We start from the raw sequence: 288,358 nt of genomic DNA, 5'->3' as shown, positions 1-288,358 counted from the left end.
TCTGGCTTTGGAGCCTTTATCTCATTTGCACATCACATCTGATTACATCATGGTGCTCAGGATTTTTCAGGGTGATCACCAGAGTTTCCTTTCTGTTGTTGTTTTTGTTGCTGTTCCTGATTGGTTGTTTAAGTAGGGGAATCCTATTTGCGTTTTTGTTGGTATATATTTGGAATACATAATAATTAAACTCTTCTTGGAGAATTGGTATATATATATGTTTAATATATTATATATACGTTTAATATATAATATATATTATATATATATGTTTAATATATACTGTATATAATATATATATATGGCCTTAAGAGTTACCATAAGCTCTCCAATATGGAACAGAGAAAAGCAGAAGGTACTGAAGCTATCTTCTCCCCTTCTTCCCTTAAAAGGCCTCACTCATTCATTCACCAGTGGGTAGTTACTGAGTTCCAGACATGTGGGAGTGCAGTCCTAGGCACTGGGACAAGCCCATGAGCAGAGAGGGACCCAAGCCTATCTTCACAGAGCTCACATTCCAGATGTGGTGGACACACCAGGAGACAGGTGAGAAAACAAGTCAGTGAATGTGTACTGTGACACATAGTGATTAGAAAAATTCAGCACCCTAATGGATTAGGAGAAGCTGGGGTAGGAGTGGTTTGTCAATCAAAATAAGGTAGCCAAAGAAGACCTCTCTACTGGTCTGGTGTTTGGTTAGAGACCTGAAGGAGGGGAGATGGGGTTCATGGGCATGTTAGCTAAAAGCTCTCCAGGCCTAGAAGATGGGGGCTCAGAGCTGGGAGACCAGTGTGGCTGGAGATGAGTGAGTGAGATTATGGAGGTCGGTGGGAGGAGCAGTCAGGTCAGACTGGGTAGGATGGGCCATTGTACAGACTTGGATAATCCTGCTCTAAGCAAAATAGGGATTTTTGAGCAGAAGATCAATACAGCATCATTTAGGTTTTAAACATGTAACAAGTGCATTGGTGGTAGGGTACGAGCCCAAAAGTGGAAACTGAGAGACCCCCTCAGGATAGGTTATTCATGAACACCTGGTGAGAGATGGTGATAGCCTGACTAGAAGGCTATGGAGCAGATGAGAGGATGTGGTCAGATGAGGGACAGACCCTCCAGGTGGAGTGGACAGAGGTTTCTAATGGTGTTGATAAGCCCAAGCACTGTTTGGAGACTGCAGGTCTGTGAGACAAACTCTTGTATACCTTTCAAAGTATGGAGCATCCCTGTGACCAGGTTCTTTCTGCACATCCAGCCTCTCAACTTTTGGCTTTCTGCATCCGTGCAGATTATACACTGCTGTGATGCCTGCAATGTACCGGGCCCACTACCCTCTCCTAGCGTCCAGGCTCTGTACCTTCACATATGATATTCCTTCTTCCTAGAGCTTATTACCAGATCTGTCTAGATGGTTCTTGTCTGTGCTTTAATTTAATTTTTTCGTAACTCCATCAGAGGAATATTTTCTAAGCTGTAATTAATTGCTGCTTCCTCCCTTAAATCATTAAGCTTTTTAATTCTTAGCCTATTGTGTTACCCTGATGCTGGCCTGGAGTGGGCACACAACAAATAGTAAATAAATGAGTTTTAACTTTAAGGCTCATTTCAGAGTGTGAGTGGTGTTTAGAGTGTGAGATTTTAGTAATTAGATTCTCATGAATAATGTTTTTCCTAGGTTTGTCCATGCTACAAGTGCAACTTTGGAATATGATTTCAATTGAATAATTGTGGATTTGCTTTTATGAGAGATTTGTGCATGAAGTGTCCACTAGCAAGTTTGGATGCAGATGGGGCATCTGCAGTTTGGGACTTCTAAGCCATTTTGAGTGTTTTTTGAAGTTCAGTGAAATGCAATACATTGACTTTTTGCTATCAAACCCTTACATTTTGCAACAAATGAGAGGTGTACATGGGTTATGACCCAATCCCAACATGTCAGAAATGAGCTCATATTAGTCGTTGCATAGTAGGATTAACAGTTCATGACTTGCAGACTGAATACTTTTCCTCAACTGGGAGATTTATTTAGGAATGGACAATTCTGCTTTCAGTCTAAATCTTGGCTTGATACTATGGCCTAGGTAGTACTTATATAATCTTATATATTTTTTTAAAGTGCAAACAAAACAACATTTAGATCAAAGACTTTCATTTCACAATAAGAGTCCAAAAATATATGGATAGCCATGCTGCCAATCAGCCAGCTGTCAGTTTTTAGCAAAAGCTCTGTCAGAATTTAATTTTGGAGTGTATTTTTCATAGTTGTTGATTTAAAACCAAGGAATACTGGGATAAAACAGATTTGAAGTGGGATCTGCACATTTCTAAGAATAAGAAATAAAAATTATTATGTGCCTATTCTATTCAGGTGATTGTTAGACATTTCACATTTTTATCTTATTTAATTCTGACAATAGCTTTTCAAAGTGTTTTATTCTTACCTTCCAAATGAGAAATTGGAGGCTTAAGGTCACATAGCTAGTTAGGAAAGAGAGCCAGTTTTAAAACAAAGTGCTGTCAAATTACAAAGTTCTTTCTACTACACACTGATGCCTTCTTGCTTTGGTGATTTCTTATAATGATCACCTTTATTCCACAAATACATGTACTGTTTAAATAAGCTTTTCATGGTGTCTATGAATCACCTCTGAATAAGTTGACCTTACCACTTGGTATGGCCTAGATACTCTCAGTTTACGCCTGGGTGAAATTATTAATAGCACTACCATTGACTCTCAGAATTCCCTGGTCTGGAAGCTAATTATTTGGTCAACCCCTCTTGGGATTTGTAGATTATACTGCTTATCGAGTTGCTTCCTGATGAATCCTTCTCCCAACCTCTGTAATCAATATTTTTCAGCTTAACATTTAGCTACTGAAACCATCTCTATCACAGGAAATGCAAGAGAAAAATCCAGAGTCACTCCACCACAAAGTTAACAAGACAAAGTAAGCTGATTTTAGTTTACTGAACAGACTGACTGAAGATTTTTCCAGCTGTTCATCTGGAGAACCAGATTTAAATTGTGTTGTGTTAGAAACTTTGGTACCTTTAAAGCAGATATGTGTATATATATGTATCTGTATATATATAAAAATTGTGTATATACACCACACACACACACACACAGATCATGGTGGAAATCAGTTCTCTGTAGTGCTGGCAGTTGGCAGGCAGAATTTCTGTGAATTTCAAATAGGGAGGAAGTTGATTCTCTAAGTCCTATACAAAAATAACTTGTCCTATGTTTCTCAAGACCTGGGATCTTCCTGTTGATGAGAAAGCATGCTCTTGCTTGGGGTTATCCAAGTGTGAAGTGAGAGAAGCCAACCTTTCTTCTGTCTCAGTAAGCCTGGTCATAAGAACACAGATCTAGAGATAACCCTGTAAAATATGGGCCAAGCAATACCCCATAGCCATTCCATTCTTCCCAGACAATGGCTTGCCTTTTAAGGGTAGCTATTCTTCATCTCTGTGAGTTATTCTTGTGGGACTCCTCTTCCTGTATTGCTCTTGTTAATTGAATTCCTCAGTGGGATGAAAGCATTAGCGTGCTGGCTGGAGAATGGAACAGCCCAAATGCATAAACGGTAAATACTGATGACAACACAATCACATCCCTCCTGTTGTTATTTATTTTGAGATTTTTGCTAGGGCAATAGTTTTATGTTTGACATTTATATAGGTCACAGTGAGCTAATAGCCATCTGCCATCTGGGGACTCTTCTGTAATGAACATTATAGAAGACTATGGAAAAATTCTCTGGCATTTCTGATTTTCACATGAGCTGAGATGCAGCTGATCTTTACAAGATGCTATTTTGGGTCATATTAGTCATGTGCCCAACCTAGGTGCTCACTCAAATTCTTTCACACCGACATCATGACCTGGGAGGCTGGGCTGAGCTGAGCCAAAGCTAATTCCTTCATCATTGTCAGATACATCATTGGGTACTAAAGCTGAGCTCTGATATTCAACCTCAGGACTTCAGGGAGTCTCAGAATGAATCTAATGGACTCTGGGCAGCACAATGTGGTCTCAATAAGCCCTGGTCAGTTTATGCTATGGTTTGGCTCTTCAATGTATCCCCAGGGCCCATATGCTAAAGGCTTGGTCACCAGCATGTGGTGCTATTTGGAGGTGGTGGAGCCTTTAGGATGGGGTCTAGTGGAAAGAAGTTAGGTCATGGGGTAGGTAACCTTGAAGGGCATATTGGGACCTCCAGCCCCTTTCTGGCCACCATGATATGGGCAATTTTTCTCAACCACACACTCCTCACTGTGATGTGCTATCTCAACACAGGCCTAGAAGCAATGAACTAGTTGACCATAGACTGAAATCTCCAAATCTGTAGGCCAAAATAAACCTTTCTTCCTCATAAGTTGATTACTTTGGATACTTTGTCACAGTGACAGAAAGCTAATACAGTTTGCGTTATGTTTCCAGAGAAATAATGACTATAAAAGACAAGATTGAGTGTGTTGCCTATAGACAGCCTATTTCCATTAAAGCAGATATATGGTCTAATTGGAAGACCAGAGCCCATTCACATCCAAGTTCTCACTTGAATACTTCCAACTTCCATTTCTTCATATGTAAATTGGAAATAAAATATCTACCTCATTTGCTGAGAAATTACATGAATTTGTAAATAAGAAAAACCTAACACGCTTCACTCAGTGGTTCACTTCTCTCTCATTCTTCTTCATCTATACTACTTTTCTGATAAGATGGGAAGCCCAAGGAGGGTAGAGGCAGGTATAAGAACAGAAAGAGAAGAACTGTATTTTTTCTTTTTTGGTACTGGGTATCGAACTCGGAACCTTGTGCCTGCAAGTCAGGTGGCGGAACCACTGAGCTAAATCCCTGGCCCCAAGAACTGTATTTTAATCCATGATACACCCTCAGATTTACCATCCATACCAAGGACAATAGTCTGGAAACTCAAAGGCCCAAGAAATTCTGCCTGATATTTCAATGGCTGGTTTGTGGGCACTAGCAGGTTCAATTCAGTCCTTCTCAGAGGTGTAGGCTTAACAGCTCATGAACCAGAAGAGGAGAGAGTGTGTTCACACTTCCCATGCCCACAAGCAAATCTGGACTGTGAAAAATGGTGGTAGAAAAAGGTGTCAGGTAGCATCCAAAAGATATGTGATCTACAAGGAAGAGGTGAGGCCGTGGAGGCTGCATCCTTGTCTCTCTGAGGGTAATTTTGTGTTACAGAGTAAGAGATATCCATTCTAACTATTTTCAGGTAACCTCAGTTCTTTTCAATATATGGTATAATTTTTTAAAATACCATTCAAATCCAAAGATGGAGAAGGGAAGAAAGACTGTAGACTAGCACAGAGCAGATTTTATTTGTCCTTGAATTAAAAATGACTTTTTGGACTAGGAAAGACTTCTTTACCTTGCCTTTGTTCCATCAATTTTTCTTTGTTGTTTAATTTAACTGTTCACTTATTGTTCACTAAGGCAAAACTACACCTCTTTGGTTCATTATTCTCTACTCATAACTAAGCAATGTCACTGGGACATAGTAGATACTCAGTAAAGAATAATCAGTAAATGAGAAAAAATGCTGACCCAAAGGCATTTGCTGGTGATCACAAGAGGTAGTGTAGCCTTGCTTTCTACTCTTGGTGAAAAACAAGAAAGGAGACACTCAAGCAGAGCAGGGCTGCTATGCAGCAGGAGTGGCAGAGCAGTAGGCAGCTTGGGGTGCAGTCCTTCTTGTGCCTTAATCAACTGTCTGACCTTGGGGAAGTCACCTTTAGATAAGATTTTCTCTGGGTCTGCAGGGGGCTTGGAGCAGAAAGATTCCTTATATCTAAGGAATCTTTCTTCTGCATGGTCCTTTTGAAGCAATAAGCCTATGGCTGCTTCTCTGCTCAAGGCCAAGCATTCCTCTGCAATTCAATGTATATCAATAAACAAAAACAAACACCAACTGCCTACTTCAGGCCTCTAAATGCCCTTGACTTAGCTCATTGGGAAGGATGGCTGTTGGGAGCACTGGCTATAGTGTTCTTTCTTCTTCTGAGAGGTCTTGTACACAACACTGATTTCTTCTTGCCTTGATGGTCACAGTTACCCTCTTGGTGCTACATGTGGTTGGGAGTAGAGACAAGGATAAAGATGAGTGGAAAGGAGCCAAGGTAACTTCTGATCCTTACAGAGGATGTAAAAGCTGCCAGTAAAAACTCAGATTTTCCTTCTTAAGGAATGTATTAGATGTATTAGTTCATTTTTGATTACTATACCAAAAAGTCTGAGTCACACTACTTTATAAAGAAAAGAGGTCCAGTCAGGGTCAGTGTTCTGGAGGCACAAGTCTGGAGGTCTAATTTGCTGATGGCTTCTTGCCGCCAAAGTCCCAGGTGGCACCCAATATCACATGGCAAGAGACAGGGAGCATGCACGCCTATATGTCTTTCTCCCTCTACTTACAAAACCACCAGGATTCAACCATGTGGCTCCACCCTCATGCCCTAATCCAATCTAATCATTTCCTGAAGGCCCTATCCCTAAATGGCACAGTCAGATTCAGTTTCCACCTGCCTAATTCCTCATAATGGTGATTAAATTTCACACAGGAAGCCTTAGTGGACAGGGAAACTATACCCATACTGTAGCACTACAGAACAAATTTCAGACACTCCAAATGATTGCAGTGATGCTGAGCAAAGAGTGTGGCATTGAACATCAATAACTGTTATGTAAAAAAGTGAACACTTCACAGCCTCTGCTCCCTGATGAAATAATGTAACATCAACTGTAATCTTGCCAAAAGGATCAAACCTCAGTCTGATTAATCCTTTGGGTCTGACTTTTAATTTGTAGGAAATACAAATCACCAGTAGGAATATCATGAGCTTCATTCTGAGTTTATAACTGGCAAAATCCAGACCATGAAAACGCTACAGATCTAACAGCCCAGGTTCTTCAGCATGAAAGGATGATCATACAGCGTTTCAACATAAAGAAAAAGAAGGGATTAGTATAAGTTGCATTTAGTACAGATTTCAACATAGTGGCTACTTCTGCAGGGAGGGAGGGAACTTTGATTGGAATGGAATACATGAATGGGCTTTTGCTGAGGGTGGCAAGATTCTATTTTTTGATGTGGATACAAGGGTGTTAGGCTTATAATTCCCTAAGCATTACAGTTGTTTCGGATCATTTTGTTTAATAAGGGTCAAAAGAGGGTATAAAGAGAAAAACATCAACATAAACAACAAAAATCTAGAGAAATGGAAAGATAGTCTTTGCTTTTGCATGAAATAGCTCAATATCATCAAGATAATAGTTCTCCTAGGAAAAACATCAATACATTGTTTACTTTAGGAGCTAGAAAAGCTAATAGTAAAGTTCTTATGGAAAATATGCATGCAAAAATCTTTAGGAAAACTATCCAAAGAATATCTATGAGGATGACTAGCCATTCAGAAATTATAAGATAATGCAAAATCTTTGTAATTAATATATTGTGGTACTAGCACATGAAGAGACATAAAGAAAAATGTCATGCAAAAGAAAGTTAAGAAACCTCAAGCACATTTGGAAAGCTAGTATAAATATACATGGTTTAGCAATAAGGATACATTCTGAGAAATATATTATTTGATGATTTTGTAGTGCAAAAATGATAGAGTACTTACATAAACTAAGATGGCTATTATATCACTAGATGTTATAATCTTATGGGATGAAATTATGTGTACAGTATGTCATTGACCACGACATTGTTAACCGGTGCATGACTAATGTATAACAAAGTTGGCACATTTATCATTGTGGCTAATGTAGACTTTTCAATAACTGGTGCTGAGATAATTTGGATAGCCATTTAGACAAGGATGACAATAATTGATTGCTCACACCATACATTAAAATAATTTAAGATGGATCAGAGTCTTAAATATATGTTAAATTGCATAGATGCTTTTAAATAAAAGAAATCCTCTTTCATCTGTTAGTAGGGAAAAACCTTATAATTCAAAATCATGATACAAAAGAAATAAATTTTTCTACATTAAAAAATGGTAGGCTGGGAATATATAATATAGCTCAGTGATAGAGCACTTGCCAATCATGTGTAAGGCCCTGGGTTTAATTTCTGGACCCTCTAAAAATGTGCATAACAGAAACGACATGAATGAAATCAAAAGATGAATGACAAGTTGGCAGAACGTTTTTGGAGCATATATATAACAAGTGATGGAAGTATATACAAGAAATTCTTAAAAGTGAACTAAAACAACCAAAATCCTATAGAAAAACACTGCATAAAAAGATAGCACGCACAATTTAAATATATGAAAGAAGTATTCAAGTTCAATCATAAAACTTCGGTGAAATGTGCTGATGTACCTACCCTCTTGGTGGGGCTGTGGGGAAGGAAACACAAAAGGGACCACCCCTATCAAATACCTAGCTCCACTGTAAGTATGCTTGTCCTGTGATTGACATCTTGCCCTGATGGTACACCTCCAGTTATATAAGAGCACAACCCAAAGTTAGTCATGGCAGCACAATATGTAATCACAAAATATTAGAAATTACATAAATATTCAAGTATAGCAATCAACACCTTGTGATCCCAGCACTTTGGGATTGCAAGTTTGAGCCTAGCTTCAGCAACTTAGCAACTTAGTGAGACCTTGTCTCAAAATTAAAAAGCTTTTTAAAAGACTGGGGATATAGTTCAGTGTGAAAGCCCTGCATTTAATCATCAGTACAATCAAAAGCAAACCAAACAATAAATACTCAAATGTAGGCGAAGAAACTGGCTTATCCACATGTTTGAGGACTAAAAAAGAAAAGAATTAGGAAGATTTTTACAATCTGGTGTGAAATGAATTTTATACCTTGTTCTGTGAAAATAGAAAAGGCAAAAGATTGCATAAATCTCTTTCTACTTTGGTGCAAGGGAAAATAAAAAAGCGTACAAGTATCCTTTTTAAACTTTTAATTTTGAAATAATTTATATTTTGCTGGTTTGTTTTGGAGAAAATGATATTCAGAAAATATAAACCAGAGACTAATGACATTGTTTGTATTAAGAATGGATAGAATTGAGAAGGGGCAGGATGAATGGGATAGGATGGGGCATCACTTTTTTGGGTATACCTTTTCTTATATTTTTAATTTGTGCAATCATATTATTTTTTCTACAAATTCAAAAGTTAGAAGTTAATAAAATTGGGGGAACTCTCTAAAGCTCTTTGGAAACAGAAATAGATGTAATTTAATTTCAATGCAATTTTATAATCACACCAAAGGGAAGAATAAAGACCATTTCAAGCAACTTGTTAACATTGTGCTGTGACTACACGTAACATTGTCTGAAAAAAAAAATGAAAACACATCTTGAACTTTTCTTAGTCATTTTTTGGCCACTTTAAAACTATTTTGTTTTTGTGTGAAAAAACAAAAGGAATGAATATTACATTGTTCTTTTTTGTTTTGTGCAGTAAGATTCTCACTAAGAAGTTAGAAAACACAAATATGAAATAGAAAAACAAAGCCAGAAATATCACTGAAGAGTTGTTTCCAACAGAAAGTATTTAGCAATATAAGCAGATAATTTAAATAATGCATACTTACAATTCTGTCTACCAATAGGCCCTTAAAATAATGGCTTCCAAATAGCAACAGAATACCCCTAGATCTTGGTTTCTGTATGCTGTTCCTCACTTAAACCAGGAATTCTTATGGAAGAGCTGATTTAGGGATAGGGGATGGCAGGAGAGGAATTAGGAACATCCTGTATTGCCCCCTCTCCAAAAAAAAGAAAAAAATTTTTTTTAAATACACATTCCAAAAGACTACAGCTTGAAGAAGTTCTTCTGGCCAAATCTGGGAAAACTAGAGCACCAAAATAAGGAAGGACAGTAATAAATTACAATCCAATGAATAGGAGGGAAATTTACTGGTTGCTAAATCCATTTGGGGATTGATGGAAGGAGGCTATTTGCATGGTCTCAAAGTACTACTTGTAATTACTAATTACAAAATGAAAAATAGTAACATATAGCAAAGAAGCCACTGGTCAAAATTAACTTATCAACAAAGGGTAAGCAGACTTCCAGTGCATCCAGATGTAGTACCCTGAGAAAAACAGAGCATCCCTCAAGTAGTGATTCAGCCAAGAGGGCATAGCCTCAATCTAGTTATATGGAAACCCCAGGCAAGTCCAAAATGAGGATCTTTCTATAAAAGAACTGACTGGCATTATTCATCAATGTTAATTTCAGCAAAGACAAAGAAAGGATGAGGAGCAGTGCAGATTAAAACAGACTACAGTGACATAACAATTAAGTGCAGGACGTGATCCTGGATTAGAACCTGCATGGGAAAATGCCACCTCAAACATTATTAAAGACAACAGACCAATGGCAAAATGAACTTTGCAATAGATGGAAGTATATAGCATGAATGTTAAGCTTCCCAGATTTGATGACTAAGAGAATTTCCCTATAATTAGGAAATAAACATTGAATAGTTAAGGGTAAACAAATCCAAAGAAAAGCTACCCACAAATGATTCAGAAAAATATTGTATATAGATAGATAGAGAATACAAATGTGACAAATGTTAATATTTGATGAATCTGGGGCTGGGGCTGGGAATGGACCTCAGTGGTATAGTATTGCTTAGGTACACCTCTCCCACCCTGCCCAATGATAGATGAATCTGAATAAAAGATATGTGAAGATCCCTTGTTCTACACTAACAACTTCTGTAAGTTTATAATTGTTTCAAAATAAAGTTAGAAATAAATTCAGACTTTCTTTGTGGGATTGCTAGAGGTACATGCTGGGTTATTTTATTCTTGGGAGAACTATTATTTAACAGTATTTCATCTAGTATTTATTGTCTGCCTTATGCCATGAAATGTGTTGGGTTTTGGACTCTGACTTGCCCTATTCCTTCAAGTCAAGTTGTTTTGGAACAATTTCTATCTCTATGGGGGTCAGGGTCTGTCTGAGACTCACTCCCTTCCTTCCTTCAATGTACACAGTGGACTGGATACTCTCTAGTCCCCTGTGCTGCAGGTCCTCTAATTCTTATTGCTTCCCTCACTTCCCTCTCTTTTGTGGATCTTTCTCTCTCTTTTCTGGACTTTTCTCTAGACTCTACCTAAACAGTTATATCCCAGGCGTTTCATGACAGGATCAAGGAGGCAGACTGCTACCACGGCCTGACAGGAGAAGGAAGGATGTGTGAATCCTCCTCTTCCTCCCCCTGTGCAGGGGGGGTCCACAGCAGTCTCCCAACCACAGGCGGCATGTGGGTATTTTAAATGTCAGCACCTTACATTTCTATTGGTCCATGTTTGAACATGGTTTGGAGAAACTGTAACTCAAATGTCATGTTGGGTATTGGACCTCTGTCCCCCCACAGCAGAATGGAGAGTAGGGCACTGGGGATCCTCCATGACTTAAGGCTTGTGAAGAAAGTAATAAAATGAAACCAGCAAAAAGCAATTGGGATATTTAATTTTATTTCTTTTATTTTGAGTTTAATAGTGAGTCACTGTTTCTGATTAAGAAACTTCTGAGTGGGAACAAGGGCCTTTAAAGAGAAACATGTTGTGCTTTGGCAGAAAACCTTAATGGCTTAGAACATAAACCTTTGTGAAAGGAGCAGAAGGCCCTGATGTTCGAGAGAGGCCAGGCTGAGGAAGGCAGTGACTCATGTTGGAACTCTTCATCCTGTTCTTTCTGCTTTGTCCAAGGAGCAAGGGGCTTGGAATCTCCTTCCCATATGAAAGAGCTGGCTGTGTTGTGTCTAAGGGGAGGCCTATTTATTTTCCTAGACTCAAGCCAACTCTGAACTTGATGAGAGCCCTGTGCAGGGGCACAGAGTGGGAAAGGCTGTGCTATCCAAGAATCAGGTGGAGTTCTCTTATGGGTTTTGGAAATGACAGCAGATGGAGGACATCTGGCCAGCTTGTAGGGGTAAATATAGTAGTTGGAGTGTGTTAGTCTCAATAATACTTCATTAAAAAAAAATTTTTACTGCGAACTTCCCATATTCCAGACATTAGGGGCTGGAGATACAGTAGTTGAATGAGGCCATTATGGGGTCTAGGTACTGTCAGTTGGGGCAAGCTGTCCCATAGCCAGATAACAACACAGTGTGGTAGGTGATGCTTCTGAGATCCTATTGGAATACAGGAGAGCAAAAATAATTCACTGGAGTGGGACTGAAGCAAGGGATGTCTTCACAAAGGAGATGATGTTGGCGTTGGGTCTAAGACAATGAGGACAAATTCATATTGAAGTGGAGGAGGGACATGTCAAGCTGGTGCAAAAGTAGATACTGTGAAAAACCCATGTGTACACATCGGCTGGGTTGAATCATACAGATTCTATGTATTGAGGGTCCAGCACAGTATACAAGGGGTAGATGCAAGTATGATCTGGAGGTTCCAGTGCACTGTCTTGGGAGCTCAGCCTCTATCCTGCCCATGGAGGGGACAGGAGCCTGGGGGAGCTGTGAGCAGAGTTTTCTCGTGGGCTGTGCAGGAACTGTGCAGAAGTGGGCTGACGAGGCTGTGAAAAGGTTATAACAGCAGTCAAGTCAGAAAGGGAGGGCTGGGGATTTAGCTCAGTGGTTCCACCGCCTGCCTCGAAAGCACAAGGTCCGGAGTTTGATCCCCAGTACCAAAAAAAAAAAAAAAAAGGGGTAGAAAGGGAGGAGATTCTGGATAAGTTCAGTGGTTGTGAAAAAGACGAAAGTTCATGAGTTCAAAACTGCATATCTGAGGATGAATTGATGTTGAAGACAGCAAGAAAGAGTCCCTCCCATGGTTCATATTACACTCTGCTCCCAGGAAGGAGTTCAGGCATCTTACAATAACAAATGCAGGAAAGGTTGGACTGGAGCTGGCTGCATAGGGAAGGGAAATTTTGAGGCCTTCAGGGAAATGGGAAAATTGGAATGTTATCATGGAGATAAGAAATCCATAGAGGGGTCCTGCCTTATTCCTGGGAGGGAGATACTGTACATTCCAAGACCCCCAGAGTACACCTGAAATGTGAATAGGGCCTATCCTTATGTACACTATATTTTTCCTGTACATTCATACTTATGACAAAGTTTAAATTAGTAATGCATTAATGAAAATAACCCAAAATAAAGTAGAGCAATTATAACAAATACTATAATAATAGTTATTTGAATGTGATATCTCCATCTCTCTCTCAAATATCTTGTTGCACTTTCATCTTTTCAGTTAAAGGGAGTACTTCACAGATTCTGTTTGGGAAATCCAATTTGCCAGCATCCCAGCTCTTGTAGTTTGTGGTCATTATTGAGCAACATGAGGGTTATTGAACACAGGCACTGAGATACTGTGATAGTCGAATTGATAACCCTAAGGACAGCATGGGTACTAGACACTCTGGACAAAGGGATGATTCACGTCCCAGGAGGGGTGTAGCAAGACATTGTGAGATTGTATCAATTGAAAAATTAGTAATTGTGTATTTTTTGAATTTTTCATCTAATATTTTTGGACTACAGGTGACCCTGGGTAACTGAAATTATGAAAGAAAAACTTTGAATAAGGGGAGGGATGCAATTGTGTGTGGCCAGAGATGAACCAGCTATTAACTCATGTTCTTCCCCTTTCTAGTACTTTGTAGGGACATTTAAGGCACTGCCTGGAGAAAAATGACTTAAAAAAGAAATGCCCTTCATCTCTGCAACTTTTAACCCTTCACAGTGAATGGATTCACTATTTCTGATAGTTACATGGTGCCAGCACACATTAGCTAGGCTAGAGCATTTATCCTACTCTAGACAAGGGCGTGAGACTAGCCAGGGCTAGATTCCACACCACCCCTTCCTGTACCCTAGAACAGGCAGGCCTTTGGAAACAGTTCATTTGCTGAGACTTAAAATTAATTTTCCATTCTTCTGTTCTTCTCAGTTTTTGTTCCAATGTGCTCACCCTGGCATCTTTCTGGTGACCTTGCTTAGTGCCTCAGCTCTGGTTTTTTGTAGTCTGTGATGAATGACCTCCACTTAGACAAACCAAAATAGGCATGTTCCAAAGTCAAGCTGGTGCAAATGTAGTTCATTTTACACCATAAGTTATTTCCCACAGTTGCTATAAATTGCTTCTTGTGGCTTATTTTTGGAGGAAGTGGGCACTGGCTGCCAGCCTACCTAGTTGATGGTTTACCATGTGGTAATATGACCCTTGAACCTTGCAAATGTTCATTTCCCTGCCCTGGCTTATCCTTTTAGTGAAACATACAAATGCATAAGCATATTGCAAGAGCTTGAAGCTGAAAGAACCATTTGTAGCATGAAAATCTTGTTATAATTGTAAAGCACCACACGTCCTTGTTTGGTGACCTCTCTTTGGCAGGCACTGCTACAGCACACGATGGTCTTTGTCCTCTGTCAGCTCAGCTTCCTGCCTTCTGACCTTCCTTTACTGTTATGACAGAGCCAGCCTCTTGTTGGAGCACCTCCTAAAGTTTTGGTTTTTAAATCCTGAATTTTTAAAGGTGGATTCATTCATATTTTGATATTTGCTCTGATCAGATGATTCACTAGTAAATTCTAGATGATTAGAGAGAGTTCAGTGTTTTACTTATTTCTCTATTTATTTATTTTCAGTGCTGAGGATTGAACCCCAGGCCTCACTCCTCAAGGAAAGTGCTCTGCCACAGATCTATATGAAGGAATGGTCAATATCTTAAACATTGGTATTTCAAGAAGTTTGCCTGGTTGATTTGACCTCGCCATTGCTTTTACTTTGTTTTATTTTAATGTTATTTTAAAATATACAAGTAACAGAATCATGACAACATTTCAGCCCTTCGCTTCTAAGTACTGTTAAATTTCTTATATATCCTACTAGAAATTAAATTAATTTAAATAAACATATATTTAATATAAATTGAAATTTACTGTAAATACTTTTCTGCATCTTGCTTTTTTCATATTGAACAGTACAGTGTGGAGATAAATGACTTCAGGAGGTTGTTCTGACTTCTTTTCTCATTGTCCCCTCTTGTAAAAATCTTAAACGGCCATTTAGTGGTAAAATGGGTGTAGATGGAATCAGAAGAGACCCAACCAGGAATGAACAGGGTTAAATTTATAGACCAAGAGGCAAAGTCAGAGGATGTGTTTAGAACTGGGGTGGGTTTGGAAAATCTGAGTAAAGATGATTGGCTATGGATTTACTCAAGACTGGTGCATCTTAAATTGACTAAAACATCTTTTCAGCTCTTTGTGACTCTGAGTTCCAAGCTGAGGCTCTTGAGTATCTGCTTTAACTGCTGTTGGCATCAGCCCCCTAAGTATGTGAATACATTCCAAAGTTTAAATGCATTTTCTTTAATGTTTGGTCAAAACTTAGAAGATGCTATGAATCTCACTTTGAGCTTATATAAATATTTGAAAGAGAAATAAAAAGGTTGGTGTATCTGAACTCAACTGAAATGGACAATGACTACAGGGGTCTGTTTTAATTTCTTTTTTAATGTAATCCTAGCTGTGTAGTAGCAGCCTTTGCATGATACAATGGTTGGCACTGGGACAAACTATATGACAACAATTGCTATCTTTTATTTGCCACCTTGCTTGCAGAAAATGCATATACAAAGCCTACCACACACTCTGTGTTGTGTACAGATGGTCTCAATTGCCACTAGGTAGCCTATGTTAGGCACATTGTTCAGCTTAGAGGGGGGACAAAGCTCAGAGCTGTTCAGTGATTTCCTGGAGCCTTGAGTCCCATTCCAGGTAGGGCCTTACTCAAACACCAGCCTTATTCTAGTAGAAATCCCACACTTTCTGCCATATCACACTGGCTCCCATAATGGTAATATTCTTTTAAAATTAAAAGTAAATAAATACTTGGCAAAGGAGCAAAGCATGCTAATAAAATAGGAAAAGCACCATTTGTAAGAAAGAAAAATCAGATGAGCTTATGACATTTTGATTAGGCTTTAAAGCCCAATCACGTTGCCTGCTGAGTTTTAATGAGCAGGACCCGCCACTTAAGAACTGAAGCCAGAGAGCTCATTTGTGAGTTCCTTGTACTCACAGAATGGAGTCTGGAGGCCAAGCAAAAGGGCTTGATACATGGGGTTAGAATATCTCTTTGAAAGTGTTTATTTATTTCTCTCTTATTCAAGAGGAGATCTTATGACAAGGTTAAGATTAAAATGGAGGTTGGTAAACTTATTATAATAAGAGTTTTGTCTTCCCATTCAGGGTGATTTGACAGTCCCCCATGCCTAATTTTTGATTGATCTGATTCCAATGTGTCCTTAGCGTTTAACTGCTTGAGTTGTTTGTCATTTGTCAAGGAAATGTGGTCATATTTTAATTTCTAAGGGAAACACATACTGCCTTAATGTCATAACTCATGAAACAGTACAAGAGATTTTTCTCAAAAAGCAATACATGCATATGCACACAACCCATGTGGACAGGTTGACTGTATGCACACATGTCCACCTTGGTGCTGAGACCAAGCACTGCAGCGTGTGTCTGGGGACTGGCTCTGTTCCCTGGAGCACTGCTGGAATGATGGGGAGTCCTGATAGTCTCTGTCAGTGCACGAACTTCTGAGATCACACCAGTCCAGTTGAAGCAAAGGGGCGGAGGGGGGGGGAGTGCGTCTGGCTGGAGCAACTGACACTTCTCAGCAGCCTTTCACAGCTCCAGTATGATAATAGCCAAACTCCACAGTGAATAACCTAATCAAGCCATTAAAGGAAACAGAAGCCCTCTGCCCTGTTTGATTTCTTCCCATAATGTTATAAAGTGCAGTTTAATGAAGTCAAAGGGGTCCTGGGCCTCTCTGTGTGTCTGGGTCCTTTAGAGGCTGCACTATTGAGTCCCTGCTCATGTTCATTACCATCCTGCTGCAGGTCACCCCAGCCCACAGGCCTGGCTTGCCAGTTGCGTTGTAGCTGGGGCTTTCTGGGGGCAGTTCTCCAGTTGCTGCAGCCCTGCCTGCATTTTGTCTACATAAATTAGACCTTGTGCAGCATATTGGCCTGTCAGGGGAATAGGAAGAAACTGTATATTGTTTCTGGCATCCCTGAGCCCTTCTGCCCCTGACATCTGCTGTGCCTGTGACAGGGAATACATTCCTGACTCATTATCCAAGCAAGTGGAATCCCACCCTGACAGGACCATTAATCAGAATCAAGCAGTCCAGCAAATAAAAAAGAGAGAGAGTGAGCAAGCATGTGAGTGAGAGAGAGCGACCAAAGAAAAGAAAAGACACTTTCTAACTTGGGCTTTGGTGTCATTTGGGGGTCTGGACAACTAGCAATCTATCTTTCTGAGTGACAGTCCTGATGGATGGCATTATTTATGCTTTTGTGTATTAAAAGACAGCTCTGGCAGTGGCTTGTCATTTTCACAGAGGTTTACAAAAAGTTGAAATTTAATTTGGAGGAAAAGGAGGGCAGAGATCAGAAGAGGCTGGTGAGTTGACAGTCTGCAAAGACAAGAGGAAGAGCTGAGGGCACTGGAGTACAACGGTCTGCTGGACAGGGTGGATGGATGGTGGACATGGCAATGTGGGGAGGTACTTGAAGGTGTAGTTGGTTGTGGTTCTCATGTAAGTGAATAGGCTAGGGATCTCTGGGGCTTTGAAATTAAATTCAGCATGTGTTCATCATTTTATGGAGGTATATATTTGGGCTTTTGGTGAGAAAAGACCCAACTGGAAAGAACATTTGAGTGTTTGGGAATGTATTTTCACACATATATGTGGAAATTTCAAATGGTTGTTTTCACAACTAGAGTCTTGACTAAAATTGGAACTTCATAAATATCCAGTGGACTCTCAAGTTACTACTGGCCTGTCATACAAACAACTTGGGTTAATTAGGTTAATGGAAGATTCATCTGCCTTTTGTTATCTATAGCGTGTACCCAGGTAAACATCCAGATCTCAACTGGGTTGACTTACAACCAACCCGAGTTACAATATCCCTTGGAAACTGATTGGGTTCCTAAGTCAAGTGTTCACTGTGCTTGATAATACTGTTGCATAGTACGTATCAAATACTGGATATAAAGTAATTTATCTAATCACATTGATTAACCATTATGGCCAGTGTAAGAATGTGCATGGGATAGGAGTGAGCGAGTTGAGAAAAGCAGAGAAAGACAGAGAGATGGAGAGAGGATAAGCCATTCTATAGCACTAGCTTCTCACATTCCCCTCTGACCTATAGTAGGACAGACCAGGGAGAGGAAGAAAGGTTCTACTAAGAGATTATAGCAGTACATATTTATAACTTTCATTTATAACTCTATGCTCTTGAATGACCTTACACTTCCACTAGGCAGAGTCCATCCTTTGCTTTAAATCAATAACATAAAAACTTCTAGTCCTTGGTTCATTCTCTTTTTCTATCCTTGCCGCACTGGTGCCTTCATACCTTGTTCCTGAGGGTCCTATATGCAGGGCAGCTGTAGCGCTGATGGCATTTTCTGGCAGAACCCAGCCCTTTGTTTATGAGTCACAGGGAGGACCAAGCCTGCAGCTCACATGGGCCTAGCATCACTTTTGAGCCCAGCCACCGGCTCCCCTTCCTCTGTGTGACTCTCCCTCCCTTCCTGGAAGGAGGTAAAGGGGGGATGTTCTGCTCATCAGACATGTTTTAGCCAGAATCCACCCACGTGTTTTGAGCTCTTAGCCTTGACTCTGGAGGATCACAGGAGGTTAAAGGCTAGCTTATAACACCTAGAAATATGCAGCTGGCATAGGATGAGAAGGAAAAACATTCTGTAATATAGACTAGCTCAAGTTGGGGTTAGATTTAGTTTTAAAGACAGTTTAGATCTGGATAATGGTCTAACAGCGAGTATCTCTACCATACTAGCAGCCCTGCTCATTTAGGATGGTGTCCCATGCTCCTTACTGGAATGAATAGGCTACATAGAGGCACCACATTCCGGCCTTCTGGATTAACAGACAATAGACCAACAGTTGGCCAGTCAAGAAGTTGATGTCATCTACCAAGCTGAGTGGAACAAGAGTGACAAATAACTCTCCAGGGAGGGGAAGTTGTTCTGTTTTTGTGACAAGAATTTAGACTTCCCAAGCTAGCTTGTGTATTGGCTTTGCTGCCACACAGTACTGGTTCTGATATCAGCTCTGTCTCATTTAGCCTTTCAAGTTTCAGCATTCTTAAAGATGTGTCCAATAAAATAAGAATATGGCATAATTATGCCTTTGAGTTATGAAAATTAAATGTGATGACATATGTAAATTACATCACAAAAATACTGCCATGTATAGATACAAAAACAAACCCCTTTAAACTTAAAGAACCCATGTCTTTAACACTGTTTCCTTCTCAGGTTTTCAGCAGTGTCATTAGCTCCTTGTGCCTATCTGAGAAAACATTCCTTTGAAAGAAAACCTTGATTTTTTGTTTATCTTTATAAAGTGTTGCATAGCACTTTGGACTATGTCTCAGTTAGAAGCTAGAAGGTTGGAGGATTGAAAGAGCTGAGAAAAGAGCACGACCTGGTAGTAAGTGAAGAAAACAAAGCTACCACAGAAGCTCTAGAAATAGTCATTTTCTTTATCAGAAAACATTGCTCATGTTATTGTTTAGATCATACAGAGGCAGAGACAGAGTGACCAACTGTGGGCATGGTCCTTGATGACACTGTGGTGGCTTCAAAGTCTCCCTTCTCCAGGACAGAGGCTGTGCTCAGGGATCCCCTGCAGAAGTTGAGGCTAGTGGCTCTGGGAACACCCTCATGAATGGTGGGTTTATAAACAAAATGAAGAGAAGAGAGCTTATCTGTGATCATATTATTTCATTAACAACATGGAGTTGATCGTACTCTCTTTAGAGAACCATTAAATTATAGATCTTGCATCAAAAGCATCCAGCTCAGCATGGTGCCTGGATCGCAGGCTTGTACGTTCAGTAAAGAAGTCTATAGCTGTCATAGTCTAGCACTTGGAAAATACCTTTGCACAAATGGACAAGACATTGACCCAGGGGAAGAATCTTTATGTAGTTAATCTCTTCAACTGCAAAGTTCTTTACGAAAAGCCCAGTATAAATGAGTTATTTCTCTATATTTTGTCTTCAACAGAGTATTTCAGTTTGATTGTACTGAAAATTTTAGTCACTCTTAACTAGAATAATTATAAGAAATGGAAACTATTGGATAGGAAGAGAGAAAAGGCGTAAAGTGGAACAAATAATAGAAAGAACATGGTTTTTGTAGTGCTGCTTGAAAAGGAGAAAGGAAATGAAGACAAACCGAGCTTGGCGTTGGGGTACATTCTTGTGCTCATTGCAAGGTGGGAGTAAAGACTCGAATAAGAGAAAGGGCAGGGCTGAGTCACGGTGTTCTGCTGTGCAGTGTGGAGTTATCAAGGAAGAGGGAAAGTTCCATTTCTCCACAGCAGGAGTCCAAGTTCACTTCACCTCTAGGATCATGGTGGGACTCTAGAGAAGGGAGGAATCCAGCAGGAGGTGGCCAGTAATGCTGAGTCATCCCAGAAAAGATCTGAACATCTGAAAGAACAGCCACAGGGGGAAATCCTTTTGGTATCTATATTAACAGACATTAATTAAAAGACATATGCATCTCACTTCAACAGATAGGGAGGGGAGAGCCTGAAGACATTCTAGCATGGTGGGGGGTATAGAGTAAATGGAATTCAGCTGTAGAGCAGCTAATAGTAATAATTAAACATCTGCAAATTGTCTTTTGATAGTCTCTTTAGTGAATCATCTTCATTATTTTAGCAAACCTGAAAATACTCTTAAAGGCTTCCATATATCATCTTTGTCCCTTTTACTCTATTTTCCTTATAATATTTTAAATTTCTCCTTTATAAATTCTACTATGAAAAACTTTTGGCTAGTGAGGAAATATCGACATTTGTCCGATAGTTTCCAGGTAATGTAGATGGGCAACTTCCTGGTGAACCAGTGACATGATAGCTGGTGGAATGAGCAGGTGTGTCACTGGCTGGCCTGGATTCCATTCTGGATCTTTAGTCTGGCCCTACAATGAGGATGAGCTCAAGCGAGTCACTCAAACACCTCTAACCCTGCCCCCAACTCTTGGTCATTCATTTAAATCTCCCTATACTGTTTTTACAGCTGTTGAAAAAAGCATGCAAATTTCTTAGCACAATGTCTGGCCCTTGCTATAAATGATTTCTATTCTTATTATCATATTCCTATGAGAGCAGTGATCAGGTGCAAATGGAAATTCTAGAGCTGATACATTTTTCTTGATAGAAAGTAAAAGAAAAGCCAGGTGAGGCTGGAAGATGAAAGAAACCATCTCAAGAAGACATTCTATCATAATTTATGCCCAGACAACAGTTAGATGTTTTCTCAACCAAGTGCCAGACATGAGATGGAAAGACACAGTCTTTGCCCCCATAGTCCACTGGAAGAAATAAATATACAACATATAACTCTGGCTATTGAGACAGGCACAAAAGAAGAGAGGGTTCTGTAAAGAAACAGCCCCTAGGAAGCCCCTTGGGCCTGTTACTGCCCCACTGTGTCCAGTTCTTTGGATAGCCAAGAGTGGCAGAGTCCTTTGCTATTTATTCAGAGAAAGGAACTCTTTCCCGCTTTCAGCTCCCAAGTCCTAAATCTTGAGTAGCCTTCTAGTGTTAGGCGGATAGTTAGACATTAGCAGGTCTGAGGGGGAAAGGGGTGGGTGTCCAATATAGCATGCATTGACAGTTACGGGTAAGTAAACAAATAAAGAGTTCAGTGCATATAATATTTTATAATCATTTGTTAGGTCACAGACCCAAAGCAATGCCATGTAACACGATAACATTTTAAGGTTACACATTGTGCACATTCCTTCTGATATCTGCCCACCTGGCCATCTATTTCCAAAACAAGACATACAGCTTATGACCAATGATAGCAGAAAGGGGAACATTCTTTAAAAACCTGCCCTCTTTGGGGTTAGAACTAATTTAGATTTTTATATGATTAAGTCTCCTGAGGGATCACTGACCACCTGAAAATAACAAGGAAGACAATTTTAAGATATGGATATTCCAAAGTAACTCCCAAGAGAAATGTCAATAGCATATACATTGTATAAATAAAACATTGAAAAATCATCATAGCTCCTTTAACCCCAGGAGTAACCTTTGTGTGCATAAACAAAGGTATCTCTGTGACTCTGCTTCCTTTCTCTCTTGAAGGTGTGACTCTCTCTATATCTACTTTACAATAAATTCTACCTGTATACTGCATGGCTGCATATGTGTCCTGACTGAATCCTTTCATCAAGGATGCAAAGAGTCAAGGAGCAAGGAAGTAAGTGGCCAGTTCCTCAGCGTGTCAGGATCTGGCTTCCTGGTGTTACTAGGACAAATCTCAATTAGGCAGGCAATTTGCTTCTGGGTCTCTGAAGTTCATTTGGTGGACTCAGCTGTTTGTAGAACCCAAGGGAATTGTTCATTAACATTCCTGACTAACATCTGGCTTGTTGGGGGCAGGGCTTGGTTAATTCCATTTGGAACAACACCAATATTAGTTCTGCTTGGATTAACACCAGTGCTAATGATGACATAAGACTCTTACTTCATTAGCCTGATGAAGGGAAAATCTTGCATGTTCAGCCCAAGCCAAAGAATAGAGCCTAGGTCCAAGGCCCATGAGCTGGGCCTAATGAGCAAGTCAAGCTGACCGGACAGAGGAAACAGCCCAACCACAGAAGGAGGGCTGAAGTGGTGTGTCACAAGGAATGCTCTGAATGGAGACAGATGAGAAGGTTACACTTCAGCATTTAAGAAGTTAAAGGAGTTGGAGGCATGTTAACCCCAGTCTTATATGTTAAGGACAGTTAAAAAATAAGAGTGGATTTTTTGACTTTTATATTTCAAATGTTCAAGTTCCTGTGATAAGGGAGAGAGAGCCTGTGATCAGGAAATAAAGCCATCTATAGTTTGATTTAAAGCTCTCTTCCTTCTTCTCTGACTCTGACTGTTGATCTCAAACATGTACACATTTGTAGACCTCTAGCTTCCCTGTTATCTACTGAAAGTGTTACTATTTAGTAAGTATATGCCATAAATCATGCAATGTACTAAGGAAATAGCAAAAGACAAGATAGGCATGGTTTCTGAGGTTCCAGGGAAGAACGCTCGGGGAGGAATGCTTCAGCAGGGAGAAAAGCCACTCAACACCCCTCAGAAGAGGCAGCCTGCATGTGGAGAGGCTGAGGTTTGCAACAGAAATGGGAATGGTGAATGGAAGGAAGGAGAAAGAGGTAGGAGCCTAACCCTTACCTGTGAGCTGGATTAAGGAGTTTGCCAACATCTCTGTTTCAAGTGACAATGTTTGAACGCTAACCTAAAATCATGGGTCAGAAGTTCATTTCAGAAACTGTGAAGATCTATTAGCCAGCATGTTCCCACTCTTCTTTCTCAGGTCAAAGGTATTTCTCTAAGCCTGTGGCTCTGTGGTTTGAGTTCAGATTCCTCTCTGCCTCCTTGTTTTCTTCACCTGCAAATGGCATTGAGAGTACTGATTGGGTTTTTGCTATCCTTCTGATCCAGGCATGCCCAAATCTCCAATCAATGGCTTTCAGTTCAAGAAGGCCAACAACCCAAGAGGACACTTGGCTCTGAAGCTCCTGGGAAGAGACCAGTACATCCCTGGAAACAAACAAACCCCTTCTTTGGGGTATGGCTGCCTCCATCTGTTATTCAGCTGCTTAGAGTCATTCAATACTCAGCCCCAATTTGGTAAAGTTTTATTCATCTCCACTGTTTAAGAAACACTTAAATCTGAACTGTGAGCTTGTGCAAATATAATTGGATTCTACTTAAGGTTGGAAAGTATCAATGAAGGTGACATGGTTACCCTTTCAGATGTCGTCAGGTACTTCCAGTGCTTTAGAAGTTGTGCTTGCCCTTTGGTTTATATATTGGATTAAGTGAGTTGCTAGTGTTAGATGAATCAAATAGTCCCACAGTCTCAGCATGGGCCCCAGATCTTTAAAAGCCAACAGAATTCATTAGTGCAGTGAGAGGCTGTAGTCTTATTCCAAAACCAAATATCCAGTTAAGGCAGTGTATGAAGAGTACAGTATAATTTCCCTAAACAAATACTAAGTAGTCTGAGTCTGCCAGAGCATCATAGTTGAGTTTATTACAATTGACAATATTAAAATTAAAAGAAAGAATTATTTCTTGCTGGTTTTACTTTACACTGACCAAATGAAATTCAAAGGAGCAATCAGCAAAGAGTAGTGATCTTATATTTTCTCTTCCTGGCAGAGAGCTAGGTCTGAAGCCTATGGTGACCTGTTGGGTCTGGCTGCTCCCTTGGCAGCAAGAAAGCTAAGACAGAGCAGCAGAGAGAGCAGCCACATGCTCAGTTCTGGGCTTGAGTTACCCCACTTTCCTGCTGTTGCTTTGCTAACAGTCAAAACCTAGCAGGGGATTTTGACTGTGTCAACTCCTGGTAAAAAGAGCAAATGGCTATGAATGATCAGCAGGGTTTCTGCAAAAGTAAAATTTTAATGAAGACGTAAAATGGAAAGATGGAAGTCCAGTTTTGAATCGAAGATTTCTTTGTGGTAAGAAAAATCTGTTCCATGAGGTCTACTTCAGGAGGTGATCATTTAAATTGAGATCTTCATCAGGAATAAGAGGTGTGGAGGAAGTAATTGCTTCTGATTAGAAAGAACAGAATCAGTTCTGAGTTCCTCATTCCATCTCAAAGATCAGCTGGACACTGCAAGATATTGAAACCAATGTAGCTTTCAAAGGGATTTAGGGTTGACTGAGTGTCTGTATATTGAATGAATTACATCATTCATTCATTTAGTTCTGAAACTGTGTAGTACTCATTGAATCTTCTCATGGAAGATGGAAGTGGAACACAGAGATTAAGTAATTTCACTACAGATAGACAACTAAATTCTGGAGCTGGAATCCTACTTTCTTATAATGTTGGTTCCTTTTCTACCGTAACTGCCAAAGGGCATAAGAGGATGGAATAGGGTTTAGTGACTACTTAGATTTTTATATAATTAGTGTGACTATCCTTTTATGTCATTTTTCTGAGGAGAAAAATTGGAATCATCAATCAACATTGCAGTCTCTCCCACTGGATTCTTCACTGTGGGCAGACTCACCTTCTACCCCATCTCACTCCCCACTCCATAGGCTATGGAGGGGTTAACACCTCCCATTTCAGTTTTAAACACTGCACTGGGTACCCCTTCTGCAAACAGTACACCCCTCTACCTGCAAAGGCTTAAGCAATCATCATTCAGAGGAAATAGGCTCTGGTGGCACAGAGGTGGCCTGGAAAAGGACCAGGAGTTGAGGCCTTAATCTGTTGTGTTCCCTTTTGTGTAAGAAACACCCAGCCTCATGGTGTGGCTTTGTAGTTATCTTCCATGGTCATAACCTGAGCTCCAGTGGGTGCTCCAAGTAGATGCTCCCTCCTTCTCCAAGGATCCTGTGTCCTGTTTGTCTCTTAAACTCTGCTCACCCCACAATCCTCTCTGCCCACCATTTTTTTTTCTGAAATACTATCTACCCCTTCTTCAGAAATCATTAAATCCAAACATGTGAGTTATATATTGTTTTGTTTCTACTATGCATCCAGTGTCTTTTCTCTTCTGTCTAGTTTTCTTGCTCAAAGATGGAAAATATGCACTCTGTATCCTTTACAGGGAGATGTTGGGGTATTGAGGGGAACACAGAGGGGGTCTTAATAGTTTGCAGTTCACTTTCCTCTAAGATATCTAAAAAATGGTCACATCTTATCCTACCATTATGAATTTATTGGAAAAAATTTCATTGTGCATGTATAAGTTACAGTTTTCTTCCTATTGATATATTTTTGACTTTGTTATGCAAAAGAACAATTACCTGTAAGCCCTGTACACCCTTTGGATTACATTTCAAATTTCTTTTCCACTAATCTGATTTTTCTAAATTCCTGGACTTCTCCCAGGACTACAGAATGCTGTATTAAGAGTTGTATATATGTATTTTGGGAGGAGGGGTGTTTTCTGTATGTATGTGTATGTGTGCGTGTGTGTGTGTATGTGTGTGGGTATGCGTGTTTGGCTGGAGGGTGGTACAGAGATCACTATATTCATAACTTTCAAAGACCAAGTTGTTATTCACCAGTCTACTAGCTGTTTCAACTTTCAAAGTAACTATATGAGTCAGTTTTCCTGATGCTTGGATCTGATACCTGACAACCACAACTGAAAGGAAGAGCGGTTTAATTAAACTTATGTTTCTGGGAATTCAGTACATGGTCAGCATGCTCTAAGGCAGGAACAGCATGGTGGGAGGACATGGCAGAGTGAAGCTACTTAGTCATGGTGACGAGGAAACAGATGAGGGAACAGTGACAAAGAAGAAAGGGCGAGGGGCCAAATATACCAAGACCATGCATTCATGATCCAATCACTTCCCCAAAACCCTACCTCTGAGCACAAGATTTTGAGGGACATTTTAGATCTAAACCATATGAATAACCAAAAATTACTTTGCCTTTCATTTTGGTTTCACAAGCAAAGTTATCTTGGAATTATCCTTGGTGCCTGCTAGCCAAAGTCTGATGTCTTTGTGGTCTTACATATTGGATGCTCTTGCTACCTCTATCATATAGACAAAGACAAAAGTTAGATCCTCTTGAGTTTACCTCTCTACAGACACTTAATTCTTAACTCAAAATGCCAATGTAATCCCTCTATATTAGTTTCCTAGAGCTGCTATACAAATTACTACAACACTAGTGGCTTAAACAGAAATTTATTTTCACACATTTCTGAGGTCAGAAGTTACATACCAAGGTGGCCCCCTTTAGAGTCTCTGAGGGGGAATCTATTCCTTGTCTGTTCCAGCTTCTGGTGGCTGCCAGCATTTCCTGTTCAGTTTCCCACCTCTCTCTGCTCCATCTTCACCTTACCTTTCCTTCTGAGTCTGTCTCGAAAGGGCCCACTTCTCACACATATATGTGATTATGTTTGAGGCACCAGATAACTCAGAACAGTTATTTCTCAAAACATTCTTAACTTAATCACCTCTTTTGTGATACAAAGTAATATGCATGGGTTTGGGAGATTAGAACTTGGTGGGGGCCACCATTAGGCCATCAACTCTGCCCTTCTTCATCCACATCTTCTGCCATCACTCCTTCTAGCCCAGCACATCCATTGCTTCTTGACCTGAAACATCAAAATGATTTGTAGTTTTCTGTTCCCCAAATTACCTTCGGTCCTATTTGATCCCAGCAGAAGTAAAACATCCTTGTGCCCAGCAGAGGTGGCCACCTTCACTTTCTTAGTTGTTGGTTTTCTTTCCCTCCCCACCTCACCCTCCTCTCCCCTACCCTTCCTTTCCTTTTCCTCATCCTCTTCCTCATTTTCTCTCTTCTTTTCTTGTCAAATAGCTGTTAGATTCCAATACGAAAATTAGAGCCTGAGGGTTTTTAATCCAAGCACCTGTAGTGTGCTATATGCCCGCTCCCACCTTTCACCTTACCAGAGTAATAGCAACTCCCTACTTCACAAGCATCTGGTCACCATCAGATGCCACAGAATTCAACAGAATGTTCTTTTTCCCTGATGACAAACATCAATAGGAATTGAGAAAAGAAGCAACTAGTAGTATAGGGAATGTTTCCATCTTCTTTAAATTTACGGATTTCCCCTGGGCTAAAATGCATTAGAAGTAAAGTGAGAAAAATGTCCAGCTTATATAAAGCTATTGAGTCCCAGAAAACAAAACTTGGCTGGCGAGGAATGATCATTCCAGGCAAAATGTTCTCTGAGATCATGGATAGCCCAGAAACAAACCAGCAATGGTAATTCTAATCTTAGAGTCAAGAGACAAGAGTTCTAATCTTAATTTTTCTTCCTAACAAGTTGTGTACCCAGGGAAAATTAATCTTTCTGGGCCTCTGATTCCTTGTATTTAAAATCGGGAATATAGTGTCAGTGTTGCCTGTCCCATGGGGTTATAATGAGGATAGAGTGAAATGACAATTGTGAAAATACTTTGGAAAGTTTAGAACACTACATTTAATTAATCATTTTCTTCCTGTGAGTAGACAGGAGCTTGAGCTTTCTTCCAAACTTCAAACCTGGCTTCAGGATGTGTGGTCCCTCTTACCTTCTCCTTAGTAAGTCACTAGGTTTAGAATCTGCAGACGTAAATGTGAATCATATCCTTGCTCTTAATGCATATGTGAGAACTCAGGTACAGCTTACTGAACTAAAATTTCAGCTTTTTCATCAATAGAATGAGATACTTGTTCCTATTGAATTAGTCAAATGAAACAATGTATTAGAAAAAGGACTTTTGAAATTACAAATTGCTATACAAATTGAAAGTCATGTTATTAAGATGACTGAATACTCATTGTCCTTCTCTGATGGCCCCTGCAATGGGGACTAAGTATCAGATACAGACTTATTAGCATGCCTGACCCCAGCAACTAATGGCTGGCCCTGCAGCCCACATTTATTCTAAGTGGAGACAGATGGGAGTCAAAAGCCACATCCCTGGTTTGTTTTCTTTTGTGAATCTCACCAATTAAAGGGATCTATTAGTCAGGATATGATAACTACTGGAGCAACTAACAAATCATGGTATAATAGGACAAAAACCTATTTTTCATTTTTACCACAGTCAGAGGAGTAGTGGGTTGTGCTTCACAGGGTCTTTCAGGGCCTAAGTCCCTTCTGTCTTGGGACCCTGCCATCCCCTTCATCTTCAGAGCTCGTTTTATCCATCCTGTGTTGACAGGCAAAAGGGCAGTGCCTTCAAGAATCAGGCTGGGGATGTTGGAGGCTGCTCTTAGAAACCATGTACAACTCTTCTGCTTGCATCCCAGTGGCCAGAATGCAATGCACAGCCCCACCTAACTTTAAGGCAAATGCGAGATGTAGCTTAATGGTACCTAGTACATAAAGGAAAGATGCACATTGGTGAGCCCTAGAAATCCCTGCCAAGGTTGATTTAAGAGACATTTCAAATAGGATCGATTTTCTTTGGGCCATTGCCAGAGACAATAGAGTAAATCTAAAAGATATTATGCATTACTCAAAGTAAGCATGTGTTTGGTCATATCACATGCTTTATGGATGGGTGAGGTTCTTGGGATTTGTGTGCAATTCAGTTTTTTTTTTTTTAATTTAGATGGATTTCTTACAAAGCCATAGGCTACTGTAGAGCATACCAGTTAAGGTATAAGGCTTGAAATCAGAAAGTCTGATTACAGATCCCAACTTACCATTAACTAGCTAAATACCCTTAACTTACTTAATCTAGTAGCTATCAAACAATTTTGGATATGCAAACACACACATACATAACATGCAAATGTGTCTTTAAAGATATATACATTTGCATGTATATGTGTCTGCATGGATGTTTGTTGTATATATCTAGGTTGGTTGAGACCAATTTAATTGATTTTTCTACCCGACAATGGCCATGACCTTTAGTTTAAAATTAATGATTATCCCTCAGTCTCTGTTTCCTCAATTGAAAAATAGGCTTATTGTAATGATCAAACTAGTTATCATAAAAATTTTTCACATACTGAACATTTCATACATGTTAGCAATCATTATTCTAATATCATTTTAAACTGGAGTCTGGGAAAAATTGTACAAATAGTAAGAATTAGAGAATTCAAGCAAGGAATTATTCCTTTTTTCATTTTAGTATACTAAGATCATTTCAATTCAGTATTTCCAGCTTCCCTTCATTCAGTCAAGCAAGAAACATTTATTGAGTACAAAATATGTAGCAGGCTCTGCAACAGTACTGGGAATGCAGAGCTGGGTAATCCAGGGCTGCTGTCTTTATGCAGCTTGCATACTAAAACTGTGCGGAGCAACACAGTGGCCACAGGCTGTATATGGCTATTTGCATTTACATTTAAATGAATTAAAATGAAACAAAGTTAAAAATTCATATCTTCAGTCACACCAGTTACACTTCAAGTGTCCCACAGCCACATGCAGCTGCCATGCTTGACAGTGCAGATATGGAACATTTCTATCATCACAGAGAAAGCTCTGGAGTATAGACTAAGAGCTTGATAGGATGGACACCATGCCTCAGACTTGAAGGATGACAACAAGGAGAACTCACATGAAATGGCCTTCACATTTTAGAGACTTGAGAATTGCTCAGATATTTCAGCAATGCCACCCACCCATCTAGCTCAATGTTTCTTTGACTTGGCCCTGTTCTCATGTACCTGGACAGGTGTCCTTCAGCACCTGCATGTCTTCTTCCTCTTGCTAAAAGAAATATCTCTGACAATTCTAATTAGCTATACTTGAACTAGAAGAATAGAAACCTATTCATAAGGAAACAAAAGGGATGTGCCAGATTCCAAACACAGACTTTGATCCCAGATGAAGTCATTGCCTTTCTGGCCCTGCCCAGCTGCTAAGTAGAATGAATACCTTTCTCAGGAGGCAGTGGGACACAGGTGTGGTGGTGGCCTGGCGCTCCTCCTCCATTGGAGTGGAGCCTGGGAAGCATCTGCAGGTAAAGTACTGGTGTCACCCCTGGCCCTAAAGTTTTGCTGAGCATGAGCAACAGCTTCCCTGCCCACTGAATCCTGATTCCTAACAGAAACAGGCTACCTGCTCAACCAGAAACCTTGACCTTCTGCTCTATAACTGCCATATCTTGCCTTCAAGAGGTTAGATTCCACTCTGGCTGTTTACTGGCTAGACCTCATCTTAGCTGGGACAATTCTCCCTGACACCTGAACTTACCAAAGCCCGTGAGTATCTATCATAATATACTGTCCTGTCCTGAAGAGAATCCTTATATAGAAGGGCTTCCAGGGAGCAGAAATGAGGCTGATTTGGGCTTGTTGACGTAGCATGGCTGTGATACACAATATATAATATAAGAAAAAGATCGAGAACTTTGGAAACAAGGGTGAGTTCAAAACCACCATCATTTACTATGGGCTTGAACAGTTACCTGTTCACATCTACCATTAGTCTCTTTAATTTGTAAAACAAAAGTCAAAATATCCATTTATGTTGTTTAGGATCTAGTGACCTCAGATTGATATAAAATAACTTACATGTAGTTTCTATGGTTTCCTTTATCCTTCACTTCTCTAGGGGCTTATGCGTCATGAACTTGGGTATCTCTGCCCCTGAAGCAGTTCTCCCCATGTGTTTGGGCCTTGCACATTTTATTCCCAAGTCTTAGCCTTCGGAGAACCAAGGGGAATGTCCAGGGGCAAAGTAGTGCAGGCCCCCATGTAAGTGGAGGCGGGGACTGTATTATTTAGGTATGTGGGGTGGATGCTTTGAGCTGGGTTAAGATGGATAGTGGCTTTCTGTCTTTCATTTGAAAGGGGAAGATCATTTGACCTCTGATGGCAAGATACCCAAAATTTTGAAGCTTATGTCCTGGGGAAGCAGATTATGGAAAACGAGCAGTTACACCCTTGTCTAATCAGTATTTTAAATTACAGATCTTCCACAGGGGCATGAGGAGTGTGAATCAACCCCCAGTATGAGAGGGGTACGAATGCATTACTGGGGTCACCCTGGCCCTTGCTCAAGCCTTCAAATGCCCTAGTTCTTTCTGGGCCCATGATCTTCACACAAGCTGTCTCCGGAATGCTCCACCCCCCACTCCTTGTGAGTTTTTGGCTAAATCCCATTCACTGTTCACTTCTCACCCCTGACACCCCAATATGAATCCCGCCTCCCACTTATTCTTCTTCCTCATACCCATGCTTTCTTCATGATACTCAGCAAACTATAGGGGTGATTATATGTGTACATCTGCATGACTACTTGCTAAATATTTGTTTCTTGAACTGGACTATAAACTCGGTGCCGGAGGAGAACAGGATTGATTTCTTTTCTCATTTGTCTACAGTATGTAGTCCAGCAGTATGGTCCATGGTCTCAGGTGTGCCAGTCCTAGTCAGCAGGCTGGGGTCTAGGTGTGTCTTGCCCTTTGTCCCCTCACATTTCTCCTGACTATGTCCTTGTAGACTTTTGTGCCTGGATCAATAAATTTTTTTGAAAGAATAGCAGAGTTCAGATGGTTTTGAGTTAAAGTAAAAAATAACAATTAATGAAAAAAAAGGGTAGCAAGAAGAGAACAGCTTTTCAAACTCCTTTCCAACCAAGAATCTATGAACCTTCCAACCATACTTTACATTCATTACAAGCACTGCTTCAGCAAGAAGGAAATTCTGAGTTCCAACTTGGGAAATCAGGACACATCCTCCCCTAGTTGAACAGAAGAATTGATGGGGACTTCTTCCAAGAGGAGGAAAGATTCTAGGTGGGCATAACTGTGACCTAATTATCTCGAGTGCACCCTAAAAGACAAAGAGAGATATCTCTGGGCACCAAGGAAGGGTTAGATGGGAATTTAGGGACATGTCCAAAGCTAGACTCTCTGTCTGTTTTCTCCCTACAGAAACGTTTACTTGGTGTTTGCATGTCTGGAGATGCCTCTGCAAGAAGTGTAGTGAAAGTGCTGAGATTGCTTATCCTTAAGTGACACTGGCCCTCCAAGCCTCCCTTTGGTACCCAGAGAAGCAAACTTCTCCCTCATTTGTTGGGGTCCAGTTTAACTCCTTAACTCCTCCTACCACAATGGCTCATTAGGTCTTTTCCAAACAAGCTCAACCTTGATACCTGATGATCCCTTACCTTATATAACAAAAGAAATTTTGCGGGTGTGATTAAGTTAAAGATCTAGAGAAGGGGAGATTATTCTATATTACTTAGATGGGATAAATTCAGTCACAGGGTCCTTCTAGGAGGTAAGCATCTTGGATGCTAGGAGGGTCAATATCTGGGGAAAGGGGTGACAGTGGAAGCAGAGGTTAGAGTGCTGTACTTCAGTGATAGAGTGAGAGGCTAGAAGCGAGTGCACACAGGTGGCTCCTAGAAGCTGGAAAATGCAAGAAATGGATTCTCCTCTAGAATCTCCAGAAGAAACACAGTTCTGCCAACACCTTAATTTTAGCACTATGCGTCATTTTGGACCTCTGACCTCCTAAAGTGTAAGATTAAAAGTGTGTGTTGTTTTAAGCCACTTAATTTGCTACAGCCACAATAGGAGACCAAAACACACATGCTCAGCAACCACTTGTCTGCTTGGATTAAGGCCTTGTGGGAGATTCTGCAGGCAGATGTAATGTTGAACCTATTTGGAAAACAACAAAATGGCCACAAAATTTTTATGTAATCTATAGGAAAAGGGTGACTGCATATGGAGAGCCCTAGAGGCTAACTAGAAATGCAGCACCTGGCTGCTCTGAAGCTAGGTAGGAGGTTAGGCCTTAGTCATGCATCTATTGCTAGAAGTGGTAGCGCTTAGAATGGAGTTGTTTACAAAGACAGTCTCTAGCTGTCAGGCACACAGGCATCTGTGAGCAGGCTAGAATTTATAACTTAGCTCAATGCAGACAAAGCCTTTTCCACCAGTGTCTTGTGGCCAGGCTCAGACCAGCGCAGAGTCCCTCCTTTTCTGCTGGACTCTCTTTCTCCAAGATAGCTGGAGGTAATGTTGTTATGCTTATGTATATCAAAAGCACAACTACCCAAGTGGTGAAGGAAACCAGTTCCATCTGGTTCACCATCAAATGGTGTTAGTTAAGCAGATGTCCTCCAAGCCAAGAACAAGTCTGCCAGAGAAACCAAATTAAACCAGGAAGATGGAGAAATGATCTTTATTGAAAGTAAACTGGCCACAGGATTTCTTAAAGCTAACTGGGCACAGAACCTGCCTCCATTGATTTTACTAGGTGTGAACTGATGTTTTATTTAACTGTCTGCCTTCTCCTGGCTCCTCATCCTGCCTAGAAAAATAAAGGTTTTACAATTTAATATTTCTGATTTATCAGGCCATGAGTCCAGCTTATTCCCAAGGCTACTGCCTCAGTAAGACATAGGGAAGAATATTCATTTTTCTCGAATTAGGTACTTAATTCAAAAACTACTGAGGCTCTGTGAATCATGTTTGGAACCATTGAGTTCTGTCTTTTTTAGGGGAGAAGATTATGTTTGTTTTTGCTGTATTCTTGATTTTTCTTCCCAGTGGTTATTAAACAATTTAAATATAATTACTTTTATTGAGGAAATTTTTATACAGTAATAACATTCTATAAAATATTTTTACCCATTTTTCAATTTTACTAGTATAGTATCAAGTTAAGTTTTGTTTTTTGTTATATAATTTTTAAAAATATAAACGAAATATATTTTTAACGGATACATGAAAACAAAAAAGTACATATTTATGTGATGTTTTAATACATGTACACTCTGTGAAAGTTATCTAAATTGTATTAAATTTGTGAGCACCCTTGTTGTCACTTTCTGTATTATATATTTGTACATTTAAAAATTTATTGCTACCTAGTACTTTTGTCTGTTTTACTCTTTGGATTTCATAAATCCAAATGCATTGAATTTGTTTTAATATATGTGAATTTATTTTATTTTCCTTGGATGTGCCTACTTATTTGTTTATTTCTTTTAAACTTTTGCAGCTTTATTTGGAAACAGATAAAAGCTGAAAAAACCCATCTCTTGCAACAAGTGAACAATTTAACAAACCATGGTAATCTATACCATGTATTACTATTCAGCACCTTTTATTTTTTAGTACTGTGGATTGTAGGACCTTTTCATCACCAATGCTACCTCCCCGTGTCCTTTTAAATTTTTTTTACTTCATTAATTTTTTTGGTATATTTTAGGTATATAATATGCTGACATTCATTATTGGGAATTTGTACCTTTACATATTTTACCTTGGTTCTTATTTTTTTCCCCTTCCCCTGCCCTCCCTTCCTATTTACAAAGACTTTGTTTCCATTTTTTCATTTTCTCATCCTTATTCTTTTTCCATCTTTTCTTTCCCCTACCCCTCCTACTTCCCCTTTGCCCCTTTTCTTCCTATTTCACATGATCTATTATACCTTTTAGTCCTTATTTACACTTTCAGTTTCTCACACCAGAGAAACTATTTGGTATTTATACATATGTGTCCTATTTATTTCTCTTAAGAGTATGGCCTCAGTGTGCATCCATTTAGCTATAAATGTCTCTAGTTTATCATTCTTTATGGCTGAGTAGTACTTCATTTTATTTTTAAAAACCACATTTTCTTTATCCAGTCTCCAGTTGATGGGCAGTTGGGCTATTTCCAAGTTTTAGCTATTACAAACTGTGCTGGTATGAATATGGGTTCACATATATCCCTGTAGTATGATTCTTTTAATTCTTTTGGGGAGATACCCAGTAGGGGAATAGTTGGTTCAAATAGGGCCTCTAATTCTAGTTTTTAAAGGTATCTCCATACTGATTTCCATAGTGGTTGCATAAGTCTACACTCCCACCGACAATGGAGAGGGGTTCCTTTTTCCCCATAGCCCACCAGCATTTGTTATTGGTTAATTTCTTGATAGTATCCATTCTTTTTGAAAACTACAGCACTGTGAAAAAAAGAGACTGAAGAGGATATAAGAAAATGGAAAGAAACCCCTTGCTCCTGGGTAGGAAGAACCAGTATAGTGAAAATAGCCATACTTCCAAAAGTGGTATATAGATTCAATGTAATTCCAATTGAAATTCCAGCAGCATATTTCACAGAACTTGAGAAAACAAACCAAAAATTCATTTGGAACAAGAAGAGACCTATAATAGCAATGGCAATTGTGGGCAACACAGACAAGGTGTGTGTGGGGGGTAACACAATCCCAACTTGAAACTATACTACAAAGCTACTGTGATAAAACCAGCATGGTCCTGGCAAAGAAACAGACCTGAGGACAACTGGAACAGATTAGAAGATGCAGAAACAACTTGAGACATACTCAGCCATCTCATCTTTGACAAAGGAGCCAAACACCCTCACTGGAGGAAAGATAGCCTCTTTAATAAATGGTGCTGGAAAAATTGGGTTTCAACTTGCCAAAGATTAAAACTAGACCTATATCTCTCATCATGCACTAAGCTAAAATTGAAATGGATTAAAGATCTAAATATCAAAGCAGAAACACTAAACTGGCTGGAAGAGAGGTTAGGTAGAACTCTTGAAAACACTGGCATAGGAAAAGATTTTATGAACAAAACCTCAGTCTCACTTGAACTAGCACAAACAATAAGTTGGATCTCACCTTATTAAAAATCTTCTGCACAGCAAGAGAAACCACCAACAGAGTGAAGAGACAACTCACAATGTGGGAAAAATTTTTTTACCAGCTGTTCCTCAGACAAAGGTTTACTATCTAGAATATATAAAGAACTTAAATCAGACTTCCTAAATTTAAAGACCCTATCCAACAATGGACATCTGCCTCACCTACTTGTTTTTGAAATAAATAATATTTATACTAGTTTTTGTTTGGTAATGATGTTTAATGCTATGAATCTGGCTCTGGTGTAAGTTTGTTTTCAGTGAGTTTGATCATGACAGTTCGCTTTATTGTTATTTCATGTTTTAATTATGATTTTGACATTTTCTTTGACTCAAGTTTTAGAGTTTAAAATATTTCAGTGTGTCAATTATGTGTACTTTTGTTATTTACTTATTTCTCCTTTTGTTGTACTGCGGTATAAACAGGTGTTGAGCTACTTTTGAAATTTATTAATTTTTTTCACATCTTATATAATTAATTTTTTAAAAATGTAACTTTGCACATGAAAAGTAGGTAATTTTTTTGTGTGTAATAGACATCATAACTTTATTGATTATATAATTCAAAGCAGCCATAGTCTGTTTAGAATAGTAATGGCTAGTGATATTTATTTGTGAAGATTATGGAGGTTTTCTACTCTAGTACTTCAGTAAAATCTTCACTGGATTTTACACAAATTTTTATTTTATGAATTTTTATTCTGTTTGACACAAACAGTAAAGGGTAGTTATTAGTTCATAATGTTAAATCTTCATCCATAAAATAGGATTCCTTTGTCTCATTTTGTCCTTTACTTGAGAATTCAATTTTGGAAGACAGTTATTGAAACTGTGGTTCCTTCTGTTTTGGTTGTATGAGGATTTAGTGAATTTTTCATTTATTTCCTACGTACTTGCATGCTATTTTAATTTCAGTCTTCATGAATACCTTCTTTAAAGATAAGTTTTGTGTACAATGAAGTTTTCTTTTTGTCAATTACCTAAACTAGTAGTTTTTCTACAAATAGATAAATATCAAGTTACATTTATGTTTATAAAGTATATTTAGTATTACATTCAGTTATCTTACATTTTTGTTTTTTGTGGGTTCTCTCTTCTGTATTTTACTTTTTACTCATTTACTCTTATTTATCGCATTTTCTCTGTTGGCATCTCACCTGAACTTGCATGTGTGTCTTTTTTTTTTTTTTTTTTTTGGTACCAGGGATCAAACTCAGGATCCTGAGCCTGCAAGGTGGGTGGCAGAACCACTGAGCCAACCCCCCGGCTTGTGTGTCTTTTATTATATTTATATTCATTGTCAGGCCAGCTTCTTGAGGACGATATATTGTTTATTCTGGTTGTCAATATTTGATATATTTAACATGTGCACCTAAACTTATTACATAGCAAAATTGAGAAAGTACATAATGTTCTTTTTCCTACTAATGAGGAAGGAACTAGGTCACTTAGAGTTCACTGTTTGGATATTGCTGTTATATTCTTGTATGGCTTTCCTTATAAAATTATTACTACATTAAATTATGTTTCAATTATTATTTTCTATATTATATAACTTGCCATTGAAAAATTAGACATTTACAATCTTTCTCTTCAACATAATTAGCACCATTACTTGGTTTCAAGTCTGTGTATACAAAGATTAAATGTTCAACATTATGTTTTCTCAAATATTTTTTATTCATGACCTCTTGATTTTAATTAATTTCTTAGTTTGTTAGGCTCTATTCTCAACTGAGTTATTCTGGAGATGTAGGTTTCATCCTTTGAATTTATATTTCTATTGTCAATACATATAAATAAATATTTGGTTAGCTATAAAAACTTTGTTTCACATTTCCTCATCCCTTCAAAATTATATAGATATTTAGCCATTTTCTTTTGGAATACATGTTTCATTTTGAGGTGAATCTCATTATTTCCCTTTGTAAGTTACTTTCATTTGGCTGACTATAACATTTTTACTTTACTTTTGAAATTCACAAGATTGATTAGGATATAACTTGAAGTTTTTCTGGACTTTTGATAAATTATGGTAAACTCTTTTAATCTATAGGTTTAAATCTTTATTAAATTTAGGAACTTTTTCTTCTATTATATCTCTTAATACAATTTCTGTCCCATTTGTCCATTTATTTTCTGCTTTCTTCTTAAAGCCCACTTATTACCCATACACTTGTTTTCCAGCTATTCTCCATATATATACCGTTTAGGGTATTTTGTAATTTTTTCTCTAGAATCTAGATGTTTTTATCTTGGCAAGGCTATTCCTATCTACCATGTTTCTGATTTTATTATTGTATTGTCAATTCTGACCTTGCTGTATCTTATGTTACTTAAATGCACTAACATTATCATATTAAATTGTTCTATTATTTCTAGTGGCTCTCTCTTTAAAAAATCCTGGGAAAAAATAAGAACCAAGATATATCATGTACAGGTACAACCACCCAATGATAAATGTAAATGTATTGTATACCTAAAATGTACCAATAAAAGAATTTAGGCAAAAAAAAAATCCAGTCTACTACTATCTCCTTTTGATTTGTTTCATAGTCTATTTTCTTTCAATTTCTTTGAGATTATGATGTCATAAATTTTTTTTGTATTTCCCTATTAATTTTTACTTCAGAGGATAAACTTCATGTAAAATCTACAGTTTATATTACTTTTATTTTTTTGTGTGTGTATGCATTGTTCACTGGGTCCTGGGTTTGCTTACTTCCTTTATTTTCTCACTCACTGCTTCTTAATGACAGAATCTTTCTGAGCTTGCTATTTGCCCAACTGAAGTGGAAATTTTTTTTCCATTTACAGTGTACATATATGCTATTTGAATATTTCCTTTAAATTTTATCTTGAGGCTGGAATGATGAACTAGAAGGATTAAATTACTAATTTGGCAGTCAGTAGGTAAGAAGCTTAAGTCATAGGTATCTGAAGAAATTGGTGTGCATTTGAGATTTCTATGGTAGTAAATACACTAGCGATGTTTCTATCTTAGCCCATGTTCTCCATCTTAGGAAGGGTTTGTCTTTATTGTCGAGTCAGCCTATGCCATCATTAAGAAGTCATGGTAGAGGAGAAAAGGTAGGGGAAAAAATATAGTATAACTATATAATTTCTGTCCCAATTATTGGATCAAAACATTTGACCTCAGAAAGGAAAGAAAATCAGAATAGGTTATTTGCTTTTTTGGGCCTGCATATTATTTATGCAAATTAATGGGTTTCATTTTGGCATTTATTGCCTGCATATAATATATAGCCCATTCATATCCATTCTTTATGTTAATAAAACCATTTCAAGAGTCTTTTAAAAATTATTACATAATATTTCTTTTTCCCAAATTACTATATAGAAATGTTGGGAAGTATGGCAGAATTGTCAAGCCTTGAACTGTTATTCCAATTTTGATCAATTTTAGTTGACACATAGTTCTCAGAGTTTGTGTTATAAAATAATTACCATTCTCTGTGTTGAGCAGTAATAAAGTATTTTTCTCTATTTTGCTTCTCCTTGTTTCTTTTGATAAGTTTATAGCCAGGGGATTCTATAAATCTTCACTTAACAGTACCACCCTAACCAAAAATTTCCCCTGGGATTCTCCCCATTACTTTGCTAAGTAGCTATTAACAGAGTAATGTCCAGTGCTCTATCTTTCCCCTTATCTATCTCATGCCTTTTCTTTTCCTAGAATAATAACTACTTCCTCTCTATCTGAATTTTACATATTGTACAACACCCTACTAGAATCTCACCTATGTGAAATCTATCTTGAACATCACACCCCATAGTAATCTCTCTCTCTTTTACATTATTATTGTATGTACCAGTTGGAACATTAAAAAAATAACATTTTTCTATATGCTCTAGACTTTATCTGTCTCTAAATATATTTTTATTGCCAGTATATTATTTTGCATATAATAGTTTGCCATACATTTTTGATGGTTTATGCAGGAAACAAAAAATCTTTTCATCTTCTTTCCAATTATGACCCCTGCTCAACCTCTTCCTCATGTGACCACCTGGATTAGTTTAAAGTCTACAAAGTAGTATTTTTTGGTCTAATGTTTATTTGGTTTTAAAAATTTATCTAAAATCTCAATTTTAAAAGTCCTCAGCAGGCCAACTGTTTAAATATCTTCACCAGCAGTGTAAACAGTGAATCACATTACATACCTATTCATTCAGGAGGCCTCTAATTCCTTGTGTCCCTTCACCACACCTTTCGTTTTTTGTTGTTTGTACGCATTTTTCCCTGTGGCAAGAAAAGTCAAATGAGACTGGAAAAAATGCAGCTGATTAGAGGAGATGAAAGGAGAACTATCTCCATAACATCAATCAAGTTTTGAAACAGATCAATTTTATTTTCTATAGACAACTTGGCATCTGAGCTATGGGTGACTGTAAATCCTCATTTGCTTGTGTTTTCTGCCAAAGGTCTAGGTTTCTAATTCCAACAACAAAAAGAACAACAAAGAAGAAGAAAGAAGAAGCTTATTAAGAGCATTAATATTTCCTTGAATTTTTTGAACGTCTCTCAAGACCTCTCAGTACATCATTTCTATGGAGTCTTTGATGGGTCACTATTGTGAGGGAGGTGACAACTCATTGAATAACTGGTCAGAGTTATAATTACTCTGGCAAGCCTAACTCTATACCTGCAAAATACACTCACAGAACAAAGGCCTGAGCCACTGTCCATTAAATATTCACTGACCTGATAGTTCAGGATCAATCCTTGTGATTGCTCTTACCTTTGGGGACCCTCTGGTAGAGTTTAGGCACCTGCTATGCCTCTTGGACAGAAAATCTTTAGTGATTTATATCCTGCCCCTTTTATCTCTCTCTGTCCCTGCCAAAGGGCTGCATTAGGGACTGACACTCTTTCAAAAATAGTATGCATACTGTTGTGAGCACTGTTTTCAGATGAGGGAAGGGGCAAAGTAAATGTGAACACAATCTGTGGCTGGTGGTGTTCCCATGTGGAGACGAGGCCTGGGGCTTCTGGAGGGGTGGCCAGTGGAGAATCTCAGGCCTGAGGAAGGGTGCATGTGGGCAGACCCAGACTTGGTTTCAACCACCTAAACTCACAGATTGCCTAGTTGTGAGGTATTGTTCTCATGTTTTGGGCATTCATTTCCTGGAGGAGAGCATGTGGTCCAATAAGTAGAGTATGCAAACAGCGAGCATTAAGCAAGTTATGATCAAAGTAACATGTACATAGCCATGAGTATATTTATGTTTTGAGAGAATAAGTATGAGCAGCAAATAGAAAAGCAAGTTCCCGGTGCTAAAGGAAGAAGCTCCATCCAGCCAGAAAATGTTGCTCGTGGTACATGTGGATCACTGGTTAGAAGTTTCTGGCTTACCAGCACTGGCCCCACAAGTGGAACTTGTCATGATTAGGGGGCTCCAGAGAGATGACAAGGAAAGCAGGAAGTCCTAGATTACCAATTTCACCAGGCTGTGGAGAGAAAAGGTTGAGTGTGGCTCTTTAGGCCTCAGCATTTTACCACCCAGGGGAAACCCTAGTCAAATATCCAGGCAGGGCAGAGGCCAGCAACTTTAGTGGGGCTGGAGATGATGTGCCAGAAGTGAGGAAGAAACCAACTTCAGCAATTTAGAGCAATAAAATATGACCTTTATTGATTTCCAAAATGCATGTCAAGCAGGTCAGGTCACAGTCAATAGCCAGGGTCCCTTGAGCAATAGTATCTGGGTTATGTCATGTTCCAGAATGTTCTGCAACACTAGAAGTCTTCTTCTGAGGCTTAAAAAGTAGTTTCACAACCTGCCTAGAGTTTGCATCCTTACTCGTGGCTTAATGTTATTATTATTTCTGTCCATCCTACTCTCTATTTATCTCCTTTGTTACTGATATTCACAGTCTCTTGCTTTCTTCCTTTTCCCTTTTGTTATATTCTCTTGGAGCAATAATTCTGAAGTGTGGTTCCCAGGCCAGTAACTATCCAAGTGTAAATCAACTTGCTCCATCTCAGATCTACTAAACAAGAAACTACCATAGGGGCTGGCTCAGCAATCTCTATTATCACAAGCTGGCCAAGTGATTATGCTGCATGCTAAATTTTGAGAACTGCTGGCTAGGAACTAGGGTCCTCCTAGTCAGGCACAGTGTCAGCTCTTAGCAAAGGAAGAATGTCTGAAGGAGCTGTAGATGAATATTTATCAGGGTCTTTCTGATGCTCCCTGTGGTAAAAACTGCTAATTGCATTTAATATTATTTATTCTAATTTTCTTTCTCAAAGGGAATTTGACCTTTAGCTAGGCACATTAGTCCCTGATTAGAGACTGAATTTCTTGGCCTCTCTTGCAGCTAAGCATGGCTGTATGTTTCAGTTTTGACCAATGGGATGTATGTAGATTGGGCAAGTTTTCCTAACTTTCCTTGTCCATCTTGATAATTGGAAATGAATGTAATGAGTGAAATTATGTCAGTTGCCTTGGACAAAGGGAACAAAGACAATCCCTCAGTTTGATGTCATTGGATTCCATCCTGACTTCAAAACCACCATGTATGTCTTGAACTTACCTATTTCCAACTTCTCTTACATGAGAGACAACTAAACTGCTTCATTTAATATACTTTCTTTAGAGTTTTTCTGTTACTTGCAGACAGTTCTAAAGAATGTAATCCTTACTGAATCTGCAAACAATAGGTCTTCTTGCAAGTCTATTTTCCCAATCTTAAAGATTTAACCTCTTCTTAAGAAGAGGAGGTGATTTCATCGTACTCTGTTAGTGGTCTCATAGGAATTCAGAGCACTTGGTAGAAAATTGCCTAATTTATCCACATAGTTTGGATTTAGCTTATTGACTGTTAAATGAAGCAGTGTATAAAAGGTAAAAATAATTTTCTCACAGGTTACTTTTCATACTCCAATACAGCTCAGGCTGCATGGACACCTATGGGAGCATTTAGCCTCTGAAAAGGAGATGACGGTAGTTCTATCTGTTTTATAGATGAGCAAATTGAGCCGAAGGAATGTGAAGTTACTTTTTTAGATCATGTAATTGTACTACAAACTCTTTGAGGCTAACAACTGTGTGTTCCTAATATCTATGCCCTGTTTGACTATTAAAAATGCTCGGGCTATAATAAGCTTTCAATAAATTTTGCTGAGTAGTAAACTGAATGAGAGAGAACTAGAATCAAACTCAACAGTCTCCTCTCTCAAAGGATCTATCTATTTTAATGAGATAAATCAAGTAGAGATGAGTTTTGTGTCTTGGGTGATTTTTTGAACTGAATTTTAAGCGTAATTTTATTTTGAGGCACTGGAGGAGGGAAATGAAAAGGCTTTTTTAATGATAGGAAATGTAGAATTTCTAAGAGAAAAGATTCAGTAATTTCCTTATTCTGACAGTTGTTTATCTCTTTACAGTTTTAGTTTTACCCATGGTAAACTCTGATAATTGAGATGATTCAAGACAAGTTGGTCCAAATTTCATTGTTCAGCCAGATTCTACTCTCTGACTGTTTATTCTAGGCTATGTTAAGGGGAGGAAAAATTTGATGCTATTAGTCTCATCTTTGACCCCAAGTATGCCCCATTGTAGAACTGCATCATTGGTCTATTCTTTTGAACTTCATTCTAGGGTGAATTTCCCTTCATATAAAGACTTCATCATTAACATGACAAATCAAACAGAATCTAAGTTTTATTAATGACTGATGGCCTGGTTAAGAAATATTTAGTTTTCAATCCTGGCTTCTTAACCTTTGAGCAGTGTGTCTTTGAGCAAAGTATTTAACTTCCCTGGACCAAATCTTAAATTTTTATGTATTGATACTAGTCTTTAGGAAATAAAAGACATTACAAATTCTTATTCTACTGTTCCTTGTAGTCTTCATTCTCAAGGCCTTTCCTGCCCCAACACATTATGCTTCTAGCAACCCTTTTCCCTCCCAGATGACTCCAGTGTTCTTGCTGGCTGTTATTGAGTGTGCTGAGGAGGCTGGGGGGCTGGAGACTGGAGATGGAAGGCAGGGTGAGTGGTTCATCACAGGCAGGAAGGAGAGGCCAACCTGCTCTCAAGAGGCTGGTGTGCAACCTAGTAGTTGGTTGGGAGGAACGCCTGACTTGATTTAAGCTCTTTCTTTTTAAATCATCATCAGGTACTAGGTCCAAAGCTCTACTTCTTTGAACATGTCTATTATAAACTCTACCCCCACTCCTATCTATAACGACAGATTTTCCAGCTTCTGTGGATGTTGGCAGCCAGGGCATGTGAAGGAGAGGAAACCTTTCATCAAGGGGGCACTCCTCTGTGGGGCTCCTCCCCACCCCAAAAGGCTCTTCCCAGCAGCCCTGCTGACATACTCTCTGCTTCTCCCCACCTTGACTGCCATGTCGCTCTCCCACCCAATGGCTCTTCTCCTCTCCAGATCTGGATGAATGCATCTTTCAGCAAAGGGATTTTTCCACCTGGTTTACTTGATGAAAGGTTTATGAGTTGACATTCTGTGAAAAAAATAGAAAAAAGTGAAATTAGTGTGTGTGTGTGCGCGCGTGCGCGCGCGAGAGAAGCTGAGTTTACAGAGGCAGAGGTTACAGCAGCTAAAAAGAGTTGCTGAAAACTTTATTACAAACTAAAAGACGCTGGGAGCAATAAGTCACTCATGTGTCTGCTGTGAGGCACAGAGAACAGAGCCAGCTTTCAGGAAGCATTGGAATTTCCACTTGAATCAGGCCTGGGCATCATGGACTTCATCCTTTTTCTACTTTGCCCTCTTTCCATAAAGCATAAATAAAATCACTAGAAAAGTGTTGAATAAGAGAAAAAGTCATTAGTCACTTGGGAGGTGGGGCTCTTAGCTCTCACTGACCCGCAGTGAAAAGGTTGAAATTAGGCACAGGAAGTAAGCTGCCTCGGGCAGATGTATGTTTTAAGACTTGTTTGTATATGTATGTTGTGCAAACATATTTACTCTTGGGTGATCTTATGTTTTTAATGGGGAAGATAAAAATACTTTGCTCTTCCTTCATTGCAGGCCCCTTCCAAAGAAAAATACATGTTCATAGAAGAGAATATAGAAAGTGAAGAAAAATATGGAAAAGATGCCAAAATAAATCATGATTTCATCACTCACAGATACCCACTGTGCCTCTAAACATGGGTTTGCATATATCCATAGCAATTATAAATAAGATATATACACCTCTGATTTTATGGCAATTATCTTTGCTCAGCCCCAAAAGTCTATTAGTTCATTTCACCAATGTTTTGATACTTTCTGGGGTCATAAAACTCTCTGGCAGCTCAGGGTGAATGATTTTGCCTATGAATATTTAAAAGTAGCAGTAGGGTTTGCTATTGGAAATTTGAAAGAGTCATTTTCTTATTTTATTTATTAAATTCTTTTATTGGTACATTGTAGGTATACAATATAATTACATTTCTCATTGGGAATTGTACCTTTACATAATGCATCTTGGTTGTTGTTTTAACCCCATTCCTAGCCCTCCCTTCACCCCCTCCACCCTTCCCTATTTACAAAGACTTTATTGCCATTTTTTCCATTTCTCAGCATTTTTCCTTTCCCTTCTTTCCTTTCCCCTGCCCCTTCCATTACCCCTACCCCTTTGGACTTTTTCTTCCTATTTTGCATTATCGATTATTCATTCTAATCATTGGTACATTTTAGGTATACAATATAATGACATTCATCATTGGAAATTTGCACCTTTACATAGTCTCTCATGGTTTTCACCCTTGTTCAGCCCTCCCTTCAATCCCTCCAGTCCTCTCTATTTACAAAGATTTTGTTCCTATTTTTCCATTTTCTCATATTAATCCCATTCCCTTCTATCCTTTCCCCTAGCCCTCCCACTTCCTTCTCCTTTGCCCCTTTTCTTCCTATTTCACATTACCTATTATACATTTAGTCCTTATTTACACTTTCAGTTTCTCACACCAGAGAAACTATTCGGAATTTATTCATATGTCTCCTATTTATTTCACTTAAGAGTATTGCCTCAATGTGCATCCACTTAGCTATAAATGTCTCTAATTTCTCATTTTTTTATGGCTGAGTAGTACTACATTTTATTAAAAAAATACATTTTCTTTATCCAGTCTCCAGGTGATGGGCATTTGGGCTATTTCCAAGTTTTAGCTATTACAAACTGTGCTGCTATGAACATGGGTGCACATATATCACTGTGGTATGATTCTTTTAATTCTTTGGGGAAGATCCCCAGCAGTGGAATAGCGGGGTCAAATGGGACTTCCAGTCCTAGTTCTTTGAGGTATCTCCATACTGATTTCCACAGTGCTTGCACCAGTCTACACTCCCACCAGCAGTGGAGCAGGGTTCCTCTTTCCCCACAGCCCCACCAGCATTTGCTATTGGTTGATTTCATGATAGCAGCCATTCTTTCTGGAGTGAAGTAGAATCTCAGCATGGTTTTCATTTGCATCTCTTGCATGACCAGTGATGTTGAACATTTTTTCATGTATTTATTTGCTATTTCTACTTCTTTGTGTGAGAAATGTCTGTTCATTTCAGATGCCCATTTTGGATTGGGTCTTTAAATTTGGGAGGTCTGATCTTTTTAAGTTCTTTATAGATTCAAGATAGTAGACCTTTGCCTGAGGAAGAGCAGGTGAAGACTCTTTCCCACATTGTGGGTTGTCTCTTCACAATGCTGGTGGTTTCTCTTGCTGTGCAGAAGCCTTCTAATAAGAAGAGATCCCACTTGTTGATTGTTTGTGCTAGTTCATGGGCAACTGAAGTTTTGTTCATAAAATCTTTTCCTACACTGATGTCTTCAAGGGTTCTACCTAACCTCTGTTCCAACTGGTTCAGAGTTTCTATTTTAATATTCAGATCTTTAATCCATTTTGATTTTAGTTTAGTGTATGGTGAGAGATACAGGTCTAGTTTTAATCTTTGGCAAGTTGAAGCCCAATTTTTCCAGCACCATTTATTAAAGAGGCTATCTTTCCTCCAGTGAGGGTGTTTGGCTCCTTTATCAAAGATGAGATGGCTGAGTGTGTCTGGCTTTCTTTCTGCATCTTCTAATCTGTTCCACTGCTCCTCAAGTCTGTTTCTTTGCCAGTACCATGCTGTTTTTAATCACAGTTGCTTTGTAGTATACTTGCAGGTTGGGGATTGTGATACCCCCTACCATGTCTCTGTTACCTAGAATTGCTTTTGCTATTCTGGGTCTCTTCTTGTTCCAAATGAATTTTTGGATTGTTTTCTCAAGGTCTATGAAGTATGCTGCTGGGATCTCAATTGGAATTGCATTAAATCTATATAGCAGTTTTGGAAGTAGGCCATTTTCACTATATTAATCCTTCCTACCCAGGAGCAGGGGATGTCTGTCCATTTGCTGATATCATCTTCAATCTCTCTTTTCAGAGTGCCATAGTTTTCAGAGAAGAGGTCTTTGATTTCTTTCGTTAGGATGATTCCTAGGTATTTCGGTCTTTTGGATGGTATTGTGAAAGGAATTATTTGCCCTATTTCTCTCTCGGTGAGTCTGTCATTGGTGTAGAGGAAAGCTATTGATTTTTGTGTGTTGACCTTGTAACCAGCTATTTGACTGAATTTGGTTATTAAGTCTAGAAGACTTTTGGTGGAGTTCTTGAGGTCTTCTATATAGAGTATCATGTCATCTGCAAATAATGACAATTTGACTTCTTCATTTCCTATCTTTATTCCTTTTATTTCTTTCTCTTGTCTAATTGCCATGGCTAATGTTTCCAGAACTATACTGAAAAACAGGGGTGATAGTGGGCATCCTTGTCTTGTTCCTGATTTGAGTGTGAAGGATTCCAGTTTTTGACCATTTAGTGTGATATTGGCTGTTGGTTTTTCCTAGATGGCTTCTATCAGTTTGAAGTAGCAACCATCTATTCCAATTTTTTGTAGGGTTTTTATCATAAATGCATGTTGGATTTTGTCAAATCCTTTATCTGCATCTATGGAGATAATCATATGGTTTTTGTCTTTGGCTCTACTGATATAGTGTATTACATTGATTGATTTTCATATATTGAACCATCCCTGCATCCCTGGGATGAATCCAACTTGATCAGGATGTATGATCTTCTTGATGATCTTCTGCATTCTGTTTGCCATTATCTTATTAAGGATCTTATTTTGCATCTATGTTCATTAGTGAGATTGGCCTATAGTCCTCTTTTTTAGTTTTGTCTTTCTCTGCTTTGGGGATCAAGGTGATGCTTGCTTCCAGGAATGAATTTGGGAGTACTGCTTCCCTTTCAATTTCATTGAAGAGTTTAAACAGTAGTGGCAGCAGTTCCTCTCTAAATGTCTTGTACAATTCAGCAGTGAAGCCACCAGGGCCCTGGCTTTTCTTAGTTGATAAGTTTTTAATTACATGTTCAATTTCATTGGTTGATATTGGGTTGCTCAGAATGTTTAGGTCTTCTTCATTCAACTTTGGTAATTCATATGTATCTAGGAATCTGTCCATTTCTTCGGTGTTGTCCGTCTTATTGGCGTATAGGCTCTGGAAGTAGGTATTGATGATCCTCTGGATTTCTGCTGGGTCTGTTGTAATTTCACCCTTTTCATTCCTAATTGGATGGATTTGGGCCTTTTCTTTCCTTTTTCTGACAAGGTTGGCTAAAGGTTTGTCAATTTTGTTGATTCTTTCGAAGAACCAACTCTTGGCTTCACTGATTTTTTTGTATTGTTCTCTTAGTCTCCATTGCATTGATTTCTCCTCTGATTTTTAAAATTTCCTCCCTTGTATGAGCTTTGGGGTTGTCCTGCTCTTCTTTTTCTAGAAGCTTGAGGTGCAGCATCAGGTTGTTTAATTGGGCTCGTTGTGTTTTCCTCATATGCTTATTCACTGCTATGAATTTCCCTCGTAAGACTGCTTTCATTGTGTCCCATAGATTCCAATATGTTGTATTGTCATTGTCATTTAATTGAAAGAACTGTCTGATTTCTTCTTTAATTTCCTCTGTTTCCCATTGGTTATTCAGAAGTGTGTTGTTCAATTTCCATGTGTTTATGAAATTTTTTGAGTTCCTTTTGCTATGGATCTCCAATTTCATCACACTATGGTCTGATAATATACAGAGGATAACTTCAATTCCTTTGCACTTACTTAAACATGTTCTATGTGTGAGTATGTGGTCTATTTTGGAGAATGACCCATGTGCAGCTGAGAAGAATGTGTTTTCTGATTTTGTGGGGTGGAAGACTCTGTAAACATCTGTTAAGTTCATTTGTTCAAGAGTTCGATTGAGTTCTAGTGTTTCATTACTTATTTTTAGTCTAGTTGATCTATGTATTTGTGACAGTGGGGTGTTGAGGTCCCCCACTACAATTGTATTAGTGCGTATATGACTTGTCATGTCCGTTAGTATTTGTTTTATATAGTCGGGTGCACTAGTGTTTGGTGCATAGATATTTATGATTGTCATCGTTTCCTCTTGGATTCTTCTCTTTACAAGGATGTAGTGTCCTTCTTTGTCTCTCTTAATCAGTGTTGGTTTGAAATCTACTTGATCTGCCAAGAGGATAGCTACTCCTGCTTTTTTTCGGATTCCTGTCACATGGAGTATTGTTTTCCACCCTTTAACTTTCAGTCTATGAGTTTCCTTTTGAATTAAGTGTGTTTCTTGTATGCAGCATATTGTTGGATTTTGCTTCTTGACCCATTCTGCCAGTCTATTTCTTTTGATTGGTGAATGGAGACCATTAACATTGATGGTTATAACTGAAACATATTGACTTGTCATTGCCATGACTTTTTCTTTTTGTTGGGTTCTCCCCCTTTACATTTAGTTTCTTTTCATGCCAGATGGGTTCATTCTGCTTTGCTTCCTGGGGTTGTGATCCTCAATGTCTGTTCCTAGGATACTGTGTAAAATTCTTTGGAGTGCTGGTTTGGTATTCACAAAGTTCCTAAGGTGCTCTTTGTCATGAAAGTATTTTATTTCTCCGTCCATTTTGAAAGATAGTTTTGCAGGGTATATCAATCTGGGTTGGAGGCTGTTTTCTTTTAGGGCTTGGAATATGTCGCTGCAAGCTCTTCTTGCCTTGATGGTTTGTGTTGAGAAGTGTGCTGTGATTCTGATGGGCTTTCCTTTGTATGTGATTTGTTTCTTTTCTCTGACTGCTTGAAGAACTTTGTTCTTCTGTTGTGTTTCTGGAATCTTAACAATTATATGTCTATGTGTAGATTTTTTTTGATCAAGGCTATTTGGAGTCCTATATGCCTCACTTATGTGTATGTCAAGCTCTTTTCCCCTGCTTGGGAAGTTTTCTGCCATTACTTCTGTGAAGAGATTTTTATGTCATCTCCACTCTCTCCTGTTTCTTCATTGAGTCCAGTCAGTCTTATGTTATTCTTCTTTGCATCATCTAGCAGCTGCTGGATTGATTTCTCATGTTCCCTTATCATTTTGAAGCAATTTTTCTTTTCCTGGTCACTAATTGCAATCTTATCTTCTATATCTGAAATTCTGTCCTCACATTGGCTCATTCTGCTGTGTAGACTTTCAGTGGAGTTTTTCATGTCCTGGAAATCTATTTGCATCTGTTTTATGGATTCCATTTGTTTCTTATGTTGGGATTCCATCATGTTCCTGAGCTCCTCTCTCGATTTATTAATCATGTCTTGCACTAGGGGCACAATTTCTCCTGCTATCTCAGAAATTATTTCTGATTTCATTTTTTCCAGATCCCCTTTTGTTACCAGTTCAGTGGGTCCAGGTGGTTGAGTAACAGAGTGTTCCATCTCATTTCCCTTTGGAGTTGCTGTAGGTGATCTGGAAGTCTGGTTTTGAGACTTATTTATGTGTTTTCTCATTTTGACTTGGGTAGGGGGCTGTTAGCACCTGCACAGATTACCTTCTCTGAGCTGGGAGAGTTGGGACAGGGGCCTGGAGCAGTGGTAGGGATGGTGGCCCAAAAGCCCTTTCCTGTGGGCTGGGAGCAGTGGGAGGGATGGTGGCCAGGAAGCCCCTTCCTCTGGACCAGGAGCAGTGGGAGGGATGGTGGCCTGGAAGCCCCTTCCTCTGGACTAGGAGCAGTGGGATGGTGGCTCAGAAGCCCCTACCTCTGGGCTCTGAGCAGTCTGAGGGATGGTGGCCTGGAAGCCCCTTCCTCTGGCCAGGAGCAGCAGCACAGAAGGTGGCCCAAAAGCCCTTTCCTCTGGGCTGGGAGAGGCAGGAGGTATGGTGACCAGGAAGTCCCTTCCTCTGGACCAGGAGCAGTGGGACGACGGCTCAGAAGCCTGTACCTCTGGGCAGGGAACAGCAGTTCTCAGTACCTTGGTCTGGTGGTCTGGTGTCCTCTGCATCTTTGTAGTGTGGAACCAGGTGGCTGCTTGTTTGCAGTGGGGTGATTCGGTGTCTTCCACATGACTCATTACCATGATATCTTAATCCAGCAACCCTGCAATGATAATCTACATCAGACTAGGTATTCATAAACAATATAAATGAATTTCTCACAGTACTAGAAGCTGGAAAGTGCAATATGAAGATGGCTGCAGATTTGGTGTCTGATTGAGACCTGTTCTTCACTGATAATGCTTCATCACACAGCAGAAGAGACAGAGAGGATAAATGGGCAAGCTCACCTCCACAAGACGTTTTTCAGGACACTAACCACATCCATAAGTGGGGAGCACTCATGAGTTAATCACCTGGGAACAGCCCCACCTCATAATGCTATCATACTGACCACTGAATTTCAACATACTTTTTTGGGAGCACACATTGAGACTATAGTAAGTGGGCTGGTGGTCAAGCCATTCTTTGGACTTCCCAATTAAATGAGAGAGAGGGAGGGGGAGAGAGAGGCAGAGAGGCAGAGAGAGAGAGAGAGAGAGAGAACAAAGAATCTTTGTTCAGTGTCTCAATTTCTTCACTTGATCTTAGCTAAAAGGCCAAGGAGCAATGTCTCAGTTTCTTAAGGTAGAGAGTTTTGTAGTTGATGATTTTTAAAAACATAAAATGCTCTCTGGGTACTCCTGTTGTTATAGTTTATAGCTAGATTTCCCCAGAGAGCCTCAAGGCCACACAGGTTTTTGGAAGGTGATTGGATTATGGCAGGTTACTGAGGACTTGCTGTTAGGAGGTCGGATCTGGTGGGAAGAAGAGAGTCACTTAGGGTACAGCCTGGAAGGGTTTCTCTCCTTCCATGGCTCTTCCTTCCCTCTCTCTCTGCTTCTTGGCTGCTGTGATATTCCTCTCTATGCCCCTCTGCCATGCTGTCCTGCTCTGTAGCCGATGGACTATGGCCTGAAACTTTTACTAACTGTGAGCCAAAATAAACCTCACCTCCTTTTGCTAGTGTCAGCCACTATGTCTCTGCAACAAGGAAAGTTACTAAGACACCAATTTTGGTGAAGTAGACAGAGGTAATGAGAGGGATTTTGAATCCTTCTCTTTCATCAGAGAAGATAAAATGTTGACAACCTCACTCTTTGACCATTGAGACCACAGAACTTTAGTTTTTAGTGCTCTTTTACAGAACAAACTATCTTTAGATTGAACTATGGGTTGTAGGTCAAGGGTCACCCAAAAGAATTCTGAGCTAAATGCAAGTGTTGGATCATGGCTCATATCAGTGACTTTTCTGCATCTTTAGTCTTGAAGAGTTCTCTCCCATAGGTCTTTGGTGTATGTTTTTACTCTGTTCTATAAGTCAGCATCTCTTTTTCATGGATTTGAAGTCAATCCTAGAAGAAAAGCACTTAGGTAGGTCATAGGTAGTGTGTGCTTAACTTAAATGACTTCAAGTGATCTTTTCTCTTTTCTCTGAACTTCAATCTTTTTGAAATGCAATCCTGAGTTATAAACAGATGACATCACATCTAACTTGATAGGAACTATGAGACACTCAAGTTCATGGTCTTGTGGGAAATGTAGGTTGCAGAAAAATATGATGAAAATTTCATCATCCCACTGCATGAGAAGGAAGCTGCCTATAGAATTAAGGAGAGGATTTGGCCCAGGGCTCTGAGGAAAGGGCCCATTTGTAAGAACAGGGAGCCAGAAGACCTCAGAGTTCACTGCTGTTGGCTAGGGAGGGAGCCAAGGACTGACCTCAGCTGACTGAGGACGGGTGTAAGTGCTCTGAGTTCAGAGGTGGACGAAGCACATTTTTGTCCTTGAAGAACACCATCAGGAGGGACAGTCAGACAGACATGTAGCCAGGTCCCCATTGCACATGAAAACTCAGGTGCAGAAATGACTGCCAGGTCCTGTCCTGTGAAAAATGCAGAGGACTGGCAACACCAACACTTATGCCCATGGTTTCAGGGTACATTTCCTGATAATGGAGACCCCTGCCAGCTGTTCCACCAGGTCACCCAGCTAATAGAAGAGCAGCTTCACCCGAATTTGGTAGTGAACACATTGTTATGCTCTTGCCTTCCAAATAGCTGGAATGAATCTTCCAAGAGGCACAAGACCACCTCTAGCCCAGAAAATACTAACAATTCAGATGAGAGCAATTGCTCTACTTAGAAGGTAAATGTATATTTCTAAATATAGAAGGCAGATACTTCTCTTTCATCACATAGTTAGGAATCTATGTGTGTTGTATAGGGTAACTGTCCTTCAGGAAAAGGGGGGAAAGCCCTACTAATTGTCAGTGTGCTGTTGTTATAATTAAAAGCCTCTTTAGCTAGAACAAAGTTTATTCCTGTACAAATTCAGAAGAGGAAAGGGTGGCTTCAAGTTGTATCCAGAAGTGTCAGCAGGTTTGAACTTGCCTTTCTCTTGCTCTATTCTGACAGTCACAGGAAGTCTGAAACCTCTTTGACACTCACCACAAGGATGATAGATTCTCCCTGAAGACTGGACAGCAGCAAACAAATGCATTGTTCTCCTTGTCAACCCACTATTGAAAGGTGATCCACAGGCAAGCTGCAGTTGGCCTCATTTGTTAGTGTTAGCAAGTGTGAGGCTGAAAGCTCATTACCCCAGAAAAGGGAAAGCTGAGAACAAGTTCCTGAAATCAGGCTGCAGAATCAGGGCCTGTCAGCCAGCTCAAAGCAATGAAATGCACCACCTCTGGCTGCCAACTGAGGCCCTCTGGACACCCCTGGACCCTCCCTACATGCCTGCCTCACCTCACCTTGAACAGCCCATCTCCAGGAAGTAGAATCACAGTGGTGTTTTTGGTCAGGAACATAGATTTCACTTAGCTAGCCCAGTTTTATTTCCATCACTACTTACTGGGGTTAAGGAACCCAGTTACAAAGACTTTTAGGAGTTCTTTGTTACCTGTGGTCTTTCCAGGTGAAAGGGGTCACATTCTGTCACCCAAGTGCCCATAAATCAAGCCATTACCCACCAGGATTATCTATAAAATTATATTTTGTGGTAGTTGACTGAACTTCTTTGTGTTGGTCTATCTTTGTTAAACTGTGAGCTCCTTAAAGATGGGCTAAGTAAGTATGGAGGGTAAGTATGGAGCAGGGCAGCAGAAAGCATAGGCTTTGGCCTGGATTTAAAACCTGGCCAAGGTCAACGTGAATCTTTTCATGGCCCAATTTCCCACCTATACAATGAAGAAAAGTAGGGGATGTTGTGGACTGAATTGTGTCCATCTAAAATTCAGATGTTTAAACCCTAACTCCTAATACCTCAAATGTGACTGCATTTGAAAAGACAGTTTTTAAAGAGATAATTAAAGTTCAATAAAGCCACTAGAGTGAGCCCTAATCTTATATGATGCATGTCCTTGTATGCAGAGATTAGGATCCAGAAAAGCCCAGAGGAAACATCATATGAACATGGGGAGGAGAAGAAGGTGGCTTCAGAAGAATCCAGGCCTGCCCACATCTTTATCTTGGGCTTCCAGCCTCCAGAACTGTAAGAAAATGCATTTCTGCTGTTTAACCTTCCCAAACTGTGGTACTTTGCTATGGTGGTGCTAGCTAACAAAGACAGGAAGGTCTGAACTAGTGCTCTTTCAGCTCAAACAAACTCAGCTTGTGATTTATAACTTTGAAGATCACAGGCCTTTTGTAAAGGTGCTAAAAGCTAGGAAACATCTAGAAACAATACTTATACTCACAGAAGTTTGCAAACCATTAAGGCCCTGAAGGACCCACCTATGTTTCTTAATGTCTTATGGCCTCTGGAAACTTGTACATGATTTAGGAAAAGAGAAGGAATACAAGGCTAGGTTGTAAGGAAGCTTTTCAGATAAAGGAGACCCTTGACAGACTAGCCAGGAGAAAGAGTTAAAACCTGGGAAAAGGGTGCTATTCTCATTTCACTTCACATTCCCTGAAAGTGACTTCAGCTCTTTGTTTTAGGGAAAAGAAAAATCGATGCTCAGATTTTTTTGTTTTTACTCTCCTTGCAGACATCAAGAAAAGGACCCCCTTGGGGCATTTTCTCTACTTCAGCTATTCAGCTTAAGAACACAAATAAATGAACCAGACTTGATATGCTATGATATTTGGGGACATTTTCCTTTTCTACCCACATCTGAAGAATGAAAGCATCTGCTTTTACTGAGAAAAAAATGATGCTTGCTGGGCAAGGACTGGGGTGCCTTGGGTTCTAGTTCTCAAAATGTGTTGCCCTTTCAATGGCACAGCACTGGCATAGAAAATAACAGGCCAGATTTTAGCTGGAAAATTCTAAATGAATCTAGACATGCTTACCCTGATTTTTTCCACCCTGGTGACTCACCTGGATCTAAACCTTTGTATCGCTGCAAGTACTGGATTTTTCAGGTACTAAGCTCCTCCTGTACACTATCCTCATTCTGTCTGCTGTCCAGTCTGATCATTACATAAGTTCAGGAGGTTGCAAAGACATCCATGATCCCTTCCCACTACAAGAAGAAATTTTATGGTATTATGATTCTGAGAATCCCAGTGCTGCAGTAGCTCTAATTCCAGGCTTGTCTTTAATTCTTTGCTTTGCTTCACAGAGCAGAATAGCTTAGGTTGCAAACTCCATCTCAGAGAGTGCTGCCCCAGAGACCAGGAGCAGGGCAACTGCAGGCAGGGCAGATGCAGAGCACAGCAGCCCACCCCACAGCAGGACCAGGGAGGAGCCTGGTTTATTGATCATGGAAAGCTGTGCAGAGCAATTTGGCCAAGCCAGTAACTATAAGTGGTGGGGGCATGTGTAAAATGATGGTGGAGGTCTAGGATAAGAGAGCTCTTCCAGGGGTTTCTTCCTAATTTAGCTCTGTTGGTAAATTGGGTGAGCTGACAGAGAGCCAAGGACAAACTTGGATGGGAACAAGTCAGCTTCATGGCCTGCCTAATTTGGGGAGATAATCCACAATATCAGTGTCTTGAGCACATTGCCTTTTCTCTTCCCAGTACTGGAGGGGAGCTTTCACTGACATGTGGAAGGTCACTGACTCACCGTTTCATTTCCTAGATCATGTCTTCTGGGACAATGCTATCAAATAGAACTTAGGATAAGGAAATCACAATGTAAAGAACTTCTATTAGAATTAAATGAGATAAAGGTGCAAATGCAAGTTAGAAACTGTCATATGCTAACCCAATGAGACAGAGTGTAGCAGTGGATACACTGCCTACATAGAAGAAAATTGAGATCTAGCTTTGCATGTAGTATTTGGTGAGACCTCACAACCAAACCTTTTTAAGTTACCCATTCCCTAAGTTTAAGGTAGTGTAGGAGTTGTAATTGTAACAACACTTTTAGAGTAAGTGAGGGGTGGTAATAATAATAAGAGCAGTAGTAATAATAATAAGAGAAGAATTTTCTTTTGAAAAGAAAATGGGCCATACCTGCAGAAACTGCAGCTTTATCCTTGACTGTGATGGTCATTCTCTTTGAAAGTCTCCACACAGCCTTCTGCATGGAGTTGACTGAGTCAAGGATGTTCTGGCTACAGTAGAAAATAACACTTTCAGGAGGTAATCCAAGCAGGTGCTAACAGCCCCCTGCCCCAGTCGAAATGAGAAAACACATAAATAAGTCTCAAAACCAGACTTCCAGATCACCTACAGCAACTCCAAAGGGAAATGAGATGGAACACTCTGTTACTCAACCACCTGGACTCACTGAACTGGCAACAAAAGGGGATCTGGAAAAAATGAAATCAGAAATAATTTCTGAGATAGCAGGAGAAATTGTGCCCCTAGTGCAAGACATGATTAATAAATCGAGAGAGGAGCTCAGGAACATGATGGAATCCCAACATAAGAAACAAATGGAATCCATAAAACAGATGCAAATAGATTTCCAGGACATGAAAAACTCCACTGAAAGTCTACACAGCAGAATGAGCCAATGTGAGGACAGAATTTCAGATATAGAAGATAAGATTGCAATTAGTGACCAGGAAAAGAAAAATTGCTTCAAAATGATAAGGGAACATGAGAAATCAATCCAGCAGCTGCTAGATGATGCAAAGAAGAATAACATAAGACTGACTGGACTCAATGAAGAAACAGGAGAGAGTGGAGATGACATAAAAATCTCTTCACAGAAGTAATGGCAGAAAACTTCCCAAGCAGGGGAAAAGAGCTTGACATACACATAAGTGAGGCATATAGGACTCCAAATAGCCTTGATCAAAAAAAATCTACACATAGACATATAATTGTTAAGATTCCAGAAACACAACAGAAGAACAAAGTTCTTCAAGCAGTCAGAGAAAAGAAACAAATCACATACAAAGGAAAGCCCATCAGAATCACAGCACACTTCTCAACACAAACCATCAAGGCAAGAAGAGCTTGCAGCGACATATTCCAAGCCCTAAAAGAAAACAGCCTCCAACCCAGATTGATATACCCTGCAAAACTATCTTTCAAAATGGACGGAGAAATAAAATACTTTCATGACAAAGAGCACCTTAGGAACTTTGTGAATACCAAACCAGCACTCCAAAGAATTTTACACAGTATCCTAGGAACAGACATTGAGGATCACAACCCCAGGAAGCAAAGCAGAATGAACCCATCTGGCATGAAAAGAAACTAAATGTAAAGGGGGAGAACCCAACAAAAAGAAAAAGTCATGGCAATGACAAGTCAATATGTTTCAGTTATAACCATCAATGTTAATGGTCTCCATTCACCAATCAAAAGAAATAGACTGGCAGAATGGGTCAAGAAGCAAAATCCAACAATATGCTGCATACAAGAAACACACTTAATTCAAAAGGAAACTCATAGACTGAAAGTTAAAGGGTGGAAAACAATACTCCATGTGACAGGAATCCGAAAAAAAGCAGGAGTAGCTATCCTCTTGGCAGATCAAGTAGATTTCAAACCAACACTGATTAAGAGAGACAAAGAAGGACACTACATCCTTGTAAAGAGAAGAATCCAAGAGGAAACGATGACAATCATAAATATCTATGCACCAAACACTAGTGCACCCGACTATATAAAACAAATACTAACGGACATGACAAGTCATATACGCACTAATACAATTGTAGTGGGGGACCTCAACATCCCACTGTCACAAATACATAGATCAACTAGACTAAAAATAAGTAATGAAACACTAGAACTCAATCGAACTCTTGAACAAATGAACTTAACAGATGTTTACAGAGTCTTCCACCCCACAAAATCAGAAAACACATTCTTCTCAGCTGCACATGGGTCATTCTCCAAAATAGACCACATACTCACACATAGAACATGTTTAAGTAAGTGCAAAGGAATTGAAGTTATCCTCTGTATATTATCAGACCATAGTGTGATGAAATTGGAGATCCATAGCAAAAGGAACTCAAAAAATTTCATAAACACATGGAAATTGAACAACACACTTCTGAATAACCAATGGGAAACAGAGGAAATTAAAGAAGAAATCAGACAGTTCTTTCAATTAAATGACAATGACAATACAACATATTGGAATCTATGGGACACAATGAAAGCAGTCTTACGAGGGAAATTCATAGCAGTGAATAAGCATATGAGGAAAACACAACGAGCCCAATTAAACAACCTGATGCTGCACCTCAAGCTTCTAGAAAAAGAAGAGCAGGACAACCCCAAAGCTCATACAAGGGAGGAAATTTTAAAAATCAGAGGAGAAATCAATGCAATGGAGACTAAGAGAACAATACAAAAAAATCAGTGAAGCCAAGAGTTGGTTCTTCGAAAGAATCAACAAAATTGACAAACCTTTAGCCAACCTTGTCAGAAAAAGGAAAGAAAAGGCCCAAATCCATGCAATTAGGAATGAAAAGTGTGAAATTACAACAGACCCAGCAGAAATCCAGAGGATCATCAATACCTACTTCCAGAGCCTATACGCCAATAAGACGGACAACACCGAAGAAATGGACAGATTCCTAGATACATATGAATTACCAAAGTTGAATGAAGAAGACCTAAACATTCTGAGCAACCCAATATCAACCAATGAAATTGAACATGTAATTAAAAACTTATCAACTAAGAAAAGCCAGGGCCCTGGTGGCTTCACTGCTGAATTGTACAAGACATTTAGAGAGGAACTGCTGCCACTACTGTTTAAACTCTTCAATGAAATTGAAAGGGAAGCAGTACTCCCAAATTCATTCCTGGAAGCAAGCATCACCTTGATCCCCAAAGCAGAGAAAGACAAAACTAAAAAAGAGGACTATAGGCCAATCTCACTAATGAACATAGATGCAAAATAAGATCCTTAATAAGATAATGGCAAACAGAATGCAGAAGATCATCAAGAAGATCATACATCCTGATCAAGTTGGATTCATCCCAGGGATGCAGGGATGGTTCAATATATGAAAATCAATCAATGTAATACACTATATCAGTAGAGCCAAAGACAAAAACCATATGATTATCTCCATAGATGCAGATAAAGGATTTGACAAAATCCAACATGCATTTATGATAAAAACCCTACAAAAAATTGGAATAGATGGTTGCTACTTCAAACTGATAGAAGCCATCTAGGAAAAACCAACAGCCAATATCACACTAAATGGTCAAAAACTGGAATCCTTCACACTCAAATCAGGAACAAGAGAAGGATGCCCACTATCACCCCTGTTTTTCAGTATAGTTCTGGAAACATTAGCCATGGCAATTAGACAAGAGAAAGAAATAAAAGGAATAAAGATAGGAAATGAAGAAGTCAAATTGTCATTATTTGCAGATGACATGATACTCTATATAGAAGACCTCAAGAACTCCACCAAAAGTCTTCTAGACTTAATAACCAAATTCAGTCAAATAGCTGGTTACAAGGTCAACACACAAAAATCAATAGCTTTCCTCTACACCAATGACAGACTCACCGAGAGAGAAATAGGGCAAATAATTCCTTTCACAATACCATCCAAAAGACCGAAATACCTAGGAATCATCCTAACGAAAGAAATCAAAGACCTCTTCTCTGAAAACTATGGCACTCTGAAAAGAGAGATTGAAGATGATATCAGCAAATGGACAGACATCCCCTGCTCCTGGGTAGGAAGGATTAATATAGTGAAAATGGCCTACTTCCAAAACTGCTATATAGATTTAATGCAATTCCAATTGAGATCCCAGCAGCATACTTCATAGACCTTGAGAAAACAATCCAAAAATTCATTTGGAACAAGAAGAGACCCAGAATAGCAAAAGCAATTCTAGGTAACAGAGACATGGTAGGGGGTATCACAATCCCCAACCTGCAAGTATACTACAAAGCAACTGTGATTAAAAACAGCATGGTACTGGCAAAGAAACAGACTTGAGGAGCAGTGGAACAGATTAGAAGATGCAGAAAGAAAGCCAGACACACTCAGCCATCTCATCTTTGATAAAGGAGCCAAACACCCTCACTGGAGGAAAGATAGCCTCTTTAATAAATGGTGCTGGAAAAATTGGGCTTCAACTTGCCAAAGATTAAAACTAGACCTGTATCTCTCACCATACACTAAACTAAAATCAAAATGGATTAAAGATCTGAATATTAAAATAGAAACTCTGAACCAGTTGGAACAGAGGTTAGGTAGAACCCTTGAAGACATCAGTGTAGGAAAAGATTTTATGAACAAAACTTCAGTTGCCCATGAACTAGCACAAACAATCAACAAGTGGGATCTCTTCTTATTAGAAGGCTTCTGCACAGCAAGAGAAACCACCAGCATTGTGAAGAGACAACCCACAATGTGGGAAAGAGTCTTCACCTGCTCTTCCTCAGGCAAAGGTCTACTATCTTGAATCTATAAAGAACTTAAAAAGATCAGACCTCCCAAATTTAAAGACCCAATCCAAAATGGGCATCTGAAATGAACAGACATTTCTCACACAAAGAAGTAGAAATAGCAAATAAATACATGAAAAAATGTTCAACATCACTGGTCATGCAAGAGATGCAAATGAAAACCATGCTGAGATTCTACTTCACTCCAGAAAGAATGGCTGCTATCATGAAATCAACCAATAACAAATGCTGGCGGGGCTGTAGGGAAAGAGGAACCCTGCTCCACTGCTGGTGGGAGTGTAGACTGGTGCAAGCACTGTGGAAATCAGTATGGAGATACCTCAAAGAACTAGGACTGGAAGTCCCATTTGACCCCGCTATTCCACTGCTGGGGATCTTCCCCAAAGAATTAAAAGAATCATACCACAGTGATATATGTGCACCCATGTTCATAACAGCAGAGTTTGTAATAGCTAAAACTTGGAAATAGCCCAAATGCCCATCACCTGGAGACTGGATAAAGAAAATGTGTTTTTTTAATAAAATGTACTACTCAGCCATAAAAAATGAGAAATTAGAGACATTTATAGCTAAGTGGATGCACATTGAGGGGATACTCTTAAGTGACATAAATAGGACACAGATGTGTAAATACCGAATAGTTTCTCTGGTGTGAGAAACTGAAAGTGTAAATAAGGACTAAATGTATAATAGGTTATGTGAAATAGGAAGAAAAGGGGCAAAGGGGAAGGAAGTGGGAGGGCTAGGGGAAAGGATAGAAGGGAATGGGATTAATATGAGAAAATGGAAAAATAGGAACAAAATCTTTGTAAATAGGGTGGACTGGAGGGGTTGAAGGGAGGGCTGGGCAAGGGTGAAAAATAAGAACCAAGAGAGACTATGTAAAGGTGCAAATTTCCAATGATGAATATCATTATATTGTATACCTAAAATGTACCAATGATTAGAATGAATAATCGAAAATGTAAAATAGGAAAAAAAGATTCAAAGTGGTAGGGGTATTGGAGGGGCAGGGGAAAGGAAAGAAGGGCAAGGAAAAATGCTGAGAAATGTAAAAAATGGAAATAAAGTCTTTGTAAATAGGGAAGGGTGGAGGGCGTGAAGGGAGGGCTAGGCATGGGGAAGAAATAAGAACCAAGATGCATTATATAAAGGTACAATTCTCAATGAGAAATGTAATTGTGTTGTATACCTAAAATGTACCAATAGAAGAATTTAATACAAAAAATATATATCATTGTAATGAAGATACTGAGTGACTCAATATTTAAGATTTTTTTCTCACTGTGGTAGTCCATCAATACCCCATCTGATTAGTATATCAGAACCCTAGTTTCCGCTCCACACCCACTCCCGTTTTCCATGCAGCTTTCTGGGGAGTGTGTTACTGCCCCTTTCAGTCTCCTCTGCTTGTTGCTGGTCCTTTCTCTGTCTTCTCCTCTGTATCACCAGTGAACCTGTGTACATCTGTGCCAGTGGATGATAAGTCCACTGCTCACTGGCTCCTAAGAGCTGGTCTGAGCATGACCTTGAGTGCAGGGTGTTCAAGGCTCTCAGACTATTGTTGCCACAGCCCTCATCCACTCTGTTATCCAGAAATTAGCAATGTCTTTCTTCATTTTAAGATGATATTTTCTTTGGCTTATAGAAACTGACTGGAAAAAAAGAACTTTGTTGGAAAATAACTTTGTAAGCAATCTGAGAAGCTAGAATGATGAGTATCTTAGAGTATCTTAGAGTTGAGGGCCACAGCTACTCTTTAGAGGAAGGAAATGATATAGAACAGAGTGAAATCCTATTTATTAAACCATGCAAAATAAAGTCTAGGCATAGGAATGAATAAAGAATACATAGTGACTCCAAGGTGTATATAAAAATAATTAGGATTAAAAGGAAGAAGGGAAAGGAAAAATTATGAGAAAAGAAAAAAAATGGAAATGAAATCTATGTAAATAGGGAAGGGTGGAGCAGAGGAAGGGCGCACAGGTAATGGGGAAAAAAAAGAACTAAGATATATCATGTACAGATACAAATACCCAATGATAAATGTAAACATACTGTATACCTAAGATGTATCAATAAAAGAATTTTAAAAAAATAATTAGGATTATGTTATCCTGGGCTCTCACTTAACTTTTACTGATGAAAGTCAAATGTAAGCTATCTGACCACAGGGAATGGCTGAGAACAGCCTGTGATGACTTCAAAAAGAAGAGGAGGTTCACATAGCCCCTTGGAACTGCAGGCTTCTCCCGGGTCTAAGTGGCCACTTGAGAGGCTGTAGACCTCAACTGCAGTGACCTCTTACAAAACTTGGAACTCACTGTTCTTGACCTTAGATGGTTTATACCTAGTGGTGGCAGATACATTGATTTTCATTCTGTGAATCTAAGCTGAGCCTACAGTTTTCTACCAAAAACCCTTTTAGTAGTTTCCTGAGTTGAAATATTGTCCTTTTCGCAAAAGAAATGTGCGTAGTTTGGCTGAGATATGCTATAGAACTGAGATCATCACACTTTTTCTGTAAAGGTCTGGAGAATAAATTGGGCTTTTTGGGCCCATGGTCTCTACTGCTCTGCTCTGCCATTGTAGGGCAAAAGCAAACCTTGACAATATATCAATAAACTAGCGTGAGTATATATCAATAAAATTTTATTTGTGGACCCTTGTAATTGAGTTTTATCACATTTCCATGTGTCAGAAAATTGTTTTCTTTCTTTTTCTCTTCTTTTCTTTTCTTTTTTTTTTTTTTTTTTGGTACCGAGGATCAAACTTGGGAACGACTGAGCTAAGTCTCCGGGCCTCATTTCAATTCAAAACGTTTTAAAATGTAAGGACTTTCTTTGCTGGTGGTACAAAAATCAGGTGACAGGCTGGGTTTTGGCCTGAGATCATAGTTTGGTGACCTCTGCTGCAGAAGAAAACTTTTTACTGTGGAAATTTGTTCCTCCAAGTGCTGGGTGCTTACACTGCCCTCACCCTGATGGCCAAATTAGGGTGTCTCTTCAAATATGTGAAATGAAATAAATGAGAGCAGGCCTCTCTTCCCATGTAGAGTGCAGCATGTGCTCACCAGTGATGCTTCACCTATCTGATGCCTGCACTGAGAACGCTGTCAAGCCATTAATAATCTTCCACGGAACACCTTGAAACCTGACTGGCTGAGGGCGTGTTGCAAATGGGCTCTAATGGGTTTTATTTCTCATTCTTGTCACTTTAGATGTAATCAGCTGTGTTGTCATTTTTAATTCTTATTTGGCACGGTTCTACAACTTCCCTAGCCTTTTAGATAAAGATTCAGAGGGGAGCCAGGCCCTGGGGCTCTTCGGTCTTGGAAGCAGGACAGAGAGATGGGGCTGGTGGCCTTCAACATGGCACACTCAGGGAGACTGGGAAGGTGCCTCCATCCCTGAATGAATCTTCTTCCTACTGTCTGCCTCTTTGCTAGGGCTCACTCATGGCCTGAAATTGCTTTCTCTGAGTACAGGATCTTTTAGTCCTTAATTTTAAGTTTAGAAACTTACAGAAGATAAAGGACTAACCGACAGACCTCTAAGACGCTTGGCTTTGTCTTCTGCAGATAGGTGAGGAGTGTCCCCGCTCCTCCAAACCTGAACATTAATGCCTGTTGCCCATGTGGGGCTGGGCTACTAAAGGACCACTTTGATTCTGATGTTGGAAAGCATAAGGAGTTGTGAGTAATGGAAAAGTCCATTAAATAAAAAGAAAATTATGATTAAATCCAAGAAAATTTAAAATAAATAACAAATAAAATTAATAAGAGCTAAGTATGTTTAATGTTTATCATGTCCCAGGAATGGTGCTAAGCCTCTCACTTATTTTGGCTCATTTAATCTTTACCTCAAGAATATTATTGTTTTCTTTTGTAGGTCAGGAAATAATAACAACAAAAAGAATTCAGAGGGCAAGTGGTTTCTTAGGGTGCCCAGGCAGTAAGGACCATGAATGGTCCACAGGGATGGAGACGGCTGGCTTCAGAGCCTCTCATCTTAAGGGCCCATTAGGTGGCTGTATCTTTGCCCTAAACATTCTGCCTCTTTGCGCCTCAGTGTCCCTTACCTCAGAAACAAGGCTTAAGACTATAAAATCATTTACTTCATTACCAGGTCAAAATTCTGAATCTATTATTTTCACCATCCCCTTTTCAAGAGAGGGGAAAAACCATACAAGTTCATATAGTTGCTTAGTTTAAAAATTCAACACAAAATTTGTAGGGTTTTTTTTTTTTCAGTCAGTACTTATTAAGTATAATCTCTTATTCCTTTTTTTTTTCTTCAGATCTGGGGACCAAACTCAGGGCCTTGTGCTTCCCAGGCAAGCTCCCTTCCACTGAGCTACAGGGCCTCCTCCTATCCTCCTTTACATTAACCAAAATACAATCAATCAATAATAAGACACTCTCATTCTGTTAGACTCAGGAAAGAGACAAAATAAGGACGCAGTCTGATCTTTGCTTGCATAAAGCTTGTAAACTCTTGAGGGGTTGATACAAATCAGAGCAAAGAGGTTTCACTCAAAAATTCAAGATTCTGAATTATTTAAAAAGCATTATGCTTATTATACTATATTAATTAAGTCAGAAAATAGTTGCTAGCAAGATTTTTCTGCAAGGATTGAGGCTCTAGGCACTTAGGAGTTTAGCAGAAACTTGTTTGATTCATTATTCAAGCGTGGAACATTTCTGCTTAATTCTTCTACCTAAAGTAACAAATTAAAGTCCCCTCTTCCTGGAGTGTTCCAATATTAAGTGTTACAGACAAAGAGAAGGATTGGGGCTTAAATCATAAAACCCAAAGTCTTCACCTGCACACTTCCAATTTTAAGGACAAAAGACTGGAGTAATTTCTTTCTTCCCAATTAAAACCAGAATTCTACAATCTATCCCAGCAGGAACATGGGGAATAGGAGGGAGATGAGGTCTCTAAATGACACACAGTGATGCTAGCCAATCAGCTTACAGGGGGTAACCACCACCCACCTTCCCAGAGCACACAGGCTGTGGCATTTAGAAAAATTAAGTGTAACTGTCTGGCGGAAGGCATATTTCCTTCCTGTCTTATAGGCCCTTGCAGAATGATCTGCTCCCAACTTCATTTACATGCCTCACTTTGGTCTTTCAAATATTGGTTTTTAAAATATTCTTCAGGAGAAAGCCACCTGGGGACTTTTAAGTTGGGGTTCACAAATGATGCCTACCCAGATGCGTTTATTGCAGGATGGAAATATAGACTTTTTCCCTCTCCTCATTTCCCTCTACCTAAGTATCTCTTTATTCATTACTTTAATTACCTAATCGTAAATTTCTTTAGGGGGTTACTTAGAAAGAAAATTAGCATCAAAGCTTGGCAGTAAATTCAGGGGCTTTTGGAGACAGTCCAAGCTGTTTCACCTGTGATTAATTAGATTTTTTTCCCTTTAAGTGCCAGAAGGCTGTTGAGGTCTTTAAGCAGTTACATGACTGCTGGCAGAGCTGGCTGCAATTATGATTGATGCATGTGTCTGGAGTCTGAGGCTCTGGCCCTGTTTGTGTTGGTGGTGAAAGAGAGAGAGAGAGAGAGAGGGAGAGAGAGAGAGGGAGGAGAGAGAGAGGAGAGAAGAGAGAGGGGAGAGGGGAGAGAGAAGAGACAGACTTGGGTTTCAAGAGCTTGGAGAGACTCCAGGGGTTTCAAAGATACATGAGGAGTTGCTTTCCTATTTGTAAGTACAAATCTAAAAGCTCCAAGCTAGGATCTCCTATCAAACTATTTTATCAGGTTCAGATATGTTGGTTTAACAAGCATCTTCCTGCACATTAGTTACAGTGGATTAAAACCCTTTTTTTGAGATGCAATAAGGGATGCATATTTTAAAGAATTATTTTGCCATAAATAGAGCATCTCAACCTGTTTTAGGAGAGCCTGTGTCTAAAATTTCATGCTGATATAGAAGAAGAGGGGAGAAAGTGGTCTCTTTGAATAACTTGTTAGGTATAAAATTACCCCCAAACTCTGGCAATAAAGTCAAAGCAACTTCTTGGTATATTTGGAAAATAGTTAAAACTCCTTGGGAGAATGAATATGCTCTTAAGGATTGTTATGGTTTGAACCTAAAATGGCCCCCAATGGCTCATATGTTTGGAAGGAGATTGGATCCTGGTGCTATGGCTGAAGTGCTGTTAGGAGGAGAGACCGGGTTGGACCTGGAAGGGTGTATCTCCTTTCCCTGCTCCTCCCTTTTGTCTTTGCTTCCTGGCCACCTTGATGTGAGCAGCTTTTCATCTGCTATGCCCCTCTGCCATATTATTTCTTCCATGAATCCAGCCAACCATGGACTGAAACTTCTGAAATGATGAGCCAAAATAAACCTCACAGGTTTATTTAAGTTGGTGTTGTCAGGGTATTGTGTCTCAGCAATGAAGACAGTGAATAACACAAGGATACACAGGAAAAAATTGATGATTGTTTTATTATGATTGCCCATTTATCATTTTTTCTTTATTTTGTGCAAGATAGAGGGAGGACAAATGGTCCTTGACACTGTTTGACTCACTCATGGAAGCAGGAAGTTTAAAGTCTCTTGCTAAAGTCACTTTTGCTAAATATTGCATCAACTTCTAAGCCCCTAGAATTGACATCACTTGTCATCCAACATACATTGTTCCACAAGTTCAAAATGAACTGTGACAATATTGAAACAACAAATTAAATAGCTGGTGCTGGCTGCCCTCTGAGGTCTAACAGAAATGTGCCACATGGGTTAGTCATGGAGATTCCTGCCATCCTTGTCAGCATGGCCCAGAGCAGAGGTCAGGAAACTTTCTATAAAAAGCAGACAGTAAATATTTCAGGCTTGTGGGCTACTAGGTCACTCTTGAACCTACTCAATTCTGCTGTTATGAAGAGAAAACAGCCACTATCAGTAGTCAAATGAATAGATGAGCCTGCTTTCCTGTGAAACATCTAGAGATCTTTCTAGAGTCTAGATTCTGACTCAGCAGGTCATCATGGGCCTGAGATCTGCTTCTCTAACACAGTACCCCATGATAGGATCTTGATGCTCCTCCAACCTCACATTGGGCAGCCAAAATCTCCCATTATGTCCTTCCTCTTTATAACCAGTGTTGTGGCAAAATGAAACAGCTCCATATTACAGGGAAGTGTTATAGCTCAAGTGTTACAGCTCCCCAGTTTGAAGACTCGATAATCTGAAAGTTACTTGAAGAGATGGAGAAAACCTTCATTAGCTGGCTGAGTCAGAGGAGTTTGTCCACTCCAAATTCTGAGCCCTGAGTTGAAATGGAAGTAGCCTTATATAGAGATCTACAGGGTAGATACAGGGTAGGGGGTTGGGCCCATGTGCCAGATGAGCATGCTCATAGAAACCTACGGATGGAGTTAAAGAACATTTCTGAAACCTGAACCAGGTGAGCCTGTCACAGAAGTGGAGGGGCGGAGTTAACAGAGCATTCTTGAAACACACCCTGGGCTAGCATGCTCACAGAAGCAGAGAGGCAGAGTAAACAGAACATTCCTGAAACATCTGGTAGGAGCAAAATGCAGCTCAAACAGTTACAGAATACTTTGATATATTAAGCAGGAACACTGTGTAGCACAAACAGGTACATTTCTGGAACAGAACATTTTATGGGGAAAAAAAAAACATGGGGAGGGCAAAGGCTTGCCCTGTTACATATTACTGCTTCATCACCAGGGCATTTCCAATAACACTGAGGCTTGGAGAACAGAGACTGGCTCTTAGTTCATGAGAAATATTGCTGCAGAACTAGCACCCAATTTAAACCATTCAAATCTATCATCTTCAATAATTCCTGTAGCACTCCACCCCATGGGGAGAGCCCAGACTTCCGGCTCCTAATCATCACCTTCCTTTTTGCACCTTTAAAAGTGATCCTTGAAGGGCTTGCTCTGCTCACTGCACAGATGGCTGGGCTGCAGCATGGCAGCACATGGGGCTCATTAAAACCATTTATGCTAGCCCCACTGCCTGATGGCACTCCTGCCCGCCACCATGTGGAAGAGTTTGATGGCAGAGCAAAGGGCCCTCTGGCCCCAGTCTAATTGGCCGCAACACAAGAGCTAATGTAGGTTGAGAGACCAATTAACTGGGCTTGTTTCTACTGATGCTGCATCTGAACATCAATTATGCTAAACAACACATTGGATTAAGACATTTCCCTGCCACTATCATTTGCTGTGGGACACTTGAGCCAGCAAAGAGGAGCTGTTTCTCACTGCCTGCCAGAAGAGTTTCCTTCACTCTCATTGCTGCAGGAAGCTGGCAGAGGGGAAAGCAGCAGCAGAGCTGGGAAAATCACACAGCAGGGAGGTACCTGATACTAACTGGATGCTTTATTGAGGCCTCTGTCACCTCTAGACCATGGGAATAAAGGTCCAGGAAGCTAGAGAATTGGTTTCTGTGAGAAATAACTGGTAACTGCTGGCATGATCTGCCCATTCCAACAACAAATGGGAAACAGGCACCAGGATATTCAAAGGATGCTTTGCCTATAACTTCAAACAATTAATCAATCAATCAAAAAAAAATCAACCAATCACTAGAAACTATTGGAAGATAATTGAATTTTCTTCTACACATTTAGATAGTATGGTGACTCATGAGGGTCCTGTATCTGACTTGGGGTTAGGAAGTGGGGCCTGGTTGGAAAAAGTGGGTCATCAGGAAGAGTACTTCTCCATGCCTGGCAGCATGAAGTGAGCAGATTTCCTCTGGCAGACCCTTCCACCATACTGTTTCTGCCTTGGGGTCTGCCAACCATGGACTGAATCCTCTAAAATCCATGAGCCAAAATTAACCTCTCCTCCTTCAAGTTATGGGTGTTGTGAATTTTGTCTTAACAACTAGGAAAGTGACTAAGATCTTGTTGGAGCTCTGTTGTATGGACTGAGATGGTACAGCTATTAAGGGAGACACAAAATAGACAATAAATAACTGCCATACAATCATGTATGTGTATTAAAACATTTGGATCTAAGATAGGCTTAAAGGAGAGAACCATGATGTCTCCTACTCCCCATACTGCTTATTTAAAACTTTTACCACTCTGGTCAAACTCCTTCAAATTTTAGGAGAAAACAGAGTATCAAGCTTTCAGCTTTCCCAATTTCCAACAATTGAAAGTGTTCATATTCATATTTATTCTCATCCTCCTTGCTGCTCTTACAGGATGAGCTGTTACTTGTTTTGGGGCCATTTGTACCCACTTGTGCCCTTGAGCGAGGAACTTATCTCCCCTTTAGAACCTTATTGAGCCTGTTCTTCCTTGTCTTCTTCCTAGGTCAGCAACTTAATTAGGATTAATTTCTTCTTTATACCACAAAATTATGATCAAGTTTGCTGTACATCATAAAAATAAATTCCTCCCTTGATCCTCTTTTTCTTCACCTCTCAAACCAATTCTTGCTGCTTGACTTGTTTTCTTTTTTGTCCATCTCCCATGTCTTGCTGTTCTTCTACCTACAGCTTGGCCCCGTCTCTCCCTGCACTCCACAGCAACCACCCTGTCAAAAGGCCCTAACCATCTCACAGTTAACCCGAACTCAGCTCTTCGTTTTACTTCTTTCATTACCTTCACTCACTATTTTACATAGATGGCCACCTAATTCTCCCTCTCTCTCTTCACTTTATCTTCAAATTGTCCCACTTCATCAACCAATCCTTCCCCTGTCCTTTGCTGGCTCTAATTTCTTTGCTGTACCTTTGAATATTGTGTTTTCCACATATGTTTCTTCTGTGAACCTCATCTCCCTGAATTTGGTTCCCAGATGATCCCTTCTAATCTTGAGGTATCAATTTTCCACTTTCAAGATGCATCGTAGTCAACCCCGCTTCTCTGGGCCTTAGCCCCATCTACCTGCCACTCTGGCATCTCAACTTGCTCTAAATTTAAATCAGCAATTTTCCATTATAGCCTGCTACTCCTTCTGTATATCCTATCATCTAAATCTTGGATTTCATCATCTACCTTTTTCTTTTCTCATCCTGACACCCAGTCAATCAATAAGTACTGTCACCTCTATTCTTCCAACATTTGATTACATCTATCCTGTCCTCTCAATTTCTATGGTTTCTGCCTTGGTTCAAGCCTCACCATCTTTTACTTGGACAAGAGCAATTGGATTATCTAATTTCCTTGCCTTTGATATTATCCCTGATCTTGCACCTTTTATGTCTAATATCTTACAGTCAGGGTTGGTTTTCTAAAATACAAATCTGACTTGAAAGAAGAATACACACAAAATTTTCTGTGGTTGACTGCCAGAAGTGACTATCACACTGTAGAGGAAAATTTGGCAAAGCCATTTGAGAGGCTATAATGAGGGGTGAGCAGAGAGGCTATTATAGTTTGGATTTTAAATCCCCCCACCCAAAGCACAGTTTGTTAGAGAATTGGTTTCTGCCTTGGCAACACTGAGAGGTACAGAAGCTTTTGGAGTGGGTCCCACTGGGAGTTCTTCAGGTTATGGGAAGGGTGACCTTAAAGGGGATGGTAGGTGGCTAATTTCCTCTGGTCTCTTTCACTGCCTGGCCAAGGGGTGAGTAGTTTGACTCTGCTACACTTTCCTACCATGGTGCTTGGCCTCACCACAGGTCCAAAGCAATGGGGCCACCCAATTCTGGTTTGAAACCTCTAAAATGGTGAGCCAACATAAAGCTTTTCTCTCTTTTTTTTTTTTGAATTTTATTTTATTGATACATTTTAGGTGTACAATATAATGACATTCATCATTGGAAATTTGCACCTTCACATAATCTCTCTTGGTTCTTATTTTTCCCCCTTCCCCTGGCCTCCCTTCAACCCCTCCAACCCTCCCTATTTACAAAGACTTTGTTTCCATTTTTTCATTTTCTCATATTAATTCCATTCCCTTCTTTCCTTTCCCCTACCCATCCCACTTCCCCTTCCAATTTGCTCCTTTTCTTCCTATTTGACATTATTTATTACACCTTTTAGTCCTTATTTACACTTTCAGTTTCTCACACTAGAGAAACTATTCAGTATTTACACATGTGTCCTATTTATTTCACTTAAGAGTATGGTCTCAATGTGCATCCATTTAGCTATAAATGTCTCTAATTTTTCATTTTTTATGGCTGAGTAGTACTCCATTTTATTAAAAAACCATATTCTCTTTTTTTTATTCTTATTAACTCAGATTTTTTTAAGTGATTGAAAGCTGACAAACACAGTGTGGATATTAAGAACTTTGAAATGTAGTCTTCCTCTTTCTCTCCTCTCCTCATCACCCGATTTCAAACTGGCAAATCATTAACATCCATCTCTCAAAAGTAACAAACAAAAAACCCATACAGCTCTTATTTGTAGAGTTTGCTGGGTTCTATGGTACAGATATCCCTTCTATGGCCAATTTCAAGCTACCTTAGAATCGGGCAAGTGACTGCCTGATTTGGAAGGCGAATTTTCAATTACAAAATTTGAAAGTGGATTTAAGAAGAAATGTTCCTAAGGGGCAAGCAGATGTGAGCCAGTTCCAGCCCACTACTGCCCTCACCTATTCCACTATCCCATAGTCTCAGCCAGAGGAACTCTACCTTTAGTCTTTATTTAATAGGCTTTCTCATGAGCCAGGAATGGCAAATAGGTTATAATTCAGATATCTATGATCAATTGTTAGCTGCCCAGTAGGCTCAAGGCCCATACAATCTAGTGCTGTGATCAATTAGTAATGTCTGCCATGAGTGTAAAGAGCTCTAATGGTTGCATGTGCTACGCAATATTTTTACTATAGCTGTTATAAATGTCAATCTGAATACAAGATTCCTTGAGCAATTAGAAAATGGTTTAAAACTTGTACAACAAAGCCAGAACTCTATCAAGAATACAAAGCCGTCCTTTCTTTGCTTGGGCCTGATTCTTTGAGATGGTCTTTGACTATGCTGGACAATATTGTAAGCCTTAATCGTGAGAATACCTACTATCGTGATCTCCAGGAAAATTTCTTGTATTATTTGGATCCTCTAAGCTAAGGTCACCTTTTTAAGAAGGCTTTTTCCATTTGCTCACCAAATCTTGCCTCTTGCCTATACTAATTGATGCCTGCAGATCCTCTGCTTTAAGGAGTCCACAATGCTGTGACAGTTCAGTAGCTTGCTTGCAAATGTCACGTGATTCGAGAGAGGCACAAATGTGCCTGTGCTGCGGTAACCTGGCTGCTTTGGGGAAGGAACATGATGAGTCTTCTCTTAGTCTTATAAAATGAGTCTTCAGCTTGTCTCGGAGTGCTGTCCTATGCCCTATGTTGTTCCTCCATGTTCTGATCAGAGGAGGTGAGCTCCAAGTTCCTTTTTGGCCAAAGCTCTGAACCTCTTCAATGGGTAGGTGCAGGTCTCTGCCTGCAGTTGTAAGAATCTGGGCCCTGGAGAGCTCCCTCTCCTTCCCACACAGTCCAGGGGAGGTGAGGGCTTTCAATAATGGTGGCTTTTGCTTCCTGCATTTGGGCAAGTCTGTGATCTCTGTGTGAGGGCACATATGGAAGCTCCCATTTCTATCTTCTGATCTAATTACTAGGGTTTTTTTAAATGTTCAATTGGCAATGATTGTACATTCAAGGTTACAATATGATGATTTGACATATGTACTCATTGTATGATTATTACTCCATTGAAATTAATATATTCATCACCAGCCACTCCATACTTTAGTTCTCCAGAAATTGTTCATGTTATAACTGAAAGTTTATACCTTTTGACCAACATTTCCACTCTTAGCCCCATGCCCCAGAGATCCAGGTGTTCTACTCTCTGCTTCTATGAGTTTGATTTTTAGGCTCTACATATAAATGCAAGCATATAGTATTTGTATTTCTTTGCCTGTTGAATTTAACTTAGTATAGTTTCCTGCAGATTCACCCATGTTGTTAAAATGACAGGATTTCTTTTTTGATGGCTGAATAAGATTCATGTACAAGCTCTCTCTCTCTCACTCTCTCTCTCTCTCGTATCCTCCTTCCCTCCCTTCTCCCTTCCATATTTTCTTTATTCATTCACAGATGATTAGTTTTAAACATCTTATATTCACTTGTAAGATGGAGATAAGGATAATTACTCATCTTAGGGTTGTCATGTAGATAAAGGAGACAATGTCACCAACATATTACCACAGAGACTGGTGCAAAACAAGTGCTTTAACATGCAACTGTAATAATGAAAATCATAACTACTATTACCTTTCAAGATTCATTCATAGGAAGCCTTTGTTTTCAATCGTCTTAATTAGGACTGACTTCTCCCTTTGTCCATCTGTAGAATCCAGTACAGATTTCTCCGCAGCTATTATTATTTAAAGTGTTAACCTTTGCTGAGAACTTACTTTGTGCACAAATCCTGCTAAGTATCACATGAATAACTCATTTCATCCTCATTACAATTGTGTGAAATAACAAACACTGAGGGATTGGAGGGGTAGGTAGCCCAGGGCACCCACTGAAAGTAGAAACTGTAGAATTTGGAGGAAAGTAAACCTGATTAGTTCCATAGCCCCGCTTGTAAGGGCTATGCATTGCTGCTTCTCCTTTTTATTGTGCTTTATCTTGCATACCACTTCTCCATTTGAACTTGAGATATCTGAAGTGAGGTATATATTTTTTATATAATTCACCATCATATACAATGGCTGGTAACATGCACAGAGGCTGAGGTAGGAGTTAGAAAGGAAAACATTCTAAGTCAAAATATAATTCAATGATCAGGAGCATTTATTTCTTTGGAAAAGTAGGACATGTTCCTTTCTTGCTGTTCTCTTCCCTTTAGGCTATCCCTGATCCTTTTTCACATGGACACTACCGTAAAGATTCCATTTGAGGGAAGAGGGCAGTGTTGTGGTCTAGTGAGATAGCATTCCTTAGGCCACCTCTGGTCCATTTTAGGGGAATCTTCTGACAAATCCAACTGGAATCAGAAGCATCCTGGATGAACACAGACCTTGCTGTGGACCGGCTGGACTCCAGGTGAAGGCAACTCGGGGCACAAACTCAATGAAAACTGCTGAGATGCCCAGGCTCTGTATACAGAACATGAGCCAGAGCCAGTGCACTTAGTAACTGTATGCAGTAGTTCATGTGGGAACTAGGTCACAGTGACAGCTGCTCTTGCTCACCCACCTTCCTGCTGATGTTCTGTGGCCAGCTTGTCTGGCAGCACTGCCTCTGTTCCATAAAGCAACATACATATAACTTTTTCATAACTGTGACCAAGTGGATTACTCCTTTATGCACGAGAATGTATGTCATTGTCAACATCAAAAACTTCCCTGCTTTGCTCTAGTAGCACCTGCCTTATTGATTGGCACTTTCTGAACAACTCACTCACATGAAGCATTAAACCTGTATGACTTCAAAAAGTAAGGTAAGACAGGCCTGATGAGCAGGATAGCACACACCTAATAAGATTATTTCCTCTCTTCCCAGTGATAATAGAATTATGCAAAAGTGGCCTTGACCCAGTAAGGATTTTCTCTTTGGAATCAAATCTTTGCTCTCCCCTAACTCACAATACTCCCCCTTCCTTTCCCCTCTTTTTTGCTTTCTAGTCATTTATTTGTGCACTGCAGCCTTCAATTTGTGCCATCTTGTGAGGCCGAGTGCTTCTTGACTGTATAGAAAAACAATGAAAAATGTGGCCAGATCTTTTGAGTAGGTAACTGATGAAAAAATCTATCTTTATTCATTAATTCATTCTGAAAGGTTTATTGATTATTTCTAGTGTGACTGCAGTCAGCTCTGGTAGCCACATGTAATTTAATGAATGAGTTAGCTATCTCAGAACTTCCCCATTTCTCTTTTCTCTCAAGTTACCTGGATCCCAGAAAGAGCTATGTTCTACCACTGTACATTACTCATAGTGACCAGTAATGGTTGATTGTCAGTAACCAAAATAGAGCCATAGGAAGGAAGACTGCCAGCAGTTTTCAAGAACCAGCTTGCTTCAGGCACAGAGCAGTGCCTTTCCCTCTGTGCCATCCCAGATAGAATATTCCTCTACCTCATGAGCTCCTTGTAAGGGATGTATTGCTAGCAACCCTTCTGGGATGGGGAAAGTAAGATATAGAAAGTTTCAGTCACTTTTCCAGATTGATACCCAGACATTAACAGAAAAGAAATGGGAGCTTGTCCTCTCTGCCATTAAACCACCCGCTTTCTTTATCCTGCATTTTACACGTGACTGGTACTTAGACTTTTCTTCAGCCCTTTAGGAAGACATTTTTATAATGAGGTTGACTTTGCTTATTCAGTTTGGGGATTCTTAAAAAGCAAGAATAAAATGACAATGCCTGGGTTTCAGAAATGTTGAAATGACTTAAGTACTAAAATGTATTAACTGGGAAACTTCTAGTAGTCTCCTCTGAACACACAGATTAAGTAGGGACATAATTTCTGAAAAAGTATTTTCAAAAAGGAATTTTTTTTAGACTTCTTGGAGTACGATTTCCTGGCAGCAGGCTAGAAAGATTTCCTTTGAGTCTCAAATTAAAATATCATGAGTGAAAATGCCCAAACATAACAAATCCTTAATAAAATAATGAGTTGCTATAATTCTGAACTGTTTCTGCTCATGTTTTTAGTGGTACAAAACTCTAGGATACATGTTCTGACAAAGAATTTATAAATTTATTTGGGAACTAGTTTTGTTAAATTTTTGTAAAATTATAAAAATGTAGCTTTAGTATAGAAGCTCACATTGTTTCTTCATTCAACTAATGTTTGCAAAGTACTATTCTAAATATCAAGAATATAGTCACAAATAGCACAAATATTCCTTTAAATGATTCACTTAAAGCAAAGCATGTGAGCGCATCAGGAAAATAATACAGCTGTAAAGTGATGCACTAGAGTGACCAGTGTGGTAGCAATTAACAGAGGGACAATTAGTAACAATATCAGGATATGTTTTAGTGGCAAAAGTGACAGAAATTGCTAATGGATCAGATATGGACCTCACTAAAAGGGATGATAAGCTCCTCTTCCTTTGGCTGGGATCAATTGGGCATATGAAGTCAGAGCTAACTGAGATGCAGAGTGATGGAGAAAGATAGGTTTGGGAGCAGGGGCTCAATGTAATTAGTAGTTCTTTCTTGGCCATATTGAATTTCAGAAGCTACTAGATGCACAGAACTCAGGTGAAATGTAAAGGCTGGAGATATGAATTTTGGAGTTTTTTGCATCTAAAAGATATTTAAAGGTGTGGACTTGGATGAGATAACCAAGGAGGATAAACATGGAGAAGAGACAGCTTAGCTCCCAGCTCTGGGATGTTAGAAAACTGAAAGGGAGGTAACAGGGTCTGTTCAATGTGCCTGGGAGGTTATGACTGATGGGAAAAGAAGAAAGCCCACAGAATGAGAAACTGTATTGTGAAAGTGAAAAGGGGATTTCAGAAGACAACAATTGTGTATGTGAAATGCTGCTGAGAGGCTAAGTGAACTGAGAACAGATAATTAACCCCTTTACTGAATAACACGGAGGTCCCTATGACCTTGACGAGCTGTTCCTAGGGAGCTCTGGAAAGAAAGACCAACTGGAGTGAGTTGAAAAAACAAATAACGGAAGGAAATAAATCATCAGCAATTACTTTGACTAGAAAATGCATTACAAGGACTATAAAAATAATCTCAGCCACATGATATATCAAATGTTTCATGTAGAAAGTAGCAGGAACTTCTATAAAAACATCTCAAGCAGACTTATCTTGTCTGTAACAGAATAGTAAACTTTGCTGTAGATGAAGAGAAAGGCCTTAGATTTCTTAAGACTAGAGCTGATATGGGTCCACAATGCACTTGCATAGCAATATTGGTTAGTCTATTATTAAGACACAGTTGGCCCTCCATATTAAGAGTTCTATGTCCACAAATTTCATCAACGACAGAGTTAGAATATTTTTAAAAATTGCATCTGCTCTGAACATGCACAGCCTCTTTTCTTGTCATTATTTCTTAACAGTACAGCATTAATAGTTGTTTTTATAGCATTTGTAATATACTAGGTATTATGAATGATCTAGATGATTTAATGTATGCAGGAAGATGTGTGTTGGTTATATCTAAATAATATGACATTCTATATAAGAAACTTGACCATCATGGATTTTGGCATCTGTGGTGGGTCCTGAAACCAGACCTCATTTAGTAATAAACTTCATGAAGGAGGTGAAAGACTAGACATTGAAAATTATAGAACACTGCCAAAAAATATTAAAGAAGATGCAAACAAATGGGAATTCATTCCATTCTCATGGATTAGAAGAATTAATACTGTTAAAATGTCCCTACTACTCAAAGTAATCTGAAGATTCAGTATAGTTACTATCAATGTCCCAATGGAATTTAAAAAAAAAATGCTAAAATTCATGTGGAACCACAAAGGATTCCAGTTAGTCAAAATAATGTTGAGAGAAAAGAAAAGAGCTGAAAGTTTTTCATTTCCTATCTTCAAATTAAATTACAAAGCTATGGTATTAAAACAGTATGGTACTGGCAGATAGATAAGCCAGTGGAACAGAATAGAAAACCTGATAAATAAATCTATACATATACGAGCAACTGATCTTTGACACTTAGGGAATGGATAATCACTTTAACAAATGGCTTTTGGAAAACTAGATATTCACATGCTAATGAATTAAGTTTGACTTTTACCATGTACCAAGAACAAAAATCAATTAAATTAAGGACTCAAACATATGACCAAAAAACTATAAGAAACCATGAAGAAACCATGAAGGAAAGCTTCGTTCATAACATTACATTCAGCAACGATTTCTTGAATACGACACCAAAAGCACAGGCAACAGAATACAAATAGACAAATGGGGTTAAATCAAATATAAGAGCTTCTGCAAACAAAGGAAACAATAAAGAGAAAAGACAACCTACTGAGTGGCCGAAAATATTTTCAAAGTATACATCTGATAAGGGATTAGTTCCAAAGTATACAAAGAACCATTTCAATTCAATAGCCAAGTGAATACATAAATAATCCAATTTTAAAATGAGCAAAGGACTTGTATAGACCCTTCTCCAAAGAAGACATCAAATGGTCAAAAGGTATATAAAATGATGGGCAACATAAGTAATCATCAGGGATATGCAAATCAAAATCACAGTGACATGTCATCTCAAACCTATTAGGGTAGTTTTTACCAAAATCAAAAACTAAAGATAAGAAGCATTAGTAAGAATCCAGACAAATTAGAACATTTTCCTACTGTTTGTAAGAGTATAAAATAGTGCAGCTTCTATGCAAAACAATGTAGGATTTCCTAAAAAGTTTACAAATGGAACAACTACCATATGATTTTGCAATCCCACTTCTGAGTATTTATCTAAAAGAATTGAAAACATAATCTCAAAGAGATTTTTGCACTCTCATGTTCAACATAGCATTTTTCACAGTAGTCTAAATGTACAAGCAATCTAAATGTCCACTGACAGATGAATGTGTGGTATATGCATAAAATGGAATATTTTCCAGACTTAATAAAGAAGGAAAGCTTGGCAAATGTGACAGTTCTGATGAATTACAAAGATGTTATGCCACGTGAAATAATCTAGTCACAGAAAAGCAAACACTGCTGATTTCATCCACACAAATTATATAACTGTTCAAATATATAGAAGCAAAGAGTAGAATGAGGGTTGTCAAGCGTGGGGGGGGTGAAATGAGAAATTATGATTCAATAAGTAAAAAGTTTCAGTTATGCAAGATGATTAAGTTCTAGAAACCTGAGGCACAACATTGTGCTTATAGTTAACAAAATTGTATTGTACACTTAAAAATTTGATTAGAGGGTAGATCTCATGTTAAGGGTTCTTACCACAATAAAAAGTATTGTGTGGCACAAGTATAAAATGGTAAATTTCTAGTAAATCAAAATAAACATTGTATCTATAAAATAATTTTAAAGATAATGTTTGACAGGTTTATATAAGTGTTACAGGAGTCTTAATTTATCTTAGAATTTAGAAAGCCTTAAGACAATATCAATCTCAGAACAACAAGCCAACATCCTCAATCATATTTAGACCCTATTGGAGAGCTGAGTTTGCAAAGCAACCTAGTGAACTTAATTGCAACATCAGAAAAGACTCCCCCAGGAAAGAAGGAGCACATGATGATGCTGAGATATGGACAGAAGTCAAACCTACTTGCTCATAATAAGAGTTCATAGCCAGTGTTGAGTGGCTTAAGAAGAGAGTCAGAGGTGTGGAGATAAAGTAGTGAATGTAGAATAGTAGCTAAAAATTTCCGCTGTGAGACGAAGGCAAGAGAAAGGATGGCAGCAAGGGAAAATATGTGGGGGTGACTACTAAATAAAAGAGTGACTCTTCTTTACTTCTTTCTTAATGCATTAGCTAGTCCTTTCCCACTGTCTTGCAAGATGAAATGCTGCCAAGATGTTTTCTTAAAGGCAAGGTAGAGTGAAAGAGCTACCACAGCACTTCCACAGCTTGGACAGAGGGAAACAAGTCCTGCTGGGTCATTGTGAGGCCAATTTAGGTTGCTAGAAAAAACAGTAAATTAAGGCAGAGAATAGACTGACTTCAACCACTCCCCTGATCTGATATGCGTCACTATCTCATAGGAAGTCATCTCCTCTCCTGCCTGTTGAAGAGGCAGTGGTCAGAAGACAGCGGTCCAAAAGCTGCTTTCTTTTTTTTTTTTTTCTTTTCTTTTCAAAAACAAAGGGCTGGGACATTCCCACTCCAACCCCAGCTTCAGGGATCTGTTAATTGGCTTCCCTGTAAAATTACAGAAGCATCCTGCCTGATAATGACTGCAGATGGAAGACACCATCAGTTTTACCTTGTGCCATTCTCAGGGTGCTTGTGATGGGTTTAGTAACTTAGCATCAGCTGCTCAGGTTCCTTTCTTCTCAGCACGCAGAGGCTGGGATCATCCTGTAGTCTTTCAAACCTAATTAGTGTTCAAGCCTTTTCTTCTCAGCTGCCCTGGGTTCCCCATATGCCTCTCTCCCTTCTCCCTTTCTCACACTCCTATGCATGCAAATCAAGAGACAGAAGGAAGATAACATTTGAGGCTGAGCACTTAATTTCTTTGGCCTGGAAGAAACAACTGTAAAGTTCTGAGCTATAGGTCATTGTTTCTGCAGGAAAATAGGCACTCACCTCACTGAGCTGCAACGTCTCTTAATTCCTTCACAGTTTGACAAACTCAGCGTAAGGATTTTATAATTAATCAGAGGTGTTTTGAATGTATGGTAGTCTTCAATACAGGTTAGCATGCCAAATAGCAAAATGTTGGAGGAGTAGTTTTCATTAAAACCAAACCTTCAGATGTATTTATTTTTTTCAGAAACCACTATACATACTTGTGTGTGTGCATGTGTATTTTTATATACATATATATCCATATCTGTGTATATGTATATAATGTAGGCACATGTAATATATGCCAAACATATAACAACACACATATGTGTAATATACAACACACACATGCCACATGTATTACATACAGTTGCCAAGCTTTGGTATGTGAATTACTAATGGAACTTCTGAAAATGAAAATTTTGATTCAACAGGTCTGGGTAATATGAGTATTGCTGGTTAGAGGATCACATTTATAACAGTAGATCTTAAAGATTTTCACATATTGTCTCTAGCTTCTTCATCTTAATTTAGTTGTTCTACTTCTCAATTCTGTTCCAGTAGTGCTCCATCATTTCTTTAGGCTACTTGAACAAAACAGTTCATTTGATAAAAGACATTTTTACTATGTCTCAAAATAACAAATGGTTAGATATTGAGTAAAGTAGACTTTTGATTTATGCTCTGGTTTCCAATTCCAACCAAGTAATTGGGAAATACAGATGCTGATGCAAAAATTTCTTTAGATTTACACCACTTTACTATGCTTTCTCTAATTTACCAAATTGAACAATCAGTTCATTAATTTTTAATCTTTCATCTATTTCCATACATGGAAATAAGGTTATAAATTCATTTCTTTCTCCTGATTGTATATACAATACACGTTTTAAAAACTTCTGGTCAAAAATGCATTGGAAAACTGAAACTGTAAATCTACTGAACATGTTCCCTTTCTCCCTTCTTCCAGTACCCGTCAGCCACCATTTTGCTGTTTCTAGGACCCTGTCTGCTTTAGGAACCTTATACAAGTGAAATCATGGAGTGTGGCTTATACTTATTACTCAGCATAAGGTCCTCAAGGTTTTACCAGGTTGTAGCATATGACAAGATTTCTTTCCTTAAAGGCTGAATGCAATCTTATTATATGTATATGCCACATATTTCTTATCCATTCATTTGTTGATGAACATATAAGTTGCCTCCACTCTTGGGTATTGTGAACAATGTTGCAGTGAGCATGACTATGCTAATGCCCTTTGAGATCTTCCTTTCATTTTTTGTTTTTGAAAACTAGAAGTGGGATTATTGGGTTATATGCTAATTCTACTTTTAATATTTTGAAGAACCTCTAATGACTAATAGAGGCTGGCTTTGGCAATGACTACAGGGAAATGAAAATATATATGTGCTGGAAAATATGCATTTGCTACTTGTTTGATTAGTGATCATATCTCTATACATAGTATTTCTATATTTATCCATTAGATCAAGTTAGTTAACTGTGTAGTTCATATTACTCTATATATGCACTTTTTTTCTGTTGAAAATTGTTTTTGAGAAAAATATGTTAAAATTCTTCTGTAGGATTGTGGTTTGCACAATTTCTTTTGTAATTTGTCAGTTTTTATTTTACATATTTTAAAGCCATGTAATGTGCATAAAAGTTCAGAATTTTTATATTGTTTGTGAACTACTGCAACTAAGATTACAAGAGGCAATTATATTCTTTACTAATGGTTTTTTGTTTTAAAATAGATTTTACCTTCCTATTTTGCATTATCGATTATTCATTCTAATCATTGGTACATTTTAGGTATACAATATAATGATATTCATCATTGGAAATTTGCACCTTTACATAGTCTCTCTTGGTTCTTATTTTTCACCCTTGCCCACCCTCCCTTCAACCCCTCCAGTCCTCCCTATTTACAAAGATTTTGTTCCTATTTTTCCATTTTCTCATATTAATCCCATTCCCTTCTATCCTTTCCCCTAGCCCTCCCACTTCCTTCCCCTTTGCCCCTTTTCTTCCTATTTCACATTACCTATTATACATTTAGTCCTTATTTACACTTTCAGTTTCTCACACTAGAGAAACTATTCGGTATTTATTCATGTGTGTCCTACTTATTTCACTTAAGAGTATCGCCTCAATGTGTATCCACTTAGCTATAAATGTCTCTAATTTCTCATTTTTTATGGCTGAGTAGGACTCCATTTTATTTAAAAAACCACATTTTCTTTATGCAGTCTCCAGGTGATGGGCATTTGGGCTGTTTCCAAGTTTTAGCTATCACAAATTGTGCTGCTATGAACATGGGTGCACATATATCACTGTGGTATGATTCTTTTAATTCTTTGGGGAAGATCCCCAGCAGTGGAATAGCAGGGCCAAATAGGACTTCCAGTCCTAGTTCGTTGAGGTATCTCCATACTGATTTCCACAGTGGTTGCACCAGTCTACACTCCCACCAGCAGTGGAGCAGGGTTCCTCTTTCCCCACAGCCCCACCAGCATTTGCTATTGGTTGATTTCATGATAGCAGCCAAAGGGGTAGGGGTAATGGGAGGGGCAGGGGAAAGAAAAGAAGGGAAAGGAAAAATGTTGAAAAATGGAAATAAAGTCTTTGTAAATAGGGAAGGGTGGAGGGGGTGAAGGGAGGGCTAGGAATGGGGAAAAAATAAGAACCAAGATGCATTATGTAAGGGCACAATTCCCAATGAGAAATGTAATTGTGTTGTATGCCTACAATGTACCAATAAAAGAATTTAATAAAGTGCAAAAAAATAGATTTTATCTGATGCCAAGTGTTAATCTGAAAATTTCTGCACTTAATAAGATTGACCCATTTATATCTATTTAACACCATATATTTGCATTCATTACTAGTGTTAAATTTTGGTTTTTACATGTCATTTTTTGAAGTGTTTTACTAAAATATAATTCTGGATTATTTTTGAATTCCATTTTTTTTGAGTCAACATTTTTGAATTCTGTTTTTATGACACTTTACTGATTAGTTTCTCTTGACTGACTTATAATTCATAGTTCTTCCTCGTGTTATTTTATAGTTTATTATTCAAATTTTACTTGCATCATAGCTTCAACCAGTGCTACAGTTAATCATTATCTCTATCCTCTTCCTGAACAATCCCACAGTTTTAGAATAATTTTACCTGATCATCTCTCTCATATTCCCTATTATTTCTGTATGTTAGTTCTAACTTGGTTTTAACCTTTCCCAAATTATTACTATTGTACTATTGTTATAATTGATCTATTTACAATAATTTTCTATTCTTTTTAAATTTTTTGTTATATATCTTTGATCTTTTGGTATTCATCTCTTCCTACTGAAACATCTTGTGGTAATTCTTTTAGTAATAATTTCTGTTCTGTGTTGACTTTAAAACTGTGTTCTTTTGTACCCTTCCCTCTTGAAGTGTAACTTTGATAGTACAGTATACTACTTTTACATCTTCTATTGTTTTTTTCAACATTCTGGTATTACCGGTTTATTATCTTTTTCTCTCTCTCAAATTCTCAAAAGTAATTTCCTTTTTAGAAACTTGCCTTTTTGACTATGGATATATGTGCATATAAGTTTATTTTAACTTTCCTGTATAGAACTTCTTAAATCTTAGGATTCTTGTATTTTATTAATCCTGAAAATTTTAAAGTATTTTCACTTTCCTTAATCTGTCTTTATGGAAATTAAATTATTTGTGTATTGTACTTTTTCATTCTTTCCTCCATGTTTTTTAACCTCTCTTTCATATTTTTTCATTTGTTTAGTCTCTCCCCTCTGTATTTGAGATACATTCTTCAGATTTAGCTTTAATTTATTGCTCAATTCATACATTGCATTTTAATTTAATTAATTTCTGGAAGTTTGATTCTTTCAACTGTGCCTGTTCATTTTTTCACAATTCCCTTTATTTTCTTATGACTTCTAATCATGTTTTTAACCGTTTTCATCATAGTAAATATATCAATTTTGTGGTCTTTTCCAGATTGTTCTATTATCTAAATTCTGGGGTCATGCTACCCTTCTTGTTTGATTTGTCTCCTGAATCTCACTTATAAGGATAATTTCCTCATGTCATTTCTATTTTCTTATTTTTATTTTTAAGACTTTTTGTCCATGTTTTAAAAGTATTGAATTTATTTTTCTTTTTTCCTGATGGAGTCCTATGTGCCCTGAGTTGTAGAAATCTTCCCTGCAAAGATTATTCATTTCTTCCAACCAGCACCTCAAGTGTTGCTCGACTGTAACCAAAGTTTTCACCATTATTTATTGCTTTACATTTCAGTCTCACATGGTGTAAATGTGGATACTACATCTGCATGTGATACAAGTTTGGGGCTTCAATTTCTCATCGTAGGTGTTTTCATACCCGGATTCTTAAGCAAAAATACTTTTTTTTGCTCCCTTCTTGGGCCATTGAAAGGAGTCACCTGTCTCTTTCACAGATGGGTTGATCCTTCCCAGCTGACAGTTAATTATTCCTGGTGCTCATCTCTATCCTATGGCTTCCTGTAACATCACCCTAGCCGCTGACTGAACAGTTCTACACACTAGTCACATCTCTCATGGACACCGTCACTACCTATGACTGCCCTCTTGCTTCTGGTTGGAAGTTCCTTTTTTTTTTTTTTTTTTTTAAGAAATGCTATATATTTCCAAATTCTTTTGCTATAGTTTACCAAGCATGTTTGAATTTTTTTTTCAGGGATAAAAATCTACCTGAATTCAATGAGTTGTTTCCCGAAACCTTAAGTGTCAGTGTAATCTTTGGGAGTATAAATCACACCACTCACTCCATTATTTAAAATTATTACACTTCTCCTCATTTCAGAGAATACATTGTAATCTGTTTCCACAACCAATGGAGTCTTTCTTGATTAGGTCCTGTCTGGTGCCTAAAGCCATCTCTGAATGGTTCTCTCCTCTCTTACCACCCTGAGTTTCTTACTTCCTGCCTCTTCCTGCTATGTGTACGTATGTCCCATGAAGAAGGCAGCTTTGTCTCAGTCACCAGTCTGTCCTCAGTGTCTAGCCCAGTGTCTGACGGTAAGTAGGTAAGGAATATGTGAGTTGAATAAATAAAGACAGAAGTAATCCTCAAAATCTTCTATTTCAACATTCTCCTTTCAAAAACAATAAAGTGATCTGAAAAAGGCTTAAGAACTGGCCCAAGATAAGAAAAAAATTTTAATGGGACATCCAAAACAAGTGATGAAGTCACCTAACTCCCTTGCCCTGTGTTCTTTCTGTGACTACTCTTCTGGTTACAGAAAGTGTATATTATGGATTGGAAAGATTATGATAGAACATTGGCTAACTTGTGATGAATTTTGTTGAATATATGCATATATACATTTTTTTTGAAAATGCTATAGCCTCAAAAAATTGTAAATTATCAACCCATGTATTGTTTGTGAACAGCTAAGTTCCTTTCGTATTGGTTCTACTATTAATAAATAATAAACTACTATTAAATAAATTTCCATCATATTACCAAAAGATCTGATGTGACTTTTGATAAAATGTTGGCATTTATAAGTGAAGGGCTTGAATCTAGAATTATGGAATCACTTGGAAATGAATTTAGGGAGATTTTATTTATTGAGACTGGCAATATGAATGATCACATATTGAGTATCACTTAACATTTCATTAGCCATATTTCTGGAACCCATTCCCATAAAACCCTGGAAAATAAAGTATTTCTCACTCAAACTGCTCTACTCTATTGCAAATTCGATTATTTGTTAAGTTTTTTGAAGAAGACCTGAAGTTAAAAGGTTAAACATATTTGTCAAAATATGGAGAGCAGTGGTTTGTAGATTTTGAAATCCATAGTGCTAATGTATAATTTCTTTCTCAAGAGTATTTTGTCTTTACTAAGCCTTGTATGTGTATAAAACCACCAAGGTATAAATGGGAAAAGGGGATGCTACTATCTTTTTACTAGACAAATGCCATGTCTCCCTAGGACTATCCTACCTTCCCCAAGACAGTCCTCCATTCAGAAGGACCCAGCTCCTCAGCTGTCAGTGTTTGGAATGGAATGGCTAAAGCTGAATCCATCACAGAGTTTTAGAAATTAGGACTTCAGATTCCTAATTAGCTGTATTTCTGGCACCTGTTCCTATAAAACACTGGAAAATAAAGCATTTCTCAGTCAAACTGTTCTACTGTAATGGAGATTAGATTATTTGTGCATTATTTGTATTGTTATTTGTGTATTAAAAGACATTCCCTTAAGTTTTTGATATGTGTATAAGTCTATCTGTAAATCTGAAATTTCAGAAAGCTATACATTGCTTTGAATATGGAAAAAGAAAGTCTATGTAAGGGGAGCAGGATGAAAGTGACAAGTAAAAGTCAAAAAAATTTTTTTAAAGATTTCCTTGGTTCCAGGAAACTCTTCTTCTTATAATTATTCTCTTTTCCACATAGACTGAGTTCACTTCATTATAATTAAAGTCTAACTAATTAAAATATTTATTTCCTATGAACTAATGTTTTATTTTTATGATTGAAGGCATAATGTATGTAATTGCTAGAATCAAACCAAGTTTGAATATTGATTTGATCACTTACTAGATAAGTTCAATGACTTGGACATGCTTATTCTAAAAATATCTTTGCTTATTTGAAATTCAAATTTAAGTGGATGTTTTATTTAGTGACATGTGTGACATGGTTTCTTCCTTTGTGAAACAGATAATAATACAAAATTATTAAAGATGATAATAACATAAGGTATATTTTAAACATTATATAAAACAATTTTTGAGAAATGTTATATGATTTTCTTTCTCCTTCTTTCCTACCTCTATTGTATGTATAATGTAAGAAGGCTTTGCTTACTAATCTCATCATTATAAGATTCACATCAATTTGGAGTGAATATTTCCTAGTTGTGCTGAACTTTTGCTTATTATGTTAACAGTGTAATATCTAGGTAAAATGACCTAACTGAAAATGAAATTTATAGAGCAGTAGATTGGAACATGTAATATGGGCGAGTATTTTAAACCATTCATGCAATGATGTCTCTATTCCCAAGTTAGGGAATTTAAAATATTATCTGTTTCAATCTGCTTGACTTCACCCAAGCATCCTATCCCAAGCTACTCTAATGTTCTTTCTTATTAAGCACTCACTATGTGCCAGACATATACCTAGGTCTTAATTATAAACAAATTGGTTTCCAACTCCAACAGCATCTCTCCATCTGGAGGACTTCTTTAATGCAGCTCATACTACCCCATTTTCTGCTCAAGGAAAACAAAGCAATGAACTTTTCTTTAATGGCATTTATCATATATTTATCACACCAGATCCAGTAGGACAAAGGTCTCTTCCAAAACAGTGTGAGCTTGCTGATCAACCACTGAGAAATGGGCACAAAAATGCATGCTTCCATATTAATTGTCTGGTTCAAAGTCTTTATCTCTAGAGATGCTTTGTAAGTTGCATGTTGAGTGCTCGTGGAAAATATTGACAGGTCTAGTTTAGCATGGAGTATGAAGAGCATCCTCCCTTAGAAGTTCCTTCATGTTTTCCTTTCTATTTTCTTTTACTTTTTTCATCTAGAAGCTTCTGGAGTAGTAGCTTACCACTCTGATTCAGCACTGCTTCCTGAAATATAGAAACTCAGAAAGTTCTTGGCTTCAGAGATGGACCGGGAAACACCGTGTATAATGTGCTGTCTTGCACAGGGTCCCTTGTGGGAGGACAGTTTGTATCCGGATGCATCTCTGGTGTCAGTGATACTAAATTCATACTTTCACACTGAGTTTGGGATGCAGAAACATCATGCTTTTTGTAACAGGCAGTGTTGTAAGGGATAGCGCAAAATACAAGATCTGAGGGCAGCAGCTTAAACTCATTGGCTGGCCGGGTAATCACAAACCTGTAAGAAAAGCCAAAGATGCAGATGGGACCCTATGACTCCAGTCAATGGCCAAAAACCAAACATCATTGTTCTGGGCTGAAAAAGGAAATGCTTCTGTTTTGGTTTGCTTCCTTGGTTTATGATTAATTATAAAGATCTCTGGAGCTCTGCAATAGGAGGAGACTTAGACTAGGAATTAGGGGGTTGGCTTTCATCTCTGCCTCTGATATCAGTCATTTCTATCTTGGGCATGATGTCTCACTTTTCTGGGCCTCACTATTCTCATGGTTTTAATGGGAGCAGGATAAGACTGTGGTTTGGATGGGTTGATTTTTGCTGGCCTTTCTGACTACTGGTTTATCTGCTTGTAATATGCATTACACTAATGATTACAATTGGCACAATACTGAACACTTAACCCCTAGTATTATTAAACCAGAAAATGACATACATTCTAAACATTTGCAGTTTGTTTTAGGCCTACCGTAACCTAATGCTCACACTACCAACTTTCACAAAGAGTGTAACCTGGCTGATGAAGAAAAGCATTTATAAAAAAATCAAAATTCTATTTGAAACTCTGGTAAGCAAATACTCAATGTCAATGAATCTTAAAGAACAGTCAGAGCTTGGACCTGCATGGAAAGACTTTGTAGGGAAGTAAGGAGCTTGAAAATGATGTCAGGAACACAGCAAATCCTCAACAAATGAGAGTTTAGCTAATCAATAATCAGTGTTCCTGTCAGGGCACAGAGGCAGATAATCTTTCATTACTCATCCTGTGTTTTAATAGTCACTTGACCTCTCCTAAACAAGGATCCCAATGCATGATTGACCTTCCTTTTCCAAATAATCTGCCTGTTAGTATCTTTCCACTGAGTCCTCTGGAACCCCAATTCTATCTGAACAAGATCTACCATAATCATGTATTCTTTTTAAAACAGAAGTAACATTTCTTTCTTTGTGACCTTCATAACTATAAGCTGCACATTTTCCAATTCCTGTGTTATAAAAGTTTTCTAGAGGTGTTGGTGACAGAGGTGAAATTCAGTGAAGGAGAAGGAGAGAGGGAGAAAGAGAGAGAGGGAGAGGGAGAGAGAGAGAGAGAATATGCAAAGCATCACTCCACCTCTTCAGTCTCTGTGGTGAATTCCACAAAGCTATATAACCCTCCTTATTGATTCAGTAGTGCAGTCTGTAGACCTCCATGTTTGTTCAGGTCCTTGGCACCTGGGATACACTTTCTTTCAAATTCTAGTACCCCCATCACCATTCCCACAGTGTCTGTGTGGTTTACAACTCCAACATCCAGACACATTTCTATCACTTCCACTAGCCAGTGGTCTTCATTTCCAAACCACTTTGCTCGCACATCCCCATTATTATAATTTCCTGATACTTTCCTGCCTCAAAAATCTTAACCTTCAACAAACCATTCTCTACCCCCAGCTTCCCATCATTCCTTCTCTCTCACTCCCTTACTCAGTATATCTCATCTCCCTCCTCCTTAACTGGATCCAGATCTCCAATCCTTTGTTCTTTCACTTTACAGCCTAGTGTTGCTTTACAAATCCACAGTAAGCCTCCTTTCCACTCCTCTCAGCAGGTCATCTTAGTTTTTACCTGTTCTCATCTTCTTATACTACTTTTCCCATCTTTCTCAGCAAAAGCTGTGCACTGAGAAATCTTGGTGCTAAATAAAAACCCCCACGAGGGCACCTCTCACCCAGAGCTGTATCTGCCTCAGCATCTGTCCTTTCCGCCTTTTCTACTTGAGCAGATAAGTTGCTTTTCTTTTCTTCCCTTCTATTTAAGACCACTCCGCATTAAGCAATTTTGCTTCTTTCTCCTGGAATGGATTTCATCAATCTTTTTATTATTTAAATTTTCTCCTCCTGTACTGATTGCTGTCCATTCTCACAGTAAGGATCTTGGCTTGGAACTACATAATTGTGTTGACTCCACACATATTTCCTCTATCTTCCACACTTCCAGAGGGATGATCTTCCTTTAATAAAACAGAAATCTGCACTTGATCTTAGCCAAAGGGCTGAGAAGTGATAAAACAGAAATCTGAACAAAGCGGTTTCATGATTTCTGAGTAAAAACTACAGTGGCTAGAAAGAGGCAGTAAATATCTACTCAACAACAACACACGTAAAACTTTCTAATGTGGGCAGTGACTCTTACTCTTATTTAAACCTGGTCCAGTTTTCATTGTGGGCAAAAATCTTCACTCTCCTTTTAAGACCAATATTAACTGAACCCTAACTGATCAGCTTCCTGTTGTTTATAACTATTCTTTCCTATTCTTACACATCGTTAACTATTTCCTCTGTATCCTTCCATGCTGCTGAAGACCCTGAGCACTGGACTTCACTTTCACATTGAGTAAAGCAGCTCTGGCTCTTATTCTGGGGTAGGTTGCTAACACCTTGCAGACTAAAATACTCCCCTTTTGTGTTCTGGGTTGTGCTCCTCATCATCAATCATGCGGTACAGGCCAACGCACAGGATTCCAAAAATATCTAATGAGCCACAGAATAGTTGTCCAAAGGTGTTTCTTGGCTGGGGAGAGAAAAGAAAAAAGTATGTCTGCTGGGCATTTTAATTAAGCAATAATGAACACTCACTTGAGTCTCATTTTCCATTCTTTGCGGAAGTGTGGAAGACCTAAAAGCCATTTCCTAGTATAAGTCTGCTGGCAAGGTCAAGTGGCGAGGTAATTATGGTAGTTTATGATTGGTCTGGAAACTCTATTCTCAGTGCTTGCTTTAATCATTCTGGTTCTTTCAGGAGCCTATGGTAGTTGTGGTGTGGTGGCATATGCTTTTTCTTATTACTACTGGTGTTTTGGTAACCATTAAGAAGAAACAATGAGCAATTGGTTGGAAAATTCAGTTTTTGAAGTACATAATGAAATGGGATGTTAAATGACTTCTTCCTTCTTATCATTTTATTTCACTACAATGCACATCACAATCACAAGAAATCTCCTTGACCTTGCTCATAGGCTATGGCCAACAACATCACAGTGGGTTGGAAGGCAGAAGCAGAGAGGTCACATAGGTTAAGAAAGGTCAAACAAGAAAAGTCTTTTCAGCTCTGTGACTTCTGAGGGACAGAGAAAAGTGAGGGCAAGACACTCATGGAGGGAGGAAAGGACAGTGAAGTTCCATCCGTTGTTCCCTCTGATACCAACAGGTGGCCCCCAGAAACAGTTTTCTGGGCTTCTAATCACTCACACACCAACTGTGGGTGAAGAACCCAAGAGCACAGAAACCCAAAGGACCAGACCGTACTGCAGAGCCTTTGGCATGTTGTTTGCACTTCTAATCAAATGCCCAGAACCCAAGACCTGCCCTCTTTGGGAGCAAATGTCAAGACTCACAGGCACAGCTGCCTAGAAGAGCATGCTCTTTGCGAAGGGGGTTTTATTGATGTCCTTTGACCAGTTTCCTTGTCAAGTCTGCCCCTGAACTAAAAGGTATCCCGCTGATGGGCAGATTACTCATGTCCCGGCTAGCCTCTACTCTGATTCACAAATGCCCAGAGGCCCCACTAGGTTATGCCAGAGTTTTTATTTTCCCTTTTGTTATAATTTACTGTTCATCAACTCTTGGGGCTAAGAAAACTCAGAAACATCCTACTGTTCAGCACAGTGAGATTCTCTGATCAAATTACAGAGCTCTTCTGCCTGACTCAGCTAATCTGATCAAGTGTCTTCAGCACTTCAGGCATAGGAAGAGCAGGCAGGCCCTGAGTCAGAGTGACTCCAACAGATACCTGCCCTGACACTGGTAGCCAGTGTGGTGCCTAAGCTCAGCCCTTGCTCCTATGGTCTCAGATTCTTGATCTGTTAAATGGGATAAATAATAATGACTGCTAGAAAAACTTTTAGAGAGATTAAGTGAAAACTAAAGCAGGCAGGCACAGAGGAAATATTCAGTAAGGATTGGCTACTATAATTAATACTAGTACCCTTGTCAAAATACAAAGTTATCAGGTGTCTTGGTTCATTTTATGCTGCTACAGCAGGATACCTGAAATTCTGTAATCTGTGAAGAACCAAGATATATTTCTTACAATTTGAGAGAATGGAAAGTCCAAGGTCAAGGGACTTGCATCTAGCAATGGCTTTCTTGCTGTGTCATTTTGAGGCATAAGGTGGAAAGGCAAGACAGTCCACTTTTGAAACAAAAGGAAGGGAGATGAATTCATTCTTTTATCAGAAACCCACTCTCACTGTAACCAATCCATTCCTCTGATAATGCCTGTTATCCATTAATGCTTCCTAATTGCCTTGCCCCTTAATACTGTTGCATTAGAGGTTAAATTTCTAAGACATGGATTTTGGGGAGAAACATCCAACTCAAAACAACAGGTCACTCATCTTACAGATCTGGGTTATTCAGATGAAAGGTAGATATAAGAAAAATTGTTTTGTCACTCGAGAGTGTTGCAAAAATAAACATACACTGTGAAAATTTACTATGAATTCTAAAATAATGTATGAATACAAGATTGCAGTAATTTCACTGTCATTACCATTGTTATTATTTCCGTACAGTAGGTCATCTATGAACCCAAACAGTCTGGACTGTTTTCAGAAAAAAGCTATTATGATAAGGATAGACTCACTTTAATGTCTGATAAAATGGTTTGGTTTAAGGAGAGCAGCCCCAGCTTACACCGCGTTCTTCCAGACAGGAATGTAGAGCAGCTGTCAGAACTCACACAGAACTTCTCTTTATCCAAATGCTGTTCCAGCTGAGCACTTATCCCTCCTGTCACCAGCATCTGCAGTAACTCTAGGACCCGGTAATTGTAGAAGGCCTGGAAAGCAAAGACAAGCCATGTACAAAGTCAGAAGAACCAACACGTGCACGGTGAAAGTGTTCAGACCTGGATACTTGGAGGGCACCACTGTGAAAGATGGACCTGATGATGGTGCAGAGTCCTGGCTCGCATCATCAGTGTGAAAATCAACTGCAAGAAGGGTGCTGAGTTAGGGTAAGGAGAAAACAACCAGATCTAGTTCTTATTCCCTTGGAACACACCTCACTAAAGGAGAAGAAAGTGGGTAATGATGCTGACACCAAGAATTCTCCTCTTTCGCAAGTGGCCAGATGAATATCTTAGGCCACAGATAAGAATTTCCTACAGACTTTGTCCTGGGGAACCACTGATATTCTTGTTCACTTCAATTTTTTGGATGTGAATTTACTTGTATCACTTTTGATTATGACCTACATAAGGGCAGATATTGGCTTAGGTCTTATTAACATTTGGACATCCCATAGCAAATATTGTGTATTTCAGAAATTACAGGTGTAGAACAAATAAATAAGTGAGATTTTGGAATCCTTGACCTTGAAATTAAATTAGAGGGTTGGGTGTGGGCCAACTTATTCTGAACAGACTTAAGTGTAAATAATCCTAAACATTTTCATGGATTCTCTTTCTTCAGAATTCCTACCACAATAAGTGTAAACCAGGCATTAACTTACATGTAAATGTTACTGGAATATATTACCTGGTGTTTTTTTCCAAATCTATTGTAAATATAATTTTAAAATTTCCATTCCTTTCTGAATTGTACTTTTAGTTTAATATAAAAGAGAATATATAAGCTTAGGTAATACCCATCAGAGAATCAATAATTTTGTTTTTATAATAAATAATGTTAGTTTTCTAGAATTTTTACCATTCATTTTCTCTACTCCTAAATTTAGAGACATGTCTTCTGAAGACTGGATTATTATTATTATTTGAGATGGAATCTTGTTATGTTGCTCAGGCTGGCCTTGAACTGCTGGGCTCATGAGATTCTCCCACCTCAGCCTTTCAAATGCTGGCATTATAGACATGTGCGCCATCCCACCTGGCTGAAGTCTGGATTATTAGAAGGACCTTTTACTAGTTTTTCTGAATCAGTTTTCTTCTCATTTGAAATTCATTGTTCACAATGCTTCCAGAATAACAAATCAGATCACCCTTTCTACATTCCCAAAACTTAGTGTACAATTCAGCTATGAAACTTAGCCCCCAGCACTTTACTATAGTCTTCAAAACTGACATGATCTAACACACCCTCTGTTTCCAGGCGCATGTCTGAACTGCCCCCTACAATGTGCATGGTCAGGCTGCAGCTGCCTGAGCTTTAATTTTACTCCTCTGTGTCCTTGAACACCTGGATCATCTCTCACCAGCAGGCACCTCTCAGCAGAATGAAGTTCTATTTGTGATCCTGTGACCAGTGGTTTTTACTCTAGCTTATTCCTCTGTATTTTGTAGTTAGGGGTTTGTATAAAACATGCCTGCATTTGAATCTTGGACTATTACAACCTAGCTAAATGCCTTTGGGCAATACATGGTGTTTTTGTTTTTCTCAGAAACAGTTTTATAATCTTTAAAGGTGATATAGAATAGCCATGATTTTCAAGATTTAATGAGATTCACTGCAGCCATTACTAACTCTGATTCCCTTTATCATCAGTACTCATGTAGCTGGATCATCTGGACTTAAATGAAGGATTACAGACTTCCAGGATGACCAATCTCATGGATCAGAACTCCTGGATGGGTGAAAGCCAGACTTTAAAAAGCACTCCTGGTGGGTGTGACAGGGGTAGGCCTCAGAACAAGAAGCATAAAGGCTCCTTAAAATCCTGTGCTCTTTCCCAGGATGAACTCCCTGTACTTAATACGTATGTCCTCGGTGGTGCTTCACACAAGGCAGGTGTTTGCAAGTTGCAAGAACACTGACTTGTAAAATGTGGAGGCAACTGGGACAAATTGACCTAAAAAATAACATAACTTATATGGCTTAAGAAAAAATTAATATAACTTTTATAATATATTTTTCAGATTAAAAGATGACTTCTTTCTACTCTCCAGACTGAAGATGTCTACTTGCATTTCTGTTTTGTTTTAATCCCATTCTCACCCAGAAGAGTATTCATGGAATCAGTTCTCTGACATTAGGAGGGAAGGGAGGATATAAATCCAGGTGGAGAAACCATCCGTTTAAGAACATGTGGCCAAAATGTACAGTGATCAAACATAATACTGTTAGGATAATTCTCCACTGATTAAAGAAAAGGTGTAAATTCTAAGGTTACCCTGGTGTTGATAGCTCTAGGGAAATGTGCTTTATGTATTTAACAGGGAAGCTTAGCTTCATTTCTTCAGTTTTGACATCAAAAGGATTGTGATTCTATATTGGGGAAAATAATGGGATTTATAAATCACCCTTATTCTGTGAGTTCATCTCTTTGTTCTTATTTAGTGTTTGGTATTTACCTTTCTCAACCTCTATTTTGTTCTTTCATTTTACATTTGTTTTCTTCCCTTCCCTCTCCTCTGTTACCTTCCCTCTCCTTCCGTTTTCTTTCTTTCTCCTTCTCATCTTCTCTTTCTCCCTTCCTTTTCTTCCTACTCAAGAAAATCTGCACATTGAAATGTGCTTGAAATATTTTTTTGGCTTCTAAACTTGGATAATGTTTCTAATATAAAACTATTTACTAGAATTTGGGCTTTCATGTTTCAAAATGTTACATCCATAATGTTTTCTCATTTAGCTATGATGGAGCATAAGGTATGTCTCATAATCTGGAATATTGGCTAGTAATATGGGCAGTGACATCTTTGTCACTTGCTGCTTTTTATTCTGAGAATCTCAAAAGGTTGTGAGATCAAACATCCTCTGAGAGATACTTCCAGTTCAGAGTGAGGCTATATGGCTGGAAAACTGTAACTTGGCAGCTGAAAGACCTTAAGAATATCATGTAACTTTTGTGGGCCTCAGTTTCCTTACAAGTACCAGAAATGCCCCTTAAGTCCATGTGTATTTCTGATACTCTTCTGTTGTAAAGCCGTACAGAAGTCCTGCATATGGATCTGACTATCTTGCCATATTTTAATTTTTGTAGCATTAAACTGATGGAGGATTAAAAGTAAATCTGAATTATATTCCATAGGCATATTTCTCTAGCTGGGGCAGGAGATTAGCTAGTATCCTAAGGGCTATTTGAAGCTATTCTAATTTCAAATGTATCAGTTGGAGATGTGGAGGAAAAAACCCATTAAATTATTTTGGAAAAATATCATACATCTATCAGAGGATAGAATTTTTTAAATTGCTTGAACATACAGAAAAAGAACTCAGTACTTCTAAATGGTTACGAGTGCACAGCATGCTATTATAGGCTTTCCGGTCTCCTCGGGGCTTGCACATTTGTTCTCCTTGGAGTTTATCAGGGAAAATTGGGAGGGAAAGGATGGAAAGCACTGTGAGGTCTTCTCAGTACACATGGGAGGAAAGCGAGCCCTTGAATATTATGTGAGAAAAAATATTTCACCATGACTGAAGTCAAGACTAGTGTTCACATCTTGCTGCAGAAACTGTAGAAGTGTGAGTCCCCTTGTCTTGAGAGAGTCTAAAATATCTGTTTTTAGCCTTGCTCTTTTGATAGTGTGGGCATCAGGGGAAACAAAAATTTGGGGCCTAATTCTAACCACTGACTGGGCAACAATGGGAATAGATCTCTTGTTGTGTAAGCTGAGCAGCAGGCTGATAGAGTGGAATCCAGAAGATCCTCTCTGGGGAGGGAAGTTACAGGATAAAAGAACCACACAGAATGAGCAGCATGTTGACTCCTGCTTCCCTCACAGGACTTACGAAAGGAATTTGGAAACCAGTCTTGGAACTGAGGAGAAGTTTTCATACATCTCTGATGGGAGTATGTTCCAACTCCTAGAGAGTGGTTTCCAAAATCTTAACAACAGAAATCTTTCTTCCAATGAAATCTTTGTCTCAGATGTCACACAGATCAAAGTGGTGTTGCTCTAATGGAAGGAGCAGCACATGGGGGAAATTCCTTGTCTCCTTTCTGCCTGTCTCCTGAGCAACACCTGAACACTCAGAGAGATGAATCCCTGTAAGCAAAACCTGCAAGTCACTGCACAAAGATCCTAACAACCCCAGAACTTGATTTCTGGAGTGGCAGTGGATTATGGTAGTGAGATCTGTCTCTATAGTCACACAAATTTGGGTCTGAGAACTAACTTGTTATCGGTCAGTGGTGTGGTCTTTGGCAGATTACTTACCCCTTTAAGCCTCAGGGTCAATTGGGTAGACAGGAGAATTACTAAGGTACTGTAGGCAATGTGCCCAGGAAAGTCTTTGGCACAAGATAAGTGTTTGAGAGATGGTCTTACTCTTCTTATGATAGGTACTGTTATTGTCATTGATATCATCTCAGCCACAGAACTCAGAGGTCTGTTTAGGGAAGACTCAAGGGCATAATGTGGTGGAAAGCCATGGTCATTGGTGATGTTTGTTATCACAAAAAGTCCCTAGGGGACCCCTGGTTGCCATTCTAACTTAGAGGGATGTCTTAGTTAATTTCTCATTGCTGGGACATAATACTTGACACCCACAATTTAAAGGTGGAGAGGTTTACTTTGGCTTTTGCTTACAGTCCATGGTCAACTGGCTCCAAAGTAAGACATCATGGCAGAGAAGAAGCTGTTCATGGCATGCCACCAGAAAGCAGAGAATGTGAAGGGAGGAGCTGGATAGGGAGATAAACCCTTTGAGGCCACTCCCCCAGTGACCCGCCTCTTCCTACCAGACCCCACCTCCTAACAGCAAGTCAGCTATAAACCCTATAATCCAGTCACCTTCCAAACTCCCCTCCTATGAGCACATGAATCTTATAGGGGACATCTATACATAAACCATAAAAGGGAAGAATGAGGTCTTTGCCTTCCGCCCAACCTCGGTTAAGAGATGCTCCAATAAGTATGGCAAGAAATGGGAGTGTTTGACAGCATATTCTGGTACCACCGACCCCAGTGACTCCAAATGTGTCAAGTAGAAGATGGTTAAATGTTCTCTTTCTCTCTGCAGTTGTTTCCGTGTGACCAGGCAGTACAATCAGGGGGCAGCCAGAATCAAATGGAGCCCAGAGAAGAGGAGACAGTGCAATCTGAGGCTCAGGATCAACTCCAGCTTGATCCTTGCATTGTCTCTTTCTATCTGCACAGTAGGACACCCCACCCTGGAAGTCCCACCAGGCCCTGGGAAAGGAAAGAATAGGTAGCACCCATGGTGACTGTCAATGTCCTGGTTCAGCTCATCCTTTCAGCATTGTTACAGTGTACTCATTTTACTGTGCCACACACCACTAGAGATTATAGCTAGTATGGAAGGCTGTAATGTAGATATGTAGAAGCTTAAGATCCAATCCAGCCTTTTTAAGTTAAGGGCTGCTTCTGTCCTTGAGGCTTCAGTGATCTTCTATATCCAGCTGAACAAGGCCAGTCCTAACTTAAGCATTTACCAGGGTTTTTTTTTTTTTTTTTTTTTTTTTTTGGTACTGGGGATCAAACTTGGGTCCTTGTGCTTGTGCAGCAGGCAGCGAAACCACTGAGCTAAATCCCTGGCCCTACTGGGGGTTTTTAAGGACTATCTGTTGGCCTAATGTGGCTTGTGCCCTCATGTGACAGGGGGACAATAGGGCATACTGGACACACTTTTTTGACTTTGTCTCCCCCTTCTATTTCACCGTGGGGCCTTAGAATAAACTTCTTGAGATGTTATGTCACTTGTTTTGTTTCTCAGGAAAACATCGCCCTCTTGCCCTGAGTAAAACCTAGTCACACAATATGAGAAGGTGTCTTTGGAGGAAGTGGCACTCCTCAGATTGCCCACAGCCAAGGAGACACTCATATGATGAGTGATGGGCAGCATCACTGGGCCTGGGTGCCAACACTTGATCCAAGGCTCCTAATCACCAAGTTTGTGTTTCCGATACTGTCTCATATGGTGTGTTCATTTGTCTTTAGCTCTATTTCTTCAACTCTTCTCCATCTATCCTTCCTGCTGTGGCTTCAATGTGTTCTCCAAACAGCTTTTCTTGGAAACATAATCCCCACTGCAGCAGTGTTGAGATATGGGAATTAAAGAGGAGATAGGTTCTAAGGGCGCAGCCTGCATGAGAGATGAGTGCTGTTACCTTGGGCCTAGGTTAGTTATCACAGCAGTGGCCACTTGATAAAAAGGATGAGTCTGGTCTCCTGCCCCCTGTGTGTCATGCACATGCTTTTTTGCCTTCACACCTTCCACTCTGGGATGACACAGGAAGGCACCCACCAGATGCCAGGCAGAGAAGTTGGCACTGCCCTCTGACTTGCAGCTTCCAGAACTACGAGCCAAATTAACTTCTATGCTCTATAAATGATCTAGTCTTGGGTATTTTGTTATAGCAATACAAAATGGGCTATGACATCGAATTTCTGATGGACTCTAGAATCTTTGACTTTGTTCCTGCCTGTGTGGACCTGTGGAGCAGTGGAGTTTAATTAAATCTCAAGTTTAATTTAAGGCATGAAGCTGCCTGCCACTGAAGACTCTCTGAAGAGAACTGGGAGCTTAAACCCATCTAAAATGTCTCCTGCAGACAGGTCAAGTTCATCAAAAGTCACCTTCTGCCTGGCACTCCAGTCATTAATTCAAGGCAATTTAACTGATGTGTCAGTGACGGACAGTGATAGGATACTGTGTCTGACAGAGCCACCTTCTCAGAAGAGCAACCACTCTTGACTCCCTTCAATCCAGCCCCCTCTGGCTCAGGCAAGGTTGAATGCTGCTTAACTCTTTAGGAACCTGTAGCCTCTTAACTTGTTCAATATGTATTCTATCACTATGGCAGTGTCATCTGTTACAGAGCTCATGGGGGTTTATGAACCCCCCACTGTGGCTCAGAGAGGCAGAGCCACGTAATCCCCTCCATATAAATGGCATCATTGCCATGAGAGGGGTGCATACGCAGCCATACTCCCCTAAATGTGGAAATTGAGCCTTTAAGCCCCCTACACAATTCAGGAATGATGCCTCTTCTATGTAGAACTCCATGACACTGCACATTTATCAAGCTGGGACCAGAATCCTGTGCATGTGATCATCCACATATTGACATTCAGCCTTTTTGTAACCCTTTCCTTGCAAAACCCTAGTAGGAGGGATCTATGAGGTGGTAGACTTCATAGATTCCCTTTTTGGAGTCCTTGTAGTCACAAATGGCTATGCACAGATTCTGTGGGTTTCAAGTTCCAATTCCTCCAACACCTGTGGTGTGCTCCCACCTCACAGATCTGCCTGGAGCATTAATTCTTTCCCCAAGGACCTAAAAGGCTGCACCCTCTCCTCCTCCAGAGCTTGGCGAAGGTGCTGCCTTCCCAAAGTGCTACCTTCCCTGGCCACATACTGACACCTGCCACTCCTTCCCCAAAGCCTACATTTCCCGGTACCCTTTGCCTCTTCTTAGCCCTTGTAGCTGACATTCTTTCTATGTTACTTATTGATCTGGTGTATGTCAGGCTCCTCCAAGAGCTCAAAGCTCTATGGGAGTGGAGGCTTCTGTCGGCCTCACCACTGCTGTGTCCCTCACAGGGCTCTGTAGTGCCGCCAATGGGCACTGGATGGGGTGTGGATTCCACTGGGAGGAATCCTGTAATGGACGCAAGAGATCCACTTGGCAGCCAAAGAAGTGCAGAGGCCTGAACAACCACCGTGCACTTAAAACACATCCCAAGAGCAGGGCAATATGGACGAGGGCTTGACTTATCTCTGAGCAAAGCCACCAAAGGTCAAAGCTCTTTTCTTGAAACCTGAGTCACTTTAGGGCTGCTTTGTGCATGAGCTGTTGGGAGATTCTAGAGAGAAGAGAAAGCAGGATCTGAAGCTGTAAAGCCAGCACCATCCAATCCTCCTGCCCTCTGGTGTTCCAGCTCCAAGAGATTCATGTATATAGTACTGATAATGTGAGTGTTTTGCTTCTCTTCTCAAGTGATTGTAAGAAAAAATGAAATCATGTATGTGAACAAGGTTTTTTTGAAAATCAAGAAAGTTGGAATTGTGAGCTTTTATCTACTCAGCCTAACTTTCCCATTCATCTCTCCTTAGGGGGTTGGTTTTGGGGGCTCCTTGATTTAGCTACACTTACTGTGGCCAGGAGGGAATCCAGGAAGTTACCAGAAAAGACAGCACCTGTCGAAAAGGAAGTGCTGAGATGCAGGTTCAGTCCAGTCAGACTCCTTTCCAGTCCACCAAGCTGCTCAATAAAGTGTACATTGGAAGGATTCTCTGCAAGACAAAAGAGGAAAAAAGAAAGGCAGGCAGACAAGAAGACAGGAGTTGCCATGAGAGGCAGGACCAGGGTGACCACTGATCAAGGGATTGGGGCCTACCTTGGAGACTGTGGGATCTACCCTTACTTGAGTATGTTCTTTTTCTTTTTTTCCCTTCCCAAGTATATTGCTCCCCTAAAGATGACATGTAACTCTAGCCATAAAGAAGGAACATATAGTCACCTTGGTTAGAGTCCTTTTTCATTACTATGCCACAGACGACTTGGTATTTACATAGGTTCCTAGAGTCAGGTGGGCCCAGAGTGAGGTAAAGTAGTGTCTCTCCAAATTTACTGTATGCATTAATTCTGACTCAGTAGGTGTGGGGTGGGGCCTGCGAGTTTACAGTGAGGGAAGCAGCCAGTGCAGTGCAGGATGCTGCTGAAACTGCTGACTCAGGGACCATGCTTTGAGTAGCAAGGGATTAGAGATTCATGCTAATTGAAGCCAGTACAGCAGAAGCCAAAGGAACCATTAGCACATCTATACTGGTCCCAGGATTCAATTTAGAGCCCTGCAGGCAGACTCTGCAGTGAACACAACTGACCATTATTGGGGAGGAGATCAGAGGCACTGCTTGCCTTTGTTCCTGGACTATTGCTTGAAAAATGTCTGTATAGAAAGCAACACTGGAAGACAGAGATGCTGTCTCCCTCCAAAGCAAAGGGAGGGCATGCTTACTGTGATTACTGCCTAGTATAAAAGATTCTGGTTTCCTAAATTCAGGTTCCTCTTCTGGTCAGCAACCCACTGTGGCTGTGGTGTAATTTGAACCTTTTCATGTCACTCTGTGGGAAGCAGAGATTGGCCCTTCAGCACAGAAATGATGATATTTTGTGTGCTATTATCGCTGTCACAAACTTTCATATTTTGTGCTTTTCTGTCTCTGACTCAGAGGTCTTGTGTTTTTGTGCTAATACCCATGACACTGTGGCAGGTTACTTGTTATCTGCAGGTGGAATGAGCTTAGATCCTTCATGGTTCTTAATAGCATGGCTCTGGTTATTACAGATCCAACCAAACCCACAGGTCATACAACTCAGAATACAATCTTGGTAAAGATTGGATTATTCTTTAATCCCTTAAATTATTTCTCAGCAAATTAGGGGAAGTGACATACTGGGGGTATTAGTGAATCACTGTCTTCTAAGAATAGTAATATTTTTATAGAAATGAGCAGGGTCTGACTAATACCAACCCACGTCTTCTATGCACTCCTCCTTTGCTCTCCTGGCGTGGTCATCCCTCAACCCCCCCCCCCCCACACACACCATGGGCTTTATTCAGATCTCGCTGTGTCATCCTGAATCAGCAGCCTCAGCTGTCCTAGTCATTTCTTGCAGGCCCTGTACATTCTGTATCAAAGTGCTAGCAGTCAGATCTGCAGCTCGGTGTCAGTATGACCCTTTGCAGTCGGAAACAGAGTGAGCTGTAGGTGACTTGTTAGGTTAATTGGACAGGGCTGCCTAGTGCCAAAAGGCCTTTAGCTGAACAAAGCCTGTGAGTACCTGGAGAGTGACCAGATGCACATCTGGGCCAAGGGAAGCTGGGCCATCTTCTCCTAAGCACTCTAATTTATAGTCCTCCTCTAATCACAAATTTAATGTACTACTACCTTGGGAGTTAGAGATGGACCGAAATGAGGGAAAAGAAATATAAATAAAATTTGCTGTTGATAGCTTCAAGGAGGTAACAAAAAGGCTAGGAGGTACTGGTCAATATCCAAGGATCTGAGATGCTCAGAGCCTATTTTTTTTCTAGTACTGGGGTTTGAACCCAGGGCACTGAACTTTACCTCCAGACCTTTATTATGTTTTTGAGACAGAGTCTAAATCTTTAAGTTGCCAAACTTGTGATCCTTCTGTCTCAGTATCATAGTGTGTTGGGACTGCAGATGTGAGCCACTACACCTGGCTTCAGAGTTGATTTAGAAAATTCCTGGCCCAGGATCTGGGTGACTAGAAGTTTCTCACTGTTGCACTGTCATCCCCAGCTCCCCTAGAGAGTGGCGGGCTGATTCCTTTCCAGCTCCCCCTGCTTATTTCTAGGACTAAAAGATCTGTTCATGTAGTTTGGTGTATGTCCCACTGGGCTTAGAGATTCTAAATCAGGAAATGCCTATTAAATATCTTATATTAGAGAGTTAGATCAAATCACAGGCCCAGTTTTAAAGAGATCAACTTTGAGTTGGTTCAATCTATATCAAAGGCAAGAGTTTCTTTTGTATTTTCCACTTTTTCCTCAGTTCTTCTCAGGAGTGAATCCCAGCATCTCCCCTAGTGTCCCACCAACACTCCCAAAATGTGCACGGGCTCCCTTCCCTCTCTTTACCGCCCAATACCTGCTTTCTGCTCCCAGTATGCCGTATATCTGGGAAACTGCACTCATGCTCATTTTCAAAAAGTGTTGAAGAGAGGTAACAGTTTATTTTGTTATTTCTCTGAGGGGAATTTCCGCTTTATAAGTGTCTCTTTCAGGGCTGGGGGTAAGATGATGCAAGGGTGACACTTTGGACATGACATTTAAGCACCCCAAGAGTGGGTCCCTTCTCTAAGTCTATACACTGCATGTTTCCCCAGTCTTTCCCTAGTCCTGCCCTGATGTGGCTAGTGGAAAGGAAAATATGTGACCCGAGTCCCATGATAGTAGATAAATCAGTACAGGGAGAGCCTTTCTAGGAGGCTTCAAACCCATGCCCTCCCTGGGAGTCAGACTGAGCAGGCTGCTGTCTCCCTCCCTCTTCTGGTACTCAGGAGAGTGGGGAAGCCAGATAGTATTCCTGCCCCTGACACCAGATAGAGCGACTCCACTGGATGATGTCACCAGTCAGGTAAAAGCCCAGTTTGACATCCAGCCAAGCACTTAAAGCTCTTTGGGCCGCATTCTGGTTCCTTAATCCTTTACTATGGATTCTAAAAAGAATCTTGGGACATCAATTATGCATCATAAAGATTCTCCCTTGAAACACAACTTACTCAGTTCAGTGAGGATGGGGACTTGCCGGTATTTTGATTTCCCATTATATTTGTTAGCGTCAGGTAGCGTTCCTGTTACAGACACAGACAATGATAAAGAAGAAAAGAGATGATAACTGCAAACAAACTGCCTTGCAAAACTTATCACAATATAAGAACAAACACCGCATGACTTGGTGCTTTATCTTAGCAAAGTTACTCTCAGGTCCAAATCTCAAACATTTTTCTGTAATCAGAAAAACACGTATTACAGTGGTCCCTTGGTAACAGCAGAGAATTGGTTCTGGGAACCCCCATGTACACCAAAATCTTTGGATGCCCATATCCTTTTTTTTAAAATTTCTTTCTTTTTTTGTTTGCTTGTTTATTTATTTATTTTTGAGACAGGGTCTCACTATGTATTTCAGGCTGGCTTTGGACTCACCATACAGCCCAGACTGGCCTCAAACTCTCAGTAATCTTCCTTTCTCAGCCTCCAGAGGGCTGGGATTACAGGCGTGCATCCCCATGCCTGGGTCAAATCCTTTCTTATAAAATAGTGCAGTATTTGCATATAACCTATGTACATTCTCCCATACACTTTAACTTATCTTTAGATTACCTGTAATACCTAATATGATGTAAATGCTATGTTACACTGTAATTGTTATACTATATCATTTAGAGGATAATGACAAAATAGGTCTGTACATGTTCAGTGCAGATATGATTTCTTTCTTAATATCTTCTATCTGTGATTGAATTGAATCCCCAGGTACAGAACTTGGACTTAGAAAACCAACTGTGTTTGAGTCTCCTTAGCATCTCCTTTTGAAAGAGTATGTGTGTATGTATGTGTGTGTATGCATGTGTGTTTCTGGAGTGAATTTTCTAAACAACTGTTCAGGTGAATCACAAAACAGGCAAAGTTCCTCCAGCAGTTGCTTTTGACATTATAACTAAGATATACAATTATTCTCCATGGAGTGGTGGTACTGGTAATGGCTTAGCCAGGCAGCACCTCCAACCATATTAAGTTGCTCACAGAAATTTTAGGAAATGGTCAATATCTTGGTGTTTCTGCTCCAAGAGCAACTCTGAGGAGTGCAGCAGGCTCCTGGTGGTGCCCATCCCTTCCAGACACCCTGAGGACAGTCATCTGCAATGTCTTTGCTCTGTCCCTTGATCTGGCTGCCCTCTCCTGCTCCAGCAAGCCGGCCCACTTAGAAAGCCCTGGTGCTCTGTTCTGCCCTAACTGAGTAGACACATAGGGCCCTGGACCTCTGCATTTTGTGTAAAGATCATTTCCCTCCTTCCTCCAGAGATGAGGCCCCTGAGTCCCTGGGAGTAGCTATGAGGTCCTGGCCTCAAACACAGTGTTGTCATGAGGGTTTTAAAAAACTTGACATCAGATCTGGAGCCTGCAAAACTAAAAACGTGAAGAAAGAGAAAGAGAGAAGTAGGAAACTAAGGTGCCTTAAAAACACAAATGCTATTATCTCTTAAGTGGTACTTTAAAACTCTAGGTCACTTTTCTTGAACTTTTCTGAGGATGCTATATAACAGAAAAATACTGTGAAAGTAACATGTCTAATCTGATTGAGGTTCCTGACCCTTTGGAAAAGGGTGAAAAACTGAAAGATCCTTTGTTTGCTGAGCAGGGGAAAGGAGAGCAGCTTGGGAGGGGAAATGTAGGAGATGAGCAATGTCCTGAGGCCACCAGAGGAGTGGGCAGAGGGAGGACAAGGGAAGTGCTGACAGAGGAAACAGGAAATCAAAAGGAAGATTTTTGTTCCAGAAGGAATGCCAGGTATTATACCATTTAACACTGCCTCCATCTCCCCAAGCAGTATTCAGTGAAAGAGCCACTTCTTGTTAATTTAGTAGAGCTGAATATATTTCTGACATTGAGTAAAATTCGGAGCCATGGTTGGAAGATAAAAACACATGAAGCTCCACATGAAGAGCCCAACATGTGTGGCTGACAACTAGAACCAGCAGTGGCCTCAGGAACCCCCAAAGCCCTTTAGTTTTAGGTGACAAAATGGAGGTGCAGAATGCCACCTGTATGCACTGCTATTTCAGAGAAAGAAAAGTTTGTAGCAGTGGCTAGAGATAAACCTGACTCTTGATGGGATCTCAATACCTTAAACTATATATTTTTTTAAAAATCCAAGATTCCCATAATTCAGGAAGACTTGGAGAAACTGAGATTGCCCAAGCTATATATCATGTGTTGCAAATACAAAATATTTTCAGATACTGATGAGAAAAAAACCTTTAAGGGCTAGTAACTGTGGTGGGGATGTGGCTCTACATGGAGCTCAAAGGGAGGAATCTTTGATCGGAAAATTGAGTCATGAGGGATGAGAGAGTCCTTCTGGCAGAGGGGACAGGCAAAGGACTTTAAGCAGGAAAGAGGCAACCATGTACAGGATCATTTAGGAGACAATTCTAGCTTCTTACCAGCCTGCAAGAGCCTATGTGAGTTTCCTGTAATTGCCATTGTTCCACATTACAGTTTCCAGTAGGGAACAGAGATTATGTGATAAATAGTTGTAAACGAGCCCTCTGGGGGCTGTAAGCAGTAGACATTGTCAGCAGATAGGAACTACATGACTGTCACATCAACTTGGAATGGAACTTAGTCAGATGACCCTGGAAAATGAAGGAAGGGCAGCTCAGAGTCAAGATTACATGCTTGGCAGTGATGGGTAGGGTTCACTGCAAAGCTGGTGTCCTTTCTGGGTACATATTTTGCCCATGTGTTAAAAATATGCGCCAATTGAGGCTGGAATTTACAGTAAAATACTGAGATCAATTTCCCTCAAAGGAGAAACCTCTCAATGGAGAAATCCTTTTAGTCCTCCTTTCTGATTCCATTTCCCAGGCAAGAAAGAACTTGAAATACCCCAACTTTCAGACCCAGTGATCTAATTTTGGATACAAGCACCCACCAGGGCTGAGTGGCTACATGAACATCTGTTCCCTAAGCTGACTAAAGGGCAGCGACTGAATTTTCGGCTCAGCCCTTTTTCCTTATAGAGCAGTGAGTAATTTGAATAAGTGTCAGATCGTTGCCTGTGTACATTATACTAAAGTCAATATTTTTGCTACCTAAGAGTACACAGCATTATACCTGAAATCTTCCAGGCTGGCAGGGTGTTATTACAAAAGATTGCTTAATTGTAGATTACTACTGTACATTTAAATTTCAGTAGCATATTAAGTTGTCAGACTTAATTACTGTTATATGTTTAGATTATGCCACAGATTATTTAGTTCAGTACCTAGGTTTGCCAACCTGTTATCCTTGTGACGTGACAGGGCAGTAATTAGAACATTACTGAGAAACCTTAAGGTTGGCCCAGAGATGTCCAGCAGAGGCCTGGTGTCCTTATAGCTCCTTTGAAGTATCCTCATTCTGCTATCCCCCAACCCGAATCTCCCTTGATGAATCTGTATGAACAGTCTTGGTCGTCCTAGCTTGGCTTTGTGTGCGAGTTTAGTATGATGTGAAGATGTAGAAAAGCCCACTGATGCCACAAAAAGCTCACCAGGAATGTGGGCACCAGATTTCTCAATCTTGGTACTATTGGCCTTTCTTTATCTGTAGGGCTGTCTCGAGCAGGGGAAGATGTTTAGCAGCCTTTCTGACTTCCCTAGGCAGAAGCTCATAGCATGTCCCCGAGCTGGAAAAGACCAAAGTGTATCCAGATGCTCTGACCTCAGAGTGCAAAACTACCTCATGCTGAGAATTACTGATCCAGATACACCTTGGTGCTCAGTGTAGAAGGTGCTTTCTCTCTCCCTGGAGAATTCTGCAATCCTTTATACTTTCAGTTTTCAGAGGTAAAACTTTCTACTTCTTCAGTAATGGTGCAAGAAGTGTATTGATGTGAAATGCAAAGATTGATTGAGAGGATCCAACAGGCTTCTCCAAAGATTGGGATTTCTAAAAACAAACTCCAGACTGACTCCTATGATGCCAGAGTAATCATTGAAACTTAGGAGTGAATATTCACAAGGCTCTTCCTGATGTTCTCAAAATGCGACTTCGCTGGTGGCTTATGGCCAGGGAGCAGACTTGATGACCTCTGTTAGGTGGGTCCTTCAAGACTGTCTGGACCAATATTTCTCCAGTGTACAGATGAGTATAATCACATCCATACAGGAATGGCACAAAGGCCCACCAAACATATTCTTCTTCCCTATGCTTCTCTTTTTATATTTGGGGAAACGATCTACTCATGCTCCATGGTGATTCAACCAATTTGGTATTTCTTCCTGTTCTCTTTCTCCTTTCCAACCCTTTCCCCTCTTTCCTCTATCTCTTTCTACCATATCAGTCAGCTGCCATCTTACACGCAGCCTTTGAGTCTATCACCAAATGCCTGATACATCCTACCAAATAAACATATTTTTGCTGAATAAACAAAAGGATAAAAATCCCTAAATATAAGGGAACTAGACTTAGAATCATAAGTTTGTATGTTTCTAGCCTATATAGAAGGTGAGAGATTACAAAATAATAATCAGAAGGATTATATTCTGTGCCATTAATTAGAAGGCTTTTGGTGTTGTCAGTTTCCCCAGGACTATATTGTATGCACGTATTTCTGCATTCTCTCTATCCAATCTCAGTGTTACAAGAATGTGTGCGCACACACACACACACACACATACACACAAATCATTTGTGAATTTCAGTGACCTTAATTACTCAGCTAAGGATTCAGGCAGCAGAACACACCAGCACTTCTATAGATGTTCAGATTTGCTCAGGTAGGGCTCCTACCTCCTTAGCTCAGCTTTTCATGGCACTTTGGTATTCCTGAGGTGCTTTGCTATTAGTTCCACTCTTCAAAATATGCTGAAGTCCTGGATGCTGGGTTGGATTTGGTTGTATAGTGAGGGTATGCCAAGGAGTTGGTTTAGTTCACCTACCAAAGATTAGATGACTCTTTTATACCCAAGAACCTTGTGTTTATCTGCATGGGAACAGTGCCTGGGAGCCAGAGAGAGAATTGACTTGTGATCATTTTTGTCTACAGCCATAATCACATAGAGCCTTGTAATGCCTTTAACATCCAACCTCTCTGAGTGCTTTGCAAGGTGGGCCAACTCTGGTCACCAGCTCCATGGCTTGAGGACCCAGCCCCTTGACCTAGATACAGTGGGCTAATCATTACCAGTGGAAATGACTGGACCAGCTGGGTTCCAATCATGGCTTACTTCTATGTCTTGAATTGAAAATCTGTTTTAGATACAAAACATATGACTTTCCTATTCAGTTGAGTGGCTGGTAGTTTTACAATCCTCTGCCTATTTGATGAAGAGAAAGATAAACACTTCTGTCATGGGGATTACCCGCAGGCACTTCATGGATGCAGAGAAATAGGCAGTAGCTCCTCTGGAGTCCAGCTCACTGGCTCATGTCCTTCTACAGGTGCTTGTTAAGCATCTATTAAGTGACCATAATACTGCCAGGTACTGAGAGGAATCCAAAGGAGAAAAGAGACAGGATCTTCATCTGAAGAGATCCACCCAACTCATTTCTCACTTGCTCTTTGCAATTTGAAGCTGAAATAAACCATTTTTAGACTACAGAAGTTTGAAAGAATCTTAGTGATAAGCTCCTAAAATTTGTATATTGAAAACATCCCAAAGGGTCAAACAATACAGTTTATTCTGTCAACCATGAAAGTAGAACTTGTAACTTGAATATCTTTAAAAACCAATGAAAACCAATTAATGATAATAATTTAATTATAGTAATATACCAAGTGCTATGTTCTTTAATATTAATAACTAAAAAAATAGCATTTACAGTTTTGTGATTTTTTTCCCCCTTAAAATAGGAAAACAGTATTATATATATTTCATTTAGAAGATGGATATCAGTTTTCCCTTCGGGTTAGAATACAGAGGAAATAACTGCAGGCTGCTCCTATCACAGGATAGCCAGAGCTGGAAGGCATTGTAGGGTCATCTGGCCAACCTCCCTTCCTTCTTATGGTGAAAGTACTTCAGAAGGGAGGTTATTCTCTGTCCTCATCCCATCTACCCCAGCCTCTTCCCAAGAGGGGTGCTGTTCAGACCTGGCACTGAAGGTCTGTAGGGGGTGGAGCTGATCCTCAGGGACCGGATGTTAAGGGTGGCCATGATGCTCTCTGTGTCGACCAGGATCTGGCTGCTTACTGCCTTGGGTGAAGGGGCTAGGATAGCACACATGGAGCAGTCCTCTATGTTGACCGCACGCAGATCCCCAGAATAGAGTGCTGATCCCTAATGAGACAAAACAGGGTGGAGAAAGGACTTGTCAGGTGGTGGGATGGGATGTTAGGGCTCATGGTGAGTGATGTGATTTTCAAGCTAAAGTCTCTCCAGGTTCCAGCTTGATTTTAAAACTTAGTTACCAGATATCTGACACATTTGTCTTATCATTTATTAGTAGCTTATTGTGAATACAAAGAGTGATCAAAATACATGGTGAATGTTTACAATTTAAAAATTTATTACAGAAAAACACACACTGTCATTAATACCCCTCAAAATACTCTCCCCTGCTTGGGAAACACTTGTCCTATAGTCCTTGCCACTTTCTGAAGAGTTCTGGAAGTCTTCTTCTGTGGTTGTCCTTAGTTGTGCTGTCCTGGCTGCCTCAATATTCTGAAATGATTCAAGTTGTTTACTTTTCATGGTCATTTTGATTTTGAGTAAGAGCCAGAAGTTGTACAGTGCCAGATCTGGTGAGTAAGGTGGATGAGGACACAATGTAATGTTTTTACAAGACTGCCTCTCTGTTAGATGGCACTAAGCAGCAGAATTTACTATATTTTTTGATCGTATCTTGGAAGATGCTCACAAAAAAGGATCTGCAAAACTGCTTCAGAAAGTGGCAAGAACAATGGGATAAGTGTGTTTAAAGTGAGCGGGTGTATTTTGAAGGGGATTAATGACAATGTGTCCTTTAATAAATTTTAAAAATTTCAATATTCACTTTTTACTATACATCATACATTTCACAGACTCTTTCCAGAGAGTGTGTTTGAATGAGACAAAGGAGAGTGGAGTGGTATAGGACTACATAAATCTATTTCATTGACTCCAGTGGAGAAGAGAAATACAGTAAGAGTGACAATGGCAAGGTAAAAATCAGAGAAAGGAGCAGTAATGGCTCTAAAGGAGAATTTCACTCCCCCGCCATCTTGCTGGTAGAACACCCTGTTTGTACTCTCCAGATAAATTTGCAATGTGTAAGTTACTTCTTTCCTTTGGTGGAGAAACAGGGGTAAATCTGTCCCCACCTTCTGGAATCTTGGATCTAATATTGGTAATTTTTAACATTAGCTGGCTTTGGAGACTTTGGGTCATTTTCTTTCTTCCTCTGTATGGACTGAAGCAAGGAAGATGGAAATTGGAGCTTTATAGCGGTTTTTTTTTTTTTTAAAAGTAAATGGAATTTGCTTTTTGAGAATCATTTTTGAGAATCAAGTTGGAAAAATATTCCTTCCATATTGCCAGCATTATTTCATAAAACTTCAAATGTTCTGGTGCATTTCACAGTGCACATAATGGGCTTTTCATCCTGGGAAATGGCAACACAGATTGAGAAAAAAATTATGATCATTAGATGCAAATATAATTGTAACTACAATGCCACATACTCATAATGGATCCTGTCTTTGTCCATTTTTCTGCAGCCACACCAAGCTACCACGGACTGGGTAAATTATAAAGAAAAATTTATTTCTCATAGTTCTGGAGGCTGGGAATGACTGCGTCTGCTGAGGGCCTTCTGGCTGCCTCATAACACAGCAGAGGGAATCACATGGCCAGGGGGTGCACAAGTGAGAGGACGGGGATAGACTTCATCTCTTACCAGGAACCCACTCCTACCATAACTCCCTCAACTTCATGATAATGGCATAGATCCCAAGGAGGTGAGGCTCTCATGACCAAATGACCATGCTACTGATTTATGATGGCAATCAGGCTCCAACATAACTTTTGGAAGACACATGCGGTTTGAAAACCACAGAAGACACTTTTCTCAAAGTTGTGAACCCAATTCCCTCTACTTATACACTTAAAAAGGACCCTGTGGCACTATGCATTCTCTATAAGAAGTCTCCAGAAAAGAGGAAAAAGACCACAAAGAGTAGTTGGTATTACCTTAGGTTGAGCCATTAAGTTAGAATCAGTCTCAGGAAAAGAGAAACTAAAAAGTAGATTTGGATAAAGATAAAATAATAAAGCAGTTTGAGCATAAACTCAAAAGCCACAATATTTAGGCTTAAATCTTACTTTTGCCTCTTACTTGCTATGCAATCTTGGGCAAGTTATTTAGTCTTTCTTTGCTTAAAGTTCTTAACCTTCAATGTCTATCCTCTAGCATTATTTTGAGGGAGAAATGAACTGATATAGGCAAAATGTTTATCACAGTTCCTGACACCTAGTATGCAGTGTACAATTGCAAGTTATTGCCATAATTATCAACATTAGTACTACTCATAATATTATCATTATAAATATTCACTATTCCTTATGTGGTACTTACAGGCATTATATATATGCGGGGAAAATTCCAGAGAAATTGCCACTCTCTCTGCAGGTAATCCAGAGACCCAATGAACACAATGTCCTTCAGCTCCTTCCGAGTGTAGTTACTGGATCTCAGTGGCATGACAAAGTTTCGAAGCCCTATCAGGGCTGAGTGGGCGTCTCCAAATACGCATGCTACAACGTGGTTTTGAAACTCATGCTTTGACTTGTCAGTTCGTTTCTGAGGATAAGCAAGGGGCAGAGTGGGGGGACTTTTATAGAGGAAATGAAAGACAGCCCCCCAAAGGTAATTCCTTCCTCTCACCTTCATATTTCCAGTAGTAGTACTTTCATGAGGTTAACAGAATTTTTCAAATTGCTTATTATTATGGAACTTATGAACCAGTAGTACAATTATAACATTTTCTTTATTTTGTGGAATGCCTTCTTCTTTTACTTCTTTGAAAAAATTTCTATTTGCCTGGGATGAATCAACTAAGATTCAGATCAGCTTCATTACTCAGGGTATAAAATCATTGCAGCATATGGGGACATTTTTTTCTCATTTTCATTATATGTTTTTAGCCTTATATGTGCTATAGCATGATTAAATAAAAACTGTGACATTCTAAATTCTATTTCTAAACTATGTCTTCTAGAGAACTCTGAAAATTATATTAAGTTCTGCAACATGTTGCAATATTGAGTGGTTTTTCATACAATTGTTTGAATCAGGAAAAACTTTTTGCGTTTCAAGAATAGTTAAATATTGGTAATTTCACATAGTTCAACCTAACACACTGAACTGATTGGATAACCTGAATCAAGGAAATTTGCCATGAAAATACATAAAAGATATGGGAAGGCTATAAAAATTCTGTTTGATCCCAAGCATTTGAATATGTCTCATACTACTAGTAGCATTGCTGATTTTTAACAGCATGAGTAGAATTCTAAATTGAATACAAAATAATACATGAGATATATACTTAGATTTGGACTCTCCCACATTCAGAGAGATTGATAAACATAATAAATGTAACTGAAAAACTGGTATTTGTGGCTTCTTTCAGGGCCTGGGAAACATTTCCTCTTAGGGAGCTTGGATGTAATAGAGTGGTGAACATGGAGCCAAAAGACTTAACTTTGTATTTTTTTCTATACTTGGGATCAAACTCTGGACCTTGCACTTGCAAGGTAGGCAATGGCACCACTGAGCTAAATCCCTGGCCCTTAACCTTGTATTCTAGTTCTGTCCTTACCAATGAGAAGGAACAAATCATTTTAATCTCTCTGATCCTCAATTTCTTTATGTTTAAAGTGGTTAAAAATTACAATAGATTTTGGTGTGGAAATTAACATATTGAAACCATGGTGCTCGACATTAACAATTGTTCAGTAAACAAATTTGAATCTTGTTGGGACACTTGAAAAATGGTAGAGAACAAGTTAAATATATTTAAATTTCACTATGTATACGTTCTATACTCTCAGGCATGTAAAGACTCAGAACCTTTCAAATGGATATATCATTTTCATTTAGGCCAATCCTTGGCTAAGATAAATAGCAAGCTCTATAAAGCAGGTGTTGACAAAATCTAACAGGATAAATGAGTAAAATCCCCTATATCAGCAATTAGAGTTGATCACATTAGAAGATACTGGGAAGTGCTATGTTTCCAAGGGTCTCTCCTTGAGAGAGGAAATAAAGCTCTCTACTTGTCTGGAGAGCTTTCTTGGAGAGTGATATGAATCTTAACCAAATCTATTAAATAATTGTCTCTAGTTAACCCGATTAGTTTTAAGTTGAATAATGAAGACTAACGGTATTTAATGTAACATGCCTGAAGTCCAACAATTGCTCTTCTGAGCAGAACTAAATGATTAGAAGCAAGATACATGCCAGAATACATTTATAGGGAAGCTAGAGAGGCAATTTCTCCAACAAACTGTGGCACAAAACTGTCTCCCAATTAAGAAAGATGGTGGCTTTGGGGAGAAAGAAGAGAATGTGCTATTTGTTCCTGGGAACTTCAACTGAATACTTCCACTGGAGCCTTCTGCAAGTGGAACCAGGTTCTAAGCCTCTTGAATTTTGCAGTTTGGATAGTTATCTCTTAGAGCACAAATTTCAAAACTCAGCATTTCTAAAGTAGGCCTTGGAAGTGTAACAAAAGATTCAGTTGCTGTTCTGAACTATATTCCACACTGAGTATCGTAAGGGAAGTAGCTATAATGGCAACTTGTCTGTGTGATTAATAAATACGGTCTAATAAAATGTCTGTTAATTATTTATTTATTTATGGTCTCTTGGATGCCTCAATCTGCACCCAACTTCTGAGCCTTTCTAAAGATTTTCCTCCAATTGAAAACATTTTTGGCTTCCTGTTCAACCGATGTTAATTTTGTGTAGTTTAGAATAAGACATAATTGCTAAAATGGTAAGTTTCAGCAACCCTAATAGTCTTCCAGCAGATATGACAGCTCTGACAATTTTATGCTTCTGATCAAATGATTGATAATACTTTTACAAAAATTGGAACATATTCTGTCAGGACACTGGTGCTGTGCCATGAGGATTGTGTGTGTGGGGTGTGTGTGTGTATGTGTGTGTGTGTGTGTTTGTGTGTGTGCGCGTGCGCAGGCCAAGTAGAAGAAATGAACTAAACTACTTTTGAAAAGCAAGAAAGTAATTATAATTATCAATTAGCCATAAATGAGAAAATTCTATAGGGCCTATACAGCATGCAAGCAATATCTTTATTAGCTAATTTTGGCAGCTATGCCTTGTAAGGAAAACCACTGAAATTATACTTGAGTTTTAACTCTGCAGAATGGCAATAGATGAGGATTCAGAAAACACATATTAGAGCCTATATTAGGATATGTCTTTTTTATATTCCAATTGCTCACATTTCCATGAGCTGAGTTAGTTTGGCTCCTAGAGAGGAGGGATAGGGACAGAACCTCCGCTATCTACAAGGCTTCACCCAAAGTTGTTTGGGGTTGAGGTGGGAGATGTTTAAGAGATATATTTTGAGCTTGTGTATTAAATATAAACATAGTCAGCTTTTAAAAAATTATAAGAAATAAAAAAATTTAAACTAATAAGTTAGAGAAATGCTTGTGTACTTGTTTGTTATGGCACTAGGATTGAACACAGGGCTTTTGCACTGAACCACATCCCCAGTCCCTTTTAAATTTTTGTTTTGTTTTGTTTTGTTTAAGACAGGTTCTTGCAAAGTTGCTAAAATACCCAGGCTGGGCTCTAGGCTTGAGATAGCCTCTAAGAATGTTCAAATTACAAGCATATGCCACCCCACCCAGCTGAAATGCTTTTTTATTTTAAAATAAAAGAACAACTGCAAAGGGCTTAGAAATACTAACTTTCCCAAGTGCACTTATATTAGTTAGATTTAATAGCAAAGCTTATTTCATGAGAACATTATTGTAAATAATTAAATGTCTAAAGGCAGGGTTAGTAGCTGAAAATATCTAAGTGTTTTAAATCTCAGCATATCATCCACAAAGTCTTTGTCAAATGTCACATAGATTAAACTGCACATCATTTATATGGCTGGTGAGGTATCTTTTTCCTTCCAAATTTGGTTTACAGAGGGAAATCACAGGTGCTTATCGTTATCAGCAGGACATCCTGCACCCCCAAGAGATGCTTTATTTTATTTAAATATGATACAAGGTCACCTACCAAAATCACCTTGTCCAAAGGAGTTGTTTTGGACCAGTGAAACATGCCACTGCTGTCAAGCTGGTCAGGATCTTGCTCCATATCATCTAGAAAAGTCCTAAATAGGGAGAATGGAGTCAGTCTGAGGATATTTGGGGTTCCTGGGTAGCAAAGCCAAGGCGTAAAATATGATAGAGCCTTGAGCCCAAAGTGGAGAGCAATGTAAGGAGAGAATGACTGCAAGCCTAAGACTCCAGAATAAGGGCTCAAGTCTGAAGGGTGCAAGGAGCTGAATTCCCAGACTATATCATAGCTGGAGACATCCTGAGCACTCGGGGAAGATTCTTTTTACCTTACTTTTATGTGCTTCAAAGGTTCTTATTTCTACTCTTCATTTCGCTACTATCATAATGTTACTATTGCTTGGCAGAAACATGAGTAGTATTTTGGGCACCACAATCTAGAATTTAAAAGGCAGTGAGAAGTCAAATCATGGGCAGCACCTTCTTCCTTAATCTGGTTTTCTCCTCTCTTCTTTCCATATTTTTTATGGGTCCCCACTGAAACCTCCAGATTTATTAAATGCACTTTTCAGTCTTTGCAGCTTTCATCAAGGGTCTGCATTTTCCTAATCTTTGCTCTGATCCTCACCCAATTTTGGCCAAGGCTCCCTGACCCCATACATTATAACTCCACTCAAATCCAAAGGGAAGCTTGTTAGAGACCAGACAAAATGTTTCTAGATACACAGAAAGTTCAGGACTAGAAAGAATCTAGAAAGTCCGTAGAATCTAGGCCTTGGCTGCAAAAACAACCACTAAACACAACACAGGTGGTTTCTCACCCCATGTGCTCTTCACTCAGGTGAATAGTACCTCTACTCCACACAGCCACTCAGAGCCTTGGGCAACAGAAGCTAGACTACCTGCAGCTTGCTGGGTCACCAGGCAAGGGAAGAGGAAGGAACTAAACAATCAAGCCAAGGTTGTATTGGCCTGGTCCAAAATAATACCATTATTTCTTGTCAAAAACCAGCTACACGGCTCCTGCTGACTTTCAGGGAACTGGGGAATATGGGAAGCAATTGGGATATCTGGTGAGCATTTCCATCTCTGCCAGAGTTTAAAGACTTTCTCCCTTATTTGATAGATACAAGAAAAGAGATGACAAGTTGTACAGACAGATCTTCTTGACCATAATGCTGAGATAGAAGTTACTAGTGTTCACAATATCTAGTTTTCCTTTCCTTCCTGAGGACCTAGACTCCTAGGTGGAGCCACAGGATTAGGTGGAGCCACAGGAGCCACAGGAGCCATGGGATTAGTCCTGTCCACTGAGATGTGAGCCACAATGACTGAGGCAGTAAAAAGCACCTGTGGGACTTCTCGACTCTCTCCTGACCTGCTGTAGCTCTAGATGATCAGCCTAGATACATCGTGCTTATGTGGAGTAGTGCACCCTTGCTTTGTAGACCCATGTTATACACAGAAATAAGTCTCAGTCATGCTAAGCCACGGAGCCTTCGTGCTTGTAGCACCATATAAGTCCATCCTATCATACAAACATACCTGTTCCCTCTACTGGACCCCTCCAATACCATCCCATACTTATTTGATTGAGTGATTAATTTAAAAATTCTTGTTACTGTCCCCTGAAGTAACTTAGGGGACATACCATACTGTGTCACAGTACAGATTTAACCCTAGAAATCTATGCACTCTCCTGTGAGATTTTGCTATCCCTCCTAGGAGACACGCAATCTATTGCTGTCTGTTCTGGAGGGGTAGGAATTTTCCCTGAGAATTAAAATTGCTTGTTATTCAATATCTGCCTCAGTGACCCAGGCTCCAACCTAATGACAAGCAATTTTTACTCTTCTCAACTAGGTTAGTTTCTATCCTAAGTCATAATTTTTTAGATAAAAGAACTTACTGGAATTTGAAGTTTTAGACCTAAAGTACTGGGAAAGGTAGGTAACGGGAGCAGAGAAGCCTGAATAGGGAGGGTGGGGCAGTGGAGAAAGGTTTGGAAAAGCAGAGAGTAATTACTAAGGAGATTGGCCAGGATCTTAAGCAAAATCCTTTGACTCCACCTGCACTAAGACCTAGCTACAAATTTAGTGGATTTCCCGAGTTTTAGGCATTTAACTAGCCAGAAGATGTTGTAACATAAGCCTCTAGTTCAGCTTAAACGAAATGGATTACCTTGTTCATTTTAGTTCATGTCCTTTTTGTGGTTTCCATGTCCAAAATTCATGAGCCCCAACACTGAGTTCTAAGAGCCACACGGGCTCCCTCAGCTGTACTAGACAGGACTGTGGTGATGGTTTTATGCCAAGGTTGGTAAAGTTTCTCAACAGGAAACATACCTAAATTCTGAGTCTAGCTTTGACTTTTATCAGGATTTGAAGAACTAGCTGTGTTATCCTTTACAGACCCTCTTATCTCTCTGTGAGTTGTTTTTGGACACTCCTTCAGATTTTTAAAAACATTTATCTATGTAATGCATCCAAATTGATGTATCCAAGTTGATGGTGACTATCTTTCTTGGATCCTTTGAGGACAATTTGGAAATTGCTGTCTTCTAAAGTGTGCAATGATGGCTACTACTTCCTTCTGGTGGCTTTTTCTGTTTTTTTCCCCACTTTTCTTTTTTCTCCACCTATCTCACTCCCATGATGAATGAAGAGTCCTTGGTCCAGTAAGTAAATACAAATGGAAGATATCTCCCAAGCACACTTTAACTTGACTCAGAATAGCAAATCAATCACTGTGTATTTTTCTATCATAATAAAAGCATGATCTATGTATACAAGCCATCACAGACAACATTTTTCTTCATTCTGATGTTACAGAAAACAGACATGCCTTAGAGGAAACACCTGTTAGAGACCTGTACAGAAGAAAAGGCTAGAAGAGACCCACTTCATCATAAAGGCAACCATCTGGTGTCTTTGCCAAAGCAAACCTCATGCAATTTAGATCACCTTCTTCAAAAAACTTTCCTCTTTCACATGCTTTGAAAATGATATAATCCTTGCAGAAATATACCTTCCCAAAGAGACCAGTAAATCATTTCTGAGAATACTTAGTTCTAAGTGGTCCTGAAACTTGGGAACAAAGAATAGAATATAAAGGCTGATGAGACTGAAGGAAAAGGTGGCCATGAGGCACCATCCAAAGGACTGAAGGAAAAGGCAGATCCTAATCACAGATGGAAGTCTGTAGGTGGATGGGGTCTTTGTATGTGGGAGAGGCTGGCAAACAAAGCAGTGGGAGATGTCTGGAATGACCCTCTCCAGAACACGCTGGGATGAGGATAGGGTTGGCTCCCTGGTAACAAAACATGCTTCTTACTATTCAAACACAGCATGTACCTTTTGCTTGGGAACACCCAGGTGGCACTGGATCTTGAAATATGCTCAGAGTCAGGGCTCTAGCTTCCACCTTTGGAACCTGGTAGATCAAATTTACCAGGGGAGAAATGCTTTGCAGCTGGTGTGCTTGTGAATGTGTGGTGTGGAACAGGAGTGAGAAAGCTTCCAGCTTTCTTTGCTGATGCCTGCCTTTGGCTATGTGGCTGTGCATGGAGCTGATGTCTTGAGGGCACATGCTTGAACATGTCCTGTGTAAGGAAGGCAGCTCTTTCCTCTATGCTTTCTGGAGTCATTCTGAATAGAGTTATTCTCACACAGTCATCACAACTTATCCTGTGTGAATCCTATTACATAAAGGAAAATATAAGGACCACATACTTTTGTTTTTCAATGGTAGCATCTGATAAGAGAGACTCAATTTGTGAGGTGAACCTCTATTAAGGAGGTACATTCGGTTTTATGGTGCCAGATCAGGCGGTACATTTCCAAGGATATCAACCTGCTGTCATTATTTCCTCCAATTACAGACCTGACTCAGATTAATTGAAAATGATCTGATGATGGATGGAAATCTTCTCTCACAATGCCTATCGGAAAGTTTAAGAAGCATCTACAGTTTCTTTTCCTCTTTTGCAAGCCTCTTTTTTAAATGTGTTAAGAAATCCTGGCTTATGACCAACCGTTCCATTTGAAATCTCCATAAAACTCCATAGGCAGCTTGTAAATTATTAACAGAAGGATTTCTCTGCTGAATGTGAGTAGTATTTTGTTGTTGTTGCTGCTGCTGCTGTTCAGGACTTGAGTTATACAAAAATAACAAGTTTCATAAAGTCAGAGAATTGGGAATAAAAGTCCTCTGGCTGAATTGGGAAGGAGGGGCAGAATGTGTATACTGAAAGTTTTGGTTTTATCTTTGGAAAATCCATTGCATGCCTCTTGAAAGTACTGGTCAAGTTCCTACCACAAGAAGAGGGAAAATCTTCAGTCCCAGGTTGCCTTTGATGGTATTGAGAATTTTTATCTTTAAGGCTACAGTTGCCCTCTCTCTAATGACTTAGCCTATAACAACAAGGCTATACTTGAAATTACTTGGAAATACTTATTATTACCAATTATAACTATCAGTTTTTGTATATGGAGAAAATCATCTCCTGCTCCTAGTCTCTCCCTCTCTCTTCTTCCCTCTGTCACATTCGCACATGCACACATGCACATGCTTGCACACACACACACACACACCTATACAAATATACTATGGTCAAATATCAGAATATGAACCTAATTTTTATGATCACATTACGATTTCATTTTCCTGGGTTTCACCTGGTTGTCATTTATTCATTATAAGATAAAGAAACTTGGGATTTAAAAGAATGGATACTTTTCAAAGTGCCCCCGAGAACTATGTATGAGCAAGCTGAAAAGGGATCTTGGGCTCTGAGCAACTTCTGGGACCAAGCGACCAGGGAACACTCTCAGGAAGGACAGTACACAATCAGCCTTTCTGGCTGAAGCTGTGGGTGATTGCTTCCTTTTCCAAGAGAAGTGGAAAGTGAAGCCTGGGCTCTGTGTCTGTGCCCAGCTTGGCTGGTGATCCTTCCTGATACTCCTTTCCTGAGTGAAGTAGGAGAAAGCCCACTGTGAAATCTCACAGGACTGGACATTCATTGAGAGCAGAAACTGAGGTACAAAATTCTCTTGGGTGATGTCTGCAGAAACCTTAAGAGAAACCATTTTGGAAGAAGGAAACATGAAATCCTCTGTCTGCCAGCTAGGGGTGACCACCTGTTCTAATTCTGGTTTAGTTGGATGATATTGGAGTTTCCCATGACATGAGACCTTTGGGGCTATTTTACTGCCAAAATAGATGTCTCCCTAATAATTTGAAAAGCTTCCAGGGAGGGAGTAATAGAGGGGAAAAATATACTTAAATCATTATGCCTGGAAAAGCTGCCACACACTGCTCAGAGACATATTCACTTCTATGTTTACAAATGAGTTTTTCTGATGCTGAATGGAACAGAGGAAGCTTGGTGTTCAAAGCCTGGGATGTTTTAAGACGACTGCGTTCTAGTGAATTCTCTGTCTCTCCTGGTTCTTTGCTTATGCAAAGTTTTCATAGAGTCACTAAGGAATTATAAATTTTAATAATAAAGAATGTTGATGTAAAAGTCCATGTGTAACTGGTATTTTTTTTAAAAGAAGTGTGAGAAAATATAGGGAATCAGGATAATCTTTCATTGTAAATAGGAGAATGCAAACTGTGTTCTAAGGCAAAGCAGATCAGCTGTGAGGAGAGTGCTCTGTTTGCTTTTAAATGCTGCTATATAGATGAAGTCTAGCAAATACATGGCCTCTGTTCTCAATGTCCACTATTTACGATTTCCACCATGACATTTTTTCTGTTTTTTTGCCTGGAAGTTAGATACCAAGTCAGGGTGTCTCCAGCCAAGGTGAAGGCGCGAATAGGTTGATGTTTCTACTAGATAAACCTGTGTCTGTGCTTGCAGTGAAGCAGCTCTGTTAAGTTTGCTTTATTTTTGATGAGAGAAAATTGACAGCTTTTTTTGGAGGGCATGTTCTGTGAAAACCTGCATGTGGGCATTTCAGAATCTAAATTGTTACCAGACCAAAGATCAGGGAGAAAGATAAAAAGACAATTTCCTTCTTCCTTGTCCATTCCCCAGATGGACCCTCATTTAAATCCCTTTATATTTCATGGATACTGCAGTTGGGAGTTGTTACAAAGTGAGAACAAATGAGACACGACCCTGAGCAGCAGGTACCTTTAATAAAGGCCAGACTCTGTGCCCTGGGCAGGAGACTGAAACCCAGGGCATATCTCATATCTCCTGAGAATCATTTCCTCAGCTGATCTTAGCATAAGGTTGCACTTTTTAGGTGATCTTTCCCATACTCCCCAACGCTTTCTAAATATCAAATGACAGAAAACATACAGGTTGATCTGAAAGAAAAATACCCCCAAATCTGTTTAATGATACATAGTTTTTTGTTGTTATTCAATGGACTAGGAATTCAACAATTAAAACTTTTAAATATATAATATATTACTGAGACAAATGCAAATCTTAAGCAAAAGACTTTTTCTTTTTGATGGGATATGGATGTAGAAGTTGGAGCATAGAATATATGAAAATTACCTCACTTTTCATTAAATTGATATACTTCCCAAGGTTTTATGGAATTGAGCCCAGGTCAGAGATTAACATGACATAAATGGTTTCCTTGTGCAGGATAGTGAGAGGCTTGCCTTGGAAAATTACTGAAAATAATATTTCCCAAAAGAAATTGAGACTGGAAACAATGGCATTCACCGAATGTTACCGGTGTGTGTGTGGTGTGTGTATATGTGTGTGTGTGTGTGTGTGTGTGTGTATGTGTGAAGGAGAGAGAGAAAGAGGGTTGGGTATCAAAGTGGAAGGAAAATTCTGCAGAGGAAATCACAGTAATTCCAGAGTACCAATGAATACTATGGATAATTTTCCCTAGAAATAGGAAGTGATTTGTGAAGTCTTCTTTATCCATATTGCTTAGTTTCTCTGAAATCCCCGTTGGTTGAATGTTGAAATGAAAACAAAATAGTGTACTGGTGATTATGGATTTTTGGAAATATTGGAAGGATCTGATGATGTGTTGAGGACCACAGACGTTTAAGATTTCCTTGCATCTGGAAGCTATCAGTGGTGGGGAGCCTGTGAATGCAGGCATCCTGAGTGTTAGTGTTCTTTACTTAGCACCATGACATGTCAAGCCGCAGTGGGGATAATGGAGATGGAGGCCATTTGGGATCACTCTTGACATGGAGCCCTCCTCCTGCTTGGTGTGTTACTGCCATGCTTTGATTAAAGATGAAAAGTTAGAATTACAGGTCTCTGATGGGGCAGAAGAAGGTTGTAGTTAGTATTCTTTAACAAAAGACGTGATCAAAGTTGAGTTGTTATTAGGGATGAAAGGTGAGAGCCAGGGATTTTTAGTGGGAGGTAGAAGAGGAGTCACAGGGTGAGATGATAGTGAGACAGCATGAGGTTGCTTGCTTCGATTTCCCTATGTTTTAGTTCTTTAAATTAAAGGTGAATGAAAACAAAAAGGGATAAACAGAATATTCATCCTGCTCTGTTTACTTCTCATTTGAAGTTCAGGTTTCGAGGCTCATTAAGCCCTTCACTTTCCTTAAGTGCTACTCTACAAATGACATTCACGTCTGAATTTCTTGAAGCTGTGGATATTATATCAAGATACCATTTGGATGCTCCATCTATTACTTTAATGCCCCAGCATGGGCTTTTGAAGTAATTTATTTCCATTACACTGTTGTTTACTTAGTTGCTGCTATGGGAGGTGGGGGAGAGAAAATGAATATGATTTTATAAGCTTTGTGAGGACTTTAATACAATGTAATAATTACCACCAAACACAATCAAATACACATACAACTTTTCTCAATGAGATTCATTCATATGCCAAACCTAAGTGGCCATGCCATGGAACCAATCTACATGTTGCTACATGGGTTTTTGACTTGGATCTTTTATTTTTATTCTTTTATTTCAATTTATTAGTTCATGTTGTGATACATAATAAACAGATTCATTGTGAGAAGTTGGTACATATGCGTATCACATCTCAATCCTTTTTATTTCCCCTTGCCCCGTACCTTTGCCTCACCCATACACCATCACTCCATCCCTAGATTCCCTTCCCATCTTCAAAAGGTCTTTTGTGTTATTTCTCACAACAGGGACAAAACCAATCTTTTGTCCACCATTAGTTATCCAACAGGAAAAAGAATTCCTCCCATTGCCATTGCAGGCCAAATGGAAGATCCAAAATTATGCATTGTAAAGGTTTTCAGTAAGCAACTCTTTTATAGACTAAAATAAATTTGCATCCGTGCAGATCAATATTAATGCAAACAGAAGTAATATTTGCCTTCCTAGATACCAGATTTTTTACTACTTTGTAAGTAATATGTTTTTCTATCATCTCTTTTCCATATCAAAATATCCACAAAAATAGACTTTCAGTATATCTGAGGTCTTATTATTCCATGAAAGAATAAAAAATTGTGTTCTATGAATTCTTTTTTCACCCTTTTCCATTTGACCTCTCATAGAAATTGTCTTTCATTCAGCATTGAGAGAAAATGTCTAACAGCAACTACACAAAATTTTAGGTGCCTTAGTGGCCTGAAATTCTACATTTTCTTTATTTTGATTCCTTTATCTTCTATATTTTGCTTTTGATTCAGTGGAGAATTACAATTCACAATTAAGGGTCAATTGCTATGTATATGGGCATTCCTTATTTATCCCTTCATTTCCCAGTTCTTCCAAGCCTTTTAATATAAACTCTATATAGTTTTTTTAGTAATTGTTCAGGATAATAGTCATTACATTCACCAAATTACCTTAAAGTTCATCTTTACAGATTATTTTGAGACATCTGATATGCTGGTCAACTTAACTATCTGGAACAAGATTGGCAAAGTTTTTTATTTGCACGGCCCGATCATACATATTTTAAACCTTGAGGCTAAGAGTCCACACTGATATTATGTAGGTGATTATATAACAAGACAGAAAATTAATTTTCACACATATATTTCCATATACATACTTACAGTATAAAAATGTAATACCAATAATAGTTTAGTATTTGAAGCTCCCCTAAAATCTGTATTCACAAAAAGTATGACCTAATTTGGTTTGACCCTGAACTTGCTCAGTTGTAACAACCATTTCTTTTGGGACAATTTTCAAGAATAACCAATAGCAGTTGTATAAAATTGCAGATACCCGAGGCAAAAATAATAGTGTGGCAAACAGAAGAATGGCCAAAATCCTTAAAAAGAAAGGCTAGAGAGTGGGAAGTCCATAAGAAACTTTTAAAAGTTTTGAAATATTAATTCTAGTAATCTTAAAACACACACACACATACATACACACACACATACACACACACACACACACACATACACACACACAAATCTGCAGAGCTGATCCAAATGCCTATGAAAGACCAGAGATATCCCCAATCTCTACCTGACCTTGAAACTTGGCACACAAAGTAAATCAAGGCAAAGACAGAGATGTAAACTTCTGGAGTGTTGAATTAATTCCCTAGTAGGCACACTGAACCCATGGGCAGAGGCAAAGAAACTTACTGGTTCAAAGCTTAAAAAGAAACTCAGTGCAATCACAAAATTGAGTGAGTCAACTTGTGTTAACACACAACAAAAAATACAGACTTGAAAGAATTAGTTGGGGAAGGTTGCTAAATAACAGAACAGTAGGAACAATGTAACAACAGCAAACACAGAGGTGAGAAGGGAATAGAGGTGAGAAGGGAATAATTCCAGAATGACCCTATTACTAAAAATATCTGTCTTAATTATGAGATACAACAACAACAAAAATATTACCTACACATAGGATAAAAGAAGAGTCAATGTGAACTGTTCCCGAGAGAGGCCAGATTTTGGATTTCCTAGACAAAGACTTTAATTACAAGTACTTTGAAATCCTTGGGGCATTATTGTGGGTTACCATAGCCCATTCCATACTTTTCTAATGAAATTATGTACTTTAGCACCATGGTAGCTGGCTGTGCCTCTCAGCAGCTGTGCCTGAGGGATACGACAAAGCAATCTTTGTGTTTACCCACTTGGTATGGTGAATGGCAAGGTGTGTACACTTGTGCAAAAGTGTCAAATCGAGATTTTTGTCTACATAATGCCCCATGTAACATTTTTTGCATATGTATCCCTGAGCATCACGGGGGTAAAACACACCCATATCATTACTCTGTTCTGCAAATATCTAATTTGTCATAATGGAATTCAGTTGTAACTCACAGTAGCTGTGCATGAGGAAAGCAGGAACCCAGCTGTCCATTAATCCACTTGGCAGACAAATGGCAAGGTGGGTACAGAAGCACTACAGTAGCAACAGGTGAGTTTTACCTATGAAATGCTCATTTTGAATTTCTTGCATTTAGGATTTGTTTTAAAAATATTTACTTTAGATATTTTCTTTTAGAAGTAGCGCAATTCAGTACCATGGCACATGAAAAACCTGGGTTCTGTAGCTTTAGACAGTATATGCAAAAAAAAAAACAACCCTTCAAAATATATGCCCTGATAGATGCGAAGACATATACTTTCAGTTTAGAAATTTGTTCTGGAATTCAGCTACCAGGTATTTATTTGTATAGTAATTACCAAATGATATTGTTAATAGACTTGTTGCTTCCATTTCTCAAACTAATTCAAATGTGACATTTGACAATTGGTTTACCAGTTTCTAATTGATATTACATTTGCTAACAGAACACAAATTGAGCAGTGTAGGAACTGGAACAACAAAGCAGAAATTCAAAATGAAATGTTGCAATTTCAAAATAGAAAATTGTATTGTACAATCTTTGGATTTCAGAGTTACATTGGCCTCATATATGGTAAAGAGAAATGAACCACTACTGCTGATGTTAACATTGCACCACGATGGAAATATTGATAGGGAAACCTTGAGAAAACAGAAGCCTGAGATGGAAACTTTCTACAGCAAAACCAAAGGTAAAGTAGATGTTGTTGATGAGTTATGTGGCAATTATGATGTCACTCAAAACACAAAGCATTGGCCAGTGGTTGTGGTTTACTCAATCCTAAGCATGTATGGAATGAACAGTTTGATAGTTTACAAAGAAAATAACAAGTTCAAAATACCACAGAGAAATTTTCTTAGAGGATTGGGACTGGAACTCATAAGAGATCATTTAGAACAGAGGAAGAACAAAATGTTTCTGCCCAAGGAACTAAGCAGAAAATTGTGGACCACACTGTTGTAAGCTCACAGGTAACTACGTAGGTACATCACAAAGACATACAACAACAAAAGGAAAGCCAAAATGATGTCAGCTATGTCCTACAAAAAAACAGGAAAACAAAACACACATGCTATCAGTGTAAGCTAAACTTGTGCATGGAACATGCAGTTTTCATATATGAAGACTTACTTGGGTGTGACAGTTGAAGCACAGATTATTTTTGTTGTAGAGTTCTACTGGTATTTTCATTGTAGTTTATATAGGAATTTATTTCTGATGTTATTTTAGATTTTGTAAGCAAGTACACAGCTGATGAGAAAATATTAATGTTTATTCTAAATATGCAATACATATTAAGAATTTAATACTTTATTTTATTGATATTTTATGTTCCTGTTAAGTACACATTGTATAATATAATAAGAACCTCCTGACAAAACGGCAAGACCAATGAGATGTCAAGTATGTCCTACAAAAAAGACAGGAAAGCAAAACACATGTGCTATCAGTGTAAGCAACATGTGTCTATTCCACATATTGTTGTCATGTCTGAAGACTGCCTTAGGTGTAGTAACTGAAGGAAAGATTATTTTTATTGTAGAGTTCTATTGGTATTTTCATTGCAGTCATATAGGAATTTATTTCTGTTGTTATTTTTTAGACTTTGTAAACCAAAAATGGTTGATGTTGAAAATATTGATGCTTTTTTATAAACAATAAATATTAAAAATTTGTTACTTTATTTTTTGATATATTTTCCTGTTCAATACTCATAGTTTCATCTAATAAAACTCATAAAATTAATAATTAATGGAAATACCTCTAAAGAATTGATGTGGGTTTCATATACCCTTCAGTACGGTTCTTTTACACAAAATTACCGTGATGTGTTTAAAATACTAAAGAGAACTATGAAAACAATATACCACGAAATATAGACTATCAGTAACTACAATAACTAAGGAGAAAATTTTAATAGAGGTGCTCTACAATAGAACAGAATTGACAGAAGAAAGAATCAATGAACTTGACTATAGGTCAAGAAACATTATGCAGTCTGAGGAAAAGAAAGAAAAAATATTGGATAAATGGAGCTTCAGAAAACTGTAGGATAGAGTTGAGTGTGGTGGTATATGCTTAGAATGTCAGTACTCTTGGAAGTTGAGGCAGGAGAATTGCAAGTTCAAGCCCACCTTAAACTTGGGAGAGACCTTGTTTCAGTATAAAAAATAAAAATAAAAAAAGAGCTTATGATGTATCTTAGTGTGAAGGCCCTGGCTTCAATCCCCAGTATTACAAAAAACCAAAAAATATAAAACTCAACTGTACAATATCATCAAATGTACTGACACACATACAATGAAACTTCCAAAAAAAGAGGAGAGAGACAAGGCAGAAGAAAATATTTGAGTATATTATTTTTAGGCAAAAAAAGTTACAAAATTGATGACAACAGTAATCTATACATTTAAGAAGTTCAACAAACTTCAAGTTGAGTAATCTCTAATATAGTCATACCTGGATACATCATGATCAAACTTTTGTCAAGGGTCAAAGATAAAAAGAATTTTTTTTTAGTTGTTTTATTGGTACATTTTAGTTATACAATTTGTTTACATTGATCATTGGGTGTTTGTACCTGTACATGATACATCTTGGTTCTTATTTTTTTTCCCCATTACCTGTGCACCCTTCACCCCCTCCACCCTTTCCTATTTACATAAATTTCATTTCCATTTGTTTTTCTTTTCTCATAGTTTTTCCTTTCCCTGTTTTCCTTTCCCCTTCCCCTCCCTTCACTCCTTCGTCTTTGGACCTTTTTTCCTATTTCAAATTATCAATTATTCATTTTAATCATTTTAACCCTTGTTTACACTATCAGTTTCTCACACTAGAGAAACTCTTCAGTATTTACACGTGTGTCCTATTTATTTCACTTAAGAGTATGGCCTCGATATGCCTCCATTTAGCTATAAAAGACTCTAGTTTTTCATTCTTTATGGCTGAGTAGTACTCCACTTTATTAAAAAAACACATTTTCTTTATCCAGTTTCCAGTTGATGGGCACTTGGGCTGCTTCCAAGCTTTAGCTATTACAAACTGTGCCGCTATGAACATGGGTGCACATATATCACTGTGGTATGATTCTTTTAATTCTTTGGGGAAGATACCTAGCAGGGGAATAGCTGGGTTGAATGGGACTTTTAGTCCTAGTTCTTTGAGGTTATCTCCATACTGACTTCCACAGTGGTTGCACCAGTCTGCACTCCCACCAGCAATGGAGAAGGGTTCCTTTCTCCACACAACCCCGCCAGCATTTGTTATTTGTTGATTTCTTGATAGCAGCCATTCTTTCTGGGCTGAGGTGGAATCTCAGTGTTGTTTTCATTTGCATCTCTCGAATGATGAGTGATGTTGAACGTTTTTTCATATATTTGTTTGCTGCTTTTACTTCCTTGTCTGAGAAATGTCTGTTCATTTCAGATGCCCAGTTTTGAATTGAGTCTTTGAATTTGGGAGATCTGATTGTTTTCAATTCTTTATATATTCTAGATAGTAGTCCTTTGTCTGAGGTACAGCTGCTAAAATTTTTTCCCATATTGTAGGTTGTCTGTTAGCTCTGTTGGTAGTTTCTTTTGCAGTGCAGAAGCTTTTTAAAAAGATGAGATCCCAGTTGTTGATTCTTTCTGCTAGTTTCCATGCTGCTGAGGTTTTGTTCATGAAGTCTTTTCCTATGCCAATGTCTTCAAGAGTTCTACCTAACTTATCTTCCAGCAAGTTTAGTGTTTCTGTCTTAATATTTATATCTTTAATCCACTTCAATCTTAGTTTAGTGCATGGTTATAGGTATGGGTCTAGTTTCAATCTTTGGCAGGTTGAAATCCAGTTTTTCCAACATCATTTATTAAATAGGCTATCTTTCCTCCAATGATGGTGGTTGGCTCCTTTGTCAAAGATGATGTGGCTGAGCATGTCTGGAGTTGTTTCTGCATCTTCTAATCTATTCCACTGATCCTCAGGTCTGTTCCTTTCCCAGTACCATGCTGATTTTACAAAGCTACTATGATAAAAGACAAAAAGAATCTTGAAGGCAGCAAGTACAAAACAACTCATCTACAGGAGACCCTTATTAAAAAGATTAATGGATGATTTCCTCTTGTGAACCATAAGAGCCAGAAGGCCATAGGAGGATATATAAAAAGTTCTGGCAAAAGAAATGCAGTCAAGAACTCGGCAAAATATCCTTTAAAATGATTGAAGGATTAAGACATTTCCAGATAAACAAAAATTGCCGGTATTGTTGCTCGCTCTACTATAAGAAATTCCAAATCAACCCTTCAGATTGAAATTAAAGGACAATAAATATCAGGTGAAAATACTGGGAAAAAAAATGAAGAATATCAGTAGGGGATTTAGCTCAGTGGTTCCGCCGCCTGCCTTGCAAGCAGAAGGACTCGAGTTCGATCCCCGGTACCAAAAAAAATAAATAAATAAATAAATAAAAATACATATGGAGCACACACTTTTGTATTCTACACTCTTTTATTTTTCCCCATTAAGTATATTGGTACATTTTAGGTATAAAATACAGTTACATTCATCATTGGGATCTTGTACCATTACATGAGTTTCTTGGTTCTTTTTTTTCCCCCCTTTCCTTGCCCTCCCTTCACGCCCTCCATCCTTCCCTATTTGCAAAGACTTTTTTCCATTTTTTTCCTTTTCTCATATTTTTTCGTTTCCCTTTTTTCCTTTCCCTACCCCTCTCACTTCCCTTGCTCCTTTAGACCTTTACTTCCTGTTACAGAATATCAATTATACATTTTTTAAATTATAATATCAAGATCTAGGAGACATTACCACAGATTTTACAGAATTTGAAAGGATATACAAAGCATATTACAAAAATCTGTTTTGAAATAAATTTGACAACTTCTAAGAAGTACCTTGGAAGACAAATTAATAAAACTAACTCTGGAGGAAATATAAAATTTGAATAGCACCTATTAAAGAAAGTATAGTCCTAGCTTGAAAACCTACCTATATGACAACAGCAGGCTCATATACATTTTAACTGATAAATTATATCAAACAATTAAAGCAGAAAAAAGAAGGAACACTTCTCCCCTCATTTTAGGAACTCAACATTGTGCTAATCTAAAACTGGATAAAGATAATAGAAGAAAAAAGTATGAACATAGATAGAAATTTGTTTAACAAAACAAACTATTAGAAGTCAGATCTGGCAGTATGTAGAAAGTGGTTTTGTTTTAGGGATGGCAGTGTTGGTTCAGCATTGGAAGATCCACCCCCAAAAGTCATCATTTTAACAGAGGAAAGGAAAAAGCCATATAATCCTGTCCCTAGTTGGAGAAAAAGTATTGGACTAAATTCTACAGCTGTTCATGGTGAAAGCTATCAGGAGACCAGAAGTAGAACAGAACCTTCTCAACAGATTAAAGACATGTACTCCATACTTCCAGGGAGAATGCCTTACATGAATGGAGAAGATACAATGCTTTCTCCTTAAGGTGGGGGAACAAGGGCAGATATGCTTACTCTTTATCTGTCCATTAAACTTTGAAACCTAGGCCCCACCAAAATAGTCTGGCAATAAAATGACACAACTAGGATAGGATTGGCAAGGTAGAAGCAATATCATATATGTAGATGAAATGATCATCTACAGAGAAAATACTAAGAAATCTCTAGGAGCCCCTAGAACTTGTATTTGAATTTAGCAGGATTAGAAAACACAAGGTATATATAAACATTCAGGTCTGTGTATACTTGCTATAAATGAAGAATTGGATATTGAAATTTTAAAGTTATGCAGAAGTACAAAAGGCCTAGAAAAGTTAAAAAAAAAACAGTGTTGGAAGACATTTAGTACCTAATTTTAAGATTTCTTCTAAAGCTACAGTAATCAAGGCAGTGTTGGTGAAAGGAAAGACATACAGGTCATTTGAATAAAACAGAGAATCTAGAAATAGAACCACACATATATGGTCCATTGAGTTTTGAAAGATTATTCAACATTAGCATTTTATAGAATATAAACTCAATTCAAGAGACAAGGAAGAGATAGTGTTTTCAGTAAATGCACTAGAACACCTGGTATCCATATATAAAAAATTCACCTCAACCCTTTATTTCCATACATGAAAATAACTTGAAGGGATCTATGAACCTAAATATGAAAGCCTAAAAGTATAAAACTTTAAGAAGAAATTATAAGGGAAAATGTTTATGAATTCAGGGTAGGCAAGAACTACCTAGGATACAAAAGACATGATGTATAAAAGAAAAAAATTGATAAATGAAATTCCGTCAAAATTTAGAACTTTAAATGACATCATTAAAATGAAAAGTAGTCCTTAAACAGACCATATTTATAATGCATATAACCTATGACCAGAATATATAAAGAATTCTTAGAGCTCAGTAATAGACAACTCAATTAAAAAGTAGACGTAAGAAGATGATAAATAGCCAGTACAGCACAAGGAAAGGTGTGCAACTCTAAAATCAGAAAAATACTAATCAGTACAATAACAAGACTGAATTATGCACTCATTAGGGAGATGAAGTTAAAAGTTTTAAAAGCCTTGTCATGACTTTTTCTTTTTGTTGGATTCTCCCCCTTTGCATTTAATTTGTCATGCCCAATGGATTCATTCTACTGAGTTTCCTGGGGATGTGATCCTTATTGTCTTTTCCTAGGGTATTGTCTAAAATTTTTTGGAGTGCCGGTTTGGTATTCATGAAGTTCCTGAGGTGCTCTTTATCATGAAAGTATCTTATTTCTCCATCCATTTTGAAAGATAGTTTTGCAGGGTACATCAATCTGGGTTGGAGGCTGTTTTCCTTTAGGGCTTGAAACACATCACTCCAAGCTCTTCTTGCCTTGAGGGTTTGCATTGAGAAGTCTGCTGTGATTCTGATGGGCTTTCCTTTGTATGTGATTTGTTTCTTTTCTCTCACTGCTTGTAGAACTTTGTTCTTCTGTTGGATTTCTAGAATCCTAACTGTTATATGTCTATGTGTAGATTTTTTTTGATTAAGGTTAGCTGGAGTCCTATATGCCTCACTTATCTGTATGTCAAGTTCTTTTCCCCTCGTTGGGAAGTTTTCTGCCATCACTTCTGAGAACAGTTTTTTATGTCATTTGCTCTCTCTCCTCTTTCTTCATTGACTCCAATCAGTCTTATGTTATTCTTCTTTGCATTGTCTAGTAGCAGCTGGATTGATTTCTTGTGTTCCTTTACAATTTTAAAGCAATTTTTCTTTTCCTGGTCACTAATTGCAATCTTTTCTTCCATATCTGAAATTCTATCCTCACATTGGTTCATTCTGCTGAGCAGACTTTCGATGGAGTTTTTAATCTCTCGGAAATCTGTTTGCATCTGTTTTATGGATTCCATTTGTTTGCTATGTTGGGATTCCATCATGTTCCTCAGACGCTCTATTTTTTTTATCTGTGTCCTCTCTAGATTTATTAATCATGTCTTGCACCATGAGCAAAATCTTTGCTATTATCTGAGTAATTATTTCTGATTTCATTTTTCTCAGATCCTCTTTTGTTGCCAGTTCAGAGAGTCCAGGTAGTTGAGTATCAGATTGTTCCATCTCATTTCCCTTTGGGGTTGCTGTAGGTGATCTGGAAGTCTGTTTTTGAGACTTGTTTATGTGTCTTCTCATTTCCATGGGGGAGGGGGTGCTTCTGGCACCCAGGCGGCTCATCTTCTCTACTCTAGGAGCTTGGGATGGTGACAGGGGAGCTTCCTTCCAGGTGCTGGGACCAGCTCACCTTCTCTGCCCTAGGAGCTTGGGATGGTGGCAGGGGAGCTTCCTTCCGGGTTCTGGGACCGGCTCAGCTTCTCTGCCCTAGGAGCTTGGGATGGCCTCTACACAATTTTAAATACAAGTATGAAATGTAACTATAAGCTGATGTTGATTAGCGTATAATGTAAAAAGATATGATTTCTATGAAAATAACACAAAGATAAGATAAAGGAGTAGAGTCATATAGAAGAAAAATATTTTGTACTATTGAAAACTAGTTGGTATTAATTCAAATTATTGTTTTAAGTTAGGTTGTGAATTTTAATCCTTGGGACCCTGAGTAATAATAAAAATTTCTACAAAAAAATAACAAGATAATTAAAATGGTAGAATAGAAATTTTTAACAATAAAATAGGCCATAATGTGGGAATAAATTAAAAAAGAGAGACAAGATATATGGAAAAAGAGAAGACATAAATCCTTCATTACCCATAATTACTTTAGATATGTTAATGGCATTAATAAAAAGGTATAGGAGGTAATAACAATTGTAAGACATATATCCTGTTTTTTAAAAGATAGAAGCGCAGGGCCGGGGATTTAGCTCAGTGGTTCCATTGTCTGCTTTGCAAGCACAAGCCCCCATGTTCAATCCCCAGTACAAAAAAAAAAAAAAGGAAGCATAAATAGATTGAAAGTAAAAAGATAGAATATAATATACCATGCCAATAGAAGCAAAGGGGGAGCTAAGGTGGAAATACTAACCATAATCAAAATAGACTAAAAGAAAAAATTTGTTACTAAAGATAAAAATGATAATTTACTACAATAAAAGGGACAATCCACTGGGAAGACATGAAAATTGGAAAGACATATATATCTAAGAAGAAAGCCCCAAAATACATGAAGCAAAATCTAAGAAAATTAAAAGAATAATAGACAATTTGACAGTAATAGTTGGAGACTTCAAAATGTACAACAAATAAATGGGATAACTGGGAAGAATATCAACAAGGAAAGAAAACACTCCAGCTACAATATAAACCAACAAGACTTGACAGAACTTTAGAACATTTCCTCCCAAAGCAGCAAAATACACATTCTTCTCAAACATACATGTAACATTCCCCAGATGAAATTATGTTAGACCACAAAATATACCCTCATGAACTTTCAATTATTGAAATTATTTAAAGTATATTTTCTGCCCACAATGGATTACAATAAGAATAATCACAGAAAAAAATTGAGAAGTTCACAAATACGTAGAAAATAAATAACATATTCTAAATAACACATGGGTGAAAAAAGAGTTCACAAGAGAAAATAGGAAGTACATTGGTATGAATGAAAGTGGAAAAACAAACAATATACCAACACTTACAGCATCCAGCAAAAGAATTCTCAAAGGGAAGTTCATAGCTATAACTGCCTATATTAAAAAGAGCCAACTAAGCCCAAAGCAACAGAAGGAAGCAAAAATAAATGAAATAGAAAAACATAGGAAAAATCAATAAAGCCAAATGTTGGTTATTTGAAAAGATTAAAAAAAATTTACAAATCTTTAGAAAGATGTCTTAAAAAAAAGAGAGAAGGCTCACATTACTAAAATCTGGAATTAAAAGGGGAGATATTTCAACTCTAAAGAAATAAATATGGTTATAAAGATTCACTATAAATAGATGTCAACATATTAGAGAATGTAGATGAGTCAAATTACAAGTAAGACATAAGCTGTTGAAAACTGATTAAAAAAGAAACAGAATCTAAACAAACTTATACAAGTAAGGAAACTGAATTAATAATTATAAAAGCTTCTTACACAAAAAATTCAGATTCAGATGTCTTCATGTATGAATTACAATAAATATAAAAAATTTAACATCAGTCCTCCACAAATTAACATAAATATAAGAGGAAACTCTTCCAAATTCATTCTGTGAGGTTACCTTGCTTGATTTCAAAACAAGACAAAGATAGCACAAGAGAAGATAATAAAGATCCATATATTTATGACTGTCAAAGCAAAAATTCTTAAGAATATAGTAGGAAAAGGAATCCTGAAACATGTGAAAAAGATTACAACAACCAAGTGGAATTTATTATCTCAATAAAACTTAATGCAAAGTTGATTTAACATCCAAAAAAATCTATACTATACTATATTATACTATATTAATAAAATGAGAGGGAAAAGAACTACATGATCATTTCAATCTAGGCAAATAAAAGAACTTGTAAAAATACAAGATATTTTCATGACGAAAATGCTCAGCATAAGTATACTCAGCAGAAGTATATGAGATGAAAATACTCAGCGGAAGTATAAAGTAACTTCCTCATACTGATAAAGAACATATATGAAAATCTCACAGCTAACACCGTATTACTTGGTGAAAGACCAAAAACTCTTCTTATACTTAGATACATGACAGACATGTCAATTCTCACTGCTTCTAGTCACTACTGTACTTGAAATTCTAGTCAGGATAGTGAGGTACACACACACACACACACACACACACACACAGAAGCATGTAGATAAGAAAGCATAATTCTATTTGCATATTATATAATCATATATATGGAAAATACTAATTTACACATACATATTGCATATATACACAAAGAAAGATCTACTAGAACTAATAAAAAGTTTCACCAATATTGCAGGATGCAAAACTACTATACAAAAGGGAATTGTATTTCTACACACTCATAATGAAAGTAAAATTAAGCAAACACTTCTACTTATAAATGCAACAAAAAGATTAAAATGCTTAGGAATAAACTTAAAATATATGCAAGCTTTCTACAATGAATGCTACAAAACTTTTTTGAAAGAAATAAAAAATATCTAAGTAAACAAAGATATTGCATAATCACAGATGTAAGAATAAATATTATTAAGATGGTAAAGCTCTCCATTTTGAAGAATCAACACAATCTCTAGCAAAACATAGATATTTTATTGTACTCTTTCTTTATATTGAGGATTGAACTCGGGTCCTTGTGCTTGTGCAACAGGCAGCGAAACCACTGAGCTAAATCCCCAGGCTAGATGTATTATTTTAGCAGAACCTGACAAACTGATTCTAAAATTCATATGTCCGTTAAAGAGACTGAGAATAACCAAAGTAATCATGACAATGTTGGGGAATTACACTTTCTGATTTTAAAATTTAGTATAAATTACATTAATCATGAAAGCAAGTTACTAACATAAAGATAAATCAATACAGCAGAACTGAGTCACGATATGCACCCTTACATTTATGCTCAATTCATTTTCGTTAAGGATGCTAGAACAATATAACAGAAGGAAAAGTATTTTCAGCAAATACTGCTGGGACAACCAGATATCCACATGCAAAAGAAAGAACTTGGATCACTATCTTAAACCTATACAAAAATAAACTAAAAATGGATGAAAGACTTAAATGTAAGAGCTAAATAATAAAACTCTCAGGAGAAAACATGCATAAATCCAAGGTTTTCATGATTTAAACCTTTAACTAAGCAATAGCATTTTCGTTATAATACCAAAAAGCAAAGGCAATAAACAATTATTTAGATGTTATCAAAATTAAAACTTTGGAAGTTTAAAGGACTCCATAAAGAAAATGAAAAATGATTCATAAAATAAGACAAAATATTTGCCAATAATATATATGATAAGTGAATTAGTCAAGAATATATTAATAACTTACAGCCTAACAAAAAGACAATCAAGTAAAAAATAGGTAAAGGACTTCAACAGACATTCCTTCAAAGGTGATACACAAATAACCAATAATTATACCCTCACACTATCATTAACTGTAAGGCGAATTAAAATACACAAAGCTACTGAGTCAAAAAGATCCTAAGTATGAGGACAACTTAATGAGACCCTATCTTTAAAAAAATGTTTACAGAGTGCTTGAGATGTATCTCAGTGGTAGATTTCCACTGATTTTAATTGCCTGTACTACAACAAACAAATAATTTTTCTCCTTTTTAAAACTTTATTTTATTGGTACATTTTAGGTATACAATATAATGGCATTCATCATTGAAAATTTGCACCTTTACATAATCTCTCTTGGTTCCTATTTTTTTCCCCTTCCCCTGCCCTCCCTTCAACCCCTCCATCCCGCCCCATTTACAAAGACTTTGTTTCCATTTTTTATTTTCTCATATTAATTCCATTCCCTTCTTTCCTTTCCCCTACCCATCTCACTTCCTCTTCCATTTTGCCCCTTTTCTTCCTATTTGACATTATTTATTACACCTTTTAGTCCTTATTTACACTTTCAGTTTCTCACACTAGAGAAACTATTTGGTATTTACACATGTGTGTCCTATTTATTTTACTTAAGAGTATCGCCTCAATGTGCATCCATTTAGAAATAAATGTCTCTAATTTCTCATTTTTTATGGCTGAGTAGGACTCCATTTTATTAAAAAATCACATTTTCTTTATGCAGTCTGCAGTTGATCGGCATTTGGGCTGTTTCCAAGTTTTAGCTATTACAAACTGTGCTGCTATGAACATGAGTGCATATATATCACTGTGGTATGATTCTTTTAATTCTTTTGGGAAGATACCCAGAAGGGGAATGGCTGGGTCTAATGGGACTTCCAGTCCTAGTTCTTTGAGGTATCTCCATGCTGATTTCCACAGTGGTTGCACCAGTCTACACTCTCACCAGCAGAAGAGCAGTGTTCCTCTTTCCCCACAGCCCTGCCAGCATTTGTTTTTGCTTGATTTCTTGATAGCAGCCGTTCTTTCTGGGGTGAGGTGGAATCTCAGTGTTGTTTCCATTTACATCTCTAGAATGACCAGTGATGTTAAACATTTTTTCATATGTTTATTTGCTATTTCTACTTCTTTGTCTGAGAAATGTCTGTTCATTTCAGATGCCCATTTTCAGATTGGGTCCTTAAATTTGGGAGGTCTGATTTTTTTAAAGTTCTTTATAGATTCTAGATAGTAGACTTTTGTCTGAGGGACAGCTGGTGAAGATTTTTTCCCACATTGTGGGTTGTTTCTTCACACTGTTGGTGGTTTCTCTTGCGGTCCAGAAGCTTTTTAATAAGAAGAGATCCCACTTGTTGATTGTTTGTGCTACTTCCCAGGAAACTGAGGTTTTGTTCATAAAATCTTTTCCTACACCAATGTCTTTAAGAGTTCTTCCTAAACTCTCTTCCAGCCAGTTTAGTGTTTCTGTTTTAATATTTAGATCTTTAGTCCATTTAGATTTTAATTTAGTGCATGGTGAGAGATACAGGTCTAGTTTTAGTCTTCAGCAATTTGAAACCCAATTTTTCCAGCACCATTTATTAAAGAGGCTATCTTTCCACCAGTGAGGGTGTTTGGCTCCTTTGTCAAAGATGAGGTGGCTGTGTCTGGAGTTGTTTTTCCATCTTCTAATGTGTTCCCTTGGTCCTTAGGTCTCTTTCTTTGCCAGTACCATGCTGTTTTACCACAGTAGCTTTGTAGTATAGTTTCAAGTTGAGGGTTGTAACACCCCCTGCCATGTTTCTGTTACATAGAATTGCTTTTGCTATTCTGGGTCTCTTCTTATTCCCAATGAATTTTTGGATTGTTTTCTCAAGGTCCATGAAGTATGCTGCTGGAATTTCAATTGGGATTGCATTGAATCTATATAGCAGTTTTGGAAGTATAGCCATTTTCACTATATTGATCCTTCCTATCTAGAAGCAAGACATGTCTTTCCATTTTCTGATGTCATCTTCAGGGTCTCTTTTCAGAGTGCTATAGTTTTCAGGGAAGAGGTCTTTGATTTCTTTTGTTAGGTTGATTCCTAGGTATTTCAGTTTTTTGGATGCTATTGTGAAAGGAATTGTTTGCCCTATTTCTCCCTCAGTGAGTCTGTTGTTTGTGTAGAGGAAAGCAATTGATTTTTGTGTGTTGCCTCTGTATCCAGCTACTTTACTGAATTTGGTTATTAAGTCTAGAAGACTTTTGGCAGAGTTCTTGAGGTTTTCTACATAGAGTATCCAAACAAATAATTTTTTAAAACTCACAATGAGATATCACTTCACATACACTTAGATGGCTGGATGAAAATGACAGGCAATAACATGTATTAGAGAGGATTTCAGTAAACAGATGTCTTTATACATTGTAGGTATTTTTAAAATAGTACACCTACTTTAGAAAATATTTTGGTAGTTCCTTAAAATGCTGTGCATAGAGTTAGCATTTGACCTAACAGTCGAACTTGTAGGTAACATATTTCCTACAGTAACCTGTGCACAAATACTCATTGCAGAGTTATTCATAAAATGAAACAACCCAAATATCTATGAACTGATAAGTGAATAAGAAAATGTAGTGCATCAATACAATGGAATACCTTTAGTAACAATAAGAAATAAGGAAATGGTATATTACAACATCATTCCTAAGTAAAAGAAGCTAGACAAAAAACCCACATATTGTATAATTCTGCTTCCTTCAAATCCCAATAGGCAAACCAAGAGAGGCAGAAAGTGGAGTGGTGATTGCCAGGATATGTGGGGTGGGGCAACTGGAAAGTGATTGCTTTGGTGATAAAACTTTCTTTGTGTGTAATGAACCCATTCTAAACTTTGGTAGTCATAATGGTTGTAAAACTCTATAAATAGACTTAAAATACAGATGTGTATGTTTTGGAGAGTGAATACCGTGCTGTTATGTCTCAATAAAGATTTGATTTTTTAAAAAAGTAGTCACAAGTAAGGAAAAATTATTGTATCTACTATTCATTTTCCTGTAAAGTCAAATTCTTCTGTATAATTCAATTAACTATATGTACTATAATATCATATAATTATTGACATTCATAATAATATTTGACAAATCTAGAAGAGGTTAAACTATGATCAGTACATTCTTTCATTAAAAAATCACAAATGTACTTTCTATGTTTCTACAATATTTCCATCTAAGTTTATGAAAACAATAATGATGTCCATTTAAGTAAGTTTAAGGCAAAGCTAAAGATAATGATTCACTCCAAGAGCTCTGACTTGATGAGATTGAAAATATTTTATAATTACTATGAATATAGATATTCCTTGACTCACAATGGGGCTGTGCCCTGATAAACCTGTCATAAATTCAAAATACCATTATGATGCAAATGCATTTAATAAGCTTAGGCTGCTGTACCTTCTAGCTCAGCAACACATGCCTCTGTGGATGATCTGCTATTATCCACGTGGCTCTGTGGCCACTGGAGGCTGCCCTCAGAGAGTACCACACTGCATATCAATAGTTGTTATTGGAAATGGTATTTTTTAAATTTAAAATTTAATTTTTGATTTTTGGCATAAACAAAAGAAATTGACTTTTGTATCCTAATTGTGTATCCCAGGACATTGCTGTAATCATTTATTAGTTGCGGGTGTTTTTAAATTTTATCTTTAAAAATTAAATATTTAGCAGTTACCCTAACAAGGAAGGAGAAAACCTGTACAACAAAAACTACAGTAGTCTGAAGAACATCAGACAAGATATCCAAAATGGAAATATATCCTCTGTTCTTGGATAGGCAGAACTAATACAGTCAAAATGGCCACGTTTCAAAAAAATGATATATATATATATGATACATATTATATCATATATCATATATTAGTATAATTATTTAGTAATTATATGATACATATACAATATCATATAATATATATTATATATTAATGCAATCCCTGTCAAAATATCAACAGCATTTCTCATAGATATAGTGAAAGCAATGTAAAATACATATGGAACCAGAAGAGACCAGAGATTCATATGGAATCATAGAAAAAGCAAACATAGATAACAAGCAAAGCAGAGGCATCACAATCTCAGACTTGAAGTTAAATTAAAGCTACAGTGTAAAAAACATCATAGTACTGGTTGAAAAACATATATGATCAATGAAACAAAATAGAGGAAGCAGAAACAACCCCAGACACAACTAGCTACTTGATCTTTGAAAAAGACCCAATTCAAAACTGGGCATCTGAAATGAACAGATATTTCTCAGACAAAGAAGTAGAAATAGCAGATAAACATATGAAAAAATGTTCAACATCACTGGTCACTCGAGAGATGCAAATGAAAACAATGCTGAGATTCCACTTCCCTCCATAAAGAATGGCTACTACCATGAAATCAACCAATAACAAATGTTGGCAGGGCTCTGGGGAAAGAGGAACATCAAAATTGATGGAGAAATAAGATACTTTCATGACAAACAGCAACTTAGGAACTTCATGAATAACAAACCAGCACTACAAAAAACTTTACACAATATCCTAGGAAAAGAAAATGAGGATCACAACCCCAGGAAGCCCAGCAGAAGGAATACATCAGGCATGACAAGAAATTAAACACAAAGGGGGAGAATCCAACAAAAAGAAAAAGTCATGACAATGATAACTCAATACATATCAGTTATAGCCATCAATGTTAATGGTATCTATTCACCAATCAAAAGAAATAGATTGGCAGAATGGGTCAAGAAGCAAGATATAACAATATGCTGCATAGAAGAAACACACTTAATTCAAAAAGAAACTCTAACTGAAAGTTAAGGGTGGAAAACAACACTCCATGTGACAGGCACCCCCCAAAAACAGGAGTAGGTATACTCTTTGCAGATCAAGTAGATTTTAAACCATTTATTGCTAAATGGATCCACATTGAGGCGATACTCTTAAGTGAAATGAATAGGACACACATGTGTAAATACTAAATAGTTTCTCTAGTGTGAGAAACTGAAAGTGTAAATAAGAACTAAAGGTATAATAGATAATGTGAAATAGGAAGAAAAGGGGCAAAGGGGAAGGGGAAGTGGGAGGGTTAGGGGAAAGGAAAAGAAGGGAGTGGAATTAATATGAGAAAATGAAAAACTAGAAACAAAGTCTTTGTAAATAGGGAGGGATGGAGGGGTTGAAGGGAGGGCAGGGTAAGGGGAAAAAATAAGAACCAAGAGAGACTATGCAAATTTCCAGTGATGAATGTTATTATATTGTATACCTACAATGTATAAATAAAATTAAATTTAAAAACAAGAAATCAACCAATAACAAGTTCTTGGGAGACTGCATGGGATAAAGGACCTTCTACATTGTTGGTGGGAATGTAAACTAGTAAAACCACTAAGGAAATCACTATTGAGATTTCTCAAACATTAAAAGTAGAAATTCCATTTAATGGAACTATTCTCCTTCTAGGTTTCTTCTTGAAAGAGTTAAAGGTATCATATTATGTGCATACCCATATTTGTAGCAGCACAATTCATAATAGCTAAATATTGAAAGCAGCCTATATGCCCATCAACAGATGAATGGATAAAGAGAATGGGATATTTATACACAATGGAGCACTACTCTGCTATAAAAATGGCTAAACTTGAGTCATTTGTAGGAAAATGGATGCACCTTGAGACCATAATGTTAAATGAAATAAATCAGACACAAACTTAAATATCTCATGGATTTTCTCATACAAGAAACCCAAAATATAAATAAAGAGAAAAATAAAAGCTAATAAAAAGTTGGGAGATCTTTTTCAAATGGAAAGGGGGTCAAGAGATGGGGAGGAAAGGGAGAGAAAAGGAATGGAAAAAAGTACTGAGATGTGCTCTATATATACCAACTCTCCACAATGAATGTAATGATTGTGTAATGCAAACACATGCCAATAAAAAAGTAAAAACTGCAAAGAAAATAAACATAGATTGCTAGTTGATGCTCAAATAAATAAATAAATAAATTTTCCCTTTAGACTTTTGGCCCATGTGTTATTTAGAACTGCATTGTTTAATTGATTTCCCAGATTTTTGTTACTGTTTTTTAGTTTAATTTCATTGTCATCTGATAGCATGCTTCATCTGATCTGTATTCTTTTACATTTGTTAAATATATGGCCTAGAATGTAGTCATTTTATGCACTTGAGAAGAACCTACATTCTGCTTTGTATTCTACAAAGGACAATTAGATCAAGTTGACTGAGCATGCTGTTAAAATCAACTATATCCTTATTTATTTTCTTCTAACTTGATCAACTACTGACAAAGAGGTCAGGAAGTCTCCAATACTAATAGCGAATTCATTTGTTTCTCCTTATCCTTGATAGTTTTGTTCCATATATTTTGGTGCCCTGTGTTTTAGACCATACAAGTTTAGGATTATTATATCTTCTTGGAGAACTGTCCTCTTTGTCATTATGTAATGTCCTTCTTTATCTATGACAAGTTTTCTTGTTCTAAATTTATTTGGCTAAAATTAATATAAGTACTCAAGCTTTCTTTTTAAACAGCGTTAGTATGATTTATCTTTCCTTCACAATTACATTTTAAGCCCTCCAAATCTTCATGTTAAAAGTGGGGTTTTTTGTAGATAGCATATAATTGAGTTGTTTCTCTGTCCTGATAATTCTCTTGTTTGCTGTATTTAAACCATTCACATTGACAGTGATAATTGATATAGTTAACATTTACCATGTTTGCAGTTGATTTTGTTTGTTGTGATTGTTCTTTGTTCCTTTCTTCCACCCTATTTTCTTGCCTTCTCTGGTTTTAATTGAACCCTTCATATAATTTCATCTTCTCTCTTGCTTTGCATATTACTTATAGATCTTTTTTTAAAAATTCAGAAATGGTCAATATATATTTTTAACTAAGTCCACTTGTTTCATGTGAAAGTAGGTGGCTTATTTTTCTCTGTGCCTCCTTCCCATCATTTAAGACACTGTGAGGTTACATGACTTTAGGGTGACACTTAATCTAGCTAGGAGTTGCACCACTTTTACAGTTGTTGCTATGGTAAAGTCTCCAAGACCTTGTAGTGTCCTTGTTTTTCACTCCTCTGTCCCCATTGGGTTTTCCTAAAAACTCTTGTTGAGTAGACTGCACCTTGCTGCTCTTTCAATTAGAACTCACCTTTTATGCTAGAGCCCTATTGGTGTGGCAGTAATAGGAGGGGAGATTATGCAATTTTATGATGAAGTCTCAGTTTTTCTTGTTGCACTGTGTATTGAATCTTTACAGTGTATCTTAACCTCACCTCTCAGGTTCACCCCTCCCAGACCTCAGGTGAGGCAGGAAGGGGAGAGGCAGCTATTGCAGGACTTGCCATCACCCCAGGCAGACAAGGCTTTGGGACGTCAGCTGGCCTGGCTAAGGCTGTTGTACTGGAACAAGTGTGGGGTGTGCTCACAGTGGTAACTCTTCTCACACTCCAAGTCTATGAGTGGATTTTTCTTGGCTTTTCACTGTGAGACCTGGCAGGGTTGCTAGAGTTAAACCCTCTAATGTGTGGAGTACCTCTAATTCTGCAATCCTACAAGTTTCTCATTTATCTCTTAGTCCACACACAGCCTCCAGGAAATCACCAAAACCACCCTGTAAGAGTTCCCAACAGTTTACAATTGCAGTGGCTCTGTCCTTTGAAAGCAGATCTCAACTGTGACTCCAGACTGACTTTAGGGTGACCTTATTTTTGCCTGTAACTTCCATTTGCTGATGGGCCAGAAAAAGTGTTTAATTTCAGTGTGTTCCATTTTCTCTGGCTGTAAGGATGGGAGTGATACTTCAAAGCTCTTTACATGTTGGAGCTAGAGCCATCAATTTGACAATGATTCTCCCTATTCCCTGTGACATGGGTTTCAGATCCTGGTTGTTCTGTGCCATAGACTCTGGCAGCTCTGTCTTCAAATGTGATTCACACCCCTGTACTTCCAGGTACCTGTTTAACCAGAGAACTCCCCTCTCAGTAATTAAATACACTTTCGTCATGGGTCATTATGATGTGATTTATGACATGCGTGTAATTGTCAGAATTACTGTGGTAATTAAAATATGAAGTGAATGCTGCCAGAGGCTTTGGTTCCTCTCAGTGTCCTCATTAAAAATCAGGAGCTGACCACATTATAAATAGACTGGTTTGCACAAGTTCCTGGCAAAACCTAATTATAGAACTTATCCTTATTCTATAAGAATGCACTGCATTAGTCATGCAAATTCCCCAAAATGATTAAGTTATTTTATGTGTTGGAATTGCAGAACTAGTAACAAAGAGGTGGATAATAGTAATTAGATGTTACTAGCAGACTTCACTGGGTCACGTCATTCTGGGTCAAACTTGCACCTCTTCTTGACCCACACCCAACATGTCACACACACACATACACACCACATGCAACACATGCCTACCTTTGTGATAAAAGAATACTTTGTTCTTTTTTTCATTAAGTTTATTGATACATTTTAAGTATATAATAATTACATTCATCATTATTACATGATGTATCTTGGTTCTTATTTTTTCCCCATCCCCCTGCCCTCCCTTCACCCCCTCTACCCTTCCCTATTTACAAAGACTTTGTTTCCACTTTTTTCCTTTTCTCAAATTTTCTCTTTTCTCTTCTTTTCCTTCTACCCACCACACACACCTTTAGACCTTTTCTTCCTATTTCACAATATCAATTGTACATTTTGATCCTTATTTACATTTTTAGTTTTTCACACCAGAGAAACTATTCGGTAAGAATACTTTGTTTTTAGGGAGAGGGAGGAAGATTTATAAAAAACTATGTTTGTGGTATTATTTGAGAACTAGGCAGAGAGGGATATTTGGTGACATCATCTGCAGAATTTTCTCCTACCAAAAGCAGAGTATTGTGAGGGTAAGTCAGTTGCTTTGAGGTTGTCTTAGGATATGGCAGCTGGAACAGATGCAAGTGGTAACTTCAAGCTCAGAGGCACTTCAGGTGATCATGTCTCATCACCTCTCTAATTTTACAAACACAGACTTAACTAGTGGAAGCATGTGGCTGCCAGTTAGTAAGAGAGCCAGGCTTCGGGCTTTGGGCCATGCTTCCCTTCTGTAAGATGGGTCAGGCCATGGAGTGATGAGGACATGGATGAGCATCAGAACTTTCACAGTGCAGCCTGGCAGGGAGAGCACCAAAGGCAGGTCCACACTAAAAGCCTAGAAAACAGAAAAGCCCATGCTCTGATTGTTTAGCTTGTTGAAATGTCATTAGAGAAATGCTATGTGGAAACACAGAAATCATGATGCTTATTCAAAAGAAGCCAAGAACCTGAATGACTCCTTCAATATTTGTCTGGGGAAGCAAAAGTAAATAAAATTAAGAGATGAGGAAGAAATAAAAGAAAGGAGGACAGGAAGAGGGGAGGATAAAAGAAAGAAGAAAAATGCATATTTTGTAGATACATGTGATATTTAAGAGGTATAGATTTTGGTATGAGTTAGTTTATGGAGCTCAGCAATCCTAATCTGGTTGAGCTGGATCTTATGCAAATGTTTCTTTAGAGGAACAATGTAAAAAGAGCAAGAGAGCCAGGGAGAAGCATTTCCCACTGGCAGAAATTCCAGCTCCGCATCCATAACTAATAAACTTCCTTTATCAACTCATTCACTATATGAAATTCACCCTTTAGTAACTCTCCCTGGGTTAAGGACAGACAACTTGGTTCACTAGACAATGAACTGTCTCTCTTCAGGTAAGGTATAAAGCCACGAACTCTGTGAAGAATGCAGTGATCCTCTGGAGCCTTGCCTGTTTCCAATGAGACTGGTGATTATGCACATTCCCACAGGGTCAGTCAGGTGGAATCTGCACACAATATGACAGATAAACTGGAATGGAAGGTCCTCTTGGAGATGACATAAAAGAAGAAGCAACTGGGACAAGGGTGTCAGAGATGCAGTAGGAGAGAATGGGTGTGGTTTTGGGGAAGGGAGCTGCTGATGCTGAGAAGACTGTCTACAAAACACTTCTTCAGTAAAGGCTCAGCATTTGGGAGTCCAGGGGTGTGGGGATGAGGAGTAGACACTGATAAAACTCACACACATACACAGCTATGCAAGAAGAGAGGAAAGAATCCACTTGTGAAAAAACAGTTCAAATACTCATCTTTGACAATGTTGGGGCCATTTTCAGGCTGTGTGTATGTATTTCTACGTGTGTCTCTGTGCCTGTGTGTGTGTGGTGTGATTTGACTTTTCACAGCAACACCATGAGGTAAATGAGAAAAGCTAATTCTTGGCCATGTTTTATGATGAGTGACCAAAAGTTCTGAGAAGTCAAGAAACGGATTTGGACTTGAACACCCAGACCTTGAATCTTGTATTCATTCCCCTATAATACACTGGCACACTGTGGTGCTCCTCAGAGTGAATGGGGCAGGAGGGTGAGGTGAGAAGTGAAGGGAATTCACATACACACGTCCCCTCTCCTCCCAAGAAAGTGGCTGGCATTCACTTAGAGGGTTAGTTTTCTCTCTTTCTTTGATAAGGGGGCTCCTGAGACAACAAAGCAGCTGTGTTACCCTGTCCCAAGGGCATCTCACCACTCCCAAGGGCACTCTGCACTTCAGTGTGTAGGAGGCCTAGAAGAACTCTGAACCCTCTCTAAGGCTGCCTGTCTTCTTTTTGCATTGCCCCCCAAAACCTAGAGAAACAGTTTCTCCTCTACACAATCCTGTGTGCCCCACCCCACAAGGGTGCCTGCACATTTGTCACTTAAAGAAGGTTAAATCCTTTCCGTGCATCTTCTTGTTCTACTGCTTTTTTTAATTTCTGTTTTTTTTTTTTTTTGAAAAAGAGTAATATGACAGGGGCGGGGATTTAGCTCAGTGGTTCTGTCACCTGCCTTGCAAGCACAAGGACATGGGTTTGATCCCCATTACCCAAAAGAAAAAGAAAAAAAAAAAGAGTAATATGACACATTTACCTCCAAAGGTGGAGGTGTTTCTGCAAGAGGCACTCAGAGAAAATGCATTCACAAACTGCGTTTGTTGGCTCTGTGGAGCCAAACACAGCCACCTCAGCTCTTGCTTGAAACCCACACAGGGCGATTGCCAGTCAGGGATTCCAACCAGCTGGTGAAATTGGCCTTAACCATCTAACAAAAGGGATCCCTTTTCTCAACAGCAGCTTCCCCACCTCTTTCTCTCTCCTTTTTGCTCAAGAACACACAGTTTTGCACTTGTCCTTGATACCAATAACTGGAGGGTGGGAATTATTCAGAAAGCTCATGTTTGACACCCCATCTGTTCATTTCTGACAGCAATATATAATGTAAAGTTATAAAAACTTGAAAAATAATGCAACATAAAAAGGGATTGACTCAGCTCCAAGAGGCCATAAATGGTAACAAATACCGCTGGATGATTTATTTCATGCTTCAGTCTTTACAGTAAGTCATCTTTCAGACATTTCCTTGTGACAGGTTTTAATAATATTAATGCCCAGAGCAATCCAAATCATCGCCAATAGACGTATTTATCAAGCTGCCAATCCGAGTAAATGAAATTCTATAAGCAATAATGTAACATATTTAAAGGAAGCTAATAAAACAAGTCAGCAGAGAAATATTACTTCAAAGTATTCTCTCCCCTAATCCAGTCCTTCGTGTTATACAGCTAAAATGCAAATCTTTCCATACTTGATTTATTGCTCCAAAAATACCAGTGACCTTTTCCCAAGCTTCTGTATGTATATTCACTCTCACACATTCATAAAGCCTGCAGCACATTCTGCTGGAGTCACTGAATACCGGAGTGCTTAGCATTTATTGTTATGTTTGCTTTGCTTTTACACAAGTACTTGATTGGCGACTGAACTGAATAACATCTAAGTTTCCAAGCCTTATTAAAATGTAACAAATACTAGAGCCATAAACCAATCTTTATAGTGCATACTCTTGGTGGGTCTTCCACAAGACTGGAGAGAAACAGACTTGAGAGATGTCCTGATGATTTACCAGTTGCCAGGTAAATTTCATCTGAGGGCCAGCCAGTCTGCATTTCCCTTCAATCAGGCTCGCTTCCCTTTGTATTAGCTTTCCCCCCGTTATTCCTGCAGATCTCAGCACAGCAGCTGTTGTAGTATCTGGCATTTCAAAGGCAGCTCAAGATCTGCCTCCTTCAGGAAGCCTTCCTTGTTAATTTCACTAATTTTCTGCTCTCTAGCCCAATTCTTGACTCATCTCTCAGCACAACAGTAATTAATGTGTCCATGAAACCAGAATACACAGCAAAGACACTCACCAAATATTAGATGGAAATATACACTGCATTAATCTATTCTATCCATTGTACAATTAATTGGTGGCTCATTTTTCTTACATATTAGACACATGTCCCTTGAGGTTAGATTTACTGTTCAATGAGTGTGAATGTCTACTAAATCACTATGTGTGCCCCATAGACATACAATATATACATTTATGTATACATCTCCTAACTGACATGTTAATGTTTAAAAGTGCTTATTTCTTGGGTTCTTGTATTTTTTTGGAGTGAATCACTTGGGGTGTCTCCCAAGTCCATATCTGCAGTTCTACTTCTTGGAGAACTATCCCATTCCGCTATCCTGTGGACAAGTGTTTTCAAGGACCATACTGCTAGAAGGTGATTGGGCAAGTCAGGGAAACCTGATTCATGCTGAGCCAATCAGATATGCCCTTCCTGTAAGGAGAAATTGGGTTGCTGGGAAGTCTAGTGTGAGCTAATCCATGACTTTGTATCTGTGAAGCCATCTCCCACTACGCAGGGCTAAAGTGAGTCTTATTGTAGAGGTGAAGCTAACACTAAAGCAAAGAGGCCCCAGTGGCATGGTGTAGCCAAGAGAGGCTACCTTGGGACACACAGACTTCCAGTTCTGGGTTCTAGTCTTCCTTAGAGGTTTTCTGAAATGCAGTTTCACATCATAAATTTTTTTATCTTCAGTTTAGAAAAGCATTTTGTACTTGCAATTGGTTTGGCATTGGTTAAAATAGGTATATTTAATCTCTAAATTAGTTTTACAAAAGACTACTAGAGATGTATTTTGTTTGAAAGGAATTCATTTCTTACAATGAGAAGCTGGATTATTTTTTTCTGTTGCTTAAATACAATGCCTTTTGTATCTTGGTAATACAGGATTTTTAGAGTTGAGTTTGGGAATAACTTTAGGACACAGTAAGAATTGATTTACTAGTTATTAGTTACATCCCATCACTGGGACAAAATGCCCAACACTCATAACTTAAAGGAGGAGAGGTTTGTTTTAGCTCATAGTTTCTAGAAGATTCAGTTCAAGGTTGGTTGACACCAAGGCAGAAACATCATGGTAGAAGGGCATGTGAAGGACAGCTGCACATCCCATGCCAGCCAGGAAGCAAAAAGAGAGAAGGGTGGAGCCTGGGACAAGACTACATTCTTCCAGGTCACATTCACAGTGATCCATCTCCAAGCAGGCCCCACCTCCTAACAGCACATTCAGCTACTGAACTTACGGTGGGTGAATCCATTCATAAATATGGTACCCCCATGATCCATACACATGAGGTTTTGGGGGGACATTTTAGATCTGAACCATAAAATTAGGCAAAGGTGGGAAGGGGGAAAACACATTCTGGGTTTATACACAGGCTGGAGGTAGGAAAAGGACAATAGTGCTAATGTGCAGAAGTCAGAGGATACAGTATCATTTGGGTTCAGAGGACTTTTGTGAGAAGCAGAGGCCATAATGAGAAAGGGCATTGTGGAAGATTTCGACCTCATTTGTAACGGCACTGAAAAATCACAGAAGGAAAGCAGTGCTGTCAATTTTTCATTTTCAACACAGGACTCCAACTGTAATACAGGAATGGATGAAAGGGGACAAGAGAAGATGTGGGAAGACCAAGTCTGAAGCCATTTCAGGAATGAAATGCCTAAGGAAGCAGAGATACCTTGGGAAAGGATATAGTAGCTTGGTTTGGGACTAGAATTAAAGACGAAAAACAGAGAGATTAAAACTGTTCTTAAGGATAAATACAAGAAACATAAGTCAATGTTGTTTTATTGTTTTGTTTTGCCAGGATATGTGTGCAAGTGTGTTTCCCACTTTAGCATGTATCTTCAAATATATTACCTAGGAATCAACAACTTGGCCAAAGTTTTAAGTTTATTACTTTATTCCCTAACTTGGTACAAAGGAAAAATAACCATATCTGGTTATTTTTTCTATTTCACCATTTTTTCTCTCCCTTCCTCATATCCTTTCTACTTCCTACTCCCATCAGCCTCTTCCTGCCTGTATTGTGTTCTCAATATGAAAATGAGCCAGGCACAGGGTGAATTAGATCAAGAGTTGAGACACAGTCTGAAAAAGCCTTCTGTCTCCTGAAATGTTTACATCCAGACTTACATGGCCAGCCTCTCTCCTTGGGAATGACTGTTTTATTCCTTCCCTAAGTTTTTGTTATTTCTTGGCTTGGAAAAAATCCTGTAGCCAGATTCAGTGGCTGTTAATAGTAAAGCGCGGGAGCACGGAGGAGGGTAAAGCAGAGAAGGAAGAAAACCTGGGGACTCTTCTCAAGTCTGGAGGTGGACACGAGAATTATCTGGTGAAAAAGTGTGCTTCGTTAGGAACAATTTTCCTTACCCTTCCCTTACCCTCCAAGAAAGAAGAGGACTCTATAGGGAGACCTTGAATGTCCCTAGGAGGGAAGGATGGAATCAAGGTGGGGCCAGGGGGTCTCTTACGTAGTTTATAAACAGTTTTCTTCTTAGTTTTATTTCCCGGGTCCCAAATAATCTTAAAGATTTAGAGCATTCTGAAGTAGGTTTTTGAGCTTGAAAAATAGGTGAATGGAAGAGTTATCTAGGATGGTTCCTTTCTATTCTTTTTTAATATATTCAACCAAATCTTTACAAATCAGCTGTGAAAAAGAAAAACAATAGACTCTATCTAGAGGGCTTAGAGCTGACCCTCACTGGGTTTATTGATATGTATGTATGTAAATATATATGTATGTATGTCTACCTCAGACCTCTGACTCCTCTGGGCAGGGTCTGGGTTGCTGTGGGTAAGGAGATGCTAAGAATTGTTGCTGAAAGATCAAACTCACAGGCCAAGCATACAAACTTTTTATTGTTGTCTTTTTACGTCTGAACCATCTCTCACTCCCTTAAAACTGGTTTCTAAGCTGGTCCACAAAAGTAATTCTCAAAAGAATAAAGCAGAAGTCTAAAACAGAAGACAATTTCCCCATAGCCCTGGCAGCTAAATACCTAGAGTCTGTGAAAAAGCTGAAACAAGGGATATGTAGAAAGATCCCAGAATATTCAACTTTACAGGCAAACAGTGTGAAACTTAGGCACCAGGCTTGCCTGACTAAAATCAAACAGAATGTTGCAGTTGAATAAATTTAGCTACTCTGTATGAAAATATGTTTCATAAAATATTACTTTATGAACTACATTCTCTGTAGTGCTGGGGATGAAACCTAGGGCCTCACACTCCACCACTGAACTACATCCCAGCCCTTAGGCCAGAAATGTTCATAGGCTTTTTCTTCAGAATAAAATGCAAATATAAAGGTATTAATAATAATGATTAATGGTGACATTTAATTAATAAATAAAAACTGAACGTTCTTATATCAGAAGACCATTTACTGTGTTTTCGATTACAAGATTAGATTAACACACTACCTTGAATTAAAACGTCTAAACTCTGCCACTCCCCAATTTTGGCTTTTGTTGAACTTTCCATATATAAGGATATCAGTAATGTATGTATATATTGTTATATGCTAAGTATATATTGTTATGTATGAAGCTTAAATATACAAGGTAAATCACATCTGCATACAGGATTTACTGTGCTGACTGATTCTTATATGGCAACACCAGAATCTTCTCCCAACGACTAATTTATCTGCAAATATATATTACAAATTTCCACCCATTATTTACACTGAACGTTTTAGGGAATGTTTGAGACAGAAAATGGCAGATTATTTCAAACTTATAAGCAGCTTTATGATTTATTTTTAAGTTGCTTTTCCCTCTGTGTAGTATTATAAACACAGTGAGGGATAGAATAATACCTGAATTCATTAGAAAGAAGCCAGAAAGTACAGACTAGCAGCCTGGCTGGGATAAGATTGGAACTAGGAGGCCTGAGGATGTAACTCAGTGGTCAAGCACTTGCCTCGCAGGCTCAAGACCCAGAGTTTGATTCTTGGCAACCCCACTTCCCCACATCAAAAGAAGACTGGAACTGGAATAAGAGGTGCACCTCTGGAGGAAGGGCAGGGTCCTGCCAGACACGCAGAGGCTCCTGCCCCCAGGAAGCACAGGCACCAAGGAACAGTTAAGGCCCATGTGGGACCTGTGCCCCTGGCTACACAGGTGTCTTGTCCTTCTCTGCCACCCTGGACTGAAGGCTGAGCTGTGCTCCAACTAAAATCCTGGAAGTGGAGGAAATTCCAGGTTTTACAATGAAAATGAAGGGCTACTGCTGGCCTTTACACAAGGACCACCCCTCAGACTTCCACGTGGTGATCTACTCCCTAAGAGTGTAGATCAGAATAGCATTTAGAAAAAATATTTGATTTCCAATATTTTAAGGAATATGACGTCACATAAAGAAGGCTTGTAAAGAAAAAGGAATGGTGACAACTTGGCTTTTCTTGGGACTTTGAAGAGAACAAAGTGAGTTTCCAGGGAGCTTATTTAGTTTACTTCTTAGTGCTATCCACAGCAATATTTCAGAGGGAAATAAGTAAAATATCTGTTCCTTTTCATTTGGCATCAGCAAAGATCTCAGGGAAAAATATAAATAAATAAGAAATATGTAATCCCTGTGGTGTAATCCCAGGGTATAAAAAACTCACTTCTCTTAAAAACCTCCCTCTGGCATAATTGACTTTTCATGTGCATTTTAATAATGATATTTCAGCAGGTTGCAAGAGATTTTTTTTCTTCTTTTGTTGTTGTTGTAAATTATCATTTGGAAAAAAAGTGTTATAAATCTAATTACATTTTCACTTATATTAACAAGTCAGCACAATCTTCCAGCATGTTTACTAAGCAATTCCAATATTTACAGCTGACCTAATTGGTTGTGGAGTAGAAGCAATGAACAATATTTTATTGTTTCGATCACTGCGCATGTCCTAAAGATAGCTGTGAAGTTGTGAGGCTACCCAGCAGCCCTGCAGTTGTGCCTGACTCCTTTGGGCCCACTCAGCCAGCTACAGGACAGGTAGTGGAAGGGAGGGTAAGGGGAATGGGACAAGAGTATTTTTTTTCTTTTTTCTTTTTGGTACCAGGGATCAAACTCAGGACCTTGCACTTGCGAGGCAGGTGGTGGAACCACTGAGCTAAATCCTCGGCCCATTATTTTTAATGATGATATTTTCTTAACATTTTCTTGGCAAGAAAGAGTTTCCCAAATATATGGGGACAGTTATAGGCTCAAAACTCAACTGTTCTTCCTAAGTTTATATTTTAAAAATTTGTAAAAATTGCATGAAATCCAGCAGTCTATTGGGTAAATAGTCTTTGTATCTAATGGTGAGTTGAGGAGGACAGTAATGGTCCTGCCCTTGACTTTCACTGTCAGAGCCAGCAAGGTCTTTGGAAGCCAAGAATGAGTCTAATGTAGGCTGGGAATTCTTAAATTCTCATGCATCAGAGAAAGGGTTTAGAAAAAGAAATGATTCAAAGTAGGCAAAGGTCACATTGTTTCTTGGAGGGACTGGAACTGGGTCTACTTCTCTTGTTATGATGGGTGAGTTCTGCTGCATTTCTGCCACCCCTCTGATTTAAACTGAAAATGACTTTTACCTCTAAGTTATCTATCTCTCCTGCTTATACTAATGGTGTGAGTATAAATGCAGAACATTAATACCATTTCAAATGAAAGCTGCTTTGAGGTGATTCCCCAAGACCATGGGTTCAATTATTTTGTGGGACAACCTTGTACTCTGGGTAGAAGTAGCTGTTAACATTTGTTAAGTGCTAGGAACATCCCTAAAGGTCTTACATTCAATCCCCTCATCAGCCCTATAACAATGATACTACTTACTTCACAGTGGAGGAATCAGAGCCATAGGACAATAAAGGCCATGGTTAGCCTGCAGGAAAATCACAGAGCTGAGATCTGACCCTGGCCTACCCACTTCTGGTACTCCTGCCATCCATAATCATAGAGCTTGGAGGTTTTGGTGCTCTTTCTGAACCCTAAAAGCCAACACATCATAGCATGCAATGGGCCTTATGGAGTTATTCTAGATTTATTTAAGAGGTCTTTCCTGAATAATCACCTAAAATAATGTCTTCCCTCTGTTGATACTCAAAATTCCTCACTTACGGCTTCATTCCTTTTATAGCTATTTTTGTTTGTTTGTTTGGTTGGTTGGTTGGGTTTTTTTGATACAGGGGGATCAAACACAGGACCTTGTGCTTGCGAGGCAGGTGGCAGAACCACTGAGCTAAATCCCAGGCCCCAAGGCTTCATTCCTTAGCTAAAGTACTTGATCTATAGAGAGAGCTAGCTAGCTTTAGAAAGGTTAATATGCTATATTTCTGTTTTTGCAAATGAATGTTCGTTCCATAGTAGATACTGTCAGAGAAAGTCAGTAAGTGGAGACTGAGCCTCTGAGAACAGTGATGGTGAGGTATCATACAGAGGCAAAGAACACAGAACAAAAAGTCCAAGGCATTTATCTACTTTACATTTTTTTCTCCTAGAAACCATGTACCTCATTTCTCTAATCCTTGGAAAGATTTTAATTAGAAACAGTGACTAAACTTCCCATAACCTTCACCTTGTCTTATCAAGTTGGTCTCCTCTATGACCCTAAACAGACAAGGTCCTATTCCTTCCTTTTAGGAGACCATAGCTGAGATGAAGGATGAAAGCATGCAAATACTAATTACTACAAATAAATATATACATTCAGTGAACTATCAGTCATTCCAGTATAATTTTCATTCCCTTGTTGTGAGAGCTGCTTCCCCATCTTACCACCCAGCCAATCAATGAAAATTTCCATACTCAAAACTCCTAGGAGAATTTGAATCCATTTTTCTTAAGATCTGTCCACAGATTCACAGAGACTTTTAAGATGTGCTTTTATCCTTCCTCTATTACAGCTTGTTAAGCTGGATGGGGTGGGGGAAAGTAGAGTAACTGAGGAAATATATTGTATTTTCTATGGTACAGCTCTGATGCTTTTATGAAACCTGAAGCTATGTAAAGCAATAATAATAAAATATTATTTATTAGTCTGAAGAATTTACTCCATATATGCTCAGTGAATTACTACTGTGTATTTTGCTCGAGTTGTGGCACTTTGCTTCTCAGAAATCTGATTTTTGTCTGATATACACAATAAGAATGAAAAAAGCAGTAGAGGTTCTAAAAGAAAACATCTTCTCATTCTTTCCCAATTTTGATTCCTTTATTCTCTGCCACCCTAACTCATCTACCTTTGTAACTCAGGTCCATTGTGATTAAAAATATTATTTCTACATATATATGTTTAAATCTATACCTAGTACTATCCTATCTTTATCTCTATAAATGGAGACATTTTTGTCTGTTTTCTTTAGTCTTAGTATTGAGTCTTGATGAAGATACTTATTAAACTTCATGGCAGACACACACTTCTGATAGTGATTCTAGTGGACCCAAATAACTACATCAATTAAAATGATGAAAATATCTTTAGAAGTCATAGAATGTCAGATAGGATACTATAGAACTGGAAGCAGAAGGGCTCTTTCCTAAGCTAAGGAAACTGGAGATGAAATGCGAACTATGCTGTGTTAACCAGGTGCCTAGATTTCTAGAACATGACTTGAAATGTTACAGTCAGGGCACACTCAGTAAGCCTATATGAATGATAGAATCAAAGAATGCTTTGACTGAGCTGTATGATTTTTAAATAGAAAAGCCTATGCGTGTCTAGAAGAAAGTAGTTTTAAATGTTCAGTATGAAAAAAGGGAATGAGGTAACTGCTCAGATAATCTAGTATGATCAGTTTCTGTAGAAAGCTCAGACATGACTTGGAAAATGAAGAAAAGTCACGTGTGATGATCCACATCTGATCTTCTGCCCATGGATGGTCCCTGGAGCCAGTTCTCCGACATAACCAAGGCCAAGGTTGATGATTCTCTTGATGAATCACGTGGGGCCCAGATTTCAGTAGAGTGTGTGAGCAGACATGAAAAGGAGAAAAGGACTGTTTCCTTTCCTGACAGGACAGTGCGGTGTGTGTGGTGGAGGGGGATGAAAACGAGAGGTCACAGGGACTGAGGCCTCAGAGTCCTGTCTGTCATAAATTATATAGGTTGGACATAGGGGTGGCAGAAGAGAAGCAATAGGGGTGGCTGCTTGTGGCCAGCAGTCCTTCTGGGTGGGCTGCACTGTGCTCAGGCAACTGCACTGCTATGGCCTCAGCGGCTGGAGGGTGTGCAGAAATAGACAAAGACAGAGCTAGAGTTGCCTGCAGAAGAGTTCTGGGGGAGAGTGGCAAGCCACAGACAGGCTCCCAAGCGGGAGGGCCTCAGCCTAGGGGAAGTCCCTGTGCCAGGCTCATATGTTTCACCAGCCAACAGGCTGTGAGGGGTGGTAGGAGACACTGAATGAAGTCTTGAGAGGTCTTGAACTATATGCTCCCCCAAATGTGACTGAGACTGATTGCGAAAGCTTGACAATCCAAGAGCCAGAAAGATAATGACGGGAGAATGAAGAGTGCTCCAACATCCATAGCAACCTGGACCATTTTCACCTGCTGTGTTTGACTATGCATCAGGCACTACATAAGAATGTAATCTGTCTCTTACAGTGTAATCCTCACAAAGTTTCAATTAATCAAGTTCTAATATTATCTCCATTTCACAGATAAAGAGATTGAAGCTTGAAGAATAAAGAGGATGAGGATCTGAGGCCTGGATCTGCTTTTGAAGCTACAGTTTGTGCCTGCGTTTGTGCCTAAGGACCACTTGGTCTTTAGAGAACTGAGGCTGGGTTGAACAGTGAGAAATAGAGAAAATAATATGCACAGTCTGTGGTATCTCTAAAAGGACTGTGAAAATGAGGTTGATATTGTGAACATGATCTCATTCACAGGTATCACTAAGACAGTGGGGAAGGGAAGTCATGTGAGAAATTTAGATTTCAATATGATTTGTGAGAGTTGATTTACACAGACTCAGAGGGAAGATTTCCAGGGAAAAGACTAACATACCCAAACATGACATGCCTTGCTATTAAAAATGGTATCCTTGCCAGTGCAAGGTCCCGAGTTCGATCCGTGGTACCAAATAAACAAACAAACAAACAAAAAAGGTATCCTTTCCTGGCCTAGGTCAATCGCAAGCTGGTTGGAAATTTCGACCTGTTCTTGCTTCTCTGGTTACACTTCTTTCAATATTTACTTGAGCTTAAAAACTATTTTTTAAAAGAATGAATGATTTAGAGTGGTTATGGTCAGCCACAACATAATATGAAATGGTTGCACCTGAATCTTTTCTTTCTATTATCTAATTAAAATCAGTTTTACAAAAGAAGTGAATTTTGGGAAAAAAGAGGTAGGGAATAGTAAATAATTGGCAATGAAGTAAAATGTATAGAACTCTCCTGAGCTCATCCAAAGTAGAATGATCACAGTAAAGAAACGGAAAGCTAAAGCAAGGGGTGCCAGGGGATGCAGTTTTCATGCAATTTTGCACCGGTCTAACTTCATCTTTCTGAAAAGAAGTAAAAAGTATTCACCTTCTCTTTCTTGTATCACATGAACCCTTGATTCAAGGATAGACTTCAATTGAATAGAGGTAGTATTTGTTTATTCATTCATCAACAAATATGAATTTAACTTCCATCTATTAAACAGTCTTCCCTGTACCTGTCTGAGAGCCTAACTACTATTTATAACCCTGCTCGGTCTATGGGAAAAGAAAGACACCAAGGATACAATGAAATGTTGATCTGTAACCTGTCTGTAAGTTAGAGCTGTCTATAAGTTAGAGCTGTCTGTAGCGCTGTAAGAATAGAAGCCGGCAGCTTCTGAACTTACTGGAAAACCCACTGGTGGTCAGAAGATTTCATCTTTAATAGCTTTGAGGCCATTGTCAGCAAAACTATAAATAACATTCTGGTTTGGGGATGTGAATGTAATTCAAAAATGATCATAAATAGCACACAACACACATTTTACATTTTTTCCAATAATGCCTGCTTGTCTCTATTAAGACATCCAGTCTATTTTACACTCGTTACCAGAGATGTATGTTCCCTAATTTGCTATCAGGAATTATTCTTGCCCTGGAAATCAAACCAACCAGAAACTCATCCTCCAATGCCTCTTATCTAGTGAAGTGTACACAGCAGTCCCTCTTTATCCATGCAGGATGGGCTCAAATTCCCCATGGATGTATAAAAACACAGATAATATGGAGCCTTATATACACTATGCTTTTTTTCTCTGTACATATATACCTATGATAAAGTTTAATTTATAAATTTGACATAGTGAGAGATTACAAATAATAAACAAATAGAAAAATTATAACTATGCTAAAATAAGTTACCTAAAATTTATGAAATTTATTTCCAGAATTTTTCATTTAATATCTGTGAATTGTGTGTAACTATGGTTAATTACAACTACAGAAAGCAAAGTCCAATTTTAAAGATGATCAGACTTCTGGGCTTTTTTGGTGACTTTCAAAGCATACTGAGAGATCCTCAACCAGATCTAGGGCAGGTAAACCAGATCTTCAGATGAGCCCGTACCCCTGGACTGATCTCTGCTTAGATATCCACTTTAGATCATTCTTTATCACAGACAATAGAGGAATTGAAAACAATGAGGAAAATACCAGCAAGTTGAGTTACTTGGCTTTTATAGCTACATTGAAAATAATGAGGAAAGCCAAGGAAATTGAATGCCTAAAATTACATCTAAGAATTTTTCATGGCTCCTGGTTGTTCATGACTAGCCAGTCCTTCATTACCATAGACAAGACATGAGAAAGAATTCATGAAATCAGACATGACTGCAGCACTTTATGTGTTATCACATATGTTGTCTTTATTTCCTCAAAACAACTTTCAAATTTGAATCATGTTTTTGTAACAACTTTGCATTAACATAAACATAATGTACACAGACACACACACACACAAGACCAATAGCCAAAAATGTGTTCTTGAGAAATATGAGGTGTTACTTCTCACAACACTCTAGAGAAGCTGACTTGCTGGTTCATGGGAGGCACTAACTTTCTCCATGCCTTCTCCATGTCCCATCGTTCATAGGAGTTCAGGTTCCCACTCTGTCTCACCTCTCCAAATCCCACTTCACATAGGAAGCTTTCTGGGTTAATCTATCCAGCATCAGCCTCTTCCACCTTTGAGCTTTTGCCATAACCATCAATGTAGCACTTGAACAAATGCTGTTTTATTCACTATCTAATTTATTTTACAAGGATTCATCTTGTTTATTGGACTAGATTGCATGGAGGCTGAAACATGATTTTTATGTTTACAAAAGCATCTGGTTCAATGCTTACTTAGCATAGAGAATACACAATAAATACCTATTTACCAAGTATTTTTAAAGGGAAAACTATGCAAATCCCGTGCTAGTTGATAGTTATTTAGTTGTTGGAAATGAGGCTAACTCTGAATTGAGATTCCTTACAACCTTTTCTTCAACTAATTCTTAGTCCTTTCTCACAAAATACCTCATCTAGTTTCAAAACCTCTAGAATGAAAGGCAAGACAGGGCAGAAAATCTAAGTCCTAGACTTTTGTAGTCCATTTAAAAAGTGCATCTGTGAAGTGCTGGCATTTTGGTGGCTCAGAATTTAGATGCCCACCCTACCCGTGGGTAAGGTATAGGGTAACCTCTGTTAACCAGACCTACAGATCCAGAATTCTCAGTTAAACAGAAATATGATTCTTCATAGGTTAAAAGAAAGAGGTAAATTATATCACAAACAAGATGAAGTAAAAGATCTATTTCAAAATCCATTCCCTTGGAAAGCTCTACGCTTATTCACCTCTACTTCATTCACTTTCCAAGATATAAAAACTGATTATTGAAATAATAAGGGATATTTAATGAGCACTTACTAATATCCACACCCAGATGCCTGACAACCACCATCCTACTATGTGTGTTTAGGAGTTGTATTCTAAATTCCCGATATAAGTAAGATCTGTGGTGTTGGTCTTTCTGTGTCTGGCTTCCTTCACGTTCATAATGTCCCCCTGTTCATCTACTTTGTTGCAAATGATAGGGTTTCCTTCTTTTTTGAGGACTGATTAATACTCCATGGAGTGTCTATGGATCAACATCACATTTTGTCTTTTCATCTTTTGATGGCCACCAAGGTTAATTCTATATCTTAACTATTATGAATAATGCTGCAATGAGCATGAAAGTTTGGAAATTTCTTTGAAGTATCAATTTAATTTCCTCTGGATAAATACACAGAAATGAGATTGTTCTGTATCATAGGTGTTCTGTTTTTAATTTTTTGAAAAACTTCCATATTGTTATGCAGAATGGCTGAATCAGACAAACATTTTAAATACTTAAAATTCATTTAAAAAATTTAAAAAGTATTCATTGTTTTATGTGATGTTAGAGCACAGTGGTTATATTTTACTGATAATATACTATTTTTCTTTAGACGATCACAATTATCAATCCTTAAAGATTTTACTATTACATTATACCTACTAAACTGAAATGTGGCCAGTATATTACAGTAATTTTGAAGTGATAAATGTTTGGACTGACCTTTTATTTATAAATTAACTAAGACAACTAAGAGATCACTTTCCACCTCCAAGCTTGCTTCCTGGTTAGTAGAATTTTTAATGTACCAAAGAGCTGTAGAGAAAAGACAGCAGGGGAGGAAGGATCTGTTGACCCTAATTTTCAGATGCAAAAAGCTAGGCAATCTCAAACATCAATCTATTGGAAATAGAGGATGTACTGATCATAGAAAAGCTATTTGGGAATACCTAAAATTTGGCCCTAACCCTGATTTCTAGAGTCCCTGATGTTAAGCTGAAAGAAAACTGGGTTACTTAACTTTCAGTTGTTATGGGTATAGATGATCAGAGCAACAACTGGTGGGAAGAGGTATATTTGCTTAACTTAATTGTATGGGAGAGAGAGAAATTCATTTTGGTGAGGAATATTTCCATTGTTCTATGTAGGAACTTATGAAACAAATATTCTGATGCAAGTAAAAATTTTGTTGGTGAGTGATTCACAGGAAAGCATAGTTTCAGCCTTCTCTGAGGTTCTTACCTGACAGCAAAACTTGAGTAGCTTAATGTGTTTTTGTATCCACTTGAAAAAGAATCCTGCTTTCCCATACCAGACAGTTCCTTCTTGCTCTTCATTGCCATTTTTGGTGACCCTGAAATAGCACAGCCCTGTTAGTGAGTTAGCATGGTATCTCCTCACAAGGGGATTTTGAACCTTTCCTGTTTGCTGAAATAGTTCCATTCTCTTGACTAGAAAGGGAATGGAGATCTTTAGCTACAGATTAGTCTAAGAGGATGAGGTGCAACAAACTTTGACATCCTTCTACAAGAATAGAGTGTGAGGACTTAAAATCCATATAGGACATGAAAATAAAGGCCTATTAAGTTACTTCTGCACCTTGCAAATGCATCATCCTTCTGTCTCATTCAGGAGGGCAGCACCTCGGGAGCCCTCCAGCTACAAGAATGGTCTAGAGCCAGCACAGGACACTAAGGAAGTAGCACTACACAAGTGTCATTTCCTTTCTATAAATGCTGGTCAGCTTGCAACCCATTCTCCTTGGACATCACTGGTTTATACTTTAATTTTCCTTCAAGAATTTCTTTATCATTAATTCTGAATTTTGAAGAGTATTTTCCTTATAGGGAACACATATCAAAACATTTGGGAATTTCTAAAACTTAAACTAATACAAATCATTTTCTTTTCTGCCAAATGGGAATAATGTAATGACTTTGAATAGTGATTTTAAGGATAGATGGAAGATTGTTTGAAATTTGTGGATTGAATCAGCAATGTGAAACTGTTTTAAGAAGGAAAAATGTTATATATAAGCCATTACTCCTTTCTGCATGAATGTGTTGCTATTTAACCTTGCAATTCACTTTCTGAAACTCTGATTCAACCCAAGAATACTTTTTCGACATTCTGGGTTAGGAAGCCAATGTCAGTCAGTAAGAAATGGTACTTGATATTGTGATTTTAAAAAATCACATACTGGAAAATGTTTTGAAATTTTAGTGTTTCTCATTTGCAGTGTCACTGCGTCTGCCTGGCAAGTGCAAGGTCCTGAGTTCGATCCCTGGTACTGGAAAAAACAAACAAACAAACAAACAAAAAACTCTGTAAATCATTCACTCTTTAAAGATCTGCATTGCTTGCTTGCCTCAAATTGATGACCCAATGATCAGAGGTGGGGAGATGACTGAGCAGAAGTTACCAAGGAGGGGGACAAAGTCAAATTGTCATCACCTCTATTCCTCTGCCCCTGCTCACTCAAGTGAATAAAGAAGATGTGACCTTTTCCTCTGGTCTTAAATATCATTTCTATACTTAGACTAATCAGTATGGGATAAACCTTTAAACCCACAGAATATCTCATTCTGAACAATGGCTGATAGAAAGAGCCACAGAATCACCTTGTTATCACAATTCTTTGGATGTAATTCGCAACTGAGTCAAAACACAGTTCTGGAAGAAGAAGAGCATCCTTAGGACAAGTGATTTTTTTTTTGGCTTAAATCAGTAGCAATTGTTGGTAAGATTGTTCCCTACCTATAATCCTCCGAACCTTTACAGATGGAGGCTTCCGGGGGTTTCAGGTTGACTGATGTTTCCTAGTTATCTTTAGTCCTGGAAGGAGTAGGTGGGGAAGGGGAGATCTGAGGAAAAATCTGACAGAACACTAGTAGTGGTACCAACTGCCAGTCTTCAAGGCTGGCCAGTTTAGTACAAGGGATAGAAACTGAGTTCTGGAATGTAAAAGACAACATTCTCAAACTGGCTTTGGAGCAACAGAACTATTGGAAAGCGTAACTTTCCAGCCAACAATATGTGCCAGATATTTTAAAAAGGGGGGTGAGGGTGGGGTTAAATAGGTAAAGTTAGTGCTTGTGTGAATCTCTCAAACTTTTCTGCTAACACTTTGAATTTTCCCTTGTGTCTATATTATATTCCCTTGTGTATATAATACATAATTACAATATGTATATAATATATATAATATATGTATATAATATAATATTCCCTTGTGTATATATTAATAGTTTTTGTAATTTTGAAAGCTCTCCTAACATGGGAATATATGCAGACATGGTAGGGATTGGTGAAGTTTCTGGCTAGGTGTTGACTGCCTGAAGATCAAGGTTGCACTGGCCCAAATGATCTCTTTCAACCCTAAATCCAATCATTCTGATGATCCTCAGAAAGAAGTCTAACAGTTTTCTCTTGCAGACTGCAACATACAGAAGTTGCAACACTGTATTGTTACCTTTACCCCCAGTTTCAATATTGCTTAAAACACTAGAGGGAAAAAGTAGAGAAAAAACAGGAAGACAAAATCCCTCCCTTAGGGTGGCAGATAAGCATCTGGACTGTCTCTGATTTCACTCTTAGTTTGACCATTTTATTAATCCATATTTTTATCTCTCAAATCTATCATTATCTACCTATAGCTGGTAGCGTGCTAACAATTATTTTCTCATATTTTAGGTCAGAAAATTTGGAATGGCTTTTTGCTTAACACTTTAGGTAGATTGATAATATCTTGCCATAGCTTACTATAACTTCTCTATGAATATCCTGAAGAAAATTTCTGGATAAAGCATTAGATATTGGAAAGAGCATATATCTGAGAACTGTGAATATATGAAAGAAATAAAAGTCCAGCATTAGGTGTATCTTTTATTTTAAAGAAATTACTTTTTAAAAAGCAATAGAAAACATTTCCTCCCCTGGCATATATGATAGGACTCCATGGTAAGACATGCCTTAGATATGATTTCCATATGGAGAGAAATAATTCCACCTCCCTCAAGAAATCTTATCAGTCATTTAAACTGAAAATAATGCATATATTACTTAAATAATCTTGAATATGTTCCAATTTTCTAAATAGCTAAATCTCTACAATTATTTACAAAATGTAGTAATTTACCAATCACTATGATACATTTACAAATGACATCACATAATCTGAATAAGAGCCACTATTTCAGGAGCTAAAGAATCAGCAATGCTACAAAACCAAGCCAAAAAAATAGAGAAAGCATTCACATATCTATTACACATGCAGACACACATATACACACACCCACACACATGCACACATGGGCTGATCAAAAAATATGGTGGCTTAAGTAAAACAAAATTATTTACAGTAAATACATTGCCATTAATCCCCTTCCCCTCCCCCTTTACTTTGAATACACTTATTCCATTGTTCTTGCCACTTTCTGAGGCAATTTGGGAAGCTCTCTTTTGTGAATGTCTTTTGAGGTATGGTAAAGCATGCAGTAAATGCTGCTGCTTTTGTCCAATAAAAACAGGCTTGTAAAAACATGACAGTGTGTCCTCACCTACTTTATTCATAAGATCTAGCACCATGAGACTTCTGGCTCTTCCCTGTCAAAGTGACCACAGAAGGTAATTGTTTTGAATTCATTCAGGACACTGAGGCAGCCATAAACAGCATAACTAAAGAAACTAAAAGGATTTTCAAAACTGTCTCCGAATATGATAATAATGGAAAAGGATGGTTGAAGCAAGGGGGAGTATTTTGAGAGGGATTAAAGGCAGTATGTGTTTTATTGTAATCATTTTTTAATTTAAACATTCACCACAATTTGTGATCATCCCTAATATGTGTGTATATAACCATTTATGATCAGAACTTCATGGAAATTATTACAGATATGAAAAATGGCATGGAGTGGCACTATAAGAGACCAGAACCAGGGAAATCAAGTTGGAAGCTGTTGTAGTCCTTGGATAAGAACAAAATATACTATTGTGTTTCTTTTGTATTTGTGCTGGGAATGGACTCAGGGCCTAGAGCTTTCCAGGCAGGCACTGTGCCACTGAGCTACACCCTTAGCCCTAAAATTCTACTATTGGAAAAATACTTTGTAACTATCACAAACATAAGAGTACAGTTATTTATATATAGTCTTTATGGACTTGTTACAAGTTGTTTTCCTTTTTATTGGACTTCAGCAGAAATTATAATCTCTGATTTCTGCTTTAGAGAATAATAGGAATTGTGTTGGAATATCTACACCTGCTCCTACTTAACAGGAGGGTAGTGGCTGCTCAGGTGAGCCAAGCTGAGGAGTGGAGCTGGTGGATTCATCAAGGTAGTCACAGTTCAGCCTTCTGGGTTGGGCTCTCCTCCTAGGGGACATGGGCTGGGTGATTCTTCTCTTAAAGAGGTTAATTATTATTCTTGTATATTTATATAAAAAAGTGAATCAGGGTCATGCTAAAAAAAAATCTGTGAATTAACATAACCCATACACATACCCAACAGTTTATCTGCCATTTCTTAACATTTTTTTCTTTTTCTAATTTCTTTCACACCCTCTCTTCAATTTCCTTTATGTAATTCTGCTTTCCTTTAGGTGTGACTCCTTCCCTACAGAATATTAGCATTTTAATAAGGACTCTAACACAGTTCTCAGGGAACAAGAATTAGAGGACTTTGGATATACCTTTCCTAAGGGTATTTCCAAATTACACCTCCTCCCATCACATCAGAGATTCTGATGAGCTCCTCTCCACATTGGTTGAGGACCAACATTCTAAATCCTTGGGCATTAGAAACTACAATCATGAAATAGCAGGCAGTGAATATACAGTTGGGGCTGGAAAAGTTCCTGCCCAATAACTTTTCTAATTACATTAAGTAGAAGGGCCGAAAAACAATTACTCCTGCTACCTTGAAGACTAGTCTAACGGTGTTCATGCTCTGAACCTAAAATACATTAGTGAATGGGCAGAAATAAGCATACTCTGCTAGGAATATTTTCTCCTTCCATTCCTATTTTATCTGTATTTTATTCATGATATTCAATTTCCATGTTCTTTATGTACTAATATTAACATTTAGCCCTCTAAAATGTGTAATATTGTGGACATTTCAAAGAAATACAAAGCACACCGAGAACTCAAGTAATTAAAGTTATACAGCTAAGAACTGACCAATTCAGAATCCATGTCTACGGGTCTATAATATTATATTATTAATTTAAATGGAGAACCATTAGTATGGGTCTAGATTAGAAAAATGGAAGTAATGAAAGAAAGAGGTATTAGAAATCATAATTGGAAAGGGTTGTAGAGATAATGAGGACTTCCATTTTTTGAGACAATTACACTGAGACCCCAGAAGGTAATACATCTTTCTGAAACCACAGCCAACCAGCGGAAAGGCTGTGGTCACAATTCAAGTCCTCTGAATTCTCATCGAGTATATTAAGGAAGGAGAAATAGGCAGGAACAAGAAAAATCTAATGAGCTCCAGAAAGAGATAATTTTTGAAGGGGGTAGACTGGGGATACTTTTCGTCTGCTTCAGAAACCATGAAATATTCCATCTGAAATTTGTCCTATTCCAAACTCATTAAGTTTTTTGTTTTGTCATTTCTTGGAAAGTTCTGAAGTCTTGTTTGAAAGTGAATTGTCTTGATTTCCAAATTCTATGATGACTTTTAATCATATAGGAACAAGTAGCCTCTTTGTAAAATGGCATTCCTTTTTGACACATTATGGCTACAATTCACTCTCCAGATTTAAATTCACACACCAGGCCATGCTGTAGCCACAGGGCCTTGATCATTTTATGGTACTCTACTGCCATCGCCTGGCAAGTTGAAGTCAACAATAGTGAGATTTGGCCTACTATTTAAGTACCAGATTTTCTCTGGTTGGAATGGAATGGGCTTGGTAGTAGTGGTGACTAAGGATCAGAATGTAACAAGAAGAAATGATTCTATCATCAAGAGAATGAAAGATTCTAAGGAGTATGATGACTACAATGAGACCAAGAAGTTAGATTACAAAAGTTCAAATAGTTTATTCCCTAGATACTGTAAAATGCATGTCATAGAAGTTGGCAAAATTTGGCATATTTACAAATATGAAGGCAGAGCTTACTTTTACAGAAAAGTCATTGTGTCTTTCTATTTGAGCAACCTTCTGCTTTAAAATGTTTGTTTATAGTACTACAGCAAAAAAGGGGATGCATATTCATTTCATAAGAAATTTTTGCTTTATACAATGACAGATGGCAATGTATGCATGTGTATGCATCATAGTTTATTTACAAAAAGTCTAGTTCGCACAGCAAAACCATAGTACATTTTCATATGACACAATGGCACATGTAGCCTATTATTGTGTTCTTTCTTATTGATACGTCCTTCTACTTGGATTTTCCTCCTAGTTAGCTAATCAATTATCTCAAGAACAATTTTTTTTTTCCTTTGCAATACTAGTGATTGAACCCAGGGCCTTTGCACTAGGCTACATTCCAAGGCTTTTTTGTTTTTATTTTTGAGACAGGATCTCCTGAAGTCACTAAATTGCCCAAGCTGGGCTCAAATTTGTAATCCTCCTGCCTCATCTTCCCAGAAGGCTGGGATTACAGGTGTGTGCCATTGTGCCCAACAAGAAAAATTACATTTTTATAGGATACAAGAAAAGTTAACTTTGATTTGATTTCCAAAGTACAGTCTTAAATTCAGTTATGAAAAATTATTTTTTAGACTGAAGCATTCAGTTGAGAAAAACAATAGATAAGAGTGATTTGGAGTCGCGTGGAACACGCCGAATCAGCCCACTGCACACAGGAAGGTCTGTGCACACACTACCGAGGTACTGAGCCATGCAGAAGAAACCGAATCACCCCACTGCAGACAGGCAGCCACCGGGTTTCACACTACAAAGACGCAGAGGACACCAGACCACCAGACCAAGGTATACAGTCCCGCTGTTCCCGGCCCAGAGGTAGGGACTTCTGGGCCACCATCCCTCCCACCACTCCCGGCACAGAGGGAGGGACTTCTGAGCCACCATCCTACTGCTCCTGGTCCAGAGGAAGGGGCTTCCCAGCCAACATCCCTCCCACTGCTCCCAGCCCACAGAAAAGGGCTTTTGGGCCACCATCCCTACCACTGCTCCAGGCCCCTGTCCCAACTCTCCCAGCTCAGAGGAGGTAATCCATGCAGGTGCTAACAGCCCCGCGCCCCAGTCAAAATGAGAAAACACATAAATAAGTCTCCAAACCAGACTTCCAGATAACCTACAGCAACCCCAAAGGGAAATGAGATGGAACACTCTGATACTCAACAACCTGGACCCACTGAACTGGCAACAAAAGGGGATCTGGAAAAAATGAAATCAGAAATAATTTCTCAGATAACAGGAGAAATTGTGCCCCTAGTGCAAGACATGATTAATAAATCTAGCGAGGAGCTGAGGAATATGATGGAATCCCAACATAAGAAACAAATGGAATCCATAAAACAGATGCAAATAGATGTCCAGGCGATGAAAAACTCCACTGAAAGTCTACACAGCAGAACGAGCCAATGTCAGGACAGAATTTCAGATATAGAAGATAAGATTGCAATTAGTGACCAGGAAAAGAAAAATTGCTTCAAAATGATAAGGGAACATGAGAAATCAATCCAGCAGCTGCTAGCTGATGCAAAGAAGAATAACATAAGACTGATTGGGCTCAATGAAGAAACAGGAAAGAGTGGAGATGACATAAAAAAATCTCTTCAGAGAAATAATGGCAGAAAACTTCCCAAGCAGGGGAAAAGAGCTTGACATACACATAAATGAGGCATATAGGACTCCAAATAGCCTTGATCAAACAAATCTACACATAGGCATATAATTGTTAAGATTTCAGAAACCCAACAGAAGAACAAAGTTCTTCAAGCAGTCAGAGAAAAGAAACAAATCACATACAAAGGAAAGCCCATCAGAATCACAGCAGACTTCTCAACACAAACCATCAAGGCAAGAAGAGCTTGGAGTGACATATTCCAAGCCCTAAAAGAAAACAGCCTCCAACCCAGATTGATGTACCCCGCAAAGCTATCTTTCAAAATGGATGGAGAAATAAGATACTTTCATGACAAAGAGCACCTTAGGAACTTTGTGAATACCAAACCAGCACTCCAAAGACTTTTACACAATATCCTAGGAACAGACATTGAGGATCACAACCCCAGGAAGCAAAGCAGAATGAACCCATCTGGCATGACAAGAAACTAAATGTAAAGGAGGAGAAGCCCAAAAAAAGAAAAAGTCATGGCAATGACAAGTCAATATGTTTCAGTTATAACCATCAATGTTAATGGTCTCAATTCACCAATCAAAAGAAATAGACTGGCAGAATGGGTCAAGAAGCAAAATCCAACAATATGGTGCATACAAGAAACACACTTAATTCAAAAGGAAACTCATAGACTGAAAGTTAAAGGGTGGAAAACAATACTCCATGCGACAGGAACCCGAAAAAAAGGAGTAGCTATCCTCTTTGCAGATCAAGTAGATTTCAAACCAACACTGATTAAGAGAAATGAAGAAGGACACTACATCCTTGTAAAGGGAAGAATCCAAGAGGAAGAGATGACAATCATAAATATCTATGCACCAAACACTAGTGCACCCAACTATATAAAACAAATACTAACAGACATGAAAAGTCATATATGCACTAATACAATTGTAGTGGGGGACCTCAACACCCCACTGTCACAAATAGATAGATCAACTAGACTAAGAATAAGTAATGAAATACTAGAACTCAATCGAACTCTTGAACAAATGAACTTAAGAGATGATTACAGAGTGTTCCACCCCACAAAATCAGAGTACACATTCTTCTCAGCTGCACATGGGTCATTCTCCAAAATAGACCACATACTCACACATAGAACATGTTTAAGTAAGTGCAAAGGAATTGAAGTTATCCCCTGTACATTATCAGGCCATAGTGCAATGAAATTGGAGATCCATAGCAAAAGAAACTCAAAAAATTTCATAAACATGTGGAAATTGAACAACACACTTCTGAATAACCAATGGGTCACAGAGGAAATTAAAGAAGAAATCAGACAGTTCCTTCAATTAAATGACAACGACAATACAACGTATCAGAATCTATGGGACACAATGAAAGCAGTCTTATGAGGGAAATCCATAGCAGTGAATATGCATATTAGGAAAACAGAATGAGCCCAACTAAACAACCTGATGCTGCACCTCAAGCTTCTAGAAAAAGAAGAGCAGGACAACCCCAGAGCTCATACAAGGGAGGAAATTATAAAGATCAGAGGAGAAATCAATGCAATGGAGACTAAGAGAACAATTCAAAAAATCAATGAAGCCAAGAGTTGGGTCTTTGAAAGAATCAACAAAATTGACAAACCTTTAGCCAACCTTGCCAGAAAAAGGAAAGAAAAGGCCCAAATCCATGAAATTAGGAATGAAAAGGGTAAAATTACAACAGACCCAGCAGAAATCCAGAGTATCATCAATACCTACTTCCAGAACCTATATGCCAATAAGATGGACAACACAGAAGAAATGGATAGATTCCTAGATACATATGAATTACTAAAGTTGAACGAAGAAGACCTAAAATTCTGAACTACCCAATATCAACCAATGAAATTGAAAATGTAATTAAAAACTTATCAACTAAGAAAAGCCTGGTCCCTGATGGCTTCACTGTTGAATTCTACAAGACATTTAGAGAGGAACTGCTGCCACTACTGTTGAAACTCTTCAATGAAATTGAAAGGGAAGCAATACTCCCAAATTCATTCCTGGAAGCAAGCATCACCTTGATCCCCAAAGCAGAGAAAGACCCAACTGAAAAAGAGAACTATAGGCCAATCTCACTAATGAACATAGATGCAAAAATCCTTAATACGATACTGGAAAACAGAATGTAGAAGATCATCAAGAAGATCATCAAGAAGATCATACACCCTGATCAAGTGGGATTCATCCCAGGGATGCAGGGATGGTTCCATATACGAAAATCAATCAATGTAATACACTATATCAATAGAGCCAAGGACAAAAACCATATGATTATCTCCATAGACACAGAAAAAGCATTTGACAAAATCCAACATGCATTTATGATAAAAACCCTTCAAAAAATTGGAATAGATGGTCTCTACCTCAAACTGATAGAAGCCATCTAGGAAAAACCAACAGCCAATATCATACTAATGGTCAAAAACTGAAATCCTTCACACTCAAATCAGGAACAAGACAAGGATGTCCACTATCACCACTGTTGTTCAATATAGTTCTGGAAACATTAGCCATGGGAATTAGACAAGAGAAAGAAATAAAAGGAGTAAAGATAGGAAATGAAGAAGTCAAATTGTCATTATTTGCAGATGACATGATACTCTATATAGAAGACCCCAAGAACTCCACCAAAAGTCTTCTAGACTTAATAACCAAATTCAGTCAAGTAGCTGGTTACAAGGTCAACAGACAAAAATCAATAGCTTTCCTCTACACCAATGACAGACTCACTGAGAGAGAAATAGGGCAAATAATTCCTTTCACAATAGCATCCAAAAAACTGAAATACCTAGGAATCATCCTAACGAAAGAAATCAAAGACCTCTTCTCTGAAAACTATGGCACTCTGAAAAGAGAGATTGAAGATGATATCAGAAAATGGACAGACATCCCCGGCTCCTGGGTAGGAAGGATTAATATAGTGAAAATGGCCATACTTCCAAAACTGCTATATAGATTTAGTGCAATTCCAATTGAGATACCAGCAGCATTCTTCATAGACCTCGAGAACACAATCCAAAAATTCATTTGGAGCAAGAAGAGACCCAGAATAGCAAAAGCAATTCTAGGTAACAGAGACATGGCAGGGGGTATCACAATCCCCAACTTGCAACTATACTACAAAGCTACTGTGATAAAAACAGCATGGTACTAGCAAAGAAACAGACTTGAGGAGCAGTGGAACAGATTAGAAGATGCAGAAACAACACCAGACACACTCAGCCATCTCATCTTCAATAAAGGAGCCAAATACCCTCACTGGAGGAAAGATAGCCTCTTTAATAAATGGTGCTGGAAAAATTGGGCTTCAACTTGCCAAAGATTAAAACTAGACCTGTATCTCTCACCATGCACTAAACTAAAATCGAAATGGATTAAAGATCTAAATATTAAAATAGAAACTCTGAACCAGTTGGAACAGAGGTTAGGTAGAACCCTTGAAGTCATTGGTGTAGGAAAAGATTTTATGAACAAAACCTCAGTTGCCCATGAACTAGCACAAACAGTCAACAAGTGGGATCTCTTCTTATTAAAAGGCTTCTGCACAGCAAGAGAAACCACCAGCAGTGTGAAGAGACAACCCACAATGTGGGAAAAAATCTTCACCTGCTCTTCCTCAGACAAAGGTCTGCTCTCTCGAATCTATAAAGAATTTAAAAAAGATCAGACCTCCCAAATTTAAAGACCCAATCCAAACCTGGGCATCTGAAATGAACAGACATTCCTCAGACAAAGAAGTAGAAATAGCAAATAAATACATGAAAAAATGTTCAACATCACTGGTCATTCGAGAGATGCAAATGAAAACAACTCTGAGATTCCACTTCACTCCAGAAAGAATGGCTGCTATCATGAAATCAACCAATAGCAAATGCTGGTGGGGCTGTGGGGAAAGAGGAACCCTGCTCCACTGCTGGTGGGAGTGTAGACTGATGCAACCACTGTGGAAATCTGTATGGAGATACCTCAAAGAACTAGGACTGGAAGTCCCATTTGATCCCACTATTCCACTGCTGGGGATCTTCCCCAAAGAATTAAAAGAATCATACCACAGTGATATATGTGCGCCCATGTTCATAGCAGTGCAGTTTGTAATAGCTAAAACTTGGAAACAGCCCAAATGCCCATCAATTGGAGACAGGATAAAGAAAATGTGGGGTTTTTTTTATAAAATGGAGTACTACTCAGCCATAAAAAATGAGAAATTAGAGACATTTATAGTTAAGTGGATGCACATTGAGGCAATACTCTTAAGTGAAATAAATAGGACACACATGTGTAAATACCAAATAGTTTCTCTGGTGTGAGAAACTGAAAGTGTAAATAAGGACTAAATGTATAATAGGTAATGTGAAATAGGAAGAAAAGGGGCAAAGGGGACGGAAGTGGGAGGGCTAGAGGAAAGGATAGAAGGGAATGGGATTAATATGAGAAAATGAAAAAATAGGAACAAAATCTTTGTAAATAGGGAGGACTGGAGGGGTTGAAGGGAGGGCTGGGCAAGGGTGAGAAATAAGAACCAAGAGAGACTATGGAAAGGTGCAAATTTCCAATGATGAATGTCATAGTATTGTATACCTAAAATGTACTGATGATTAGAATGAATAATCGATAATGTAAAATAGGAGAAAAAGTCCAAAGGGGTAGGGGTAGTGGGAGGGGCAGGGGAAAGGAAAGAAGGGAAAGGAAAAATGATGAGAAATGGCAAAAATGGAAATAAAGTCTTTGTAAATAGGGAAGGGTGGAGGGGGTGAAGGAAGGGCTAGGAATGGGGAAGAAATAAGAACCAAGATGCATTATGTAAAGGTACAATTCCCAGTGAGAAATGTAATTGTGTTGTATACCTACAATGTACCAATAAAAGAATTTAGCACAAAAAAAAATGGGAAAAAAAAGGAATACAAAACACTGCTGAATGAAAGAAATTAAAGACCTAAACAGATGTAAATACATCATATGCTTATAGACTGGATAACTTAATATAGGTAAGATACCAATACTTTCAAAATTAACCTTTCAACTCAACACAGTTTTAGTAAAATCCCAGCTGACTTCCTTACACAAATTGACACACAATTATAGTTTATATGGAAATGTACAAATCAAGAATAATCAAAGTAACCTCACAAAACAATTACAAAGTCAGAGAACTCACAGTTCCCAATATCATAGCTCACTTCAAAAGTACAATATTGAAGACAAAATGGTACTGACTTAAGCGTGAACATACAGATTAAAAGATTAGAATATATACTCCAGAAATAAGCCCACACATTTATGTTATTATTTTTTTTAGACAAGAATGCCACAAACAATCCAATGGGGTAAGAATAGTTATCTGAACAAATGGTTCTGGGACAATTGGGTATCTATGTTGAAAAGGGTAAAGTTGGATCCCCTTCTTAAAAAAAAATCACAAAAAATCATCTTGAAATGGACCACAGATCTCACTGTAAGAGCCAAAAATACATAATTCTCAGTGTAAATCTTTATAATTGTAGGATTGTCAAAACCTCCTTAGATGTTACACTAAAGCACAAGTGAGAAAGGGAAAGAAACACATTGCTGAACTTCATAAAATTTAAAAAGCGTGTAAAGAAAATGAAAAGGCAAACCACAGGTGGGAGAAAATATTTGCCAATCATATATCTGATAAGGAACATGCGTTTAGAGTATACAAAGACTGTCTATGACAGACTCAGTGATAGAAAGACAGTAACATAGTTACAATAGGATCTGAAGAGATCATTCCTCAAAGAAGAAGTAAAACTGGCCAATAAGATCCTCATGAAAATATGCTCAACATCATCCATCATCAGTGATTAAGGGAATTCATTCCAAAAAAATGACACATCACTTTAAAACTATTAAGATGACTATTATTAAAAAACAACACACACAAAAAAATAAAAAAATAATACAATAAATAAATAAATAAAAAACAACACAAAAACACAGAAAGTAAAAAGTGTTGATAAGACTGTGGAGAAACTGTAACCTTTGCACACTGCTGGTAGGAACATAAAATGATGTAATGTTGTAGAAACCAGTATGGTGAAAATTAAAACAGAATTAACATTTGTCTTATCAATCCCCTCCTGAGGATGTACACAGAAAAATTGAAAGTAAGAACTTTAACAGATATTTGTACCTCAATGTTCATAGCAGTATTGTACACAATATCCAAAAGGTGGAAATAACCTTAATATCCAGTAACAGATGAATGAATAAAAACGTGGAGAACATCCATACAATGGAATATTATACAGTCTTAAAAATAAATAACATGATATGGCTTGGCTGAATGAATTAGCCACCCACAAAAGTCTGAATATGCTGAATTATTCCATTTTTATGAAATGAATAGTATAGGTAAATCTATAGAGACAAAAACCTAGACTAGTGGTCTCCAGAGGTGTAGCTAGGGAAGAAAAACTGGGGAATGATTGCTCATGGTCCTGGAGGACTTTCTTTTTGGGAAGAATGTTCTAAAATTGATTGTTGTGATAGTTATACAACTCTCTCCATACACTAAAATCCACTGAATTTTACACTTTAAATGGATATGGTATTTATATGATACTGTTCATATTTTATCTCAGTAAATCTGCTATTAAAAAAGACAAAGCTCCATCCCTGAGAAAGAATCCAGTCCCCCAGCCCTGAATATACAGGTAGTACTTCAGGTTGGTGAGGGATGGCTAGAAAAGAAAGATATGATACCTCTGCAGTGGGCATGGGGAGATACAGAGTGATGCTTCACTTTCCTTGGTTTTGAGGTGGGCTATTTGGGAAGGCTGTGTGGTAGCAATGCAAACTAATATGGAAGAAGAGACAGCAGCATGGTTATGTGAGCAGGCTTGGGTGGGGAAGGGCATCCACTCAGGTCCCAAGCCCTGTCAGCAATATGTGCATAGGGCGAATTCCAAGCAGTAGAGGGGGTAGAGTAACATCAGGAATGCAAAGACTAGGCACACTGAAGGAGGGGGGTGGTTTGCAGATTACAAGAATAAAGGCTATAACAGGGATGATGGATTTCCATTACAAATTGATAGAAGGTGACCCAGAATCAGAAGGAAGTGATTTATTTGTTATTGGTATGGGAGGTGCAGAGTGTGACAATCCCAGAGCAAAGGGAAGGAGGAACCTCATTCCTACATGACATTGGTAAGGACTTGATGTACACTGCAAGAACAATCATGATGTTGAAAAAGTTTACTTCCACATTTAAATAGCATTTTTGAAGACAAGGAGAGACTGAGAATCTTAGGAATGAGAATACTCCTGATAGGAAATTCACATTTTGAACTAATTAAGTGTAAATTGTGAAACACTGGGATTTTGCACAAAGAATAGGAATCTACCTGGAGGAGACTAACTTTTAAACAGAAGGGACAAATGTATCCTAAAGACTTGAGATTAATTTTTATTTTCCTGCATTGAAGTGGAAAGGGTCATTCATAACACATTGAGTCCACTTACAGATGACAGAGAAAGTTACATGGCCTCATCATTATGCTGAATGAATAAACTTTAAATTGCCAACCATCCACCAAGGAAGCAATACTCAAGGAATGGTCAGAAAGTGTTGTGCTCATGACCAACCAAGCAGTCAGATATAGGCTGCATTTTCAGGCTGAAAGTCAGCATGCCTAGGGTTGAGTTTGGCAATGCCACTAAATGGCTCTGTAATTTTGGACAGCATTACTGAATTTCTCTTGGGATCCATTCACCTGGCCTAAAAGGGAGTTGAACTAGATAAGCAGTAGGATTGTTTCACCTTTGAAAGACTGATTCTCAGGTCTTGGGTGCACAGTGGGAAAACATATTTCTCAACCTGGTCAAGTACAAATAGGCATTGTCCTTTAAGTGATGGAACCCTCTTCTCTTGTCTTGGCCAGACTCTGAGAGGCTGGGCTAAAGTTTGCTTGATATCAACTACAATTACCTGTGGGGTGCTGACAGCTCCTACTTTTGCAGCCACATTTTTCAATTAGCTCAGGATTCTGCACATCACCATGACAGTTGGAACAGTAAAAGAAGGCTCTGGACAATGAGAGCAAACCAAGAATGACTTATGTGAGGCTTTGTGCTAAGGAGACACAGTGCTGACTCAGTACACCTCCCATTAAGTTGTATTTGCTTTAGTGCTTTCCCTCTATAAAGTAATAAAAAAATTACCTCCTGACTTCTCTTGGAGATTCAGCAATAAAGAACCCTAATGTGTTCTTATGCAGCTTCACTTGTGAAGGTGGATTTAGTATCAGACCACTGGAAATGGAAAATAAAAATACAGTCAATTTTCCCTCTGATTTCTGTGGCAATATTTGATGTTTCATTTTGTCATTATCCAGAGTTTCTCTAAGTTGCCAAGTTAATAGAATTCAATTTCCTTTCACTGTCAACACAGTGGAAAATGTGAATTTGTCTCTATTAATTCTTTGTTTGATTGCTGCTAAATATGCTGAGGGGAACCAGGTAAAAACTTGATTTTTACCTGAGCTGCCTTCATAGCTGAGTTGAACAGAAGTTCCTCCTAATATCGTATTAGGAATCTAAGGTGGTTCAGCCAATGCAAATATATGATGCCTTATTGAATGAGACTATCAAATGGCAACTAGGCCAACTAGTTGCCAGTCTTGTGGTCATGCTAATGGTGTTCATCCTTAGGCCATTAAAATGAATGGCAGACTCAATCAACTGAATTCAAAGGTTCCTTTTATTTACCTATACAGGTTTTTAAAGTGTACATTTATTTTGACTTCACCTTTGTATATTTTGATTGCAAGATTTTTGACAGCAGGAGCCATGTGAATTATTTCTATTTCCACATGACTTCAACATTTTGATTCTCTGTTCTCATATGTTTTATATATTTAATATTGTCTAATAAATTTCCAACTATTCTGTGCCTTGATATAGTACCCCATCATGGCTTTTTTGAGTTATCTAAACTTCTCTCTGTTTGTCAGGATGTCTTGCCTTTATTTTTCTTCTTAGTTCATACCTCTAGCTTAGTGAGGACTCCCTTGCTTCTTTTTTAGATGATGAAAACACTCTTTTCCTCCTTGAAAATTCACACTGAAATGATGTCACATCTTAATTTTGACATACTCTGCTGTTAGGAAACTCCTCAGTTGCATAGTGTAAAAGGGCTTGCATGCACGCACACACACACACACACACACATACACACAAACACACACACTCCCCTCTTAAGCCCTCTGACAAGGTCTGAATGGGGCTTGCTAGCTATGTTCAGTTGATTCTCAATGGAGACAATGGATAACATTTTCTAAGCATATGCTGACTGAGAGTAATTAGAGGTATGACTGGATTTGACTTTCAAAGGGAAAGAACATGGCTTTGTGGCTCCTCAAATACCACTGGTTGATCTTCACTAACTAGTAAGCATATGATTGTTACTTATGTACCTCTTTCTTTTGGGGGGATCTGAACTCTAGCTGTGAAGATTGTATCTGATTGCATTTTTGAGAGGAGGTGGACTTTGAGGATTATCCAAGTTGAAATTGTTGTTTGTACTCCCATTGTGAATCATGGCCAATCGTTCTATTTAGGGAACATTCTCACTGGAGCACACTCATCACATTATGTGACTAGGGTCAGAATCAGCATCATCTCTCAGCAGGCAAAGTATTATTTCCTATAACAACCCCTTATGATTATCCAGGGATTTTGCAAGTTTTAGAGGTTATTCAGGTGTATCAATTAAAAGAGGAAACAAAGAATGGTGAAAGAGAAGTTTTCTTTCAGTCTTTCACTACCCAGGCCTGAAGCTTAGCCACTGAGATATCTGGTGTTCTCTCTACTAGCAGTGGCTGTGGTAACTAGAACCACAGTCCCCAGAGTCAGACTCAGTGCAGACCATAGCTTTGCTACTTGGGAGTTGTGTGAGCTTGGAAAATTATTTAACCTTTCAGAGCCTTAACTTCCTGATCCATAAAATGGGACTAAAAATTGTGCCTACCTCCCAGTATTATTTTGAGAATTTAAGAGTTAATATATGTAAAGTGCCTACTGCAATGTGGGTCATGAACCTACACTCTTGTGAAAAATGCTATCAATATCTTTCTAAAATCAAGTTGTAATCACTTTGATTCACCTGACTTTTCCGTGAGAGAGTTAAATTTATGTTGGAGCAGGTCCCTCTTTCATTGACAGTAGATGTGTGCCAGGTATAAACAGCACCAGGACCTCTTCCATCTATGTGGGATTTAGATGCTTAGAAAATATTCATGCTTCTGGTTGTATTAACAGTTATTTCAATACAGTTTATGGACACCTACAATGTTAGAGCTGGAAAAGATCTTTAGACTGTGTGGTCTACTAATTCCTGAATGTCAGTGAATATATTGACTATGTCATACAGACTTCAGAAAAATTCTCAGGACTCACCCTTGGAGATTTTGACTTTGCAAAGTCAGAAATGGGATTTGGTAATCTTGGTCTTTAAAATTTCAGAGTTTCCATGCATAGTCCAGATTCTTGGAGGACAAAGATGTTACTAAAATTTGATTAACTTTTAAGTCAATCTGAAACCCAGATTGCCTGGTTTATAATTTTAAAGCTACCCTTTTTACTATGATCTGTTTTCAGTAGAAAGTTGGATGGGCAGATGTTTAGGAGCATAAGTTTGGATTGTGTGATTCTCTTGAGCATGGAAGGATTGTCAAATAGAATTTAGAAATTCAGATGATTTATTACTGTCTTATTAATGACTTTCCTTCTACAGTAGGCCACTGATTTCTTTTGCCAAGACAACTTTTACACCTTCTATCCCTCTATTCAGATAGATCTTTTCTCCTTGTCAATCTTTCATATAAAATCATACCTTCATAGCCCAGCTATCACTGGATGCTACTGAAGTTTGAATGTTTTCCCATAATTCTATGATTCTTAGAGTTAAAGATTAACTGAATTGACCTCTCCATTCTACTTGTACAAATGATGTAACAAATCATCCTGAGAATCAGAATTTGTAGATTCCAACATAGCTTGAGCTATTTTTCCACTAAACAACATACATAAGCAACATCATAGTTTTTGTTTTGTTTTATTTTTTTGGTACTCCTTATCCCTTTCAGTCACCATTTTTTATAACTGCAATTGATTCATTTTTTACCTTTTCTCCCATTTATGTTCATGTACTTTTTTTGTCCTGGTTTCTCTTTTTTTGGTATGTGATGAATTTCCCTTACTTCTCATGCTACACCCATCAGGATTCCCAGGAAATGATAATGGCCTAATGATTTTACCCCTTTCCTTCATTTATCAGCAGCAAACTGTATTTAGCAGGCCAGCCAAATTCTTATTTTGTCAGATTTTGCACCTCATTCTCTAAATCTAGAGAGTGTAGGAACATTTTCATCATAAGTAATTCACAGTATTGTTTCATGGTCAAGACCTCCAAGGTAATGTCATTAGCAGAAAGAGCTCTGTGAAGGTGACCATTGCTTCTTACTCTGCTCATGAGAGAACAGAGCCATAAAAACAAAGGTAAAGCATTTACCTCCTGAGAAATCCATCCTAACCCCAGTCATTTAGGGATAGCACAGAGGCTCCACAATAGCAGAACCTGTGTGCACAAGAGGCAAGCTTTCAACAATGTTAAAACTCTTAGTTATGACTGCATCTTTAGAAAAATCTTAACCATGAAGATTCTCCTTAAAAAAACAGAAAAGATGACAAATCAAACTGGTACCAGGAACCACCATTAAGGAGGGACTTGTGTTCAATGGCTATCAGCATGAGGTGCATCTTCAGGAAGCAGAGCCTAGGGAAGAAGACAATGAGCTGTGAGGAGACAGGAACAAGCAGGACATTAGTTCAGGAGAATCTGACTCACACTACTGTGCTCCATGTTAGGAAGAAGACCAGCATCTCAGTGGAGGAAGGAAGCCTCAAATACAGATTTTCCACTTGTGAGCAAATGCCTTGCCAATAACTCTTAGACAGGGACACAGGAGAACTGCCCTAAGTGCATTATGAACTCTTAGGTTGCACAGACTCTGGGTAATCCCTTCTGACCCCTTCAGATTTGTCACTGAATCCTGTTTTACAGTGTGCTCTCCATGACCACCTTTGTGGTCATGTGTGAAGGATGGAGAAAGCATTTCACCTAACTTACCTGGAAACCTCAGAAAAACTCATTCCAGCAAAGTCATCAGACAGATGTTGGGTCAGAATTTTATTCTTCAGGCCATTCAAGAAATGTTTTTGCCAACGCTCTTTAGGAGAAACCTGGGAGACAAAATCATGAGTGTGGGAAATGTGAATATGGGATCAGGAATATTAGAATGCAAATTGTACATACCACTAGTTTCCAGTGCATTTAGGTCCCAGGAAGGAGAGTTATTCTATTGTGTACCTGAAAAAAAAAACTTAAAGGACAGAACTAAAACTCAACAATTTTCACCAAGGAGTTAAGGGTGAGGTGGATGCACCAAGTCTCATTTTTTCTCAGATGGCATCCAAGTCTCCTTGTTGGAAATTTGACTTCTTCTGTCTTGTCCACTCCTAATTTCAGCATGGTAGATGGTTTTCTGAGTCAGTAGCAGTAAGATGGAAAGGATAATGTAGAATCTACATTGTTTTTCTCTGGATGGGACTATTTAAGACTGCTTTTGAAACCTCTTGGTCCTCTACTGATGAACCACATATTACAAAGAAAAAATATTTCCGCCTTCTGTCAGACTTAGAAGAGGTCTTTTGTTCAAATGAACTCAAAGAACCTTCCTGAACAATGGCAATGTTCATGTAAAAATCAAGGATGGCAGTAGGTTTCTAGAGCAACAGGCACATGGAAGAGAAAGTCCTATGAGGTACCTTCTCTCTGGCCTGTGTGTCAGGCCCTCCTCATCCTCCTACAAGCTTCCATGAGACTCTCCACCACACTGACCTAATAGGCAAGACAGGGTCTCTAATCCCAGAATCTCAGGTGAAAGTCAGATTCCTATAGCCTCACTGGAGCATTTTTGCTTTGAAGTTATAGATGTTTCAGAAATTCTCCTCAGATTGTGATCTTGGGATTTGGGAGTCACTCTTCTAAAAAGCAGCACCTAGTTCAGACAATTTAGCACCCTTCCCTATCCCCCTCCTTCACACTGAGACTCAGCAGAATTTCTTGCCATTTCCCAATCTCTGAGATCGGATTCCTCTCATGAGGAGGGCTGCCCACACTGGGCAGTTTAAATCACTATTTAAGTTGCAATTACTAAAGAAATTGGCTTGGAGCTTTGTGTTAGTCACATTCCTTTCCCACTGGGACAAAACACCCTCAACTGTATGAAAGAAAGGTTTACTTTGACTCATGGTTTCAGGGATTCAGTTCCTGGTCATCTGGGTTCAAGGTAGAAACACAGAGTAGAACGGTATGGTAGAAGAAAGCTCATCAATCCATGGCAGCTAGGATGCAGAAGACAGGAAAATCAAGATGAAAGATATACCCCTCAAAGACATACTCCCAGTGACCTACTTCCTTTGACAAGGCCCCACCTCCTAACAACAAATTAAGCTCTGAATTCATCAGTGGATTAATCCATTGGTAAGGTTGCTACCCTGTGATCTAATCACTTTCAGAAAGCTTCACTTCTGAACATATAAGCCTTTAAGAGACATTTTTTTCCCAACCATAACATACTTCTAATATAAATGTTTCCATTTTTGAAAGAGTATAAAAATGATAATTGTGGAGATGCAGAAGCCTTCCTGAGAAAGTTTTTAAAAGATCAAAAAGGAAAACTGTAGAACAATGTGGAATTGGGTATAAGACTCTGGGACTTAAGTAATCCAGATATATTGGATCTAATCTAATTTTAAGTTATAAGGTAATGCTCTCAACCTAGGGCCAACTAGAAATTCCATTTAGACTACAATTTCTCACAATATAATTTATATAATTAAAAACATGGCATTTATTCAAGACCTTCTAATAAGAGTGGAAATTTTACAAATACTAACTCTACACTTAGAAAAACCATATTGGTTGATGGCCCCATTTTATACATGGAGATACGGCAAGACAGAGAAAGTGAGGGACTGATTTGAGAAAAATGAGACGCAAATCTCTGGAGTCGTCGTCACTAAACCAAAGTCCATGGAATGGTACAGAATCTAAACCAGCAAAATGAATATTCCCAATTTAGGATTTCTCAATGTGAGTTTCAGAATTCATTAAAAGAAAAAATATATATATATACCTACGCATACATACTATGGGTGTGCATGCATGTGTGTGTAGTTGTCTCCATATATTTAGACCACAAATATCTCCTGTATTCTATAAGTTATCATGTGATGAATATTGGCATGTGCTTATCCCTACAAAAGATTAACAGTTCAGATTTAAAAATAAAGGAAAAGCAGGTATGATTTGTTTTATATCTCTGCATTCTATATTCCCATGGAGACAGTATTTTCATATAGAATTTTCATTCTATCTGTTTCATCCAGGCATGGGTGTAAAAGTCACAGTCATTACAGCAGTATGTTGAAACTCCCTGTCTCTTTATCTGTATAACAGGCAAAGAAAACATCCTTACGAGCCATTACTTCAGCCGTACATAATGACTGCTAAATGAAAGAAAGGTCATGCTTATCAAGATTCATTCCCTCCTGCCTAATGGTCATTTCTTGTTATCTATATATTATAGTTCCTTACATTTACTGAAGAAATTATGTAAGAATCCTGTTTGTTTCCGTTAGCATTTTGCTGGCCAGAACATCTTTTACTTCTTTCACTTTACCTTAATGGCGTCAAGGAAGGAATAGGAAAAGATGTGAAAACTTTGTTTTGAACAGAGGTCTATACCAAAAAGAGGCTAGGAGGGCCATCGAGCATATGAAATGGCAATGTGGACTCAGAATAAAATGGAAAGAAATGTTATTTTCTGGAGGGTGTTTTGGCAAGGAATACTTGGCCCAGGAAAAGGTTGGAGCCCCTCTTCTGGAGCATTTCATAGCCCTTTGTGCTGTAGAAGTTCATAGAGCATGATGGTAAGATTGTGGACTAGGAAATTATTGGTGTGTATTCACTAACTCACTTTACAATCAAGATAATTAGCTTTGCCAACCCACTGCTGGGATACAAATGTAAAATATTATAGAGGGGAAACAACCCACATACTATAAATCAACACATTATCACTATTATTGCTACTTTATGGACTGTCCCTAAAATAACCTGAAAAAAAGTTTTAAATTATTTACATCATTACTTTTATTTGAATAATTTCTTATTATGCTAATTTCTTTTTCTTAATTTGATTTGCATTTAAATATTTTACATATTCATTAATATAACTTTTGTTTACATTTTCACTCTCAATGACTAAAATGCTTCAAAAATTATGAGTATTACTTGTACTTATGACATTCTGGAACATAGATAGGGAGCAGAGTTATGCTTTCTGATTTGGAGATAAACACCGCAGGAATAAGAGAAGTGACCTCTCAAGGCCAGTGAAGTACCTGGAATCTTTATCTAGCCCTTTCAGTTTCTTCGGAGGTTAAACAGAGGTCAAGTTTCATTTATTGGGAATGTCTTTCTTTCCTGAAACAACTTTGTTTTTTCTATTTCTGATCATAATATATGTGACACTGGGAAAGAGCCAAAATTCACAGTTTACCTTTTTGTTTTGCTCAACAAATAGAGATGTTAGAAAGGTGCACAAGCCTGGGACCAGACAGCCTTGGGCAATAAATCCAAGCTTTAATTCTGCAAAGCAGATGATGTTGTCTCCAGTACTCCAGTCCCAGCTGGGAATCTTTGACAGGAAAATCTGTTTCATGGTAGAAATCAAGTCAAGTGGTAAGAATATACATTCTTCAAGAAAGTCCTTCTGGATGGATGTCTATCATTTCATTTACTTGATATCATTTGCTCTTCACTTTTGAGAATAAAAGTGGTGTCTGGGTCAGTGCAAGGGATAATAAACAATTCAGGATTTTAAAGTGGTTAGTGGTTTGTCAGTGTTGTAAACTTAGGTCAAATGACTCAGACCTCTAATTCTGACCCCAAGCTATATCTTTAAGTAATTCACAATCTTAATAAGACTCCAAATTTCGCCTATGATTGGCAAATCTTTCTAATTTGTAGATCCATTTGAGAGTAGTAAGGTTCACCTAGCTACATAGACCTAGACATAAGGAGACTAATTATGCTGGAATGTTTCATACCTTGTTATGGGATTGAAGAATCTGTATGATGACTCTAGCCTTAGGGTAATAGTTCTTGATAGAGAGCACCCTGCATAAACCACAATTACGCTCATTATGACATGCCATGGTGTACTTTTTATATAATTCATTTTAGACTAAATGATGGATGTGTAAGTGGAGGAAGACTTAGTATATTATATAATGTGTGTTTTCTAAAATGTTCCATGAATAACATATACAGAAGCCGGGGATATAGCTCAGTGTAACCTCACCTGCCTGGCAAGTTCAAGGTCATGAGTTTGATCCCAGGTACTGGGGAAAAAAATACAGAAGAGTCCCATTGTTTCAGTGAGTAAGTCAGATTAGATCAATTTATTGAAATGTCAGCTACTGGTCTTAGAAGACAGTGGTCTTCTGGAACCAGTTCTTGATGAGGAAATAAAGGTTTCACATGTTTTAGCCTTCAGATCCAAACATGATAATGACGGGGAAAACAGAGTTTTACTTGCTGTCCATACCTTGCAGCAGACTGTATAATATATAATTTAACTTTCTTATTTTATGAGTTAAGGAATTAAGATCTAGCTCATATTCACAGTACTATAAATGATGTAAGTCCTCAGCTATTTCTTGCCACAAGTAGAATCATCTTCACCTATGCATATTTATTTTCTTCTGTGGACCAGAAATTCATGTGGTTAGGCACAAGACCACTGCCAGCTGTTATGGTTTAAATCTTAAGATCCCTCAAAAGTTTTGTGTGTTTGAATGGTGATGGGATCACAAGGACTCTATGCTCATTAGTAGATTTTTCCACTGATGATTCAGATCTGACTTGCTGTTAAGAAGCGGGGCCTGGTTGGAGGTGGGTGACTGGGGGAATGACCTGAAAGGGGATATTCTTATCCCCAGTTCCTCTGTTCTTTGTTTCTGCTTGCCTGAAGAGAAAGAACTGGCTGCCATGGAATGAGCTGCTGTCCTCCACTAGCATCTTATACCGTGCTGTTTCTGCCTTGGAGCCAGCCAGAATTGAATTGAATCCTATGAAAACCATGACCCCAAACAAACTTCTTAAATTGTGTGTATTGGGTATTTTTTTCCCAATGGCTGGAAAGTGACTAATATACAAATTGGTACCAGAGAAGTGGGATCATTGCTGTGACTTTACCTGACCATGTTGTTCGAGTCTTTGGAATTGGTTTGGGGAAGGAATTTAGAAAGCTGTGGAGATGCTGGCTAGAGAAGCTCTAGAATATGGTAAGCAAAGAAAACAGATTGATGAGAGATTCTTGTCAGATTTCGGAAGGCTGCATGCTAATAGAAATGTGAAGAGTAAAGGGCCAGGCTCAGGAGGTTTTAGTTGGGAACAATGATTCCAAGAGGCCATGTATGCTACATCCTGGCAGAATATTTGTCTTCATATTGGCCATGTTCTGAGAATTTGTGGAGAATGAAATTAAGGCCAGTGGACTAATTAATCTGGAGAAGAAAAGTACAAAGCAGCCCTAAGTTCAGGTTTTGGGATGGGTACTGCTGAGAAGCATGAGTAAAAATCAGATGTGAAAAGTTTGTGGTTCAATAATAAAATGCATGCAAAGTGGGGCTATGGAAGGCTTGGTTGTAGAAAAAATTGTGTGCAATAAAAAGAAGCCACATACTTGCATTAGGACAATAGGAAAGATGACATGAAAATATTTCAAGAATGCAAAAGACATTACCTTTTGCAGACTTAAGGATTTAAAACTGAAAAGCTCTCATTTGAGAAGTGAGCCTCTGCATCCCCTGCTCTAGAAGGACTGCTTAGGAAATTGGTTTTCTAGGATTCATTTCACTGTACTCAGCCATCTAGGCACACAGAGGCCACTGCAGTCATGGTCCAAGGGGCCTGGCTAATGATCCCACCATTGCCAGACCTTGACATCATTCAATTGATGCTGGCTTTTCAGGCATGCAGAATGCAAGACTACAGGGTCATAGAAGCTTCCACCCAGATTTCAGAAGAAGGTCTGGGAGGCAAGGCAGTGTGGCCCTGAGAAGGCAATGTATAAAGCTGTGAGAGTTAAACTGAAAGTGTAGTGGATACTACAGGAACATGGACACCTGCAGAGGAAAGCCTCAGGCAGGGAGCAGAACTAGCTCAAGAGAAGCCACGTGAGCTGCAAGCAGCACAGCCATAGAGGGAGACCCCTTTAACTCCTGTGGAGCTCACATCTTACAACCACCTGCCCAGGGTGCTACTGGACACGGAGCTACAAAATTTAATGTTTGCCCTGCAGGGTTTCAGACTTCCTTTGATCCCATTCCATTCTATCATGTTTGGAATGGAAATGTTTGAAGTACTTGATTTTCTTTCTGATTTTTACAAGAGATTATAGCTAAGAATTAGCCTGAGGTCTCAGAAAAGATTTTGGACTTGGACTTTTTAGTAATGGTGGAACTGTCAATACTTTGGCAACTCTTAGAGATGGGTTAAATGTATTTTATATAATGAAATGGACATAAGTCTTTGGGGGGCTAGGTTTAGAATGTTATGATTTTGATCTAAAATGTCCTCCAAAAGTCTCATGTTTAGAAGGTGGATCATGAGGGAGTGCTATACTCTTCAGTGGAATAGCCTACTGATGAGTTCATTGCTGTATTGCTCTTAGGAGATAGGGCCTGGTTGGAATTGGGTCACTGGGGGTGTGAACTAGAAGGGTATATTCTTGTCCCTGGGTCCTCTCTTTTGTTCCTGTTTCTTGGCTGTTTCATGGGATGAGCAGCTGTCCTCAATCAGGCCTATCCATCATGATATTTCTGAATTGGAACTAGCTGACTTTGGACTGAATCCTATAAAAACTGTGAGTCAAAATAACCTCTCCTCCTTTACTTCTGGGTGTTGTGTGCTTTGTCCCAGCCTGGGATAGCTGACTGATATACTGCCATAATCATAGTTGAACTTCAGTTAACATAAGTCAAGCTCGTGCTCATAGATAACTTGTAGTTAAAGATGTTAATGTTAACGCTGTCCATCTTGGAAATACTTGCCAATGGTCATAACAATATCATACAAATCATGCATAATATTTCACTAGAAGTACAGGATAAAAATCCCAATAAAGTGTACTAATAGAGTTCAAAACTGGCATCTTTTTGAGGAAAAGAAGATCTTAGTTATATGGTGCTATCTAAATAGTTCTCAGTTATTTGTACACTTTCCTTTTAAATTCAGATTGCTATTACCTGTGAAACATTGAAGAAGAACACAGAGAAGCAAGTATGCATATATGATGCTCTAGTTTCACTTGTATCCACCTTCATATTAGAGTGTGTGCAAAAAATAAGCATAAACCTGAAGGTGATAGAGCTGGTGCTCTGACAGATGACATCTGCTATTTAGTTCTATGCACTGGGCTTTTAGTAGAAGTAGAAAAATATCAGCACTGGAGCATGCAAAACGCAATGCCAGCTTCTTACCTCATGATGTTTGAAGTGTCCTCCGCATATGAGTCACTGCACAAAGGGTTGGCTAAAATCAGGCATGCTTCTGCAAACTCCACCTGCTCTTCAAGATTAAACAGCAGCCATTTTGTTAATCACATCAGATAATATTCTAGTGTTCCTCTTGCTGGGTTTTCTTATTATTTTAATCATAAAATTGCCAACAAGTAAAATAGCACACATGGGAAGGAGTTGTGACCATGATGTCTGTATATCAGGATCATAGTTCTGTACGTACTTGCAGGGCAAGGAGCACTAGAGCTGAGGGGCCAGGGTCTTCAACACAAGTGGAAGATTGCTTCAAAATGGCTAAAGTACAAAGTGATGTTTTTCTTACCATCACTATTATTTTATGTCCAGTGATGAGCAATAAGACCATTTTCAGAAACTGCCTGTATATTTGTCTTTCAGGACAGCAAAGAAAGGAGGAGTTAGGAGTTTTCTTGACCTAAACCAAGTAGTCATTCAATATATGTTAGATTCTGAATCTTAAGGTTCTAGAAAATTATTGAAATATCTGCAATAATACCAAGCTGTAAGAAAAAGATTACACAGGGTCTGTCATTTTCTGCTTGTAGTCATTACATAGATCTTTCTTTTGAGTTGAAACATTTTGGTTTATTGATTCTAAAAGACTTAGGACATGAAAGAAAGCTGGCTTTGATCTAAAACCAAAACTGACTAGAGGGTTGGCTATTGCTCATTATTTGTAATTCAAACCCTTAATGAGTTTTCTGCTATTCTGCTTCGTGTTTCCCTTATCTGAAGACATCAGTGGGGGCAGGAGAAATTGGTTAGAATATGTCTTCTAGTAAGAACCCTATTTGGATGGTAAGAACAAATACAGTTTTGTTCTCCATAACTTTTCCAGATCTGATAAAGAATTTAGTAAATAGAGAATTTAGTAAAATAAAAAACTTTAAGGTAAGGGTCCACAAACAGTAATGTCTACTTGCCCTTGTCAAAGAGGATTTGGAGGTCAACTACTCCAACTTTTTTCTGATCAGTTTTAAGGTTAAAAAAGCTATCTTTCCCTCCTGTTAAAGAATCAGAAATAGTAATACAGCCTATCATCTTAATGATTGTAGCACAGGGAAACCACGAGGAGAAAAAGAAATAGATCTTACCGCAACTCGCTTCAGATCCTCCCACTTCAGTGCAGATCCAAAAATAAAAGTTGTATAGGCCAAATTGCATTTAAATATGGTCTCCAATTCCAAAGAAGGATGGACCCTAGAATATTGTGGTAAAGATGGAAAAAAAGATCACTGGGGTGGTTTGCAGGTTGTAGTACGTTTTTAGTGTATTGAACAGATCCAGTACTTTCCTTTCAGAAAATACTCATCACTCATTATTAATCTATGTGGTCAGGTTACACTGGCACAATCAGCCTAATTCTGGGGATAGGTTTGCACCTCAGGCATAAGCAATCACAGTGATCTGAATGAATGCAAGGAGGGACAATGCCAAAACAGAGGCAAGAATTCAACATGTCACTATAACTAGAGATTTCAACACATGTCTTTCATTAACTGATAAGTCAAGCAGGAAAACAATCAAGTATTTTGAATACAAGTATGATATGAATTTTGCAATCAACACTTAGAAAATGTATTTTTAAGAGCAAAAACATTACTGAGATGATATTTTACTCAATCAAAAAAGAACACCTCAATATATTGCAAAAGATAGTTATTGTACATATCATGCTCTTTGATCACAGTACAATTAAGACTTAAAACCCAAAAGATTAATTAAAAATATTCTTCATATTCAGAATTGTTTCAAAAAAGTGGGCTGCTACAATCTTTTAGGGCTAAGAAGAAATAATAGTAGTTCTTTATAATTACTCTTAGAAATAAGATACACTAACACCATTAAATATACATGCTTCTTGATACAACAACAGCAGTGCTTTAAGGAATATTTAGAGTAGTGGACATTAATATTTGAATAAACTCACAAAAGCTCAATGAGGTCAAAAGTTGGTTCTTTGAAAAACAGCCTAACACAATAGGCAAAACTGGTGAAACTGATGAAGAAAAAAGAAAAGACACAAATGACACATGTGGGGTGATCCAAAATATGATGAATGTTTTAAAAGTCTATGGCAGTCTTACATATCTCCATTATTCCCCTTCAAAATAGTCTTCTTTCCCTAGAGCACTACTTGTCCCACCATTTTTGCCACTTTCTGAAGCAATTCTGATAGCCTTATTGCATGTATTTATGAAGAGTGATTGAAAGAGCTGTGAATGCTGCGGCCAAGTGCCATCCAATGGAAAGCTGGCTCCATTACCACGCAGTCTCATTCACCTTCTCACCAGATCTGGCGCCATGCGGCTTTGGGCTTTTTTCCAAAGTCAAAATGCCCATGAGAGATAAACATTTTGAATGCAAAGTGACAAAAATGATGGGTAAGTTTGTGTAAAGTGAAGGGGGGTATTTTAAGGAGAATTAATGATGATTTGTCTCTATCATAATAATTTTTTAAAATTTAAATCTTTGTTATATTTGTTGATGACATTTCATGTATCGAATGAAGAAAATATAATGCATATAGGCAAAATACAATAAAAATAATATTTTTATTTTTAATTATAGACATAAGGATGGAGAAATTGGAAATTAACTGGTTTTATTTGAAATAATATGATTATTTACATTGAAACACCTAATACTAGCACAGAAAAAATTCAACAAAATAGAGAAATTTATGTGGATTCATATACAAAAGTCAATTGTCTTTTTTATATCAATAGCAAACAATTGAAAATATAATAAGAAGACACTATTTTCAACTTTATCAGTACTTTGTGTAAAGTATTTTATGTACTTTAATTAAGTGCCTTATATAAATTATACCTGTAAAATTGGTGAACTATCTGGGAAATTATACTATATTGTTAAGAGACAATACATGAGAACTTAATTAATGGATACCTACAATATAGCCAGACTTAGGAAGAATTTGTTGCAAAAAGAAGTCAATTATAAATCTAAAGTTTCAACTGTATTCCCATAAAAGTGCTATAGTTTGATCACAGTACATGTTAAGATTATTATAAAATTTATATGAAAGATAAAAGGCTAAGGAAAGCTTATTGAGTATTAAAAAGAATTAACAATGAAGAAAGGAGGGAAGACTTTAGCATATATAAGAATTATGAAGCATTTGTAATAGAAAGTGTGTTATTAATACAATGAGAGATAAGTTGATGAACATAAAAGTGCAGAATGACCCTGTCAATAGTAGGCATTGGCTTTGGAGGAACTGCTGCTGAAAAAGCAGTTGTTGAAAGGCCAAATTGAAGTACATTTCACAGAACTATAGAAAATAATCCAAAAATTCATTTGAAACCAGAAGAGACCAAAAATAACAAAAGCAATTCTAGATAATAGAGACATGGCAGTGGGTATCAAAATCCCCAACTTGAAACTATACTACAAAGCTACTGTGATAAAAACAGCATGGTACTGGCAAAGAAACAGCCCTGAGGATCCGTGGAATAGATTAGAAGATGCAGAAACAACTGCAGACATACTCAACTACCTCATCATTAACAAAGGAGCCAACCATCCTCACTGGAGGAAAGATAGCCTCTTTAATAAATGGTGTTGGAAAAACTGGATTTCAACTTGCCAAAGATTAAAACTAGACCCCTGTCTCTCACCATGCACTAAATTAAAATCAAAGTGTTTTAAAGATCTAAGCTTTAAAACAAAAACACTAAACTTGGTGGAAGATAAGTTAGGTAGAGCTCTTGAAGACACTGGCATAGCAAAAGACTTTATGAATAAATCCTCAGTAGCACAAGAACTAGCACAAAGAATTAACAACTGGGATCTCATCTTATTAAAAAGCTTCTACACTGCAGGAGAAACCACCCACAGAGCTAAAAGACAACCTATAATGTGGGAAAAAAATTTTAACAGCTGTTCATCAGAAAAAACACTACCATCTAGAGTATATAAAGAACTTAAAAAAAAAAATCAGGCCTCCCAAATTTAAAGACCCAATCCAAAAATAGGAATTTGAAATGAACAGACATTTCTCAGATGAAGTAAAAGCGGCAAATAAACATATGAAATATGTTCAACATCACTGGTCATTCAAGAGATGCAGATGAAAAGAACGCTGAGATTCCACCTCACCCCAAAAAGAATGGCTGCTATCAAGAAATCAACAAATAACAAATACTGGCAGGGGTGTGGGGAGAAAGGAACCCTTCTCCATTGTTGATGGGAGTGCAGACTGGTGCAACTACTGTGGAATTCAATATGGAGAAACCTCAAAAAGCTAGTATTAGAGGTTCTGATTTGACCCCGCTATTTCCCTGCTGGGTATCTTCCCCAAAGAATTAAAAGAATCATACCACAGTGATGCATGTGCACCCATGTTTATAGTGTCACAGTTTATAATAGCTAAAACTTGGAAACAGCCCAATTGCCCATCTACTGGAGACTGGATAAAAAATATGTGATTTTTTAAAAAAATAAAATGGAGTACTACTTAGCCATAAAGAATGAGAAACTAGAGACATTTATAGCTAAATGGATGCACCCTGAGCCCATACTCTTAAGTGAAATAAATAGGACACATATGTGTAAATACCAAGTAGTCTCTCTGAAAAACTAAAACTGTAAATAAGGATCAAAATGTATAATTGATAATGTGAAATATGTAGAGAAGGTCTAAAGGAGTAGGGGGAGTGGGAGGGGTAGGGGAAAGGAAAGAAGGGAAAAGAAAAAATATGAGAAAAGCAAAAAAGGAAACAAAGTCTTGTAAGTGGGGACGGGTGGGGGAGGTGAAGGGAGGGCAGGGGAATGGGGAAAGAATAAGAACCAAGATACATCATGTAAAGGCACAAGATCCCAGTGATGAATGTCATTATATTTTATACCTAAAATGTACCAATAAACTTAATGAAAAAAAGGCAAAAGTTGAAATTGTATGTGTGCATCTTACCATATGAAACAAATTCCAGGTGAATTAGTGAGTTAAATGACAAAAACCAAAAATTTATATTCTTCATAGAAATTTCATTTAAATATATTTTAAATATTGGAATAGGGAAATATTTTCTAAACAAAAATCAAATATTGAAAATTTGCCTATCATATTAAAACTTTTAAAACATCACAGGAAATATTACACTCTGTGAGAAGACAAGTTAGAAGCTTAAAGATTTTTGCAAAGAATCCAGTTGAGTTTCTCCAGCACCCAAATAAGAAAACTAAATCTGATTTACATCATCCTATTTTCAAAATTCTTAGAACAAATTCAGAGAAAATCAACACTCTAAAAGCCAAATCTTTACAATGAATTGTAAAATACCTTTATTACCAGACACACTATCAACCACAATATTTTAAAGTACTTAGAAATCATCAATCCATTTAAGTAAAACTTTCCCTTTTATAATATTGTTCACTCACTATATGACACATGATCATGAATATTTTGAAGTGAGAACTTTGCCTAGAATTCCATATATAAATTAGTAGGGTCGAAGGCTTCTGCTTTCAAGAATGATAAACCAAGTAACTTCAGCCTCCTGTTTACTGAAGATATATAGAAAGGCTGTTTGAACTATTTAAAAACTAATAAATGGTAGAAGAAATGGTAGAAGACACTGAGCCAGAGAGTTGGGGAAATTTCTGCATCTTAAGCATGATAAATTAATAGAAATGCAGACCTATAAACATCACAGAAAAATTATAGCATACTTCATACTCAAAACATATGGTCTTCTAAGAAGAGAGTTTTTGTAGTTAGGAAAATAGTTCACGGGCTTCTTAATAACAGAAAAAGCTTGTGATGAGAGGAATATCTTTGTGATTCTTAAAGAAACAACTGTCAGTATCCATGACATTCTCTCAAGGATGAAGAGAAAACAAAGATCATTTACATTAAACAATGATTTGTTATTGGTTGATCTTCATTCAGAGGAAGTGTAAAGGTTTGCCCTTTTGGCAAGAAGGACAATAGCTGTAATGCAATGGAAGATCAGAGATGCAAGGAGAAAACTAGAAAAACGTTTAAACAGGAGGGTAAATTTAACGAAAACTAGCATAGAACTCTGAGTTGATAAGAGTTTAAACCATTAAATAGTGGAACCACCAGATGAGATGGCACACACCTGAAATCCCAGCACTCTGGGAAGCCAAGTCAGGAAGATTATAAATTCAAACCCATTTTGCATTATTGATTATTCATTCTAATTAAAGGGATAGGGGTAGTGGGAGGGGCACGAGAAAGGAAAGAAGGGAAAGGAAAAATGATGAGAAATGGAAAAAATGGAAATAAGGTCTTTGTAAATAGGGAAGGGTGGAGGGGGTGAAGGGAGGGCTAGGAATGGGGAAAAAATAAGAACCAAGATGCATCATGTAGAGGTACAGGTTCCCAATGAGAAAAGCAAATGTGTTGTATACCTAAAATATACCAATAAAAGAATTTAGGAAAAAAAATTCAAACCCAGCCTGGAAAATTAAGTGACTTAGTGATATTTTGCCTCAAATTTAAATAAATATATACATAGATAGATAAATAAATAAATAACTAGAAAAGTAGGTCAGTGTGAAAGTCCTGGGTTCATTTCAATAACTAAAATTATATATACAAATATTATATATTTATAGTGTATTATAACAATATATTTATAATATATATCTGACAAAGTTTCATATCACATATTACTTTGCATAAATACAGAAAACACTAAAAATTCAGGATCAAAATGTACAAGATAAATATAATCATTTCATATAAGGACTATAAATGGTTTATAAATATGAAAAGACACTTGGCCTCATTAATAATAAGAAAAAAATGGCTTAAAATGATAGTAGCATACCACTATCTTATAAAGTGCTATTCATAGGAATAACAAAAATTTCAAAGACTGATATGTTAGGGTTAGACATCTCCATGTGTTAGGAAGGATATAAGACAACAGCAATTCATAGTTGTTGGTGGAAATGGTATGCAAAACTGTATCAGCTGTGATATAGAAAAATATTTAAACATTATTACTTTGCAGTTTTATTCCTGGGTACCATAAATGAGCATTTGAACAGTACCATTCTTTATTAGAGCCAATATCTGAGGGAAAACACCACCAGAAGTAGAATGAATTAAGAAAAACTGTGGTGCGTTCGTATGAAGGAACACGGTGATACAAAGCAATAAAAATTAGTGTGACTCTAGTTGGCTGCAATGTGAGTGAATCTCACAAACCTAACATTGAGGCAAACACATTTACATACTATTTATAGAAGTTTTAAAACAGGAAAAAGTCAAGTAATATTGAAAATAAACATGGTAGATAAGGCAACTAAAAACTATTAAATTAAGTGTCAGAGTTTTAGTTGCCTATAGGGATTAAAAATGGAAAGGGTTATGCAGGTGCACTGGAAGTAGAATAATTCTCTATCAGAATGGTGGCTACACAGATGTGTACTTTATGTTCATTCATTTCAAAGTACATTTTAATTTTATACAATTTTCTTTTTGAATCATATTTTAGCATAAAACGTTTTAAGTATGGTACGTAATTTTTCCTTGCAAATTGAAAAAGAAATAGAAGTTCTACTTTCTATACTTCCATAACCCATATGTAACTCCTAGAATTTTTTCATTCAACCTTCATTATTCTTATATTATTTAATGTTGGGGAAATTAAAAAGCCATCTAATGCTATGCATATATCTACTGTATACATGTATCATATATGTGTATATATGGCATCCAATAAATAGATTCAATTATTGAGCTTGAAAAATAACTTTGAGGAAGTGCAAAGTACAGTATATGCAAATACTTGAATTTTCAGGAAAAAATCTTCATTAGCCATAATGATATGAATAGGGATTTTTCTTGTAATTACAAATTCTAAGATAACTGTATTAGAAAGATGGAAGAAAAGGAAGTTGAGTAGAGTGCTAGAAAATGCTTCTCTGCTGTATCTAGTTATTAATAATTGCTCTCTACAACTAAGAAATCAAAACAATAGTAAAATACACATTTAAAGTTAAAAGAAATATGAAATCTGAAAGAGCTGAGTGGTGATCTCTGATCCAGAAGACTGGAGAAAGAACAGGAATAAATCTCTTATAATAAGATTTTGCTGTTTCACTTGTAAGCTATAGGCACATATTATTCTCTTGAATGGTAACTTTCTTCCAGATACCTACACTAATCTGCCTCCCCCCTAAAAATTGTTGGTTAGGTGTCCCTTCTACATTATGACAAAATTTACATGAATGCCTGTCTTTACCTCTATGTTTTGATTTTCACATTTCAAGTGTGTATGTGCTTGATTTTCATTTACCCTGATCTACATAATTATACCTTCCCAGTAAGACATTGATGTTTTTATCAGCTCCTGTGATTGTTAATCTCAATTGCCAACTTGATCAGATTAAGAACCTCTAGAAGGGTAGCTAGATTTTGAGTAATAACCCCATTGATGGATTAACCAGTGATGAGTTCACAGCTGAACGGGCTTTTAGGAGGTGGGGTCTCGTTGGAGGAAGTAGGTCCACGGGGATGTGCCTTTGAAGAGTATATCTTTCCTTTTTTTGGCTTCCTAGGTGTCATGAAATGAGCAGCTTGCTTCTGCTATGCCCTTCCACCACAGTGGCTTCTTTCTTGGAGCCAGCTGACCATGGACTGAAACTTCTAAAGCCATTAGCCAAAAATAAATTGTTCAGCCTTTAAGTTGTTTATGTCAGCTATTTTGTCACAATAATAAAAAGCTGACTAATATAACTCTATTCATTTCTCATCTTTTAATTTTGTGAAAAACAGCACATACACAAAGTATGTAAGAGTTACACATTCAGTGTGAAGAATGATATTAAAGTCAACATTTGTGTACCTAGTCATGCATAATAATACACATTATCATTTCTCCTTGTTTCTTAGTCTCTAAATCTAGTTATCTGGCTTTTCTGAAGTTTTTGAGAACAGTGTTTTGCTTAATTTAGCTATAGTTTTTGTTTCATGCAACTAATATCTTGACTTATGGATGTTATCTCTCTCTACTAGCCATCTTTAAAAACAATCTACCTTAGTCCATCCTCTAGCCACATGAATTCACATCCTTACTCTGTACAAAATACTCCATTTTCTTTCCCCATAGTCTCGTGTCTTTATAACATTAGCTCAAAGCCCTAAATGTTGTCATCTAAATCAGGTACAGACTCACACGGGGATCCTCAGGCAAAGCTGCTTCTGACATTTCCTCAGCCAATATATGAGGATGAAGCAGGAAGAAGAAAACTGCAGTAGATGCTCACAATTGAAACAGGTGGAGGTGGAAGTAGAGAGCGCAGAGCAACTACTCTCTATCTCTTTGATGTCTGAAATCTGAGTACTTATTATTAGGGTCCTCTATCCCATGGGCAGAGAATGTCTTTGGACGGTGTCCCAGATCTGTTCTCATAGCTAATCCATTGTTCTTCTTGATTTTCATCTCTGCTGTCTGACCCCTTGAGTCATCATGCTTCCTATTCCTTGATATATGACCTTTTTGTCCTTGAGTCACTGTCTTGGCCTGACCCCTGTCTGTGCTAGAATGGGGGTTTGGAGGCACGTTTTTCATTTTGGACTCTCTTTGCCTCTTTTACTCAATGCTGGCAGGGCTACTGCCAGTAAAGTTTTGTTTAAGATGTTGAGAATTTTCTCTAAATCTTATTCAGATTTATATCATGTCCCAAAAGTCATATTGATGATTCCTTGGAGACAGATTTTTCTTTAAAACTGTCAGGCTTCTGGGAAGAATGTGTTTTAAGCTTCTCTGAAGCTACTTTCCCTTCCCTCACTAACAGCATCTACATGCCACCATTCTAAATCTTTCTGAGGTCTAATGAGTCCTATAGACACATCTTCAATTGGAACTCGACCCTGAGGTCATAGGTCATAAGGTTGCACCTTGGATTTGATTTTTTCCCCCGAAGTTATTTTCCACTTTGACATGTTTTTGGCCAGCTGGACAAACTATTTTGAGCCTTTCATATTTCTTTTTACTTCTCCTAAAAAACTAAGGGATTTTCTTTTAATAGCATACATGAGTAAAGAAAAGAACTCAGTAATCTTTAGGGGAATCTTCTTAGCTAGCTTCACCCAATTTCACTATGTACATTTTCCATCTCCTCCACTGTTGCCAGGGAAAGTGTTGTGAGTTTCTGCCATGATAACAAGGGGTACTCGTCCTCTAGCAGTAATGTCCTCATAGCCTCTCCAGCCTCTGCCAAGAGTCCCTATGCAATCCTTCAGCCTCTGCTCACACCCAGTTCCAAGGAAAGGCCGCATTTTTAAATTTAAATTTTAAGTTTTTCTAGTACTGGGGATCAAACTCAGGACCTTGCACTTGCCAGGCAGGTGAGGCACCACTGAGCTAAGTCCCCAGTCCTTGGCCAAATTTTAACTTCTGGTATGACAGAACTCCATTTCCAGTTCTCCCCTTTTTTGGTATCAGTTATCCATTTCTGCCAAACAAAGCATTCTGGAAATTATAGACCAAAAACAATAATGGATTATTTTCATGCTTTTTGGGTTGGCTGATCTCAGTCAGATGTTTCTTACACTCCATATATTGTAGACTGAGGCCCTGCCTCTGGATACCTTCACTGGTCGTTTGCCTGAGTGCTGGACTGCCCAAAAGCATGGCTTACTCATGTGACTGTGGTCTCAGATGACAGTAGCTGGAGCTGGCCAGGCTCTCTCTCCAGCCAGGTTATATGAAGTTTTGCATGACAGCATGACAGCTCAGGGCTCCAAAAGAAAGCTGAAATGATCATCCTCCTTAAAAGATAGGTATGGAAACATTGCTTCTTCAGTGTTCTACTGACCAACTGAGTCACAGTTCAGCCCAGAATCAAAGGGAGGAGAGTGAGACTCCATCTTTAACTGGAGAAGCAACACAAATGTAAGGTAAAGAAGAAAATGTTAACAGTTATATTACATGAAAACCCACCTCAACTTTACAGTGTAATCATTGCTTTAGTGTAAACAAAACAGAAGAAGAACACAGAAGGAAATTAGAAGACAACAATTCAGATAGAATGGCTGGAGGTCTCCGAGTGCTGATTGGTGAGGGGAACCTGGGCACACACAAGGAGAAGAGTTTCACAGTAAAATGAAGGAATCAATAAAGTGGTCTTCATGGAAACTCAGGCGAGACTGAACTTTGGATAGGTTTGTGATGGTAAAGATGAAGCTAGAGAAATAGAATTAGGATTTTCATGAGAGTAAGTCCTAGCCATGATGAAAATACACACAGGGCTTGAGAGAGACAATATATGGTTTTTTGTTTTAAGGAACTGCACTTACCAGGTCCCACTCACCAACATGGAAAGGGCTGTGGGCTTTTAGTCCTTGTTTGTTTGCCTTGTGAGATGGCAAGGGGGATATAAGATCAGGACTTCACTTTGGGGAACATGGATGAAGAGGGGCCTTAACTTTCATTAAATGAGGTAATAATTTCCTGAAGGCAGTTAGTTGTGTGAGTATGAATCCACAGAAAATATCTGGAGAATGATGTGAATTTCAGAGTCATCAAAGTGTAGATATAATTGACAAACTTCTAGATGGCTGCTTCCAATATTATGCACTATTTAACAAAGTTCATTATTTTGACAAATACATATAATTAACCCACATTAGCCTATAAAAATGCAACTTCAGATAAAATATATCATTTTCCATATATCTAATGATTTCATGCTTATCTCAATTGCATTATGATGATTAGCCTATAGTTCATTTTAGGACTTTCTTCATCATCTTCATTTTCTTCTTTTTTTCCCACTATTTTCTAAGGATTCAAATAAAGCATAGATTTCAGGAAAGACAGGCATTACAAAATGTGGAAACAGAGCTGTTCTCTGACCATCATTACCATCATAAAGTAGCTAAAAGGCTGTTGGACATCACACACACAAAAGCCAAAGTTCATGGTGGATTGGGCTTTCTCAGATGGTAAAATACAGAGTGCGCCATTGTAAAATAAATGGAGGTTAGGGTGATCCCATATGTAATTCTGTATAAGATCAAATTGTCATTTCAAGCCCAGCTAACTTATTTAGAGAACAATTTTTTCATTTCTGAAAACAAAAATGTTAGTTCTCCACACATCACACACAATAAATATCAGATAGTTTAAATATTAAAAATCACATTGTGAAAACATTAGAGAGCTAGTCCTTTAATTCTAGAACAAAGAAACCTAAAAATGTCAGAAAAGTAAGGAGCCAAAAAGAATAAATTGATGTATTTGAGTACATGTATATTAAATCCTTCTGTATTAAGATAAAAGCACAAAGGATAAAAGTTGGAGGAAAATAAATATATAGCAAATGACATAAAAGGTATAATATGAAAATACTTGGAATGTTTAAAAGTCAATAAAACAATAAAAGCTGTCCTAACAGAGGAGGATAAAAGAAATGGGGGAATTACAAAAACAAAGGAAAACGCTCAAAATGTAAAACTGTTCAATTTACTACAAACTAAAGTTGAAAATTGTAAAATAAAGCAATAAGGATCCATTTATGTTGGGAAATAAAATTTAAAATTATAAATTAAAATAGCAAGAAGCCATTTATATAATTAATAATTTTAAAATATCTTTATATTAACTATGTATTTCCCAGTGTTTGGCAAACTATTTGACTTAAAAGACCTAGAAGAAAAGAAATCTATATAGAACAAAAGCATTGTTAAGAATAATCTCTTGAACTTCCAATCTTCAGTATTAACAGTTAAAAAATAATAATTATAAAGTGCATTAGATATGTGCAAAAAATTACGATCATGTACAATGATAATAAATATAGAGTAACCTAAATGTCAAATAATGGAGAGTCATTTAAATAATATTAGTACATATGTGGTGGGATCAAAAGATACAGTGAATGTTTAAATTTACAAAAAACTTGTTACAGCGGGCCACTGTTCCACCTCTCCCAGCAAAGAGGAGGTGAGCCCCATTGGTGCCAACAGCACACTTCCCTCCCCCATCAAAATGAGAAGACATGTAAAGAAGCCTCAAAACCAGACTTCCGGATCACCTACAGCAACCCCAAAGGGAAATGAGATGGAACCCTCTGATACTCAACCACCTGGACTCTCTGAACTGGCAACAAAAGAGGATCTGGAAAACATGAAATCAGAAATAATTTCTCAGATAACAGGAGAAATTGTGCCCCTAGTGCAAGACATGATTAATAAATCTAGAGAGGAGCTGAGGAACATGATGGAATCCCAACCTAGGAAACAAATGGAATCCATAAAACAGATGCAAACAGATTTCCAGGAGATTAAAAACTCCATTGAAAGTCTATGCAGGGCGGGGAAGCCTCGCCCCCGGCCTGCCCGAGCCGGACCTCCCCAACGAGGGCGTGCGCGCGGCCCGCGTCCCGCGCCGGCCCGCGTCCCGCGCCGGCCCGCGTCCCGCGCCGGCCCGCGTCCCGCGCCGGCCCGCGTCCCGCGCCGGCCCGCGTCCCGCGCCGGCCCGCGTCCCGCGCCGGCCCGCGTCCCGCGCCGGCCCGTGCGGGAATCCTAGCCACGCGGCCCGCGCTGCCCTTTCCGCGGGGGGTTGCGGGGGTCTCCGCGAGGGGACATCGGCGCCCCGGGCCCCTCGGAGTCCCTCACGGGTTCCTTTCTGTGCCCCGAGCAGCCTCTTGGGGGTCGAGGTCAAGGAAAGTTCGCACCGAAATTCCCTCTAATTTATTCAAAGGTTTGGCGGTGGCGGCGCATAGTTTTTTCCCCCTCTTCCGCCTACACCCCCTGCGTCTCCTGGAGTGGCTTATTCCTTTCCCTTGACCGGATCCGATGGCCTCACTTGCGATTTCGTGAGCTCACCGTGGAGCAACTGTTCCTTTACTCTGCACCCTGTCTTTACATATGCGATTTAAAAAAAATACACCATGCAAAATAACCAGGAAGGTGCTTTCCTTCTGAAAATCCAGGCCTGCTTCAGAACCATCTCCTGGAAAGCATCGTTTTTCCGTGCTAACTCTGGGTTACTTTACAGAAGACTAAAATGGTAATTTCTAGTTTACAGGACTCGAGACTAAGGAGCTAAAGAGAAGCCTATGTAAATAACTGACGCCTCTCCTGCTGTCCTTTTTCGTTTGGAGACCCTTTGTTTCACATGTCTGAGGAGTTTATAACTAGTACCATTATGAATGTGACAGGTTTATTTTCCTTCACAAGCCCAGCTGTGAAGAGACTTCTTGGGTGGAAACAGGGTGATGAAGAAGAAAAACGGGCAGAGAAAGCTGTTGATGCTTTGGTGAAAAAACTGAAGAAAAAGAAAGGTGCCATGGAGGAACTTGAAAAGGCTTTGAGCTGCCCAGGGCAACCAAGTAACTGTGTCACCATTCCCCGCTCGTTGGATGGCAGGCTGCAGGTCTCCCACCGGAAGGGACTGCCTCACTTCATTTACTGCCATGTGTGGCACTGGCCTGATCTTCAGAGCCACCATGAACTAAAACCACTGGAGTGCTGCGAATTTCCTTTTGGTTCCAGGCAGAAGGAGGTCTGCATCAACCCCTACCACTATAAGTGAGTAGAAAGCCCTGTTCTTCCTCCAGTGCTGGTTTCAAGACACAGCGAATATAATCCTCAGCACAGCCTCCTAGCTCAGTTCCATACCTTGGGACAAAATGAGCCTCACATGCCACTCAACGCCAACTTTCCGGATTCTTTCCAGCATCCCAACAGCCACCCATTTCCTCATTCTCCCAACAGCAGTTACGCAAACTCTCCCGGAAGCAGCAGCAGCACCTACCCTCACTCTCCTACCAGGTCAGACCGAGGCAGCCCCTTCCAGATGCCAGCTGATACACCTCCACCTGCCTACCTGCCTCCTGAAGACCCCATGGCTCAGGATGGTTCTCAGCCAATGGACACAAATATGATGGCGCCTTCACTGCCCTCTGAAATCAACAGAGGAGATGTTCAGGCAGTTGCTTATGAGGAACCAAAACATTGGTGTTCTATTGTCTACTATGAGCTCAATAACCGTGTGGGTGAAGCATTCCATGCCTGCTCCACAAGCGTGTTGGTGGATGGCTTCACCGATCCTTCCAGCGATAAGAACCGTTTCTGCCTTGGGCTGCTCTCCAATGTTAACCGGAATTCCACTATCGAAAACAGCAGGCGGCACATTGGAAAAGGAGTTCATCTTTATTATGTTGGAGGGGAGGTATATGCTGAATGCCTCAGTGACAGTAGCATCTTTGTGCAGAGTCAGAACTGCAACTACCATCATGGATTTCATCCCACTACTGTTTGCAAAATCCCTAGTGGATGTAGTTTAAAAATTTTTAACAACCAAGAATTTGCTCAGTTATTCGCACAGTCTGTGAACCATGGTTTCAAAACAGTCTATGAGCTCACAAAAATGTGCACTATACACATGAGTTTTGTGAAGGGCTGGGGAGCAGAATGCCATCGCCAGGACGTTGCGAGCACCCCCTGCTGGTTTGAGATACACCTGCATGGCCCACTCCAGTGGCTGGATAAAGTTCTCACCCAGATGGGTTCACCTCACAATCTTATTTCATCAGTGTCTTAAATGGCCTCAGGCTTCTGCCTCTTGGAAACTATTGAGTCTTGCATGTACTTGAAGGATGGATGAGTCAGACACGATGGAGAGCTGACAAAGGAGCCTTGATAATACTTGACCTCTGTGACCAACAGTTGGATTCAGAAATTTAAAAACCTTGGTAACATACTGTTGATATCAAGAACCTGTTTGGTTTACGTTGCAATATTCTGTTGTAAAATCAACTAAAATGCAGACTTTTAGCAGGATGTTGTGTATAGTTAAAGAAGAGATAGCCAAGCCAAGGACAAATTATCATTAGAAAAATGGTCCTAAGAGATGCTTTTGTGTTTGGCACTTTAAGGTCATCATTTGGCGGAAGTTTAGCATTAATAGTCTTTCTGAAGTGTGTTTTTATCAGGTTTAGAGCCTATGGTGAGATTTTTCATGGGTTTTCGTAATATTTTAAAACTATTTGTTCAGTAATGGGTTTTTTTTTTAAGTAAAGGTTAATCTTTATGATATACACAGTAATCTTTCTAAAATTGTATGCTGACCATACTGCTGTCAGAATAATGTTAGGCATATGCTCTTTGCTAAATATGTATGTACAGAATATTTGGAAGTTAAGAATTGATTAGACTAGCGAATTTAGGAATATTTGAGGAGGGTGGGGGGAGAGGGAAATGACAACTGCAAATGTAGAATATGCTGTAAAACTTCAGTTTGTTGCCTTAAACTGATGTCTGAATTTTGCTGTGTTTCCATTTTTTTTTAGAGATTTTATCCTACCTTTTTGTTTTGTTTTGTTTTTTGCCATTCTTCTATTCCATCCTCTCCAAAAGGTAGTTATATAGCTGGTTAATTCATATAACGGTGAGAGTAAACCAGTAATTCCTGCCATACTGAAATTGACTGACTGTATATTTCAATACCAATCGTACTGAGTGCTTGAATTTAATAAGCGGTTTTTATGGCGTTTACAGAAATAGGCTTTAATTTTCAAGTGAATTGTTTGCCAAACCTAGTAACTCTGTTAAATATTTGGAGGATTTGAAGAACATCCCTGTTTAAACTCGTTTCAAACTTTTTAAAATTTTTTTGTACTATGTTTAGTTTTTTTCTTCTGTTAATCTTTTATATTCACTTAATGCTCTCATACATGAGTACTTCTATTCCAAAAGTAGTGGGTTTTCTCTACTGGAAATTTTAAATAAACCTGTCATTATTGCTTAGTTTGGTTTAAAAAAAAAGAAAAAAAAAAAAGAAAGTCTATGCAGCAGAATGAGCCAATGTGAGGACAGAATTTCAGATACAGACGATAAGATTGCAATTAGTGACCAGCAAAAGAAAAATTGCTTTAAAACTGTAAGGGACCATGAGAAATCAATCCAGCAGCTGCTAGACGATGCAAAGAAGAATAACATAAGACTGATTGGAGTCAACGAAGAAACAGGAGAGAGTGCAGATGACATAAAAAAACTGTTCACAGAAGTGATGGCAGAAAACTTCCCAAGCAGGGGAAAAGAACTTGACATATGATAAGTGAGATATCCAGGACTCCAACTAGCCTTGATCAAAAAAATTCTACACATAGGCATATAATTGTTAAGATTCCAGAAACCCAACAGAAGAACAAAATTCTACAAGCAGTTAGAGAAAAGAAACAAATCACATACAAAGGAAAGCCCATCAGAATCACAGCAGACTTTTCAATGCAAACACTCAAGACAAGAAGAGTTTGAAGTGAAGTATTCAAAGCCCTAAAGTAAAACAGCCTCCAACACAGATTGATGTACCCTGCAAAACTATCTTTCAAAATTGATGGAGAAATAAGATACTTTCATGACAAAGAGCACCTTAGGAACTTCATGAATACCAAACCAGCAATCCAAAAAATGTTACACAATATCCTAGGAAAAGATAATGAGGATCACAACCCCAGGAAGCACAGCAAAATGAATCCATCAGGTGCAATAAGAAATTAAATGTAAAGGGGGAGAATCCAACAAAAAGAAAAAGTTATGACAATGATAAGCCAATACGTATCAGTTATAACCATCAACATTAATGGTCTCAATTCACCAATCAAAAGAAATAGACTGGCAGAATGGGTCAAGAAGCAAAATGCAATAATTTGCTGCATATAAGAAACACAATTCATTCAAAAGGAAACTCATAGACTGAAAGTTAAAGGATGGAAAACAATACTCCATGTGGTAGGAACCTGAAAAAAAGCAGGAGTAGCTATTCTCTTTTTGCAGATGAAGTAGATTTCAGACCAACACTGATTAAGAGATACGAAGAAGGACAGTACACCCTTGTAAAGGGAAGAATCCAAGAGGAAGAGATGACAATCATAAATATCTATGCAACAAACACTAGTGTGCCCAACTATATAAAACAAATACTAATGGACATGAAAAATCATATAAGCACTAATATAATAGTAGTGGAGGACCTCAATACCCTGCTGTCACAAATAGATTGATCAAGTAGACAAAAAACAAGCAACGAAATACTAGAACTCAATCAAACTCTTGAACGAATGAACTTAACATGTTTACAGAGTGTTTCACCCTACAAAATCAGAATGCACATTCTTTTCAGCTGCATGCAAGTCATTCTCCAAAATGAAGCTCATACTTGCTCATAGAACATATTTAGGTAAGTGCAAAGGAGTAGAAGTTATCCCCTGTAAATTATCAGACCATAGTGCAATGAAATTGGAGATCCATAGCAAAAGAAACTGCAAAAATTTCATAAACACATGGAAATTGAACAACACACTTCTGAATAACCAGGGACACAGAGGAAATTTTAAAAAAATCAGACAATTCCTTCAATTAAATGACAATGATAATAGAACATACAGGAATCTATAGGACACAATGAAAGCAGTCTTACCAGGGAAATTCATAGCAGTGAAAACTAATATTATGAGAACAGAGCAAGCCCAATTAAACAACCTGATGCTGAACCTCAAGCTTCTAGAAAAAGAACAGGACAAACCCGAAGCTCATACAAAGGAGGAAATTATAAAGATCAGAGCAGAAATCAATTCAATGGAGACTAAGAGGATGATACAAAAAATCAAGGAAGCCAAGAGTTGGTTCTTCAAAAAGAATAAACAAAATCAAAAAACCCTTAGCCAACCTTATCAGAAAAAGGAAAGAAAAGGCCCAAATCCATGCAATTAGGAATGAAAGAGTGAAAATACAATGGACTCACCAGAAATCCAGAGGATCATCAATACCTACTTCAAGAGCCCACATGCCAATAAGATGGAAAACACAGAAGAAATGGACAGATTCCTAGACACATAAGAATTACCAAAGTCGAACGAAGAAGACCTAAAAATTCTAAACAACCCAATATCAATCAATGAAATTGAAAACATAATTAAAAACTTACCAACTAAGAAAATCCCAGGTCCTGATGGCTTCACTACTGAATTCTATTAGACATTTAGAGAAGAACTACTGCCACCACTGTCTAAACTCTTCAATGGAATTGAAAGGGAAGCAATACTCCCAAATTCATTTTTGGAATCAACCATCACTTTGATCCCCAAAGCAGAGAAAGACCCAACCAAAAAAGAGAACTATAGGCCAATATCACTAATGAACATAGATGCAAAAATCCTTAATAAGATACTGGCAAATAGAATGCAAAAGATCAGCAAGAAGATCATACACCCTGACCAAGTGGGATTCATGTCTGGGATGCAGGGATGCTTCAACATATACACTATATCAATAAAGGCAAGGACAAAAACCATATGACTATCTCCATAGATGCAGAAAAAGCATTTGACAAAATCTAATATGCATTTATGATAAAAAACCCTACAAAAAATTGGCATAGATGTTCTCTACCTCAATCTGATAAGAGCCATCTATGAAAAACCAACAGCCAATATCATACTAAATGGTCAAAAACTGAAATCCTTCACTCTAAAATCAGGAACAAGGCAAGGATGTACACTATCGCCACTCTTGTTCAATATAGTTTTGGAAACATTAGCTACATGGCAATTAGACAAGAGAAAGAAATAAAAGGGATAAAGATAGGAAATGAAGAAGTCAAATTGTCATTATTTGCAGATGACATGATACTCTATATAGAAGACCCCAAGAACTCCACCAAAAGTCTTCTAGACTTAATAATCAAATTCAGTAGAGTAGCTGGATACAAGGTCAACACACAAAAGTCAACAACTTTCCTCTACATGAACAACAGACTTATTGAGACAGAAATAGGGGAAATAATTCCTTTCACAATAGCATCCAAAAAACTGAAATACCTAAGAATCAACCTAACGAAAGAAATTGAAGACCTCTTCCCTGAAAATTATAGCATTATGAAAAGAGGGATTGAGGACGATATCAGAAAATGGAAAGACTTCCCCTGCTCCTGGGTAGGAAGGATCAATATAGGGAAAATGGCCATACTTCCAAAACTGCTATATAGAGTCAATGCAATCCCAATTGAAATCCCAGCAGCATACTTCATGGACCTTGAGAAAACATTTCAAAAATTCATTTGGAACAAGAAGAGACTTAGAATAGCAAAAGCAATTCTAGGCAACAGAGACATGGCAGGGGGTATCATAATCCCCAACCTGCAACTATATTACAAAGCTACTGTGATAAAAACAGCATGGTCCTGGCAAAGAAACAGACCTGAGGACCAGTGGAACAGACTAGAAGATGCAGAAACAACTCCAGACACACCCAGCCACCTTATCTTTGACAAAGGAGCCAACCATCCTCACTGGAGGAAAGGGAGCCTCTTTAATAAATGGTACTGGAAAAATTGGGTTTCAACTTGCCAAATATTAAAACTAGACCTATATCTCTCACCATGCATTAAACTAAAATCAAAATGGATTAAAGATCTAAATATTAAAATAGAAACACTGAACTGGCTGGAACAGAGGTTAGGTAGGACTCTTGAAGACATTAGCATAGGAAAAGATTTTTTGAAAAAAACCCTCAGTTGCCCGTGAACTAGCACAAACAATCAACAAGTGGGACCTCTTCTTATTAAAAAGCTTCTAAACAGCAAGGGAAATCACCAGCAGTGTGAAGTGACAACCCAAAATATGGGAAAAAAATCTTCACCTGCTGTTCCTCAGACAAAGGTCTACTATCTTGAATCTATAAAGAACTTTAAAAAATCAGACCTCCCAAATTTAAAGACCCAATCCAAAAATGGGCATCTGAAATGAATAGACATTTCTCAGACAAAGAATTAGAAATAGCAAATAAGCACATGAAAAAATGTTCAACATCACTGGTCATTCAAGAGATGCAAATGAAAAAAAAACGCTGAGATTCCACCTCACTCCAGAAAGAATGGCTGCTATCATGTAATCAACCAGTAACAAATTTTGTTGGGGATGTGGGGAGAAAGGAACCCTGTTCTACTGCTGGTGGGAGTGTAGACTGGTGCAACCACTGTGGAAATCAGTATGGAGATACCTCAAAGAACTAGGACTGAAAGTCCCATTTGACCCCGCTATTCCCCTGGTGGGGATCTTCCCCAAACAATTAAAAGAATCACACCACAGTGATATATGTGCACCCATGTTCATAGCAGCACAGTTTGTGATAGCTAAAACTTAGAAACAACCCAAATCCCCATCAACTGGAGACTGGATAAAGAAAATGTGTTTTTTTTATAAAATGGAGTCCTACTCAGCCATAAAAAATGAGAAATTAGAGACATTTATAGCTAAATGGATGCACAATGAGGCGATACTCTTATGTGAAATAAATAGGACACACATGTGTAAATACCAGATAGTTTCTCTAGTGTGAGAAACTGAAAGTGTAAATAAACACTAAAAGGTATAATAGATAATGTGAAATAGGAAGAAAAGGGGCAAAGGGGAAAGGGGAGTGGGAGGGGTGGGGGAAAGGAAAGAAGGGAATGGAATTAATATGAGAAAATGAAAAAATGGAAACAAAGTCTTTGTAAATAGGGAGGGATAGAGGGGTTAAAGGGAGGGCAAGTGAAGGGGAACAATAAGAACCAAGAGAGATTATGTAAGGGTGCAGATTTCCAGTGATGAATGTCATTATATTGTATACCTAAAATGTACCAATAAAATAAAATTTTTTAAAAAATGTTACAGTAAAAGACATAATGCCATTCATCCTCTTGAAATCATTCATCTTTGCTATGAACACACTTATTCTGCCCTTCGTTGTACTTTCTGAATTCTGTAAGTTAGCTTTCGTGAGCATCTTTAGTTGTGTTGTCATGGCTGCCCCAATGTCCTGAATTGATTAAAGATGTTTACCTTTCATGGTCATTTTTATTCAGGGGAGAATCAGGAGTCACATAGGCCCCTGAGCTGGTGAATAAGGTAGATAAGGACACACCATAATGTTTTTAGGAGGCTGTCTTTCTGTTAGATTACATGCGACTGCTGTATTCGCTATACTTTTTATCATACTTCATAAAAGTGTGTAATAAGACACCTTAATAACAAGTTATATTTAAAAAATCTAAACATTCGATGTATATATTGAACACATTTTGTATACAGAAAACTCAAATTTTATGCAGAAAGAAATACAAATTTTTAAAATTTCAACATTCACTATATATTTTGATTGCACCTCAGAAAAACAACTGGCACGATATATTGTATTTGTATAGGTTAACTCTGGACATGAGATTGCTTTTCTTCTTCTTTTTTATCTATTATTATCTCTAAAAGTTTTTATGAATATAATAGAGTAATTTTCTTCAATGAAAATTATTCACACATATTTCAAGTATCAGTTTGGAACCCATAAGCCACACACTTACTCTCCCAGGAACACAATCTCAGTGTTGATCTTCCCTGACTTGTGGTGTAGGAAGTTTCTCAGGAAAGCAGTCACGCTGTCAACAGTGATATTTCCACAGACCACAATGAACCTGGGCAGCAAGATCAGGAAGGTGGATTATCTGAGGAACACATGTAAAGGTCCTGTAGTTTCTGTGGAGAATGTACTCCAAGACCCACAAGGACAGCCAAATCTGCAGATGCTCAAGTACCCTTATTAAATGGCATAGTATTTGCACCTAAATCATGCATATACTTCTGTATATTTTAAATTATCTCTAGATTACTTCTAATTCCTAATACAATTAAAATCCTATGTAAATATTTGCGATACTGTCTACTTAAGGAATAATGACAAGGAGAACAAGTCTGTGCAAGTTCATTTCAGATGCAATTTTTTCCCAAATATTTTCTAGCTACAATTGGTTGAACCCACAGATGCAGAGAGGACTGAGTATATCTTCTTGTCCAGTTTTAAAGATGGACAATTAGCTTAATCTTGTTTGTAAATAAATGTGGTATTTAACTATAGAAGCACTAAATACTGCATCCCCAATGTACAAAAAGTGTCAGATTTCTGTAGGCTTCTAGCTCAAGTCCATGTGCCCAGGTGTTATACACATAGCTTTGCATGAATGCAGTCATTATTGCTAGGTTTGTAATGATTATTTACAACTTAAAACAGATTTTCCACTTGATTTTTTTCACTTGATTCTTGATTAGCTAATATAGGCATTTATTTTTTATTAAGAAACTGAGACTGAGAATAATGCAATCCATTTTCCCTAGCCAGATATTAGGGCTGAGGTAGCACCAACTACATTCTAGATTGCTTCAGTTTATCCTCCACATCTAAAATGATCTAGTAGTTACAAGACAAGTTAATACTATGAAGAGACAGCTAAGACAGGAATCGATGTTTTCTGACAAATTTCTTTCTTTCTGACAATTTTCTTAGATTTTATACATTTAAAGACAGTATTCGGCTGGGGATTTAGCTCAGTGGTTTCACCGCCTGCTGCACAGGCGCAAGGACCCAAGTTCGATCCCTGGTACCAAAAAAAAAAAAAAAAAAAAAAAGAGACAGTATTTTTTCCACTATTACTCATTTAAGAAGACTGAAAACTTAACCTTAAAATTTTCAGACCAGATTGGCTGATCATTATGTGCCCTACATACCTTTCCTGAGATAAATGGGGTTAGACTTTGGCTTTTGTACTTCATTTTACTGTTCTCAGTATATTTATTTTTTCATTAATTTCATCATTTTTCCTTTCCTCTCTGTACAACTTCATCATATTTTTTAACAACTGTGCTAAGAGAGTGCCCCAAAGGACTTTATCTACATAGTGCCTCTTTCCTCTGGAGACTAAATAAAAAAGAATCACATCAAATTTAAGATCTTCAATCTGTTCTTTTCTTCTGAGATGCAAAAAGACATAATGGTAGGTGAGATAACATGAATCTATGGGAAAATAAGATAAAACACTTCCACTTCCATTTCCCTTCTGGGAATAAATGACTAAAGCTTGGGTGAAATCAATGGTCTGAGAGGCATTATAGAAGAAAGTAGACATTGCTCCCCACTATAGCAAATCTTTGACCAAAAAATGAGCTCCAAATGGTTTTGGGCAGTTTTACGTAAGACAGCTTCACTATATTAATCATTTTAAACTTGAATCATGGCTTAACTTAATCCACTATGAAATGTTATCAATGTTACCCACATGATGAAAATAAATAATAGATATGAGAATAGTCAATGACAAGGGATGTAGAAATACTACCATGCCCAATAGTACTTATTGACAGTGAATTACAACATAATCTGTCATTTTAATTCTGAGTGTTATCAGAATTGAAAGGCAGTCACACAGGTCTATTAGAGAAAGAAAAAGGAAGCAAGCAAGCCAGCCTAGAAGGGATGCAGGAAGGGTTTCTCATGTAGTTATGGATGACAATAAGCATCACAAAAGACCCCACCAGACCACAACTTGTACAAAGGCAAGGGCAATTTTACACACACATACACTACTTATGCAAGGATGTCTGCCCAGCAACTGTCTACTCTCACATAGATACTACCTATGTTATTATTCCTTGTAGCCAAGGAATAATTATTGCCTTAAAATATCTTTCGCCTTTACCTTCTTGAATGTGTTGTACTTAACTATGGCATGTATTCCCCCTGCAAAGCTCTGCTGCTTTTCTCATTTAAATATTGTTTTTGGAGAATCTCTCTTCTCTCTCTCCTCTCCTCTCCTCTTCTCTCTCTCCCTCCCTCCCTCCCTCTATGTCTCTCTTCTTGTTATTTAGGTTGAAATACTTGATTTAATGCTCTTACAAGGACCTCTACAGTAGTTTGTAGTAAGTAGAAAATATGTTTGCATCACATTTATTCTAGCACAGAGTTCTTTAGTAAATGAAGGAGCTTGCTAGCAATTAACCTTAGGTTCCATAACTTGGCCAGGCAACAGACACCTACAATGAGATATGTGATTTATAGCATATCTTAATCTGCTTAAATTGTGTTTAAAAAGTTACTTACTTCTTTCCTTTGACTACTTCATAGGAATTGATATAGTTCCTCTTGTTAGCAAAAAGTTCCAGCATTTCAGGGACGTAGTTTGCAAATAGAACCTAAAATGGTCAGCAAACCCCAGGTCTTGTTATTTTGACAGAAGATATCCTCAATTCCCAGACTTAAATGAAGAAAGAAGATGCATATAACTTTCTCTCATCTAGCAGGAGTTATGAACTGAATTTTAAAAGGAAGACCAATTTTCTTCCTTACTTTAGTGTCTAGATTGTGTTAAAATTTAATAAAATGTTTTTCAACATTCAATTAATAAAGGCAAAGGCAAGTAGTAAGGCAGCTTCCCTACCAGTTTTGTCCCTTAGTGACTGCTGACTTCCTTCTGCCTCTGACTTTACACCATTTGGGCCTCGGGACATTCCAGAGTGTGAGAAAAAATAATGACTTAAATGAAAGGATATAACTGGCAGACAGGAGATTAGAAGAAAGGTAGATAGAGAACTCTATTATGGCTTTTAAAGGACTGAAATAAAAGTCACTAAAGAAAACGAGGCTTCCTTTGCCCTCGCTACACTCCTCAATTCAGCACAGTCCTCATTTATCTGGAATTATATGCTGATGTACAGTTCTTACCCATTAGTGGTGGACAAGATGGAACTTTCTTCAGATCAAATCTCAAATGTTCTTTCTCTTTACAAGAAGGCTAATTTATGGGCAAAGATAAAGGAAGATACATTTGCAGGAATCATTGCAGAGGCTAATAAGGAAAGTCTGCTCCTTTTATCTACCATCTTTCATCCCTGAACACCAAGACATTGTGCCACGGGTTCTGGGGAATGCAATTAGAAAACAAGGGATCTACTCATCTTTGCATTTTCATATGGTGCTTACACTGAATGAGGCAACATTCATTCCCAAACCCAAACTGTTTTATCTCTCACCATTAATCAAATGGTCTTTTAGCTTATGTAGCTATATTCAAAAAATATTTAAATTATTCTTTACCAAACTCCCCAGGGTGAAGAACATAATGAAGGTCCGTCCGAGAGATGTCTTGGCCACTACATCTCCAAAGCCAACAGTTGACATTGTTGCTATGACCAGGTACATGGAATCGAAATAGGATATATTCTGTGCGTTTCTGCCTTTGAGCCAGGGATCACCAGAATTCTCCACCTGTACACAGAGAGAAAGGAAAGATCTCTGAATAGAACAGAAGAGATAGGTTAGAAAGAATAGGCAAACTGTTGGAACAATGTCACTTCATTCAATTCAAAACAAACCAATTCTCAGGCTGCTGTGAAGATGTTGCAAATTGCAAGCTGTGGTTGGAAAACCTCGGTTTTCTTAATTGTGATTATTGCTGAAATCTGAGAGGGAGACACGGCTTGTGGCCAGCATTCGGATCACTCCACAGGGGCTGGCTGGCCCCTTCTCTCCCTGCACCCTAACACTCCAGGGACTCTCACAGCTCTCAGACTGAGCAGTTGCCACTCATTCTCATTTTCTAACCACCTCAGGAACATCGTTAAGGAAAGAAGCTGAGCACTTTATTTCAGTGAGCTTAAGCATATGAATACTAGTGTCTAAGGAAAAACAAACAAGTGTTTCAAGTTATTTCTCTCATCCATGCAAAAATTTTTCATGATTAGAAAAACCAGAAAAGCATTTTCCTTAAGGATTTTCCCTCTGAGTCTTCACATATTAAGGAAATTAAATTTATCATATTATCAATTTCATATTAAATAAATGGAATAATACTCATTTGTATTCAAATTATATATAAATTTGTTTTATATAAAATATTCTATAATATATTATATAGTGTATAATAGATACTTACAATTCACCAGTATATATTTACATATAACTTTCCTATTTTTGGAGATTTTTCTCCATAGCTTCCATAGATGCTGTCCATTTCCACTTAGCAACAAAAATGATGAAATGTTGGGGATTTCTGGGGGAAAGGAGGCTTTTTATGTTGTTAAGAACTGTTATGGAAATTAAAAATGGTTTTGATCACTTTTTTAAAGTGAAATAACAAATGTGATCTGTTTTCTAAATTTAATGGGTGATTTGAGAGTGTAGATCCCTATAATCCCTCCCTACAAAATAGGAAAGGGCTTGTATACCTGTACTTTCCTCCCAAAGTTAACAGTAAATATTTTTACACAGTGTATTAATCTGTTTCCACTGACTTCTGTTGTTGCCTTATTTTAAGATGATAACATGTCATAAAAATAAACCAAGTTCAATTCACACAGATTTGAATCCCATAATATTTTGGGACAGTTTCCTTGAGGCTAAAACCCCATAGCCTCTTTTATAACATCTTACAACAAGGCTTTAATAATCTCCCTGAATAAAATGTTGTAAAGACTAAAGTTAAGTTGATTTCAGCCTGCAAATAAGGCTTAACTCACTATCTTTGGGAGTCAGAGAGGAACTTCAGCACTCCCAATTCCTTCCGGCTTACCCAGCACCTCTGTAAACCACTCGTAGCTCCTAGGAGAAGAGAGTGGGTGCCTTCATCAGGTCCATCTTTTCCCTCAGCTGCTCCTCTTAGCCAAGCCAGCATCAACCCCTTGGCCCAAAATGGGGGTAATAAGTTAAGATAAAGGAGTATGGCCAGTGCTATAGTGCTAAATCATTAGTTTAACTCCATATATCAAAACTAAATTTCATGTTTTTAAACTTTACATTTGAACTTTAATGCACAATATACTATAAAGGAGGAGGATATAAAGTTACTCATCTATATCCTCTCACCCCCCACTAGTTTTTCCATTCCTTACATTACATTGACATTGTGGGTGCACATCTTAGTCTGTAGCCATAATGACCCCGGTCATGTCATCTGTATTACAAGTATATTCACTAGTTTTGACCATGGCTTGTTCATTTTGAATTCTTAGTTTTGATTCTTTTCCTTTGTGGCTGCTGGGTTTTATCAAGCTACATTTCAAAAGGGGGCTCATGTGTCCCGTTTTGCCTTGCATGCTTATTGTGACCAGACAGGTTGTATTTCCTTTCAAAGGTGCATCATGTAGGCACTTCTTTATCATCAAATATTGATCAATACACCCAGGAAATCCAAGGCTATTTTCTTTTTTCCCCTTCTATGGGCCTTGGTTGTTCTCCTTGGGTTCTCTTCATTATCCTTGAAGGTCAGTAACTGCTCTAAAAGACAGCTGGGATTAATAATAGAGGGTCATTTTACCTGGAATACAGTATACCTGTTGACTGACAGAAGCAAAGCTTTATTTTCAAATATCTTTCTGGTGTCTTTTTTGTATCCTTTTGTTTGGAAATGTTTAGTCTTAGAAGGATCATTTTAGGCTTTTAAAAAAGACTCGTTTGAATTCTTCAAATATGGAAGGCTTTTTCTTAACTTTTTCTTTGTTCCCTTTGGCAAATTATATTGTAGGTCTTGGTTCTATAGCTATTATATTATGTGACTACTGTCATACTGGTATCTCTCTGCCCTCCACCTCTGTCCTTGTAATTTGGGGCAGAATTCATGCTTAGGCACCATATTGATTCTTTTCTAGTTAATGCCAACCTTTGAGTGGTATCAACTTTAGTTGAAGAGTACTGTGAGTATGGGAAGATAATGATTTGGGACCATTGTGGCTTTTATTTTGGTTTGCATTTCAAATATGCTTTCAACAAAACCTACTCTTTCCTTTACTTTGGGGTTTGTTTCTTGTGGGTTTGTTCATATTGTGGAAATTAGTGTGGCTCAAAGCAGAGCCCATTAGTTCAGGAGCCATCTGACTGCTGCTCCCTTCCTATAGGCATCCTCACCAGCGTGGCCTTGCTCAGGAGACTGCATGTCCAGTAGGACACATGCTCTTGTGCTCAGAGGGACAGAGCAAGAGTTCAGTGAGTAGTGGGGCAGGCAGAGGCCATACACAGGAAGCAGCTACTCTTCAGCTATGATTCTTACAGGCCTGGGGAGAGTAGAGGTGCCAGACTCTTGTAATAATTTTCCCAAAGAAATCAGAAATCCAGGTTTTTACATGAGTTATCTGTAAAACTTAGCAACTAATTAAAAACAGAAAACAAAATAAAAATATAATGAGGTCAAATAAAATATGCTTGTATGCTATAGTAAGCCTGAGACCCTCTCATTCAAACTGCTATTGAAGGCAGAAGAGGGCATAATGGCTTCTTTCCTAGCTCTGGGGACAAGATCAACAGTCCCTATAGGGACACTGGTGATTCCTTCTCCCCTGGATACCTCAGGACTCAAGCTTCAGCCCTCTAAACTGAGGAATCTGCCTTCCTCTGTGGCACCTCTTCAGAAAAAATAGTCTTTCTCCTTCTGGAATGTGGAGGAGGGGCGGAGCTGGTTCATGTTCCTTGAAACGTTTATCTTAATTTCATTTAGTATTTGACCTTTTTCTTGATAGACTAAGGATGGTAAGTTATTTTCTTTAAAAATTATTATTGTTTTAATTAAACCTGAGAGATAAGTCAAAGGAATGTCTGCTGTATTTTGTTTGGTTTGGTTTTATTCTCAAAGGGTTCTGCAGATTTTTAATATCCTATTCAGTGACCCTGGTTTGTAATGACTGCTCCATAACTGTCTGCAAGCAGTAAAGTTCAGGAGTTCCTTTCCTGTTACTGAAAGCCATTCACTGCGCTGCTCTTGATGTGAGATAGGAGCTAGCCTTTCCCTAAGCAAAGGATGCAGCGAGGTGTACAATTTCAGGAGAGTCAGCGAGGCCCAGAGCCTGTCTCTCAACACCAGCAGCACCTCCTCCCTTACAACTATCCAGCTCTACAGAAGTCTGAAATTCTTTAACTGCCTCTCTTTCTTTCTTTCTCTTTCTTTCTTTCTTTCTTTCTTTCTTTCTTTCTTTCTTTCTTTCTTTCTCTTTCTTTCTTTCTCTTTCTTTCTTTCTTTCTTTCTCTCCTTCCTTCCTTCCTTCCTTTCTTTCTTTCCTCTTTCTTTCTTTCTTTCTTTCCTTTTTTTTCCTCAGTGCTGGGTATTGAACTCAGGACCATGTACATGCTGGGAAAAGGCTCTACCACTGAGCCACACCCATAGTTTGCCTTTATTCAGTTAGTGTCTTATTATGTAAATATATATTTTAACTCCAGGATCCCCAAACCTCCACGAAGCCTTAGCAGTAGATTCTACCTATTCCTTATACCTTAGACCTCATTAGGTCTTTCTCTCAGAGCAGATTTTGAAAGGTGGAAGAGAAACAAAGAACTTCTGATGTTATCGGAGACACATATGTATCATAAATGGGATGGTGGAAGAAAATCTAGAGAGAGGAAGGGAGAAGTTAAATTTCCGGTCTCCACAGGTCTCCAGTTTTCAGAGGAAGATGCTCACTGGGGACGTGGGATGGTGATGAGACGCTTACCAAGTGAATGAATCCTGCCGCAGTGAACCAGGTACTGAGAAATATCGATAACAGTTTGGAAAACTTCACCGAATTACTACAGGAAGAAACAAAAAAAGCACTGTTGGATATCCTCAAGCAGGTTCCACAACTACAGACACCTCATCCTCTAAGATCTTCCCGCCTTGCTTCCCAAAGCAGGGTTTCATGGACTGGAAGTGATGTTTCCTAGGAGATTATGAGAAAGGGGATTCCTGTCCTCGCCCTCACCTGCCGGTCTGCAATGTGATAGGGTCCTCTGCCTGATTTTTACAGGCTTTAGCCTCTGAGACACACAGCTCTAAAACTCGGCTGGTCATACATACTTCTTCGAAAATTGTAGATTTTGCTGTGACATTCACTAGCCTGGTATGACATCGCTTTAAAATTATACAATATGTAGGTCAACATAAGATAAATTTAATGAGCCATTATGTTGTCTAAGGTAATTATACAAACTGCACTGTGCCAGGAGTCTAGGGAGTAGCTTGTAAAATGGAATGCTGAGTAGCTCACAGAAATGTAGAGTTACTCAGATTGCTGACCTCATAACAGGGGTTTAAGGGTTTGAAAAGATCAGAAGTGCTTTTGTCATCAAAAGAAAGCCCTAGAGTTTAGCTAACATCTTTGCGGCTTTCAGGCAAGGCCACTTCTCAAGCCAGAATGACCTCTTCTACCCCAATTTCTCCATGATGCACAAACACTAGGCAGTGAAATCCATCTGGTGATATTTGATACTTCTAATGAAAATGCAGAAGTGTAAAGAGTTTGAGTGGCTAACAGAATAAACTGTTTGGAACTTTGGAGGTACTGGTGCTTAGAAGTGGTTTGGAGCTTTGCTGTTTCCTTTTGGAGAAACTGAAGTGACCTTTTTTTTTGGCTAGAGATGAACTGAGCACCTTCCACCTGCTAGACTCTACCACTGAGCTACACCTTTAGCCTAAGGCTCGATTTGTGTACTGGGCACTTCTCGTGCTCAAAGGAATTGTGTTACACTCTCAAACCTGAAGACAAATGTCTTACTAGCCAGGAGAGACACAATGATAAAAACAAATGTGAAGAAACAAAGCTTCTGAATTGGCTGATTGATTTGAGGTATGTATGTACGTATGTATATATGTACATACATATTGGTAGAGGGACCTAGAGTTAAAACCCAAATGGACTTACACTCTGTGGCTTTATAAAACAAAGATAAACAATGTGTCTGAAATGATTTAAAGATTTTGACCTAGTGTGCAAAGTAATATGTAGGGAAAAATAAATGAGAGCATCGGGGACACTGAGGGATTTTTCAATTGTAGCAAGGAAATTCTGATGAGGCATGAGTGAAATTTGGATCTAGATAACATTTTCATTTCTTAATCTGAACTACTAAGTAAGCAGAAAAAGCTGGCACTTACCTGGTCTTGATGGCTTGTAGAATTTGCAGTATTTGAGGGAGTTCTAGAAGCCGCAAAGCTCTTAGGAACCTTAAACCTATAGAGCAATCAAAAGGAGAGAGCTGCCAAATGTGAAGGGTCACTCCCAAGAACGGCCTGAATTACAACACAGTTCAGGTCTCAGACATTCGTTTTCCCCTGAGTGTTCTAATCTAGTATGTTTAATGGTATAAGTTTAAGTACATGAACTGAAGTTCAAATCCTGGCCTTAACTGTTACTAGCTATTGCCACCTAAGGCAATAATACCCTTACTTCTACAGGTCATCATCTGTGAAATAAGAATTATAATCATACCTTAAACAATTGTAGTGTTAATCTAAAGCATGTTGAAGCATGCCTTGGCTATAATAAGAACTATTGTCTGCTCTATCCAATTCTTCTTTAGAATTTAAAGAAAATTTTCCATGAACCACCTAAACTCCTGATTATCCAATTTCTATGATACGTTGTTCTGCAATGTTTATTTATTTTGTGATTAATAATAGAAATAGAACTGCTATGTACTTCATAGACAAAAGTAAAAATATAAAATTACAGCAAAATATTCAAAGCTAGTGTTACGGTTTGGCTCTGGAATGTCCTCCAGAATGCTCATGCATGTGGAAGGGACTGGATCGGGAGTGCTATGCTCATCAGTTGATTCCTGCTCTCATGAGTTCAGCACACTCCAGTGAGTGTGCGGGAAGGAGGTGGGTCCTGATTACAAGCCATTGCTGGGATGTGACCTGGAAGTGTGTATCTCCCTCCTTGATTCCTTCCTTCACCCTCTGCTTCCTGTCACCATGACTTGAGCAGGTTTCCTTTGCAGATACTTTCACCATGCCCTTCCTGCCTTGGGGCCATCCAACTGTAGTCTGACTCCTCTAAATACCATGAGCTGAAATAAACCTGTCCTTCTTGAAGCTGCGGGTGTTGGGTATTATGCTCTGATGACAAGCACATGACTAGGACAGTTACCCAGTGCCAGCACACTGTCCACACATCCACCTAAAATACAGAACAACTGAACACCTTTCTAACACATCTGAGCATGTGTAGATATGATGATCTGCTTTTTTAAAAGGAGAAAACTTTCATCCCAGCCCATGTGGGATCCCAACATAAAGGTGCTGTAGGGATAGGTTACTGAGCTGCACCTCCCAGATAGTTGGTGCAGCCTTTCCATGAACAACTGCGGAACACCTACCATGTGCCAGGTGCAGTTTCTGGTGTTGAGGTCAAAAAATGGTTTCTGATATAGTAAAAAAAAGATAGCCAAAGGGAGAGGTTTTTTAAAGTGACAGCCAGACACTAAGAAAAAATGAAGAATACTTATAAATGCATGTTGAGGGTTTTACATTTTGTTTTATATATTGCTACAGATTTTACACACACACTTACCTAGCCAATTACTCTTCAAGTAGTAAGAAATAAATGTTGGGGGAATGGTAAAAATGTCTACAAGAGAATTCATCTCCAGCCAGAACTTGATCTTGTCATCAGCTGCCAAAAACTATAAAAATGAAAACAGAACACTGAAAATTCTGCTACCCTCAAAAATTTCAAAGTGAACACAATGATGGCATTTTTTAAAGCTACATTTCATTCATCACCTCAAGTTTTGCTATTAGTCTATTTTATGCATATGCAAAACTCATGTAATCCTGTAAATATATACAAATATTGTATCTTTAATGAGTGTTCAATTAATACTGTATACTAACTCTCTCCCTTCAGAATAAACACTTTTGACTTTTCTGTTCTTAGAACAGATATGTGTGTGTATATATGTAGTTATATCTTATTTGTGAGCAATGAAGGTATATGATTTAAGATGATCTCCAATGAAAAAGGTACAGCTCTCTAAAAGATTGCTGATCATGATCTGTGTTTATGAGTTTCCCTGCTTAGATTAAGAAAACCAGATTTCCAGGAAGGAGAGTCTGCTCCTATAAAAAGAATTTGATGGTCAGTGTAGTAGGATGAATTTTAAAGGAAGATCACAGAACTACATACCATACATGTGCACATACATGTGTATACATATATGTATATGAGATGTATATGAGATATGCCCCTCTCTATAAAATATAAGTAGACATATAGATATATGGATACAAATAGCCTCCCACAAGCATGGAATGGATTAATACACTAAAATATAGATCTAAAATAAGGACTTACTAAATGTCATTGGAATAAGAGAGTTCATTAATAGATGAAAAGTGAAGCAAAAATACAAAAATATTTTGTACAGTTAAGATGCTACATATGCCATTAGTAGAACCTGTGACATCTTCAGAGACTTGCCATTCTAGATCTACTACCTTGGGATTACTAGTAAAGCTTCCTTTGTGGTAGTCAGTAAGTCAATAATGAAGTTATTGTGTATTTAAAAAAAGTAGGTTTTATTTGTGATGGCCTTGGTTTACAGCTTCCAGTGCGAGAGAGAGAGAGAGAGAGAGAGAGAGAGAGGAGTTTTCTTAACAACACACAGACTACCTTTTAAACCTGATAATTTAGGCAGATTGTGTAACTGAGGGACACACTGGTCTATATATTACTCCAGTTGGGTTTGCGTGTTTTCTTCCACTTTCCATAGGTACTTACTCTCAATCCAAAATAGAAACTAAAGAAAGCATTGAAAGTCAAATCAATGGAGATGGTTTTGTCTTCATATGAAGAACAACTTCCAACAGGGCTGGAAAAGAAATAAGCACAGTGTGTAAAGGTGAACGTTTAAATGCCATGTCTATAAAGGACAAATATAGGGAAAAAGTATGCAATTTTCTATTTATTCACTACCAATGGTCAATTCAGACACTTAAATTGAGAGCTGAAGGAAATTACCTTTCTCTTTGGAGTAGAGCTATGCATAAACAAAACCCTTGGACCACCCATGGGGCACAAAATAACAGAAAATTTCCCATCATCACTGTCCCATTTCAATTTTTTTCAGTGGGTATTTAGAGCTGTAGAGATTACATATTTCTCCTTGGTTTTCAAGTTCATCTATCCAGTCAGTATTTTAGCTTCTGTATCTTTTTGCTGTAGGTCAGATGGATTGATTTGACCAAATCAAAGAAAAATTCCTAAAAGATCTGTTAGGAGTTTACAAAGCAAAGACTGCCAGTTTCCTTAGGATATCTACAGTTACCTGAGCTACATTTTCACCCCTCCACTCCATGGTATGCTTCGTGTGTGTGTGTGTGTGTGTGTGTGTGTGTGTGTGTGAGACAGTCTCTCTGAATTGACCAGGTTGGCTTCGAATTTGTTATCGTCCTGCCTCAGCCTCTCTAGAAGCTGGCTTTATAAGAGTGTGCCACTGCACCTAATTTAGTTGCCTTGCTCTTGAGGCCCTGTAAATCCTAAGTTAATCTCAGCTGGAATTAATCAAATTCCTAAAGGATTGACATGGAGCTCACCTTAGACTGATTTCAGTCCAAAAGACTCCCCCAACACTGCACTGCAAGGAGGGAACGCTTTTGGAGGAAAGCAGAGAGCATTCTGCTCTGTTACCACAGGTGAGGTTTGGCTTTATCTATTCTCAAATCCATCCAGAGTTCTGGGAGGCTCATGAGAAGCTCTGATCAGAATACAGAAGTTCCCCTTCAATGCCTGAGGAACCTGAAAGCCTTCTGAAGCAGCCCTTGTGGAGCTGACAGCTGAAGACATGGAGCCTCAGAACCTTTGAGGTAAATCTTTTCACCCCAGCTGACTCCAGCAAGGCAGGCTGGCAGGGTGCAGGGGAAACACATGCATTTCTCCAGAACTTGGTTTAGTGCCTGGTGGGGCAACTAAACGCTTACACTTTCGCAAGCCTGCACATGTGTACATGTGTTGCTGGATATATATTACACAATACCCTGAGGAGAAAATTTCAGAGTAGCTTGGTAAGTTACTGATATAGCAGACAAAAATGATTGAGGACTTTACTCACTCAGAAGAATTGACGAAATAGATTATAAGAGACCCAATGCTTAGAACAAAGACAAGGATCACCTGAAAACAAACGAAAACAGGAATGAATGTGCAAACCCATTCTATTGTTATGGAAAATAAATAAAAACCAACAAAACTGTTTCTCTTTTTAAAATAAATTGAAATATATTTTATCATGAATATTTATTTTTACAGAAAGGGGAAGGGAAAAATGTATTTTCTATTTTTACTTTGTCTACATATGAGTAGACATTTATTCACACATTAATTTATGCTAGCATTCATTCATCTGTTCCAGAAAAATGAATTGGAGCTTCCACTCAATGAACATGTACCTGCTTTACTTACCTAATTTTCAATTTCATGTACTTCAGAATAAACAGTTTCTCCTGGCTGCTACTCCTAGGGCTTACTGACCATTATTATGTGATTAACATATGTTGTGCATTTTATTGCATGCTGGAAAATGGGTGCTATTGGTTTGAACTGCCTTGATAGAAGAAACAGTTACAAGTATGTCAACCCCCATGAACAGTCTGAACGTTGCAGTGGGGAAAGGGTTGCAAATGAGGAGCAAATGAGTGCGAGTGCTTTTAACATATGAGTGAGTCCAGTCTAAGAAATGAGTTGTGTAATAACCAGGAAACTGTCCATTCAATGTCCTCAATTTTTTTGGATGAACTCTGACAGCTTCCATGATATTTTTCAAGTCAAGTATGGGAACTCAAACATTTCTTCACTTATTTCTAGTTTCCAAACCATCTAGCGTTTTACTATGTTCAGTTCAATACAATTCCAATGAGAACACTAGGAATCTTATTTGTAAATGAAGTTCCACTTCCTTCCAGTTTAGATGTTCCTTGACTATGCAGTTTATACTGGAGGAGGAGTCAGATTTTTTTCTATTAATTTTTTGGGGGGTTTTATTCATAGTTTCCCACTGCCTAGCTTGCTTCTGTCCTCTCCAGAACTGTAGGCCAGTGTGAGAAATGAAAAAAGGGGAGGTTGTGGCAGGAAGAATGTCCAATGTTTACTTTCATAAGAGGTCTTACTGCTCTCTGTAGGTGTCACTTCAACTCCTATTCTAGTCCAATGAATATTTGTTTAGCTCCTCTCATGACCCAGGTAGAATTCTGCTCATCAGTGCAAGAGTCTTGTTCTCATGGAGCTAAGAGTCTTCATGATAAAGATAATTAATATGCTAATATATGATATGTTAGAAAATAAATGCTAAGAAATAAAATGGGATGAAAGTCAAGGAGATCAGAAATGCAAGCAGAAGGAGCAGAGCAGTTTCAATCTTGATAATGCTTAATAGCTAAGAGTCCCATTTGCGGTTCTTTTGATTTGGGTGACACATACTGCATTTGGCCTTACTGGTTGCCCACAACTCTTCTCAGTACTCCTTTTACTGCTATTCTCTGCCGCAGGCTTTCCCCACCCAGGTACCTACTTAATCAGGTGACATCAGGGTCACTCCTGTGGCCCGTAAGTAGCCCATGGAAACACCCAAACATTCTTTGGCTCAACAAACATCCTAAAGACAGATTATCTCAGAGACTCCCACACCTCTGCAACAGCATACCTTGTTTAAAAGTTCTTCTTTAATTTCAACTCTTTCTAATTTACACACAACTATGTAAGATGCCAAGAGCATCCACTCATAATTTTCCCCCCACTTGTTTGCAGGTTGAAATGTTGTAGTTCATTCAAAACAGGAGAAGTATCTGCATCTATTTTCTTGGAATCTGAATTCTTATCATGAGTTCCATTTTAGTATTTACATAAGTGGTGTTTGAGCTAATACTAAGTTTGAGTATCTTGTGCAGATATTCAGTTAGAAATACAGTCTGAAGTTCAGAAAAGCTACTTGGAGTGGAGATATATCCACATATAAGTAATATCAACATATTGATAATCATTAGTACTTTTCATGAAATCATTTTCTTATCTTTACAGATGAGTATAATTTTTCCTCTCTTAGTAAATTTCATAAGAGACTCAAATATAGAATTCTGGAAAGATGGTGGCAGGGCCACCAGCAAACCACAAATATGACAAAAAAAGTAAATATATAAAAGAAGAAAAAAATTAGTTTTATTGACTCTCGACCTCAAGCCACAAACTCAAAGAAAGTTACCAAGGAATAATACAAAACAGACAGTACACTGTACACGAAACCACAAGAAGACCTTGGTCACTACCCTCCTATAGAGGCTGATCAGTGAGTCAGGAGAAGTGTGAGGTAAGTCTGAAAGGGCCTAGAAGTGTCTCTTGGGTTAGAGGTGCAAAATCTGGAAGATCTAGCTATACAGGTGGGTAGAGAACCTGCTTCTGAGGCTTGGGGGCTGTGGATTGGAGATGGAGCCCACAGGCAGAGCCAGCTGGGGATAAACCCTCAGGCCACAGGAGGTCTTGGCTATGGAACACAGGAAAACACAGTATGAAGATTTGGAGTCCTGGCCCAAAACCCTCATTTTGAGTTGCTGATCACAGTATTAACATGTTTTTCTTTGTAGGGAAACACACAGGAAATTGCTTTTAAAAATCCCATTTTGTTAGTAGATAGCAGTAGGTATCTTCAGAAGAAATGACAAATGCAGTTGAAAAGGGACACTCTGAATACTCTAACTTTTATTTATGAATATCAGCAGACCATAGAAATTGCCAGTTCATGAGAAGTTCAAGACAATGTGAATTGCACGCAGAGAAAATACATTCAATGACTTGGCAGAAAAGAGTGAACACAAAATACATAGCAAATGGCTTTAAAATTACAATTAGTGTCCCTAGTGACATTTGGTATAACACTGTCAGGAGATAATGGAATTGACAACATTAAAATCTCATTGGAGTACTGAATAGCAGGAGGATGTTGGTGAAAGCAAAATGGAATAAATAAAGGAATTCTTCAATATCAAAAGGCAATAATAGAAATGAAAATTATGATTAACAGGGGCACAGAAATTTAAATGCAAGAGATACAATTAAAACTGGCATTCCAGAAAAATAAAAAAAATATTTTTTAAAGTGATACCTAAAGACAATGGGAAAAATAGATCCCTGAAGAGAAGACTAATCTTAGCTGTTGAAGAGGCCCGATAAGTGTTGTCAAGCAGGGAAAGAAGATACACATACAGGCACATCACAGTGACATTTCAGATTTGGAAAGATTTCCTACACAGGACACTTCTATATTAGAAAATACAAAACAACAGGTCATCAACAAAGGAAAGGGAATAAGAATGATTTCATGATTCTCAGTTATAATCAGTATTAGCCAAGATCCAGCAAAGAAAGCAGAAATAGCATCAATCATTTTAGGATGGGGTTTATTTCTAAAAGACTGCATAGGATTGGAGAATAGGAAAGAGGATATTGTAGTAGTGGTAACTGCAAAAAGTTGTGGCCAGCAACTGGGAAATCAACGAAAATGAAATATGAAAAGTGAGTAGAAGGTACCTTTTGGAGTTGGGATTTGGGCTAGGAGGAGAGGTAATGGACCTGTGAGGAGATGCTATGACCCTGTTTCTGGCACAGTGGGTAGAAAACCAAGAGCCAGAAAGGGAGTCAATTACTACTATTGTATTAAAATTGAATAGGGTAATCTGGGAAGAATAGGTACCAAACACAGAAAGACCAACTCCCTTCCTCCCTGGGCTTCCTGTCAGCTGATGTACCTAACTCCCATTGACACAGTCTAACTAGGAGCCAGCTGATAAATGATGCAATATATGTATTTGGAAGACAGTAGATAAGAGGAAGGAAACATGAGGAAGGGAGGGGTGAAGAGCCAAGGGCTAAAAATGATAAAATAGTCCACATATGTATATGGATTTGCCAAAATGGGATCCATCTATCTGTATAACTAATATTCACTGATAAAATTCTTTTTAAAAACCAAAGCAAAACGAAAATACAACACATTAGTTCTGGCCTGATATTACAAAGCAAAGAAGAGAGGGTGGATTGGAGCCTAGGAAATTGTTCAGGACCTGGTGTGTGGCCTTCAGTGCTAGAACACATTGAAATAACATTTATAAAGACTTTAGGAAAAAGAATGACAAATCAAGAATTCTAAACCCAAATAAATCATTGTTGACTTGTAAAAGTAAGCAAGAAACATTTTGGACATTCAAGGATTCAGAAAGTACACTGTCCACCTTGGTAAATAAATTCGAGAAATTCTCAAGAAAGAAAAAGAAGAAAGAAAAATTCAGAAACATGAAGTATGTAAGAAAAAAGGTTGCAGAATAAAATTAATAAAATTGGTGATTAATTTAACTTTTAAATTTACAAATATTAAGAAGGAATCTTACCAAATGTTATACATCTGCTACCTCTCCCCCAAGCTCAACCACCACCACCCAACACACAACCAACAGCAATCAGGAACTAATGTTCAAATTAGTTTAACTATGCCTGGAAGGAAGAGGGAGGATGTGTAGGAAAATCATACTCAAGGTATCATTTAAGAGAATACTGGGCCAGAGTTTTAGCTCAGTGGTGCTGCCTCCTTCTTCGCAAGCACAATGTCCCGAGTTCAATCCCCAGTACAAAAAAAAGAGAGAATATAAATATAAAATATGCAGAGGCACAAAGAAATACAGAGAAAGAATGAATTTGATTTACCTGACTTTTATATTATTCTATTAAAATAGAATCATTGGCTTAAAAATAACGATAAATAAATAAAATTAATTAAAACCTGTAAACTAAAAATATAAATTTCAGCCAATTGTCAGTACTTGGTATGTCCTGAGTGTTTATATGTATTATACAATTCTCTCCAACATTCTAATAAGGCTATTACAATCTCCTTTATATTCATATTATATGAAAGAAATCCAATTTAGAAACTTATCTTACCCAGGAATATATATTTGTAATTGGAGGAGCTAATGTTTAAGTCCATATTTCTCAAAATCCACAATCACTCAGCCCCTCCAGTAGTATGAGAAATTAAAACTATGCCAAGGCTCTTGGCTGTGTATCCTATACCCCTTCTCCCTTTCTTTATTAACGGATCTTGTAGTTGTTTATTTAAGCTACTGATATTTACATATTCTATTAGCCAGAAAATTCAATTTCTAAATATTCCAAAGACCAATAAAACAGATCATAGTAAAGGAGAATGATTAAACTTCCCTGGTAAATTAAGAAGTAAATGCATTAAAGAACAATCAATACAAGAAAAAAAATCCAGCTACATGACATTTACAAGAGGTGCACATAAGAGGAAATAAAAAAAGACTGAAAGAGAGCTGGGCAAAGACATCCCAATCAAATATGCATAAAATGAAAGCAGGAAAATCACTGCCACAGGTTAATATTGTGCTCTCAAGTATTCTAGAAAAAACAAGAGCAACTTTGGATGCAACAAAAGTAGACATTTCTAACTGGTAAAAGGCACTAACAACCCAGCAGGTATAGTAAGTAACTTTGTGCAACAATTGATATTAGAATAAATTATCCAAAATCTGTTGGAAATGGAAGATATTCAATAAAGCAAAAATGTCATAAATGGAGATTTTTGACATGACCCACTTAATCGTTCAACAAATAATTAAGGATATGAAAAACATATAAACATAGGGCTGGAGATTTAGCTCAGTGGTTCCGCTGCCTGCCCTGCAAGCACAAGAACCTGAGTTTGATCCCCAGTACTGATATATATATATATATATATATATAGAGAGAGAGAGAGAGAGAGAGAGAGAGAGAGAGAGAGAGAGTTGCTTATATTGTATATCAAACAAGCTAAAACAAATTCTTTCAAAAATCCACTAAATAGTAGTAAAAATTGACCTTGTACTAGACAACAAAGAATTTCTCATAAATTCCACAAAGTAGAAAGCGTAAAAGCAGTGTCATCTTTACACCATAAATTTCTACCAAAGTAGTAAAAATTGCCCCTCTATCTCTAACATAAGTCTTTTTTTTGGGAAAATAAAAGCATATCCTCTTTCTCTAAGTAGATCATGAATCAAACAGGAAATCAAAATTAAAATTTAAAACCAAACACAAATTAGTTATCAATAAAAGTAAGGGCGTTGTCAAAGTAAGATATACCCAAAGAAATGCTCAAAGGAAAAATTCTTATAAATCAAATACAACTCAAGAAACTGGAGTAATGAGGCCTCTTTGGTGGTTGTCGCCATGAAGAAAGCCACATAGGGTGGAGAGACCCGTGCTGGGTGCGTGCGATGCTGGCCTGCAACTTAGGGCTAAGCCAGGCAAGGTAGAGGCTCCATGAGGCCTGCAGTGGAGCAGAATGCAGATGCAAAACATGTGCTGGAGGGGTCAGCAAAACAGGGGCACCAAGCTGCCCCCACCATGCCTTCACAGGTCAAGCACATTTAACACCCTGATAGCCAAAAGAGAAAACAGAGTACTACCTCAGATCTCTTCAGACCCGCATGGCAAAGCTGCAGTGGCACCTCTGCTGCAGCACCGCAGACAGAGTGCCTGCACCCTCCCATGGGTGGCCACTGTTCCTATGTCCCTGAGCCCCTCGTCCACCAGCCACTTCCTGGCTTGCAACGGGATCATTACTGAGCACGTGCCGGAGGAGACCAGAAGGATGCTGAGGTGGGAGAAGCTGGCACCTGAGGTGCTGAAAGTGTCCTGCCACCAGAACCTGTGGTCAAGGCAAAGCACTAGGAGCAGGAGATGAAGATGAGATGGATGAGGCCAGGAAGAGCCCAGGGCCCTCAGATCCAGGAAACAACATGAGCCATTGCTGGAATGAAGGGTGTTCACTTTCAAAGCCAGGCATCACAGAAGGACTGAGCTGCATGTGTACCATTCATTCTTTCTTTCTTCCTTGGAGTCCAAGCCAGTTCTGACTAATGTATCTCCTTGCAGAGAGGAAGCATTTCCATTTAGAGACTTCTCCTAAAAGGCTCAGGGTATGTTTGACTTTCTCTTCCCTTAGCCTGCGGTGTACCTTGGGAGTGATATGAAAGGAAGCAGTTTGGTAGCAGAAAAAATTTATTAGAAAATTCTCACCCTGAACTGGTGGTTCAGTGTATCAAACTGGAAGGAGTGAGAAAAAAAAAGGAAGAAAGAAAGAAAGAAGACAGGATTCTGAAATTAAGGAAAAGGAAGATAGTAAATGAATATATATATATACACACACACACACACACACACACACACACATATATATAGAGTCACATTCTGGCATATATGTATGAAGTATATGAATTGATGAATAAAGCTACTTTTTATGTGACTCATGAAATATGTACATCTACAGAAAAAAAACCTAAATGAGAGTAAAATCTAGGGAAAAAGCACATAAGAAATACCATAAAAGAGGAGCCAGTGAGGACGCCCCAGGCAGGCCCACCAACCACCTTCGGAGAAGCATAGGCAGAGTGCCCCAGGCTGAATGAGCCCAGCTCTGTCTGGCAGACAACACCCACTTGTGACCAAGAGACAGTGAAGACTCCCCTGGCACGCCCACCAGCCTGCAACAACAGAGCCTGCCCCCCGCTGCCCCTGCTTTGGCCTCATGGCTGTGCAGCTACCTGGTTCCACACTACAGAGGCACAGGGGGACATAAAGGCCATTGTCCTGAGCTGCAGAAGTGAACAACAGAGAGAGGGCCTCTCTCAGGCTCCCTGATGAAAACTGAAGCCCACTGGAAGAGTGAAGAGAATCTCTGCAATAAAGGCACACCAGAGCACTGTACTTGTTAAGGTGGAGGATCATTATCTCCCATCAGAACTTGGACTACCTTCAGGGGAAAGGCAGGTGGAACCTGCAATAGAACAGTGCACAGTTCAACCCTGCAGGAGGACAGGAAGCTCAACTTGGGACTTGCAGCCAGAAATCTGCCTGAATCTCAAGGGTCTGTGACTGGCTTACTGAGACTCATTGACTTATAACTGCACACTGCTGCCCACATTGTCTATTGTGACAGCAGAGACATACCCTGAAGGAGGCCCTTCATTTTTATCTTTTATTTGTTATTTTCAAAATTATCACTATTTTTTTTGCTCTTATTTTAAATTTTTTTCTTCTTTGCTACTCTTTTCAAATTTTGATTTTTCTTTTTTCTTTCTTTTCTCTTTTCTCTCTCTCTCTCCCTCACTCCCTTGCTGTCCCACATTGTTCTTCATCCTCCTTTGTGTTCCTGTTCTGGCCCTAATTCGAATTTCTTCTTTATTTTTCTTTTCTTCTCTTTCCTTCTCTCACTTATGTACTCAGGCCTCACTGCTGACCTTCCCCTATCCTTCTACTTACCTATGCCTCCCTCCTCAACTCCCTTCTGACTTCCCATTCCGAAGGGTAAAGTTGCTATATTGAAGAGTTTATTCACTATAAACATATGTTGGGTTGGGTTGGTCCTTGATTTTGATCTAATTCACACAGTTAAAGGTGATAGATTAATAACTACCATGAATTGTCATTTTCTAAGAGGTACTTGATGCTACTGTGTTGCTGATTGTATCACTTGGGCTAAGGAGTTGTGATTGATCTAATCAGTTGTCCTTCCTGGTATAATGAAAATGATATAGCCTCGGAGCCATTAGAGACTCAAAACCTAAAGACCAGCTATACATGGAAGACATCTCTGAGAAGCAATCATTCAATAAGTGTTCAAAATACATTAACAAAGATACTTACAATGAGCAACATTAAAGTATCTACCCAGGAACTAAACCAAGGACAGTATCAAAAACAAAAATGAGAAGACATTTAATCAAGTCACAAATTCAGACTTCCACCCCACAAAAGGCAAATTCTGGAGGAAATGAGGTGGAAAAGTCTGATAATCAACCACCTGGACACCCTGAACTGATACCACAGGAAGTAACAAAACAGATGCATGAGGCTCTAGAAAAATTCAAAGCAGGAATAATCTTCCAGATAACTACAGAGATGGTGAACAGAGTGAAAGACATGATTAGAGGTTCTAGAACAGAAACAGATGAAAAAATAGATGAGCTCAGAAATATGCTTGAAGCCATGAATGCCCAGCATAAGAAAGAAATGGAAACCATGAAACAGATTCAAACAGATATTCAGGAGATTAAAAACCTCCACTGAAAGCATGCAGAGCCTATTAAGGGAATCTGAAGCTAGAATATCGGATATAGAAGACAGGATTGTGGTTAAGGACCATGAAAACAGAGATTTATTAAAAATAGTATGGGACCATGATTAATCAATCCAGCAGCTGGTAGGTGATGCAAAGAAGAATAACTTAAGACTGATAGGAGTCCATGAGAAAACAGGAGAAAGTACAACTGACATTAAAAAAGACTGTTCACAGAACTAATACTAGAAAACTTCCCAGACAGAGGTAGAGAATTGGACATACAGATAAGTGAGGGATATAGAACTCCAAATAGTCACTATCAAAAAAAATGTACACCTAGAGATATAACACTCAAGATCCCAGAAACCCAACAGAAGAACAAAATCCTACAGGCAGTTAGAGAAAAGAAACAAATCACCTACAAAGGAAAGCCCATCAGAATCACGGCAGACTTCTCAACACAAACCCTCAAATCAAGGAGAGCCTGCAGTGATGTATTTCAAGCCCTAAAAGAAAATAATTTCCAACCTAGATTGTTATATCCTGAAAAATTATCTTTAAAAATCAATGGGGAAATTAGATACTTCCACAACAAAGAACACCTGAGAAAGAACACTAAACCAGTACTCCAAACAATTCTAAGCAATATCCTAGAAAAAGACAATGAAGGTCTCAACTCCATGAGGCCCAACAGAGGGAAGCCACCAGGCAAGGTAGGACACTAAAGGGAAAAGGGAGAAAAATAAGAAATAAAAGAGTCAACAACAGTAAAATATCATGACAAGGATGAGCCAATATCTATCAATTATATCTATCAATGTTAATGGCCTCAATTCACCAATCAAAAGAAATAGACTGACAGAATGGATTAAGAAGAAGAACCCAGCAGTATGCTGTATACATAAAACATACCTAACTCAAAAGAAATTCATAGACTGAAAGTAAAAGGATGGAAAAGAGTTCTCCATGCCACAGGAACCCAGAAAAAATCAGGCATAGCAATCTTATTTGCAGACAAAGTAGATTTCAAACAAAAACTAATTGAGAAACAAAGATGGTCACTACATCCTTGTGAAGGGAACATTCCAAGAGGAAGAGATGACAATCCTAAATATATATGTACCAAATACGAATGTCCCCAACTATACAAAACAAATATTAATGGACATAAAAAACCAAATAAGCACTAACACAATTGTAGTGGGGAACCTCAATACCCCACTATTATAAATAGACAGATCATATGGACAAAAAGTTAACACCGAAATTCTAGAACTGAACCAAGCTATTGAACAAATGGACTTAATAGACGTTTACAGAGTGTTCTACCCCACAAAATCAGAATACACATTCTTTTCTGCTGCACATGGGTCATTCTCCAAAATAGACCACATGCTAGCTCATAGGACATGTCTAAGTAAATGTAAAAGAATTGAAGTTACCCCCTGTATATTATCATACCATAGTGCAATAAAATTGGAGATCAATAATATAAGAAACTGCAAAACTCTCTCAGACACATGGAAATTGAATAACGTCCTCCTGAACAACCAATGGGTCACAGAGGAAATTAAAGAATAAATTAGACAGTTTCTACAAGCAAATGATAATGCCAGTACAACATACAGGAATCTATGGGACACAATGAAAGCAATTCTACACCGGAAATTCATAGCAGTGAATGCCCATATTAGAAACGAGAGAACTCAGATAAATAACCTAATGCAGAACCTCAAGCTCCTAGAAAAAGTAGAGCACAACAAACCCAAAGCTCATAAAAGAGAGGAAATTATAAAGATCAGAGCAGAAATCAATGCAATGAAGACTAAGAGAATGATACAAAAAATCAATGAAGAGTTAGTATTTTTAAAGAATAAATAAAATCAATAAACCCTCAGTCAACCTTTTCAAAAAAAGGAATGAAAGGGCTCAAATCATGCAATTAAGAATGAAAAGGTGAAGTCACAGCACATCCAGCAGAAATCCAGAGGATCATCAATACCTACTTTGAGAACCTGTACTGTAATAAAATGGAAAACACAGAAGAAATGGATAGATTCCTAGATACATACAAATTGCCAAAGTTGAATGATGAAGATATAAAAATTGTAAACACTCCAATTACAGCCAACGAAATTGAAAATGTAATTAAAAATTTACCAACAAAGAAAAGCCCAGGTCCTGATGGCTTCACTGCTGAATTCTACAAGACACTTAAAGCAGAACTAATGCCATTACTCTTTCAACTCATCAAGGAAATTGGAAGGGAAGCAAGGCTTCCAAATTCATTCCTGGAAGCAAGTGTTACTTTGATTCCAAAACCAGGGAAAGACCCAACCCAAAAAGAGAACTACAGGCCAATCTCCCTATTGAACATAGATGCAAAAATCCTCAGTTAGATACTGGCAAACAGAATACAGACAGTCATCAAGATCATATACCCTGACCAAGTTGGATTTATCCCAGGGATGCAAGGATGGTTCAACATCCATAAATCAATAAACATAATACACTATATTAACAGAGCCAAGGACAAAAACCATATGATCATCTCAATAGATGCAGAAAAGGCATTGGACAAAATTCAACACCCATTCATGATAAAAACCCTGCAGAAAATTGGAATAGAATGTCTTTATCTCAACCTGATTAAGGCTATTTATGAAAAACCAACAGTCAACATCATACTAAATGGTCAAAAACTGAAAACTTTCACTCTAAAATCAGGAACAAGACAAGGATGCCCACTATCACCACTCTTGTTCAATAGAGTTCTGGAAACAATAGCCACAGCAATTAGAAAAGAGAAAGAAATAAAAGGAATAAAGATAGGAAAGGAAGACGTTAAACTGTCATTATTTGCTGATGATATGATACTTTACACAGAAGACCCAAAAAACTGGGCCAAAAGACTTCTAGACTTAATTGGCAGATTCAGTAGAGTAGGTGGATATAAGGTCAACACTCAAAAAACAATAGCCTTCCTATACACAAATAACAGACTCACTGTGAGAGAAATTAGGGAAAAAATTCCTTTTACAATAGCATACAAAAAAAATGAAGGATCTAGTAATCAGTCTAACAAAGGGAGCAAAAGACCACTACACTGAAAACTATAGCACTCTAAAAATGGAGACTGAGGAGGTTATAAGAAAATGGAAAAATATCCCTTGTTCCTGGGTAGGAAGATCCAATATAGTGAAAATTGCCATACTTCCAAAACTGCTATACAGATTTAATGCAATGCTGATTGAAATTCCAACAATATACTTCACAGAACTAGAGAAAACAATTCAAAAATTCATTTGGAACCAGAAAGACCTAGAATAGCAAAAGCAATTCTAGGCAACAGAGACATGGCTGGGGGTTATACAATCCCCAACTTGAAACTGTACTACAAGGCTACTGTGATAAAAACGGCATGGTACTGGCAAAGAAACAGACCCGAGAATCAGTGGAATAGATTAGAAGATGCAGAAACAACTCCAGACATACTCAGCCACCTCATCTTTGACAAAGGAGCCAACCACCCTCATTGGAGGAAAGATAGCCTATTTAATAAATGGTGTTGGAAAAACTGGATTTCAACCCACCAGAGATTAAAACTAGACCCATACCTATCACCATGCACTAAACTAAGATCAAAGTGGATTAAAGATTTAAATATTAAGACAGAAACACTAAACTTCCTGGAAGAAAGTTAGGTAGAACTCTTGAAGACATTGGCATAGGAATAGACTTTATGAGCAAACCTCAATAGCATGGGAACTAGCACAAAGAATAAACAACTGGGATCTCATCTTATTAAAACTCATCTGCACTGCAAGAGAAACCACCAACAGAGCTAAGAGACAACCTACAATCTGGGAAAAAAATTTTAGCAGCTGTACCTTAGACAAAGGACTACTATCTAGAATATATAAAGAACTGAAAAAAATTAGAGCCTCTACATTCAAAAATCTAATTCAAAAATGGGTATCTGAAATGAACAGACATTTCTGAGACAAAGAATTAAAAGCAGCAAATAAACATATGAAAAAATGTTCATCATCACTGGTCATTCGAGAAATGTAGATGAATACAACATGGAGATTCCATCTCACCCCAGAAAGAATGGCTGCTATTAAGAAATCAACAAATAAGGAATGCTGGCAGGGGTGTGGAGAGAAAGGAACCCTCCTCCATTGTTGTTGGGAGTGCAGACTGGTGCAACCACTGTGGAAATCATTATGGAGATACCTCAAAGAACTAGGGCTAGAGGTCCCATTTGACCCAGCTGTTCCCCTGCTAGGGATCTGCCCAAAAGAATTAAAAGAATCATATCACAGTGATGTATGTGCACCCATGTTTATAGCAGCACAGTTTGTAATAGATAAAGCTTGGAAACAGCCCAAGTGCCCATCAACTGGAAACTAGATAAAGAAGATGTGTTTTTTTTTTAATAAAATGGAGTACTACTCATCCATAAAGAACGAGAAACTAGAGACATTTATAGCTAAATGGATGCATATTGAGGCAATACTCATAAGTGAAATAAATAGGACACACATGTGTAAATACCAAACAGTTTCTGTAGTGTGAGAAATTGAAAGTGTAAATAAGGATTAAAATGAATAATTGATAATCTGAAATAGGAAGAAAATGTCCAAAGGGGTAAGGGTGGTGTGAGGGGAAGGGGAAAGGAAAGGAGGGAAGGGAAAAATTATGAGAAAAGAAAAAAAATGGAAACAAAGTCTATGTAAATAGGGAAGGGTGGAGAGGGTGAAGGGCACACAGGTAGTGGGGAAAAAAATAAGAACCAAGATGCATCATGTACAGGTACAAGCACCCAATGATAAGTGTAAATGTACTGTTTACCTAAAATGTACCAATAAATAATTTAAGGGGAAAAAAAAGAAAAAAAAACTTGATAATGAAAAAAAAATACCATAAAAGAGGAAGAAGGGTGCAACTTAGGTAGAGGTAGAGAGAGAGAGAGTTCTTTTTAACCAAAAGTGAGCTATAATCTACGAAGGAGACTCTCAAAGTAGAATTTTTTGTATTAGTTTCTTCTCCTTGAAAAATATTTTATGGCTTTGAAAAATTAACCTTTCATTTAAAACTAAGGTAGCTATATTGTTTATTATCTAAGCAAAAACTTTTTTGTGATACTGAAGTTTGTACCCAAGTCTTTGCACTGAGCTGCACCCCTGGCCCTATCTTTTAGTTTTTATTTCAGACAGCCACTGAATCACCACTGAATTGCCCAGGGTGGGCTGAAACTTGCAATCCTCCTGTCTCGGTCTCCCACAGTGCTGGAATTACAGGTGTGTACCATCACACTTGAATCTAAACACAAACTTTTTTTTTTTGGTACTGGGGATTGAACTTGGGTCCTTGCACTTGCACAGTAGGCGGTGAAACCACTGAGCTAAATCCCTGGGGCTCTAAACATAAGCTTTTAAAAATGAAAGATGCTAATAACAGTCACACCAGGAAAGCCAGCAAAATCCCCCCGGATTTATGATCATCCTGGTTTTAACAGAGAATGTCATATTGATTTTGTAATTACTCCTTTATACCTCTCATAAATAGTAATCAAATGAAGAAGGGAGAGAACAGTTTTGAAATCTTTAGATAGGTGCAAGAAACTAAAAGGGATTTGAAATTTCCTGACATCTGTCTCTAAATACTATTTCGTGATTCCTCTGGATTGGATTTTCATTACAATTGTTATTTAGACAATTGATTAAACCAGTACAAATATATTAAAGATTGATAATTATCAGACAAAACATAATTTTATGAGAAATTCATCCAATGAGATGGTTTTTGTAATTCATGTATTCACTTACAGATATTACTTATTGCTCGAATGTGACAGGGTTCAGCATTAATATTATTTGTTTTTATATTTATAGTTACAAATACTCAGATATCCTGTTCACAAAGTATTAATAATACTTATTATGCTAAGCATATATATGCATATATTTACACCTATTAACTCATGTAATCATTTTAGTGTGTTAACCCAGTCTCATATACTGACTCATTTATTTACTGAAATCCATCAATAGCATTATTTCTCCCCATTTTACAATTTTCATTCATCAAAAGGATGTCACAACAATACCTCTCTTTTGTGAAGTGGACTATGTGATGGAATTGGGAGGGGATATCTGGTGAGAGGGGGCCTCAGGAAGATGGATCTTAGGAAAGAGCACCGGAGAGGATGGAGAAGTACCCACACCCTGTGATTCTTCGGAAGTCTGTTGATGGCCGCTGGCCCCTTCCTTGTGGTGGATTTCTATTAAAGACACCAGATGGGTGGACTGACTTGAATTCAGATTTCATTTCACCTCCATGTGCACCATTAGCCATTCACTTCACTACTGGCTTTCTGTAAAGAATTGCCACATAGAGAACTGTAAATTTTATATTTTATAGATGTAATTTAAAGAAGGAGAAGAGTTGTCTTAAGTGCACTAAATAAATATCTGAAGAAAATAAATCTGACAATGTTATTAAGCATGTTCAGATTAGAAGGAAGAAACTCATGCCAGTGTTGCTTCCAGCAGTTGGGGAAAGGACAATCTTTAGTTTTCAGTATGTAGCCTTTGTTTTTTTGGATATTGTGCCATAAAAAGATAATGTAGTTTTCCACAAATGATCAGTGCATTAAAGAGTAATCATTCACAAAAAATCAGTTTGGACATAGTGGAGTATTTTCTACCAATCTTCTCTTTATTTGTATGATAAAGATCACTAAAATAAAGTGTATTCCCACTACACAGCAAAACAAATTCTTGACCCTCGGTAATATAGTAAATATAAAATACAGAATAATGAATGGAAATGTACAAAAACATAAAGTTACCGTGGTTCTTTGGTTCATGAATGCTTTTTCTTGCGAACAATTTGGTTCACAAACAGAAGTGTTTGGCAAAATTTTGTTTTTTTGTGTGAACTCTACATCAGGTGACAAACACAGATGTGGCCATCTTTCCCACTTGAACATGAACATGGCCATCTTTTCCAGAATTGTAGAATTAATCAAGTTTGTGAACTGAGGTACCACCGTACAACTCATCTCAGGTGGAGGACGAGGTTTATTTTAACTTAAACAATGGATGCAAACATGGAGTAAGAAACTGATCTGTTCCTGTATATTTTTCCCTTTTTCAGAAGTTTTTGCATTAGAAAAAATCAACAGAAAATAGAAAAATAAGTTTTTGTTTATAGCTCCACCATCATAGTGAAAATATTCTTTCTCTTTTCTGAATGAATTTTGATGTTCCATTTGTTGATTTGTATGCTAAGGTTAACAATCAAAGATGTTAATTTTTCTAAGGGTTTATGCATCTACTGAGAAGATTGTATATACACAGAAAGATTATGCATCGCAGAAAGGATTTAAGGTGGAATACAGAGACAGAAAATCCCAGATTGCCTGCAAAAAATACAAGACAGAAGATAAAAACACAAAATTAAGGCATAAAATAGTGACTAGAATTATGCTAAAAATAGAAACACTTGTCAAGATGGAGCCATAAATTTGATTCTAGATTTTCTACCCAGAAAGTAACAGAGAAACAAACACTTACATGATTAACAACAACCTCAAACCAAAACTAACCAAAACAATCCCCAAATCCCACAAAAAGAACAATTCTCTAAAAATAGGACCATTTTGAGAAGTAAATTCAGAAGAAAATTTATTTCATGGTTTAGGGGGATTTAGAAAGTAACATCAAGGGAGAAGGGTATGGTGGAGACTAGCCATCCAGTTTATGGTGGCCAGAGAGCAGCACAAGAAAAGAATGTGTGAGAGATCATATATATAGTACCCAAGGCTATATCTCCATGACCTACCCCGGCACATTCAGGAGTGTACTCTACTAAACTATGCATTTCTTAATCCAATGAAGTTGACATATCAGGATAACTGGTCACAATTACCCTTTGTGATACACTATAACTTCAAACCCATAAATGCTGCTAAGTAGTTGGTTGATGCCTTGTGTTCTAATCAGGAAGGATCTCTGGAAGGCATCCTCTTTTGAAGAGAATCTCTTTTTTTATAGACTGATAGATGTATCCTCCTCTTTCTTATTTTCTTTCTTTTCCTCTTTTTGCATCTTCATCTCTTCCTTTACCACCTCCTATTTCTTCTTATGATTCTGGGGATGTGGCCATGTTTCATCTCCCAAAATATTAAAGACAATAGTCTGTATTTTTTTGTTACTTGTAGTGGTTTTGTTATTGACATTGTATGTTCATTGAAAAAAGAAAATTAGCCATTTTCTTTATTTTCTTTGTACTAAAATTGTTTAATTAGCATTAGAGATATCCACTTCTTGAAGGTTTGCTAGAATGGACCTTGAAAACACATGGATATCTGGGGCTGGGGATTTAGCTCAGTGGTTCTGCTGCCTGCCTCGCAAGTGTAAGGTCCTGAGTTCGATCCCCGGTACCAAAAACAAAACAAAGCAAGAAAACATATGGATATCTTATAGGAGTCAGAGGAGGAGTGGGTGATGATGATGATGATGATTGTGTCTTTGGCAGGCTTATTTTTTTGCAGATATTTAGTTCAATTTTCTTTTATGGATAGTTTCAATAATTTATCATAAGAAATATACACTTTTCAACTTTCATTGTATATATGTCTTTCAATTTCCTTTTTTTATTTATATATATATTTATTGGTACATTTTAGGTATAAAATACATTTACATGTTGTGATTGATCTAATTAGTTTTCCTTCCTGGTATAAGAAAAATAAAATAGCTTCAGAGTCATTAGGGTCTCAATTTCCTTTTTGTCTGTATGGATTTTCTCATTTTCACGTATTAATTCATATATTTGTATTTTTCTTTGTTTAGGCTAGCTGTTGATTTCTCTCTTATTGTTTACTTCAAATCATTAGCTGTTTTATTATATAGTATTTTCTGACTATCTTTTAAATTTTTGTTTTGATTTCATGTTTTCTTTATCTTTGTAAGCTTGCTTATTATTTTAACTATTTTTCATTTATCCAAAAATGACTTTTAAATATTTCACATTAAATAATCTTTGATCTGTATTATGGTTTGGGTCTAAATGTCCCCCCAAACCTCATGCAGTCATAGGTGGCTTTTTCAGAGATGGCTGAATCTGGTGTGTGTGATGCTGGAATTAGGGTTTGTGATTACTAAACTAGTGCACTGATTGGTTTGACACTGCCCTAATCTCAGTGGTCTGTAAAAGATAAAAGGGGCAGAAGATGCTTGTTAAGGCCCTTGTTGCTTTTCTTGTCTTCTGGGTGCAAAGAACTGTTTCTCCTCTGCGACACCCCTCTGCCATGTGCCACTCTGCCTTGGAGCCAACTATGGGCTGAAACCTCTACAAACTGGGAGCTAAATAAATCTTTTCTCCTTTAACTTGGGGTGTCAGGTATTTTGTCTCAGCAACAAGAGAAAAAGTAACTTACACAGTCTACTACCAAGGTAAAGAATATGTGGTCATTTTGCTTTCACTACCTGTATTCTCTAAAACAAGACTCATTTAAGAAGGAGACATTTTGAACATTTTTATCTGTTGGATCTTTTTTCTAGGTTTACTTGTTTTATCATTAAATGAATGTTGTTCAGTGAACACTGTTTGTACTTTGTAAATTTTATAATTGTGTTTTTATATGTACCAAATGTTTACAGATAAATTATAGCTACTTGTAAATTTGATTTCCCTTTGTAGAATATGGAGTTTGATCATTTCAATCTTCCCCCTGCTATTAATTGAGCTGCTTTGAACTTCTCTATGGTTACGATAATAATTATTCCTATTCTGTTCCAATATAAGATTGATGAGTTAAAATCCAATACTACCAATATATTATTTTATAATAACCATTTTTTGTAATTTTTATTAATTATATTGAATTATAATTTTGGTGTGGTGATATTTATGATGCCATATCTTGGTGTGTGTTTTTTACATTTACTATTACAAAGGTTCCATGTTGAATTCTGTTCCCCAAAAATAGATAATACTGAAATCCTAGCCTCTAGTACCTCAGAATATGCTCTTGGTTGGAAGTGACATCTTTGCGCATGCACTCAAGTTAAATTTGGTCATGATGGAAGGTTCTTACCGCATATGATGGATGATTTCATACAGGGGGAAAATGTGCACCCAGAAAACACCATGTGAGCATGATAGCAGAGAGCTAGCTGATGTGTTTTTAAGCCAAGGAGGGAGTGAGATTTTCTTCAAATGATAGATCCTAGGACACAGGTATGGGACATTCTTCCTTACAGCCTCAAAAGCAACCAACCCTGACAATGCCTTGGTCTTGCTTTAAAGTCTCTAATGGATTCTCCTTGAAGAATAAAATATTTCTAGTTGAGTAATTTAGCTCCTTCCCATGAAGCACAAGACCTCACCCCATCCTCCAGTCTTTCCCAGAACTCTCTCTCCCAGCCACCATACTCTCTAGCACATGAGCTTCCCTTTGCAGTACGTTGAGGTCTTGGTCTCCACAAATCCATTCTCTGTATGTGCAATTCTATTGCCCTCACTCCTCAATTGCTTTCTCCTTTTGGTTTTTCTTGTCTCATTTCAAATCTGATCTTTTCAGAGACTTCTTCTCTGATCCTTGAATCCAGTGTAATTAACTCCTTAACCATCAGAACATGCCAACACATAATTTCAAATATCTTCATAGTTTGATTGATTTTTTTCTCATTTATTCAGGTAGGTATTTATAATCTCTGCCACCACCAGAATTAAAATTGTGTAAATGCAAGAGTTTTGACTGCATTTGTATGATGTATAGAGAAGCTGCCTAGCATGTAGTTGGTAAATGATATATATTTTTGAAGGAATTAAGGTAATTACTATGTAAAGGAAAGAAGGATAAAAAGAAATGCATATGCAATTTCATTCTCTCCTCAGTTTCACAGAATCACTAGCTTGGGGTCCCTAAGGACTGCAGTTAATGTCTTTCAATAGTAAAGTGGTTATTCTGATTTGACCTTTAGCCTGTGGCTCCTGGTGTTTCAACTAGATAACCATCAGCCAGTGTAGATTGTAAGAACCTTTTTTCCTCATTAAGATAATTTTTACTGGATTATAATCAATAATTACTTATTCCCCCTACTCTTCACATGTATTGCTTCTAAGGTGGAAGTTATAAACTCCCTTCTGCTTCATCTAATGGCCTTTAATGTTATTCCCAATATTATCCTCAGATGGCCAAATACAAGTTTAATATTTGAAGATATCCTAATTCTTCTTCTATAAAGAAGTCCTTCATATACTCAGAGAGGACCACAAAATATTTTGTAACAAGTCATACCCACAGGGATTTCAGGAAAAAAGACCAAAAAATTAAAAGAGAGTGAAAAAGGAAATGCACATTCTGAGATGATTTAACATTTCCTGCAGTTTTTAATGAAAGCAATTTTACTTATATATTTCCAAGCAAACTTTAGCAACTGAATTAAACAACATTAACCAAAAAGAGCCATGGTTTTACTAATTATATAGTGCAAAGGATAATCTGTACCTACATAAACCTAATCCTATCATCTCATCATCAGATAGCAGATCCATTTCTTGTTGTTTTAGATTAAGCTATATTAGTGAAATGGTATGAGTAGAGTGTTCATTTATAGGACCTCCACTGTTCAGATATAGGATCAAGTACTCCCATGATAGTAGTCTGCCCTCTGCAGGAGATCACAGTGTGCTGGGAGAGACAGGCGCACACAGAGGTCTTTTTTTTGGTACGTGAATTCAGGACCTTGTGCTTGTCAGGCAGGGGGAGGAACCACTGAGCTAAATCCCTGGCCCCACACAGAGATCATTTTAACAACATTGTTCAAAGGATTCAACAGAGGTGAGAGGAGGGGCTTGTAGCCTAACACAGAGGTAAGGTAAGATTCCCCAGGGACAGGGCACCTTAACTGAGTTTTCATGTGTTTAAATTACTGAGCAAAGCAATAAATTCTGTGAATGGTTGAAAAGTTTAGTTTGTATAATGAAGAAAAGAAAAAGAGGTCTATTGCAATCAAAGGAGGAAAAAGTAGCCATGTGCTTCAGGTTAGATTAGTTCACCAAACATCAAGGAGTTTTTGAGGATTTAAGTTCCAAATTCCCGTCTACATAACAAGAGAACAAAATGCCCACAATCTTTACCTTAATAAAAACCCTTCCTTCTAACAGACAAACTGACAATAAATATAAAATCTAATGGTATTCAATCTAGAGAAAAGCAGAAAATATTTGAGAACAACAGATAGAAGAAGGTGAGGACTGACAAGTAGATAAGACCACCAGGGAAACTGGAATGCTTGCTGAGGTTATGAAAGTACCTACATTGACATGTACCTACAAGTTCATGGCTAGAATCCCTTAGCAAACTAACAAGGAAAATGCACTTACCAATACTTGGCCCACAAAGGTTTGTGCAGAAAGCAACATTTCTATTTGATTGCGAAATACTCCATAAGAATAAAGTCTTCTTAAAGGGTTATGGGTAATGATAGCTGATGAAAGTAGTTCCTAGAAGCAAGAGAAAGGCATTGTCAGAGTGAACTGCATCTCAGGAAAAGCGCTTGTCCTGGTATCCGCCAGAAATCACTCTGCCATACCTGACCCAGGGAACAATGGACGCTCTTGCCCAATATCTCGTAGAATGAATTTTATTGGTTTTGTATATTTTTCTGCACAGCATTTTAATTCTGCAATCTTTACCCATGGTTTTCTTGCCTATCCTTAGCCCCAGATCCTTCAAACTAACATCACTGTACTGGTCAAGATTGGGAGTAAAGTACTTCTTTTTGCTCTGGGAATGAATGTTTTCACACTTTTTCCATTAAGATACATGGGCAAAGAACAAAAGCTTACATAGTGATTTTTAGGTGATTACTTAACTACCTGATTTTTTAAGAGGAAGCAGGAAGGGAAGCTTCAGCAACTTCGTTTGTTTTACTGTTTTAACTGTTACCACAATCTCCTGAGTTTATAATCCTCCCTCATATGTATATAATAGCTTTACCTATTACATTTGAAATTTATAGTAATTTTATATTTCAGGTAAAATGGGTGTAATTAAATCAATTTTATATTGAGAAGGAGACCAGGAACAGAAAAATTAAATATCTTGCCCAAGATCAGACAACAAGGGAAGGCAGGAGTCTGAGTGAGCATCTATATGTTTTAATAAAGTCTAGAACCACCCACCAGGGAGACAGATGCTGACTTAGGGCTAGGGCTAGTTATACCTTTGGAGGAGCTTTCTTTCTCTTTTTCTTCTCTCTCTCTCTCTCTCTCTCTCTCTGTCTCTCTCTCTCTCAGTCATGGTGCTGGAGCTCAAACCCAGGGGCACTCTACCATTTAGCTGCATCCCCAGCCCTTTTTATTTTTTACTTCAAGACAGGGTTGCATGAACTTGCCTAGGTTATCCTCAAACTTTGGATCCCTTTGCCTCTGCCTCCTGAGTAGCTGAAATTGCAGGCACGGTGAACTGCCCAGTCAGCTTTACTCTGACTTTCTGAAAAACTCATTTTACATGAATTCAAGGGTTCAAAATCACTTAAGTTTTATACAATATTTACTGAGTTGTAGGAAAGGAAATCTTATTAGAAGGTTCTTTGATAGGATTCATATTTTGATTAATGATTTGGCCTCTTATACACATGACTCAGCATGTGCATTTCTGAGCGGTCTAAGAATAATTTTTAAAATATTTCATATAACATTAATATAGGACACTCATTTGAATTTCATGTTATAATTGGAAGTAACTTCTGTGCAAAAACAAATTGGGTCTAAGAAATAAGAAAATCTTACTTGTGGGTGTAGAACTCTTTAAAAATGCACATTTATGAAGAAATTATAACTCTCCAAATAATTTTCAAAAGGACTTTTCACAGTATTTGGTTTATGACAATTTTGCATTTGGTCAACTTTTCCAAAGGCTTAGAGAGAAATAGAATACTCTCAATTTATTTAAATATTGCTAATTATTGAGTAGTCACTCAAACTCCTCAAGCTTCCAAGAGCAGAACAGTACAGTGTACTGGTTGCTCTGGCCCCACTTCTTAACGTTTTGTAACATTTACTTAATACTTGAAATTAGAAGGAACCTCTACACTGAAGTGTAGATATGAATTATACTCAAAGTACATATGAATTGACAAATATTCTCTCATATTTTTGTAACCACATAAAATGCTTATAATGGGAAAGAAGAAATGTTTCCTGGAGCAGAATTTCTATACTTTCCATTGTACATTTAAAAAGCTTTTTTTTCCTTAAAAAAACCTGCTTTATTGACTCCAGTGACAAATTTATAAAAAGGTAACATCTTAATCTATTCAGATTTACATTGATAGGATAACTATATGTGTACAGTTTTTATTGCACTCATGTTCTATACCCAAGACAAGTATCCAAGTGTTCTCTAAGTTTCAAAATTCAAGCCACAATGCCTTGACTAAATAACATGATTATAAACAGGTATTGAAAAATTTCAAATGTGCATGCTTCACAACAGCTCCCTTCTATCTGACCTTTTTCCAAAATCTTGTTTCTTTAACAATTTATACTCTTAAAAATGCATTTATAATTTTATAGGTAAGTGATTTGATTTAAACAATTACTTGGATCTTTAAAAAATTTTAAACAATGTATTGAGAAAACAATACAAATGCATTTAATACTAATCATTGATTAAAATACCCAAAAAGCAAACAAAAAAATCCTCTTAAATATATAAATACCTAAATATAGAAAATATCCATCAATAGTCAAAGTACATTTAATAGTTGTATGAGAAAAGTGAAGTGAGCACTTGATGCCAGGGAAGATTTAAAAATGAGACTTCAAGCAAATGCTGCCTGTGGGCCAGGCTTGTATTATGAAGATTTAAACCTAATATATAATATATATAATATACTATACAATTATAACATAGCATATATTATATAAATATATATATATATAATTTTTTTAATTACACAAGTAAAAAATTGGTAATTTTTTTTACAAAGTGTAATATACCAGTACAGTGTATTCTTTTTAAAGAATGTGACTTTTCAAGTTTTAAAACTCCCTTGGTTTCCATTCCATAGTACATTTTGAAGTAAAAAGAGGTGAAAACCTGGAGTCAGATTTACCATACTCATTCACCCATAAGTCAGTGTCTCTGAATTATTTCCCAGATATTTATGCCACTCTTAAAGTCTTAATGCAGAAATAATTATTAATAGTGTGAACTCAGTAAAAAAGTCCATGAGCTTCAAAATTTGATACTTTTTAAAGTCAAAACTAAATTGCTTTTAATCAACCAAATTAAAATTTTACCAAGTTGTTATAAATTATGTTATGTGATTCCTTCATGTTAAGAGAAACCATTTTATAAAATTTTCCATATAATGATGATGCCCAGGTAAAACATGTTCTATTATGGAATTTACCATCATCTATTTGTCAAAAAAACAAAGGTACAAAACAAAACTGGGAACATTTACACAGGGCATGATAAACTCTTTGCCTTTGATGTCTGCTAGAAGTCATTAGATAGTGTTTGAGACATTTATTTCCTACTCTTAAGCAACACCTCATGGGCTAGCTATCATTTATTCTTGTCATTACAGCTATTATTCAACATTGCCTTCCCTTGCAGACCTGGTTTGGGAATAAAGAGTGTCTTAGTATTTGGGCTGGTAGCATTTGGCTAGGTGTGCTTGCTGTGCTTGTATAGGAAGTTGACATCTTGTACTCCTTTTCCTCTCATTATAGTATCTTGTACAACTGTCTTTCTAAGAGTAAAGATGGCAGACACCATGTTTATGAACATATATTTTCAGAATGGTGACCTCAGTGTCCAGACTAACATTCATCACCATCACCATCCATACAGGCAGGGGTAGGAGGCCTGGCCTCACATCTGCCAGCTTTAGAATGGCAGCCTGGGCTTCTGTGTCCTACCCTTTCAGGGGGACCAGACAAAGCCCGAAAAATAAGGGGAAGCCTAGATTATTTGTGAAACAGGAACATACGCCAGAGTGTCTCTGGTTTTCACACAGAGGGGGTCCCAAATAAAGCAACTGACCAGGGTAATTCCTGCTCTCTTGAAGCTTTGTCTTTTTCTAATGAATCTCCAGCTTATTCTAAAAATGGATAAGATGAGAAGTCCACTGAAGAAGGTCACAAAGGAGGAGAGAAGAAATGCTGCTTGAATTTCAATTCTGCAGGGCATTTTTCCCAATTCTTTCCCCCTTTCCTCTCGTGGCTTAGCTCAAAACATCAGGAGACAGAATCGTGGGTTATTCTGTGATGTCACAATGGCATGGGAACAGTTCTGGTGTGTAAAGTTGCTTAGATTATGGCACCATGGTGATAGTCAACATGGAGTCCTGCAAACACGAACTGCCAACCTCTGTGTTGACTCACGAGTTGCAAATTAAATCCACAGCTGGAAAAGGGTAGCATCCACAGCATGGATGGTCCAATGAGGAGAATTCTAGATCCAGTTATTACTGATTTCCTCTGTGACCTTGGAGAAATCACATCTTCTGAGGCTGTGATCATCTGGCTCCCTATTTGACTTGTGCAGTCAGAAAACTTCAAAACAATATTTTGGATAAATTTACATCAAACCAATCTGTGTGGGACTGGATGGTTTCTGCCTCCCAGGGGCTGTACAGTCTCAGGAGATAGAGGAGAAATACTGCAAGGTTTTTGTTTATCCTTTAAACAAAGTTGCCATTATATAGGAAAAATTCATCTAAATATCTAATGTACAGTATGAAGAAGACTAGTTAGCTGTGTAGTGCATTTGGAATTTTTGCTAAGAGTGGATTCTAGGTGGTCTAGTCACACACACACACACACACACACACACACAAAAGTAACTCTGTGATGATGGAGGCACTAATTTGTTTGGCTACAGTAACCATTTCATTATTCTGAATACAGCAGAACATCAAGTTGTTTTCCATACATTTTTTTTAAACCAAGAATACCTTGAAATAGAAAATAATAATTTTGCTTCCCTTGAAATAAGAAAGTCATGTTACAGGATGCAGTGACTGCAGAAGCATCTTTATGAGTGTGATCGTGGCTTGACTGTCACTGTGCCTGTGAGTCTGGTCTCATCTCTTCTCTTTTGCTCTTTCATCCTTGCCCTGTCACCAAGTTATTTGATACAACAGAGGCAAAGTTCAGCATGAAAGAAGTTTATTTTCTCTGATGTTTTCAAACATCATACCTCACAGTGCCCACAGGTGACAGGTGAAATGTGGGAACCCATCAGAGGGCCTAGTTTACCTGTTTATTTGCATAAAAGGCCCATCACGAGGTGATGAGAGCTAGGGGAAACCATGTGACCCTTGGAAGCCTGCAGGACTCTACTCCATGTGGCTGGAAGACAACGGAAGTATTTTCTGAATGGCTGCCAAAGTTCTTCCTTTCCTTAATTAAGCTTTCCCATCCTAACCACAAAACCCTGTTCATACTCTGAAAATCCTGTGAGCTTGAGTAGCTCATGACTGAGTTCATAAATTAACACAAGCTATCCATACTTCTCGTTTCTCTATTTCCCACTTCTTTGTTTTTGTTTTTGTTTTGAGACAGTCTTGCTATGTATTCCAGGCTGGCCTTGAATTCACTGTGTAACCTAGGCTGGCTTCAGTAAATTTATGGTAATCCTCCTGCCTCAGCCTCTCAAATGTCAGGATTAGAAGATGTGTGCTGCCAGGCCAAGCTACCACATGTCCCACTTCTTGGTGAAAATTGTACTTTTGAAGGAGGTAATATCCATCATCTATTTCATTTTGAATGTGTGTAGAAGAGAGGGAGGGAGAGAAAAAGAGAAGAGCTGCAGAGACAGGCAGTCAGAGACAGAGAGAGAATATCTTTACTGGCTTGCTAGCAGGCTTATATTTGGTAATTTTTCTCCAAGTTACTAAATTACTATCTACTACAAGAGATAATCATCATTAGAAGTGGGGGGGGGCTGGGTGGACATGGACCAACAGAAGGATGATGATGAATTCCGTGCCTTCCCTCCTAGAGGGTGCAGTTGAGGGAGGAGGAAGCTCACAACTGGGCACTGTGAGGAGTGAGTGGGGAGAAGCACTCGTGGTGGAGGAGGAAGCCAAGCTAGTGAGGGGGGAGCGAGAGCAGGAGACCTGCGCCGAGCACCGGGTCACTGGACCTGAGGGCTGCCGGACAGGGTGCCCCAGCCAGTCCTCACAATGGGGTGTTGGGCTGGGAGATGCTGTGGGCCATAGTGGAAGGGAGAATGGTGCTTCTCAGAGCAGAGAAGAGCTGGTCAGACAGGGTGCGATGACCCGAGACCGCTGGTGCACTCGGCGTGCCCAGATTATGAGAGGACCTGCATTCCAGGTTAAGGGTTAAAAAATAAGCAGACAGCAGCTTTATCTTAAGAACAAGAGAAAACATTTGAAAGATTATAAGGAAAGGGGTGAAGGGATCGGATGTCAGTTGTAAATGCAACCCCTGGCTTCTCTGCAGAGATGGGGGGAGGCCTGGGAGACTTCAGGGGAGGAGAGGGGAACAGCCCAGGAGCTGGCTCTCCATGGTGCTTCTGTGGTTGCTGGTGCTGTTCACTGCTGGGCCTTTAAAATACAATCTGAGAAATAAAGACTATGCTATTGAAGTGTTTTGTTTGTTTGTTTGTTTTTTCGTATCAGTGATTTTATTAAGAAAATGCTTTGCTTTGTACACACCTCTGTAATTTGCCTCTGGACACTTGACATATTCTGGAAAAATTATACTTTATAATGGGATGAATAAATGTTTAATTTTAAAAATTTACTCTCTTTGTGAAGTACGCTGTATTGGAGAAAGAAAAATCAAAACTTTATTTTTAAGTGTGTGTACAGTAGCACTCATGAACATGTGTGTGTGTGTGTGTGTGTGTGTGTGTGTGTTTGCAATGCTTTTGAAAGCAATAAGTTATATTGCAATGTTGTCTTTTAAGGGCATAAGTCTTTCCCACTTAGTACTATAACCTTACCTTCTTCTAACCTACAAGCCCAGGCTTATTTCCTATCCTCAAAGACCATTCACACCTTTTTCTAAACACTAGTGAATACATGGTAGTCGATGACAGAACAGGTCGAAAGTCAAGGCTAGGAGTGGCTGTAATTCCACAGAGCAGGCTCCTGGTGAAACACATCACACAAGTGGCTTCATGTCAGTGTGGATGGAGTATATCCATCCCTCTGGAAATGTTACTTACAGATGAGAGCCTCAGTTTTTCAAGATTGTGTGTGAGACCATTTTAGTTACTAAATCTTCATGATCTTTTAAATTTCCATTTTTGCTTTATCCAATCTCTTGCATTTTCATCAACATGACAATAATGTAATAATTACTTTTGGAGAAATCTTGCTTTTCAGGGAATATGATCTAGCCATGGTTATTTAGATCTATGATATATTGATATCCACCCTTTGAAAAAGTCCTGTGCTTTATCATAAACTCTGTTCCCTAGGGGTCTATTCAAATTGGATAGAACACAAACATTGTGTTGTGATAGAAATTTTAATCCAGTAGCTGGATGTCTACAAAAGCACATCTGTGTCATTGTAGATCTGTTTTTAGAAAGTAACAGCTCTGACGTGGCTGGTAGTATGAAATTAATAATTGTATTAAAAATCAATTTTTTGGTAAAATTTGTTGGTATGCTTTTGAAGTATTAACCCTTGGGACAAGTTTCTTATGCTCCCTGAATACTTGTTTTCTCATCAGTAAATTGAGAAGGTCAGATTGGGAATTTTGATATTGGCAGCAGATCCATGCTAGGAATTCTTTATAGTTCTAGTCATTTCTCTAATAGAGAGTAAACTTTTATCATATTCCAGTGTCTGACTTCATTACCCAAATACTTTCTATTAAAAATGAACAAGTAAGGAGGAAGCATCATTTCTGAGTGGAGTTTTTTTAATTGAGGAGGTATCAATAAATTGACTGGGAAAATAATTTGATTTCTTTTTAGTCATATCGTTAGATATATTCCCCAGAAGAAACATGGTCAGAATCCAGAGCTTCTTTCCTTATATGATCTGCTTAGAAATATGATAACTATTTTGCCAGATAAACCATTCTTCCTTCTCTATAGGTTGATACAAGATAGATAGATAGATAGGTAGATAGATATGATTTTCTTCTAGTATTCCATTGATTAATTTTTGCCAATAATTTGCATTTTGCAGTACTGCTGAATTATTCTTCATTCTGGATGTTTCTGAATTGCATATGTGTGTCTGTACGTGTCTCAAAGACATGGAAATGCTACTGGGGTGATTCACTAAGTGCAAAATGAAGAACTTCCTAAATTTCTCTATTGTGTTGACTTGTTCCTAATCTGAAGTGTTTGGAGAATCCTCTTCAAAACTTGTAGTGCAGTCTTGAGTTTCTTCCTTTGGCCGGTAGATGGAGGTATTTCATAGGGAATTATATAGCAAAGTCCAAGATGTTTGTTTTTTGTCTTGTTTTTGTTGTTGTTGTTGTTCTTTTAAAAACAAGATGGAGGAACCCACCTGGAAAGGGGAAATGAAAGCACAAAGTAAGCAAGGAAGAGAGCCATGTCCCATCCTGTAATAACATCAGGGTTTCAGACTCTTGCAGCCTCACCCTGAACCTGCTTTCTGTTCAGGCTCTTTCATTTATCTTCTGAGAATCTATTTTTCTTGAAAGAATGGAAGTATAAATTAAATTGTTGATAACTCTGGAGGTTCAAATAGAAAAACCATAATCTCTACGACTCTTTGAGATTTGTACAAATCTTTTCATGAGAATGAATAATGCAATCAGTCTCTCAGCAATCAGGCCAGCCGAACACCACGCTGGCAGTTTTATCAGAATGCTTAATGGGCACCAGCAGGAGCAGGTGAGGCGACAGCCCAGAGCCTCACCACTGGCAGCACCCACAGCGATGCTGGCCTGGCTGCGACTCCAGGGCTGTGATTACTATGCCACCCCACTGTCCACTCGCCACTGCTCCTGTTTGGAATTACTGGTCTACTATTGAAAGGCTGCAGAGGATCTCTGAGCACAGTCCCCGTGGCTGGTTGCATTATTCCCATGCGTGCTCTGAGTGTCTGCTTCCAAAATCCTAATTACAAAGAACCATGTATTTGTTTGAGTCCCAACATGCAGCTTAGGTGAAAAAACAGTTGTCACCAACTACATAGGAGATGAAAGCCTTGTTTTCTGTATCGGCTGCCATGGAGCTGGCGTGTTCACGCTGGATGCCTCCCCAGGCCCCCAGTCTCCTGGCAGGCTTTGGCAGGACATGAAAGAACTGTTCTTTAGCTCCATCTTTGGTTTAGGGACAGCACAGCAGTTTTCTAGTTATCTTATGAGAGAAAGTAAAATGACAGAGATACAGAATGACTTTCCAAAAATAAAATTTATTTTACTCTACACACTTTAAAGAAAACCCAAGCACTGATATCAGTTGCACGCATGAGGCAAATGAAGTGACCCTGGAACTGGTTAACATCTAAGCCAGTCTCTGTTCTTTTTCTTATCAAGAATAATCCTCCCTGAATGCTTTTGATATTACTTTCTTCATCCATATTGTGATTTTAACTGCATTTGTCTAAGAACTACATTTATATACAATGCCTGTGATGTAGAACTATTTGTATTAATACATTTATTTCACTTTTTCAGGGTATCCTTGAGGGGTTTTGAAATATTATGTGCAAAAGCTGTGTACATTAGTATTATGATACAAAAATTATTGAACATTAAATCTATTTAGATCCTGGTTCTACTTATTCCTTTAAATCGGAGGAAATTAAGTTCCAGGCAATCTTCAATCTGTTCTTCAATCTGTGAAAGCAGATTGGAGCTACTCCAACCTATCCAAAAGCATAGGATTCTGGAGGAAAAAAGGTGGTGAGTAGTCATTAGGATAAATAGTAAACATATTTGCTAAAATCTCTCAGCCTCCCGAATCTTTAAAAATATCTTCTAATCTCATTCCCAACCAACATTAAGCTGATGTGCAAATGCTCGTAAAAGATAAAGATCAGATCCTTTCTGGCCAGGAGAGATAGTGAAAGGAGAAAACCTACCAATGTGGTGGCAAGATGTTATTTGCTGTCAAGAAAGCCAAAATGGCCATCTCTGCGAAAGCGAGGCCTTCCTTCCTTCACTGATACTGTCTTGTAATCAGTAATCCCCAGCACTTGTCCTAGGCTAGCAAGCCTTACTCCAACCAATTTCTCTGCTTTAAAACAAGGGTTTTTATATAAAATGGAGTACTACTCAGCCATAAAAAATGAGAAATTAGAGACATTTATAGCTAAGTGGATGCACATTGAGGGGATACTCTTAAGTGAAATAAATAGGACACACATGTATAAATACCGAATAGTTTCTCTGGTGTGAGAAACTGAAAGTGTAAATAAGGACTAAAATGTATAATAGGTAATGTGAAATAGGAAGAAAAGGGGCAAAGGGGAAGGAAGTGGGAGGGCTAGGGGAAAGGATAGAAGGGAATGGGATTAATATGAGAAAATGGAAAAATAGGAACAAAATCTTTGTAAATAGGGAGGACTGGAGGGGTTGAAGGGAGGGCTGGGCAAGGGTGAAAAACAAGAACCAAGAGAGACTATGTAAAGGTGCAAATTTCCAATGATGAATGTCATTATAGTGTATACCTAAAATGTACCAATGATTAGAATGAATAATCAAAAATGTAAACTAGGAAGAAAAGGTCCAAAGGGGTAGGGGTAGTGGGAGGGGCAGGGGAAAGGAAAGAAGGGAAAGGAAAAATGATACGAAATGGAAAAAATGGAAATAAAGTCTTTGTAAATAGGGAAGGGTGGAGGGCATGAAGGGAGGGCTAGGAATGGGGAAAAAATAAGAACCAAGATGCATTATGTAAAGGTACAATTCCCAATGAGAAATGTAATTGTGCTGTATACCTACAATGTACCAATAAAAGAATTTAATAAAGTGCAAAAAAAAAAAAAAAAAAGTTGATCTTTGGAAATCTTGCCACCAGAGGACAGTATTGACTAACTTTTGTCCTTTGATACCCCCAGAGTAGGAGAAAAATGCAGTCTTGAGACATGAGATAAAAGGAACGCCCTTGAACGTCCCTTCCTTGGCAAAGTCTTCGCGCCCCTCACTGACAACGGAAGGATTTCGGGCTGTGCAAACCCATCTCAGCTTCCCTGGTCGTCAGGCTTCCTCTTCTCTCTGGAGCTTCCTAGGTTAGAGACCTGTAATGTAGGTTTACAAAGCTAACCCTTGCCCTGGATCACCATCCTTGAATTCAAAAATCTAATAAAAAAACCAAATTTTTAAAAAATGCTTTGTTGCTTTTTTATTCAAAATGTCACCTTTAGCTTTTTTTCTTGCTGTAAAGATTTTCTTACAAGAGAGATATTAATCATAGAGAGTCAAAGTTCATCAAAGAAATCAAGACATGGGCAGGAGAGCCTTCAAACTACCCCCATTCAAATGTGCTGATGCACAACCAACCAAGAAAGGTGGAGGATATGTCAGTATTTCCCCCCAAAAGATAGCAGTGCAGTTAGGGCTGTGGTCTAGGCTTCTCTACCTCCTTCTCCTGTAGAGAATAAGCTGAGATCTCTCTTGGTTTCTAGCTGCTTCTTTTTAAACCTTTGTCCTGTCTCCTACCATTCTGGCTGCTGGAGCGAGGCAGCTGTTGGCAATGGACACATTCAGAGCCTAGGGCCCTGGCTTGGCCACAACTGTCGCCTCACTCATTTTTCTGCTGGGGCAGGGAAGGCACAGGTACCTGGGAAGGCAGGTGAGCCAGCTCTCAGTCTGTTTGCTGAGAGTTTCTGGTCTGAAAAATACACATTTGCAGCTAATGGACAATCGTCACTTGCACTCTAATAGAAATCACTTGTTCCTTGAATAATCATTAAACAAATGGACAGCACCCAAAGCTGGACTTCTCAGCTTTAATACTGCCTGGCTGGACCCAAAGAGATAGAGTGAAATAAAATAAACCACTGCTCATCATTTAGACACTCACTGTTCCCAGAGGAAGCTGCAGATTGTTGCTCCTCCATAAAGGAGTTGAGAGGGCCTTGGGGCCAGGGCAGAAGGATTATGTACCGTGATGAGATGGCTTTGGACTTGGCTAATTAGCAGTTCTGGAAAAAAGAAAAATACAGAATTGTGGAGATAAAATCCCTCTCCTATCTGATGTATATGTCCCACAGAAGTCAAATTTGGTATCACGGGAAAGCACTTTAAAATATTATGGGACAGAACAACAACAACAACAATAACAACAACAACAGCAACAGCAATAATAATAGTTGTTGAACATAAGGTTCCACATTAGACCTTTATTCAGAGTATCTCAATAAATCATCATAACAATGCATAGTAGATATAAATGTCTTCACTTCAAAGATTAAAGATTTGAACTTCAGAGAAACAGTGATTCACCCATGGTCTCTGATCTAGTAAGTGACAATTTTGATTTAAAGCCCATTGAACTGAGTCCAGGGTCTGTGTCCTATCCACTCAGCCACACTGCTTTACAGTGGGTCTCCTCAAGCTGATGCCTTTGTCCTGAGCAGTGAAATCTTCAGCGTCTGAGGCTGTCTCCTTTCAGAGAGGTTGGACCTCCTTCCTCCTTCCAGGCCTTGTGGTTCAGCACAAACAGGCACTCAGTGTCAATGAAGGGTCTTTATAGGCCTTATATAACCATCCTGATTGCCTTCATGCTCTGATTGGGAAATTTTGTTTATCAAGGAAACCTCTTTAGTCTAAGGAGAAGAAAAGCCCGTGGGAGGTGAGCAAATGGAAGGCAGAACTCACAGAGAATTTCAGGCCTTAATTAGCAGCACTTTGTTGCCTGCACAGTGAACAGCTCTCTCCTAAGGACCAGCCAGCCTGGGAAGCTGTGAAGAGATGGTGTGCCCTAGGAAGGCTTGGATTCTGGGAGGTGGAGTGACATTCAACTAGACCCCCTTCAGTGTGACATCGGAACTCTGGATGCCATGTTCAGAACCTGGAAGTGGCTCTGTAGCTCTGAAACACAGTAGGAAGGAATACAACTTAGTCGGTCATTTGGTCAGCTGCCATTGAGTGCTTGGTGTGTACATCTGGGATGAGGTTATTGATCCTTCCAAGGTGCAAGTTGTTGGCTAGAGTGGAGAAGACAGAAGACAGTTAGATGCTTGAGGATAAATTTTATTTTGATAATTCAACAGGCCAGTCAGCCGAGAGCCACCAATCTTCTATTATCTCCTCCACAGTATCTTGCAAACCCTGTACACATTGTAACAGATGAGTTCAGTGGAGGAGATAGTTTTACAGTAGAGGCAAACATGCAGAAGGCAGTAAAAACTACAAAGAGGCACTTAGTACTTATCCTGCAACCTTTGGAGTACAGCCCTAAGTAGGGACATGAGAACAGGTACTGTCTTTAAGGAGAAGACAGTGATGGAGACCAGGTAGGATTTAGAGGTCAAAGGAGATAACATCATGCCAGATGAGAAAATGTTGTGAGGAGCAAGATGAGCATATGCCAAGTGCAGAGGAGGAGAAATAACTTCTTGGGCTCCAGCGTTTCTCACCTTCTTCATGGTACCAGTCCTTGGCAGTGGGTGTGAGGATTTCCTCATGGCTAAGGTAACTTTTCAAAGAACACAGATCTGGTCAGGAAGAAAAATCCCCATTCTTCTACCCTAATGCCTGAGCTCTTTCCTTGAAATTATGTCTCCTCTTCAGAGCTTGGTTCTACACAGGAGAAATGAGATTTATGAATAAGTATCTAATGAAAAGAAAGAAACTAAAACCCAAAAGACAATACAGTCACTCTTTACTTGATCAGGCTTTCTAACCATAAAACGAACGAAAAAAATTACAAAAAGAAGATGGACTTCTTTGTTGGTGAAGAAATTAAATTTTTTATATTTCCTAAATATCATAAAATATAAACCCAGCAATATATTTTTATTACAAATGATTGCTATAAATGTTTATAACTCATAAATACCTCATAAAATTTTAGGAAAGACTAGATACTTCTGGAAAAATGGAAAGAAGGATGGACATTCAGTGACGAAGGTAAAAGCTAATATTTGAAAACAATTTGAAAATTAAAAGGGAGTTTTTCGGGTCCTGAATGCAAAAATGTTGCCTTATCTACTGCTGTTGAAAATGTAAATATGTTGCTAAAGTATCAACATTCTTATTTCTTTGCCTCAATCATTCATCTATTCCTAGAAAGTAATCAAAACTTGGAAAAAACACTTTTAAAAGATTACTTATTTTAAATTTTATTAGCTAACTGACACATAAAAACATAAAACTATACATATTATTGGGGTATCATGTGGCATTGTGATAGACATATACATACATATGTGTGTATATATATGGTCCATTAAACAAATGTATACCCACCTCAACAGTTTACCATACTAATAAATCTCTGGAAGCTGATGGCCACCACTTCAAGCACCTCTTGTAATTGTAGAGGCCAAAGGTAACTTGTATTAATCTCATGATGTCTCAATAAATTTAGTATTAAAATATTTATTCAAGTTTTCCTTTTTTTGGCAGGCTCTGTATATATACACACATAAATATATTTCTCTAAACATTTATTATTTCTTTAAAATAATTTATATATTTTTTGTTTCTTTGTTGAGATAGTCTCACTATGTGCCCCAGGCTGGCCTGAAGCTCATGATCCTCCTGCCTCAGCTTCCCAAGTAGTGACTACACGCCTGCTCCACCACTCCTAGTCCAAGATATTTTACACTTGATCTTAGCCAAAAGGCTGAGAAGCAATTGGAAGACATTTTATATTCTCAGTGGGCAAATAATGGAAAGCATTGTAATGTTAAATGAAAACAAATATAAAGATACCTATTGGTAGATTATTATCCTGCCACGCCCAGCATGAAAAATTCCCACAAAATGGCATTGTTATTGTTAAGCATCAGCATTAAATGTACAACATTGTCCAGAGATTATTTCAATGTACAGTGTATGCTTAGAAAAGAAGACTAGAAAGAAATAAGACACAGGGCTATTATCTTTTTAACCGGTAAGATTATGAGCATTTTTAAAATTTATTTTTCATAATCTCCATAATAAATATGTACTATTTCACAGGTAATGTTTTAACTTAAATAATCTCCTAGCTTATGGCTGTTCCTTCCTTCACTTATTGGACACGTCAATACTGAGAACCTACTATGTGCTATGGACAGTCTGTATTCCCAAGAAGCTTTTTAACAAATTAATGAGTGTAGAATCACAATACAACCAAGTACTACAAATAAAGATAATACATTTCCCTAAGAATTCAAAACATAGACTCTAAGAAAGTTGATCTCACAGAAGTTGAGAGTGGGAGGGAGGACCGAGGCTGGGGACGGGGTGGGTGGACAGTGGCAGGGCAGACAAGTAGGTACAGAAGCTTCGGTCAGATCACCAGGAGGGAGTGCTGGTGCTCTAAGCTCCTGCACCCCAAGGGCACAGATTTAAGGATGCACACTGTATACTTCAAACCAGCAGGAAGGCAGTACGGTGCCTGATCTCACCCTTGATGGCTGTGCTCATTGTGCTGATTGTATCTCAACACAAAGTATAGATGTACTGCTAGATCACACTGTACCTCACAAACACACAGCTATTGACACAACCATGTGCCAGTCTAAATTGGAATATAACTAAAAAACAGAAAAAATGAAAGCAGAGTAAGGTGAAGCAAACCAAGGAGGGGGCACCTCTAACTCTGCGTATCAGAGCCACCAGGGAAACAGAACCTCATCTACCTCCCCTTCCCAGTCTGCTGTCCTCAGGCCCAGGTTCCACTGCCCAGGTGATGCAGCACCCAGCTGGGCGGGTGTGAGATGTCTGAGGTGATGATGAGGAGCAGATGGTGGGAGGGGACGTGGTTTCCAAGCATGCCAGTTGTGCAGGGCTGGACCACACAAAGCTCTGTGAGTTTAGAATTCTTACCCTGTGCATCAATTATCAGCACTTGGGAGTCTGAAATAGTGTTGTGTGTGTGTGTGTGTGTGTGTGTGTGTGTGTGTGTGTGTTCTGGGGACTAAACCTAAGGCCATCTCCAGCCTTTTTTTATTTTTTAATTTGAGACAGAGTCTCACTAAAAAAAAAAGTTACTCAGGCTGGGCTTGAACTTGTGATCCTCCTGACTCAGCCTCCCAGAATGCTGGGATTACAGGGGTGTATCACTGTGCCTGGCTTTGAAGCATTTTGAGAATAGACCTGACACTAGATTTGTATTTTCTATTTCTGTCTTTGCAACAGGCAGCAGAGACTGAAGGCAGGAGGTGGGGGAGACCAGAATGGAAAATACTTGTGAAAGGCGGAGTCAGGGAATAAGGGGAGTGTGGAGCTGAAGGGTGGTGGGAGGAACAGAGATATGAATGGATCTGAGAGATGTTTAGAGATAAAATTGCAAGGTATTGTTCATGAATGCCTGTGGGAATGGTGCAGAGGTACAATGGCATTTATTGTCTGAAATCGAACTGAGATTTATCTACTAGGTTCAAAAAGTTGTTAGCAGCTGGGGAAAACAATCTTTTCATGGGGAAAACAATCTTTAAAATGTTCCTTTAACCAAAGTGAATTTATACCTGAAAGATATTCAAGATTAAGTTCAAATAAAGCATGAGTGACTTGTCCAAAGTTCTAACCATATTGTCACAGGCAGCAGTGCCACCTTTAAATCACCGGGGAGAAGGCAGGGCCTCTGGCTCACAGGCCTCATTCTAGACTCTGCCACTGTCCTCAGCAGGGTGAGACCAGACTGTTGTGTCAGTGCAGCTAATTGTTCTGAAATGAACTGGTACTTGCTAGCAAGAAAAGAACATGACTATTAAAGGGTGTCCCTTTGGCATGGTGCCACCCATCTGTCCTCCCTGCATTCTGGGAGGCTGGGGCAGAAAAATCACAAGTTTAAGCCCAGCCAGGAGAACTTAGTGTGACTCTGTCTCAAAATAAAAAAAAAAAGAAAATGGGCTGGGAATGTAGCTCATTGTGAAGGCCCTGGGTTCCATCCACAGTACCTTGGAAGGAAAGAAGGAAGGAAGGAAGGAAGGAAGGAAGGAAGGAAGGAAGGAAGGGCCCCAGGCAGGCAGAGGAAAAAGGAAAAAAAGAAAGTCCCTCTGTATTCCATGTAAGAAACAGTGGAATTTGAGTCCTAAGTTATACACTTGCAATGCAAATTTTCATTCTTATATTAATGATAGAATTCTCATTCTACTTTCCCTTTTTTTACTTTCCTTGTTAAAAACACCTGAAAGATTATGGTGCATTTCAGTCTCTTATAATAGATCAAAACACTTGCTCTGGGATAACATAGGCCAAGCCTGGTTTCCCGAGCCCCTAGGAGTGTTCCAAGCATGCCCCTCTTCACTCACTGACAGCTGAGCGGGCTGTGTTCCCAGGGCCTGCATCTAACAAACAGGTCAGCACTGAGCAATTGTTCTGTGTTGAACACTGTGCAGTTGGATTAGGAACACACAAAAGTACCTGACCTACCAGAAGACAGATACTTCAGGTGTGGGATAATTTAAAAGTATACTAGGTGATAAGTTGTCTTACTGGGAATCAACACTTATAAGAAAACAAAACAGACTTGGTATTTGTGGGCAATGGTTAAATATCAGTTATCTGAGAGCGTGTAGTAATTAGGAACTTTCCAAACCTTGTGAACTTCATATTCCAGAATGGGTTAAGATACCAAGTCTCCTTCATAGATGAATTTTTGCTCTCTTCAACACTGAGCAGTCCCTATGGCTTATGCTTGAATTAAAAAACAAAGCAACAAAAAAACTCCTCAAACACTGAAACATATTTATTTTATTTGAAAAAATGACCTTGAAAAGAGATTCACCACTGATTTTTGAATAGAAGTTAATTTCTCAGACAAAAAAAAAATTAGGCATTAAATGATGAGTTTAACTCAGGAGAATTATGCTCTGTAGAGACGTAGAGTAAGCAATCTGGGAAACTATTACAGCAGTTCCTTCTGCCAGAATTTATTTTAATAGCTTTATAAAAGGATTTAGATCTGAATTCATAGAATCATTAATTGTCTAAGAGTTCACTTAAAATTTAAGTTATATTTTAAGGTGATTTTACGGAGAGAATGGTATATAATAGTGGTATTTTCCATGCTATGAATTTGAGAAGGCCTAGGGAGATTTCCTTCAGGAATGTGTATCTCTTAAAGTGTTAAGGTATAGTACAGATAAGAAGAACAAAAGTATTTAGAGAAGAGAGGATGCAAAGTCCTTTTTAAAAATTCCCTGTGAGCAGTCAGATAAGGATTTGGAGATAAGATACTTTGACCTAGGGACATAAAAGTTTGATAAGAGTAATTCTAAGGAAAACACAGGAATGTGGGCATGTGCGTGTGTGTGTGTGTGTGTGTGTGTGTTTGTGTGTGAGCACGCATGCAGAGGAGGGGACAGTGATACAGTTAGAAATTTGAAATTATTCAAAATTACATATTGTGAGTAAAGAAATCTGTGATAACAAATTCCAGAAACATGCAACGGGGCGTTGAAGAATGAAAATTCCTGTCCTACTCCTCTTCCCCTAACTCTGTGACTTTGGGAAAGCCATTTATCCTCTCCAAATTTTAATTTCTTTCCAGAACCTTAATTTCTTTATCCATAAAAGGGTTTCAGGGGTCTGGGAAATCCCTGAGGTACAGGTCAGTGATTTTATAGCTTGTAAGTAATAACACTGTGCCTTTTGGTTTTTGTTCTTGTGTTGAACATTACATATTATGCAACTAAATCACTAACATTACTTTAAAAGTTGTTTTAATGTCAATGTAATGCTTACTGTATTATTTAATTATAGAGCCATTTTCTGTACATTTAGGTTATTTCCCACATTTTATTATAAAGCTGCTACAATAAAAACCTTTGTAAATATTTATCTCCATTTCTAGTGACTTTTGGTTGATTCAGAAGAATGAAAATGATTATGCCCAAGAATAGAAGCACGTTTAACAGTTTGATATTATTGCCAAATGTCTGGTTAGGAAGCTTGTATTGTTTTCATTTTTACTGAAACTTCTAGACCTTCTCCAGTTCAGCTACACTATCATGTTTTAACCTCTTTCATATATTGGCTCAGTTAATAATATAATGTCTTTTCTCATGCTAATATTTATTTCTTTGTTCATTTTTAAATTGACTATATGTATTGTGCAATTGCATTTTTTTTTTTTTTTTGGTACTGGGAATCTGAACCTTGTGCTTTTGAGGCAGGTGCATTACCACTGAGCTAAATCTTTGGCCCTTGAAAGCCGTATTTCTTCACTAGCAAATTATTTGTAAATACCCTGGGCAGTTTTTCCTTTCGTTGGAAAGTCAGTCCTTTCATTGTTTCAGTGAAAAACATCTTTTATATTACGGATACTATTAACTTTTTGATTCTATATTTTCATAATCCATTGCTGTCTGACCTCATCTCCTGGAAAAAAACTTTTAACCATTCAACAAACCCACAACTTCTACCTCTCTGATCAGGCATTTCTGGGTTTCCCCTTATCACAGGAAAACCAGTTATCTGCCACTTTCAGGATAGCTGCTTCTGTCTCATTACCCTTGTCAAAGATTGTGTCCGCCAAGCTCCTGGACTACCATGGGGATCTTCCCTCTGACTGGCTGGCAGCAGGCTCTTCCATGGCTTTGACCTGCTTTCCCGAAAGGGTTTCCCACACCATGTCCTCAGGTCCTTAGCAACCAGAGGTCCCTCTGTTCCTGCCACAGGTGTCTCCTCATCCAACAGAGGTCTGCCAGGGCTAGAGTGGGCCATGTGGCAGGCCATGGCCAGGTAACTTTGCTTGTGTCTTGGAGCCAGCCTTTGGACTCTTTGTAGACTGTGGCACTTTCTTCCAGACATCTATTTCAATTTTTTCCTCTTGCCCAGTCCATGGGTCCGATCTGTGAATGTGTTAAATACGGACTGTGTTCAAGATTCGCATTTTCCCTTCCGGGCTGGCTCTTGACCTTTCTAAAGGAAAGGCTGAGCAGAGCATCCCTGACCTCATCCTGAGCATTTCCTGGCAGGTGGGGCACAGCTGGATGACAGAGAGGGGCTGTTCCAGGGGTGGCGTGATACCCTACAATGGACTCGCCACATCTGTTTGGCCTCTACCCATGCACTACTTCAGAGTGTACCAATATTATTCCCAAGTTTATTTCTTATGTTTCGTAGCATACAGAATTTCAAATTATACAGAATCAAATTTAGTTTGATCCAGGGATGGTGACAGATGCCTGTAATTCAAGATACTCAGTAAGGTGAGGTAGGATAATTACAAATTGGAGAGCACTCTAGGAAATTCAACAAGACTCTGTCTCAAAATAAATTTAAAAACAGTTCAAGTGTGGTGGTATATCCATGTCATTCCATCATTCTGGGAGGCTGAGGCAGGAAGTTTGAGCCCAGCCTTGGCAACTTAGTGACTTAGTGAAACTGCCTTAAAATGAAAAAAAAAGAGGGACTGGGGATATAGCTCAGGGTGAAGTCCCTGGGTTCAATCCCCAGTACTGCAAAAATAAGTAGAAACTTGTAAAAATTATCCTTTTATTTCATTCATGATTTGTTCCATGCTATTCTACAACAGACATGCTCCAATTGTCTGAACTTAAATATTTATCTTAAGGGACTTCCCATGAAAAGCTTAAAGGAGGGAAGAAATTGCCCTACCAGTTATTACAAACTTAATTAAGCCTCAGTAATTAAAACAGGTTGCCTTTGGCAGAATAATCATACAAATGCATCCAAATTATGGAGTAGAAACTAAAGCAACCCTCATATAAGTAATATGCAACTGTGTGTTAGTGAAGAGGAAACATATTACTCCATCAGTAGTACTAAGAAAGTTGGCTATGTGGGTAAAATATCAAGGTAGAACCTCTTGGAACTACAAAGTAGCTATTTTAAATCACTTTAGGTAGGCAAATTTTATGAAAGCACCAGACACAATTCTGGGCACACAGTTTGTCAGCTATTATGTATTGCATCTTAAATGTCTCCCAGGGCCGGGGATTTAGCTCAGTGGTTCAACTACCTCCCTCGTAAGCTCAAGGTCCTGAGTTCGATCCCTGGTACCAAAAAAAAAATAGCTTAAATGTCTCCCAAAGGCCATGTGTTGAAGGCTTGGTCCCCAGTTGGTGGCACTATTGGGAGGTGGGGAAACCATGACAGGTGCCATCTAGTTGGAGGAAGTTAGATTACTGGGTATGTGCCCTTGCAGGGAATTTTGAAACCTGGGCACCTTCCTCTTTTCTTCTGCTTCCTGGTTATCATGGGATAAGCCACACACTTTCTCCCATGGTGTTCAGCCTCTCCACAGGCCAAAGGCAACAGAAACAAGCTACCATGGACTGAAGCCTCTGAAACCATGAGTGAAAATAAATCATTTCTCTTTTTTTTTGGTACCAGGGATCGAACTTGGGTCCTTGCACTTGTGAGGCAAGCAGCAGAACCACTGAGCTAAATTCCTGACCCTCAATCATTTCTCTTTTTAAGTTGTTTATCTCAGTTATTTTGTCACAGCATCAGAAAGCTGACTCACACAGTAATCTATGATATTGACAAGGACTCTGGCTTAATTTAATGTTGATAAGAATATTCTAAATAAATAATTAATATTAATAAAACTTGAGACCATAAGTGCTGTGAAGTAAATGGACAAGATGATGAGTTACAAATGAAATGAGGGCAAGGTAGACTGGCCTCCAATGGGGTTGTCAAGGAGGCTCCACTAAGATGAAATCTGAGCAGAAATCACTTCTTTAGCTGGGAGATAGGAAAGAGTGAGATATCTGTAGATAAGAGGAGGAGCAGTGGCTCTTTGCTACATCCTCATGGCCTGAGCTGGGATAGTGCTGGAGGAAGGCAGAAGGTAGAGGAGAGCCAGTGGGGTGTAAGGAAAACACTGTAATGCTGTATGGCCTTGCTGTGTGAAGGACAAGGAGAAACAAATAAAAGGCTTCTACCTGGGCGATTTTGGAGAAATGGAACCCTTTGAGGGAAACCAGCTTTCAGTGAGAGGCAAAGGGTTGGTCTTTGGGTAACTAGTTTTTTAATAGTTTTATTCTATAATGGCCAGTTAGGAATATAGAAAATATTTTGTAAGACAGGTATAGATATTGATATTACAAGTTCAAGGTAGGACTGCATCAACAAAGAAAAGGATTTGTACCTTAAAGTATTATTTCTACTAGAGAGTTATAAAGAAGATATTTTAAAATCAATCTATGGGCTATGAAAACTTAGCAAAATATTTAATCCCCAGGAAATGTCATCCAGAAGTTGTCAACAGAACTGAAAATGATGTGTATTTGTATGAGTTAGAATTTTAGTTGCAAGAAACAAACTGTTGCTGGGCATAGTTGTGCACACTTGTAATTCCAGCACTTGGGAGGCTGGGGCAGAAGGATCACCATGAGTTTGAGTCAGCTTTGGCTACAGTGAGTTCAAGGCCAGCTTGAACTACCTAGTGAGACCTTGTCTCGAAAAAACACAAACAAACAAATAAACCTGATTCTGATATTCAGAAGAGGAATTTATAAAACAGGATTAAGTAGTTTTCAGTAGCTTTAATGTGCTGGAGACCAAAACTTTGAAAGCATCTAGCCAAGGCAAGAGCCTTAATAGTATGATATATCTAGTCTGGGTGGATTCCAGCATCACTGTCTGTTGTAGTTGGCAGACTACACCCCAAAAGTGAGCCACACCTGATCCTCAGGACCACTGAATGTTACTGTACAGGGCAAGCAAACTTTGCAAATGTAATGGAAGTTATGAGGCTTAGAAATAGCAATACTACCTTCACTTTTCAGAGGGTCTCAATCTCACCGCAAGAACCCTAAACAAAACTTTTTTCTGAAAGAAGGCAGAAGAGATGCAATGGAGGGAGAGTTTAGAGAGTTTCAGAGGTGCACCTGGCTGGTTTGAAGGTGGAAATAACAACATGATGAAAGATGATCATGGCCTTAGGGCTCTGTGAGATTCCTAGCCAAGAAGTGGAGACTCAGTCTATATCCGTAAGAGAGAATTCTCTCCACAACCTGAGGAGCTTAGAAACTGATAACCCGGCTCACGCAAGACAAGGCAAGGGCAACAGCTAACTGTTAGAAAAGTAAAGAACAATGAGCCACTTTTGGATCCAGACAGTTTATTACATAGTTTGCAAAAGCAAGATTACCAAGGGCTCAGGCTCATGTGAGTCTTTGTTCCACGCAACAAAAATGATGACACAGAAACAAAAGGGGTCTGTAATGTGGATTATGGTACTGCTGAGGAGCCAATTCAAGACTACAGCTGAGCAGTTTTATATCCTACAGCTTCTTTTTTGAAGGGCAGGGAACAAAGTCCCATGCCTCATCATGCCCTGAGAGGCACTGAGAAACTGTCTTGTAAAGTCCTTCAGGGAGAAGGGTCCAGTGAGAGATGGCCTCACAGAAGCTCTCATCAGCCTCCCCGCTCTCCTGTTCTGGGAAGGTGACAGGCGTTCTGCAGAGGCTCAGAGAGTGGTGCTTCGACCTTCACCTGGATGTCAGTTGTGAATACCAGCAAAGCCCCTGGAACACAGGACAGAGGTGCTCTCCTGGACAGTCTCTCTCTAGGGCCTCCAAATAGAGCTCAGGCAGGCCACTCCCTTGATTTTTTTCTTATGAGATCTAGAGTGAAGACAGCAGCCGAACCCACATGCAGGTCTGATATACAGAAAGGTGAGAGGATGAATGTGTGTTTTTTAAGTGGCCAAGATGGTGACAATTTATTATACTGCAATAGAAAATGAAAGTGAGCTCTGAGAACCCTGGTGGTCATGTGGTTCACCATGGTGCCCATCACTGGAAGCTGTCTCTGGCATTACAGATGCTGGTATCCTTGGAAACTGGATGAGCCTCCTCACATCTACTTACAGAAAAGTCTCCTCCTGTCTTGCTTCTTTGTTTTATCAGTTCCCTATTGAATTCCAGAATGAGAGCTTGTTATTAGTTCTGCTTAGATCATGCACCCACGCACTAAGTACAAGGAGACTTGGACAGCGAGCACCCGGCCTGTACACTTTCTAAATGGGGTATATGGTGTGTCTCTCAAGATTCACAGTGTAAAGAGTTGCCCAAATATTTTTTTTAAAAAAAACAGTATTGGAAGACATTTATTATCTAATTTTTTTTTTGGTATCAGGGATAGAACTCGGGTCCTTGCGCTTGTGAGGCAGGCAGCAGAACAACAGAGCTAAATCCCTGGCCCTGAGTTGCCCAAATATTGAAAAGAGATTCAAATAATGCTCAAGCAAAAATGTTATTACTACTACATGTCACTCTTTTCATTGTCTAATAGCAAAATACAGTAGTTTTAAAATTTTAATATTTCAGAGCAATGTGTCTTCTAGGTTACCAAACAATTGTTCCATTGAATTAGAACCTGAAACATCTGCATGGCTAATTTAAACTAATTCCCGCATTCATTCAACACATGAAAGGGAGTTTATGATATTGACCAAGAAAATTGATCTTGATTCTCCAGAGGGAAATACGTTTGTTCTTTATGAGACAAAATTTTGTGAGAAAACTATATGTATGTAAAAGTAGGAGGGATTCCTTTCACTTCAAACTCCTAGATTGTTTACATGTACATTCAGGAAGAGAGTGCTCCATTCTTGGTTGTTGCTTGACAGTGAATACCAAATCTATGTGCAGCAATCTGGTGATGGTTATTTTCTCCTAGTTAACACTGTGCCAACATCTTCTTGTACCATTCTACCATTTTATTGGGCCAGCTTCTTCTAGAAGATAGGTTAGATTATAAGATCAGTGAAACTGTGGGCTTGAACTGTAAACTTGATTCACTGTCAAATAGGCTCCTTGGCCAAAATCAATGTTTGGTAAGTTATTACTTTATTATCTAAATCAATATATTTGTACAGTATGAAATGTGCATGTGAGTTAATATTAATCTGTACTGTAGGGTTGATCAGATAACATGCATAGCATGTTCCTAAGTACTTTCGTATACACTGTAGGATATTCCAGAGCCAATTTGTTTTAAGGGCTGTATCCCACAGTCCACAATTCACAGAGGAAGCTACAAAACATGCTTCACCTACCATAATCTGATCTGGAACTTGAGGGTTTATTAATTCACATAATAAACATTAAAATTTGTTGCAGGAGAACTAAATAATATTCTCTGTATGTTGGATGTGAAGATTTGTGTGAAAATCTTGTGTGATTAATTCTCTACAATTCCTGTAGCCTAATACCTTTTCTAGAACTCCACTTATACTCATTTCCTATTTCATGGAGAATTATTTGCTCAACAACATTATAAACAGCTTTTCTTCTATCAAGGTGCAGTTATTCTCTTTATCATGGGTTATATCTTTCAAGACCCCAATGGATACCTGATGCCTTGGCTAGTACCAAACTATATGTATACTATGTCTTATTCTAAGTGTACACACACACACACACACACACACACACAGACATTGAATGTTTTTTTCTTCTTAACTAAGCACTTATCATACACTGTGGTCATAAATTTTGCAGTTAGAGATGTGACAGCAAAATTAGCATTAATTTCATTTTCTTTGTTTGCAACTTTATAAATACAAGATTGGTTTTACCATGGATTTTAGCAACCTCAGCATGTGGCTGTTTCTTTTTGTTTTCTTTTTTAGTAGTCCAGGACTTTTACCTTTTCACTTAAAGTAAGCACTTCCTGGCTTCTCTTTGGCATATCTGAATTGCCAGCTTCACTATTTTTGCACTTTGGGGACCTTGTAAATAAAATAAGTGTTACTTGAAAACAGGCACTGTGATACTGGGAAAGTGAATGTCTTTTGAGAAGGTTGCTAAATGATCAATGGGCATTAGTGTATTTATAGTGTATACACCTTTCTCAGAAGAATGATTCACATATATATGGGACAGAGCAGGATGCTGTATGATTTCATCACCCTACTCAGGATGGTACACAATTTAAAACAAAATGCATATTTCTAGAAATTTTCACTTAATATGTTCAGAATGTGGTTTACCATAGGTAACTGAAATTTCAGAAAGTAAAACTATGAATAAGGACAATGTATATTTTGCAGTTGTCTCAGAGTGAACACTTAATGGCAGGCACTGCAGAGTATTTACCCAGAGAGTGGAAGATTGAAGCAAGAATTTCACTGAGTTTGCAAGTTGGCACAATTAAGTGCATGTTTTGCTTTTAAAAAATACTATGGAGCCATAACACTGCAGAGAAAATAATTGCCTCCAGCCATTATCGTCTTTGAGGGCAACTAATATCCACCAAGAAGAACCTGTTGACGCTGCATGGCCAAAGTGGCTGAGGCCCTTGCTAAACAGATATCCTTTTGGTGAATGAGGTGTTTGGTCGGATCACAGATGGTGTGACTATTCACCTTATGACTAGATTAAGGAATGCCTGCAGAATTAGTAAAGCACATTTCTAGATGCATCTAGGTGAGTCATGGAGGCATGACCTTGGGTACTATACATGGTCCCCGGTGCCTTCTTCTTTGGTGCTGTCCCCTGCTCTGCTCTGCTTCCCGGTCCCCCTGAACTAAGCAGCTTTGCTCCATCACACACTTCTAGCATGATGTTTCTTCTGTCTTGGAGCCAGCAGACCACAGGCTGAGTCCCCTGAAACCGTGAGCCTCATTAAACCTCTCCTCCTTTAAGTTGTGGGTGTTGAGCATTGTGTTCCAGCTATAGGGATGAGTATTACAGATGGTAATGACCGCAGAAACATGGTGGGCGGCCATCAGTTTCCTGGGAGCTACTTGTGTAGTTTCTGTGGTACATAGGAATAAGTTCACCTCTGTCAACTCCGGTCTCATTACGGATGATGTGCCTGCTCATGAGTGAATTGAAATAGGTCACCTGACACTGCCAGTGCTGCCTTCTCTAAAACACTGAATCTCTGCCTCCACCTCTAAGACCTGCCACATTCTAGAGATGCCGAGAGAAGCTGTATTTTTATTTAGTCCTTTTAAGTATTGAAACTGTTCAGTAGTCAGGAAAAAATAGAATGCCCATGTCCCTGGCTCTGTGTTGATGTTCTCACCAAGGCTGCTAAACAGCACTCTTTCTGCTCAGAGACTCACAAGGTCTCTCAAGGAAACAGATGTTTTGTCCTATGGTTTTAACACCTCTCTTCTCAAGAACTCAATAACTACAGCTCAGGAAATGCTGGGTAGAGATGACTGTTCCATTGCTTCACTACTCCACATCTTCCTGTCTAAGGCACTTTCCTCCACACACCAAGCACCCAGTGATGATAAACTTGTAAAAGTCAAAACTGAAAGATAAGTATTCACATTGTTTGGGTTTGTGTATGCGGTAGGGATGCTGCTGAGCCCCAAAAGAGTCTGTGTTAAAAGAACTACTACCCTAATGTACACCAAGATGAAACTTTATATTTGGTAAAGATAGTCACTACTAAATCTGGGCTAATTTTTTGATATTTGGAATACTTTGGAATGCAGTTATATAAATGTGGCACCATATTTGCAGACCTCCAAAGGTAGCTGACAGGGCAACCACGTTTCAGCCCCTAGAAATATAAAGTTGGGCCTAAGAATAGTGTTTTAATGTTTTAAAATAAGGTAACATTTTAAAATCTCACTTTAAAACATCTGAATTTCTTGATGTAATTGGAAAATCATACTGTACCTTGTGGGCACTGCCCTACAATATTTTATACTTGCCCAACTCATACTCTAGTTATATTTGTAGTTTTTACTCTAGAGACTCACTTAAACAGTATATTTAAAGAAGTTCCTAAATTAATTGCACTGAACTCAATTTACTCTACCAATATCTCTCCACATATCCTATCATAAAATATTGACCTTAATTTTATATTTTATATTGCCCAGTGTTTTCCAACTTTGATCATGAATCAGTATCCCTATGGCTGTGGAAAAATTAACTGAGGGGGTTTCCTAAACTTGGGTTACCTGGAACTCACCCTCAGAGATGAGGATTTGGTGAGTCAGAGGTAGAGTGCCATCTATCTTGTTTGTCATTCTTTCTTGAAGAATTCTCTTGCATAATATTTTAGAAATGACCGAGGCTCAACTAAATGTAAAAGGGCTGAGAAGGCACTGAGATGCATTGACTGCTGCACCTTGAATGCTTTATAGGCCCAGAAAATACTGGTAAGTACATTACATTTATTGTCATTAATCACTTTAGTTTGCTCTAATAGGGCAGCTGACTGCATGGGAAAATTAAGATTCAAGAGAAAGATGCCTACAACCAAAATCCCAGAAGCAAAAACAGGTAGATGTCCTTACCCTATATTTCCTTGCTTTTGCTCCAATCTATTCTCTGATGAACATAGACAGCTCTGTCCTAATTTTCTCAGTCCCCCTAGGTTTCTTACTCATTTTGAAAACCCTTTCCAAGGAGTGTGTGAGGAGGGGTGAACATCGGCACTGAACTGTAATTTGATTTGATATTTTTCTAATTCTACCTCTTTTATTTTTTCTTTTATCTCCTATGTTTATAGATACTCTTTGAGGATTTTGCCCTGCATAAAGTAGAACAATGATGTTCCAGTTATGAGTTAGACAGATACTTCTTACTTAGACATTAATATTGGTCAATTTTTGTCAGTATTCTTCATTGGGTGAGGTTCATCATGTATTTCTTGAGACAGTGATTTGTAGTCAGAGATCACATATCGTGGGAAGAGAAGAAGGAGGAGGTTCAGATTGGAGTCCAGAATCCCTGTGGCTTCAGAAATCCAGGCCCAATGTCCTTGTGAAGAAATTACCTCACTTAGTGCTTTGCCAATAGCTGAAAAAGGATGAAGCAGCAGTGCTGTGGTTTGAATGTGTGCTCCCGAAAGCATGCTTTGGAAATTTGATATCCGTGCAACAATGTTGGGAGGCAGGGCCTAATGGGACGTGTTTGCCTCACAAGGACTCCATCCACATGAATGGATTAATGCCAGTTGTGACAGGGTTGGAGGATGGGAGCTTGGTCTCTGGCTCTACCTTGTGCAGCTGTCTTCCCCTTCTGCCTTCCACCATGGGATGACACAGCAAGAAGATCCTAGAAAGATATGGGACCCTCAGCATTGAACTTCCCAGCCTTTGGAATTGTAAGAAATAAATTTACTTTCTTTGTAAATTTTCCAGTCTCCTCTATTCTGCTATAGCAACACTGAAGAGATGAATGCAAGCAGTATCCTAATAGACAGCAAAGTAGTTGTATTCTGGTATGTGGGATTAATGAAGGGAAAGTTGCTATGTAAGACTAGGTAGCTGCCTATCGCTGGAAGAGAAATACAGATTTTGTGGGTATGAACTAATGGCAAGTGAGCTATTCTCTTTGACTATAATGAGTTCATTTAATTTTCAAACCTCAAGTTGAAGAAAACAGAAGAAACTGTGCGACATGAAGATTGTGTCCTTGTTCAACACTATCAGTGCAATAACAGTCCTGATTAAAGAAAGTGTAGCATCGGGAACATAGATGCAGAAAGTCCTGCAGAAAGTCATGCAGATGTTCTGGCCCTCTCCTCTCCTTCCTCTTTCTCCATCTCATTTGTCTTATGCTTCTTCTTCATCCCTTAAATAGTTTATATTTCTTGAGGCACAGCAGCACCTCAAACTTAATGCTTTAGCCAACAGAATTAGGGAGTTCATGTTTCTGTCAGCAAACGCAGCTGAGCTCAGCTGCCCAGTCATACTGCTGTCAGTTTTGTAAGACCGAGGGCCTTACCAAACGCTCCGAGGAGCTGACTGCAGTGATGAACACTCGGGAAGGAACACACCGGACAAGTTGGAAAAATGAAACAGACCTTTATTAGTCTGGCCAGACGGCACTCTCAAAGCAAACTAGCTAAGAGAGGCAACTGGCTCAGAGTCCGAGATTATTTTATAGGGGGTTGAGGGGGAAGTTAACAAGCAGATTTACGAAAGGGGACAAAGTTTCGTGGTCACTTGATGTATGCTGATAATCACCAGACATCCCGACTAGTAGTCATGGCGGTCACGTACTAGTGGTCGGCAGATGTTTGCACTGTTTGCAGATTGTTCTAATAGATAGCAATGTTCAGGACATCAGTTCTGGACAGTGAATTAGGTGACACACTTTAGGCATTTTAACTGATTTTAACAATCTAAAGCTAGCAGGCACAGAGCATGAGTGAGGTCATTAGAATTAAACATCCTGGTGTTAGGGTAAAATCTTATAGCCCCACAGTTTGGTGCACTTATGCATGTGTGGTCAGCTATGGTCAGCTGGGAGGCTCTTCTGTGTGGGTTGTTTGCTCATTAGCAGGAGTAATGAAGACGAATGAACACAGATCTCTTGATGAAAAGCAGCCTGTGCTATGTTGGCCGACATGGTGACTGGAAGGGCTCTGAAGGAGTGGAAGCATGCAAGGGACTGTGAAGGGTGGGTTCTGAACTGGTACAAGATCATTTCTGCCACATTCCAATGGCCAAAGCAATTCACAGTCCTATTGCAAAAGATTGATAAGTAAATTCTACCTCTTGATGGGAAGTTCCAGAAAGTCACATTTCAGAATTAAAAAATGGAAACTAAGTCTTTATAAATAGAGAAGTGTGGAGAGGTTGATGGGGGGGTAGGAGGATGGGGGAAAATAAGAACCAAGAGAGCTTATGTAAAGGTGCGAATCTCCAATGATGAATGTCATTATATTGTATACCTAAAATACACCAATAAAATTAATTTTTAAAACTCAATAAAATTAATTAAAAAAAAGGAATTATGGAGGGCTAGGGATGTGGCTTGGTGAGCAAGCACCTGCCTAGCATACATGGTGTCCTGGGTATCCAATGCAAGCAAAGAGTGTGTGGAAGGGAGGGAAGAGATGGACATAAAAGCAGGAGTGAAGAATTATAGCAATCTTTATAATCTATTCATACATTATTAAATTTTTCTCGAGTTTCTTTAACACAATCATTGCAGCACAGTGTTTATATCTGTAGAAGCCATGGAGAATGAAAATAGAAGTAACAAATACCATCCCTATGTTTAAATTGCTTATAACCTAGAGGGAAAAAAGGCATCACCCTCATCTGCAATCCATAGATACAAACATTCCTAGTTATTATAGTGCAGCATGTATACACTAGAGAAATATGAATGAAAGAAAAATTAACAGAAATGGAAGTCAGTGATAATGTGCTTTACTTAACTACTTCAGCTCTTTATTTCCATCACCAATTTAAGGTCCTGTGGGTGGTTTCAAAAACTTCCTTAATGTTTTTATACCCAACTTATTGAATTTCAAACATTGTTTCTAATAATTTATACATATTTTAAGAAGAAAGAAAAATAATATAATTACTACTCATAGGCTGTCTAAATCAACATTTGAGAAAATTTTGCTATGTGTATCATATATATGTATGAGACATATATTATAAGTTAAAACTACATATAAAGGAAATTTTACAGCAATACATACCAGCATCAAAAATGAGAAAGATTCCAAATAAGCAACCAAACATCATACCTATGAGAAACTATAAAGACAAGACAAATTTATCCCAAAGTTGGAAGAAGGAATGAAATAATAAAGGCCAGTGCAGAAACACATAAAATATAGAGTAAAATTAGAAAAAATTAATAAATTATTGTTTTTTGAAAACATAAACAAAATTGGACTTTCCTACACTAAGAACAAAATGGAGAAGACTGAAGTGAAATGAAAAATGAAACATCACAACTGAAACCACAGAAGTATGAAAAGCTCATACAAAACCACTTAGAATAATTATACACCAATAAACTGAATAATGTAGAAGAAAGATACATTTCTAAACATATAAAACCTGCCAAGACTAAATCATGAAGAAATGGGAAAACTAAACAGATCCTAGTGAGTAAGGAGATTGAATAAGTAATTAAAAATAGTTTTCATCAAAGAAAAACCTAGGAACCAATGGCTGTACTGCTGAAGTCTACCAAATATTTAAAGAAGAATGGATACCAATCTTTTACAAACTCTGTCAAAAAAGAAGAAAGAATTCTTCCTTCTTTTTTTTTGGTACCAGGGATGGAACTAGGGACCTTGCACTTTTGAGACAGGCGGTGGACCACTGAGCTAAATCCCCAGCCCCTTTCCAAATTCATTTTAAAATGGTTGCCTTACATGGAACTCAAAGCCAGACAAAGATGCTACAAGAAAAGTTACCTATAGGCCCAAATCTCTGATGAATATAGTAAATACAAAAATTCTCAACAAAATACCAGCAATACAAATTTAACAGCACTTTAAAAGGATCATTCACCATAATCAACTGGGATTTATTCAGAGATACAGATATGGTCCAACATATGCAAATCTATAAATGTGTACACTCTAAAAACCTCTGTGTCTCTTTAAGCATTTAAAAATAAAATACCTAGGAACAGATCTAAACAAGGAAGTAAAAGACATGTACTTGGAAAAACATAAAAACATTGATAAAATAAACAGAAGAGAACACAAGTAAGTGAAAAATATCCTATGTTCTTAGATTAAATTATTATTAAAATATCCATACTAAGGAAAGGAATCTACAGATTCAATACAATCTTTATCAAAATTCTAATGATTGTTAAGATTAAAAAAAACTAAAAATTTGTATAGAATCATAAAAGACCATAAATAGTCAAATAAATCTTGAGTAAAGGGCCAAACTAGATCCCCCACACAAGCAAATTTCAAAACTTCAAAGTATACTACCATGTTATAGTAATCAAAATAACATGTTACTGGCATAAAAAGACACATAGATCATTGGAACAGAAATAAATCCATGCATTTATGCCCAATGATTTTCAATAAAAATACTAAGCACTTTCCAAGTGGGAAAATGTCAGTTTCTCCAAAAATGGTTTTTGAAACTACTGTATATTTGCTGCAGGACAATGAAATTAGACATCTATCTCACATGAGATAAAAAATGAACTAAAATTAATTAAAGACTTAAATTTAAGACCTAAAGTTATAAAATTATTTAAAAAACAAGGTTAAAAATTCTATCACTCTAAACGATGATGTTTTTTGGATGTGAACTCAAAAGCACAAGGAACAAAAGCAAAATCTAGAAAACTGAAATTACATCAAAATAAAAACCTTCTGTACAGCTAAAGAAACAATCGATAGATTGAAGATCAAATCTATGGAATGGGAAAACATATTTATAAATTATCTGATAAGTTGCTAATATCCAAAATACATAAAGAACACAAACACCTCAATTGTAATCAACCATCAAGTCTGATTTTCAAAATGAGCAAAGGATTTGAGTAGACATTTTTCAAATAGCTTATACAAATGGCCAACAAGTATACGAAGAAATGCTCAATATTTTTAATCATCAGAGAAATGCAAATTAAAGTCACAGGGAGATATCACTTCACACCTATTAGCATTACTATCATTAAAGAGATAGAAGACAAGAAGTGCTGGTGAAGACATGGAGGAAAAGTGACCTATGTGCACCACTGCTTAGAATTTAGATTCATATAGCTCTACAGAAAACAGTGTGGAGGTTTTGCATAGTGGTAAAAAGAATACCATATGTTCAGACAAAGTCACTACTGTCACATGTTGTATTACATCACTTTGGTCATCAAAGGATAGCATATATGATAGTAATCCCATAAGATTATAATGAAACCAAAAAGTACTGCCAATCATATGAAGTACGTAGAATTATGAAGTGCATAGAATTAATTAAAGTATAATACATAATACTTGATGGTGATAATAAAATCTATGCCATTAATTTTTGTGTTTACTCTGTTATTCTTTTTATCATTATTTTAGAGTATACTTCTACTTACAAAAAAGTTAGGAAAACTCTACCCCTTTCATAGTATCAGCAACCTCATACTTCTTTGTGTCTGTATAAGTACATCCTGCACTGTTGGCACAATGATGCAGTCATCTAAACAACAAATTTCTCAATCATGTATTACTGTACTGGGTATTTATCCAAAGAAAAATAAATCAGTATGTTCAAAAAGATATCTGCACGTCCATGTTCATCGTGGTATTACTTATAACAACAATGACACAGAATCAGCCTAAGCTCCATCAAAGGATGAAAGACACAGACAGTGTGCATATTTGCATGATGAAATACTGCTCAACTTCAAAAAAGAAAAAATCTTATCAATTCTAACAACATGAAGGTGGAGAATATTATGCTAAGTGAAATGAGATACCATACAATCTCTATTTGATATGTAATATAAAAAAGTTGTACTCATAGAAATAGAGTAAGATGGTGACCACTAGGAACTGTAGTGAAGGCTTGGGTTGGCTTTGGGGTGATATTGGTCAAATGATAAAAAGTTCAGTTAGACAGGAAAGATAATTTCAAGAGATCTATTGGGCAAAATGTTAACTAGTTAATAACAATGTATTATATTCTTGAAAATGGCTGACAGATTTTTAGAATTTTCATCATAAAAAAGAAGCATTTGAGATGTTAATTAGCTTGATTTCGCCATTCTAGAATGTGTACATATTTCATGTTGCACAGGAGAAATACATGCAATTTGTGTCAATTTTTTTAAAAAATAAAAAGAAATTACATATATAAATAAAAGACATAAAACCTATATGTATGATTAGTATGAATCATTGTAGTTAGGTAATATATATTAATCATGCACATGTTTAAATTTATGCTAAATCTTTTTAAAATAAATAAGACACAATATCATCTTTCACTCTTAAATATTTCAGCATGTATCTCCAAATTAGTAAAAACTAAAAAATAATAGTATCTAAAATACAGTATATATATGTGACATTTGTACCAATAATATTTTTGTAGCTGTTTTCTAATTAGTCATTCTGCTTAGTTTTATTTCTTTTGTGACAGATGACCATATAATTTATATAAATTAGATCTTTCAAAGAAAAAGACCTGTGCTATTAATAATGACAATAGAAGAATAAGTGTAAATAGGCCATCTTGGAAAATCAGAATTGATTACCTTAATTTCAAACATCTTTTAATCGACAAATATTTTTCTTTCTTTTCTATCTTACTGACTTTTCCCACAGTATTTGTAGAATATCTTATATTTTGGTTTTGTCTTATTGTTTATAGTGTCACCTATATCACTTCTGAATGTTTCAGATAGTCTTTCAGGTGGAAGTTAGATTTAAATGTACAATTATATTAAGATTAAAATTATTTTTCAAGAGGTCCAGGGATTTAGCTCAGTGGCACAGCACCTGCCTGGCAAGCACGAGGTCCTGAGTTCAATCCCCGGTACCAAAAATAAAAAATTATTTTTCAAGAATAAATCATTTGTAGAATTATGTCAATAAAATGGCAGACAGGGAAGCTCTACATTCTCATTTTCCCATGGAAACATTAATAAGAAACAATGGCCATATTAAACTTTATAGGAGCTCTGGAAACGAGTCAGAGATCTACAACAACAAAAAAATAAGAAGTTCCATTCAAAATGGAAATTACATGCATTTTTAATGCTCCTCACTCCACTGCACTGCTGGTGCATCCCTGCCTCTTGAAGAACAGGCAATTCAATTCACAGTTCTCTCTCTTGAGTGGAACTTATTTGAAACAGTCTGGCCTTTCTGTAGACTGTCTGAGGGAGTAGATGATGTGTCACCTAACTTGGAGCTGACATGGAACAGTGTGTAGGTTGGATCTGAAGCTGGCAGAAGCCACAGTAGACAGTGGCAGGTGCCATGGTGTGTGAAAGCTGCCAAGATACCATAGACTCAAAAACACCTCAGCACCAGATAATATGGGCATAGGAATGCAATAGAACATCAAAGGTCCTGAGAGGGACCTGAGTTGAAACATTCTGAGAAATTAAGAAACTTACAAGGCATGGAAATAAACATGAACCAATCAAGGAAACAAAATAAATCACCAGAAAAATACAGGCATCAGATTTATTAGACAAATACTTTAACATAACTATTTTAAATATGCTTAAAGAGGTAAAGGAAAACATGAACAAATGATTAAAGAAATCAAGAAAACAATACATGAAAAAATGAGAATCTCAACAAAGAGCTGGATATTATTTTTAAAAACAGAAGTTCTGGAGCTGAAAAATGAAATAAAATCACTGAAATAAAAGTTACTTAAATAGAAAAATCAGAACATTTGAAGACTTGCAGGAATGATCTAATCTGAGGAATAAAAAGGAAAAAAATAATGAAGCAAGTGAAATGAGCCTAGGGAACCTATGAAACACTATCAAATGGAGTGACATACACATTGTAGGAGTCCAGACAGAGAGGAAAGACAGAAAAGGACAGAGAGATTACTTGAAGAGACAATGGTTGAAAATTTTGAAAATTTGAGGAATGACAAGGATCTTCAAATGTGAGAAGCTCAATGAATTCCAAGTAGGGAACCTCAGAGAGACCTGCAGTGATGCCCATTATATGTAAATTGTCAAAAGACAAAGAAAGAAAGAATCATGAAAAGAAGAGAAAAATGATCAAGTCATGGATGAGTTAAGGGAGCCCTAGTAATGCTATCAATGGACATTTTTTTGAACCAAAACATTTATTGGTACACTTTAGATATACATAATGATCACATTCATGACAGGGAATTTGTACCTGTACATGAAATATCTTGCTTCTTTTTTTCCCAACCCCTCTCCCTTTGACCCCTCTTCCCCTCCTCATATACAAAAGCTTTGTTTCCATTTTTCTTTCTATTTTTTTCCTGTTCCTTCTTTCCTTCCTCCCTCCCACTCCCTTGCTCCCCTTCTCATTTGAATATTTTCTTCCCATTTCTCAATATCTATTATACATTTTAGTCCTTATTTCCACTTTCTGTTTCTCACACTAGATAAACAATGTGGTATTTAAACATGTGTGTCTGATTTATTTAACTTAAGAGTATGGTCTCAAAACAATTTATTTTTTAATGTATGGTATCAAGGTGCATTCATTTAGCTATAAATTTCTCAGACTCATCCTTCTTCATGGCAGAGTAGTCCTCCATTTTACATTAAAAAACCCCCACATCTTCATTTGTCAATTGATGGGCATTTGTGCTGTTTCTAAGATTTAGCTATTATAAACTGTGCTGCTATAAACATAGTGTGCATATATCACTGTGGTATGATTCTTTTAATTCTTTTGGGAAGGTATGAAGAAGAGGAATAGCTGGGTCAAATGGAACCTCCAGTTTTATTCCTTTGGGGAATTTCCACACTGATTTCCACAATGGTTGCACCAGTCTACACTACCACCAACAGTGTAGAAGGGTTCCTTTTTCCCCACATGGCCAGAGATCATTGGGATAATACAATATATATAAGAAGCAGAAAGAAAAAAATAATCTGTTAACAGAGTTATGTATCTAGTAAAATTGTCTTTAATACATGTGAGAGGAATTAAGACATTTCCAGATGAACAAAATCTGAAGAAATACATAACCATTAAATCTGCTGTAAATGATTGCAAAAGTTTTCAAGTTGAAATGAAAAAAATGCTAAAAGTAACTCAAAGTGAAACAAAAGTACATAGTTTTGTGGTAGTTAGACACAAATATATTTAAAAGTAATATTGTAATTTTATTTTGAAATCCAGATTTTATTTTCTATAAAATTTGGAAGATAAATTCACAAAAATTAATTAAAACTCTATGTTAATGTGTACACAGAACAAAAGAGGTAACACAACTAAACTTAAAGGAGGAACAAAGCTATAAAGGAGCAGGATATTTATATGCATTGAAGTTGTCAGAATCACTTTAAGGTAGGAGCTCATAACTTTAGGAAATTATATGTACTATCTATGGTAATCAGATAAACTATGCATAGCATAAAAGCAAAATAAGAAAATAAAAATGTATCCCTAAAGATGAAATAAGTGTAAAGAATAAAATGATGAAGGAAATATGGGGTATAAATAGTTAGAAGACCTACAGAAAGCAAACAACAAAATGTCAAAAGTGCTCCCCAAACTTTAATTACTTTAAATGTAAATAGTTTAAACTTCCCAGGCAAAAGAAGTAGATTACACGAATAGATTAAAAAACAGGATTCAAATATGTGCTCTCCACGCGACACGCTCTTTAGATATAATGACATCCCTAGGTTGAAAATGAAAGAATGGAAGAATGGAAAAGGATATTCTCTACAGATATTAGCCAAAAGATAACAAGGTATCTATACTAACACCAGACAGAATAGACTTAGATACTAAAACTATTTCTAGAGATAAAGACGTGTCATGATAAAAGGGTAAATTCACCAAAATATATAATAATTATTTATATATGTATCAAACATTAGGACTTTATATGAATCAAATATTGACAGAATTGAAGTGAGAAACAGCAGTTCAACAACAATAATAGAAAATATTAGTACTCTCCTTCAATCATGGATAGAATACCTTAATAAAATACAGGCCCTGAATAGCACTGTAGAGCAATAAGACCTAATGGACCCTGATCTCACACTCTGCCACACAATGGAGAAGATACATTTTTCTGAAGTTCACATGGAATATTTTCCAGGATTGATTGAATGTTAGTCCACAAACTTAGAAAATTAAACACTTAAGCAATCAATAGGTCAAAGGAGACATTTCAAGGATATTAGAGAATAGCTTTAAAGAAATGAGAATGAAAACATCAAAATGTATGCTATGTAGCAAAACCAATGCTAACAGTGAAATTATAGCTACAAACACATGAAAAAAAGAACAAGAACTGAAATAAAAATGTAGTGTTACATCTTAGAGAACAATGAAAAGAAAACACTAAACCCAAAGTCAGCAGAAAGAAGGAAATCATATTAGAGATAGATAAAACAGGAGACAGAAAGATGATAAAGCAAACCAGTGAAGCCAAGATACTTGGTTTCCTTTTCAGAGATTCTACCTGGAAAATATCACAAAGTGACAACATTTTAGCTAGATTAGTTAAGGAAAAAGAGAGAAGATAAAAATACTAAAGTCAAAAATGCAAGAGGGGTCATTGTTATTGACATACAAATATACCTATAATACATTATATTAAAACAAAAAGAAAAATTGGCCAGATGTGATGGCACAAGCCTGTAATTCCAGCACTTGTGAAGATGAGGCAGGAGGATCATCATGAGTTCAAGGCCAGCCAGGACTGCAGTAGTGAGTTCAAGGCCAGCCTGAACTACATACTGAGAGTCTGTCTCAACACCCCCCTAAAACAAAATCGATACAGAAAATTCATTTGACTAAATTCTATATACTCCAATTGTAAGAAAATTTAATAAACTAGAAATAGAAGAAAACTACCTGTCCTAGTTACTTTCTCTCTTGCTGAGACAGAATACCTGACACCCAAAGTTAAA

General features: G+C 38.1%; 1 protein-coding gene and 1 pseudogene across 1 annotated transcript; one reads left to right on the top strand and one right to left on the bottom strand.

Annotated features, from left to right (window-relative positions):
* Window positions 1–91,693: 91,693 nt before the first annotated feature.
* On the bottom strand, window positions 91,694–253,252 carry Kcnu1 (potassium calcium-activated channel subfamily U member 1). Its single transcript, XM_021236895.2, has 26 exons — window positions 253,054–253,252; window positions 249,378–249,497; window positions 227,916–227,977; window positions 226,586–226,676; window positions 225,377–225,488; window positions 223,957–224,032; window positions 222,536–222,611; window positions 218,157–218,327; window positions 217,164–217,255; window positions 214,597–214,707; window positions 193,339–193,444; window positions 192,188–192,270; window positions 188,750–188,819; window positions 188,200–188,352; window positions 184,701–184,813; window positions 184,275–184,346; window positions 180,734–180,823; window positions 180,501–180,598; window positions 164,970–165,081; window positions 117,871–117,967; window positions 114,178–114,402; window positions 111,716–111,902; window positions 105,636–105,707; window positions 102,477–102,616; window positions 94,105–94,299; window positions 91,694–92,031 (listed from the first exon to the last, which is right to left on the bottom strand). The coding sequence occupies exons 1-26, from the start codon at window positions 253,198–253,200 to the stop codon at window positions 91,906–91,908; spliced, it is 2,997 nt and encodes a 998-aa protein (XP_021092554.2). The 5' UTR covers window positions 253,201–253,252; the 3' UTR covers window positions 91,694–91,905.
* LOC101715624 (SMAD family member 1 pseudogene) lies at window positions 206,700–208,889 on the top strand (annotated as a pseudogene).
* Window positions 253,253–288,358: the final 35,106 nt, after the last annotated feature.

The sequence above is a fragment of the Heterocephalus glaber genome, unplaced genomic scaffold (genome assembly GCF_053883595.1).
Source record: "Heterocephalus glaber isolate CG9 unplaced genomic scaffold, H.glaber_assembly_v1.0 deba00001461, whole genome shotgun sequence".
Classification (NCBI taxonomy): Eukaryota; Metazoa; Chordata; class Mammalia; order Rodentia; family Bathyergidae; genus Heterocephalus; species Heterocephalus glaber.
The sequence above is the reverse complement of the archived record's forward strand: the minus strand, read 5'-3'. Positions and strand labels throughout refer to the sequence as shown.

Coding starts and splice junctions, on each gene's coding strand:
- Kcnu1 (XM_021236895.2), bottom strand. CDS start 253,200: ATGCCCTGCAGAATTGAAATTCAAGCAGCATTTCTTCTCTCCTCCTTT. Junction 222,612..223,956: donor CTACAAGCCATCAAGACCAG/GTAAGTGCCAGC, acceptor TTCTTCCTGTAG/TAATTCGGTGAAGTTTTCCA. Junction 165,082..180,500: donor GAGCTGTCAGCACCCCACAG/GTAATTGTAGTT, acceptor GTGCTATTTCAG/GGTCACCAAAAATGGCAATG.